At 41.3% G+C, this 288358-nt stretch overlaps 4 protein-coding genes, 2 non-coding genes and 4 pseudogenes across 9 annotated transcripts; 8 read left to right on the top strand and 2 right to left on the bottom strand.

Annotated features, from left to right (window-relative positions):
- The first annotated feature begins 7008 nt into the window (after window positions 1–7008).
- On the top strand, window positions 7009–7780 carry LOC128561625 (leukocyte surface antigen CD53-like; annotated as a pseudogene).
- Window positions 7781–10116: 2336 nt separating this feature from the next.
- LOC128561915 (60S ribosomal protein L12-like) lies at window positions 10117–19348 on the top strand (annotated as a pseudogene).
- Window positions 19349–25137: 5789 nt separating this feature from the next.
- LOC128561914 (ATP synthase F(0) complex subunit C3, mitochondrial-like) lies at window positions 25138–25590 on the top strand (annotated as a pseudogene).
- A 1907-nt stretch (window positions 25591–27497) lies between these two features.
- LOC128562562 (60S ribosomal protein L23a-like) lies at window positions 27498–28000 on the top strand. Its single transcript, XM_053557630.1, has one exon. It carries the CDS (start codon window positions 27498–27500, stop codon window positions 27966–27968), a length of 471 nt encoding a protein of 156 aa, XP_053413605.1. The 3' UTR covers window positions 27969–28000.
- An 87658-nt stretch (window positions 28001–115658) lies between these two features.
- LOC128562935 (U6 spliceosomal RNA) lies at window positions 115659–115762 on the top strand. The gene has a single exon (XR_008373630.1). It is a non-coding gene; the product is annotated as a U6 spliceosomal RNA (small nuclear RNA).
- Window positions 115763–116533: 771 nt separating this feature from the next.
- LOC128561913 (EEF1A lysine methyltransferase 4-like) lies at window positions 116534–117489 on the bottom strand (annotated as a pseudogene). The gene has a single exon (XR_008373358.1). The product of XR_008373358.1 is annotated as an EEF1A lysine methyltransferase 4-like (transcript).
- A 16596-nt stretch (window positions 117490–134085) lies between these two features.
- On the top strand, window positions 134086–134898 carry LOC128561115 (RNA polymerase II subunit A C-terminal domain phosphatase SSU72-like). The gene has a single exon (XM_053554881.1). It carries the CDS (start codon window positions 134125–134127, stop codon window positions 134539–134541), a length of 417 nt encoding a protein of 138 aa, XP_053410856.1. The 5' UTR covers window positions 134086–134124; the 3' UTR covers window positions 134542–134898.
- Window positions 134899–145402: 10504 nt separating this feature from the next.
- Window positions 145403–145511, bottom strand: LOC128563049 (small nucleolar RNA U13). The gene has a single exon (XR_008373716.1). It is a non-coding gene; the product is annotated as a small nucleolar RNA U13 (small nucleolar RNA).
- An 11935-nt stretch (window positions 145512–157446) lies between these two features.
- Window positions 157447–287999, top strand: RASSF8 (Ras association domain family member 8). 3 transcript variants are annotated; one of them, XM_053554875.1, is made up of 6 exons: window positions 157447–157785; window positions 207876–207965; window positions 269509–269714; window positions 279072–279961; window positions 282304–282448; window positions 283448–287999. In XM_053554875.1, exons 3-6 carry the CDS (start codon window positions 269612–269614, stop codon window positions 283567–283569), a joined length of 1260 nt encoding a protein of 419 aa, XP_053410850.1. In that variant the 5' UTR covers window positions 157447–157785; window positions 207876–207965; window positions 269509–269611; the 3' UTR covers window positions 283570–287999. The 3 variants fall into 3 exon arrangements, with proteins under 3 accessions (XP_053410850.1, XP_053410852.1, XP_053410851.1); XM_053554876.1 differs by lacking the exon at window positions 157447–157785 and adding an exon at window positions 192494–192536; XM_053554877.1 differs by lacking the exon at window positions 207876–207965.
- LOC128561113 (endosome-associated-trafficking regulator 1-like) lies at window positions 200791–201870 on the top strand. The gene has a single exon (XM_053554878.1). The coding sequence runs from the start codon at window positions 200791–200793 to the stop codon at window positions 201868–201870; it is 1080 nt and encodes a 359-aa protein (XP_053410853.1).
- Window positions 288000–288358: the final 359 nt, after the last annotated feature.

The raw sequence follows: 288358 nt of genomic DNA, 5'->3' as shown, positions 1-288358 counted from the left end.
CTAAGTGTAGAATATAAATGTCTTAACACAATAATTAAATAAAATAAATAAAAATATTTCAGATTGCATATAAAACCAGCCCATTGTACCCCATGATTGCATTAATGTACACAGCTATGATTTAATAATAAAAATGAATAAATAAATAAAATAAAAAAGAAATGGAAGTTTGAGTCCTGACATAAGGACAAATAGACCAATGGAATAGAATTGGGAGTCCAGAAATAAATCTGTACATCTATGGTCAACTGTTTTTCAACAAGGCTGCCAAGACAATTCAGTGAGGAAAGAATATTCTTTTTAACAAATGATACTAGGCAAACTGGGTAGCCACGTGTAAAAGAAGGAAGCTCTAACCCCTACCCCAAAGCATTCTGTATTTCTCAGATACAACTTAGAAGTGAAGATTTAACCAACTCTACAATACCAACCTATGCGAAAACAGCATGAACGAACTATGTTATACATGTGATGGTGTGTATTATAGAAAAGTCCATAGCATCTTAAATCTCTTCCAATCAGTCAAAGGGAAAAACATTTTTCAGATGTTGAAAAGTTGTCTGCTCAGGACTTCTAAGACTCATTAGGGGCTTAATTATTCAATGAATCACATCAGACCCATGCAGAATGATTTCCTTATGCTAAGAAATAGTGACAAATGGGGAAAAAAGGTAAAAAAAAAATTAATTCTTTTTAACAAATGAACAAATAGTGAAACAGCAGAGAAAACATTCCTATAGATAGAATTGAAAACAAATTACAGGCGGGTTTATCAAATCCAAATAAAATCTTTCATTTCTATAGGTTCTCAAGTTTCCTGAGTAGGTACTTGTGACCCATACTTCTTATATAGCATTTTTTCTGTACCACAGATGATTTTTCTATCAATAGTTTTTTCTAAAGCTAGTGATGAGTTACTGTATTTCATTGTACCTATATATAATTTGGGTAAGCATTATATAATGTGGGCAAAGAAAACAATAATAACACTTTGTGGGCTTTCTATAAAGTAGATCCAGAGTTCATCTGGATATTTCTATTTTACAATTTCTCTTCGATATTTGTTAGATACCCACAGGCAATGTACTATGAAAGCAAGAGTTTATTTTAATCTTTTATAATAGCTTCTCCTCTAGATCCTGGTTGGGACATCAATATTCATAGTTCAAATGGTATAAGACAGGGAGAGGGAAATTGAAGGGAATACAATCAGAGTAGATGAGACTCTTGCAAATACCAAAGTATCACAGCACTGCATTGTAGAAGTTTTTAATTCTAAGTTCTAAATATGTTTTCCTGCTAGGCAACACTTTCATGATGTGCTTGGGTTAGTTCCAAGTAAACCCTTCATTAAAAGACTCTGAGGTTTCTATTACACGATATGTTCTGATTGTTGCTTTCTCTATACAGATATAAACATATAGATGTTTTATTTTATTTCATTTTTAATGGCAACACTGCTTGCATTAGAATCCTAGAGCCACCGCTTACTTGTTACATAACCACTCCATGGCCTTAGTTTCTTTGCCTGTGCACACTTGTTTGACCTCAGTAAAATGGGGATAATAGTAACATATACCTTCTATCTGAGGTTGCTATGGGGATTCAATGAGTTAATGCATATAAAGCATTTAGAATGGTGCTGGGCACAAATATTACAACCATATGTTCAAGGAAAATATAAAAATACATAATGTCCCAACTCTTTTGCATTAAAAAAATGTTATTGCTCTTTAAAACAACTTTTTTAAGCTGCTATGGTGTCTAATCTTAACATTATTTTTACCTGGATGTGGAAAGTTCATGGATTTATAGGGTTCTGATCCTGTCATACACAGGTCACTGGTTTACTCGCTAAATTATTAAGACAACGACTCAGGATCCCTCCTCTCCAACTTCCCTGGATGCTTCTCTGAAGTGACTTATTTCTCTGTGTCCATTTCGTAGGGAACAGATGTTAAAGCAAAATTATAACACCATAACAATTTCCCCTGATTAGTACCTTTGTGAGTAAACCGAACAAGAAGATTGAACAATCCCAGAAACTAAATTACCCTCTCATCTGTGGGCAACCCTTCCAGCTCAACTGCATGAGTCACGAGGGAGAGAGAGCAGAGACGGTGACTCTGTGCCTCTGCTGGGAATAAATGAAGCCTTCAGTCTCGTACATCTTGTAAAGCTATAAATCTGAGCACTTTAAGCCTTCTCCATTTCTTAAAAGCTAATGTTTTCATACATACCATCTTCCTCTTCCTTTTTTCTTTAACACAAGTAAGATAACTAGGCTTTTTATACTATGACTGACTCAGCAATTCCATGATTTTTTTATGAGCACCTATCAAGGGAAGCATAAAAATATTTTCATATTATGAACTAACTGGGTAAACTTTAGGTCAGATAAGGAAAGGGAGAGGAGGGAAAGAGAAAACCTTATTTTACCACAAAAAATTCCCCATCAAAATCAAACGATACCAAATGATGATTTTTATTGTTCTAACATGAAATCCAAACATTCACCTCAGAATACTATTTTGTTCTGATTTACTATTCAGCATCCTCTGATAGGATTAATTTTAATATCATGAGAACAAGCTTCGGCGTCTTAACTATTTCATTTGTATGTTATCATTTCCATGTGATTCAATGCCTTGTCAAGTTGAAGCCCAAGGGCTCAAAATAAACGTATCATTATCACAAAACTGCAACATTTTTCTCTGTCATTAAGATGAATTTATTCATGAAATAAATGTATTCTAATCAACATGAAATATACAGCCATTATCACAAATTCTTAGCCCTGAAAGAAATCTTAAGGGGTCTTCCACTGGAAGCCAGACCACTTTTAGAATGTATTAGATAAAGGGGTTTCAAACCTAGTTTTAGGGTTCTCTAAGGAAGGAAATGTTATAACATCTCCCAATAACTTCTGCAGCTTCAACAATACAAGGGGGGTCTATACAATAAGGAGACATATTTCCATGAAAATCTCTTATTTCATAGTTATATTTTACCAAGGGAATTTCTTAGGTTATCAGACTCACATTTTACTTTTCATATGTTATACGAGTTGTTAAAATGAAATTTTTAATGAGTTCTCTGTCTTTTCTTTAACCTCTGTCTTAGTATCTTACTTTTTTTCTTTCTTTTTTTTTTAAATTTTTTTATTGTTTCAGTTTGGCCGGGGCTGGGTTCGAACTCACCACCCTCAGTATATGGGGCCAGCACCCCACTCACGGAGCCACAGGCACCACCCTTCAGTGCATTTTAACAAATGATGTAATCTTTACAAAAAAATTCTTTGAGTTAAGAAATATGTTGTATGGGTGGTGCCTGTAGCTCAAAGGAGTAGGGTGCCTGCCCCATATACTGGAGGTGGTGGGTTCAAACCTGGCCCCAGCCAAAAAAAAAAACTGCAAAAAAAAAAAAAGAAGAAATATATTGTCACACTGTCTTTTAGGTAAATTTTGATCACCATAGACAATATTACTGTCTACGACGTCCTATAAAAGGCCCCTATTCATTCTGTGATGTAGCTAATACTACTACTAATAATAATAATAACAACAACAACACATTGGCATACACGTGCTTGGTCCAAGGTCATGGATAGCTATTCTTCTTATTTTTTTACTACAAGAACACTAACTTTGTCAATCCTTTTTTAAGAACAAATACAAGTTAATGAAAGTCTATTCTTTTTGCTTGTTAGATAAACATTCTCATTTCAAAAGAACTCATAAATGTTTCATTTCACAAGGAATGTTTTTCTTCCTGAGTTCAATTCGTATATGCCTAAAGAACAATGTGGTTTTATTTAATGGATATTTATTAATAACCACCATCTATCAGGCACTGCATTGCAAAGATGAATAAAGCCAGATCCATACTTAGTGAGGGCTGCCATCTTTCAGGAGCCCCCAGTACATCACATAGCATTTCTGTACAAGTGACAAGTGTACAAGAAAGGTCTCTCTATAGCACTGTGGAAGCCAAAGGAATGAAAAGTCAGGGAAGACTTCCTAGAAGAGTTGCTATAATGTTTAGTTATATGATTATATGATAAAATTTTTAATTAAATCTCTAAGGAAATAATCTGTATAAAAGAAATTGTTTGGAAAGATGTTTATGCGGAGGATCTGGGAGGACATATTGGAAGAAGGGAGAGGAGGCAAGGTATTCATCAACTGTATTACTGAAAAAAAAAATTTCCTCTTAAGGTGCTTTAGCAGATTTGTTGAACAGCCACAGCTCTCAAAGCAGACTGTGAGTTATAGCCCTTGGACAGCTTCCAACAGATAAATACACCTGAAGCCACTCTGCAGAAGATAAGGTCTGGAGGGCATCCCTGGATCTATCTTTAATACCAAAATCCCAGAGGATTGATTCATAATGAACTTCCCCCTGACACCTGGTTGAACCAGTATTTGGGAATCATCTTCTCAAGCTATAACTCAAATCTTGATGCATTTAACAGTGAGTGGGGTTTCTGGCTTCTGAATGTGGAATTATTTTCCTGTAAGATTCTGAGATCCACCTCATGTAAGAACCTCTGGCCAAGACAAAATACAATTAAATTGAGTTTGGGGTCTTTCGTTGCGGTCTACACGGACCAGAGAACTGAGTTTCTAGACAAAATAATAATACTAATACGGCGCACCCACATCTGTTGCAAGTGGTACTATGTAAGACGAGCGGACAGGACGTGCCACCCTGGCTTCTCAGTGCGCTTGGGCCTCTTCCAACTGCCAATATTTGCATCCAGGGCCTGAGGACTTTTTCCAGAACTGAGGTACAATCTCATCGTGTACTGAGCAAAATAGAAATGGGAATGCTAGGGAATGAACAACCTTCAGAAGCAGCTTTCCACCCGTGACTCTCAGAGGGTACAAACGTCCCAACCCACTTGCCTCTGAAGCACGGTCATTCTGAAGCCTGTGTTTGCACTGTTTCCTGGAGTTGCCGCACAGGAGAAAACTCTAGTCACCCACTGTGGCAGCTGGCTTCATAATGCACCTTTTATTGGCTGCCTTCCTTTGCCTGTGTCATCTTCTTACTCCCTTATTGACATTTGTTACCTCCCCGATATACATTTCATGCTTGCAAATCCTTATTTCAGGATCTGCTTCCAAAGGCACCCAAATCAAGAGGCTGTGACCCATTAAATATAATAGTATCTTCAAGTTCAAATAGTATTTTGTAAATACCCTCCTCAAAATATAAAGGCAAAATGCAAACATAATAAATAAAACAGATGGACCAATTTAACAATTTTACAAAATTTAACAGTTTTACAAAAAAAGAGACATTTGTTCAATTGCATGATTTTGATCCCAGAAGCATAGCATGGGTTGCACGTCCTTGGAGATAAACCACAGGACTGTCACCAAGGAAGGACAAGTCAGTCATCATTCCAGATATAAGGCCACAAAATGGGACAGATGGACTGATGGAGGTGTCAGAGGAAACCTGAAGAGAGATGCTGGATTATCATAAGCAGGTGAGCATGCACACCTTCTCCAGCTGACTCTAATCAGAGCCTTGGAATTAATAAATCATGGGCCAGAGATCAGCTGGCACTGGCTCATACCAGTCTGTGAGAGCCTGAAAGCCAATTGTTAATTTCTGGAATTTTACAAGCTGGATGACTTTAGTCATACGTTAAAATAGGCTGTGGTGGGAGTATTACATCACAGAAGTGGGCAAACACTATAAATCAGAGTTTCTTCCTCCTCTGAGAGCCAGTTGTTGAGCGTTTACTAGCATGCCACGGAATCATGAAATCGTCATTATTCACCTGTTCTATTAATTAGTCAGCCTCACAGCAACAAGCAGACCAGGGGCTGGAAGTAGGTCAAGAATTCACTTCCCTGGTGCCTTGTAAAATTATACTAGGATTCTTTGAGACCAAGAAAAATATTGCTTAGAAAGGGGGTCTTTCATTGGACTTTGCAAATGCTCAGAGGTTTGCCTACACAAATAGTTTTAAGGGGCTCAGTTTTCCAGATCTTCAGCTTCGACTTGTGCTCTTCTTAAAACCTGGGTTGCCTGAGAGTGAGCCTGAAGGGCTCACGTTCCCACACCTGTCACATGTTACGATGGGGCATTTTCCTGGGTGTCAAGTCTCCAAAGCCCCAAACAAGGGCCTACCAGGAAAGACTGGGTTAGGAAGCAGACTGCTTTCACGGTTAATGAAGGGATCTTAAACACACAGGGCCTCCTATCTTCCTCTGTTTTTTCTACCTGTATCCACGAAGGCAAAGCTTAGCATTAAAAGGAGCATATTATGAACCCATTTCGTAATTTTTCTGGATTCAGAACTGAGGAAACATAGATTAGTGACAGTGACTATTTTTAATGGTAGATAGAGTGTTGTATAGGGTTACCAAACACGTTAAGATACTTTGGAAAATTTCATGGCTATACATTTTACATACTTTCTTTGCTATCATTAACTCGGGGTGCTCTAGTTCATAAGGTAGTTAAAATGTTCTTAATTGAATCATATCATGAAAGATTTATTCAATTACATTTAATCTTCATCTTATTTCCTTTTATAAGATGCTCAAAATTTTATGCTACTTAGGAATAAAAAATATATTTATTTAAACTTGTTATTAAAATAAATTTAAATGTCAACATAAAAATTACTGAAAAGGTGCTTAATTTTATAAATTTTAGTGGGCATATGAAGAAAGAAATTTGGCACTGAGATTAGGAAGCTCCCACAGCCTGTACCTGGAGAGTCTGGCCTCCCGAGAGGTGGATCAGACAGGGGTAAACAAACACTCTTTTAGAATACACAAAAGTAGGAGAGAGAGAAAAAAATCATTTTGTAGAATTTAGCCATTCATTACAAACATTTTCATTATTGTTGTCATTTATCAACCCAAATTGATGGGGGGGGTGGGGCAGAAAAAGTTTGCAATACAAAAATCTAGAACACACAAATAGCCCTGGATACCCTTGTTACCAACCTTGTCTCAACTGCCACAAGGATCATCACCAAATTCTGCCTGAAGGACTGAAAAAGGGCAAGAATATCCCAGAATGGGCATGAGTAGCTTGAAACTGCTGAAGTATGTCCTGTTTTTCTTCAACGTGCTCTTTTGGTTCTGTGGCTGCTGTATTGTGGGCTTTGGGATCTACTTCCTGGTCCACAACAATTCTGGAGTGCTCTTCCATAACTTACCCTCCTTCACTCCTGGCAATGTGTTCATATCGTGGGCTCCATTATCATGGTGGTTGCCTTCCTGGGCTGCATGGGCTCCATCAAGGAAAACAAGTGTCTGCTTATGTCGTTCTTGATCCTGCTGCTGATTATCCTTCTTGCTGAGGTGACCTTGGCCATCCTGCTCTTTGTATATGAACAGAAGCTGAATGAGTGCGTGGCTGAGGACCTGACAAAGAGCATTCACTGTTACTACTCAGACAACAGCACCAACGTGGCGTGGGACTCCGTCCAGTCATTTCTACAGTATTGTGGCATAAATGGCATGAGTGATTGGTCCAGAGGCCCACCACCATCTTGTCCCCGAGATCCACAAATGAAGGGTTGCTATACAAAAGTAAGACTGTGGTTGCATTCCAATTTCCTGTATATTGGAATCATCACCATCTGTGTATGTATGATCAAGGTATTGGGGCTGTCCTTTGCACTGACCCTGAACTGCCAGATTGATAAAACCAGCCAGGCCCTAGGGCTGTGACCTGAAACTGCTCTGTGCTGGAGAGACTTGTTTCATCTCTGGAAATCCAAAGCCATTTATAGCATGAAGTCCTAAATGATTGCCTGCTGGACTGGCATCTTTGTTCTCCTCCCATCTCTTCCCTGTGTAGGTCCCTGTCTTATAAAACCAGAGAAGAGGGTTGACCGGTATTTCCCATCTCAGTCAGCAAGACAATCTGCTACCCACTGATAGCAGCAGCCTGTCTCCTCGGGTGGTGAAACTAACACCTGAGTGGTTTTTGGACATAAGCGGCAAAGAGAGTATGTGACACTAAGAGCTCAAGATCAAAGGTTGGGGTCCAAGATATTAATTTTTTCATTTTCCTATTGTCACATTAGTCTTCAGCTTCCAAATCATGCCCAGTCTGTTCTCCAAAGTCAAGCAAGACACAAGCTGAAGTGAGTCCTGGATCTAGACTCACTGGATCATTGTCACAACCCTCTGTTTCTTTTTGGCTAGAGGCCATGGCTAGAGGAATGACAGAGTACACTTTCTCAAAAGGGCAAGGTTTCATGTCACTTTTTTTATTAAAATGTCTTATTGATTTATTTTATATCTTTCTGAAAAAGCTACCCAGTAGTTCATATCCTGATTTCAACCAGTGTCTTAGCTAATAATCCCATTCAAAGGAGTTCTAGGGTTATGTCTTTCTTCAATAAGGCTTTGTTAATGTACAATTTTAACACTTCATTAAATAAAGTAGCTTATAATCTCAAAAAAAAAAAAAATCTAGAACACAGGCTCAGCTCCTGTAGCACAGTGGTTACAGCTCCAGCCACATACACTGAAGTTGGTGGGTTTGAACCCGGCCAGGGCCAGCTAACCAACAATGAGAACTGCAACAAAAAATAGCTGGGCATTGTGGCAGGCGCCTGTACTCCCAGCTACCTGGGAGGCTAAGGCAAGAGAATTGCTGAAGCCCAAGAGTTTGAGGTTTCTGTGAGCTATGACTCCACAGCACTCCACCGAGGGCAACATAGTGAGACTCTGTCTCAAGAAAAAAAAAAAAAAATCCACAACACAATAGTTTTAGTGTATTGTGATATTCAAAAATACATATCTAAATATTGACCTTTGGGACCCCTGGTTTTGGTAAATAGTCACTAATCCACAGCCAAGAATATATCTCATTTCTTTGTTTTTCCAAGTGTACTCAAAAATGAGCTTTTCTTCGACCCTATGATCTAAGCGTACCCAATGTAACCTTCACTATGGAGTCATACCAGATAGTAAATGTCTTTATTATTAATAGTATCAAAGCAATAAATGTGTTTCTGCATAAGCTAAATATGGGTATTTACAAGGCACCTGAACGGTCTTTTAAGAGTTCAAGTTATCAGAGTACATTGAATTGTTTCTTTTAAAAGCATCTATTAAAAACATCCCCTTCTTCCTCTTTATTAAGAATTCCAGAACTTATGGTGTACTATAAAATCAAAATCACGTGGGAGTAAAATTTATCTTCTTCCAGAAAGCTCCTCCCAGCATTAAAGATGGTGTATCTGGGGAGCTTCAAACTATAGTGGCAGCAGCCATCCATGCTGATTGTTGCAATAAAATTCTCAATTTAAAGATATCTTGTTTTAGCAACTGGATAATTATATTCAGCCAGGTTGGAAGTGGTGGAAGAAGATAAATTTCCTTGATCAAGAAAAGAGAAAAGGTGTGGCTTTTTAATCAAAAAACAGGCCATCTCAGAGACAGCACTTTGTCCAAATAACTCCAGAAGTGCCTTACTTTTGTGGCATAAACAGTGTAAAGAATGGTAAGAAATAAACTCTGTTGTGGTGAAAAGAATCTATTCCTGTTCTGTTTTCTAGAAACTAGCAGAATAATCCATCCTGACAGCTCATCTATTTGTGTGCCCAAGGACATTTATTTGTAAATAATTCTTTTCTCTTACAAATGTGTGAGCAGACTTAAGGAGGCCCTCCCAACGCACAGGCACTGCCAAGGGTGGTTCCATTACCACGGCTTCACCAGGCCGAAATAGACAAAGGGCTGTCCTTCCTCTCCTCCCCGCTTCCTTATCTATTGTCTATCTTTTTCTACTTCTTCCCCTCCCTTCTCAGTCACACTCCTGGCATACAGTGTTCATGATACCCCTGAGTCTGATGGGTTCCATTTGCCCTGGTTTATTCAGGAGCCTTAATCTGTTCTATGTGCAGACAGAAAATATTTTATTTCTTCCAATAAATAACTTCCAAATATCTTCTCCCCTTCCCCCTTCTTAAGGACACTTCCGACCATTTTTAATTATTGCAGCTGTCTAATGCATGTTTAAGACAAAAAATTATTTGCTTGAAAAAAATCTCAGTGCTGCTGAATTCTAGTATTTTTCCTCTTCTCCCCTTGGCACAGGCAAGCTCACTGCACGGGAATGTGAGTGATGGGGCCAGGGGCGGATCCTTGGAAAGAGGGGCTGATCTCCCTTTCCTCTCCCAGGTACTGGCCTCTCCCTTTGTCTCCCAGCGGGGAGAAACACTGAAGAGAAGGCCACACGCCCTTACCTGGCTGGGCAAGGTGTGGCTCTCTTTGTCACTTCTGTTACTCTGACCTTCACTGCTGTTTGTGTGTCAGGGATTCACACGCTGGTCTCCTGGAGAACGTGGGCCTTTGGGCAGAGCTGGCTGACCCACAGCAAGGTTTCCAGAATTGAGCAGAGAGCTCTGGCCAGACCACTCACCCTCCCTCAGCTGCCACACCAGCCACCAGCCCCACAGCCATTTGTTGCAGGGAATTATTCTTTCAGAAAATAGCCTGGCCCCATCCCAGGGTGTCCATTCCACTCTCAGGGTGGGGGCCCTGTGGGTCTGAGCTACCTGCTTCCCCAGCCTAAGGCTGACCTATCTCCATGTCCCAGCAGCAGTGAGCACAGTGGGTCCGAGGGGTCTCAACTCTCAAAGAGGACGAGAACCTTAGCTCTGGGCTCTGCGTCAGAGGCAGGAGAATCCAAACACCCTCTTCCCCACCCCATCTACCTTGCCATGGAAAGAATAACTTCCCTCCACAAGTCTTGCACTTCCTTCCTTAAAGGCAGCTTTTTACTATCCCAATACTCTTCACCTTCCCACATGAACTTGGGGGCCCTGGCCAGGGAGAAAAGGGATGGCAGGGAAGGTGGTTGGTTATGGGGCTGGTTCTTAACACTGTACCTGTCACTACATTCTGGAGGTGGAGTGCTGGCCCACCTGCTGCTGTCACTCTAAATGTAGAATGTGAGGTGCCTGGAGCCTTTAATCCCCCATTAGGACAGCAGGGAAAGGCACACCTGACATCCTGCCGTGCGTGGACTGGTCTGGAGAAGGCAGTGAGGCAGCCCCTGGCCTTCATCCACTGGGGACTCTCCTGATTCTCTGAGCGCTCAGTCCCCCTGACTGATGTTTGGCTCCCATCAAGCAGCTCATTGGTCCTCATCAATCTTAGAACAGTACCTGGAGCATGGTACATTTCTTCTTGTCATCACAAGATAAGGACCAAAGCCTCTAGTTAACTCAGAGCTCTAATAACAAGAGTAGAGCACAAACTAAGTGAAGACGAGAGACTGGAGGACAGAATGTCTCCCGACAACTCAGCTCCTCTTGCCATGTTCCCAAAGACCTCGCATGTCTCCCACCTTTCCCCATCTATAGCCGCCTCGGCGCCCACATTTATTACACAACCCATCAGAACACTCTAGGATTATTCCCCACCATCTCCAACTCTGCCTGACCAAAAGAAGCAATTGGTTCCCCTGGTTTACGGTAATTTCCATGCTTATCTCAAAGACCGAGCCTTTTCCCAAGATGACAGATTCTTTGTATTTCTTTGATTGTGTCAGGTTCTCCAGATCTCAACATCTCAAGGCAGAAAGCCCAGTGGCAAAGTTTTACCTCATCATTCTAAATTACACCAGAGTAAAATGGAGGGAACTATCATTGTGTTAATGCAAAGCCAACCTACAGGCAAATCACAAAACTGCCCCAAGCCCCTTGCTTTGAGAATCACGGAGAGCACAGCAGCCTGGGGAGCGATGTAGAAGATTGTCTATTGGAGGAAAAGCAATAATTCAGTGGTAAGTGGGGCTAAAAAAAGGCATGAAAATCTTGAACACATAACCAATCTGTAATTTCTAACAACATTACCAAGGAAAAGGGTTAAGATTCCCTAAGACACACTCTCCAAGGGGTCAGTCAATGACATCTTCCAGTCCCTGTCCCTTGCAATAATTATCACATTGTCATTAGTGGTTTTATTGCCAAGATTCCATCTGTTTGCAACATGGTTAGAGGAAGGAAAATGGATGAAGAGATAAATTTGTTTGGAAGTAACTTCAAAACTCTGAAAATAAGATGTTATAAATGAGCTTCTTTATGAATAAGACTACAGAATTTTTTTCAACTCTTTGATTTTTACAGGCAAGAAGATTTTCCATGGTCAAAGATACATAATTGGAAATAAAAGTAAACTTTAAAGTGTGTCTCTCTTTTCTCTAAAGATTTATGTTATGGATGAGTAAGGGAGAAATTGAGCTGCCTAGAAAAACTATTGTATGGTTCCACCTTCTTCCTAAATGTCACAAATATAGCATCACCCCCATTTCACAATTATATTCTTTTTTTTTTTTTTTTTTTTGAGGCACAGTCTCACTATGTTGCCCTCAGTAAAGTACCATGGCAACACAGCTCCCAGCAACCTCAAACGCTTGGGCTTAAGCAATTCTCTTGCCTCAGCCTCCCAAGTAGCTGGGACTACAGGCGTCTAACACAACGTCCGGCTATTTGTTGTTGTTGTTGTCATTGTTGTTTAGCTGGCTCAGGCTGGTTTTGAACCTGCCCACCTGCGTGTATGTAGCTGGCACCCTACTCACTCCCACTGAGCCACGGGCACCGCCCCACAATTATATTCTTCCTTAAAAATTACTAAATTGGCCCATTTGATAAATTCTGATTGCTATAAAGCATTGTATTATATAGTGATAATCTCCAACTTTATTCCCTGGTGGCATAAAAGAACTAATCCGCCTTTTCTTAGTGGAATATATCAGTAATTCCCTGTAAGTAAATTGCCCGTTATAAGACTATCTAGAGAGAAATTAAAAATCTTACCCTCTAGAAACTTAAAGAACAACTTTGAGAAAGTCACTTTGCCTTTTTGAATCTTAGTATCACATAAGGAAGATAATGATGATGGTGTGTTATGACCTAAAAGGACAGTTCTAATAATTATTATGGAAGCTATTATAAACCAGATATCTATATCTCATAGAGATATTAGTTATCCACAAAATCCTGCTTTAGAGTTCTGTAGTTCTCCAAACCACAATGTATTATAATTGATTCAATGTCCTGGAAGTGGAAGGAAATATAGAGGGTAAAACAAACTTGAGAATGACTATCAATGGTATAAGCAACTCCAGATGTATGATTATATACACAGACTGTCAAGAATTTATCAGAATCATTTGTTAACACCACCCCTAAATGTTTGCTGTATTTAAAAGGGCTTGACACATTTTAATGGTGTTACCAACTCTCCAGCTTCAGGGGGTCCTATAACTCTTCTGCTGCTCAGCAGTTGGTAAGTGGAGGCAAAAGGAATCGAATCTTGGGTGGCGCCTGTGGCTCAAGGAGTAGGGTGCCAGTCCCATGTGCCGGAGGTGGCAGGTTCAAACCCAGCCCCGGCCAAAAAAAAAAAAATCACAAAAAAAAAAAAAAAGAAAAAAGGAATCGAATCTTAAGACTCAAGACACAGACTCACATCTGTAACCACACACCTTAAGAGACCAAGGTGGGAAGATTGTTTAAGGTCAGGAGTTCAAGACCAGCCTTGACAACTTGACAAGACCCCATCTCAACATACATACATAAATCAGCCAGGTAGTAGTACCATGCACCTGTAATTCCAGCTACTCGTGATGCTGAGGCAGGAAGGTTGCTTGAGCCCAGGAGTTCAAGGTTACAGGGAGTTATGATTGCACCACTGCATTCCAACCTGAGTGACAAATAGAACAAGAGCCAAACACACACACACACATACACACACGCAAGAGCCATATTCAGAAATTAACCAGTGTGCTCCAGGCACACAACTCTGCCTTCTCCATAGAAGCCAAATGTAAACATTACATCAATAAGCATTTGCATGGAGCTCTTAGAACTGCCAGGCACAGCACTAAAGGCTTTTTGTACATTTTCCGTTTAATTCTCACAATAACCCTGTGAGGCGAATATATTCTCCTGATTTTAGAAATGATGAATTCCTTATTTTCTAACAAGAAAGGAGCAGGGACTGGAAGGTATGCCTGCTCCAACTTGGTTATGCCCAGTGGACAGAGTGCGCAGACTCACAAATTATCAGGAGGCACGTGGCTTTAGGCTATGTCCTTCCAAGCTCATATAAGTATGGTATCAACCCATTAATTAGGCTTTTACCTCTTTTCACACCAATGACATGTAGAGAAAGACGAGAAAACATAAAGCAGGTAGTTTTTCTGTTCCAGAGCAAGTTTCCAAGACTAATCAGCAGGTATTCCACAGTGCCAGCTGTAAGAGGAGTCCCAGACTTAGTCTGCTTTGCCTCTCCTGAATATGGAGGCTATCCACATGGCAGCTCCCTGGGGAATATGTAAGCAGCGCACACTCTCCCTAACATCTGTCTAAGTGTGTTAGCAGCCAATGTTGCATTACCCAGTAACCTTTTGAAAATGTCCCTGATGTTAGAGTGAAGGGGCTTCCCCACCCCCATCTGTAACACTCCAGTCTTAATAGCCTGCAATGCATTTTTATTTATGCATTCCCCTCCAGTATATGAAAAGAATTCTAAGGAGTGAGTGACAGTAAATTTTAACTTTTCTGGAGAGATTTCACCACACAGGGCAGCAGGTGAACTTCACTTCAGCATTTATGGAGCAAAATCCAGCACGAGCTGATACTCAGTGAAGTGAAACATCATCCCAGGCTGTCAAAGGGGAGCTGGTGGTCTTGGCTAGATTCTCTGCTTAGAGTCCCAAAAGTCAAGGTCAAAGTGTCAGCTGGCCTGAGCTCCTATGTGGGGATCTGGGGAGGAATCCTCTCCCGAGTACAGTCAGACTATTGGCAGAATCTAGTTCCTTGTTCCTGTAAGACTGAGGTTTCCATCTCCTTGCTGGCCTGTCAGCCAAAGGCCACTTTAAGTTCCAGAGACCACCTGCATGCCTCATCATGTGCTCTCCTCCATCCCCAAGCCCACAACAGAGCATAAAATCCTTCTCATGCTTCCAATTGCCCTGCCTTCCTCTTCAGCCACCAGCAGGGAAAAGCTCTCTGGCTTTGAAGGGCTCGTGTGATTAGATTAGGCCCACCTGGATAATTTCCCTCTTAAGAAGTTAGCTGTGCTATATACCACAACACATTCATGGGTTATGGGGATTAGAGGACATGAATCTTGGGAGAACATTTAGAATTCTGCCCGCCACACCAAACAAGAAAACTCATTATAATAAAAATTCTGTTTGACTTGCCATATCCTCAAAAGATAAAAGTATTATAAGTGCAGACAAAAGCAGTTAAAAGTAATATTGAAGGCTCGGCACCTGTGGCTCAAGTGGCTAAGGCGCCAGCCACATACACCTGAGTTGGTGGGTTCGAATCCTGCCCCGGCCCACCAAACAACAATGATGGCTGCAACCAAACAAATAGCCAGGCATTGTGGCAGGCGCCTGTAGTCCCAGCTGCTTGGGAGGCAGAGGCAGGAGAATCACTTGAGCCCAGGAGTTGGAGGTTACTGTGAGCTATGATGCCACAGCACTCTACCCAGGGCGACGGCTTGAGGCTCTGTCTCAAAAAAAAATAATAAAAATAATATTGAAAATAATGTCTAAATCTTTATAGAAGGAAGTTTCAAAGTTTAAAATGTAGACTAAGATGGTTTGCCATTCAGACAACAAAGAAATATCTTAAAGAAATGAATCAGGGGCGGTGCCTGTGGCTCAGCGGGTAGGGCGCTGGTCCCATATGCCGGAGGTGGCGGGTTCAAACCCAGCCCCGGCCAAAAAAAAAAAAAGAAATGAATCAGCATCCTTGGGAAAAGGTAGTAACAATACGTAAGGAACCAATTTTTCTTAACACATAATTTCAGAAAATTTGCTAAACTATCTCACTTTGTTTCTATAAAAAAAAAAAAAAAGAGGCCATATCTTTCCTATTGATCCTACACCTTTAATCTGGTAGCCCTTGAATGTCCTCTTGTTCATTCTCAGCCAAGGTCTTATAATTAACCTTGACCCAGCTTGCACTCCCTCTCTTGACCACCCCCATCCCAGTTACTGAGCCCTTAGCACTGCTCCACACTCTCTCACCCACCAGGCTTCCTCAGGATCACAGCTGTAGCTCTTCCCTAAACAGATCTGCACAGCTTCTGGCCACTCTAAGCACCCTGTCCAGAGGTCCAGTCATAAGAGCCCTGGCTGACAGATCTCACTATCCTGCCACCTGCCTAGGAGACCTGGCCTGTGCTCCAGGGATACCTGGTTCTTCCCTGGCAAATTTGTTATTCTTATGAATTCCCTTCCTTTGCCTTCCCATCCACTTACTACTTATTTTACCCAATAGGTTATTTAAAATCAATTATGTATCCATTATGGTTGGGCCAATATGATCTCTCTTACATCATGTACCTTCCCAAGTGAGTAACAAGGTATCAGCACGTGTTCAAATGCTTTGTGGGGTCATTGCTCAGGGGTGATGATGGTCATGATATGGAGCGATTCTGGACGGCACTCTGAACTTATTGCCTATATATCAACCACATGCCCAAACCTGCCAGATTGAGAAGAGCCCAAGTTTACTCACAGTAAATTGTCAGCCATATTGTTGAAAGTTGAGAAGTTGGAAATAAGAATTTTGAGGTGCCTTTTCCCATAAGACTAGAACAAAGGTGGTCCCCAGCTAGTTTCCTGGTAAGTAGAGCCCATCTCAGGGGCCAATCCCAGGAAGTTATTTTTTTCTGGTTAATGAATACATATTTTTGATTTTGATTAATAATGGATATATTTGTGCAAGTAAAAGAAAGCCTTCTTCCCTACTCATTGCACTCAATGATTTTTAAAAAGTGTTGATCTATCTTAGCTCCCTATACTGAAATTCAAGCCAATGTCAACACAATTTTTTTCAAATGAGGAACTTTAATCAAAGCGGAAAACTTTAATTCAAAAATAAATTTTGTAAATGTAAACATAATTATAATTTTACTAATTTTTGGAAATAAGGAACATGGGCGGCGCCTGTGGCTCAGTGGGTAAGGCGCCGGCCCCATATACCAAGGGTGGTGGGTTCAAACCCGGCCCCGGCTGAACTGCAACCAAACCAAAAAATAGCTGGGCCTTGTGGCGGGCGCCTGTAGTCCCAGCTACTCGGGAGGCTGAGGCAAGAGAATCGCTTAAGCCCAGGAGTTGGAGGTTGCTGTGAGCTGTGTGAGGCCACGGCACTCTACCGAGGGCCATAAAGTGAGACTCTGTCTCTACAAAAAAAAAGAAAATAAGAAACATTTCTAAGTACCATAGTCTTGGCCCCCAACTAAAAATTGTCTTTAACATCATTTAAAAGGTTTTGTTCCTTTTCCTTCTAAATCATTAGGGTCAGTTACCTTCAGTTCCAGATAGCAAAAAGGAAGCAGTACGGCAATGAGGGAATTATTTTCTGATAACATTTTCAGGATGATCATAATCAACTTAGGGAATAGGCATTTGGAAGTCCTCCAGGGTAGGAAGGAGGGGCTTTCGCTCATCCGTGGTGTCATTCAGACCTTTGCCCTGGACTTCACCCTGCAAAATCCCCAGCAGGTCCTTTTCCCCCCTTCTGGATTCAAAATAAGGCTTTGCAGCCAAAATATTCACTGACAGATGGCTCATTTCACTGCTGTAATGTCAGCCTCTGGGTCTCTGGGTGGCTGATTCCAGGAATAGAAAGTGGAGCACGTACAGGAGTGGATATGTAAAAGAATCTAACCCAAGCAGGAATCATCTAGTCATCAGTGAAATAAAGAACTTCCCTTCTTAGTTCATGGAATTAATTCCTGCGTAGACTAAGGCATGGGTTCAGTCCCTCCTTTCACCCTGATCAGCTTGGGAATTTTGAACCCACTCCTTGATTTTCTCATAAGTGAAATGGGCATCATAACAATACTTACTTTCTGGGATTCTTATGGAGTCTAAAGAACATATGAAAAGAATTTAGCGACTGCCCAGCCCTAGGTAAACAATCAGTAAATGTTACTGCTATTTGCTTCTCACCATTAACTTGGTTTTGTATGAAAGTCAATGTGGACTATGTCTATATAGCCTATAACGTAGAGCAAGATGGACCACACAGAAAGCCGTCTAATGGAAATGTTTTTTGTTACAATTCCCAATTCAGTTGGGACTTAGACTAAATTAGACTACAGCCAGAATTTATTGTGTTACTGGGGAATCAGGGATTTTCCCACTAAAACAAATCTTAAGAGACAATTAATTGTTCTTTTCTACCACTGAGGTCTCTAAAGCTAAGCAAGATTATGACTTATCCCTAGTCACATTGGAGAAGCGCACTCTGATAAAATTTTTCATGCTGCTCATTCAAATTGGCTCTGAAGTTTGGTTTTGATTTGCTTCCCTTTTCGAGAAAAATGTATGAATTGTTTCCCTCACGTGCATTTACAAAGGTATAATTTATGAAGATCCCGTTTTCTTCCAATTTGGCATACTCTAATGTTTTCCCTGGGGGTCTGTATTTGTGCTATTTTCTAGTTTGTCTGTTTGTCTTGGCATCACTGCCTTACCATTTGGCACCTGACGCAACATCGTTTTACCACCACTATCTAGAGAGTACCGGCCCATTGGAGCGCTTTCCACACCTGCCCATCTCTGCTCCTCACCGCTGCCTGGGTCTGCTTTGCACTGCAGGACCCATTCACCTCTCCTAGGGGATGGCAGGGGTTAGGGACGGTGCTTTGTATAGCATGTTAGAACCTTGAACTGTTTGGGGGCATAGTTACTGCATATCACTGGATTCCTAACTTTTTTCTTAAATATTCTTTCCAAACTAGCTTTCAGCTTTCAGCTTGGAGGAGGCCAAGGTGCCCAATCTGGGTTCATCCAACACCAACCGCCTCCACCATGCCGCTGAGTTCCACCCCAAACGAGATCAAAGTCTCATACCTGAGGTGCACCAGTGGCAAAGTCAGTGCCACATCTGCCCTGGCCCCAAGATTGGACCCCTGGGTTTGTCTACAAAAAAGGTTGGTGATGACATCACCAAGGCAGCCAGTGATAGGGTCTGAGGATTACAGTGAAACTTACCATCCAGAACAGACAGGCCCAGACCGAAGTGATGCCTTCTGCCTCTGCCCTCACCATCAAAGTCCTCAAGGAACCACTGAGAGACAAAAACATTGAGCACTATGGAAATATCACTTTCAATGAGATTGTCAACATTGCCAGACAGATACAGCATCAATGTTTAGCCAGAGAACTCTCTGGAACCATTAAAGAGATCCTAGGGACAGCCCAGTTGGTGGGCTGCAATGTTGATGGCCACCACCCTCACGACATCATAGCTGACACCAACAGTGGGGCTGTGGAATGCCCAGCTAGTTACAAAGTACAAGGGAAAATGTTTCAATAAAGGATCATTTGACACCCCCCTCGAAAGATTCTTTCCAAACTAAAAGCCACACAAAGATAATCAGATTCATATTTTCTAAAATATCCTCATAAATTTCTTTCCTCTCGTACGATTAGTTGGGTCTTTTTTTTTTTTTTTGAGACAGAGTCTCACTATGTCACCCTCAGTAGAGTGCTATAGCATCACAACTCACAGCAACCTCAAACTCTTAGGCTTAAACGATTCTCTTGCCTCAGCCTCCCAAGTAGCTAGGACTACAGGTACCCACCACAATGCCCAGCTAATTTTTGGTTGCAGTTATCATTGTTGATTTTAGCAGGCCCAGGCCAGGTTCAAACCCGCCAACCTCCGTGTCTGTGGCTGGCACCCTACCCACTGAGCTACAGGCACTACTGATTAATTTGGTCTTAATACCATGTATGGTTAATCACTGGGTGCTGGAATCTTTACATACAGCAGAACCTCTGTAAGGTGACCACCCAAGGGATTGTAACAAACTGGTCAACCTACAGAGTGGTCAACAGAAGGAACTAGGCCAGCTGTACTGATACATACGTATGATGCATGTCCAGTCCAGGTCAACTTAAGGAGGTGGTCACTGTAGGGAAGTGGTCAACTGTGGAGATTCTACTATATATTACTTTGAATTGTTATTACAGCCCTTCATGTTCGTAAGTGCTGTTATTCCCATTTATAGATACATAAATTGAGAATCTGGGAATTTAAGTGCTTCCCCTGGAGCCCATAGTAAGTGGCTGCCTTTCCCATTAAGCCAAGATGCCCAAGAACATCCTTTGAAGGACATGACAGTTGAATTCTTAAACGTGAGTATGCATAACAGTTACCTGGTATGCTTATTAAAAGTGAACCCAAAGAGTCCATTCCCCCAATTCTAGGCCCTATGCATCCAATTCTGACACAGTGGGTGGATGCAGGCTCAGCCCTTCCTCAAGGTTCTCCGGGAGGTCTGATGCCATCTGTGCAAACCTACCCCAGGAGAGCCACAGCTTGGCTCTGCATCCCCAGCTATGCACGAGCTCCAAAAAAGCACACAGTGCTTCCTTTTCATCTCCTTAAAACCGTAAATTAGCCATGTGCTGACCTTCATTTTTATAACTAAACCTAAGCTCAATGGGGTTTTCAGGAATTCGGGTTTTTTAGGGGGCAGAAGTCTAGCCTGGGGATTGATAGACCTGGGTTCTTGGTTTCTTCCTTGTACTGACTACATTTGATAAAATAACCTCTTTGTGTCTCCTTCTTTTCCTTTGTAAATGGAATGTGAAAAGTCATATCTACTACACACCATAGAAGACTCTAAAGAGGAAAAACATGGCCTTGAGAGAGGCATGCAGAGCTCTAGGCAAAGGTCGCGGTGTGAGTCCTAAGATCAAATCACTCTCTTACAGGAGTTGGGCATGTTGATTTTATCATGACTGCCGTTTGCTTTACAAAACACAAGGGATAACACATGTGGTTGGAATTTGTAAGACCTGAATGCAATATCGTGCAGGGCACAGGTTCTGTGTTCTTGAGAACGTTATTTAACATCTATACACCTCATTTTTTTCTTCATATGTGAAATGGGAATAGTAATAATGATACTGTTATCAACCTTATGAGGTTCTGTCACTGAATACTTTGCGTAAAAGAACTCTTACAAAAATTGCTCAGCCCAAGTATTTTCATTCTCAATAGCACAGCTTCAAATTATTAATAATATCAGCATATTCATCTGTAAGTGCCTGCTGTATGGGGTGCAATGCTGGGTGCTGCACAAACAAATACACCACGGTCTCTGCTCTTAGGACAGTGACACTCAAGGAAATGAGATACTTGTACATATCTGAAGCAACTGACTTGGGGGGGGGGAGTTGTGATGTATTGTTAAATGGGAAAAGTCAAAAACAGAAAAGCGAATATAATATGATCCTAGCTTTTAAAAACAGCTTTAAAATAATGATCAAAGTGCCCATATTTTTAAAAGTATGCATTATATACACACACATAAAAATCTGTATATATTTACATAATATATAATTCACTAAATATGAACATAGTTAACATAAGTTGTTTTGAACACAGAATAAAGGAATAAAAAAAAAGAGAAGCAAGGAAAAACACAAGTAAACAATAATTTTAAAATGTTAAGCAGTTGCTAACTGGAAACAAAATGAATTGAATCTTAATATGCAGGAGCTGGCAGAGCACAGTGGCTCTCGGCTGTAATTCTAGTGCTTTAGAAGGCTGAGGTGGGAGGGACCGTTTGAGTCTAAGAGTGGGAGGCCAGCCTGAGCAACATAGTGAGATCTCCATCTCTAGATAAGAGATCCCCATCTCTAGATAAAACAAAAATTAGCCAAGCATAGTGGTATGGGCCTGCGGAAGGAGAATCGCTTGAGCCCAGGAGTTTGAGGCTGCAGTGAGCTACGATCACACCTCTGCATTTGTAACACAATGGGGGAAAGTTTAAAAAAAAAAAAAAACTTAGAGGAATGTCCATGATACAAAAAGCATGTGTGTAATGACCCCATTCAAATAAATTTGTATCTTTATGCATGTGTGTGTGTATGTGTATATATATATATATATAAAGTAATTAAAGACAAACATAGTCAAAATGCTACCAGTGGCTACGTCAAGGTAGTGAGATTTTAAGTGATAGTAACTCTTCTTTTGTATTACTATACTCTTTCTTATGATAACTAAAAATATTTTAGGGAGAAGGGACTATACTGTGCCACATATAGTAATTATTGTTCGTGATGTGTTGTTTTATTTCATCTTTTTCAAATTGTATCTAACAGCCATAAAGTATTTTTAAATAGGAAAAAGATGATACTCTTTAAGCAGACATTTTCAGTGATCAAAAGAAAAAATTGAACATGGCTTGGTGTCCATAGCACAGTGGTTACAGCGCCAGCCACATGCACCAGGAGTGGCACGTTCAAACCCAGCCTGGTCCTGCTAAAAACAACAATGACAACTGCAACAAAAAATAGCCAGGCACTGTGGCGGGCGCCTGTTGTCCCAGCTACTTGGGAGGTTGAGGCAAGAGAATCGCGTAAGCCCAAGAGTTGGAGGTTGCTGTGAGCTTTGACACCATGGCACTCTACTGAGGGTGATAAAGTGAGACTGAGTCTCCAGAAAAAAAAAAAAAGGGAACAGAGTTACTCTAAATAGGCCAAAACTCCTTTAGCTACCCAAATAAAGTGCACAGTGAACTTGTTTAGGCAGAAAAAAAATTCAGTCACTAGACTCTTTTTTTTCCTTCATTCTTTTCCTTCTGTGCATGTTTTCAATTATATAAACCCCAGATTTGTTGAAAGAATCTCATCTTTAAAAAACTTCACAGTATGGCTTTAGTTATATTTTTCCAACTCATTAGTTTCTACAACTCAACATGTCCCAAACTGAGCTCATTATCTTCTCGTCCACTTCAACCTATTTCTCTTTTCATCTCCCTCTCCAGAGGAATATCACCACCCTCCTTCCTACAATCCCTAGACCTTCTGCAGACAAGGAGTCCATCATTTCTACAGATTTGGGATCCTATTCTAAGATCTCCCTTCATCACTCTCTTCTTCTCCAATAGCTGTTGTCCTCGTTGGTTCTATCTAAATTATAACAATTATCTTTAAATCATCCCTTCTGTCTCTACTTCAACATTTTGATCAAGTAACTCCACAGAGAAACATCCAGACTTTTTTACACACTAGGTGAATGAACGGTTGTGAATTGCTTGCCTAGAGTCACTTCTTTCAAAGAATCAACTTCCCCCCACCCACACTGTCTTGGGGGCTGTCAGTTGCAGTACTGTCTCTCCCACCATACCCACAGTACAAGCCTCCCCATAAGCTTACTCACTGGGTCAAGGATTCAGGGATGGGCTCATAATAAGAGAAGCATTGGGCTTCTGTCCCAGGTCTTTCCTGCTAGAGTTAGAGGGAGAAGTGCAGATTAAAACAGCAAACCCCTCTGTAAGACTCATTTCCTTGGAACTTTCTGGGAAGCTGTTGTGTAGAGACACAGAGTAAGATAATTATTTTAATTATCCTATACATAGCCATAGGTTTTCATCCAGTTTAGGAACCAATCCTAATTCTAGAAAGGTAACCAGATTCAGTGGTGCTCTGTGATAATTTCTACTTTAATTATCAGTGTGGTGATCAAAAAAGGGAGAGCTATTAATTCAAAATACTATTTTCAACTAGACCAGAAATGGTGCTATGTTTTCATACCCTGCATTATAGGATTGTTATAACAGTTATCTATTTTTCTGTTCTAACTGTTTCTTGACGAATGATATGCATAAAAAATTACATACATCTTAAGGGCATGGCTCAATACTTTTTCACAACTTAACTTTGCTAATGCATATTTTTTATGTACATAACTAAATTTTAAGACATCTAAGATAAAGAATATGTTTTCACTTTCCATAACACCTGGCTCAAACCTGGGCCCAAAGGTAATGCCCAACAGTGCTGTCATTTTCCTCTACCTACCAGACTGTCGTTTTGAACCAGAAAGTCATCAGCTAGAAAGGTAGAAAAGCTACTCCAGCATAAAGTCATTTTAAACAGTAATTATATTAATCTCCAGCAATTATCAAGTGTTTATAGGTACAAATATTATTTCTCTTTTATAGATTAGGAAACCATAGGGGAGAGAGATTAAAAAATTGACCAAGCCTGGGTGTGGTGGCTACAGCTTAAAAAACTGTAGCTCCTACTGAGAGATTTTTAGGTAACTTCTATGTTATAACCCAGATTTTATTGTGAATACATCTACTAAAAAATAAAATAATGGTAGGTATTAGGCATTTAGTAAGCACCTTTGTTTGGTTATAGTTCTATTTAATATAGCTAAGATGAAGAAAGAAAATGTTGTTGACACTTTAAATATAATCAAAGTGAAGAAAATAATTTATTCATGAATTTAATGTCTCTGCCATGTAATGCTCTAAATAGTACAAGAGAACTGACATCTCTTGATTCTGAACTAGTAGAGACTACACATGAATAATATGTAGATTAGGAATCTCTGCTTAAGGAAGAGAAGATAGAATTTTAAAGTTATTTCAAAATTCCTTTATAATTTAAGGTGTGCATCACTTTGGCTTTAAAAGAAAAAAAACTAACTATCTAACAAATTATCTTTTCTTCGAAAAGATTTCCATTATTACGACTAAAAAGTAGGGCAGTAAAAGACAATGATACACCATCAATATTGGCGAGAACATGACCTTAACCTTTAACAAGTATCTCTTGCTCTTTCTTCCCCAAAACATCTCCATCAATGAATGTCTTTCAAACCACAACAGCCGTACCAGTCTATATTTGTTTTATGACTTAATGATCTAGAACAACGAAAGGATGATAACTCCATTGAGCTAGCAGCCCAAACTGCCTTGCATACAGCCCTATAAATTACCAGAAAAGTAATACATTAATCTCTTAACAAATGTTCTTGGGGGAACTGGATGGGGAAGCGGGCAGAGATGAGTCTGCAATTCTATTAAAGATTTGCATGGTCATAAAATTCTGGAGCTGGAAGAGGCCTTAGAAGTCATCTTATCCAACTTTCTCATTTTACAATGAGGGAACAGAAGCTGAAAGACGTTCAACAACTCATCCAGAATCATTAAGTTCATAGTAAAATCATAATCCTGAGCCCCACCACTCCTTTGACCTCTGCCACCACCACCTGCCAGGAAACAAGGAAGTGGGAGAGGAGCCCACGTCACCTGTCACCGGAGTCCTCCAGCTGTGCCATCCAAAGAGTATAAGATGTTTGCCATAGCCAAACTTGCCTGCACCCTTGCTCTGATCCAAGCTGGATCCAGAGTTACATACAGACCAATTTCTGCAGCAGTGTTATCTCAACTAGAGGCTAGGACTGGAGAGGGCTCTGCAGTACTTAATAGTGGGGCTCAGAATGGCGTGTCGTAGCTAATCCAAAGGCAGTTTCAGACCAGTGCAATCAGCAGAGACATTGATACTGCTCCCAAATGTTCTGATGCAAGTGCCGCAGCAGTAGGAGTGGCTAGTTCTGGTACTGGCATTGGAACAGTCTTTGGCAGCCTTCTTCTTGGTTATGCCAGAAACCCTTCCCTTAAGCAGAGGCTGTTCGTATATGATATCCTGGAATCTGCCTTGTCTGAAGCTAAGGGTTTCTTTTTTCTAATGGTTGCTTTTCTTGATTTTGTTTTCCATGTAGCAAATTACTGCTTGAAATGTTGACATTTCTAGTAATTGTAGATGTAATTTTACGTATCTTACAGACACTCTGAAAACTGTAGCATTGGTGTTATAGAAATGTACATTATTTCTAAAGTCATTTCATTAAAGGTGAAAACTTAAAAAAAAAAATCATAATCCTGACCATGGTCTACTCTTAATAATAATGGCTAACAATTTTAATCAAAGACTCTATACAAAGCTTGGCGCCTATGGCTCAGGTGGCTAAGGCGCCAGCCACATACACCTGAGCTGGCGGGTTCAAATCCAGCCGAGGCCTGCCAAACAACAATGACGGCTGCAACCAAAAAACTAGCTGGGCATTGTGGCAGGCACCTGTAGTCCCACCTACTTGGGAGGTGGAGGCAGGAGAATCGCTTGGGCCCAGGAGTTTGGAGGTTGCTATGAGCTGTGATGCCACGGCACTCTACCCAGGGTGACAGCTTGAGGCTCTGTCTCAAGAAAAAAAAAAAAGTACTCTATACAAATACTGTGCTGAGTACATTACATCAATGTTTACTACTCCGTGAAATTGGCAGTATCCCCATCTCCATTTAATCCCAAAGCCTCTAGCCAAAATAAAGAGAATATAAGAAATAGTCTATTCTTTGAAGAAATAAAAGCCTAACTTCCAATAATATCTGTCACCAAAATGGGATTAATGTGATCCTCTATCTCTAGTGCTTTGGGCTACCTGCCAGTAACCAAAGTCAATCGACCCTAAGAGAAGATAGCATATTAGGCTTCAAATTATTTTTACAATTTTCTTTTTTTTGTAGAGACAGAGTCTCACCGTACCGCCCCTGGGTAGAGTGCCGTGGCGTCACACGGCTCACAGCAACCTCTAACTCTTGGGCTTAAGCGATTCTCTTGCCTCAGCCTCCCGAGCAGCTGGGACTACAGGCACCCGCCACAGCGCCCGGCTATTTTTTTGTTGTTGTTGTTGCAGTTTGGCCGGGGCTGGGTTTGAACCCGCCACCCTCAGCATATGGGGCTGGCGCCCTACTCACTGAGCCACAGGCGCCGCCCTATTTTTACAATTTTCAAATCATTGACTAGTATGTACTCATAAATAACCAGATCTGAGGATCCAAGATGACATGACCACAAGTTCTGAGAAACAACAGACCGTAGAAACAGAGTTCAGGAGAATCAGACAAATGTTCAAGGAGATACAAGATTGGGACCTTTGGCAGAGAACTGAAAACTACGAAAGTAAATTCTGGAACTGAAATACACCTTCACCAAAATATCACCTCAATGGAGATTGTATAGCTGATGAGAAAATTAGAAAACTAGTACATAAGTTAGAAGGAAATATCAAGGTGAAAAACACATGAAAGGATAGAAAATAGAGGAAAAAATCTGAGACACAGAGGGGACTATGAAGAGTTCTAATTCTTGTTATTGATGTCCCTGAGAGGAGAAAGTGGAGCAGTAGCAGTATTTAAAGACAAAATGACTAAGAATTTCCAAAACTGACCAAAGACATAAAGGTTGAAGAAAATCTCGAAGGATAAATAAAAAATAAATCACAGAGGTACTTAATGATAAAATTACTGAAATCCTAAAGACAAAGAGAATATGATACAAGCAGGCAGATGAATAAAAAGATGGATTGACCTTGAAACAGCAGCTGCAACAATGGAACCCACAAGATAATGGAATATCTCTCAAAGCAACATATGCTTTAAAAAAATGGAAAAGATGTATATTTAGACAAACCAAAACTGAAATATCATCATAAGCAGACTGCCCTAAATGATGAATACTAAAAAATGTTCTTTAAGTAGAGTCAAAATGAATCAAAGATACATGTTTTAATTTCTAGATTAATCACCAAATAAAAGAATAGTAAAAGAACATATAGCTATCATGCTAATGGCAAATAGGTAATAAAGCTAAGAAAGATGGCGCTGAAAGCGAAGAAGGAAGCTCCTGCCCCTCCCAAAGCCAAAGCCAAAGCAAAGGCATTGAAGGCCAAGAAGGCAGTGCTAAAAGGCATCCACAGCCACAAAAAAAAGAAGATCTGTACATCACCCACCTTCCAGTGGCCAAAGACTCTGAGACTCCGGAGGCAGCCCACATATCCTCGGAAGAGCACCCCCAGGAGAAACAAGCTTGACCACCATGCCATCATCAAGTTCCCCCTGACCACTGAGTCTGCCATGAAGAAGACAGAGGACAACAACACACTTGTGTTCATTGTGGATGTCAAAGCCAACAAGCACCAGATCAAACGGGCTGTGAAGAAGCTTTATGACATTGATGTGGCCAAGGTCAACACCCTGATCAGGCCTGATGGTGAGAGGAAGGCATATGTTCCTCTGGCTCCTGATTACGATGCTTTGGATGTTGCCAACAAAATTGGGATCATCTAAACCAAGTCCAGCTGGCCAATTCTAAATATATAACTTTTCACCGTAAAAAAAAAAGAGGAAGAAAGAACATAGGAAAGGTGAGACAAGAAGAAAATAAATACAGTAGAACCTCCCTAGTTAACCACCACCCTACATTGACCACCTCCTTAAGGTGACCTAATTTTCATAGATCAGATCTGTACCACATGTACGTATGCATATAGTAGGCCTAGATCCTGATGTTGACCACCTCTACATGTCAACCAATTGTTACAGTCCCTTGGATGATCAACTTAAGACTTTCTACTGTATTAACAAGGTAGATTTAAACCCAAAGATATCAGTAATTACCTTCAATGTAAAGGTACAAAATCTTCTGATTAAAATAGAAAAATTATCAAGAGGAATATTTAAAAACAGCAATATTCTGTTTTCAACATGTGTTAAGATATAGAAAGGTCAAAAGGAAGAAAATTTAAGATAATATATTATGCAAAAATAAAATTTTTGGTCATAATCCCAAATATGACATGGTATCTGATAAGTAGCTAGAAGCCACTTGTCAGTCATAAAATCAATTTCCACTAGTTGGGAATAATGGAAGAGTAAGAGATCACAAGTAACCCCAACTCATGATTAAACATGACAACAAATCTAGTCTCGGTATAAAACAAAATTCTATATTAAGCATTAAGCAAAGCCCAAGTGTGTAAAGACACCTGTCACAAATTAAAATTGATACTCACAATTTAGAGCACATTTTCCACTATGCCCACATCAGGACCAAACTATGTAACAAAAAGGATTGTCTTTAACTCTAGGGCAGAAGAAGGAACTAGTGGTTGAGGAAGACACAATGGTAGTTTCTAGGGCGCTGGCACTGTTCTGTTCCTTTTGTTGTTGTTGTTGTTCCCCAGGCCAGAGGGTAGTGGTATGATCACAGCTCACTGTTACCTCAAACTCCTGGTCCCAGTTGATCCTCCTGCCTTAGCCTCCTGAGTAGCTGGACTATAGGAGCATGGTACCACTGTTCAGCTAATTTTTTTTAATTTTTGGTAGAGACAGGGCAACCCTGTGTTGCCCAGGCTGTTCTCAAACTCCTTGCCTCAAGTAATCCACCCTTCCTGGCCTCACAAAGTGCTAGGATTATAAGTCTGGGCCATTGTGCCTGGCTCTGTTCTGTTCATCTAGATGGTAGTTGGGGTTCTCAATTATAACAATTAAGCTGTACTGTATGTTTAATATTTTATATATACTTAATATTTTATACAAATAAATACATAATTACATATTCGTACTAATATAAAAATATTCAATGTCACTAGCTTTTAAAAAAAACACAGCAGTCATTTTCTTGACTGCGCTCTTCTTTGCAAATACTAGAGGGGGATCAAGTTAGGCTAAGAGCCCCGGAGGTCATACTCACTGCCCTTGACTGCCCTGTCTAATTGCATCTTCCATCCTCATGACCACATTGACACCTCAAACTTCATCTCAATGAAGTCACGTCACATTGTTGAGTTTCTATGCAACTCCAAACAATAGATTCCCTTTAAAATAAAGGTTTCCCTGATCCATGGTAACTTTTGCATCATCACAAATATGCCCTAAAATTATTTCTGTCTCTAAACCAACAGAACCAGGTAAATGCCCCCATGGTACCCTGAATAAGTTAGCGTTTATACTAAGCCATTAAGCAACGCAACAGGTAGGTAAAGACTAAGTGATGGTTATAAGATGGTTCATAATAAAGAAATAGATCAGCTGTTGAACATTCACTATGGTCCACGCATTATGCTTATCTCATACCTCACAGCTGCTCGTGCAAGTTGTTTTCCTAGTTTTACAGACGAGGAAACTGAATCCTCTGGAACTTATGAGTGACATTGCTAGTAGCATGCAGAAGCAGGATTTGAGCACAGGTCTTGGCACTCAGGAGTTAATTGAAGACTTCCTCATACCGGAAGCTGTTTATGACAATGATCTTCCAGGAAGCTATGACACAGAGCAGGGGAAAATAGTGGGTTTTTCCAAAACTTGTGTGTATGGGGGTGATACATAGGCAATTTATCTAAATCCCACTATGGAGTGAAATAAAATAAAAACCAAAGAGCAGGGGAAGTGGTAGAAACAATAGTAATGAGGCAACACCCTTAGAACCCCCCAACTGCCGGCCCTACCTTTTAATTTTCTTTTCAGTTTTCCATCTGGGCTCCTGTGAGCATGAAATTGAAAGGAGAGATGTATGCACATTTCCAAACACCAAACATTCCCATTCCCGAGAAACCCAAGTTCCTTATCTAAAGCCCCTAGAATATCTCCTTCCACAATCTGCTTATTTTTATTTTATTCATTTGGTCCTACTGCGTTCTATATCAAAGCAACAGTTCTGAGCCTTCCCTTCAAGTCTCTAAATCTCATTGCCTTTATTGAATTACTTCTCACTCTATTCTGAGGCTTTCATTTTTGCGGTCCATCCTGCCTCTGTTTTCTTCTGCGACTGAAAACATTATAAATAACCCAGCACCAGCCCCTTTGAAGGCTGTAAATCCTTCTGCCTTTTTTTCTCCCCTTCTGACTAGCATAACTAAAATAAATCTCACATTTACATGATAAAAAACATCTAGACAATTTCTTTCATATTTTTGCCAAAGACATACGTCTTAATTCATAGATTTATTTGAGCTTAAGATTATAGTGTTTATTACAGAATACAGATTAATTACATAGATTAGCAGACAGAATACAGATACAGAACACAGATTAATTATATAGATTCACTGACAACTACATATCAAGCAGTAATTTTAAAAAAACACTAGAAAATGAATTATAACAAATGGCAAATATATAAAAACCTCATGAATGATGATCATTATGATTATGATATGATAATTTATGATAATTTATCACTTTGATAATGTTGAAGATAATGCTGATGATGGTTATGATCAATCTATGAACTAAACACCACTGTAACTGTATACACAAAAAAAAACCCATGTCTTTTCAAGTGGTAGTAAATAGAACAAGTCTACAATGATGGTTAAACTATAGTCAGGCCACTAATACTGTTTTTTACACAAATGCCTACTTAGTGACTTAGAATTGCCAGGTGCGGCGCCTGTGGCTCAAACGGCTAAGGCGCCAGCCACATACACCAGAGCTGGCAGGTTCGAATCCAGCCCGGGCCTGCCAAACAACAATGACGACTGCAACCAAAAACTAGCCAAGCGTTGTGGCGAGTGCCTGTAGTCCCAGCCACTCAGGAGGCTGAGGCAGGAGAATCACTTAAGCCCAGGAGTTGGAAGTTGCTGTGAGCTGTGATGCCACCGCACTCTACCCAGGGCAACGGCTTGAGGCTCTGTCTCAAAAAAAAAAAAAAAAAGTACCAAAGAAGAAAAATAGAACAAGTGCCTTGAAAGATTATCAAGTAGCGACATTGTTTTTTATTTTCAATGTCCAGAAAGCTGGAAAGCAATTCCCATCACACCTTGAATTATAGGCCGTCTAGGTTTGCATTTACGTTTAGAACTGCTTTTGTCAGGTTGCTCCTTTGTTGCCATTTATTATTTAGGGAATGCCAGCAGAATTTTAGACATTGTGCATATATGTTGAGTCATGCCCAAGCTGGATGGCACAAACAAGACAAGACACAAAACTCAGGCGTAGATGGGAGTGTTAAGTTGTTCTTTTCTCTTTTGTTTATTTCTATGCTGCTCTCTTAGAAGACAGAGAACAAAAGCATCACTGTCCTTGATCAAAAGATGAAGAGAAGAAAAAAGCAGAAAACGTGGCCAAAGTCAGGACTCATCAAATAAACAGGGAAAATCGCCTTAATTCATCTATTACAATTCTAGCTTTTGTAAGAATAAAAAGGGATATTGTTCTCCAGAGTCCCAGAATAAAAAAATAGAAGAAGAACTCTAAGAAATGAATTTGTGAAGTCAAACGATTTAAAAAATGTAATTGGGTAAGAATAAGATTTGCTTCGAAGCTTCATCAACCGAATTTTACTGGTGCTCTTTTTTTTTTACAATGAAAACTAATTAGTTTGGTCAAAATAATACGGTTGGCCATTCTTACAATAAAGACAACCAATAATAAAATTATGATAGAACTGAGAAATACATATTGTGGCCCATGCACCATTTTCAATACTAGAGGAACTATTACAGACGGAGTAAGAGCCAGGATTATGGAGCTAATCTGTCTGAGTTCAAACCTTGGCCTTGTCACTTACTAACTGTGAGACCTTAGACAAGTTACTTAACCTTTCTGTGTCTCAGTTTCCTCATCTATAAAATATGTATGATAATAGTATCCACCCTATAAGGTTGTTGTAAAGATTACATTAGTTAATAAGTGGAAAACATTTAGAACAGTGTCTTCTCTATCCATTTACGTGTTTTGTGTTATTATTTGAAAATCATTTTTGGAAAAAGGAAAAAATCTGATTAATTATAATGCTCATTTCTGGCTTTAAAAATACTTATAAATCTAGTAATAGAAAAAAATGTTCTTAATTTGTATCAATTAAGAATGCCTCTGAGCTTGGTGTCCATGCTCAGTGGTTAGGCCGCCAGCCACATACCCCTAGGCTGGTGGGTTCAAACTTGGCCGGGGTCAGCTAAACAACAATGACAACTACAACAAAAAAATAGCTGGGCATTGTGGCGGGCACCTGTACTCCCAGCTACTTGGGAGGCTGAGGCAAGAGAATCACTTAAGCCCAAGAGTTTGAGGTTGCTGTGAGCTGTGATGCCAGGGCACTCTACCGAGTAAGACTCTACATAGTAAGACTCTGTCTCAAAAAAAAAGAAAGAAAGAAAGAAATGCCTCTGATAGAAAGTAACAGAAAACCCTGTGAATGGTGGCTTAAGCTATAAAAATATTTTGTGTTTATTTTAAAGAATTTTAGAAGCAGACAATCTCAGAACAGGGTCAGTGAGCCAAAAATATCTCAGGATCATGCTAGCTTCGCATTCTGACTGTGCTTAGCTGTCTGCTCTTGGTTCCCATGTTGGTTGCTTAGAATCAGGAGCTCCAAGCGTCAGGAAGGGAGTCAGGGAAAGGAGAGTGTCACAAGGATGCCGCCCACATGTACACTGATGCCTGTCCCTCAAGAGGACTCACATTGTCTCTCCTGTCAGCAAGTAGCTGGCTCTCCAGCATCTGCAGTGGGAGGCCACCGAATAGCTGTTGAGTGAGCCCACTAGCAGTGTCTGTTACTTTGACAAAGAGACTGTATCAGAGAAACCAACAACAAATATCACACATTAGGTGAGACACTCCAAGTGTTCCAATTAAAACTCCCAACAAGCAGGGCAGCGCCTGTGGCTCAGTGAGTAGGGCGCCGAGGGTGGTGGGTTCAAACCCAGCCCTAGCCAAACTGCAACAATAACAACAAAAAAATAGCCGGGCGTTGTGGCGGGCGCCTGTAGTCTCAGCTATTTGGGAGGCTGAGGCAAGAGAATCACCTAAACCCAGGAGTTGGAGGATGCTGTGAGCTGTGACGCCATGGCACTCTACCAAGGGTGATAAAGTGAGGCTCTGTCTCTAAAATAAATAAATAAAAAATATAAACTCCCAACTACCATAAGCCAAGAAAATCAACTGCAAATTTTAGATTTGAAATTTAAATTACCTTTCGGGTACGATGTCCGCTATTTGGGCGATGGGTGCACTACAAGCCCTGACTTCACCACTATAAAATTCAGCCATGTATCAAAAAAAAACACTTTGACCCCTCAAATCTACGGAAATTTTTTAGAAAGAAAGAAGAAAGAAACTAAATGAAATTAACATTTAATTCTCGGTCTCACTAGCAACATTTGAAATATTCAACAGCTACATGTGGCTAGTGGCTACAATATTGGACAGCGCAGATAACTTGTCTGACATTTGCAAAAGTTTGATTTGACAGTACTGCTGTTTGGGCAGAAAGTTGTCAGTGTCTATCAACCTTTAAAATGTGAGTATCTGGGGTGGTGCCTGTGGCTCAAGGAGTAGGGCGCCGGTCCCATATGCCAGAGGTGGCGGGTTCAAACCCAGACCCGGCAAAAAAAAAAAAAAAAAAAAACGTGAGTATCTGTTGAAAGCACAATAATTCATCCTGCCGAAATACACAAGTATACGAAAATATACTTGCAAATGGCATCGTTGTTAGCAATACCCAAAAACTGATACGAGTACCCATAATGCATTCATATAATACCATATCTTGCAACTATGTGAAAAAGGATAGCTGAGTGTGTGGAAGTGCCTGGGTAGTGGCAGGCCCAGAAAGAGCATGGAAGCTCTGAGCCCCTTCTCCAGATCTCACCCTATGATCTCTTTCATCTTGATGTTGGTGATAAAATTTAAAAATATATCGGCTCGGTGCCCATAGCTCAGCAGCTAGGGCGCCAGCCACATACACTGATGCAGGCGGGTTCAAACCCGGCCCAGGCCTGCTAAGCAACAATGACACCTGCAACAACAGCAACAAAAATAGCTGGGCATTGTGGCGGGTGCCTGTAGTCCTAGCTACTTGGGAAGGTGAGGCAAGAGAATCACTTAAGCCCAAGAGTTGGAGGTTGCTGTGAGCTGTGACTCCATGGCACTCTACCAAGGGTGACAGCTTGAGGCTCTGTCTCAAAAAAAAAAAAAAGAAAAAGAAAAATTTAAAAATATATGCTAAGTTATGGTTTCCTATGACCAAAACTAAAATATCAAGATCAAGTGGGGAGAAAAAAAAAGAGTGACATAGATAATTATAAAATTCATAAGTAAGGATGCCTAATATATACTGTTAAGTGCTTCAAGCAAGTTATGGATCACAAGCACCCTATGATCCCATTTTGATTCCAAATCTATTTTATATTATTTGTATAAATATGTATATTTGCCTCTGTTTCAGGACTGGGAACAGAGGTGCCTGCGGCACAAAATATAAGGCGTTTGCTTTCCTACTTAAGCCTGCAGAACATCTTCCGCAAAGAAGGGTGGCGACAAGAAGAGGGCCGAGCTGCTGTCAACAAAGTGGTGACTTGAGAATACACCATCAATATCCACAAGTGCATCCCTGGGGTGGGCTTCAAGAAGCGTGCCCCTTGGGCACTCAAAGAGATCCGGAAATTTGCCATGAAAGAGTTGGGGACTCCAGATGTGCTCATTGATACCAGGCTCAACAAAGCTGTCTGGGCCAACATTGTCCAGAAAACATAATGAAGGTGAGGATTCACCAAACAAGCTCTATGCTTTGGTCACCTATGGACCTGTGACCACTTTCAAAAATCTATAGTCAGTCAACTGGATGAGAACTAACTAGTGACTGTCAGACACATCAAATAAAGTTATAAAACCACAAACTATATATATATGTATATATATATAGCACTCACTATATAAAATTTAAGCACCTCCTTAAATTTTACATCCCAGATTCCTCACTCAACAGACCCTAGTCCTAGCTCTGATATGTTTGCATGGACATAGAAATATATTTGAGAAGAATAACACATGAGTGAAGGAGTATTTTAATTTTGACTTTATTCACCACTATGTCATGTGGGGTTTTTTGAGGAAGGGTATGACCTGATGCAAGTCACATAAAGAGGCCTCTATCCAAGGGACCAGTAGAGACCACGGCAGCAGTGAGAGACCTGCATTAGCCCAGGAATCCCCCCGAGAGAACAAATGGTAATGTTTGAGCTGGCTTTAGTATGTTCCATTGCACGTCGTTTCTAAGGATTTTCATTTATTTCATTCATTCTCTGACTCTGAACAGAGGAAATACTACCAGAACTCTTTTTGTATTAAATAATCATACTACCTCCTATTTGGATTTGGGGGAGGTGTTTGGGGGTTTTTTGTTTTGCTTTGTTTTGTGAGATAAGGTATCCCTCTCTCACCCAAGCTAGAGGACATTGGGATCATCATAGCTCACTGTTAACTTACAACTCCTAGGTTCAAGCCATCCTCTTGCCTTTGCCTTCCAAGTAGCTGAGACTATAGGAGTCCACCACCACACCCAGCTAAACTTCTTCTTCCTTCCTTCCTTTTTATTTATTTATTCATAGACACAGTCTCACTTTTGTTCAGGCTGGTCTTAAACTCCTGGCCTCAAGCCATCCCTCTGCCTTGACCTCCCAAAGTGCTAGGATTTAGAGGCGTGAACCACCTTACCTCACCCCATTAGTGCTTTTTCACATTATATTCTCAGTGATTGATTATTGGACACTTTAAGGTCACAGTTTCTGTATAATTATCATGCAATCAACTGAGCAAAATTTAATGACTTTTAAAACACGGAAAGTGGTCAATTATTTGCCAAATATTTATAGTAGCTCAGGTCAGTGGTCCATGTACAGACATCACTGTTAATCAAGGAATTTCCAAAATGAATATGAGTGACTTCAGTCTTTTCCATTCAAACTCTCTTTGTCTCCTCTGATCAATGTTCAGGTGCTCTGTTGTGTTTTTTTTTTTTTTTTCAATTTTTGACCTTGACAATGTACTCAGCCCTACTATGAAGCTAATTTATAGCTTTCACATGAAGGTTATAACCCAACTATAACACAAGACTATGGGGAAAGGGCCAAGGAAGGGGAAGGGAGGGGGGAGGTTTTGGTGGAGAGAGGGTAATGGGTGGGGCCACACCTACGGTGCATCTTAGAATGGGTACAGGCGAAACTTACTAAAGGCAGAATACAAATGTCTACATATAATAACTAAGAAAATGCCATGATGGCTATGTTGAACAGTTTGATGAGAATATTTCAGATTGTATATGAAACCAGCACATTGTACCCCTTGATTGCACTAATGCACACAGCTATGATTTAACAATAAAAAAATTAAAAAAATAAAATAAAATAAAATAAAAGACAGGATTATTTCAAATGATATTTAATAACCTTATTTTTTCAGAAGACCATGTCTGCTGTATCTGGTTCTCTTTAGTAATTAAAGCTAGCAATCAGCTTAGCTTTATTTTGGTTTGTATGCTCACTCTATAAGACGTCTGTATCTTAAGATAAAGAACAGGAACACAGAACCTGTGTTTTATGCTGATAATAAACTAACATAGTTCTCTTACTATTTATATATTATCTCCATGTGGTGTGAAATATTTCTATTGTGTTTTTCAAAAATAGAGCTAACAGTTTCCTTTCCTGTTTTAAAGCCTTTCAAAGCTTCTCATAAAAAAATCTAACCCATAATTCCACTATCCGGATTCACAATAATAAATTAATAAATGACTGTGACAAATTACAAAACATTTTTAAATGCATGTTGTCTCCTTTTTATGTTTCCCAAGTGTAATTTTTAAAGATAAATGCAGTGGCCCCAAATTCTGTGCTGTGACTCACATATCACAACAGTCAGCTTTCAGAAGAGTGAACCCTCGCCTGAATCAGCCAGCTGCTTATTCCCTGTGATGCCAAAAATGGATTTGGACTTGGTCATTTTCCTAATGCTTTGATCAACTTCGCAAACATAAAAATAATGCTAGTGGTGTAGAAATTAAAGTTAAGATGATATCAATCTGTAACGTTAAAGTTCCATTTTAAGCAGATGTTTGTTATTTCTTTGGAGAATAAACAAACTAAATCGATATTTTAATATTAAATAAACTGGCTCATGTTTTTAGATGCACGTATGTTTTTAAATTTTAATCTGTTTCTTGGTTGAAGGAAAAGTGAAGTCACTTTTAAAGAAAAGAAATTAACTATTTTTAAATTACCAGGCTCATTCCATTTCATTTCCGTGGTTCTTTTTGTCTGAATTAAATTGCATGAAAAATAACATTGGTTTAGTTCCCTAATATTCACTGTGGGCCTTGAGAAATTTAAATCCTTTAAAAGCCTTCAGCAGGTCATTGCTAATTTCCATTACTGTAATCATATGGAAGCGTTTATCAATATTCTATTTTTTTTTTTTTTTTTGAGTCAGAGTCTCAAGTTGTCACCCTGGGTAGAGTACTGTGGCATCACAGCTCACAGCAACCTCAAACTCTTGGGCTTAAGCCATTCTCTTGCCTCAGCCTCCCAAGTAGCTAGGACTACAGGCACCCGCCACAACACCCAGCTATTCTTTTTTTTTTTTGGTTGGAGTTGTCATTGTTTGGTAGGCCTGAACTGGATTCAAACCCACCAGCTCTAGTGTATGTGGCTAACGCCCTAGCTGCTGAGCTACAAGTGCCAAGCCTTTATTAAATATTTTAGATGTTTCCTTCAGGACCTCAATTTACATACCTATAAAATTCAAATCGGAAGGCTGAAATAAATAATCTCTATAGGCTGAAAATTAAATTTCAAAATGGTAAAATAAAAATTTCATGGTTTCTTTTGTTATTTGATGTACATAAATTATTTTCTGTTAAAATTTCTACCTAATTACCACATTTCTCTGCCACTATTACAGATTAATTACTTATTACTACCTCTACTTGAATTGGGTGTATTAATGAGGTATCTTCTTTCAAGGGAAACACAATACCACTTATTAGTTTAAGCAAAGACAAAAATTATGGTTCATATACCTGGAGATTCCAGGGGCTGATCACTCTGGGGAGAGCATGATCCAAATGTTCAAACGGCTCACGTGTTTGTCTCTATCTCTAAGCTCTTCTTTCCTTTGTGTTGGGTTCATTTCTGGGTGTATTTGAAAGAACTAGGAAATTTCTACCAAAAATGACTCCTTGGTGCAGGCATCCTCAAACTTTTTAAACAGGGGGCCAATTCACTGTCCCTCAGACTGTTGGAGGGTCAGACTATAGTTTAAAAAAAAAAAAACTATGAACAAATTCCTATGCACACTGCACATATCTTATTTTGAAGTAAAAAAACAAAACGGGAGCAAATACAATTCACACCACTTCATGTGGCCCGTGGGCTGCAGTTTAGGATGCCTGGTATAAAGAGTACTTTGAATTAAAGGTCCTTAGATATCAAACCCTCCTGTTGAAAGGGGGTTTCCCTCTATCTGCATAAACTAGACAGGCCCATCAAAACATCAATACACTCCCCTTCCCTTCCTTGCCATCCCACTATATTGAGGAAAGAAGATCAGGAATGGGGCAGATCTGGCCCAAATCATTTTAAATACGGTAGAACCTCCATAGTTGACCACCTCCTTCAGTTGCCCTAATTTTCATAGACTGGACACGCACCACATATGCAGAGCAGTACAGTAGCCTCTTCCTTATGGTGACACCAGTTTGTTATAGTGCCTTGGGTGGTCCACTTACAGCGGACTGTACAATACCTGTATCTCAGGTTAATTTAGTTTGCAAAAGGAATCATTTACAAGTCAATCTGTTTCCCCCACCCATTCATCCTCCCTAGCAAGATTTATTGCTTCTAAACAGAATTATCTATATTCCTCATCTCCCCGGCCCCTCTAAAAGGAGGATATAAAAATTTCTGCACCCCACTGAGATTTGGGTGATCACTCTGGGATTCTCCCCATTGAAAGCACACGTATGAGAATAAGATGGAATTAAGCTGAGATGACACAGCTGGTCTGGTTGGTTTAGGTCCAACGTGACCTTCACCTCATGTCTCCCATTTTTGCTGTTTTGTAAATTCAGCTTTAACTTAAAAGTGTACATCTTGAGTAGTTTAGAGCAATTGATTTAGGAGATTAACTTTTTTTTTCTTTTTTGGACACAGAGTCTCATTTTGTCACCTTTGGTAGAGTGCTATGGAGTCATAGTTCACAGCAACCTCAAACTCTTGGGCTTAAGTGATTCTCTTGCCTCAGCCTCCCAAGTAGCTGGGACTATTGGCGCCCGCCACAATGCCTGGCTATTTTTGTTGTTGTTGTAGTTGTCATTGTTGTTTAGCAGATCCAGGCAGGGTTTGACCTTACCAGCCCCAGTGTGTGTGGCCAGCGCTCTAACCACTGAAGTAGAGGCGCTGACCCAGCTAGTTTTCCTTTAGTAGAGACAGGGTCTCACTCCTACTCAGGCTGAGATTAACTTTTGAATTGGAATGATGTTGTTTGGGGTCATGGGTAATGCTGATTATTATTTATATTATGGCTCATACATTATGCCTATTATTATTGTTTAAGATAAAGATTAACATGATTTTTACTCTGAACTTTAATGTATGAAACTGTGATTTTGAAAATGGAAGAATGGAACCGTGTTGGACAGGCTATTCTCACTGTTCTTCAGAATCACCAACCTTCTTACAAATAATTAGTGGACCTGTGTCCGTCTCTGCATACTGGCTGACAGGGACAGGTGGCCAGACCCTCTTCATCCAGTAACACCACATGCATGGTAAATAAACTTCTTTCTTTTATTAATCTACCTAAATTGTGAGTTGATCTTTTAGCGAAAGTTTCTCCTTCACTCCCACAATTTCATATGTGTAGCATTTACATGGCTACTGTTAGCTTCATTCCTCTTTGCAGGCTATGAACTCAACAATCCTGTTATTGAAAAGCACATGTCTTTTCCTGACAGCTCCAGAGAGTCTAGGATGGAATCAGGAGAATCCCTTGGGCAGCGCCTGTGGCTCAAAGGAGTAGGGCACTGGCCTCATATGCCAGAGGTGGCGGGTTCAAACCCAGCCCCGGCCAGAAACTGCAAACTGCAAAAAAAAAAAAAAAAGGAGAATCCCAGGAGGTGCCTGTGGCTCAGTCGGTAAGGCGCCGGCCCCATATATTGAGGGTGGCGGGTTCAAATCCGACCCCGGCCAAACTGCAACAACAACAAAAAAAAATAGCCAGGTGTTGTGGTGGGTGCCTGTAGTCCCAGCTACTTGGGAGGCTGAGGCAAGGGAATCACCTAAGCCCAGGAGTTGGAGGTTGCTGTGAGCTATGTGATGCCATGGCATTCTACTAAGGGCCATAAAATGAAACTCTGTCTCTACAAAAAAAAAAAAAAAGAGAGAGAATCCCTTAAGCCCAAGAGTTTAAGGTTACTGTGAACTGTAACACCACAGCACTCTACGGAGGGTGACAAAGTGAGACTCTGTCTCCAAAAAAAAAAAAAAAAATGTTCTATATGCACCCAAAAAGAAAAAATAAATGTGGGGCAACTAGTTCTTTTTTTTTGAGACAGATGACAGATTCTCACTTTATCACCGTTGCTAGAGTGCTGTGGCATCACAGCTCACAGCAATCTCCAACTCCTGGGCTTAGGCAATTCTCTTGCCTCAGAGTCCCGAGTACCTGGGACTACAGGCAACCACCACAACGCCTGGCTATTTTTTTGTTGCATTTTGGCTGGGGCCAGGTTCAAACCTGCCACTCTTGGTATATGGGGCCGGAGCCCTACCCACTGAGCCACAGGCACTGCCCTAGGGACAAATAGTTCTTCTAAATAAGTTTCTTTAAGTAATATTTGAAATTGTCAATAACAAAATTAATCTAGTTCCTTGATTCAGAATCATAATTTTACTTCCCTCAGCATTTTAATTGTATGTAAGTAATCATCTTCATGATTTATCCAAAATATTTTTACTAAGTTAATAAGTTCTTTAGAGAGTACTTCAAGTAAGTGAGCCTCTTCAGACAAGGTCTCCTGAATTTGAGGTAAATAGTATTATTTCAAATGCAAATAAGAATAGCTTGGAGTCTCTTGTGACTCCAAGAGCCAGATACTCTGAGCCTCCAAATATTCATGTTATAATTAAGCACCATTTGCCACCTTTAGGCCTTTAAGGGAACAATTTACCAGGTTAGTCATCATAAAGAACAAATAAAATAATCTTTATTCCCTCCTTTCTTTCATTCTTTCTTTTATTTTTTCTTTCTTTTTTAAGGAACATGGCATTTCTTTCTTCCTTTTTTTTTTTTGTTGATAGAGTGTCACTTTGTCACCCTCGGTAGAATACAGTGGCGTCACAGCTCACAGCAACCTCAAACTCTTGGGCTTAAGCTATTCTCTTGCCTCAGCCTCCTAAGTAGCTGGGACTATAGGCACCCACCACAATGCCAGGCCATTTTTCGAGATGAAGTCTCACTCTGGCTCAGAACCCATGAGCTCAGGCAATCCACCCTCCTCGGCTTCCCAGAGTGCTAGGATTATAGGCTTGAGCCACCACACCTGACTGTGGCATTTATTTCTACTGGAAGTTAACCAGGCTCTGAGTGGGTGACTATTTGCTTCTGAGGGTAAATTACGTAAATTTATGCAATAAATCAATGCTTCTAATTTGAAAAATTTGCAGTGCTGGATAAAAGCCAATCACCTCCTTTTCATGGCATTGCATATAACTCTTTTAAGGAAGTAGCCATAACATCCATCACTCACTTTTAAATAGTGTATATGTGTATGTGTGTGTATATATTTAACATTTGGTTCTAAGAAGTGTGGAGTGATCTGATCTACTAAACATAGAGAAGTTTCTTGCAGTCTTCTTTTTTTTTTGTAGAGACAGAGTCTCACTTTATGGCCCTCGGGTAGAGTGCCATGGCCTCACGCAGCTCACAGCAACCTCCAACTCCTGGGCTTAAGCGATTCTCTTGCCTCAGCGTCCCGAGTAGCTGGGACTACAGGCACCCACCACAATGCCTGGCTATTTTTTGGTTGCAGTTCAGCCGGGGCCGGGTTTGAACCCGCCACCCTCGGTATATGGGGCCAGCGCCTTACCAACTGAGCCACAGGCGCCGCCCACAGTCTTCTAATAAAAGAATTTTAATAACCCACAGGGCGACCTTAACTCTAACCCCCTCACCAGGAGCAATAAGAAGAGATTGTTGCTGAGAGAAATGTATGTACCATTGAATGGCCCTCAGAGAAAAACCAAAGGCTGTAGGCAGCTGGGCACGCTTTCACTTTCCAGCCCGTCCTGGGTTTCCCCTTTAGAGGGGTTTCCCTAGAAGCAGCATATCCTGAGTATGGGATCCATGGCCGGGGGGACTGATCCATGTAGTGGGGGTAAGAAAGGACAGAAATGCCCCACCTTACAGACGGGGTAGGCAGGATCTGTATGGAGCGCTGCAGCCCAGAGGCTGCCCTGGGAATCTGTTCATAGTGAAAGCATGTGCCAACTTGAAATAACTGAAAGGAGCAGCATGTAGTTTTAAAGAGTTTATTAAAATGAAAAGAATGAAAAGTGGAGAATGGCATCTGGGAAACTCAGACTCCAGAGAAGTGGGGTCAGTGTGCTAAAGTTCAAAGTTAAGGTCTTGCTTATAAAGGCAGAATACAAAGAGAGTTAGTAGGATTATAACATTTTTTTATAGAAGGTTGGTTTATGAATTCTAACAATCTAATTAGTTTATATTTTTTCTTGTATAGCTTGTTCTCTTTTCTTGTTCAATTTAAGAGTGTATTTAGGTTCGGTGGCTCACGCCTGTAATCCTAGCACTCTGGGAGACTGAGGCAGGTGGATCCCTTCAGCTCAAGTTCAAGACCAGCCTGAGCAAGAGCAAGACCCTGTCTCTAAAAATTAAAAAAAAAAATTAGCCAAGCATTTTGGCAGGTGGCTGAGGAGGATCACTTGAACCCAGGAGTTTAAGGTTACTGTGAGGTAGGCTGAGGCAATGGCATTCTAGTCTGGTCAACAGAGTGAGACTCTGTCTCAAAAAAAAGTGTATTCAACATTCCATCTCAGACTATGTAATACCCTGTTTCCCCAAAAATAAGACAGTGTCTTATTTTAAGGTGTGCTCCCAAAGATGCGCTAGGTCTTATTTTCAGGGGACATCTTATCTTTCCTGTAAGTAGGTCTTATTTTCGGAGGATGTCTTATTTTCAGGGAAACAGGGTAGTCATGAATTCTTTGAGTGATAGAGAAAAGAGAGAAGTTAATCAGTAATGAAGATCAACAGTTCAGAGTGAAGAGGTCTTCCCTGGAGCCCGTTAGTCATTTACAACATTTTACAAGACAATTTAAAGAGTCCCAAAGGTCCCCTTAAACTTGCCATATGTACATATTGCAAAATTTTCCAGAGAGGTGGCCAACGTGTACAGAATATTTTATAAATATTTAGTAAATAAAGGCACAATTAGCTGCCATTTCCCATTTTCCTATGCATGGCAACTTTTGGGACACTCTGTATTTCAACAGCTCATAATCTCTACCTCAAAAAGATTTTTTTAAAGAATCTGAGTAGGTATACAGCAGCCGTTTCTAATGCATACTGATATTCTGTCTCTAATAGCTCTTACTCTTTCTGAAGGGATTATTTCCTTAACCAATTTCTGGATTAGTATATTGATTCCTTAAAGGAAAAAAGTATATGAAAAATTAGAGTTCTATATAAAACTTCATATATAGAACATTGAGATTTCAGACCACAGGCACAAATTTGAATTCCAGCCTTCTCACTACTGTTCAGATTGACTCTCTTAAAAAGAGGTCATGTGAAAAGGGCATAATGGCTCACGCCTCTAATCCTAGCACTCTGGCAGGCAGAGGCATGTGGATTGCTTGAGGTCAGGAGTTCAAGACCAACCTAAGCAGAACCAAGAGCCCTGTCGCAACTAAAAATAAAAAAAAAAAAAAAAACTAGCCAGGAATTGTGGCAAACACCTGTAGTCCCAGCCACTTGGGAGGCTGAGGCAAGAAGATCGCGTGAGCCTGACTTTGAGGTTGCCATGAGCTATGACATTGTGGCACTCTACGGGGCGACAAAGTGAGACTCCATCTCCAGAATAAAAAAAAAAAAATAGAAGGAATCTTCCTGGGAGCATTTAAAGAATTCTAATGCTAGGGCTCCACCCCAGGGATTCTGAGTTAATTGGCCTAGGGCCTGGCTTGTCATTGGTTTGTTATGTAAAGTTCCTGATGACTCCAGGAGATGGAGAACCAGCGTTCTCCACATATATGCAAAGGTGAGAAAAGTTCTTTTCTCTTCTTTTGTCCTCTAGTTTCACTGCATAGTCATTTTAAGAAAGATTATGATCTGAACATGATCTTTTTCGTTAAGAATCCTTCAATGATTACATAATGATTCTCCGTCTTTTTGGTTGAGTGATTTAGAGAGGAATGATATAGTAACTCCTACACGTACTGTGAAATGGTCTCATAAATTGTATTTCAAAATTATTGAAACTGTGTTCACCAGCTAATGATTTTTTTTTTTTTTTTTTTTGGCTATAAACCATTAAGACAAGAATTCCTGTGAAAGTAGTTAATGAGAATTCTTCACCTTTGCTGGAGAGACGCCACCTCTGTTTCTAATAAAGCCGCTAGTTTCCCAGATATCCAGGCCTTCATAGGCCAAAAAATGAGCTCATTTTATTTTCAATTTATACATAAAAATATCTCACTTGGTCGGGGGGTGGGGGGGCGGGTTGGATCACTGATGCCTTATCTCTGCTTCAGAGTGACTCTTAGGTATGTAACTGTCACCCTCCTTGTGAACCTTTGTCCCTGCTGGTGCTGGTGCTGCCCGGGTTCCTGCTGCTCCGTGAATTCACTGAAACTTCATTTAATAAATATTCGTGAGGAACTTAATGAGTGCCAGGCACTATTTAAGACTGTGGACCTGTAGCAGTGAGCAAGACAGGCAAGAAGAGCCAGTTCTCCCGTGGAGACGGCACCTCAGAAGAGGGGACAGACGATAAACAGCCGGTAAATACCAGGCAGTACAGAGAATGTGATCTAAATCCACGTGGGAAGTTCTGGTCTATTATATGCCTCTAAATAAAGTTTATCACAAACTCCCTGTTTATCCCAAACTCTAAAAATGACTTAGTAATTTTCTCCCAAGAAACATTTCATTTCCCTCTGACAAATAAACTCCTATAACATTACATCTAGCTTAGCAGTTTCATTTGTTCAAAGCTCACTCACACCATATTATCTGTTAGTTCAGTAGAGAAATGTTGAATGGGGTGTGGCCATAGAATCTCAAATGAACTTATCTTGGCTTAGAATTCCTAATGTTTTCTCCCATTGCTTCTTTGTCACTTTCTGTGAACTTTGACTATAACTTATTTTCATATTCTGGTTCATACGTTGACCAAAGATGAGATTTTTTAGCTCTTTATATTACCTTAAATATTTGGTCCCTGAACTCAGCTCCTGACATAGTTTGCCCTGTGCCATTTTGGGTGACAAAATGGCCTGCTCTGCTCCAGTTTTGGCATCAGGTATGGTGAGTCCCCTGTACAGGGACTCAACAACAAAAAGAACAAAAAGCTACTTCCAACTCCGTTGACATAACAATTTTTTTTTTTTTGAAGTTTTTGACCAGGGCTGGGTTTGTTTGTTTGTTTGTTTTTAGAGACAGAGTTTCACTTTATGGCCCTCGGTAGAGTGCCATGGCATCACACAGCTCACAGCAACCTCCAACTCCTGGGCTTAAGCGATTCTCTTGCCTCAACCTCCCGAGTAGCTGGGATTACAGGTGCCCGCCACAACACCTGGCTATTTTTTGTTTGCAGTTCGGCCGGGCCGGGTTTGAACCCGCCACCCTGGGTATATGGGGCTGGCGCCTTACCAACTGAGCTACAGGTGCCACCCCGACATAACAATTTTTAAACAAACATTTCTTAAACATCTTTTGTGTTCTAGGAGCCATACCATGTGCAAGGGTTAGAAAGATATAAATGACCCTTTCTTCTAAAGAAAAGAAGCTTTTATTTAGTCTTAAGTTTGTAGTGTCTTGTTTAAACAAAAATCCTATTAAAAGTGGACAATCATAACATACACATAACTGAAATGTTTAATTTTAATTTTAATCTTTTAAAGATACATTCACCTGTAATCCTAACACTCTGGGAGGCCAGGCAGGTGGATTGCCTGAGCTCAGGAGTTGGAGACAAGCCTGAGCAAGAGTGAGACCCAGTCTCTAAAAGTAGCTGGGTGTTGTGGCAGGTACCTGTAGTCCCAGCTACTTCAGAGGCTGAGTCAAGAGGATCACTTGAGCCCAGGAGTTTGAGGTTGCTGTGAGCTATGACTCCGTGGCACTCTACCAAGGGTGACAAAGTAAGACTCCGTCTGAAAGAGAGAGAGGAACGGACGGGAAGGGAAGGGAATGGGAGAAACATTTACTCCCCAAACTTTAGACATTGAGTCAAAGCCTTTTCTTTTTTTTTTTTTTTTTTTTTTTATTTCTTTTTTTTTTGTAGAGACAGAGTCTCACTGTACCGCCCTCGGGTAGAGTGCCGTGGCGTCACACGGCTCACAGCAACCTCTTAACCCTTGGGCTTACGCGATTCTCTTGCCTTAGCCTCCCGAGCAGCTGGGACTACAGGCGCCCGCCACAACGCCCGGCTATTTTTTGGTTGCAGTTTGGCCAGGGCTGGGTTTGAACCCGCCACCCTCGGCATATGGGGCTGGCGCCCTACTCACTGAGCCACAGGCGCCGCCCTCAAAGCCTTTTCTTTAACTGGCAGTTGAACTTCAGATGATTTTTCGTCCATAACCATAATGCATGTATAATTTCTAGGTTTAGTTTATTTAAAATAGAGTAAGAATGTAATAACAGTGTAGAAATGGATGAATACTGAAACCCTGTAGATTGTTGTAAGTTTCTCCCTTTTGTAAGTTTCTCTTACAATTGTCTTGCTCAGATCTAGTCTGATAGTCTTTGTTTTAGCATTTCATTTTTATACTCTTTCCAAAGTATCCAAATAAATTTTCTTTTTTTTTTTTTTAGACAGAGCCTCAAGCTGTCGCCCTGGGTAGAGCGCTGTGACATCACAGCTCACAGCAACCTCCAACTCCTGGGCTCAAGCAATTCTCCTGCCTCCACCTTCCAAGTAGCTGGGACTACAGGCATCCACCACAACACCCAGCTATGTTTTTTTTTTTTTTTTTGGTTGCAGCTGTCATTGTTGTTTGGTGGTCCCGGGCTGGATTCGAACCCGCCAGCTCAGGTGTATGTGGCTGGCACCTTAGCTGCTTGAACCACAGGCGCCGAGCCCAAATAAATTTTCAAGAAACAGAAACCCTCTTTTACTTCACACTGAATGTTTCATCAGTTTAATATTTCATTCAGTTACATGTTTTAAAAGATCAAGTATAACCAACATCATCAGGTTGGAGTGCAGACCCAACTGATGCTGGGTTAAGCACACACTCCACAAGGAAAGGCCAAGGGCAGGAGCACAAGAGAAGGTGTTCTCCCACTTGGGGCATCCAGTGTGCCTTTGGTGTCACAGACACCACGGAACATTCTGGTTAGTCTGACAAGTAACTTAAGAGATCCACTCAGAGGACATTATTACAACACAATATAAATGGTTTAATAAAGGTACAAAGTTTTGGCAGTGCCCATAGCTCAGGGGTAGGGCGCCAGCCACAAATACCTGGGCTGGCAGGTTTGAACCCGGCCTGGGCCAGCTAAAACAACAACAACAACAAAATAGCCGGGCATTGTGGCAGGTGCCTGTAGTCCCAGCTCCTTGGGAGGTTGGGCAAGAGAATCGCTTGAGCCCAAGAGTTCGAGGTTGCTGTGAGCTGTGACACTAAGGCACTCTACCCAGGGCAACAGCTTGAGACTCTGACTCAAAAAAAAAAAAAAAAAAGCAAAGTTTTATGGGATACCTTAAAAGGATCCTCCCCTGTTACCCAGTGTGAATATTGATTTGGAATTTTTTCTTACTCTTCTTTTTGTCTTTGATTACTTCATTTTTTGGAATAATTTCACATAGTTCAAAATGTCTAAAGTAAAACCAGCAGTGCTAAGTATCTCTCACCTTCCCTGGAGCCACCCAGCTCCCTATTCCAGAGGCAACCAGAGTGACCAGGTCCTCCAGGTGTAGCGATTCTTTAGGGAGACTTTTTAAATGACTACAAAAAGGACATCAAATACTTTTTCTTTTTATAAAAACGCAAAATGTTAACATACTACTTTCTCCCTTTACCCTCTGAGAGAGAATTTTCATTAAGCAGGTCAAAATTTGTCGGATCTGTGGGTTTTACTGACTAAGGCACCAGCAGATGGCCAGCTTATGTCCGTGTGACTACAATGTGTTGATTCTGCGCCAGTTTTGTAACATATATCAAGAGTGTGTCAACTGTGTCCTCTCTAAGACCAGTTCAACATCTGTCTCTTTTATTTATTTGTAAGTAGATTATTGATAGTATACATTTTGTGGATTTCCTTAAAGGTATATCTTCTTGACACATATCTTCTCTTCCTTCCTATCAAATTTTTAATTATTTTGTGTCGGAAGCCATATAAGGTACAGCTTGGCCTTATTTCCTCTTCAAGTAAAAAACAGTTTTACCTTTTCCTGGTAACTTTACCCGGCAACTAGCCAACCAATCACCTTATGCCCCATCTTACTTACTCTAGCCAATCCCCAGTTAACAACTCCTCTGAACCTCCCAACAAGACACACCCACATTCCCCATAATGCTTATAAGGCACAAGTTTTTTCAATAAAGTTTGAGACTTGATCAGAAAACTGTCTTGCCTCCCTTTCTCGTGCCCCTTGTTTGTTTTTCCCCCTTAGGTGGTTCCTGCGTCCCCCGTTGCTGTCCCGCGGGTCGGGACAATTTTGTATTCGTTTGGTGTGTGCAATAAACCACTTCATGCTAATAGGCCCACAAAGGTTTGGTATTTCCTTTTAGATTATATAAGCAGATGTATGCTGAGATGCATGCACATTTTATTTGCAATCTATGGCGTTTACATTCGTACTGATATTTGAATTTCTAAGTAATGTTTTTGGTCTCTTCTAATTACTTTCTTTTTTGTTTGTTTGGTTTTTTTTTTTGAGACAGAGCCTCAAGCTGTCACCCTGGGTAGAGTGCTGTGGTATCACAGCTCACAGCAACTTCCAACTCCTGGGCGTAAGCAATTCTCCTGCCCCTGCCTCCCAAGTAGCTGGGACTACAGGCACCGCCACAATGCCCAGCCATTTTTTGGTTGCAGCCATCATTGTTGTTTGGCAGGCCTGGACTGAATTCGAACCTGCCAGCTCAGGTGTATGTGGCTGGCGCCTTAGCCACTCGAGCCACAGGCGCCAAGCCTCTTCTAATTATTTTCTCATGTGAATCTCTGGGAAGTTCCTTCACTTATTTTTCTTTCCATTTCCTGTTGTACTCCAAAGATGTCAGCATCATAGCTTTATCTGGGGGGTTATTTTGTTTTCTCTACATTTTCAGCAGAAAGCTCTGTTGAACAGACCAGCTAACCTCTGGGAAAACACATTTGTTCTTCCTCATCTCCACAATATGCGTGTGACTCCAAGCAAGAGCCTATCATTCCAGGATATTAAGTCATGGTTCAGGTATCCAAGCCCATTTCATCAACACTAACTGTATTGTCAAGGAGTTCCCCTCCCAGAACTTTGTCTATCTTTCAAACATCCTACTTCAATGGGAAAAAAATGATGGAAACATGACCTATACACTACCAGTTTCCTGCCTAAGCATGCACAGTCCCTAATAATAGTTTCCCAATATTTTATCAGTGTCTTTTTTCTGGTCAAGAACGAACAATTTGTTATTTGCCAGCTTTGCTACTCAGTTCATTGATTTGTCTAACAAACATTTATTTAACATGCAGGAGATGGATGGTTAAAAATTAATTTATTAAATTTTACAGGAATTTGTTGCTATCTGGCTATCCTGTCTATAATTTAAATTGTCAAGTATTATATAAAAGTATGTTACAAAAGCTATGCGGGCAATGAGGAAAATGGAAATGAGTAACTCCTGGTGGGTAGCAGAGTAGTGGAAGCAAGGAGGAAGGCTTTAGAGAGGAGAGGACCTGGGATTTGGGAAATGAATAAGAGTCTTCCAGGCAGGCAAGGGAGAAAAATCCATACAGACAAAGGATTCTGTGCAAAAGCACAGACGTGTGAACGCACATGTAAAGTGTAAACTAAGGCAGCATCAGTACCAATGTCCTAGGATATAGGAAATGAGAGAAAAGTAGGATTTAAGAGTAACTCTGAATTTTGGTTATGAATAGAATGATGGATGGTGAAGCCTGAAAAAAGGAATTCAGGAGATAGAACAGGTTTGGGTATTGGACTGACAACAATGAAGTCAATTTTGCACATATAGATTTTCATGTAGCTGTAGGCTATTTACCAAGGTGCCCTATATGCTGTGAGAAGCATTGGTCTCAGCCCCAGGGAGAGGGGTAAACAAAATATAATAAGTTTGGGCAATAGTTAAGGTCATGGGATTTGCTAGGGATTGAGAAATTCATGAGAGGTAAATAAATGGGGCATCTTGTTTTAAACATCCTTCCAAATAAGAGATAAAACTGTGAACAATTTGTTTAATTGTTCTTAACAATCTGTCTTAATGTTAGGTAGGTAGTTAGGAGCAGCTCTCCTGTGAAGGACAAGGCAGGGTTCCCAGGCCTCATCTCAGTGCTTCCCACGTTAATTCTGTCCCAAGTGTTTGCTCACACCTGAGGAGGAGGGACCACCCAATCTACCAATCAGAACTTAGCATGCCAACTGCAAAAGGATGTAGAAGACTCCCTAGCCTAACAACAGGTACAGTCTTGAAGGTGACCAAAACAGCCTTAGGACTAATTATCATGTGGCCTACTCACCCTACTCCCATGATCTCTCAGGGGGTGGTCATGGGAGGTCCAACATGGCAATAAAACTCTGGTTCCAAATAACCTTTTGCCAGGAGCCAAAACGTATCACAAAAATGCCCCTTGCTATCTTGATTTTACGAGCAAACTATTCTCAGGAATTCAACCATAAACAGCAACGGTACTTTCCCCTTGGATATCTCTTCAAAAATGCACCCCCCGCCTTAGGGTCCTTCTCCTAGTAATTTTCCAGAAACTAGCCCCCTCCCCACCCTGTTAGGAATAGCCCTAAGTTACTTCCTCATTTGTGTGCTTATAAGTCCAGCTGAAAAATAAACTCGACGGAGCTTGATCAGACTCTTGACTTGCTCTCATTCTTTCGTGTCTCTTGTCCCCTCATTCGACTGACCTCTTTGTTTCCCAGGTCCCCGTTGAATTCCTCGCGGGCCGGGGCAATTGGCGCCCAAACATGGGGCAAGGGTATGGGGGTGTCATCGAACATTGCTGCCAGTAAGGGTACCCTTATCATTGGATTGCCGCAACACCAAGGTTGTGAGTGAAAATCCGCACTGTGATCGCCGCGCCACAAGGAGGACGTGAGTGAAGATCCGCACTGAGATCGCCGCAGAATTGCCCACCTGCGAGTCTGATCCGTCAAGGTAAGAGAAAGCAACGAGTTTATGGGACAAACGTTAAGTAAACATGACTTGTTTATTCAGGGACTCAAGGAGTCCCTCAAGACACGAGGAATTCGGGTAAAGAAAAAAGATCTCATAAATTTTTTGTTTTTATTGGTGATATCTGTCCTTGGTTCCCCCAAGAAGGCACTATTGATGTTCTGAGATGGACTAGAGTCGGTGATTGTCTAAAAGATTATTATAGAACATTCGGCCCCGAAAATATCCCCGTTCAGGCATTTTCCTACTGGAACTTGATCTATGATATTTTAAAACTTACAACCAATGGCCTGATATCCAAGAAGTTGTTAAAGAAGGAGAAAAGGCGCTTAAAGAACACTCCAAACCACCCTTCATACCCAGATTCAAAACCAAGAAAACGCCTTGCTTAAACAACTTGCACCCCCTTCCCCAGATAGCCCTTTTTCCTGGGTTACTCTCCTCCACGAAGGTCTCCTCATTGCCAATGTGAGTGGGCTAGGCAACCTCACCTCTTGCGTCCTCTGCGCCAGTCTCGGCCACCCACCCCTTACCGCCGGCCCTTTGCCATCAACCCTGAACGCTACTGCTTTAGAAGAAACATCCTTTAAACCCCTACTCGATATTTCTCTGTTCTTAAACCCCCAGGAAGACTTCTTCATCTTTTGTTATTCTAACGCTTCTACTAGACTCTGCAACACCACTTCTCCACCTACCCAAAACATCACCGCCCCGCCCCCCCTTCATTTGATGCAACGGCACTCTTTCCAAAAATCTTACCCTCCCACTTCAGCCTACAGCCTTGTGCCTCCCAGTAACTCTTATTCCTCAACTGAACATCCGTACACCTACTGAATTTATTTCCCCCTTTGGACAAAATTGACTCTCGTGTTTTTTCCAGAAACAAACGTGCTGTTTTCCTTCCCCTAGTTGCGGGTATCTCTCTTGCAACATCTGCTGTATCTGCGGGACTTGCAGGAGGGGCCCTTGGGCACTCCTACATCACTGCTGCCAAGTTAACAGAACAATTCTAACTAGCAGTCGAGGCCTCTGCAGAATCCCTCGCCTCCCTACAAAGACAAATAACCTCCCTCGCCCAAGTAACCCTACAAAATAGACGAGCCTTAGACCTCCTCACCGCCGAAAAAGGAGGAACATGTCTATTTCTACAAGAGGAATGTTGTTACTTTGTTAATGAATCAGGCACAGTAGAAACACAGATTGACAAACTTCATAAGCTTAGCTTAGATTTACAAAAACAAAAATTTTCATCTGAGGCAAACGAGTGGTGGAAATCCTCCATGTACTCCTTACTCATGCCCCTTGCAGGTCCCCTTATTAGCTTGCTATTAATAATCACCCTTGGACCCATTATTCTTAACAAAATCATGAATTTTATCAAATCACAGATTGACTCCCTGGCATCAAAACCCATTCAAGTCCATTATCATAGACTCGACCTTGCAGACCGGGGCCTTGCCGAACCTAACAACGAAGATATTCCTCCGGGAACCGTGTAAGCACTCAGAGCTATGCACGTTGACTCACCATCATATGTGAGTACAACCTGGGTACCTTTTTACGGGGTGCAATAAAGACACTGCAGAGGGAAGGCATAAACAGCCTCTCTGAGTCCCTTGGAAGCAAACCTGATTTGCATAGAGGTTAGCGTCGTAAAAATTTCTCCTCTCCTCCCCAAAAGATGCTCAAACTTATCATGCGGTCATTATGCCTGCGGGAGGAATCAGGTCAATACTTCTCCCCAAAAGATTAATACCCTCTCTTCTACGCCGACAACTGACAGACCCCAACAATTTAAAAAACTAAAAGGGAGGAGATGCCGGGAGCCAAAACATATCACAAAAATGCCCCTTGCTATCTTGATTTTACGAGCAAACTATTCTCAGGAATTCAACCATAAACAGCAACGGTACTTTCCCCTTGCGTATCTCCTCAAAAATGCACCCCCCGCCTTAGGGTCCTTCTCCTAGTAATTTTCCAGAAACTAGCCCCCTCCCCGCCCTGTTAGGAACAGCCCTTAGTTACTTCCTCGTTTGTGTGCTTGTAAGTCCAGCTGAAAAATAAACTCGACGGAGCTTGATCAGACTCTTGACTTGCTCTCATTCTTTCGTGTCTCTTGTCCCCTCATTCGACTGACTTCTTTGTTTCCCAGGTCCCCGTTGAATTCCTCGCAGGCCGGGGCAACCTTTGAACCATGAGGGAGCCCCAACCCAGGTGGTATAAAAGAAAACCACTGGCCATGATTCTTGCCTCTTTGCCTACTTGCGCTGGCAATGGAGACCCATTTGCTGTCTATGGTGAACACATCCTGCTTTGTGAACTCTCTTACTCTGTAAATGTATCCTTCTCTTCCTCAACAAACCTCGCTTCGTCCTTGTCTTGCTTTGGGGTATCTGATCATTTTCTGACCCAGAACACCCTAACATTTTAGGAGACAGGCAGCTGCCTTGAAACCCAATCTTTACAGGCTAGTAATAGGAAAATATACGGTAATAGTAATTTTAAAAAAGCTAGTAATAGAAATAGAAAAATAATGGTAATAGGAAAAGATAATTTAAAAACTAACAGAAAATAGGAAAGGGAAAAAACATATTGCAATGCAATGTAAGGTTAGCCGTTTGGTCAAGAACACCAGTTCCAGGACCCTTACTGTTGGTGACTCTTGTTATTTTCAACCTTGGTAATATTCCACCAACTGGAACCTAGAAATTAGACAAAGGCTAAAATCAATATGACACTTCAGATACCTCCAACTAAATTGCTGTACCATTGACTATTTTAACACGTGGTCTGTAACTTTCAGACTGCTATGGTAGTTGGTTATTTACTGACTTATGAATGCCAAAGGAACAATGGACAGCACGTGTCATACGATTCCTCATTACTACTATCATTCTATTCAATTTACCCTACAAATTGATTGCAAAAGTTATTTATTGTTTAGCATTTTGAGTTTCTCATTGAATCCAATATAACTAAGGAACGTTACTATGACCTCAATGTATCACTCTATTAGCAGAAAGTAATATCACTCTCTTTTCAAAATTTTTTAATACAACTATAAAGTGGCCTAATCCATGAAGATAAAAAATGTTTAAAAACTAAGAATGTCTGGAAATTACAACACAACACCAAAACCCATATATGGGTGAAGGAATTCAGGCAAAGCAGAATTGCAAAATGTCATGTTCAAAGTAAATAGTCCCTGTCTCCTGAGGGTAGCACATGCTTAGGGGAGGAACTGGTCTGAATGAAGTTTTCTTTGTTTCAATTCAGGCTTTACAGGAAAACTACAAAGATGTGACAGAAAGTTAAGTTTTCAGATTTTTCCACTTCTCTGCCACTTCCAAGAGCAAATGAAACCATCTTTTGGTAATACCATTTCTACCAACATGTTCATTTATACAATGGTGGCCAGTGAAGGCCTGCTAATATACACAGAAGCTACCAGAGGGCAGTGAGTTTGTTTAATTTAAAATTGTAAGGCCAGTAGCTAGATCAACACCTGGCCCATGGCTCGGCACCCATAGCTCAGTGGTCAGGGCGCTAGCCACATACACCTGGGCTGGCGGGTTCGAACCTGGCCTGGGCCTGCTAAACAACAATAACAACTACAACAAAAAATAGCTGGGCATTGTGGCAGGCACCAGAACTCCCAGCTACTTGGGAGGCTAAGGCAAGAGAATCGCTTAAGCCCAAGAGTTTGAGGATGGACAAAAGCGCCGTGAGATAAGATCAGCCAATTAGACCAAGGAAGCAGGACTAGGTAAGATAAAGGAGCTCAGGAAATTTCACTTAAAAATATGACTCCTTGGGATAAAGAGTATTTTGAGTTAAAGCCTCTCAGAGATCAATAAATCTTGAAAGGGGCTTTCTCTCTATCTGCATAAACCAGAAAAACCCATTTAAAAGAACAATGGGCTTCCCCTCTCTTCCTGCTATCTCCCTGTATTGCAGGAAAAGGTCAAAAGTGCAACCAGTCCTGGCCCAAATCATTTTAAATAGACCTGTCTCACAGGTTAATTTAATTTGCAAAGAGGTGCATTTACTAACAAGTCAGTCTGTTTCCCACATCCATTCATCCTCCCCATCATTCATTGCCCCTAAACAGAATTCCTATATTCCTCATCTCCCCCCTCCACTAGAAGAAGGATGTAAAAATTTCTGGACCACTGGGATAGTGGGTAATGGCTCTGTGATTCTCCCCATGTTCACGGTAAATAAACCTCTTTCTCTTATTAATCTGTCTTAATTGGGAGTTGATCTTTCAGCAAACTTTCAGGGAAAGGGAAAGTTTCTCCTCATTCTCACAGATCTTAGCACCCCTTTGTGCCGTCCTAAGGAATTTGACTTGAAGTTGAACCTTCTACATAGTCACTGAGACATTTAAGTTAAAGTTCTCTGATAACACAACTGAAAATACAAGGAAGGCAGAGTGAGAAAGCAGGCAGAAAGACGAGTTAGGGGAAGTTGTTGTAGTACTCTAGAAAAGAAACAATACCTTTTTTTTTTTGTAGAGACAGAGTCTCACTTTATGGCCCTCGGTAGAGTGTCGTGGCCTCACACAGCTCACAGCAACCTCCAACTCCTGGGCTTAGGCGATTCTCCTGCCTCAGCCTCCCGAGTAGCTGGGACTACAGGCGCCCGCCACAAGGCCCGGCTATTTTTTGGTTGCAGTTTGGCCGGGGCCGGGTTTGAACCCGCCACCCTCGGTATATGGGGCTGGCGCCTTACCGACTGAGCCACAGGCACCGCCCAAGAAACAATACCCTCACCATGGTATTGACAGAGGGAAGCTGGGTTTAAAGCATCCTAGCTGGTTAAGAGGAGATTACCACAATCCTCCAGGGAAGAAATGATGTTGTCCTAAACCAAGCAGATGGACTTAAGAGATTTAATCTCTCTGAATTAGTATCTAGTATGTCTATCATTTAAGAAAGTCTCTCCTTAAGGGTGGCGCCTGTGGCTCAGTGAGTAGGGCGCTGACCCCATATGCCGAGGGTGGCGGGTTCAAACCCAGCCCCGGCCAAACTGCAACAACAACAAAAAATAGCCGGGTGTTGTGGCGGGCGCCTGTAGTCCCAGCTGCTCGGGAGGCTGAGGCAAGAGAATCGCGTAAGCCCAGGAGTTGGAGGTTGCTGTGAGCCTTGTGAGGCCACGGCACTCTACCCGAGGGCGGTACAGTGAGACTCCATAAATAAAACTTGTTAGCTTTCTGGTCCCTTTGAATGGGTGATTATTGTCTCTACTGTAACTTTCATTTAGGGTTACCCAAGATTAAGATCTCTCAATGAGAATACTTTTAAACACATATTTTACCAACTGCTACCTGGAAGTACACGCTTTAAACAACAAGCATTTCATTGCTACCAGAGAGAGTAAAACGTTACAGTTTTGAGTAAGTGCAGATTCTATATTTGCTAAAGAATTTGATGGCTTGTTATTAAGGGTCAGGGGAAGATTGGCTTTAAATTAATTCTTTTAACTCCAGCTCTAATTATAGTGCTTTGTACGAAATCCTGTGTTGATGGAAACAGTTGAGACTGCATTTGACTTTGCCTGAGGCTTCCTGATGAAAAGACAATAACTAACCGCAGGGTTCTTTCCGTGGTAATGATTTTACCGGTCAATCAGTTAGGTCTTTGGGACACTGTAACTGTATGACTGGCCGGCACACTGAAACAGCAGTTCATTCATTCAGCACACAGTCTCAAAGTTTCTGTTCTAGGCACCAGAGATACAGCAAAACATTAAACATCCCTGCCTTTGTGAAACTTACTTCCTAGCTGTGGGAAGCAGAGAATAAGCAAGATAAGAAAAATATAGTCTGTTGGATTGTGGTAAGTGTTATGGAAAAATATAAATCGGGAAGAGAGCACTGAGTGGAAGTAGTATTTTATTTTTAAGTAAAGTGATAAGGGAAGGAAAAGACCTGAAGAAGATGAGGGAGCAGGATAGGATGATAACCGGGGAAACAAGAAGTGCTCAGAGCCTGAGCGTGCTCCGGAGTCTGCCCTGGGCCTTGTGCCCTGGGATTGACTTTTATTCTGAGCCAGACAGGAAGAACTAGGAAGAATGGCAGGATTCTGAGCAGGAGTGAGATGATTTAATTTATATATTTAATAGGATTATTCCTCAAGCTCTATCCTCTACCAACTGCTTTCACCCATTTAAGAAGGCAACTCACTAGGCTTAAAATTGATCATAATATTCTTTTAAAGCGTAAATGAGTAATGTATCCAAAGACACTTTAATTAATGGTTTTAATATTTAGAAAATTTTTATTGATATTTAATTTTGTAATACATAAATGAGTTCTCATTTTTAAAAAATCAATTAATAGAGATGTAGATAAAAGTTTTAAAACGCAAGTTTACCATAGCTCTTTATTTGAAAAAAAAAAAGCAAGTTTACCTTCACTTTCATCTCCAGAGTAACAAAAGGGAGCAGTATTTTTTTTGTTTTTTGAGACAGAGTCTCACTATGTCACCCCAGGTGGAGTGCGTGGTGTCACAGCTCACACCAACCTCAAATTCTTGGGTTTAAGAGATCCTCTTGCCTCAGCCTTCTAATTAGCTGGGACTGCAGGTGCCTGCCACAACGCCCAGTTATTTTTTTTTTGTTATAGTTGCGATTGTTGCTTGGCAGGCCCAGGTTGGATTCAAACCCACAAGCTCCAGTGTATGTGGCTGGCGCCCCGCTGCTGAGCTATAGGTACTGAGCCAGCAGCAGTATTTTTCTATACCTTTTTCTATCTGTTTACAAAAAGAGGCATACCCATAGTTTTAGTATTGGAAGATTAAAAAATAATATACATATACACAGACATATATGGGTATGGTACATGTGGTGTATATAACTATATATGTGTGTATATATATATATATACACACACACACACACATACTATGAATGTTTGGCAACGTTCTCTCTTCAACCAACAATGTGTTTTGAACATTTTTGGAAATGCATAATGAGTTAAGTGATCATACATTCATATTTTCCTGAATTAATTACTAAGGGTTCTATCTTTCACTATTAAATATAGTCTACTTTAGATAATAAATTATATGGTTCCCCATTGTAAAGCTATCTGAGTAATGAATTCATAGCAGTCTATAAAACCATAATCATTACCTTATAAATGAGCGTTTAGATATAACCTTTTTTGATATCAAGAACAAATCTGCCATGAATATCCATTTACATGTGTCTTTCTGCACGTACATGAATATATTTATAGAATAGATTCTGTAAGTCTAACTATGAGCTTAAAGAACACACATGTAAATTGTTCTCTAAAAAGCTATATTGGCTGGGTGTGGTGGCACACGCCTGTAATTCTAGCACTCTGGGAGGCCAAGGTGGGTGGATAGCTTGAGCTCACGAGTTCAAGACCAGCCTTAGAAAAGCGAGACTCCGTCTCTACTAAAAATAGAAAAACTGAGGCAAGAGGATCACTTGAGCCCAAGAGTTTGAGATTGCTATGAGCTATGACACCAGCGCATTCTACCCAGGGTGATAGAGTGAGACTCTATCTCAAAAAATAATAAATAAATAAAATAAAATAAAAAGCTATATTGCTTTATATTTCCATCAAAAGCACCTATAGTTCCATACCCTCACCAATAAGTCTGGATATTATATAATTTTTTGCCAATTCAATGGGGGGGGAATACCATATTTCACTGACTACAATTGAGGTTGAGCATGTTTTTCATATTTCTTAAAATATTTTGCCTGTTTTTCAATGGAGTTGGGTTTTTTTCTTATCATCTTGTAGGTGTTCTTTTATAATAAATGTAATATATGTAGGTTGTAAATATTTTCTCCCAGTATCTTATTCCAATTTCACAATAACAGGGAAAGCAAATGTACCAATTCCACAGCGATACCTGCCAATTTTGATATTTTTCAAAATGGTTAAAATACCTATAACTCAAAGCATAGTGTCAAATTTTCTTTTTTTTTTTTTTTTTAGTTGATGAAGGCAAAGAAAATATAATATGAACAGTGGAAGAAGTTAGTTCTAAATACCATCTACAAATCTGTGACCAGTTATTTTAACATGAATGTTTTTGTCGGTATATATGTTAATATATACATATATATACACACCTACATGATACAAACTATTCTGTGCAGTATGAAATAATATACATATGAAATACTCTAAACTTTTTGCTAGAAGAAGATTCAAAGTTCTTAGATGATCTTAACTCCATAGTACTCCATCACTTATATGCTATTATTAACGATGTTTAAATAGTATAATATAAAGCTACTACATTTTATGTTTCAGTATGTTGTTTACTTTTTTTTATTGTTGGGGATTCATTGAGGTACAATAAGCCAGGTTACACTGATTGCAATTGTTAGGTAAAGTCCCTCTTGCAATGTCAAATTTTATTATCTTTTCTTTTGTAGAGACAGAGTCTCACTGTACCGCCCTTGGTAGAGTGCCATGGCATCACACGGCTCACAGCAACCTCTAACTCTTGGGCTTAGGCGATTCTCTTGCCTCAGCCTCCCGAGCAGCTGGGACTACAGGCACCCGCCACAATGCCCGGCTATTTTTTGTTGTTGTTGCAGTTTGGCCGGGGCTGGGTTTGAACCCGCCACCCTCGGCATATGGGGCCCGTGCCCTACTCACTGAGCCACAGGCGCTGCCCAAATTTTCTTATCTTTTAAAGTTTATGTATGTGTATATATACATACATATATATCCAACAATACACAAGTATTATAATCAATGGACAAATATAGTCTGCCATTGAAGATGTTGTGAGTCATTTTATTTCTATGTGCCATTTCTTAATTTTTTTTTTTTTATTTTTTTTGCTGTTTTTGGCTGGGGCTGGGTTTGAACCCTCCACCTCTGGTATATGGGGCCAGTGCCCTACTCCTTTGAGCCACAGGCACTGCCCCTCTTAAATTTTTTATATTTTAATTTTTTTAATATTTTTCAGAGGTAAGTGTTTTATTTACAATTTTGAGGGCGGCGCCTGTGGCTCAAGGAGTAGGGCACCGGTCCCATATGCCGGAGGTGGCGGATTCAAACCCAGCCCCGGCCAAAAAAAAAACAAACAAAAAAAACACACACACATATAATTTTGAGTGTAACAAATATTTATTGTTTATGAATCATCCTAGCCCCTACACACAAAATCTCATCTCTTTAGAGGAAGCAAAATTTAATCAGATTCTTTTGCATTTTTCATGCATTGACTACATTTCTAATTTTCTCACCAGCAAATCTCATCAGGGTTGAGTTAACCTTTACCTAGAGGTAACGGAGAATTGCACATAGGTCATCCTCCGTGTAACTGACACCTGCAGGGTTACTCGTCTCATTTTTTCCAATGATTCATGAAGAAGTGGAGATGACAAGCTTTCTTATTTGGAGAAAATGTTTAATGATTTCCAGAAGGACAGAGCACAGCAATTAAAAAAAGTTATCAGTATTCTGTAGGCAAAAAAATTTTTCCCACTTTCTCAGATGAATATATGCTCATGTTATTTGCCACAATTGGTTGTCAAATAATTTTTCTTCCTTACCTGTATAAAAAAACTATTTGATGAGTTATTGCCTTCACTGAGTAAACATACCATTTACTAATTAACAAAAGTTAAAAATAAAAATAAACAGTAACAGGAACCCTGATTGAGGAGACAGTCTTCATCTTTTAGGTGTAATAAGCTTTGGGTTTTATCAAAATCCTGCTGCTACTATCCCCGTTTCCCCCAAAATAAGACCTACTTACAGGAAAGATAAGACATCCCCTGAAAATAAGACCTAGCACATCTTTGGGAGCACACCTTAAAATAAGACACTGTCTTATTTTCGGGGAAACAGGGTAACAGCACACAGTAAAGTGGAATTTCAGTATTTTCATTAAGATCTAATTTATGTCTAACAAGGTCTTATCATTTCTACATGCCACCCCTTTTAATAGGTGAGACAAAGGCCAATAGGGGCTGTTCAGATCATACCATGGAAAAGCAACTAGAAATAATTGATCTTTCCCTAGTTAAGGTCATTTTAATAATCTATAGTAAATTAGCTGAATTGAAACTTTCAGGCCTTTTAAATTTTTTATACATGCACAGACAAATTCTCAATCAAGGCTTCAAAATAATTAGATCAATATTCTTTTTACCACACCTATTCTATACTATCCCACACCTTTGTCCACTTTTTATAAAGATCAGCTGCATTAATTTATAACATTCTTCATAATTCCCCGGACTCTCAACAGGAGTTCACTAATGACAATCCAGGTGTGAGGAATAAAACCCAGTTTGGCTGCCATTTGACTCTGTGCATTTGTGACAATTCCCTTAGCTCTGATTCAAGTTGTAATTATTATATTAAATGAGATTAGAAAGGCAATATCTTGCTGGTTCATTCCTTTGAGTATTTCAGAACATTGTCATCATAGCAGAAGGGCTAAATAGTAATCATGGTCCAGCTCCAAAGGACTTGAGTAAAAAATTTTAAAAAGCAAAAGACTATGTTTTTTTTTGTAGAGACAGAGTCTCACTTTATGGCCCTCGGTAGAGTGCCGTGGCCTCACCCAGCTCACAGCAACCTCCGGCCTCACCCAGCTCACAGCAACCTCCAACTCCTGGGTTTAAGCGATTCTCTTGCCTCAGCCTCCCGAGTAGCTGGGACTACAGGCGCCCGCCACAATACCCAGCTATTTTTTGGTTGCAGTTTGGCTGGGGCTGGGTTTGAACCCGCCACCCTCAGTATATGGGGTGGGCACCCTACTGACTGAGCCACAGGCACCACCCAAGACTATGTTTTAAAAAACAGAGTAATAAAGCATTAGTCACATTCAACCTACTCAAACCCCAATTTAATAGAACTCAGCTTGTTTTTTGCCAGATTTGATCATTATTTCTAGAATGAAGTTCTTGAAAAAAATTACAGATTTTTAAACTAGATATTGATTTATGGTTTTTTTTGTTTGTTTGTTTATTTGTTTTTTGAGACAGAGCCCCAAGCTGTCGCCCTGGATAGCGTGCTGTGGCGTCACATCTCACAGCAACCTCCAAATCCTGGGCTCAAGCGATTCTCTTGCCTCCACCTCCCAAGTAGCTGGTACTACAGGCACCCACCACAATGCCTGGCTATTTTTTGGTTGCAGCCATCATTGTTGTTTGGCGGCCCCGGGCTGGATTCGAACCTGCCATCTCAGGTGTATGTGGCTGGCACCTTAGCCACTTGAGCCACAGGCGCCGAGCCAGATTTATGGGTTTTTAATAGCCTACAATTAAGGAAAAAATTGGCATCATTAATTGGTTTTCTCTGTTACTGTTTATTAATAGTTGAATATTGAAATTGGAACCAATTGACTTTTCTTTCCTTTTCTTTTTTTTGAGACAGAGTCTAACTCTGGCACCCTGAGTAGAGTGCAGTGGCATGATAGCTCACTGCAACCTCAAGTTCTTGGGCTCAAGTGATCCTCTTGCCTCAGTTTTTCTATTTTTAGTAGAGACAAGGTCTCGCTATTGTTCAGGCTAGCCTCAAACTCCTGAACTCAAGCAATCCACCCTCGTTGGCCTCCCAGAGTGCTAGAATTATATGCACAAGCCACTCTGCCCGGCCAGAATAATTTTTCTTATATGCTGTCTGCTGCTACGAGAAAGGAAATGTTCTGATTCTGCCCTTATTTATGACAATGGATGAGCCTATTAATCATTTAGGCAAATCAGCTCACCATCACTGGCAACAGTGGATCCTGGCAAGCTCTGGAACTGGATAAAATTGATTAAATTAAATTTTAATTCTACCGCTTATTAATTATGTGACGTAGGAAAATTGCCTCTCCACTCCCAAGTCTCATAAAAATGGATATGATGATACTTGACTCATAAGTTATTATGAGAATAAAATGTTAATTGTTCCACAGAATGCCTGGTACTTTTTAAACATTCCAAAAACTGATGTTATTATTGTTATATCTCTTCTTCGGTGGGTTATTTTATATCAAATGATGGGCCAGAAACAGTGGTTCACATTTGTAATACCTCCTTGGGAGACCAAGGAGGAAGGATCATTTGAGGTCAGGAATTAAGATCAGACTGGGCAACATTGCCAGAACCCACCTCTACAAAAAATGAAAAATAAAACCATTAGCCAGGTATGGTGATGCACACCTATAGTCCTAGCTACTTGGGAGTCTGAGCCAGGAGGATCACTTGAGCCCCAAAGTTTGAGTTTGCTGTGAGCTATGATCTTGTCCCTGGACTCTTGCCTGAGCAACAGAGACCCTGCCAATAAATAAATAATAAATAAATAAATAAATAAATAAATAAATAAATGTAGTCCTTCATCTATTTAAAAACCATGGTAGAAATTTAACTGTTATACCAATTTATAACTATAAAATTAGGAAAAAATTTAAAGTTCAATTGGCTAGAGTATCTTTTGTTTACACATTACTGATGAAAGTACAGAAAGTATATGTGGGCATGTCCCTTATGAAAAGTAATTCAGGGTGGCGCCTGTGGCTCAGGAGTAGGGTGCCAGCCCCATATACCGGAGGTGGTGGGTTCAAATCCAGCTCCGGCCAAAAACTGCAAAAAAAAAAAAAAAAGAAAGAAAAGTAATTTGGGAAAATATGACAAAGTCTTACATATGTTCATATGCTTCAGGATAGTGATTCCTTTCCTAATAATAATCTATCCTGTTTCACTCATAAATATATTTATTTTTTTTTTTATTTTTTTTTATTTTTTTTATTGTTGGGGATTCATTGAGGGTACAATAAGCCAGTTACACTGATTGCAATTGTTAGGTAAAGTCCCTCTTGCAATCATGTCTTGCCCCCATAAAGTGTGACACACACTAAGGCCCCACCCTCCTCCCTCCATCCCTCTTTCTGCTTCCCCCCCCCATAAACTTAGTTGTCATTAATTGTCCTCATATCAAGATTGAGTACATAGGATTCATGCTTCTCCATTCTTGTGATGCTTTACTAAGAATAATGTCTTCCACTTGCATCCAGGTTAATACGAAGGATGTAAAGTCTCCATTTTTTTTAATAGCTGAATAGTATTCCATGGTATACATATACCACAGCTTGTTAATCCATTCCTGGGTTGGTGGGCATTTAGGCTGTTTCCACATTTTGGCAATGGTAAATTGAGCTGCCATAAACAGTCTAGTACAAGTGTCCTTATGATAAAAGGATTTTTTTCCTTCTGGGTAGATGCCCAGTAATGGGATTGCAGGATCGAATGGGAGGTCTAGGTTGAGTGCTTTGAGGTTTCTCCATACTTCCTTCCAGAAAGGTTGTACTAGTTTGCAGTCCCACCAGCAGTGTAAAAGTGTTCCCTTCTCTCCACATCCACGCCAGCATCTGCAGTTTTGAGATTTTGAGATGTGGGCCATTCTCACTGGGGTTAGATGATATCTGAGGGTTGTTTTGATTTGCATTTCTCTAATATATAGAGATGATGAACATTTTTTCATATGTTTGTTAGCCATTCGTCTGTCATCTTTAGAGAAAGTTCTATTCATGTCTCTTGCCCATTGATATAAGGGATTGTTGACTTTTTTCATGTGGATTAATTTGAGTTCTCTATAGATCCTGGTTATCAAGCTTTTGTCTGATTGAAAATATGCAAATATCCTTTCCCATTGTGTAGGTTGTCTCTTTGCTTTGGTTATTGTGTCCTTAGCTGTACAGAAGCTTTTCAGTTTAATGAAGTCCCATTTGTTTATTTTTGATGTTGTTGCAATTGCCATGGCAGTCTTCTTCATGAAGTCTTCCCCCAGGCCAATATCTTCCAGTGTTTTTCCTATGCTTTCTTGGAGGATTTTTATTGTTTCATGCCTTAAATTTAAGTCCTTTATCCATCTTGAATCAATTTTTGTGAGTGGGGAAAGGTGTGGGTCCAGTTTCAGTCTTTTACATGTAGACATCCAGTTCTCCCAACACCATTTATTGAATAGGGAGTCTTTCCCCCAAGGTAAGTTCTTGTTTGGTTTATCAAAGATTAGGTGGTTGTAAGATGTTAGTTTCATTTCTTGGTGTTCAATTCGATTCCAAGTGTCTATGTCTCTGTTTTTGTGCCAGTACCATGCTGTCTTGAGCACTATGGCTTTGTAGTACAGACTAAAATCTGGTATGCTGACGCCCCCAGCTTTATTTTTGTTACTAAGAACTGCCTTAGCTATACGGGGTTTTTTCCGGTTCCATACAAAACGCAGAATCATTTTTTCCAAATCTTGAAAGTACGATGTAGATACTTTGATAGGAATGGCATTGAATAGGTAGATAGCTTTGGGAAGTATAGACATTTTAACAATGTTGATTCTTCCCATCCATGAGCATGGTATGTTCTTCCATTTGTTAATATCCTCTGCTATTTCCTTTCTGAGGATTTCATAGTTTTCTTTATAGAGGTCCTTCACCTCCTTCGTTAGGTATATTCCTAGGTATTTCATTTTCTTTGAAACTATGGTGAAGGGAGTTGTGTCCTTAATTAGCTTCTCATCTTGACTGTTATTGGTGTATACAAAAGCTACTGACTTGTGGACATTGATTTTCTATCCTGAAACATTACTGTATTTTTTGATGACTTCTAGGAGTCTTGTGGTTGAGTCTTTGGGGTTCTCTAAGTATAAGATCATGTCGTCAGCAAAGAGGGAGAGTTTGACCTCCTCTGCTCCCATTTGGATTCCCTTTATTTCCTTGTCTTGCCTAATTGTATTGGCTAGAACTTCCAGCACTACGTTGAATAGTAAAGGTGACAGAGGACAACCTTGTCTGGTTCCAGTTCTAAGAGGAAAAGCTTTCAGTTTTACTCCATTCAGTAAAATATTGGCTGTGGGTTTGTCATAGATAGCTTCAATCAGTTTTAGAAATGTGCCACCTATGCCTATACTCTTCAGAGTTCTAATTAGAAAAGGATGCTGGATTTTATCAAATGCTTTTTCTGCATCTATTGAGAGGATCATGTGATCTTTATTTTTGCCTCTGTTAATATGGTGGATAACGTTTATAGACTTGCGCATGTTAAACCAGCCTTGCATCCCTGGGATGAAGCCTACTTGATCATGATGAATGACTTTTTTGATGATAAGCTGTAATCTATTGGCTAGGATTTTGTTGAGAATTTTTGCGTCTATGTTCATGAGTGAGATTGGTCTGAAATTCTCCTTTTTGTTTGGGTCTTTTCCTGGTTTTGGTATCAGGGTGATGTTTGCTTCATAGAATGTGTTGGGGAAGATTCCTTCTTCCTCAGTTTTTTGGAATAATTTCTGCAGTACAGGAATAAGCTCTTCCTTGAAGGTTTGATAGAATTCTGGAGTGAAGCCATCTGGACCAGGGCATTTTTTAGTTGGAAGCTTTTTTATTGTTTCTTTGATCTCAGTGCTTGAAATTGGTCTGTTCAGGAGGTCTATTTCTTCCTGGCTAAGTCTAGGGAGAGGGTGTGATTCCAAATATTGATCCATTTCCTTCACATTGTCAAATTTCTGGGCATAGAGTTTCTGGTAGTATTCAGAGATGATCTCTTGTATCTCTGTGGGATCAGTTGTTATTTCCCCTTTATCGTTTCTGATTGAGGTTATTAGAGATTTTACTTTTCTATTTCTAGTTAGTCTGGCTAATGGTTTATCTATTTTATTTATTTTTTCAAAAAACCAACTCCTTGTTTCATTAATTTTCTGAATGATTCTTTTGTTTTCAATTTCATTGATCTCTGATTTGATTTTGGATATTTCTTTTCTTCTACTGAGTTTAGGCTTAGATTGTTCTTCTTTTTCCAATTCCATAAGATCTCTTGTGAGATTGTTGATGTGCTCTCTTTCTGTTTTTCGAATGTAGGCATCTAAAGCGATGAATTTTCCTCTCAAAACTGCTTTTGCAGTATCCCACAGGTTTTGGTAGCTTGTGTCTTCATTGTTGTTATGCTCAAGGAAGTTAATGATTTCCTGTTTTATTTCTTCCTTCACCCATCTGTTATTCAACAGAAGATTGTTTAATTTCCATGCCTTTGGGTGGGCTTGAGCATTTTTGTTAGAGTTGAGTTCCACCTTTAGTGCCTTATGGTCTGAAAAGATACAAGGTAAAATTTCAGTTCTTCTGATTCTGTTGATATTTGTTTTGTGTCCCAGGATATGATCAATTCTGGAGAATGTTCCATGGGGTGGTGAGAAGAATGTATATTCTTTATCTTTGGGGTGGAGTGTTCTATATGCATCTATCAAGCATAGTTGTTCTAGGGTCTCATTTAAATCTCTTACATCTTTGTTTAATTTCTGTTTAGAGGATCTGTCCAGCTCTGTAAGAGGTGTGTTAAAGTCCCCTGTTATGATGGTATTATCAGATATCATATTGCTCAGACTGAGTAAGGTCTGCTTCAAGAATCTGGGAGCATTTAAATTGGGTGCATAAATATTTAGAATGGAAATGTCTTCTTGTTGTAGTTTTCCCTTGACCAATATAAAGTGACCATCTTTGTCTTTTTTGACTTTAGTTGCTTTAAATCCACATGTATCTGAAAATAAGATTGCAACTCCTCTTTTCTTCTGAATTCCGTTTGCCTGAAAAATTGTCTTCCAACCCTTGACTCGGAGCTTTAATTTGTCTTTTGAGGCCAGGTGTGTTTCTTGCAGACAGCAAATGGATGGCTTGTGTTTTTTAATCCAGTCAGCCAATCTATGTCTCTTCAGTGGGGAATTCAGGCCATTAACATTTATTGAGATAATTGAGAAGTGTGGTAGTATTCTATTCGTCTTATTTGGTGAGAGTCCATTGCTTAATTTTATCTTTTGCATCAGTGTGGAGGTTAGGTTTTGTCCTTTGATTTCTGAGTTCTTACTTTGCTGCTGATCCATTGTGGTGGTCAGTGTGCAGAACAGGTTGAAGTATTTCCTGTAGAGCTGGTCTTGTTGTGGCGAATTTCCTCAATGTTTGTATATCCGTAAATGATTTGATTTCTCCGTCAATTCTGAAGCTTAGCTTAGCAGGGTACAGAATTCTGGGCTGAAAATTGTTCTGTTTAAGTAGATTAAAGGTAGATGACCATTGTCTTCTTGCTTGGAAAGTTTCATTAGAGAAGTCTGCGGTCACTCTGATGGATTTGCCCCTGTAGGTCAACTGGCGCTTACTCCTGGCAGCTTGCAGAATCTTTTCTTTTGTCTTGACTTTGGACAGGTTCATCACAATGTGTCTTGGAGAAGCTCGGTTAGAGTTGAGGCGACCCGGGGTCCGATAGCCCTCTGAAAGCAGTGTGTCAGACTCTTTGGTGATGTTTGGGAAATTTTCTTTTATAATATTCTCTAGTATGGCTTCCATTCCTCTGGGGCATTCTTCTTCCCCTTCTGGAATTCCTATAACTCGTATGTTGGAACGCTTCATAAAGTCCCATAATTCTGACAGTGAACGTTCTGCTTTCTCTCTCTTATTTTCTGCCTCTTTTACTGTCTGAGTTATCTCAAGAACTTTGTCTTCTACCTCTGAAATTCTTTCTTCTGCATGGTCTAACCTGTTGCTGATACTTTCCATTGTATCTTTAAGTTCCCTAATTGACTGTTTCAGTTCCTTCAGGTCTGCTATATCCTTTTTATATTCTTCATATCTTTCATCTCTTATTTGATTCTGTTTTTGGATTTCCTTTTGGTTATTTTCCACTTTATTAGCAATTTCCTTCATTGTTTCCATCATTTCTTTCATTGTTTTCAACATGTGTATTCTAAATTCCCTTTCTGTCATTCCTAACATTTCTATACTGGTGGAATCATCTGCAGTAGCTACCTCATGGTCCCTTGGTGGGGTTGTTCTAGACTGGTTCTTCATGTTGCCTGGAGTTTTCTGCTGATTCTTCCTCATGAGTGATTTCTTTTATCTGTTTCCTTGCCCTAATTTTCCTTTCACTTCCTCTTGCTCTTTAAGTTCTTGTGCCTGTGGACTAAGGGTTATAGGACCAGAAGGGTGAGAAGGTTGAAGAGCAAAAAAAGGGGATGAAAGAAAGGAGGACCGAGTGATAAGAAAAAAAGAAAGATAGAGAAAGGAGAGGGGGTGGGTATAAGGAATATTGACAAAAAGAAGAGAGGCACAGAAAGAGGGAGACAGGGCAATATAGGTGTACAGTAGGGTACTTTGACACAACCTTAAAAAACCCCACCTTCTGGGGGTGCCCAGTTGCGTGGTTCCCTTGAGGTCAGCAGCTCTTTGCTAACCTGATCAGACACAGTACCCCACCTCCACCAAGTAGAGAGGAAAGACAAAAATGCTTTAAATCAAACCAAAAGAAGCAAACAGAAAACTTTACGGGGATAAAATTGGGTGAAAAACCAAATTATATCGGTAGAAACACTAGCAAAAATGAAGTTGAAGTTATTAAAAAGGGCAGCAATGGGAAATTATAATTAAACTAGGAAAACTGAGAAAGAAAAAGGGATCTGTGTGGAAAAGATTGAAATTAAAAAAACAAAAGAACATCAGCAACGTCAAAATAAACAAACAAAAAAAACAACCAAACCAAAAACAAAAAGAAGAAAAAAATACACAACCAAAAACAAAGCAGTTTGTATATGTTATTGAATATTGTCTGGGCAACACGTGGTCTTCTGGGGTATGAGATGTTAGTCACAGTTCTGATACGACTGGAGGCTGCTGATTTCTCAAACCCCAGCAGGTAGACACCCTAAATCTCTCTTCAGCCTACTTAAAAGGCACTTTGAACTTGTAAACTTGCTGAGCAGAAGCTTTCCCAGCTTTCTCGCTGGAATCGCTGCTGAAGTGGCTATGCACTTACTCAGTGTGCCAAAACCGATCTCACTCTGCCCCTGAGGGTTAGGGCTGCAAGGCGGCTCAGACCCCACCCTTAGGCTACTTGGTTGCTGGGTTACCAGCTCCCACCCGTTTCTAGCTCTGCGACCCTGAGGGCAGAGCTTGCCGGGGCGGATCACTGACAATGGATCCGTGTGACCCACCGCCAACACTATCAGCTCCGTCTGGCTCAGCGGCTCAGACTGGGGCCCTAGACAACGGCCAAAGTTCTCCGCACTCCCGCTCAGGCCTTCCCCAAGGCAGTTCAACTCAGTGCCAAGTCCAAGGACATCAAAACAGTTCACAGGTAAGGCCTTTCTGGTTTGCAGTCTCGCTGCTACTGAACTTACAGTTGTGGGCGGGTTTAGACGGATTGAACACACGCGACCACTTGCCGGCTTTCCACTGTTTTAGTCCTCCTCTTGGGGTCCAGAAGTCTCTCGCTGACTCCCTGTATTTTCATAGGAGTGATGATAGGCAGTTCCCACCAGCCAGAGATGCCTGGAGTCCTATCTCCCCAGACTCACGGTGCCCAGATGCAAGGAAGCTGTTACTCGGCTGCCATCTTGCTCCCAGCCAAAAACATAAATATATTTATTAAATAATTACATATAATAACACCATAAAACAGAATAAACTTAAAAGTTCACTAGTTATGAATTATGACTCAAAAGTAGGCACGACGGAAGTACAGTGAAAATTCTAGATATTAGGCTCGGCGCCCGTAGCTCAAGCAGCTAAGGCGCCAGCCACATACACCGGAGCTGGCAGGTTTGAATCCAGCTCGGGCCTACCAAACAACAATGACAACTACAACCAAAAAATAGCTGGGTGTTGTCTCGGGTGCCTGTAGTTCCAGCTACTTGGGAGGCTGAGGCAAGAGGATCGCTTAAGCCCAAGAGTTTGAGGTTGCTGTGAGCAGTGATGCCATATCACTCTACCCAGGGCGACAGCTTGAGACCCTGTCTCAAAAAAAAAAAAGAAAGAAAGTAAAGAAAATTCTAGACATTAATGTAAAATAAACAAGAAGACTTTGAGAAGTAGAGAGAAGAAAGCAGGCTGGCTTAAGGCCTGAGGGAAAGCATGGCAATGACAATCCTGAGTTTTCTTTCTGCTGGAGAGGCAGTAATTTGTAAGTGCCATTTGGGACAGAACCTCCCCATGCACTCACACACACATACCAAAAACTAAAGCTTTCCAAGAAGAACAAGTTCAGTCTAACCAAAGGACTAAGAAAAGGGTAGCCCAGTGAAACAGAAAACTATTATATAATACATTGTCCTACCCTACCCTGGGCATATTCCACAGAAAAATATGCAGCCCCACTGCCAACCCTGTCAGCAAAGGGAATTCGTGGGGACTAGAGATTTCGCCCAGGTATAACAAGGCGCACTCCTCTCCGCCAGCGCATTCAGGACTGTCTTCTCTGCCTGACAATACCAAGCCTTTTCTCTCACAGTGCCACTAAGGATACTCTTTGGTAATAGCAAATTAATTTGTCTAGTGGAAAATAACAAGTATTGGCAAGGACGCAGAGAATAGGAACCCTCGAACATTGTTGGAAAGAACACAACATGGTGCAACAAATTAGAAAAGCTTTGGGAGTTCCTCGACATGTGAAACATAGAATTACCCCCACGAAATCAGCAAGTCCATTCTTAGGTATACACCCGAGACGAATGAAAACGTACATCCCCACAAAAACTTGTACACAGATGCCCTAATAGCAATAGTCACAATATCCACCAAAGTGGAAATAACTCAATGTCCATTGACTGATAAATGGATAAGTAAAGTGCGGTATATATCCCTACCGTAGAATATAATTTGACAAGAATAAAGTGCTGAAACACACTGGATGAAGCTGGAAGCAGGACTCTCGGTGAAATACTCCAGTCACTGAAGATCACACACTAAATGGCTCCATTTATATGAAAAGTCCAGAAGGATGAATACCTTTGTACAGAGACAGAAAGTAGATTTAGAGTTGCCTAGAGAGGTGTGGGGGGTAATGTTGAGGGGAGAGAAAAGAAATGAAGAGTGATTGTCAGTGGGTATGCGGTTTCTTCCTGAAGTGATAAAAATGTTCTAAAATCAATTGTGGCAATGGTTGCACAACCCTGCGAATATATTAAATCCCGTTGAGTTGTCTATTGTAAATGGGTGAATTGTATGGTACATAATCAATATCTCAGCAAAAATGTTTAAGATGTCTACTTAGCTGGGCATGGTGGCTCACCATGCTGTAATGCTGTAATCCTAGCACTCTGGGAGGCTGAGCCAGGAGGATTATTTGAGCTCAGAAGTTCAAGACCTGCCCAAGCAAGAGGGAGACTCCATCTCTAAAAATAGCCAGATGTTGTTTTAAAGACTGTCTCTAAAAATAGCCAGGTGCCTGTAGTCCCAGCTACTTCAGAGGCTGAGGCAGAAGGATTGCTTAAGCCCAAGAGTTTGAGATTGCTGTGAGCTATGGCGCTACAGCACTCTACCCAGGGAGACAAGAGTTAGACTCTGTCTCTAAATAAATAAATAAATAACACAAAATCAAAATTTCTAATTACATAGGTAAATTATTATGGGATAATGCTAAGCAAAAAAACTGAAAGAAAAATTATTTATCTGTATCTGTTCAACTGTATGTAAAGTGTAAGCATAGAAGTAATTCTGATTGCAAATATTTACATTTCTGTTTATTATCTACAATGAGCACTGTATGAACATTTTAACAGAAAATAAAAATTTTAAAACAAAAAAAACTACAGCACTTTGTTATTTTAAAATAAAAATAGTATCTACAGCATGTTCCTTGTTACTAATTTGCTTAATGGCAAATTAATTGATCGATTTCATTTATCTAGTTTTATTTGTATTATCTTCTATCTCCTTAACTTGGGAAGAGGAGCCCTAAGACCAACCAACCAATACTCAATTTTGCGTAATCCTGAGAGATAAGTACTCTAGTCATCCCCTTTTTATAGATAAGGAAACAGGAGATTACAAAGTTTATACTCAATTTAGGTTCTCAAAGCTAATAAATATTAAAGATTCAAACTCAGGTTTGCTGACTCCAGAGACTGAACTTTAAACCCAAAGCTACACATCTTATTTATTTATTTATTTATTTTTTGGTTTTTGGACAGGGCTGGGCTTGAACTCACCGCCTCTGGCATATGGGACCGGCGCCCTACTCCTTGAGCCACAGGCGTCACCCAAAGCTACACATCTTAATTTTGCCAAGGACATGTTGTCTTTGAAAACCAGACAGTTCAATGAATTCTCTCCTTCCTGGAATAAAGCTGATTAAAGATCTAGAGAAGCTAATGAGTTATAATGAGTTACAAAACAATGCTTTCCCTCCCTTTTTAGCAAATGAAAAACGAGGTCTTGGCTCAGTGGTTAGGGCGTGGGCCACATACACCAGGGGCTGGCCTGCTAAAAACAACAATGACAACTATAACAAAAAAACAGCTGGGAGTTGTGGTGGGCACCTATGGTCCCAGCTGCTTGGGAGGCTGAGGGAAGAGGATCTCTTAAGCCCAGGAGTTTGAGGTTGCTTGAGCTGTGATGCCACGATACTCTACTGAGGGCAACATAGTGAGATTCTGTGGAAGGAAGGAAGGAAGGAAGGAAGGAAGGAAGGAAGGAAGGAAGGAGGGAGGGAGGGAGGGAGGGAGGGGAGGGAGGGAAGGAAGGAAGGGGGAGGGAGGGAGGGAGGGAAGGAAGGGGGGAGGGAGGGAGGGAGGGAAGGAAAGGGGGAGGGAGGGAGGGAGGGAGGGAGGGAAGGAAGGGGGGAGGGAGGGAGGGAGGGAAGGAAGGGGGGAGGGAGGGAGGGAGGGAAGGAAGGGGGGAGGGAGGGAGGGAGGGAAGGAAGGAAGGAAGGAAGGAAGGAAGGAAGGAAGGAGGGAGGGAAGGAAGGAGCACCTGTGGCTCAAAGGGGTAGGGCACCAGCCCCATATGCAGGAGGTGGTGGGTTCAAACCTAACCTCAGCCAAAAACTGCAAAAAAGAAAAATGAGGTCTTTGGAGGAGATGCTTTTTGTAAACTTCATTACTTTGTTTGGTGATTTGGGTCTTGAAAAAATAATTCCACCTCCATTGCCATCCCTTGAGTAAATTTAGCCAGACTGGCTCCTCAGAAGAGTGAGCCCAGCGTGTCTATTATACTGTTCCAGAACTTCCAGAGACCAGCACTAGGCTTAGACCTCTGCTCTCCCGATCCCAACCTCCACACCTTTTTTCCTTGTTCTTACCAGTTCTTACCAAACTAAGACTCAGTTTAGACTCCAGCACAAAACAGAATCTGTCCTCTGGCCCTATATGCTAATAGTTTGGGTAAACGGCACCTTACTTTCCCTCCATCTCCGGGCTCTAGGCATCACCCCACCTTCACCAAACCCTCTCCCCTCCATCCCCACCTTCACTCACACAAACACCCAGCAGGGAGGAGGGTCGGGCCAGAGGGAGCCTGCCACGCAGACAACCGGTCTTCCCTCTGGGAACAGCTGGCACATTTCTAGAAACTTAGGCATGATTTCATAGGCATAGACCTAAGAGAATTTGTCAACCTCAGGGGAAGGAATACAGGGAAATCACAGAACACACAGTTATCTTCAAAATTCCAGTCACATTCTGCATATTTATCTGAAGAAAAAAAAACCTCTGGGGAAAAAAGTACCTCGACTTCTCTGCGTCACTCATTTCAAGGACTGAGCATGTATTTTTCAGGAGGAATAGTCAAAAGTAAAGCAGTTTGAAATCTGCAAAATCAAAGAAAGACTGAAGGGAAGACGGGGGCGGGGGGTGGGGGGGAAGTGAAGTGAGTGTAAACAGCTGGAATAAAATTTAGGATTTGTTGGCAGTGTTGAAGAAGAAAAAGAGGAGGAGAGGGCGGCGCCTGTGGCTCAGTGACCAGGGCGCCAGCCCCATATGCCGAGGGTGGCGGGTCCAAACCCAGCCCCGGCCAAACTGCAACAAAAAAATAGCCGGGCGTTGTGGCGGGCGCCTGTAGTCCCAGCTGCTCGGGAGGCTGAGGCAAGAGAATCGCCTAAGCCCAGGAGTTGGAGGTTGCTATGAGCTGTGTGAGGCCACAGCACTCTACAGAGGGCCATAAAGTGAGACTCTGTCTCTACAAAAAAAAAAAAGAAAAGAAAAGAAAAAGAGGAGGAGAGAGAAGGAAGGGCAGGAACTATTAACTCTGGTGAAGAAGAAATGAATTCTTTGTCAAAAATATTTCAGGTGCTGAAATTCCATTCCTCTTATTAATGTTCCAGCCAACTAGAACAGTCTCCCTTTCTCTTTTTGCTCAATTATTATCTCCCCATTCTTCAGATCCCACCTCTTCCTTCCTGCTTTGACTGGTGCTTGCCTTCGCTGTGATGTATTCTGTCTTTACGGTCCTGGCTTCTTGTTCACATTTTAACAAATGCTCACTGCCTGGCCTATGCCCCAACTCCCTCGACTCACTCCCCAGGCCCCAGAGCTGGCAGCCGCCATTGTCTTCCTCCAGCCCAGCTCCCACCACACTACTCACCCCGCTGATAAAGTCCAAATCGGCCTGGCAGCTAACACCTTCCCCGATTTGGCTCTCACCCCATGGTTCCAAACGACTTCATTTTTCCATTCTTGACTCCTTATGAATAACATTTGACAGTCAGCCTTAAGGTTTTGATGGCAAATACGCTGCAAGGCTCACAGCCCTTGTCTTGCTATAAGGAGAGTTGGAAACAACAGAGCAGAAGCAGTCCCTCCCCGAGAACTGCAGTCTGATGGAGGTGAAATTAACTTCAGCAATGAACGTAATAGTTGTATTGAAGGTGTGCTTGCACGGACTCACACACTTTCTGCAGAGGATCTGAAGAAGGGCCGGAGCCACAGGCATGAAGCACTTGAAAGCTGGCCATAGAGGCTGAAGATACTTAATACTGATCATTAAGTTTTGCACCAAAACTGACGGGAAGATGCTGGGGAGAAGTAGGACCTTCCAAATACATTAATTTGCAATCCTCTTTTATTCTGTTCCATGGAAGGCTGGACAAATCCACCTTCTTCTTTAAGGAGCAGATTTGGGTAGACAGGGAATAGGAAATTCTGATCATGCTGAGCTAGGAGTTATGGATCATGCTGAGTTATGAAGTTAGCTACAATAGGCTCCAGCAGGCTTTCAAGGCGGCTTTCCAAATCATGGAGAGGAGTGAGTGGCTTAAACCACAACGCTTTCCAAAGTCACTGTCAGATCTGTAATCTGATTAGTCAATCAAGCAAATTCACTTTGATGAACTCAAATAGGCATTTTTCACAATTACCATTATTTATAGATACAAATGCTGAGTGAAATAGGACTTAGACTCAGCTGTGATCGAACACTACTTATTTCTGTAATGAGTGTTCAAAAAGATGAATCAATGGACCCTTCGATAATCTGAGGCTTCTTTAAGTATTTTAATTAAATCAAAATTGAGGAGTAAAACATATTATAGCTTGTTTCTCCACAGGGTTAACAATAAACTACCAAAGAATTTACTTAATTTTTATTAATTTGTAAGAGCAAGACAAAACATCACATCTGGCTTGAAAAGGAACAACTCAAGAAAACATATGTAAACATGTTGTTCATTCAAATGTAGGTGTGTATTTGTACCATGAAGAAATTGTCTATGAGTCTGGCTTGTTTTTCACTGGTAATAAAATAAGAAACTCCTATGCCATAGCATAGCCTCCTCCCTAAATATTAGATTCTTCTAATTTGGATCTAAAGCAAGCAAGAACAAATGCTTATTTAGAGATTTTTTTTGATTGTTTGTTTGTTTGCTTGCTTTTTTTTTGTTTTTGAGACAGAGTCTCACTATGTCACCCTGGGTAGAATGCCATGGCGTCATAGCTTACAGCAACCTCAAACTCTTGGGCTTAAGCGATTCTCTTGCCTCAGCCTTCTAAGTAGCTGGGACTACAGGCACCCGCCACAACGCCCAGCTATTTTTTGGTTATAGTTGTCATTGTTGTTTGGCAGGCCCAGGTGGGGTTTGAACCCGCCAGCCTCGGTGTATGTGGCTGGCACCAAAACCATTGTGCTACAGGCACTGAGCCTGTTTGTTTGCTTTTTACATAACTCCAAACCAGCTCAAAATCTTTCATTTAAAACTTTTTTTTTTTGTAGAGACAGAGTTTCACTTTATGGCCCTTGGTAGAGTGCCGTGGCATCACACAGCTCACAGCAACCTCCAACTCCTGGGCTTAAGCAATTCTCTTGCCTCAGCCTCCCGAGTAGCTGGGACTACAGGCACCTGCCACAACGTCCAGCTATTTTTTGGTTGCAGTTCAGCCGGGGCCGGGTTTGAACCGGCCACCCTGGGTATATGGGGCTGGTGCCTTACCAACTGAGCCACAGGCACCGCCCTCATTTAAAACATTTAAGATTTAAATTTTTCTGGCCAAGCGTGATGGCTCATGCCTATAATCCTAGCACTCTTGGGGGCCAAGAAGAGTGGATCACTTGAGCTCAGTAGTTTGAGGCCAGCCTGAGCAAAAGCGAGACCCCCATCTCTATTAAAAATAGAAAAACTAGCCAGGCGTGGTGACACATGCCTGTAATCCCAGCTACTTGGGGAGACTGAGGCAAGAGGATCTCTTGAGCCCAGGAGTTTGAGGTTGCTGTGAGCTGTGATGCCATAGCACTCTACCCAGGGCGACATAGTGAGACTCTGTCTCAAAAAAAAAAAAAGCAAGCAAACAAACAAATAATCAAAAAACCCTCCCCAAATAAGCATTTGTTCTTGCTTGCTTTAGATCCAAATTTAGATCCACAGCACTCTAGCCTAGAACAGCAGAGTGAGACTAGGGGGCAGGTGGGGGGGGATAGGGGGATTTTAATTGTTTTGTTGCTATGTAAATTAAAAATAGTTGTCTGAAGAAAAGAAAGTCCAACTCCTATATGTGTTTGTGTGTAGACACAAACATTATCTTCGCCCCATGATTTTATATTTCTTTTTTAAAAGCAGGTATCTTCTACTCTTGTAAAAAAAAACTACCAAAGAGAGGTGGCCCTATGGCAGTAGTGTTGACTGAATTTCATCCTTTCTCCTCCAATTTTTTTTTGACAGAGCATGTGCAATGATGCAGTTTTATTTACTGCTTCCTCCTTTTGGAGCCACAGATCACTATGATTTAAAAGCATGTATTTATGTTTTTTTTTCTGAAAGTTTCTGAGCATAATTACTAAGGGCAGCAGAGAAAGCACACCGTCTCTTAGGACATTGATCACGTTCTGTGTTTTGTTTAAACACAGACAGGTTGTGCTGTGTTCATCTTTCTACCTCCCACAGTGCCTCGCTGTTCACATTACAGGTCCTCACTAAATATTTGTTGACCAAATACATAGGTAACTAATGACTACAGCCACACTTGTATGCAGAGAAGAATAGATCAAGCCCCACTGTAGACCTTCCTCTGATAAAATAAAAAATTAGATTCTAACTAATTTGGATTTCAGTGTAACTAACCAAGATCCTTCTCAATTAACTTTACTCTCAAAATCACATATTAAAAAGAAAAAAGAATATCTTCTTAGGAGGACAAAGGGAAGAAAAAAAGGAAGAGAAATATATTCAGATGATAAAAAAAAAAAGAGAGAGAGAAAAGAATATGGGTGTGCCTCTGAAATTTCTTAGAAGTCTTTTATTATTCCGGTGAAGAATGAATGAGTTACAGAGTTTGGGTGGGTTTCACAGTTGAAGGTTTTGGGGTGTGGTTGCTTTGTTTTAACATTAAAGTACATTCTCCAACTTTTTCTTTACACACTTACACATACACACAAATCAGATGTTATGTCTGAAGAAGTTTGGGGTACCTCTTGAGTTAAGCCCAGCCCATAAACGTTGATGCTTGCCTAGGGTTTTGTCTGTGATCCATCTTTCTCCCTAATCGTCATTTGAGCAATTAAATTCACTTCCATGATTTTAGCTTCCATTTATATACTTAGGATTTCCAAATCATTATCTCTAATAACTACAAGCAATTAAGTTCTTGAACTTATCCTAGAAAAAGAGCTACATACCTCCTTGCTGAATATCACTATGGTCCCCAGATGGCGAAGGGGAGTCCTTCAAAGGTGACCATAGTGCTATTCAGCAATGACGTATATAGCACTTTTTTAGATGAGTTTGTGAACTTAATTGTCTAACCTCATATCTTGTTTTGAGCTTCATATTTATATATTCAGCTACCTAGTGAACATCAGTTCCTGGAAATCCCTTACTTTCCTATATTCAAAATTTTCAAAACCTCATCTCCCCACTCTCACACCAAAAACAAACACCCTCCCCACCATGGCTAAATCTCTTCTCCCAGTTATTAACGTTTGTATCTATCTAGTTATAAAAGACAAAAACCTATGGTTTGTTCTAAGCCTGGAAATAGAAAAATATAGTCCATGGATCTGTTTTCATAAAGTTTCACTGGAACACAGGAGCACCCATTTGTTTAGTCTGTGGCTGTTGTCACACTATAACAGCAGAATTAAGTACAATAGAGGCCAAATGGTCCACAATGTCTAAATATTTACTATCTGGCCTTTGACCATAAAGTTTTCAGGCCCCTGTTTTAGACCATTCCATCTCTCTCAGATGGCAAAAGTTGCCTATTTTTTCCATCTAGATATCTCTCAAATTCAGCTTTACCACTTGTTAAATTTGGGCTTTCATCATCTCTCACCTAGACTATTGTAACAAACACTTAACCCCAGTCTTCATCTGCCACCGGAATGATACACCTAAAACACCTTCCAATTGTTATTGGGAGACAACACTTCCTGTTTCTGTAAAATTCTGCACATCACAGCTTTTGTTCTGGACTATCTTTTCAAGAATATTTGTATAGCGAACAGCCTTGGAAAATACATTGTCACTCTGTAGGATAAAAAGCACATTTGTCTGCTGTCAGATGTAATAAAGATAATATCTCCTTCCAGGAGACAGCAAGGGTTGACTAGCATTGCATGCATCTCTCTTATAAAATATTGGTAAATTCTAAACTCAGGGTCTCTTGGCTATGACGCACACCCACTGTGTGCACCACATCTACCTGAGCCCACCTTCCTGTGGCCCCTGTGGAACTTAGAGAGCAAGGTGAACCGACATGAACTTGATGCTGATGCTCCCTGTATTTGTACCATTAGTTTTTGTTTGTTTGTTTTGTTTTTGAGACAGAGCCTCGAGCTGTCACCCTGGGTAGAGTGCTGTGGCATCATAGCTCACAGCAACCTCCAACGCCTGGGCTCAAGCAATTCTCCCAGCTACTTGGGAGGCGGGTGTCATTCTATTTAGTTGGCAAACTCATGGGGAGTCAGCTTTAGACTTGTGAAAAAAATTTTTTTGAGACACAGCCTCAAGCTGTCGCCCTGGATAGAGTACTGTGGCATCACAGCTCACAGCAACCTCCAACTCCTGGGCTCAAGTGATTCTCCTGCTTCTGCCTCCCAAGTAGCTGGGACTACAGGTGCCCACCACAGTGCCCAGATATTTTTTTTGGTTGCAGCCATCATTGTTGTTTGGCAGGTCCAGTCTGGATTCAAACTCACCAGCTCAGGTCTATGTGGCTGGCACCTTAGCCGATTGAGCCACGGGCGCCGAGCCCATTAGTTTTTTGCTTTTTTTTTTTTTTCCTGTTGTACCATGAGTAACAAAGTCTTTTGTTTCTGAGCCAAGAGTCTTGTGTCTTCTATAAGCATCCATGAAACTACAGCAGCCTAATTTGTCCAAAATATTGGCCAAATATTCCTACACTGAATATTTTATTGGGTATAGTATTTACACATACCCTGCAAGCAGATTAAAATCTCAGACCTTTCCCATTCCCCCCCTCCTTATTTCTCTCCATCACCCATAGACTGAAGTCTGTGCTGTTTAGCTCCCTACACAAGGCCCTCAGTGACGGGAGCGCATCACTTCCTCTAGCCACATCCTCTTTCCTTCCCTTCTCACAATGTTCACTCACCATTCATAGCTGTTGATTAGCTCCCTGATTAGCACTTCCTATTCCTTATCTTGGGACCAGAATTTGATTTTTTATTTGCTTATTTATTTATTTTTATTTTATTATTATTTTTTTTTGTTGTTGTTGCAGTTTGTTGGCCAGGGCTGGGTTTGAACCCACCACCTCCAGCATATGGGAGTGCCCTATTCCTTTGAGCCACAGGCGCCACCCTGGATTTTTTTTTTTTTTTGACAGGGTCCTGCTCTGTCGCCCAGACTGGAGTGCCCTGGTACTATCACAGCCCACTGTAGCTTTGAGCTCCTGGGCTCAAGGGACCCTCCTGGATTATCCTCCCAAGTAGCTAGGACTACAGGGGTGCATCGCCACACCTGGCTAAATTTTCTATTTTTTTGTAGAGATGGGGTTTCATTATATTGCCCAGGCTGGTCTCCAATTCTTGGCCTCAAGCCATCCTTCCATCTCAGCCTCCCCAAAAGCTGGAACTATAGGTGCAAACCACCTTTCTAATCTCCCCAACCATACTTCCCTTTTTTCTCTTCTTCACCCTAGTCTTCCTTGGCCTGCAACATCCTTTTTATACTTCAAGCCTATTTCAGGCATCTCCAGGCAAAAGCATCCACCATGGCTCAGCTTAGCCATGTTTTTGGAAGTCTCCATTTGTGTGCCTCTCTCATCCACCAGGCATTGAGTTCCTTGAAGGAAGAAACCGTATTTTCTCCATCTTAGTACCCCAGGCACCACGTTTGACACCAGCACTTGCAGATGGTCAGTAAGTGTTTAACTGATCTGAACTGAAATAAACTAAACTAATGTATTAACTTTACGGCCTTTAATTCTCACTTTGGAGACATGGGGAGGAAAAATCCTTTTCACTTATATTCTTAAACTGGGGAAATTGCTTTCCTACTTCCTTTTGAAAAATTACTTTTCATTTAAGATTCAAGACCTTGCAGAGGAGTAAGAATTTAATAAAATATACTACAGAAGTTATAGTCTAGTTATATTCTCTAAGCCATACTGGGTTTGGCAAACGATTCCTGATATCAGTAACTGAAAACAGTCCAATTCTTTAAACCAAGCCCTTGAGAAATGTACCGAATGAGGACAGCACCTACGGCGTATGTATGGCCACACGGCAGCCTGGAAATGACTTGAGTCCTCCAACTCCTGCGACAAACTCCTAGGCAGGGCAATGTCCTGTCAGCTCTAGAAAAAGATTTTCTAGTCTATTTTTTTTTTTTTTTTGTAGAGACAAGAGTCTCACTTTGTGGCCCTCGGTAGAGTGCCGTGGCCTCACACAGCTCACAGCAACCTCCAACTCCTGGACTGAAGCGATTCTCTTGCCTCAGCCTCCCAAGTAGCTGGGACTACAGGCGCCGGCCACAACTCCTGGCTATTTGGTTGCAGTTTGGCCGGGGCCGGGTTTGAACCCGCCACCCTTGGTATATGGGGCCAGCGCCTTACCGACTGAGCCACAGGCGCCGCCCAATTTTCTAGTCTTTTAATAGGGTAGGAAAAGGTGTGATATAGCTGTAGGAGGTAGTGAGGAATGCCAACCAACATCAGATTTTTTAGGGCCATTTTAAGTCAGGTTTGTAGTGAGAAGTTCGTCTTTGGAAATCACACAGAGACTCTGGCATGAGGCCTTTTACAACATGTCCACATCCACTGTTAGTAACATCTAAGGAATTAGTAAGCTGGAGGGGCTGTTTGTAACACATTCCCCCGATTGCTCTAGGGAAGAACTTATGCTTAACAAAGTGAAGAAGAAAGAAAAATGAAAGGAAAAGTCAGAGGAGAAGACAAGTGTTTGGCATCCTGGGTTCTTTTTTATTTTTAAAAGGTGGGCTCTTACTCTGTGCAGCTGCAGTACTATGGCTCAGTTATACTCACTGTGACCTCACATTCCTGGGCTCAAGCGATCCTCCTGACTCGGCCTCCCAGTAGCTCAGACTGCAGGCCCATGCCACGATACTTTGCTAATTTTTAAAATTATTTGTAGAAACAGAGAGGGAGGGATGTCTCACTATGTTTCCCAGACTTGTCTCAAACTCCTGGCCTCAAGTAATGCTCCTACCTCAGTCTCCCAAAGGGCTGGGATTACAGGCATGCCACTGTGCCCAGCCATGTAAGCTTATTTAAATGTTCAGACATCTTTGCTGCATGTATGTGAGTGGAGAAACATGAGTACCCAGCTGTCAGGTTCTTAAGAGTTCATACGTAGTTTCACTCATGCAAATGATTTCAGGCAATGCAATCTCCTATGCAGAGATTGGCACTGGTATGTGGAGGCTCAGATTATCCCTGCCAGCTCAAACAAACCCATCAACAACTCATAGGTAGAAAGAGCATTGTGCCACACATTCCAAACCAGGAAGGTAATATCTAATAAAACTTGGCCAAAATATTCCTACACTGAGTATTTTATTGGATATAGTATTTACACATACCCTGGTGAAAAATATTGTCTTGGAATATTCCATTGACTTTTCCAGATGACAATCTCTGGTCCCTGTGAACTTGGATTAAGAAATCGAATTCAGGCCGGGCGTGGTGGCTCATGCCTGTAGTCCCAGTGCTGTGGGAGGCCAAAGTGGGTGGATTGCCTGACCTCAGAGGTTCGAGACCAGTATGAACAGCAGTGAGCCAGAGTAAGACCCCGTCTCTACTAACATCAAGAACATCACCAGAGGAAGAAGAAAATGAACAACAAAAAAGAGTACTTCAAACAAAGAAGAATGAACAAGGAAGTTGAAATTAAAAAAAAAAAAAGAAAGAAATTGAATTCAACCAATCCTAGAACTGCTGGTACCAATTTTTTTTTAATATGGTGATAGAAAGAGGATATGTTCTACCTTTATTTCAAGACACATTACAAAACCAAACATCTTCCTCCTCCCTACTTCAAACATGGAGCCCTAGACTAAACACAAATCCACCTGGCACCAGGACAACTAGTTATGAAACTATTCATCGTTTTTCGTATAATAAATCAAAAAACATAATTATAATCCATCAATGTGCTAATGAATTAATGACTTCATAAATACATATTTAGACTTCATGAGTGGGAGTGATTCCGGAATTTGAAAGACACTATTAAACACTTGACTGTTTTTATGAAAATAGAAAGTATTTATCAAGAGAATTTATCACTCATTGTCTTGTGAATACTTTAGTGTTGGATGAAAAGTCTAAAGATTCGCAATCTCGTTTACTTTCTTATAAAAATCTTATAGTTAGCATGTCTTTTTAAGACAGCAGGAAAAAAAATTCAGTATGTTTATGGTAAAAATAAAGAGTTTGTTTCAGAGTATTGATTGATAATGACAACACACAAATAACACATCTTTGTCTATTTCATAATATTAAAAGTCTGTAAAAAAAGTTCAGAATCTTGAAAACTAATCAATGCACTCATAAAAATTCTAAGCACACAGATGCTCAATAGGGAAATAATTTTCAAGATAGCTAGAAAGTAGCTTTCCAATAATGTTGACAATGCAAGATTATCGCAATATTTGCAAAAGAGAATTGCTACAAAAGAAGACTTGTGCATTTAATTAGTTTTAATTTCTCCCAGAATATCAAGGGGATTAAATTCATTTGCATCAGACTTTTTGCTGTTAATCCTAAAGAATTTATTAGTCCCTTTCCAGCTTTGTTTTGGAAGTATTTACTTTCTTTTTTCTTAGATGTTCTGAGATTTTAACCTTTTAGGTACCAGGAAGTTTCAGTAAACATCAATGTAAAATCACCAATTGTGCAAGCCTAGAACCTTGGGACACTGCAGGCACATTTGTTGTGGGCTGTGCCAGACACTGGTTACAAGGGGAGTGTTCTCCCAATAATGAGGTTTCTTTGCATGCCAGTATTTAACTAGGCATGGTCAACTGTGTCAGGTATGAATAAATAACAGGCAAGGTATGATAACTATGGTATCTATTGCATTCAAACATTTATTGTATGAAAAATTAGTGCTTTACTAGCCCAGGTGTGCATATTATAATAGACTAAAAAAGATTCAGATGGTCACAAAAGTGGGATGGTAATTGGAAAAATCTGTAGTTTATTTTGCATATCACTACTTCCCTCATTCCTCAATCACCACCTTCTTTGCTCTAAGTTAAAGAATGACCCCTTCTGGGGCAGTAGGATGCCTGATATAAAAGCTTGTTGTCATGGTTGTTAATCAGTTCTACTGTCATAGCAACATCATTTCATCATTAACTGTATACCCATCACAGTCTTTTATTTTTCCCTCTGGAAGAGTTCTACCATATTGTACATTAAATTTTCAGCATGCTGATATTTTTTTGATTTTATTTTACAGATTCTTTTTACTTTTGTTAAAAGAAAAAATTAGACAAATTAAACAAAATTTAGTTGAGCCAAGAACCTATTGGCTAATTGGACAGCCCCCACCCCCATCACCTGCCCCACCCAGTACAGGTTCCAAGCAACTCCAATGGTAGTAGGAGAGGATTTGGGGAGAGAAAAAGGACAGTGAACGTGACATACAGAAAACAGAGGTGAGGTGCAGCAGTGGCCTCCGTGAACACCGTTTGAATAGTTGGCTGCCTTTGATTGGCTGAAACTCAGTGATGGGTACAAGAGTATGTTACAGACTGTTTACACGTCCAGTTAGGTTTCAGTTCACTTAGATATGAAGGAAGCTTAAGGCTGAACTTAAAATAGGCATGGAAGCAGCTTTAGGAGAAACTTAATTTGACACTTTTTTTTTTTTTTAAAGAGGAAGAAACACTTCTTTTTTTTATTCTTTATTTTTTTGTGGTTTTTGCCCGGGGCTGGGTTTGAACCCGCCACCTCTGGCACATGGGACCAGGGCCCTACTCCTTGAGCCACAGGCACCACCCTTAATTTGACACTTTTAAATTCATGTTGTAGTTGCATCCTTCAGCTGCTGGTTGACATTGCAGTGTTTTCTTCACTGCAGATAAAAATCACATGAGTGGACCAGGCACCGTGGCTCACACCCGTAATCCTAGCACCCTGGGAGGCCGAGGCAGGTGGATTGTTCGAGCTCAGGTGTTCGAGACTAGCCTGAGCAAGAGTGAGACCCCCCATCTCTACAAATAGCCAGGTGTTGTGGTGGGTGCCTGTAGTCCCAGCTACTTGGAAGGCTGAGGCAAGAGGATCACTTGAGCCAAGATTTGGAGATTGCTTTGAGCTATGATGCTTCAGCACTCTACCAAGGGCATCAAAGTGAGACTCTGACTCAAAAAAAAAAAAAAAAAAAACCTACATGAGTGTTGTTATTCCTTCAAATCTTCTTCTTTGGAGTGGGTCCTACTCATTCTTAAGGGGGATTTGGGGTTGGGGAGGTGTTGAGACAGAGTCTCACTTTGTTGCCCTCCATAGAGTGCTGTGGCATCATAGCTCACAGCAACCTCAAATTTGGGGCTTAAGTGATCTTCTTGCCTCAGTTTTTCATTTTTAGTAGAGATCTAAAAATCTCCCTCTTACTCAGGCTGGTCTCAAACTCGTGAACTCAAGGTATTCACCTGCCTGGGCCTCCCAGAGTGCTAGGATTATAGGCAGGAGCCACCATACCCTGCCTTTAGGAGAGGTTTTAATGATAAAACTAATTCCAAAACAAGAATTTAAAGACTTGCAAACTACTGGTAAGAAACTAGAAACTTCACAGACCCACATGAAAGAGAATCTCAATTAAAACAAGAAGGAGGGAGGAAAAAAGGGGTTCGGTAGCTTCCCACCCAATGCGTAGAGGGCAGGGATAGATGGCACACTCCCACAGCTACAATTCTTGATTTTTACCTGTCATGTGTAAATTACATAACCTAATGGTTTGTATTGTCATAGTAAATCTGAAGTAAAAAAAGAAAAAAACTAGAAACATATCTTATTTTTAGTCATTGCTACAAATATAACAATTTGGTGTTTCTTTCTATTTGCATTTTATGACAAAGGAAATACAAATATGAATTAGCCCTTGGTTTCTTATAAGAAAACCAGTGGCTATCTATAATTAAACACCATATGTTTTCATTTATACCTGAAAAAGAAACCTAAATTTATCACTTCTATGGTTAACCCTTTTTTACAAAAAGTTCTTCACATAACTAGTTTTTGTCCAGTTTGCTGGCAATGTTAAAAAGTAGCAATAACATTGGCCTCGTTAGTACAAAAGATTTAGTGTAGATCATGTCTCCAAATCATTGTAATTTATCTGTCCAGATTCTTGTCTTTAAATGCATTTTCATCTAAGCCACTCATAGTTGTGACATATTTTATGCCTGCATATTATTCTGCTGTGCTGTTGGACATTCAGCTTTAGTAAAAAGGGATTGGGTGGGTGGCGCCTGTGGCTCAGTCGGTAGGGTGCTGGCCCCATATACCTAGGGTGGCGGGTTCAAGCCCGGCCCCGGCCAAACTGCAACGAAAAAAATAGCCGGGCGTTGTGGTGGGCGCCTGAAGTCCCAGCTGCTCGGGAGGCTGAGGCAAGAGAATAGCTTGAGCCCAGGAGTTGGAGGTTGCTGTGAGCTGTGTGAGGCCACGGCACTATACCAAGGGCCATACAGTGAGACTCTGTCTCTACAAAAAAAAAAAAAAAAAAAGGGATTGGGTGACTTCTATTCTTATATATTCAAGCTGCCTATGTTCTAGGATTCTCCAAAGGAACAGACAGCATTTCTAATGGTATCTTATTTTGTTGTTGAAACCACAAGGGGGTTTCAATGTAGATTCAGTTGTTTGCTGCACAAAGATCCAATTATTCAGACAGAGACAGCTAAGGAAGAAAGGAATTTTTATTTATTTATTTATTTTAATTTATTTATTTTTATTGTTAAATTGACAGACATCAAGAGAATGGGAAAAGCTGCCTCCAACCCTCCCAACTGGGGCTATTTAAGGAGGGGCCATATGCCATGGGACATGTGGAGGGGGAGGAGGAGTCTGCCCTGGGGCCTTCAGAAGCTCAACTCCATGTTTTATAGAAAATTGGGTGTGGTGGCTCACACCTATAATTCCAGAACATTGGGAGGCCAAGGCAGGAGGATCACTTGAGGCCAGGGGTTCAAGTCTATCATTTCTGGGAAACAAGTGAAAAGGGTCAAATAGTTAAGGGAGAGGATTATAAAAAACATAGGGGTTCAAAGAGCTAGTTACAATTTCATGGTTTTACAAGCCTCATAATCTGGAGTTCGGGCTAAGTATAGTGGCTCACGCCTATAATCCTAGCACTCTGAGAGACCAAGGCAGGTGGATTGCTTGAGCTCATGAGTTTGAGACCAGTCTGAGCAAAAAAATTGAGACCTCCCCATCTCTACTAAAAATAGAAAAACTGAGGCAAGAGGATCACTTGAGCCCAGGAGTTGGAGGTTGCTGTGAGCTATGATGCTGCAGCACTCTACCCAGGGAAATAGCTTGAGACTCTGCCTCAAAAATAAATAAATTAATTAATTAATTAAATTAAATAAAAATAGCCAGGTGTTGTGGCAGGCATCTGTAGTCCCAGCTACTTGGGAGGCTGAGGCAAGAGAATTGCTTAAGTCCAGGAGTTTGAGGTTGCTGTGAGCTGTGACATCACAGCACTCTACCAAAGGGTGACAAAGTGAGACTCTGTCTAAAAAAAAAAATCTGAGTTTTTTTCTTAAATCTATTCTTTATGTTTTTTTTTTTTGAGACAGGGTCTCACTATGTCCCTCTCAGGAGAGTGTTGTGGCATCACAGCTCACAGTGACCTCAAACTCTTGGGCTTACGCGATTCTCTTGTCTTAGTCTCCCAAGTAGCTGGGACGACAGGCACCTGCTACAATGCCCAGCTATTTTTTTGTTGCAGTTGTCATTGTTGTTTAGCAGGCCCGGGCCAGTTTCATACCTCCCAGTCTCGGTGTATGTGGCTGGCACTCTACCCACTGAGCTATGGGCGCCGCCCTTAAATCTATTCTTAATCATGTCTGCACTGATAATCGCAGCCTTTTCCTGTCATCTATACAGGAAACATATTGGATGGGACAGAACACAAATTGTTATAGGTACAAATGAACTGAAAGAGAAATACTAGCAATATTCTGAGAAGAAATTTTCTAATTACCTGTTGTTAGTAAATTTGTAAAGTAAAATAAAATATTAAACTAGGGGGCTGGCTGACTGGACCCCCTTCTTGACCAAAGGGATCCCCTATAACTGAGTTATTGTCCATGAAAAAGGAGTTCAGACATGCTTCATTACATCCGGCTCTCTTCTTAGAGATGTTCTTTGTGACTCACTAACAGGCTTAGGGCTATGCAAGACACACCTGCAGGTTGTTGATACACATAACAAACCACTTGAGTCTGGAGATAAATCTTGTTGTTGCTTCAGATTAACAGACCTTTGACCTTTATCTTAACTGGAGCATTCTTTTTCCAGGACTCCTGGTCTATCAGACAAAGCCTGACACTTTCAGCCAACTGTCAGCCTAGGAATCTTTAAACCCACCTACAACATGTAAACCCCACCATCACCTTGTTGGGCCAAACCAATGTGTGCCTTCCACATAATGATTTGTGATTTTACCTGTAATTCCTTGTCTCTCTGAAATGTAAAAATCCAAACTGTAACCTCACAACCCCATGTCTACTCGCTCAAGGCTAATTGGGAGTGGCTACTGTTTGTGGTCCTCAGACTTTGCTCAGAATAAACCTCTTCAAATTATTTTACACAGTATGGCTTCTTTTCATTTTCTGTTGACAGGTTGAAAATGATAAGCAGCACATCTACGTGTGACATGAATATGGGAACTCAAGATAATAAAAAGGAAAGTAAGTGAAAGGTTACGGAGCCAAAGATGAAAGATTATTCTGAGGTGCAAGACGAAAGGAAAACAGAAGCTGGGTTTGTGCCATTAAAATGGCTTTATTCCACCTGGGTGCAGATGGGGTGAGATTTCCAGCCAGGATGAAATCCACGCATGGGTAACGGCGAACGGGGTTTTTAAAGGTCAGGAAGATGGGCTCGGGACTTTCCCTTTCCTGGGTTGGACATCTGTTGTAAGGGTGGGGGTTGGCCCCTTCACCAGGTGGAACATCCGGTGGGAGAGAGCAGGGAGTTGATTCTTTTAGGTGGGTCCACCCTATTTGGGCACGGTTTGACCCTATGAATAAGGAGTCCTTCCAACTAGCTTGCAACATGACACTTCGTTCAGTAGTAGCTGAACTTCCAAAGAAACTCATGATCTCGCAGGACATTGGTTTGGGAGAGAAGATAAAAGAAGGTGGCCAATATCTAGCAAAACTTAGGCTCCTCTCTATTACATAGACAGGAGGGTCAACTGGACGGGTGATAGTAGAGGTTTTCGTATCTACCTAAATTAGCTTAAGAAATTTCACATGAGGGTGGCACCTGTGCCTCAAGGAGTAAGGCGCCGGTCCCATATGCCGGAGGTGGTGGGTTCAAACCCAGCCCTGGCCAAAAACCACACACACACAAAAAAAGAAATTTCACATGAAATGTACCACCCATATTTATGTATCATATTCACAGTTTTATCATAAATGTAAATATATAGCAGGTCCTCACTTAATGTGTCCTACAGGTTCTTGGAAACTTTGACATGAAGCAAAATGACATATAATAAAACCAGGTTTACTTTAGACTAATTGATATAATAAGAGTGAAGTTCCTAGGGTGTATTTCTGGCATAGAAGCTGAGACAAACCGCTCCTTCACCCTCTAAAGTTTTGCTAGAAAAATCAACCAACAAAATGCTGATTAATAGGAGAAATGGCAAACAAGTGGAAGAATCACAGAACGATGACTCAACCCCCAGAAGGGTCCAGATGTTACTGGACAAAGAGAGTCCAGCCGCCTGTCACTGTCGGCCAATACGCAGAGATGGGGATAAGTCCACAGAACTTTATTTGTTAAAAGGCTGGGATTCTGGAGAACAGTAAGAGTAGCCTCTCCAAGACTGTTCTGATCTTCCATTTCCAACATTACAGTTTTATACATTTGGGTTCAAAGTGAAGACCAAGTTAACTCTTATCTTAAACAATAATCCGTGGAACGCACAGCCCGTAGTAAACAATAGTCAGTATAACTTGTGATCCAAAATAACATTCCAATTCAAAAGGTCATCTCCTAAATCAATCCACCTGAACTACCCAAGATACGTGTCTTTAGGGTGGGAGCTAAACTTATAAAACAGTAAGAATGGGAGACAGGGGGTGGAGGTCAAGGCAGGACTCCAACAGACCAGACCAGCTATGTCATGTGAGGCCTAGCCTGACAGACTCCATCTTACTCTCACTCAATGTGCTTTCACAGACACTTACATGGCCTTTTTTCAGAGGGGAAGGGGAGATGTGGAACACAGGTAATTCTGTTGACAGGGCAGTAAATGATTACTAGGTAGACTGCAACGATCAAGGAACAAAGATTCGCTTGTAAATGGTTCTCTTTGGAAACTGAAAGAGTCTGAGAAACAAGACATTACCTTGAGAAAATGTCTGTTCAGGTGTGTCCACATTCCTTGGTCTTCTTTTCTGGAATAGATAATAAGATAACCAGGAGGGGAAGGAAAAACAATTATTCTCCTTTGCAGAGCAGTCAGTTCTTTATGTAGATTGGAGAAAAATCTCCTTCAGTGTCTGTTGATCTTTAAGGGTCTTTACTTCTTTGGTTTTTTTTTTGTTTGTTTGTTTGTTTTTTGTAGAGACAGAGTCTCACCGTACCGCCCTTGGTAGAGTGCCATGGCGTCACACGGCTCACAGCAACCTCTAACTCTTGGGCTTATGCGATTCTCCTGCCTCAGCCTCCCGAGCAGCTGGGACTACAGGCGCCCGCAACAATGCCCGGCTATTTTTTTGTTGCAGCTTGGCCGGGGCTGGGTTTGAACCCGCCACCCTCGGCATATGGGGCCAGCGCCCTACTCACTGAGCCACAGGCACCGCCCAGGGTCTTTACTTCTTAATACTCATTATGCTAGGGCAGCGCCTGTGGCTCAGTCGGTAGGGTGCCGGCCCCATATACTGATGGTGGCGGGTTCAAACCCAGCCCCGGCCAAACTGCAACCAAAAAATAGCTGGGCGTTGTGGCGGGTGCCTGTAGTCCCAGCTACTTGGGAGGCTGAGGCAAGAGAATCACCTAAGCCCAGGAGTTGGAGGTTGCTGTGAGCTGTATGAGGCCACGGCACTCTACCGAGGGCCATAGGATGAGACTCCGTCTCTACAAAAAAAAAAAAAATACTCATTGTACTAGAGTGATTTTTTTTTTTTTTTGAGACAGTCTCGCTATGTTGCCCTTAGTAGAGTGCATGGCATCACAGCTCACAGCAACCTCTGACTCTTGGGCTCAAGTGAATCTCTTGCCTCAGCCTCCCAAGTAGCTGGAATCACAGGCACCTGCCACAACACCTGGCTATTTTTTGGTTGTAGTTGTCATTGTTGTTCAGCAGGCCCCGGCCAGGATCGAACTTGCCAGCCCCGGTGCACATGGCCAGCACCCTGAGCTACAGGCACTGAGCTAAGAGTGATGTTTTGCCATGAAATATTTTGGTTTCCTTCACTGCTCACAAAAATATCACTACTGTGAGCTCAGGAGTTCGAGACCAGCCTGAGCAAGAGTGAGACCCCATCTGTACTAAAAATAGAAAAACCAGCTGGGTGTTGTATGGGCACCTATAGCCCCAGCTACTCAGGAGACTGAGGCAAAAGGATCTCTTGAGCCCAGGAGTATGAGGTTGCTGTGAGCTATGATGCCGGGGCACTCTACCCTGAGCAACAAAGTGAGACTCCGTATCAAAAAAAAGACACACACACACACACACTACCATACCTTTTTTTTGGAGACAAAGTCTCAAGCTGTTGCCCTGTGTAGAGTGCCGTAGCATCATAGCTCACAGCAACCTCGAACTCTTGGGCTCAAGCGATCCTCCTGCCTCAGTTTTTCTATTTTTATAGTGACAGGGTCTTGATTTTTGCTCAGGCTGCTCTCAAACTCCTGAGCTCAAGCAATCCACCCGCCTCAGCCTCCCAGAGTGCTAGGATTACAGTTATGAGCCACAGCACCCAGCCCACACTTCTAAATAAAGACCCAAATACCTGAGCTATACATATATTTAAGAAAGATTAATAAAAACAAGTAAGAGAAGTATTTACCCAGTGTTTGGGGAATCAGTGCACGATGGTGGTTGTAGCAGAGGTGGGTTAAATCAACAAATGAATGTTTGTAGAGGGAAAATTATAAGGAGGGCCACACAGTTCAAAAACAAACAATGACAGATATGCAGGTTGATTGAGAGCTTTTGTCCAAAATCATTGTCATGCATTTGTATGATTATAGGATACTTTACAAATTATTGTAACATAATAATTATTATGTTACAATAATAATTAACATACAAATTATTATGTTACAATAATTTGTATTTGTCATTTTCCAACCCCTTATTCCACAGATAGTGGTCACACCAGGAAGCGATTTCTTTTCTCATCAATGTTATACTGAAATGACCATGAACTAAACCAGGTGTCCTCAAACTTTTTAACCAAGGGGCCAATTCACTGTCCCTCAGACCGTTGGAGGGCCGGACTATAGTTTAAAAAAAAAAAAACTATGAACAAATTCCTATGCACACTGCACTTATTTTGAAGTAAAAAACAAAACGGGAACAAATACAATTCACACCGCTTCATGTGGCCCGTGGGCCGCAGTTTGAGGACCCCTGAACTAAACGATGTAAAGGCTGCCCCCTTCTCCCAGCCTCTTAGTGATGAATGTTTCTGAGGAGTCACAGGGTGGAGAGTGGGATTATATAGTTTGGGGAAAAAAATAAAAAAATAAAACCTCTCCCGACCGTCCATGCTAAGAATCTACTTAGGATTAGCTATATCTGTGTGGCAAGTTTAATAACTAAAATTTCTTACTTTTAGTTATTTAATAGGCTTTTCTCTAGAACAAATAATTTTAAAGTGAAATTTCAATGGCATATGAACAGGTAATATATTTTTCCTTATGTTTTGTCCATTTTTTATCAATAAAAATGCAGCCCAGTACAGGACTTAGTCACTGCCTGCCAGGAGATGTGTGATCACAATTCAGGGAGATGTATGTTCATTGTTTCCCCAAGGGTCTGACATAGGCAGCAGCCTCAGGAGAGGAGCGTCTTTCATCTTCCATGTTTGTAGCTCCCAGCAGTTCACACAAGATGGAAAATACATGTAAGATGGTACAGAGCCTAAAGGACTCACAATTTACAACAATTAAGGTGCAAGTTCAGCCAGGGATTAAAGTTGCTGAGAGCAGCCACTTAGTCCTGCCCTCCACGGATAACCCTGCCAAACTATCCCAGGTTGGGCAAAGAGGTCAGACAGTAATGACCTTTACCCACCAGTCCTTAGAGGCAGGCAAGGGGGCGGCCCTTGTCAAGGTGGTTCTCTTAGCCCAGCGCAGTCACCTTGAGGGATATGCGGCTGTAAGTTGTCAACCATCTTTCTCCCAGAAGCTGGAAGAATGATGCTTCAACCTGAAGGCTGGATGTGAGCAGAGCCCCAGTGTTCTGTTCATGAAATATACCAAACTCTTTCTACAATATGGTGTGGCCCTTACTGGAATGTGTAAGTGCCCTTGTTCAGTTTGGTGCATTTGTGACCTCTTAATATGCCACTATGCATAAATATTCCCCAGTTCCTTCATAAATTCATTCCATTTGGTTCAAATCAACACTGACATGCTGAGTACCTACAATATTGTGGCTTGGGTCTAGTGACAAAAGACTAAACGAGGCACAGTGCAGAACAGTGATCATGTTATTGAGCTCTTACCAGGTACCAGTTCTGTGCATCTCATGTCATCCCCTAATAGCCTCACCGGTGGTTCCCATTTGTATTTTGCAGTTGAGGAATTCAAGATTATAAGGGTTCGTTTACATAAGAAATTCGAAGAAGCCGGGCATGGTGGCTCACACCTGTCATCTTAGCACTCTGGGAGGCCAAGGCAGGTGAATTACTTGAGCTCAGGAGTTTAAGACCAGCCTGAGGAAGGGCAAGACCCTGTCTCTACTAAAAATAGAAAAACTAGCTGGGCAATGTGGCAGGCACTTGTAGTATCAGCTACTCAGGAGGTTGAGGCAAGAGGATCACTTGAGCCCAAGAATTTGAGGTTGCTGTGAGCTATGATGCCACAGAACTTTACCAAGGTCAACAAAGTCAGACCTGTCTCAAAAAAGAAAAGAAAAAAGAAAAACAGAAATTCAGAAGGAGTCTTCAGTGGGAGGAGTGCAGGACAGACTGTGTTGAGAAAAGGCCAGAGGGTAAACGTTTAATTCAGTCTTGCACTTGTGTTTCAGGACACTCTGGAACATATAAAAAGATGTATGTTCATTGGGCAATTAGATTTTCAAATCTGGAGTTCAAGGAGAGGTGATGGTTGGATATAGTTTGGAGACTTGTGAGAATATAAGTGGTAATTAAAACCACTGGGCTGGCAGCACTCATAGCACAGTGGTTAGGGCACCGGGCACATACACCCAGGCTGGCAGGTTCAAACCTGGGCTGGGCCAGCTAAACAACAATGACAATTGCAACAAAAAACAGTGTTGTGGTGGGCACCTGTAGTCCCAGCTACTTGGGAGGCTGAGGCAAGAGAATGACTTAAACCCAAGAGTTTGAGGTGCTGTGAGCTGTGACGCCATGGCACTCTACCTAGGGAGACATAGAGAGACTGTCTCAAACAATAAATAAATAAATAAAACCTCTGGGCTAAATCACATTGTGACTGGGATAAATGATATCACTCTACACTGAATGTAGAGAATAAGAGTCATGAGATGAGGATCAAACCTCAGGGGAAGTAGAGGAGAGGGATTACAAAGGTGGAAAAGGTTAGAGACCAAGGAGGAAAGAGCAGCAACACAGAGAGAGGGCTTTAGAGTAGAGATAGTAGACTCTGGTGTCAAAAGCATAAGATAAATCAGACAAGTCTGGTACTGAGAAGTGTCTGTGGAGTTTGGCAATACGTGAGTCACAGCTGACCTTTCCTAGGCCAGCCCTTGGGAGAGGTTGGGTATCTGATTACCCTGATGTAAAGGTAAGGGGAAGTGAAGGAGTGGAGCTGTGAGATGTTGAGGATTCATTCAGGACTGAAGGGAAATGAACACAAAATAGGAGCTGAGGGGACCTAATGTCAGAGGGATGGTGCGTTTTTTTTCTTTAATATTTCCTGGACAGGGTGCCAGGTGCAGTGGCGCACACCTGTAATCCCAGCACTCTGGGAGGCTGAGGTGGGTGGATTGTTTGAGCTCAGGAGTTTGAGAGTAGCCTGAGCAAGAGTGAGACCCCATCTCTAAAAATAGCCAGGTGTTGTGGTGGGTGCCTATAGTCCCAGCTACTTGGAAGGCTGAGGCAAGAGGATTACTTGAGCCAAGAGTTAGAGATTACTTTGAGCTATGATGCCTCAGCACTCTACCAAGGGCATCAAAGTGAGACTCTGTCTCCAAAAAAAAAAGGCAAAAACAAACAAAAATATTTCCTAGACAATGAATGCATGTCAGATAGTAGAGAAATAGGAACCACTGAGATATGGTCCCTGCCATCATGGGACTCATAGTCTAGTGTGAGAGACAGAAATACAAATAGTCACAGCGAAACGTGATGACAGTAATGACAGCAGTGTGACCAAAAGCCATGAGAAGAGGGAGAAGAAATCCTCTGACTTGGTTTAGAGGTCAGGGAAGTAGGTGAATCAGCAGATCAACAGATGATCAGCAGAAGACGGAACAGCTGTGGAACAGCATGAGGCGTGTATAAGATGGCACACTTGTCGGAATGAACGCCTAGAGTAGCTGAGTGCAGGAGACCGGTGGAGGCCAGAGATGACACTAGAAAGGTAACGTCATGTTCAAACCCAGTAGGGCTTTGTTTGCTGCATTAAGGAACTGGAGCTTCTTCTGTGAAGTGATGGGGGAGCTTATTGAAGAGCGTTAAGCGGGCGAAGTACTACAACTGTATTTAGCAAAGGGATACGAGAGAAGAGGGTGGCTTGGGGGAAGCAATTCAGGAGTGAAGAAGACTAGTTATGAGACCACTGCGCTAATCCAGGTCATTTGTGATGGGACTATGGCTAAAGCAGCAAGGAGGGGCATGAAGAGGAGACAGCGATTGGAAAGGAACTAAGAGCCTTCACAGCACTTCATCAAATGATGGGAGGGAGGAGGGAACGAGAAAGAGCAATAAAAGCTCATTCTAGGTCTCTAAATTCGTAGCTGGATAGCTGCTATTAGAATTAACTGAAAACAAGACAGTTTTTTTTTATTTATTTTTTTAGTAGAGACCGAGTCTCACTTTATGGCCCTCGGTAGAGTGCTGTGGCCTCACACAGCTCACAGCAACCTCCAACTCCTGGGCTTAAGCGATTCTCTTGCCTCAGCCTCCCGAGTAGCTGGGACTACAGGTGCCCGCCACAACACCCGGCTAGTTTTTGGTTGCAGTTTGGCCGCGGCCGGGTTTGAACCCGCCACCCTCGGTATATGGGGCCAGCGCCCCACTGACTGAGCCACAGGCGCCGCCCGAAAACAAGACAGTTTTTTGATTAAAATGTAATGAGTTTGGTTCTGAGAGGTCTGTGTGACATCTAAGAACCAAACATCCAAGGACCCAGTGCAATGCACATGTGGGGTCCAGGGGATGGGTGATGTTTGAAGGTAGATACTCACCTGATGGTACCTGAAGCAGGAAAATGAACAGAAAGGAGAAAGAACTCAGAATACACAGCAGGTGGAGAAGGAGGAAGTGTTTGGGCAATGAAAGGGAGAAATGACCAGAGAAAAGCATAAAGAGTATTAAGTGGCGTGGATCCTGGCCTACAATGGAAAACTTGCACTAGTTTTTTTTTTCGAGACTGAGTCTTGGTAGAATGCAGTGACATCACAGCTCACAGCAACCTCGAACTCTTGGGCTTAAGCGATTCTCTAGCCTCAGCCTCACAAGTAGCTGGGACTGCAGGTGCACGCCAGAATGCCCAGCTTTTTCTTTTCTTTTTTTTTTCCTGCAGTTGTCATTGTTGTTTAGCTGGCCTGGCCGGGTTTGAACCTGCCATCCTCGGTGTATGTGGCTGGTGCCATAACCATTGTGCTACGGTGCCGAGCCAGAAAACTTATACTTTCATATGGATTCTATCCGTAGGGTTGCATGGGTTTATCCAGCAATGTTAGATGATCCAGAATAACAGTGAATCAAACCACAGTGGGAAGTTTGCTGTATGTAAGTCAGGAGGACACAGAGAATTATTGGTGCTGGAGAGAAAGGAGTTGAGTTTCGCTTGCATAAGAAAGGATGTCAAGGCAAGAGAAGGGGTATCCTAGGAACAAGCGGGACTGTGAAGGAACGAAAGCTCTTGATGGTGCTGAAAAGCAAAGACCGTGGCAAAGGCATGAGAGAACTGGAAAGACAGGCAGCTACCGTCAGGGTGGAATATGGATTTAAGATTCCAGAGACTTAGCTGTGCCACAGAGTGACAAGGTTTGGGGCCTGGCTTTCAAAATGGAGCAGAACTCATTAGAGTCAAAAAGATTTATAAGCTCCCGTAGTACAGAATCATATCCCTTGAATGTGCTTTATATGTCTCCTAGCAGGGCCAAGCACAGATGGGTTTTCTTTTTGTTGTAAAAACAATATGACTACATTTTGGAAAATAGAGGGGGAGAATTACTCACATTCCCACCACCCACACAACTCCTGCTCTCAACTGGTGCAGCACCTTCCACACAGCGTGCACAGTCGCACCCATACCTTACACGTGATTATCCTTTTCCTTTAATTTCCCATTATACTGTCAGCATTTTCCATGTTATAATATAGCTTTTATAATTGATGGATTCCTAAGGGTTTCAAGTAACCATGTTGGAATCGCTCCAGATCACAGATGAAGAGCCTCATTTTGGTGAAACTAAAGCAGAGGATTATGAAACTTCAACCACGTAATCAGGAATGACTGGGGCATGGAACATGTCTTACCGTAAGAAACTCATGGTCTCCTGACTTGTCTTGCTGTTGCAAATGTCACTCTTGACAAATTACATTCCTCAACCATTTAAAACTGGGGACATTATAAAGTTGTCCCCAGAGTAGAAATCAAAGTCTGTAGCTCGGAAGTTCGAGGAGGATGCTGGATCAGTCTTTCACTATACTGTTTCTCCTACCCCCAGCTGCAGAGACCTAGAGCTTCCCCGCGGAAGAGTGCTAAGAAGATAGTCTACATATCCTCACCCCGGGGTGGTGCCTGTGGCTCAAGGAGTAGGGCGCTGGTCCCATATGCCGGAGGTGGCGGGTTCAAACCCAGCCCTAGCCAAAAACCACAAAAAAAAAAAAGAAAAAAAAAAGATCATATCCTCATCCCAATGACAAGAGAAGAAGGTTTTTAAATTGCACTGGATTCTCATTTCTCTATTTGGTGTCACAGACCACCTCTTGTCTTTTCCTGGGTTGCAAAAGATTTAAGTTTGATATAAGAATGGGTGATAGTGGAGTGATCATTTATTTCACCCCATTGCCAAACCTCTGGAGTCTTCCGTGCAAGCATGAAGGCAAAAACACATGAAGAAAAATCCTCATTGCTCTAGTTAGAATTAAAGATACATCAAAATTGGCAAAAATCAAAACACGCACTTAGGAATCTTGAGCCTGCGTTTTATTAATGGTGAGCACTGTGTTGGTGAGTCTTTAGAAATACGATGTTGACCTGTGATCTGGAGAATTCCAAAATTGTTATTCGAAACACTTGTCAAGAGCTCATCAATTAAATATAAAAGCCATGTTTAATGCTTCTGAAAAATACCTATGTTATAAGGTTAAATAAAAGGATAGATAGTCACATGCGTGCTGTGGGTTGCGATTAGGTACATTATGCAGAAGGCAACGCAACCAATAGAGAACATCTCAGAGGCTAGGGACAGTGGGTCAAGACTGTAATCCTACCATTCTGGGAGACTAAGGAGAAAGGATCCCTTGAGGTTAGGAGTTCAAGACCAGCCTGAGCAAGAGCAAGACCTCATCTCTACTAAAAATAGAAAAATTAGCCAGGCATTGTGGTGGGTACCTACAGTCCCAGCTACTCAAGAGGCTGAGGCAGGAAGATCACTTGAACCCAGGAGGATGAGGCTGTAGTGAGCTATGTTGAGGCTGATGCACTCTACCCCAGGCAAAAAGCGAGACTGTGTCTCAAAAAAGAATAATAATAATACAGAACATGAGATGTGTTTGTGGTGGGAATGTATGTATTCTCCCTTCTGTTTTCCAAACTGTAGTCCCATTGTTTTATAACAACAAAAAAATCCATCAGTACTTGGCACTGCTAGGAAATATGTAAAGCACATCCAATAGATAGAGTTGTGTACTCTGGGGCTTATAAATAAATCTTTTCCACTCTAATGATCTTCAGCTTTGTTCCACTCTGAAAGCCAGAGCCTAAACCTTGTCACTCTGTGGAACAGCTAAGCCTCTGGAATCTTAAATCCCATATTCCACCCTCCGAGGGGAGCTGCTAGTCTTTCCAGTTCTCCCGTGCTTTTCAGCACCATCAAGAGCAACCCTTCCTCCCTGGTCTCACTTGTACCTATGTGATTATCCTTTTACTTTAATCTCACATTATAATGTAAGCAGTTATTGCCCTTTCCCCTGCTTGACATCTCCAGATCCTTCAACCCATCAATACCTTCTGGATAAGGGATATAATATCATTTTCTATTTTCTTGTCTAAATTCCAAATCATTAGTTTTCCGCCACTGGTGCGATATATTAGGAGAACATCTAATTTCGTAATTGAATCCACTATGAGACAACTTTGACAACTCTTTATGCCAGAGATCAGTCATTGTCTCTTCCATTGCTTTCATCTTTCCTCCTCACTAATTGAATCCAATTTTCTGTAGCGTGACTCTATACACAGCTTAAGATTACATTTCTTAGACTCTCTTACAAATAGAGGTGACCAATGAGATATGTAAATTGGTCATGTGGATAGGTTTCCCAGAAAAAAAATTTTTTTTTTTTGGCCGGGGCTGGGTTTGAACCCGCCACCTCCAGCATATGGGACTGGCGCCCTACTCCTTGAGCCACAGGCGCCGCCCATCCCAGAAAATTTTTAAAGGGAGGTGACTTACCTATATTCTGTCCTTACCCCTTTTTATTTCTCTTCATGTCTTTGGGTAAGGTATTATGGCTGGAGCTTCAGCAGCAATTTTACAACCATCAAGGAACCTTAAGTAAGTTTCTGCACGCTAAGAATAGTGGAGTAGAAACCTGGAAGAAACCTGGGGGCCTTGACAATATTGCATACAAATGTAGTACTGCATATCCCTGGGCTTCCTGCTTGCAGACTTTACTTTTCATGTGAAAGAAAAAAAGTCTCTATATTTCAAAAGTCACTATTACCTGGCAATTGTTACTCATAATTTGGTGATTCCTAACATTCATGCTCCTTAGTTTACTCATTCACGACCAAGTATTTGCTGACTGCCTGTTCTGAAGTTGACATTATGTTAGGAGTTTAGGTAAAAACAAAAGAAGTATAAGAATAGTTTTATTTTTATTTATTTATTTATTTTTGAGATAGAGTCTTACTATGTCACCCTCTGTAGAATGCCGTGGTGTCACAGCTTACAGCAACCTCAAACTCTTGGGCTTAAGCAATTCTCTTGCCTCAGCCTCCTGAGTAGCTGGGACTACAGGCGCCCACCACAATGCCGGGCTATTTTTTGGTTGGAGTTGTCATTGTTGTTTAGCAGGCCCGGGCTGGACTCGAACCTGCCAGCCTCGGTATATGTGGCTGGCACCCTACTCACTGGGCTAGGGGCACTGAGCCAAGAATAGTTTTAGAGGACAAATAAATCCTGTGTCTTGTATTTTTTTAAAAATCGTGATAGATACCATGTTAATCTGTGATTGTTTTCTAAGTACACTAAAAAAGATAGGCAGTAAACACTATGGGTTATCAGAGAGGACAGAGGTGAGGCACGGAAGGTAGAGATTAAGAAAGAAGGCGATGAGGTTTTGAAATGAACCTGAAAGAAAGGAGAAGGATGGGGGGGAGGGTTGGAAATGGAATCATTTCTTCTCATTCTAGGATGAAAACCATGAACAATGGATCAGAGAGGAAAATAGTAACCTTAAGTTCAGGAGACACCAAGGACCACAGCCTAGCTGGACTCATTCTGCTGGGAGTCCTCAGGCAAGCCAGGCAGCCCGTCTTTTCTGGAGCCTTGAGAAGCACCCACATAGTTAGAGCCTGTTTGGAGAGTACCAGCTGGAGACTGCACAACACTGTGGTCCTGGGTTTTATCATCCTACAACGTGGCCCTTTCCTCATAAGGATGTTATCAGAATGGCAACTTTATATGGGGTATTAAATTTTTCTTTTTGCTCTTTAGTCTTGGTAAAGCAGACTTTATTCAAGGGGAGCCATGGTTTAGGGACCATAGCAATCGGATCTTATAGTGGCAGAAAGAGACTGGCTTCCACTCCTGGGAGAAATGTTCCAAAGCCCTTTGTCTTCACATCCCACACTGTCTGCTAACGCCTATGGTACTTCACCTGAACAAAACCACTCTTCGGGATATACTTTTTCGGGTTCCTCTTGACAGGGTGAGGCATGCCTGTGGCTTCCTTTGCTCAGTGAATATGCCTTATCGTGGTTTTGCCCTACTATGCTGTGTTGCCTAAGGTATCACAGTGTCACTAAAGGTTTTGTCGTAATATTTTATCAAACAACGTCATAAATCCCCTGAAATCCGCTCATCTTTCTGCGGGCACAGTTCAGAAAGCAATGCTAGCTGTTCAGTCGTTTAGGTTACCCAGGGGCAATACACAACCATCTGTGTACCACTGATGTAAGAAGGGAAAAAAACCTGACTACAGTCAAAATGAATTCATTTTTCTCTGCAGTACAGATCCTAACACGTCTCTCAGCCTTTAGCTAACTGACCCTTCTCCTTTCTAATTGCTTTTCCCATGACTCAGTTCCTGTCTCTTCTAGTCTTTAATGATCTATTAAATTGTGTTTCTCAGATTTCTTCTACAGCCATTTAGTACTTCAGCAGAAGGCTAATCTTTCAGTAACTCAATGCCTTGAGTAAAGGCCTTAACCTGCACAAATTCTTAGCCTGTTTTGATTTGGACAACCTGACTTCATTTTCTTAAATCTGGTATTGTTTAAGAAAAAAATAACATAGACTATACATGCTGGGGACGGCAGAGACCAAACTTCTATACCCCATAGAAGATAATTCCTTGGGGAGGCTCTTCAAAGATGGGCGAGAACACATTTTTAGCCAGGCCTGCTTCAAATAAGAACTTCTTGCCCTTCCCCCAACTTTGTGTTTGCTCTTAACCTATGAACTGGTGACAAAGGTTAAGTCCTTCTGCTGTGTGTGTGTGTGTGTGTGTGTGTGTTTCGGCCGGGGCTAGGTTTGAACCCGCCACCTCCGGCATTTGAGACCGGCGCGCTACTCCTTGAGCCAAGGCACCGCCCCAAGTCCTTCTTCTAATATGAAGGTATCAAAGCCAAACATTTGCACCAAGAGGAATAATCATTTAGGAAATAACATATTCTTCAGATGGCCTCCATTAGAAGAATGGAGCAGCATGGCTGGGTACAGTGGCTCATGCCTACAATCCCAGTGCTGCGGAAGGCTAAGGACAATCACTTGTGGGCAGGAGTTTGATACCAGCCTGGGCAAGATAGGGATACCCCATGTCTAGAAAAATAAAATTAAAACAGCACCATGAAAGGATCTTAAGTCTTTGCATGAGTTCGCCAGCTTCAATTTTATGTGTGATGAAAAAATCCTACAAGGAACATTTAAAGGCAAGCTTACTTGAGCTTGGACTATGACATTATGCAATGTTGCACTGCATGTTCTTACTCAAGACCCTACAGCAATTGAAAAGTTAACCATTCTATTATAAGTGAAGCCCAGACCAGCTGTGAGAGGAAAATGTACCAATTTCTACCAGGAAGATTAGAGGCTGTTTCTGGCAAGACAACAACCACTTATTAAAGTTTGCTAGTTAAATAAAGACTTGGTGTGTTACTGTGGATGTGTAAGCAATTAGAGCCTGCCACACCACACAGGACGTAGAAGGTGGGTTGCAGGAGAATGTGGGCAGGGTGGACGGGAAGGCCTATTTATCCACACCTAAACTCAGTTTCCGGCCTTTCAGGTTTAATCTGCCCCCAGATATCCCAAATGAGACTAAAGGAACTTCAAACCTCTTTTCAAATATTTTCACAGGAAGTCTATGCAGATTTAAGATGTGGACAGAGTGTTTCAAATCCTTGTTCTATCACTGGCTATGGATCACAGAAAATTCACATAAACTCTTTGAACAATTTCCTCATCTGGGTGAATAATTCCTCCTATGCAAGGTTGTCAGGATGTTCGGCAATAATATACACGAAGTGTCTGGCTTCTAGAAGGCTTTTAATACAGATATGATCAGTGTTGCTATAAATACAACCCTTCTTCTTGCTGATACACACATAACAGTTGGGGAAAGGGGAAAGAAAAAGAGAGACAGGTAGACAAGAAAAAGAATGGTGCAGTAATTCTATGCTGTTGAGTAAGACGAGGCCTATAGAAACAAGTTTCTAGTACTTTATTATTTCCCCCTTTTAGGTATAATACAGAACTGACCTGCACTATGTTTTGTTTTGTTTTGTTTTTTGAGACAGAGCATCACTATGTCATTCTCGGTAGAGTGTTGTGGCGTCACAGCTCACAGCAACCTCAAATTCTTGGGCTTAAGCAATTCTCTTGCCTCAACCTCCCAAGTAGCTGGGACTACAGGTGCCCACCACAATGCCCAGCTATTTTTTGTTGCAATTGTCATTGTTGTTTAGCTGGCCTGGGCTGGGTTTGAACCCACCAGCCTCAGTGTGTGTGGCCGGCGCGGTAACCACTGTGCTATGGTGCTGAGCTTACACTATGGGTTTTTTTTTTTTTTTTTTTTTTTGTAGAGACAGAGTCTCACTGTACCGCCCTCGGGTAGAGTGCTGTGGCGTCACACGGCTCACAGCAACCTCTAACTCTTGGGCTTACGCGATTCTCTTGCCTCAGCCTCCCGAGCAGCTGGGACTACAGGCGCCCGCCACAACGCCCGGCTATTTTTTGGTTGCAGTTTGGCCGGGGCTGGGTTTGAACCCGCCACCCTCGGCATATGGGGCTGGCGCCCTACTCACTGAGCCACAGGCGCCACCCTACACTATGGGTTTTATATCAGGGGTCAGCTTCCATTCAGAGGGACATATTTAATTTCCCAGAGAGTGGGCAAGGAATTTTCTTCAAAGGCAGGAGGAAGGCAAGTGCCCACCAGTTATATCCTCACCCAGAGGCTGACCAGTCTGAGTCCACCTGGCTGAGCCACCTGCAAATTTCTGCAAGAGCCTTAGTAACCCAGCTGTAGATCAGGAAGAAGTGGGACATGTGGAGGGAAGGGAGCAGCAGACCCTTCTCTCCCTTATTCCTGCTTACCTTGTCTCCCTCATTCTCCATAATGTTATCTGCCTTCCCAAGGCACAGAAATGAAGCAGGGATCTCCTTTCTTAAGATTTCCTTTCTCTCTGATGCCTCCCACTTCACCATGACTCTGAGGGTCTGTACGGGGCATGTGGAGCACTGTCCTGTTCCTTCACCGTGACTCTGAGGGTCTGTACGGGTCTGTGGAGCACTGTCCAGTTCCTTCACCGTGACTCTGAGGGTCTGTAGGGGGTGTGTGGAGCACTGTCCAGTTCCTTCACTGTGACTCTGAGGGTCTGTAGGGGGTGTGTGGAGCACTGTCCAGTTCCTTCACCGTGACTCTGAGGGTCTGTACGGGTCTGTGGAGCACTGTCCAGTTCCTTCACCGTGACTCTGAGGGTCTGTACGGGTGTGTGGAGCACTGTCCAGTTCCTTCACCGTGACTCTGAGGGTCTGTACGGGTGTGTGGAGCACTGTCCAGTTCCTTCACCGTGACTCTGAGGGTCTGTACGGGTGTGTGGAGCACTGTCCAGTTCCTTCACCGTGACTCTGAGGGTCTGTACGGGTCTGTGGAGCACTGTCCAGTTCCTTCACCGTGACTCTGAGGGTCTGTACGGGTGTGTGGAGCACTGTCCAGTTCCTTCACCGTGACTCTGAGGGTCTGTAGGGGGTCTGTGGAGCACTGTCCAGTTCCTTCACTGTGACTCTGAGGGTCTGTACGGGTCTGTGGAGCACTGTCCCGTTCCTTCACCGTGACTCTGAGGGTCTGTACGGGTGTGTGGAGCACTGTCCAGTTCCTTCACCGTGACTCTGAGGGTCTGTACGGGTCTGTGGAGCACTGTCCAGTTCCTTCACCGTGACTCTGAGGGTCTGTACGGGTGTGTGGAGCACTGTCCAGTTCCTTCACCGTGACTCTGAGGGTCTGTACGGGTCTGTGGAGCACTGTCCCGTTCCTTCACCGTGACTCTGAGGGTCTGTACGGGTCTGTGGAGCACTGTCCAGTTCCTTCACCGTGACTCTGAGGGTCTGTAGGGGGTGTGTGGAGCACTGTCCAGTTCCTTCACCGTGACTCTGAGGGTCTGTACGGGTGTGTGGAGCACTGTCCAGTTCCTTCACTATGACTCTGAGGGTCTGTAGGGGGTGTGTGGATTACTGTCCAGTTCCTTCACCGTGACTCTGAGGGTCTGTACGGGTCTGTGGAGCACTGTCCCGTTCCTTCACCGTGACTCTGAGGGTCTGTACGGGTGTGTGGAGCACTGTCCAGTTCCTTCACCGTGACTCTGAGGGTCTGTAGGGGGTGTGTGGAGCACTGTCCAGTTCCTTCACCATGACTCTGAGGGTCTGTACGGGTCTGTGGAGCACTGTCCCGTTCCTTCACTATGACTCTGAGGGTCTGTAGGGGGTGTGTGGAGCACTGTCCAGTTCCTTCACCGTGACTCTGAGGGTCTGTACGGGTCTGTGGAGCACTGTCCCGTTCCTTCACCGTGACTCTGAGGGTCTGTACGGGTCTGTGGAGCACTGTCCAGTTCCTTCACCGTGACTCTGAGGGTCTGTACGGGTCTGTGGAGCACTGTCCAGTTCCTTCACCGTGACTCTGAGGGTCTGTACGGGTCTGTGGAGCACTGTCCAGTTCCTTCACCGTGACTCTGAGGGTCTGTAGTGGGGTCTGTGGAGCACTGTCCAGTTCCTTCACCGTGACTCTGAGGGTCTGTAGGGACCGTGTGGAGCATTGTCCAGTTCCTTCACCGTGACTCTGAGGGTCTGCACGGGTCTGTGGAGCACTGTCCCGTTCCTTCACTATGACTCTGAGGGTCTGTAGGGGGTGTGTGGAGCACTGTCCCATTTTCCCCCTCTAGGGCTGATGTTCTTATTCTCTCTGCAGCTGTGACCATTGCCTGCTCATGACTCACCGCTAATTCATTTCTCAAGTATTGCCCTCAGTTAAAGATTGCTCCCTCTCTCTGCTAGGGCAGCCAGCACCCGGAGACGACTGAGAGAACAAAGGCCCTGCACTCTTGACTCAATTTGGAATGGGCCACTCCAGCTTAAGAGCCCTCCAAGGCAATCTGCTGGGGCCTCTTTTGCAACTGCATCACAGCTTAAGTCTTCTTCTGTCTCCTCTCAACGGATGCCAGCTCTTCCTTGTTTCTCCCACTTCCTAACAGATGTTCCTGAGAGCTCTCCCCACTTAATGTCCTGCATGCAAACAGTCACCTCAGAGCCTATGTCAAGAGACAGCCTATGACAGTAGCCTTGGACAGTAATGAGCAGAGTCTGATAGGACCACACTGCTGGTGAAGTTCACACACAGTCCAAACTCTTGTGCACAGCAGCTCTGGAAGAATCCAGAGGGGACAGGTGAGCTGGGAGCACCTGCTCACCAAACACTGACAGGAAAGCTGTGCCCTCTCCCCTAACACGGGGCTGCCTCTGTGATAAGCACAGCTTTCCTGTCACCAAACACTGAGCAGGGAGGGGAAGAGGGCCTGGGCTCTGAAGCTGCCTGCCTGTGTGGAATCCTGACTCTTTGGCACTTGCTGGTTGTATGACCTTGAGCAAATCCTTTAATCACTGTCTGATTTACCTTCCTTCTTTATAAACTGAAGATAATAATAGGACCCACCCTATAAGTTTGTTGGGAGGATTAACAGAGTCAATCAGTATAAAGCATTTAGATTAGCTTTGGCAGGTGGTATACACTCAGTAAAGTGTAGCTATCATAAGACATTTGGATAATCCATTTAATTATTTGTATTCAGAAACACGCAGGTCCTCAGAGCATTTGTATCCGTTGTACATTTTTATCTCAGTTGTTTAAGAATAAATTCCCTGAGGGCAAAGATAACGTATTTAATTATTTAAAAAAATACTAATATACTCACTCGTACATTTATGCACACCTATGTACATGTAATGACTTGTGTGTAGGGACAGTGTGTGTAGGTGTCAAGCCATCTGTCTAAACCTGATCTGTGCAAGGATACCACGGAGAGAGAAGCAGAGATTGTAATGACCCTGGACAGAAGTAGCTGGGCAGAACTAGCACTACTACACACAGCTCTCCAGGTTTCTACATTCCCCCCTCTGGTTCTAATCCTCTGCTTTGAGAAGGCTTCTCTCTGGCAAATAAAGAAATACATTAGAAGACGGGACCCTCATCTGGCTTTGGCTCCAACAATTGAGATCATCTAAAGCTGTACTATAGAGAAAAAAGATCAGTCGATTTATTCGGTATTTGGAATTGTGAAGGTTAATAACATTTTTTTTATTCGTAGGGTAGTAATTCCGACATGTTATATTCATGAAAGGGTTGGAACAAAGAGGATAATGCTTACAGAGTGTCAAAATTTAATCTCTCGGCTGGGGGGGTGGCTCACGTCTATAATCCTAGCACTCTGGGAGGCCCTGGTGGGAGGAGCCCTTAGGCTCAGAATTCTAAACCACCCTGAGCAAAATCGAGACCCGGTCTCTACTAAAATGACTACCTGGCATGATGATAGATGCCAGGTAGTCTCAGCTACTCAGGAGGCTGAGGCGGGAGGATGGCTTGAGCACAGGAGTTTGAGGATACAGTGACGGAGCAAGACTCTGTCTCAAAAAAAATAATAATAATAATCTTTTCTTAATATTAAATTTGCTTCAAGCATGAGTTTATAGTTTCTAAAAGAGTGTTCATTTGTTTTATTTTTATTTTTTATTTTTTTTGTAGAGACAGAGTCTCACTTTATGGCCCTCAGTAGAGTGCCGTGGCCTCACACAGCTCACAGCAACCTCCAACTCCTGGGCTTAGGCGATTCTCTTGCCTCAGCCTCCCGAGTAGCTGGGACTACAGGTGCCCACCACAACACCCAGCTATTTTTTGGTTGCAGTTTGGCCGGGGCCGGGTATGAACCCGCCACCCTCGGTATATTGGGGCCGGCGCCCTACCAACTGAGCGACAGGCGCCGCCCGTTCATGTGTTTTAAAAATATAATTCTTCTGTTTAAAAAACAAAAGTGTTCATTTGTTTAAAAAAATATAACCTCCTTCACTTCATAAATGAGGAAACCAAGACTTGGAAATATTCAGTAACTTGCCCAAGGTCACACAGAATTTTTCAATGTTTTAATGAAGTTCTGAAGTTCAAGCAAAACCAGATGAATAAGTACTCAAATACGTAACTGCTTGTATACATCTTAAGCAATGCAACGTAAGATAAGACTCCAGTGAGTCCAAGGGGAATTTGAGCCTACATTGGTTTGTAGGATACAAAAGAGAAACCTGGCTCCAGATCTTGAAACGATGATTAGGTATATGCCCAGGGTGTCCCATTGTGTATTTCTGGAGTATACATGCATACAAAGCAGAGGCAGATAAAATGTCAATCATTGTCCATTTGAAACAATTCAGAATCCCTCCATAGAATAGTCGAAAATGGGCTTGTGAAGTAACAATGTCTTCTTTGTTTTAATTTTTTATTTGTATTTTATCTTTTTATTTTTTAATTTTTTTAAAGAGGACATCTTTTTTTTTTTTTTTTGAGACAGAGTCTAAATATGTCCCCTCAGTAGAGTGCCATGGCCTCATAGCTCACAGCAACATCAAATTCTTGGGCTTGGGCGGCGCCTGTGGCTCAATCGGTAAGGCGCAGGCCCCATATACCGAGGGTGGCAGGTTCAAACCCGGCCCCGGCTGAACTGCAACCAAAAAATAGCTGGGCGTTGTGGCGGGCGCCTGTAGTCCCAGCTACTCGGGAGGCTGAGGCAAGAGAATCGCTTAAGCCCAGGAGTTGGAGGTTGCTGTGAGCTGTGTGAGGCCACGGCACTCTACTGAGGGCCATAAAGTGAGACTCCGTCTCTACAAAAAAAAAAAAAATTCTTGGGCTTAAGTGATTCTCTTGCCTCAACCTCCCAGGCAGCTGGGACTACAGGTGCCTGGCATAATGCCTGGCTACTTTTTGGTTGTAGTTGTCATTGTTCTTTGGCAGACCCAGGCTGGATTCGAACCCGCCAGCTCCTGTGTATGTGGCTGGCACCCTTGCTGCCGAGCTACAGGCACAGAGCCGTAACAATGGCTTCTAAGTGTTGTTATCCAGTATAAGGAACAACAATGAACATTATTAGTAAGGTGCTTTACAGATGACAAAGTATTTCCAAACACTGTCTTTTCCATCCTCGTGATGGAAAACCACCTAAGCAGTAGGGTTGGTGGTGGTTGTTGTTATTACTACCATTAAGTCCAAAGGAAGAGACTTAGGTCAGTCTAAAAGAATGTCTGTAAGTCACACACCTGAGACAGCAAATACTATGCACTTCTCAGTCCAAGATGTGGGCACATTTCTCCATTCAAAGATGCTTATCACCAACAATATATCAGTTTGATGCTCTGTGCTGAGTTTTTCATCACAGTTCAGTACATAAGGTAAATAAGGAATGAAATCAGAAATACAAACCTCTTCCTTCATGTAAATAGATTCTCACTCTCCCTGAAACAAAGTCACTCACTCCATATCAAAGATTTTTTTTATGGGTGTGTGCAAAGGACCAAATCTGAGATTCTTTAGGGATGACTTAATTTAAGCCATCCAGGTGGAAAGTATTTAGTATGTATCTACAAGACTTTTGTACTCTAATACTTAATCAATACAGCTTTTGTTTCCTATGAGACAAAAATCACTCATACTTCCTCCTCAAGAACTTTCCTGAACCAAGAGGCACACAGAACTCTCCTTCAGTTTGTAAAGGGGAAGGGATTTGAAAGAAGGGGTAGGGCAACTGAGAATTCTGAGTAGGAAAACAGAAGAATTATATCAGCTGTGATTTCCCTGATAATTCAATCACCTTGAACCACCCCATGAACATTCACTACTTTCACTGCCTGCCCTAAGCAGGGACCCATCGGGGGAGGCTGTCACGACAGCAATCTTCAATCATGGCTTTTCACAACCTCATAAATGTACAAGTGTAGCAGCTGAAAAAAGAGCTCCAAGACAATCTAGAAAGGATTGTTATGCTTACCTCAACATGCGTCCAAGTGGGCAAGGCCTAACAATATATAAATATGTGATCATCATATCCACGAGGGAAAAATGGGTTAAATATTTTTTGGTTAATATTCCACTTGGTGTCTTGGACCCGTAAAGCCATTTTCATTTTCTAAACTCTGCGTTACAAGGACCCACAGAGAGAATCCAACCTGAATTTGTTAATAGGCCATGCTCAGAGCTTCAATGTGTTCTATGATTTGGGGAAGCATATATTTGGTTACTGCTATGTGGCCCTCACATTTGTTCCAGTTTGATTTGTGAGAAGCTATTCTTAAGCTGTTCCACTTATTAGCTATTCTGATCTCTGGGGTGTCCATTTCTGGCATGCTGGAGGGGAGCATCGCATTAGGAGCAGATTTTTCTTAGAGCTAAATGGGAAATCTGCATGAAGTTTTTAAACAGAATTTTGAACACACTCCAATCTGGAACACATAATTACTTCATGCTGACTGAAATCAAGAAGCAGCAAACATGTGACGATACTCACAGATGTAATTACAAATTACAACCTCCACCGTGTCATTTGTCATCTCTGCCCTTCGCTGGGTTTCTTAAAATGGCAACTCCTTCCTTCTGTAATTTGATGAAACTATGAGTAAAATGTAACACTATGGCATTCCTAGGCAATTTATGATGGCGGAAGACATTGGTTGGAACTTGAGGAAAATTTCTAGTAATATTAAAATATTTTTAGGCTCGGCACCTGTGGCTCAAGCAGCTAAGGCGCCAGCCACATACACCTGCGCTGGCGGGTTCGAATCCAGCCTGGGCCCGCCAAACAACAATGACAGCTGCAACCAAAAAATAGCCGGGCGTTGTGGCAGGCGCCTGTAGTCCCAGCTACTTGGGAGGCAGAGACAGGAGACTCGCTTGAGCCCAGGAGTTTGAGGTTGCTGATTGATCCTGCTATGATGCCACAGCACTCTACCCAGGGGGACAGCTTGAGGCTCTGTCTCAAAAAAAAAAAAAAGATTTTTATAGGTACCCAGGCAAAATTTTCTCTGTTTTCTCTCCTTTTAAATTCAATTCATTTTTCTTTTAGAAACAGGAGAACAGGAATAGTTTATAGTAACTCAAGGATTCCTTTCCAGAAGTGTGACTGAATGCTGAAATTCATCATTTATAAATATAGTTTAAATTATTCTTTCTAAATTCATGATAGCTGATGTTTCTCAGAAACATCTGCACTTTCCTGTCCTTTAACCCAGGCTCTGAGAGAAGGCCTCAGACTTTCCTTACATATTTGGTATCTTTTCACCTAGAAAAATATCATTTGTAAATTTGAAGTTTTCATTCATTTATAAAAATTTTAAAGAAACCCAATTCCACTAGTGTTTGGGATGGTCATCCCTTTATTTATTTGCACTTCTTATTAGTTCTTTTGTTTTAGAACCCCAAATAGTCTGTTCTCTATAACAAAATGTCTTCTCCAACCCCCTGATACTGATAAGGTTTTTAAAATTTTTCTTTAAAGAATTTGCTTACTATCTATTAGACCCTTACCCCCGATGAATTATGTTTCTTGACCATGCTATGAGTCCCGAATTAATCTCAGCTTCCTACAGCTTTCCAGGTACAAAACGAAGCGCCTCAGACCGTAGCTTCCATCATCTCCTCTGTAGCCTTGCCGACAAATGGAGGCCATTTTGGAAATCTGCTGAGAAGGCTCTGGCATAGATAGCACTATGACCAGGAAACATTTTCTCTATGTATTCTCATCCTTACCTTTCAATATCCAGGAAAAATTATCTCCTCTGTGAAGTTTTCTCTGATTCATATTATTCCTATTTGAGAATGCACTAATCCTGTTTGCATGAACAAAACCAAGTACCTGGGGAAGTAAGTGGACGTGAACACTTTATTCTCAAGAGTCAAGAGGGAATGGAAACTTAGATGGATGGGCTTGTAGAAACATTTTAAGGTAAACAGGTAGGAGAATAGGAGACTTTTTTGAATAGTCTTAATTTCCCCATTGTAGTGACTTAGAGTCAGACAAAATCAGTGTGGGCCCAGTTAAATACAAATTTAGTTACTTTTATAGATACAGGGCAATTCGGGTACTCTGTTTCTTCTTGAGTGAGATTTGATAGTTTGTATTATCTTTAGACACTCATTAATTTCAAATAAGTTGTTCCTAATATACTTTACATCCTTGTTTTATTATATTTAATTTATTTTTTGAGACGAGAGTCTCACTTTGTCACCCTTGGTAGAGTGCCGTGGTCTCATAGCTCACAGCAACCTCAAACTCCTGGGCTTAAGCCATTCTCTTGCCTCAGCCTCCCAAGTAGGTAGGACTATAGGCACCCACCACAATGCATGACCATTTGGTGGCTCACACTGGTCTCCACCCTGTGAGTTCAGGCAATCCACCCTCCTTGGCCTCCCAAGTGCTGGGATTACAGGTGTGAGCCACTGTGCCTGGCCTAATATTATCCTTTAAATATTGGTGCTGATGCAAACCAAGATTAAGGATGGACTCATTGAATGTGTAAGAAACATAATTTGTTGCATCTATACTGATATTCCCTTTTTTTTTTAAGAGACAGAGTCTCTCTTTGTTGCCCTCGATAGAGTGCTGTGGCATCACAGCTCACAGCAACCTCCAGCTCCTGGGCTTAGGCAATTTTCTTGCCTCAGCCTCCCGGGCAGTTGGGACTACAATGCCCAGCTATTATTTTTGTTGTTGTTGCAGTTTGGCCGGGGCCAGGATTGAACACGCCACCCTTGATATATGGGGCCAGCACCCTACTCCCTGAGCCACTGGCTCCGCCCCTGACATTCCATTTTCCATTTATAATATTGGCCATCAGTATTTCTCACTTCTGCTTGTTCAGTGTGGCTGAAGTTTTACCAATGTTATTGATCTTCTCAAGGAACCAGTTTTTAATTTCATTAATTTTTTTATTGTTTTCCAGTTTATTCTTACCTTGATATTTGCTCTTCATTATTTCCTTCCTTCTGCTTATTTTTTGTTAAATTTGTTCTTACTTTTCTAGTTTTTAAAGATAATTGATTTGAAATATTCTTTTTGTTTGTTTGTTTTTAGAGACAGAGTCTCATTTTGTAGCCCTCGGTAGAGTGCTGTGCCATCACAGCTCACAGCAACCTCAAACTCCTGGGTTCAAGCAACTCTCTTGCCTCAGCCTCCTGAGTAGCTGGGACTACAGGCGCCCACGGCAATACCCAACTATTTTGTGTTGCAGTTTGGCTGGGGCCGGGTTCGAACGCACCATCCTTGGTATATGGGGCCAGTGCCCTACTCACTGAGCCACAGGCGCCGCCCGATTTGAAATATTCTTTTCTAATATAGGTATTTAGTGTTATGAACTTCTCTACCGCTCACTTCAACAGCACATATACTAAAACTGGAGTGATCCTGAGAAGATCACCATGGCCCTGTGCAAGAATGACATGTGAACCAGTGATGCATTCAATATATATTTTGTTGTTGTTGTTTGTTTTTGAGACAGAGCCTCAAGCTGTCACCCTGGGTAGAGTGCTGTTGCATCACAGCTCACAGCAACCTCCAACTCCTAGGCTCAAGTGATTCTCCTGCCTCTGCCTCCCACGTAGCTGGGATTACAGGCACCCACCACAACACCCAGCTATTTTTTGGTTGCAGCCATCATTGTTGTTTGGTGGGCCCAGGCTGGATTTGAACCCACCAGCTCAGGTGTATGTGGCTGGCGCCTTAGCCGCTTGAGCCACAGGTGTCCAGCCTGTTGTTGTTGTTTGTTTTTTCTTTTTTGAGGCAGAGTCTCAAGTGGTCTCACAACTCACAGCAACTCCAACTCTTGGGCTCAAGTAATTCTCTTGCCTCAGCCTCCCAAGTAGCTGGGACTAAAGGTGCCCACCACAACGCCTGGCTATTTTTTTGGTTGCAGTTGTCATTGTTGTTTTAGCAGGCCCAGGTTGGGCCGGATTTGAACCCGCCAGCCTCCGTGTATGTGGCTGGCACCCTACCCACTGAGCAACAGGCACCACCCACTCCTTCCATATTTTATTGATACTATTGCCCAGGCACTGTGTAAGTCATTTTACATGCACTAAGTCATTTAATTAAGAATGACCAGGAGGTTAAAGTAAAAAATAACTGACAAGATAAAAAACAAATTCTCTTTAAACATGGCTTGCACGTTCATTTTTATTAAACTTTAGAAAATTTCTAATTTTTACTCATGATTTCTTCTTCTTCTTCTTTTTTTTTCTTTCCTAGTTGGATGGGCTATATTGGTTCATGTGGATTTGCTCCCACCTTCTGTCTTAGGCATGAGGTCTCTAGGAAGTGAGCACCTTGGACCCAACCTCAAGCCCTGAGTTCCAACTACATGAAAACCCAGAGCAGAATGGCAGGAAGGGCTGGAGGACCACGCATCTGGCCTCACAGCTGAATGGCACTAAGGAAATCCTCATGATCTGAGTCCTGAAGGAAGCAGGGTGAGGTAGGAGGTCTAGGGGGTGAGAGGATCTGGGACCCCAGGGCCAGCTGGGCCACACTGAGTTCCCCACCCTTGTGCATAAAATAGAGATGAAAGTGGAAACCACTGCCATAGGTTGCATGCCTCAGGGACCAGCCATAACGGGGTTGGGCATAGTGTCTGGTCCGAAAGTGGGGGGCAGCAGAGGTCATTGACATGAACCAGGCCCCCACACCCAGCTAACCTCACTCAACACCTGGTCCACTGTGTGGATACCTTCAGAGGACATAGCCCAGGGATCCCGTTCTCCAGCCAGCAGGAAATCCAGCATGCCCTTCTCAAGCACCACATCAAAGGAGCCACTGGAGAAGTTCGGTGCCCGCATGTCCATGATCTCCCAGCGCAGCCTGGCACATGAGCATAGTGAGCCTGCATGGCAGCCACCACTACTGATGAGTAGTCCACACTGGTCACATCAGGGACGCCTCTAAGGAATAGCTCGTAGCTCAGGGCACTGTTCCCACAACCTAGCACGAGGATGTGGTCCTCGGGCCGCAGGTCCGGCTCTAGAAGGGCACAGAAAGAGAAGTTTCCAAACCACTCACAGGGTACAGAATCAGCCGCATCTCGGTAGCGCTGATCCCAGTACTGGACCTCTCGGTAGCTGCAGTTTTGCTCGAGTAACTCTGGTCCTGAAGCTGGAGCCCCTAGAGAGGCCGGCAGCCAGAACACCCAACCTTCTTTACTCATGATTTCTTCTTTCACACATATTGTTTACAATGTGGTCGGTGCAGTGTTTCACACCTGTAATCCCAGACTTTGGGAGGTGAGGTGGGAGGATCGTTTCAGGCCAGGAGTTAAGAGACCATGTAGAGAGCGGGCTGTGAGATGGCAGAGCCCTCACAGCCCGGGGAACATTCAGAGAATAAACCCCCAACTGCTTCTCCTCCGTTCCCAGACAGCTATTTTCCTTTCTTCACGCTCCCTCGGCCAGAAGTCACGCATCCCTTTCTTTCTATAGTTACCTATGCAGAGATCCGTGAGATCTCTCTCTTCTTTCCCTTGTCATATGTTAACGAAGTTGAGCAGAAACCATTAACAAGATGATTTGCCTTTGTTATTTACATTTTCTTATTGTACTGTAAGACCAAAACTATGTCTTTCGTTTATGCTATTTCCCCAAATTGTCTATGCTACTTCCTGCTGGGTAACCCTGTACAGATACTGTAAAATAAAGCTGATTCTGTGCTTTGGTGCTGGCTGCGGCCATCAGCTCAGTCAGACCTCCCAATCCATCTTTCGTTCCTGTGTCCTCTTTTATGCTGTATTTTCCTCATTCCCCACCAATTCCACTCTGATTTGCTCCCCTTCGCGACAAGACCAAGCTGAACAACACAGCAAGACCCAAAAGACAAAAAATAGAAAAATTAGCCAGGCATGGTAGTGTTTTGTAGCTATAGTCCCAGCTACTCAGGAGGTTGGGGCAAGAGGATCGCTTGAGTCCAGGAATTGGAAGTCTCAAGAGCTACAATGATGTCATTGTACCCCAGCCTGGACAACAGAATAAGACCCTGTCTTAAAAATAATAATAATAATAAAAGAATAGGGCGGCACCTGTGGCTCAAAGGAATAGGGTGCCAGCCCCATATGCTGGAGGTAGTGGGTTCAAACCCAGCCCTGGCCAAAAACTGCAAATAATAATAATAAATAATAGTAATAATGCACACAGAAGCATGGATTTCTCCAGAAATACTATGTAACAGGACTAGGACCTGAAAATGTATTGAAAGACTTGGGACAAGACCCCCCACTCTGTCCTGGGCTACGGCGACCCCCAATCAACCGCAAGAGACGACACTTGATGCAATCAGCAAGAGGGTTTTATTCCAGCATGCTGGGGCTTAGCTCGTGACTCTCTCAGGAGCAGAGGAGTTAAGCCCCGAACAGCAGGTTTTACAAGCTTATAAAGGCAAAAACCACAAAGTAGGAAGGGGTAGCAGACATAGCAGGGGCTTTAACCATAAAGTAGGAAGGGGGAGCAGACATAGCAGGGGCTCTAACCATAAAGTAGGAAGGGGGAGCAGACATAGCAGGGGCTTTAACCATAAAGTAGGAAGGGGGAGCAGACATAGCAGGGGCTTTAACCATAAAGTAGGAAGGGGTAGCAGACATAGCACGGGCTTTCTAGATAAGAAGAACTCTGGTTCATTACTCAACTGTCTTAAGACAAGATTAACAGTTAAACATTTGCTTAACAGTTAAACATTTGCTTAGCCCTTTTATCTGCTTCAGCTCGGGGCTATCTCCTGGAACAGTTACAAAAGGTCACATTCTCATGGTAGGGGGTGAGAGGTGCTGCTTCAGGTCACATTCTCATGGTAGGGGGTGAGAGGTGGTCACATTCTTATGGTAGGGAGGGAGAGGTGGTCACATTCTTATGGTAGTACTTTCCTTCAGTATAATAGGCTTTTCCTCAAATTCAGCAATTAACAGGGTTGGTAGGATCACAGTGTACAGGACTCTCAATTGTAAGACTCTCCTTTGACATAACTCAACACTTCTTTCAAAACGATCTTCCCAGTTTTTCCGTTGGCTTCTCAGTGTAGGTATCAAATGATTCCTATGAATTAGATATTCTATATGATACCAGAGTCACAGCAGGAACTATTATTAGGTAGCCCCCATTCTTCATCAATGATTACAATCACATCTGTCATTGACAAGGCCTGTAGCATCCAGACATCAATTTGCTATTTATAATTACTACAGCCTAATTCATTTCTCAGCTTTTCTTTTCTTTCTTTCTTTTTTTTTTTGAGACAGAGTCTCACTCTGTCACCTTTGGTAGAATGCCGTGGCATCTTAGCTCACAGCAACCTCAAATTCTTCAGTTCAAGTGATCCTCTTGCCTGAGCCTCCCAAGTAGCTGGGACTGCAGGCGCCTCCCACAACACCTGGCTATTTTTTAGAGACGAGGTCTCACTCTGTCTTAGGTGGGTCTTGAACCTATGAGCTCAGGCAATCCACCCACCTCGGCCTCCCAAATGTTGAGAGTACAGCATGAGCCACTGTGCCTGGCCTATTTCTCAACTTTTCAAACTTCAATTCATATTATTAATGTCCTCAGTAGGAGAATTATAAAAAGAAGTTTCTTTATGGAGTCTATTTTTTGGAGATATATTCTGAAATATCTGTAGATAAAATGATATTTTTATTAAAACCTAAATTTAATTACTTCTTTATTGAAAGAGAATATACTGGAAAACATTTTAAATTAATCACAAATGAAGAACACATGTGGGAAAATACCTTAAACATATAGGATTGCACGTCTCTGCACTCTACATTCAGTGTTTAGACAGACGAACAAGCCATATGCAGACAAACCAATTCACAAACACTTCTCATAATTTGAGGAAAGTCATAATTGATCTTCATGGAAGCCATGTCCTATGATACACATTCTCTTTATGGCATCTGGAACAAATCAACAATCATCAAAGGATATGTTTAAACGTGTGCTTAACACTTGGGAATGTCGCTTAATCTGGTTATAGGCCAAGATGGGGCCTAGTCTGGCCACCTCTGTGTTTCTGAATTAATCACCGGGTCATAACTCTCCTTCTAACAGCGCCTGAAAAAAGAGAAAATAAACCAGATCTGACCAATAAATCCAGAGTTGTATCTATATATATGAAAAGGGTAAATTCTAAGCTGAATTTTGTCTCTCTCTAGCTCAGAAAGCACAGGATTCTTACACATTTATAAAATTAATGTTTACTTTTTAAATACAGTGTATTAAGATAAATATAGCACTAACTGTATTCATAGGGTTTAAACTAGCACAGTGTCTGCAAAATATGATGAAAAATGCTATAAAGACGCCAGGTACTTCCATCAATACTTTTGTGATAACACATTTTTTAAATCAATAAATTAACTTGTGATGCTGTAGAAGGTGACCAATTTTATTACAGTTTTAAATTATTCATCCTTATAAGAGATTAAAAAAATTTTTTTTAGTAACTTAAACATGTAGTTTGCTTTTTTAGATTAAGGCTCTGAAGCTATCTGTTATCACTAATTGAAAGAAGACTGATTAATTATATTCTGTTAAAAGGTTTTGGACATTTTTTTTCTGAGACAGAGTCTCACTCTGTCACCCTGGATAGTGCACTGTGGTATGATAGCCTACAGCAACTCAAACTCTTGGGCTCAAGTGATCCTCTTGCCTCAGCCTCCTGACTAGCTAGGACTACAGGTGCCTGCCACAATGCCTGCCTATTTCTTTTTTCCTTTTAGAGGACGGTGGAGGGGTGGTGGGGGTGTCTTGCTCTGTCTCAGGCTGGTCTCAAACTCCTGAACTCAAGCAATCCACCCACCTTGGCCTCCCAGAGTGCTGGGATTACAGGCATGAGCCACTGAGCCTGGCCCGGTTTTGGACATGTTATAAAAAATGTTTTACAACCACAACATATACTCTTGAGATCAAATCCAACTCTATTTTATAATCAACATGATTTAGGAAACTAGACTGAACCAGAAAAAGATAAATCCAAGCAGCAGAGGAAAAAATTAAAAAAGCAGAAGGTTGAAAGCTGTGGTTTTAACTCTTAGGGAGGATAAAAGCCAATCCTATACTCAAAAAACTTGTGACTATTTATTATCAACATGGCAGAGATCGAATTTTTAAAAAAATCTTGCCTTGCTGCTGGCCATCTGTCCACAGTCTGTGCTGCTGCTCCAAGGAAAAATAAATACATCTTGGGTCAATCCGGGAACCCTGGGTTTACTATTAGGAGCATTTTCATTAATGGGCCTCAATCGGCCCTTCTGTGGTCTGGGAAAGGCGTGATAGACTCTACCTTCTCAACGTGCTGTGAGAAGGTAGAGTATAACCTGAGAGGAGCTTCCATGTCAGGTTTGCCATTTTATTTTTTGTTGTTGTTTTGCTCTCTTTTGCCCCATTCTCCAACATAACAGCTATAATTCTATTTCAGTCTTAACAGGAACTAGAGAATATTGATCCCTGTAGCATCCCAGCCTTCAAAATGAATCCTGAATTATTGTTTAGAACAATGGCTGGTAAGAAAAACAACAATGAAGTTTTGTATGCTGATGACTGACAATGATATACTGTCCGCACGTGAATGTCTATAAATATTGCTGCACATCTTGTAGCTCTTTCCCTTTGAGACTAATCCTGGCATGGAAATAGATCAACCTATCACCATGGATACGACAAAATCTGGCCAAATGACCTAAAATGTAGATTGCGGGTAAAATTGTCCTGGTGTCTGCTTCTGGGACTGATGCCAGTGCGGTGTGAACAGGAGCAGCACCAGAGGGGACGATGTTCCCAGGATCTCCATCTCCAGGTCTTTCTCTCAACCTTTACCTGCCTGGGCTTTGCAGGTTCTTTGAGGTTCTGGACCCACAAGTAGGTTCTGCTGCCCTCCACCCAGGAATCCAATGACACCACCACTGCTCCCAAGTGTCTATCTCTGGGATTATAATTCTGACCTCTGGGGATTTACTGCTTTCTCCCTTTATCCAAACCAAGAGTGAAGAAATCTCTTTGATTTTTATTTTGTTTTAGCTTAAGTTAAATGCTTATACTAGAAAATGGAGGCCAAAAATGAGTTTAAAACCCAGACAGTGCAAAATTATTGTTGTACCTCTTTTTTTTTTTTTTTTGAGATGGAGTCTGAAGCTGTTGCCTTGGATAGAGTGCCGTGGCATTATCGCTCACAGCAACCTCCAACTCTTGGACTCAAGCAATCCTCTTGCCTCAGTTTTTCTATTTTTGGTAGAGATGGGGGTTTCGCTTTTGCTCAGGCTGGTCTCGAACTCATGAGCTCAAGCAATCCACCCACCTTGGCCTCCCAGAGTGCTAGGATTACAGGCATGAGCAACCACGCCCAGGCTTTTGTTGTACCTTTCACTCACTATGGACCTTGAGTAAGTTACCTTACTTCTTTTTTTGTTCGTTTGTTTGCAGTTTTCGGCCAGGACTGGGTTTGAACCCACCACCTTTGGCACATGGGGCCAGCGCCCTACTCCTTTGAGCCACAGGCGCCGCTCCAAGTTACCTCACCTCTTATTATTCATTCGCTCAACATTTGCCAAGAGCCTACTGTACCAAACCCACATAGGCAACAGGTACGTGAAGAAAGAAAAGAAAAGAAAGAAAAACAATTCTGGATCCCAAGGTGCTCACAGTAGAAAGAAGACGGACACTTACACCAACGCTCACAATGCTGGGGGACATGGGTCACAGTAGAAGGAAATGAAGGGTCCAGACTGAGAGGGTCAAGGTGGGCTTCTAGGAGGAAGCAAGTCCAAGGTGGAGCCTGAAGGAAGAGAAGGAGATAGTCAATCTCATCCCAGTAGTATGCGGGCAGAGACAGGGTGCTGAAGGAAGAAAGGGTGAAATGATAATGGACTTGGAAAGAAGCAAATGTTATCCTAGCACGGTACTTGATTCAGCCACAAAACTGTTATAATTCATTAGCTTTCAAGGTGGAACTGTAAATGAAAGTGTTATTGTTGGTTTCAGCATAGAATAGTAAATAACATTTAAACGTTAACATTTAACCATATAAAAGAAAATTATTACATCTACTTTATGACCTACTAATTTCACTCCTCAGTATTTACCTAAGACAAATGAAAACATATGTTCACACAGAGTCTACAATAAAGATGCTTTATTCATAGTATACCAAACAGGAAACAACACAAGTGCCTATCCACAGGGAAATAGATAAATTGTGTATATTTATACGATGTAATACTTCTTAGTAATTAAAGGGAATAAACTTGGATATATGCAACAACACGGATGAATTTTAAGACATTAAATTGAGAGAAAATGTTAGACATATACACCAAAAAAGTATACCGGCATTACACATATGCAAAGTTCCGCTAGGGGAACATCTACTCCATGATGAGAAAGGTCAGGTAAGTTGTTACTTCTGATTCAGGCAGGAGACTGACTAGGAAGGAACACAGAAGAAATATCTGGGATTTAAAAAAAAAATCATTTTGTGGTGAAAATGATGGACATTTACATCGCACAGGCATATGCATTGATTAAAACTCATCGAATTGTACAAGTTTGTGGATTTCACTGTTATGTTTTTGACCTAAAAAAAAAAAAGCTTTTTTCTCAGTAGTACAAGTTAGCTATTCTGAGGCTGTCTCCCATGTATTCTAGGTTTGAGCAAATGAATAAATATTTTAAAAATAATGGGATCTGGGCGGCAACTGTGGCTCAGTGAGTAGGGTGCCGGTCCCATATACCGGGAGAGGTGGGTTCAAACCTGACCCCAGCCAAACTGCAACAAAAAAATAGCCATGTGTTGTGGCAGGTGCCTGTAGTCCCAGCTACTCGGGAGGCTAAGGCAAGAGAATCACCTAAGCCTAGGAGTTTGATGTTGCTGTGGGCTGTGATGCCACGGCACTCTACCGAGGGCAATAAAATGAGACTCTGTCTCTACAAAAAAAAAAAAAAAAAAAAAGTTTGGTGAGAAGCAAGATTACTTATCTAGTTTCATAGTATCTCCCTATATACAGGGTGTCCATAAAGTTCATGTGCAACTTACAATGTAAAACTGTTTTAAATTGCACACGAACTTCATGGATACCGTGTATTAATCACAAAGGGAAAATTTCTTTAGAAGTATAATTTTTAAAGTTTAAGGTTAGAAAAATTATCAAAATAAACCTAGAACTAATTACACAAACTTACTACCTTTGTGTCTTTAAATATCACTGAGCGGATTCAAATCCCACCTCTCAATTTGATGAAGGAAAATGAATCTAACCTAAATTTGGTTCATAAATCACCATTAAAGTTATCTGAGTTCTTTTTTTTTTTTTTGGTTTTTGGTCAGGGCTAGATTTGAACCCGCCACCTCTGGCATATGCGACCGGCGCCCTACTCCTTGAGCCACAGGCACCGCCCATCTTAGTTCTTTTTACAAAATCTTTATGAGACCTAAGAAAGCCTTTATATTCCTAGGAAGTTGGAGGCTGTGGGTGTAATTAAAAATATTTGCAAAGCTAATTAGCAAATCTGACCAGGAAAACAGCAAGAAAGAAGAATATAGGAAGTTATACTGTCATTTTTCATAGTTATATTGTTATTGTCATACTTCAAAATGCCATACTTTTAAGTAGTGCCCCCCCAAATCTTTTGCAAATCTTGCACTGGTGCTTCTTAAACTACTTCATGTAATTTTTAAAATCATAATACATCATAAAGGTTAAAGTTCATGGAGATAGGGCAAAAAAATAGGAAATCAGATATTTTTATTATTATTATTATTGTTAATTATTATTATTTTTTTTAGAGACAGAGTCTTACTTTGTTGCCCTCAGTAGGGTGCCCTGGCGTCATAACTCACAGCTACCTCAAACTCCTGGGCTCAAGCGATTCTCTTGACTCAGCCTCCCAAGTAGCTGGGACTATAGGTGCCCACCACAATGCCCAGCTATATTTTTAGAGACAGGGTCTCACTCTTGCTCAGGCTGGTCTTAAACCCCTGATCTCAGGCAATCCACCCGCCTTCCAGAGTGCTGTGATTATAGGTGTGAGCCACTGTGCCCAGCCAGATATTTTATTCTTAAATAGAGTCAAATGACAGAATAACCAAGTTATTACCTAGCTAAATAACTTCTATATTAAAAAAAGATGATGCCATTACCTGCATACACATTTTGAGGCATGACAATTTCAACCAAGTAACAAGTAATCAGTAATTGGATAATATTTTGCCTAAAACATTAAAATTTCGTCATATCCAAAAAGCTGTTGAAAATAAGAGGATGAGTGACTTTATTTTTTAATTTTACTATTTATTTATAAGATAACCTTTCTTCAAAAGCTTTAAGTTGCTATGACTGAGGGCATATGGAATATTCAAAATGGAATATAAAAACCTCCCATGTTACATCCATGGAAGATTTGGTTGTAAAAAGGAAGGTGGCTGCTTTTCAGAGTTTTCTGAAAAAGCAGAAGAATGTTCATGGAATCAAAAGCCAAACATCCGGTGGTTGGTTGTGGAAATTTCTCTATGAAAGAGTTAAGTGCTATCCTAAGGAGTGGGGAGATGCAGGAATGATTTTTTTTGCTTTTGCTTTTATTTTAACACAAATAAAATGTGCACGGGAGCTGTCTTTTCACTTCCTTCACAGCTTGGCATTGGGACTGGTGACTCTGATGGCCAGCTGGGGTGCTCTTTCCACAATGACTTTGTGGTTCTTGGGAGAAGTGTTGCGAGCAATCTCTGCACAGTAAGATTTGCTGCACATCAGCGGCACTTCCAGTTCCTTGACCTTGTGGACAGGAACTTCCAGAAACCTCTGGGCAGCACATGCTTTGTTTTCTTGTTGCTCCGTAACCAATGCTGGGCATCAAGATCTGGCTCTTGAATCTTCTCTGAACCCCGTTGTCAATACTGGGTTCCGCCAGTTGCACTTAATTTTGACATGTCTGTCTGGTGCCTGACGAAGTTCTTGGTCCTCTTTTTGAAATCTTGGGCTTCCCAAGGGGTCTCATGGCGGCCATGATGCCAAATAGGAGATGGCTTCTACCTCCATAGGCAGTGCCAAGGAAGCGAGCAGGGATAAAACTTGAATAAATAAAATGGCAAGAAAAACTGCCAGAAACTGGGATTCTTTGAAACTGAAATTAACATTTGTCATCAGTAGCGCAAGAATTTCAAATCCATTACCACCCCAAACCTCTTGGCCTTCACCAAAACACTAAAAAGCTGTGAAGTAATACATGTCACAGGTGTCCTCACTCTTAGAAGATCAAGAAACAACAAATTGGGCGGCACCTGTGGCTCAGTGAGTAGGGCGCCGGCCCCATATACCGAGGGTGGCGGGTTCAAACCCAGCCCCAGCCAAACTGCAACAAAAAAATAGCCGGGCGTTGTGGCGGGCGCCTGTAGTCCCAGCTACTTGGGAGGCTGAGGCAAGAGAATTGCTTAAGCCCAGGAGTTGGAGGTTGCTGTGAGCTGTGTGATGCCATGGCACTCTACCCAGGGCCATAAAGTGAGACTCTTTCTCTACAAAAAAAAAAAAAAAAAGAAACAACAAATTATCCTGATTTTTTTGGTAAACATCACAGCATATCTAAGGAGGACATGATTATCAGATTTACTTGATTATCAAACCCTTCAAAGCACCAAATAATTTAATGTGGTCTAGTCGTCTTCTGCATACATCAAAAAGAAAAAGAAATCACCTTTTTTTGGTAGAAAGTAGCATGAAGTTTGGTTAAAGAAAAACCAGCATGGACTGGGCATGGTGGCTCACACCTGTAATCATAGAAGTATGGAAGGTTGAGGCAGGAAGACTGCTTGAGCTCAGGAGTTTGAGATTAGCCTGAGCAAGAGCAAGACCCTGTCTCTACTAAAAACAGAAAAATTAGCCAGGTGTTGTGGTGGCACCTGTAGGTCCAGCTAATCAGGAAGCTGAGGCAAGAGGGCTGCCTGAGCCCAAGAGACTGAGTTGCTGTGAACTATGACGATGCCATGCATGCTACCCAGGGTAACAGAGTGAGACTGTCCCCGCCACCCCCCCAAAAAAAAGAAAAAAGAAAAGAAGAAAAAACAGCATGAAAGCCTTTTTAGCAAAATCAACTATAGATGTGTTCAGTGACTATTTTAAAAATGTGATCCCCCCCTTTTTTAAAACAGTTTAAAATATTTTATTAAAAAAATTCAGACCAGGGCGGCGCCTATGGCTCAGTCAGTAAGGCGCCGGCCCCATATACCGAGGGTGGAGGGTTCAAATCCGGCCCCGGCCAAACTGCAACCCAAAAATAGCGGGGCGTTGTGGTGGGTGCCTGTAGTCCCAGCTACTCGGGAGGCTGAGGCAAGAGAATCGCCTTAAGCCCAGGAGTTGAAGGTTGCTGTGAGCTGTGTGAGGCCACGGCACTCTACCGAGGGCCATAAAGTGAGACTCTGTCTCTACAAAAAAAAAAAAAATTCAGACCAGGGCGGCGTCTGTGGCTCAGTCGGTAAGGCGCCGGCCCCATGTACCGAGGGTGATGGGTTCACACCCGGCCACGGCTGAACTGCAACCAAAAAATAGCTGGGCGTTGTGGCGGGCGCCTGTAGTCCCAGCTACTTGGGAGGCTGAGGCAAGAGAATCGCTTAAGCCCAGGAGTTGGAGGTTGCTGTGAGCTGTGTGAGGCCACGGCACTCTACCGAGGGCCATAAAGTGAGACTCTGTCTCTAAAAAAAAAAAAAAAAAAAAATTCAGACCAAGGAAAAAGAGATCAGGTAAACATAAGGTTAACTCAGCATTGTCTGAGTTGTTATGATTGTTTCAACTCTGCTTTGAGCTTCCTGGCAGCCAAGACAATGGGTGAGCGCAATTATAAAGATTTATTACTGGAATAAGAAAATATTCTAGTTTTTCCAAAAAAGAATGGACTTTCCTTGATTTTTTGAGAAAAGATATTTCTCATGTTGAAAAAAGAACACTATATAATGTAATACAGTATATATTACCCTTAACCAGATTTTTGTTGCGAATGTCAATATGATTGGGTAGCCAAGCATGTAATGCGAAGGACTACTCCGCGAAGGCAATTCCAGAAGGTTAAGGAATGTTCATTGACCGTACATCCTTCCAATGCTTTAGGAATAGCACTATTCTCTGGAAAACGCATTATGCTCTCTAAGGTACACCTAAGTGAATGCATTTTTCCACTTGGTTATATCAAGTCATGTAAATATCATCAATGGAGTCAATTGCCACAATATTCCTTGATTCATTTGTTAGATGAACATAGAAACAAAGAGTCCGAAAGTTGGAAAGGATGTAGGAAACTTCGTGGTCTAACAGTAAATTATTGCAGCTAATGTCATAAAAGGTTTATCTCTGACAATCAGTCTAGGAACTTGGTCTGCATACTATGATAGACAGCTGGATCACTCTCTCACAAGGCCATCTGCTCCACTGTTGAAGATAGTTCTGTTTTTTACATTATGCTGAAAACTGCTCGGCTATAACTTTCAATGGCTTTTAAAGGCTATCCTGCAGATCAACTGAGCAACCCCTCAACTATCGGAAGACACTTTTGATTCCTCCCTTCTGCCTTATCTTTTCTAAGCTAAACATCTTCAGTTTATGCTATTAATCCATTTAAAATGGTTATGATGATATAACATTACTTAAAAGTCATGTAACACTTAAATTTTTTTCAGTGGCTTAAATACATTATCTTGCTTTATTCTTACAATAAATCTCTGAATGCTCTACAACAGGCATTTCACAAGTGATAGTCCCACTGGTTTATGGTGGAATGCAGGACAGAAACTTTGTCTCTGCACTTTCTTTCTATTTTTGTTTTCAAATGAAAATTTATAAACTAGACTGAACACGAAACATAGTGAATATTTAGGACAAGGAAAATTTGGGGGCATTCTATTAATATCAAGAAGATTTATTTATGGTAATACATGTTTACAAATTTTAACAAGTGTCAATAATTTCATATGGATGTTTAAAACTTTAAGAAGAAATGTTAAAAAGAGTTAGTTTCTCTTCTGTTTTCAGCTAAACGTTTTGACCAAAGTATGGGTTTGGGTTCAGGTTCAAGCTTGAGTGTAGGCTCAAGTGTTCTGACCATCTCAACTGTAATATATCAGTATATCAATATAAAGTCTTCTGGTTTGCCAAATAAGTATTCTTTTTTTTTTTTTTTTTTGAGACAGAGCCTTAAGCTGTCACCCTGGGTAGAGTGCCATGGCATTACAGCTCACAGCAACCTCCAACTCCTGGGCTCAAAGCGATTCTCCTGCCTCCGCCTCCCAAGTAGCTGGGACTATAGGCACCCGCCACAATGCCCAGCTATTTTTTGGTTGCAGCCATCATTGTTGTTTGGCGGGCCTGGGCTGGATTTGAACCCGCCAGCTCAGGTGTATGTGGCTAGCGCCTTAGCCGCTTGAGCCACGGGTGCCGAGCCCAAATAAGTATTCTTAGAGTAATTTTCTAAGCAGTGTGAAGGTTCTAGGACTTCTTGTACTTCAGTCAATACAGAAACTATTGTCCTGTTTCTCCTAGATCCATCTTCATCCACTCCTATTTACTGAGTTCCTGGGCATCTTCTGATTCCTTGTCTGTATTCCTGGGAAGGAATGTCACAATTCAAGCATTTTTCCTTGAACTGTAACAACCAGAGTCTGCTATAAGTAGAAAACTTCACCTGTTGGGATAAGATCCTTAGGACTAAACATAAAGCATTCAGTTTAAACACACAGAAGCAACAGTAGTTAATGGTATATAATTAAAACATCAGCTTTGAAAAGGTGCCTCCAGGGGCACCTTAACGATGGATCTCCAATTTGACGAACTTTCACTCTGTCTATTTGACAAACTTTCACTGTGTCAAGGAGGTGCTCTACTGAGCCTGAGTAGATTAGAAAATCACGTGGTGAGAGTTCTCCCAGAGATGCAGCCTGGCCTTCATCCCATTGTAAATCGATGCAGCTCTCAGGGTTCAATCTGGCACTGCCATGGTGGGCCTGAAAGGGACAGAAGGGACTCTCAACCTCTGTGGAAACGAGTACAAACCTTTCATGAAGGGATGGATTGGGACTCGGGGCAGGTTGGACTGCTGGAAATATTAGCCTGACTGCCCATTCTGTTTGAATAGAATGATCCTGCTCTAAAAAGTTCTTTTTCCCTTTATGAATGTGTCCAAATGTCAATCTGAGCCATTTTTCTAAAGAGAAAACTAATGGACATCAGAACATAGAAAATGAGAACCAGTCATTTCATCCTCTGACTGCAAAACGTTCGCAAATAGAGGGGAGTATACTGGGAAGCCATGTATGAAATTTAGATCAATCTGCCTCCCCGTGGGACGTCGCCCCAGCCGCTGGCCAGGCCCAATTCCAGCGTTCAGCCTCACAGGCAGGGAATACTTGTATAGCCCCAGCTATTCAGTTTACCACACAACAGAGACACAGTATGTGGTTCTTTCAGCATCTTCCTAGTAAGGGATTCTAGCTTTTCAAATACCATACCCTACTTAATCTCCAATGCATTTTCTTTCTAGAAGGAACAGAATCAAAGGGAGCAGGCTTTAGAGTCAAACAACCTGCTTTTCTCCTACCTATAAGGGGAAGATATTTATTCCCAGCTTCTGATGTTGCTGTGTATCTACAGAATTCAGTGTAAGGCTCCTGATCTCTTCACCCCTTTGCCACTCTGCTCAGAAAATGAGGAGTGGATTATTTGGTTGGTAAATTTGAGGAGACTAAGTTGGTCTTGCACAGCTCGACCCTGCCATGCTGTCCCTGCTGGAGGAATGGCCACGGAGAAACAGATGTCCATGTCTTCTCTTCCACACTGGAAGTTTTACAAAGGGGAGGCCCCTGCAGGAGGAAGCATAGGTCCATCTGGGGGAGACTAATGGATAAGTCTGCCTATTTCCAAGACGCAGTAGCTGAAAGTTCACAGTTGCTGCACTCCTGAGCCATGTTTTTCCCTCCCAGTCTGAATCAGCGGTAAGTACTGTATAGTGTTTTGATCTCCATCTGTCCTAGCCTTTGTCTACCTCTTACGTGGCTTAGGACTCATGACCACTTTTTAACCATGTTGACCTTGGAAAGTTTTTTTTACTGTGGTCATCATCTCCTCTCCTATTTGTTAAGTTTTTGTGCTTCTTCTGGTTCCCCATCTGGATGTTGTCATTATTTTATCAACATGGCAACATTGTGAATGTGAGATGCCTAGCACAGGGCTTGGTGTTCATTTACACTCTGCCTTCCCTTTCTATTATTTTAGGTGATGTAGTGATCACCTCATATCTTAGTTTCTTCTTTCCTTTAATTCTCTTCAGTAAGTTAGCTGCTTCTATCTCTCCCCAAGAGACCATTTTCAAGACCTTTTATTTTTTCATTATAGTTTTGCCATTTCCACTTTACAGATGAATGACTTTCTTATTGAACTAGTCTGTCTCTAGATGGTTCCCTAAAGGGTGGTCCCAGAACCAGCGACATCAGCATCTCCTGGGAACTTGTCAGAAATGGGAACTCCCAGGCCCCACCCAGGCACAGTGACTCAGAAGCTTTGCAGGTGGGACCCATAGTTTGTGGTTTAACAAGCCCTCAGGTGAGAAGCTCGGAAGCTCATTCACGTTTGAGAACCAGAGATCCAGGTGATTCGGTTTCTATTCAGATCCATGGCTGGTCTCCACCTAGATATTTTTCTTGTCTTAATCGCTTCTGTTATTATCAACCACCTTGTTTGTTATACTTATCAATTATTTCAGACCTCAAAATCCTACCATCCCCACCTCCAGCCAAAAAGGGTAACTATTTGGTCCTGAGAGGGTTTACAATTAGGATCTTCAGGTCTCTTTTGTACAGACTTTTGTCACTATGATATCTGACTTATTGAAAATTTGGGCAACTCAGTTTTAATTTAGTTTACCAGGTGTTCATTTTCACAGCCATTGTGTAACACAAACTACCCACAAATCTGCAAATCTTTGCTCTGTGTTTTGTTTCTAATGGGTAAACAGAAAATCTCGCATCCTGGGACGCTACAGGTAGCGCTGGAAAAAGATTGGTTTTCACAGCACTGATTTTCTAACAACTTGAAAAGCATCAAGCAATTCAATTATCCTAAAATTGTCATCCAATTTGTTTCTCTGTGGGAGAGCTAGTATTCTTGTGTCAGGAAGACCAGGAGATTAGCTGCTTTCTGGAATATGTGAATTTTTTTCCCTATTTTTGTTGAATTACTGAAAGAAATATTTAGGGGCAGCAAGAATTGGGGGAATTGGGGCAAGGAGGAGCAGGGGGAGGGGTGAAATGGGATCAGAGAAAACAAAGATGTTTTTCATTTGAAATGACCCTAAAAATCAGTATTTGTTCAATGTGCTTGATATATGTTATAGTAAATAATTAACAACTAGGTACTTCAAATAATAATGAAATCATTCAGGTATTTATTAGCTTCCCTCCCGCTATTCCTCAAATGTTTATGCAAATTATTTTCAATCAATGAAATTTGTAGACATTCATGATTCTATTATAAATGAATATTAATGTGTAACATTTTAGGGAAATGTCATTCTTTCTTATGCCATTCATTCTGAGGCATTTTGGAGGAAGCAAGTCATTCAGTTAAGTTGTAATGAGAGCATTTAGTTTTCATTACTGTGTAGGAGTCTTCTCCTCAAGGGAATCTTTCACAGCTGCTATTCATTCAATCTCAGTTTCCCTGGGAGGGAGGCAAAGGGAGGCCAGTGAGCCAAAGTCAATGAGCTGAGTCTTTGTTCAGGGCTACTCAGTTTCAGCTAAACCCCTTAGGTCTAATTTAAGATGCCCCAGGGAAGGCTTTTCTTTGTCATCTATTCCCACTGACAACAGTTCAGACTGTTCTCTGAACACCTTCCACTGCAGGACGATGGGCAGCATCCACAACACCTACCTTAGGAACCGGGGCCTTCCAGGGTCAGTCCCACATTCCCAGAGCTGCATCTTCAGAGTCCTTCTGAAATCTCTCTGGTCCCCACCAGAATGGCCAGGCCTTGAACCGCATCATCAACACTCTAAGACTTTACATTTGATGGTGGTAATAACAGAGGTCCTCTGTTTTGAATGTATCTTCACTGATTTCTATCTCTGGTCCTCCAGCTGACAGAAGGGGCGCTCCGCCTTCATTCCTGTCTCCCATCCTTTTTCTAGTCTTAGCAATCACCTTCTGTTAGTTTCCCTTACTCCATCAAGGACAAGTCATTTCAACGCTGTCTTCTTGAGCCCTCCTTCCACCCTTAAAATTTTTCTGGACTCTTCTGCACTAATTCCAGTTCCTGATCATTTAAACTTTCTTTCCTGTTTCCACACCTAAGCAACCACATTTTGGGGAAAGGTCACACCACCATTTCAAGTGCTGCTCCTCAGCAGTCCTCTCAAACCCACCCCGGATGCTGCCAGGCTCCATGGGGTGGTCACTGGCTGACCCTCCTGACCTGACCTCGCCATTTATGTCACCACACCCTTGTCCACGTGCCCGCTCAAGTTTTCTTTGTACTTTCAGCCTCTTCCTTGTGACTTGTGTTGGAGGGAAGCGGTATCCCTTCTGTGTTCACCTCGGTCATCTCTTTGGCCTTTGCTCCATTCCTTTCCCTCCCATGGGCTCTGCTCTGCCTCCTTTTTTCATCCCTATCTCTTGAATGATTTTGCTGTGCCTGTAAACTAGGTACCCTCCTACGGAAAACAACAATAAGCAAGCAAACAAAAAACTTCCCCGTGGAGGCTGGGAGGGAGTCAGAACTGGAGCGTCACGATGGAGCAGCCGCTGCGGGTGGCCGTGGTGTGCTGGAGCAACCAGAACCGGAGCATGGAGGGCACAACATCCTTAGCAAGGTGGATTCAGCGTCCGGTCCTTGGAACAGGAACTCACGTGAAGCTTCCAGGACCAGCACCCAACAAGCCGAATGTTTATGATTTCAAAACCACATATGATCAGATGTGCAATGATCTTCTTAGGAAGGACAAAGAACTCTACACACAGAATGGCATTTTGCATATGTTGGACAGAAATAAGAGAATTAAGCCCCGGCCAGAGAGGTTCCAGAACTGCAAAGATCTGTTTGATCTGATCCTCACTTGTGAAGAGAGAGTCTACGACCAGGTGGTGGAAGATCTGAATTCCAGAGAACAAGAGACCTGCCAACCTGTACATGTGGTCAATGTAGACATCCACATCAATCAGGAAGAGGCCACCCTGGGGGCCTTCCTCATCTGCGAGCTCTGACAGTGTATCCGGCACACGGAGGACGTGGACAATGAAATTGATGAGCTGCTGCACGAGTTTGAGGAGAAGAGTGGCCGGACCTTCCTGCACACCGGGTGCTTCTACTGACAGCCACGGCAGTCTTGGCGGCGCCCCGCGCCCTCTGTTCATTCTTTCCCTCTGACACTGGTTTTTACTTAGGTATCCTTTGGGGCAACAGTGTGGTCCAGTAAGCTGTACATACGAAAGAGAAGAGATGTACACGCCATATAGAAACAATCAAGTTTTTCTGTCCCACTTTTACTTTTGAGTGGGATGTTGATTATAAAGGTTTTTTTCTTTAACCAAAAAAGAAAAAAAAACAAAACTGTTCATAGTGCATTTCCCTGTGCCTTCCCTCCTCCCCCACCTGGTGGGACTGTACAGATACCTGAATAAAGCAATGGCTGTATCTTCCTGGGACAGAACCTGGAATTGTCCAACAAAAAAAAAAATTCCAGGCGGCGCCTGTCCTGTAACTCAGTGAGTAGGGCGCAGGCCCCATATGCCAAGGGTGGCAGGTTCAAACCCAGCCCCGGCCAAACTGCAACCAAAAAATAGCCGGGCGTTGTGGCGGGCACCTGTAGTCCCAGCTGCTCGGGAGGCTGAGGCAAGAGAATCGCGTAAGCCCAAGAGTTAGAGGTTGCTGTGAGCTGTGTGAAGTCATGGCACTCTACCCGAGGGCGGTACAGTGAGACTCCGTCTCTACAAAAAAAACAAAAACAAAAAACTTCCCCATAGTACTTAATAAAAAAAAAAAAAAAAAAACTGCCCTGGGTTTTGCAATCCCTTCAGATTATTATCTTCTTAGTTTCCTTTACAGGGTTCACTGGTGTATCTCCTGAAACTGGCCAGTGCCTGCCCCCTTGTTTCATAGAAATGGAAACTTTCTCAGAGGGAATCAATGACCTCTAACCACCATCAAGTGTAATTTGCTTTTTTTTCTATTTATTATTTCTTTTTCTGGTGGAAGTTTTTTTTTTCTTCTTTATTTATTTTCATTAAATCATAGCTGTGTACATTAATGCAATCATGGGGTACATGGTGCTGGAATTATATACAATTTGAAATGTTGTCATCAAACTGGTTAACATAGCCTTCATGGCATTTTCTTTTTTCTTTTTTTTTTTTTTTTTGTAGAGACAGAGTCTCACTTTATGGCCCTCCGTAGAGTGCTGTGGCCTCACACAGCTCACAGCAACCTCCAACTCCTGGGCTTAAGCGATTCTCTTGCCTCAGCCTCCCGAGTAGCTGGAACTACAGTTCATGGCATTTTCTTTATTGTGTTAAGACATTTATATTCTACACCTATAATTCACTTCTTTTTATTATTCAATTTACCTTATCTCTCCAAGGTACTTCCTTGTACTCACCAACTCATCTTTTTATTTATTTTTTTTGAAGACAGAGTCTCTCATCTCACTCTGTTACCCCAGGTTAGACTGCCATAGCCTCAGCCTATCTCACAGCAACCTCAAACTTCTGGGTTCAAGTGATCCTCCTGCCTCAGCCTTCCCAGTAGCTGAAATTATAGGTGCCCACCACAATGCCTGGCTAATGTTTCTTTTCTTTTTTTTGTAGAGACAGAGTCTCACTTTATGGCCCTGCGTACAGTGCTGTGCCTCACACAGCTCACAGCAACCTCCAACTCCTGGGCTTAAGCAATTCTCTTGCCTCAGCCTCCCAAGCAGCAGGGACTACAGGCGCCCGCCACAATGCCCGGCTATTTTTTGGTTGCAGTTTGGCCAGGGCCGGGTTTGAACCCGCCACCCTCAGTACATGGGGCCGGTGCCTTACCGACTGAGCCACAGGCGCCGCCCCTGGCTAATGTTTCTATGTTTAGTAGAGGTGGGGTCTTGCTCTTGCTCAGGCTGGTCTCAAATTCCTGAGCTCAAGCGATCCTTTCACCTGCCCTTCCAGAGTGCTAGGATTAGCAGTAGAGCCACCAAATTGGCCTCCCCAACTCATCTTGAGTTTGCTCTTTGCTTGGCTTTCCGGAGTCACACCCTGCTTTTACTGTGTCTTCTCCGAGTTCCCTCCCCTCCCAACTTGTTGGAAGTGATCTGCCAGGCTCTCCCTCCAGCCTTCCTTTCTCTCATCCCTTTCTTAACTTCATCCATGCCAACATTTTCAGCTATTGCTTCTTGTGGATACTTCCAAAATCTAAATTCTGTCTATTGGACATTTCTACCTTGCATATTTTAGAGGAAGGACTGGCAAACTCTCTCCATAAACGCAGATTGTAAATGTTGTAGGCTCTGCAGGCCTGTGGTCCCTGTCACGACTCCTAAACTGCTATTGTGGTGTGGAAGCGTCCACAGACGGTACAGAACTGAAGGAATGTGGCTGTGTTCCAATAAAACTCTATTTTTGGACGCTAACATTCGATTTTCGTATAGTTTTCATGTATCGCAGAATATAATTATTCCCCGGGTTTAAAAAAAAAAAAATGTTCAAACGTAAAAATTATTCTTAGCTCTTGGGAAAACAGGCAGCAGGCTGGATTTGGCCCTCAGGTGGCTCCCTGAGCCCGGTCCAGAGGCATTCTCATGGGACAATCGCTCCTCAGTCATTTACTCCTCCCACCCCTCCTGGGGTTTTGCTTCCTTTTTGGGAATGTCTTTATTTTAAAATAAAGAGATGTGTTTTGTATAATTTCCTACAGGTGCAGATTTTGTGTAGAATGTGAAAGGTGTAAATGATGGTGCCCAGGCATGAGGCTGCAGAGATGTTCAGGCCACATTTATTCAAAGGGGAGGGTAACCCGGGTGGGCAGTGGGTCTGTAGGGAGTGGGCACATTCCATAGCATGTTTGGTAAGTTAGGGTCTTTTGGTGAAAACTTCTCAGGCGGGTGGGCTAGCCAGATCCTTGTGTCTTTATTTTAGGAAGAAAGGAGGAGGAAGAAGAGGAGAAAGGGTTTGTGTGTGGCTGCGTTAGGCCCCCCAACAGAATGGACTTGAGGAAAACAAGTATGACGACGGTATGCCCATTTCCAGATAACGAAAGTGGAAGCCCAGCTGGGATGTGTCCGGGAGTTAAGGAGTGCTAAATCCAGCATTAGAACTCAATTTTCTGGACTTTTCAGACCAAGACTTTAGAATGGGTTGCCACAGCAGCTATCTTTCAACACAAAAAGAGAAATAGTTAGAAAACCGTTCAAGGTTTTTTCAGATCTACAATCGATATTGTCTTGCATCCCAACCAATATGAGCATGTTCTCTCATCAGTCAGATGCCTGGTTATCACGCTTCCACTCGCTTAGTGGAGCAGCCAGGGGTGGCTAGAGGCGGGGAACCAGTCTCTCCTAAGGCACAAGGAAAGCTCCACAGATGTCAGTCTAAGGTGGAGGTAAACATCTTCATATGAGCAAGGAGGAACTACTATCATCATAATTCCAGTACAACAGAGAGTTAAAGTCCATTACTGCATTTAAAGAAAAAAATCAGATGCACTTGCTGTTCGTTCCAAAGATGTCAACGGAGAATGAATTATTTTCCTGTTGCTAATGCCGGCTTTACCCTCTTCAGTGTATTTTCTCAAAACTCATCCAGAATTCTGAGTTCCCCTAAGACTATTGTAATAGTCACTTCAGTTTTTATGAGATTATTAAGGTCACAGATTCTATTACAACCCTTTTTCGTACCTCTTGAATTTTAGGACTGTGAGAAATGAATTCATCTTTATTGAATTCAAAGCCTACATGTTTGTTATTTTAGCCGTGGGCCAGTTTGGCACTATTTTTAACTTTTATATATTAGGTAACTTCATAATGTATCTTTTGATTAAACAACTTTACAAAAACCTTAAATTAAAATTTTATTTTGTTTTCTAATAAAAACAAAGCAAACCAACAAACAAAATTATTCAACAATTATCATTAGGTTTGACATCAACTGAGGATATAAAAAACAAACAATGAGCAGGTATGATTCTCCCCTTATTTCAATTTATACTTCATTTTAAAAAATTCAATAATGTTAACTTTGTTTCATGCTTCTTTTGTTATTTTATTACTGAGTGACCCCTGAAGAGTTTTGTTTCTTGAGGGAGCATTTCATCATAAGCAAAATTTGGTCCTAATTAAAATGGGATTATCATGGGATGTTAGCTCCAAGAAATGTGCTTCTGACGTGGGTATTCGGTTACTTATTTTCCTTTAATAGGCATAATGAAGGCTGGAACAAATTATTCCTTTCAAATTACAACTCTTTGTAAAATATGTCTGGCTTTGGCAAATAGATTTTTATGTTTGAATGGATGATTAAATAGATCTTATACATTTCATAATATTTAGAGAAATTAACTATCAGCATCAAAGTAAAATAGTTGAAAAGGTCTAGAGTTTTGTTTTCTAAAAACCAGTACTTTTTGCTTATGTAGTTTGGTAATTCAGTATATCTTGAGGTAAAATACCTGACAACAGGACACTTTTTTTTTTTTTCTGTTTTTTGAGACAAAGTCTCACTTTGTTGCCTTCAGTAGAGTGCGGCGGCATCATAGCTCATAGCAACCTCAACCTCTTGGGCTCAAGGGATCCTCTTGCCTTAGCCTCTGGAGTAGCTGGGACTACAGGTGCCCGCCACGATGCCCAGCTAGTTTTTGAGACAAGGTTTCACTCTTGCTCAGAGCTGGTCTGGAACTCCTGAGCTCAGGCAATCCACCCACCTCGGCCTCCCAGAGGGCTTGGATTACAAGTGCCCTGAGCCCCTGTGCCCAGCCTAAAAGGGCATTTTGTAAACTATTGTTTTATAGCAGTATTATAGCATAGGCTAAATTATTGTCAGAAAGCCCAAAAATTCAGTGGTTCAAAGAACGGCGAAGGTTACTTGTCTCCCTGGTAACATCTAACATCCAGGTGAGCGTTCCAGCGTGGTGGGCAGCTCTCCTTCAGCCGATGCTGGAGACCCAGCCTGGCAGCCACCCTGCTATCAATAGCTGGTTGCCAGGGTTGCTCCAACTGTGGCCATTCCAGCTGGCTGAATGGGAGCAAAGAGAGGGAGTCCCGGGCCAGGCATTTCCTCTGATGAGATGAGGCAGAAGTTCCTTGCGTCACCTTGTGCTCGTGTTCTATTGCCAAAGGTCCAGTCACACAGCCACACCTCACTACCAGGTCGAGACAGTCTCTCCCATGCACCCAGGGAGACGGGAAGAACAGAAATAGAGAAATGTGCAGCCTCCAGGTACTCTCTGATTGTTCAATATTATAATTGGCGACACGCATTGCGAGGTCTCTAGAATATTATACAAATCAAACAAAGTATAAGAAATAAACAGGTTCCCAGTAATTTTTTTTTTCTATCATGAATATACTTGACAAGGTAAAAAAACAAGGCAGGCCCCTCTGATTTTATGTCACCACATCAAAAAGATTTTTGTTACCAAACACACAGAGGAAATAACCAACTTAAATCATGTTCTAAAAGCTGGAAGTTCATTTTCTCCTTGAAACAATGTTCAACAAATGGCTAAGTTCCAAAATTATTTCAAAAGGGCTTGTTTACCTTGCGTGGTACAGCTGCAGTGCACTGGAGGGGAAGATGATGCGGGTTGCAGTGCTGGAGATGGAAAGGCTGCCAACTAGAAATAATTTACAAGTATATATATATACTTTTTTTTTTTTTTTTTTTTGTGGTTTTTGGCCAGGGCTAGGTTTGAACCCGCCACCTCCGGCATATGGGACCGGCACCCTACTCCTTGAGCCACAGGCTTCGCCCTACAAGTATATTTTTAACAAGGAAATTAAGTGTTAAGTGGAGGGGGTGGGGAATGGGAAACGAACACTTCCCCTTGAAGTGAACTTTCAAAAGCATGGTAGCAGGTGCTTCTGGATTTGGACACACAGCATGGTGGCAGGTGCTTCTGGATTTGGACACACAGCAACCAAAATGTGTGTGACTTCGGCTGGGCACGATGGCTCACTCCTGGAATACTAGCACCCTGGGAAGCCAAGGTGGGAGGATCCCTCGAGCCCAGGAGTCGGAGACCAGCCTAAGCAAGAGTGAGACCCCATCTCTACTAAAAATAGAAAAATCAGCTGGGTGTTGTGACGCGCGCCTGTAGTCCCAGCTACCTGGGAGGCTGAGGCAGGAGGATTGCTTGAGCTCAAGAGTTTGAGGTTTCTGCGAGTTGGGCTGATGCCATCCATGTCACTCTTGCCTGGGCGATAAAGTGAGAGTCAGTTTAAAAAAAAAAGTGTGACTGCTTTTGTCTCCTTTGTGGTTCATCACAAGCAAAAGTGTAGATGCTCAGCCATGTGTCACAGGTAGATTCTGGGAACAGAATGAGGAGAAAATCATGCATAGAAGTGTAGGAGGTGAGGATTCTATAAGAAAACAGTAGAGAGTCGGCAGGCAGAGGAGGGGTTGGGGGGTGGGGTCAGGGTGGAAGCCTCACAAGCACAGGTCTCTCCATCCCCACATGTGTCAAAGAGACCAGCAGAGGGAGGACAAAGTTGAGAGTCAGCATGGGGATGGGACTGTCATGTGCTATTGATCTCTTAGGGGAAGGAGGAGAGCAACTTGGAACTGCCTTTTCCTTGGCTGGACCACCAGGAATTTGATTCCTGCCTTGGGTTGGGTAGCTGGCAGGAACGTGAACATGACCCTGTGTAGAGGATGTTGAGGAGCTGAGAGGAATTCAGGGAGAAGCTGACCTCTATCTCATTTTTCTTTAATTGGCACAAGGGCAAAACATCTTAAAGTGCAAACTAGAAAAATCTTCATGGCAGACTAGTCCAGAGGAAACACACCGTACTATCTGTGCTCGGGGCCCCAGGGAAAACAGCCAGCACTTTGCATCTTTCAAATACACACTTGTTTTCTTCTTTCTAGCTGTTCTATTTCAGGTCAACTCAATAGTTTCCTTACTGCTTACAGCAGGACTTCTGAAGCTGCTTGATCTTGAGTAAAAAGGCAATTTTGAACAGCTCAATTGGGGGGTGAGTCCTGTGTCTTAAATACAGGGGTGGGTTGTTCTCTGGGAGCCCGAATGACTACTCACAGCTCAAAGATTGCAGAACTCACCAAAGGATGCTGGCTTCTCCCAACTGACACCTGCACGTACTACAATCAGGGGAACATGACATTTGGGCTCCTCTAAAATGGCCCCAAATTGGTTTTAGAGCAGTAAACCATTGCCATGGTTTTTTTTTGTTTGTTTGTTTGTTTTTTGTGGTTTTTGGCCAGGGCTGGGTTTGAACCCGCCACCTCCAGCATATGGGACCGGCACCCTACTCCTTGAGCTACAGGCACCGCCCTTGCCATGGGTTTTGAGAGCTCAGACTTTAAAGCCTGAAGAATAGAACAAAGATTTAACTTCTGAAAATAACATCCCCTTCAAAGATAAATAAAAATTCTCACATTGGCTGCCAGCTATTTAATCAAATGTTTTTTGTGGTTTCAGAGAATAACAAAACAAGTCAGTATAATTTCTCTTATCAATTTCTTGTATTCCAGCTTATTGAAACATTAATTATTGTGTAGAGATAAAAGCTGATGGGACAAGGGGCAGAAGCAGCAAGAAGTTTAGTAAACACAAATACCAGTACAGAAGTTTTTTTTTTTTTAAAAAAAGACTATATTCTGTCTCAAGCCTTAACTCTGACCTCAATTAGCTGCATTACCTTGAGCGGGTCACTAGACATCTGCAGATTTAATTCCTCAACTGGAAAATGAAGGGATTGGCTGATAGGAGCTCTAAGACCCCTCCCCACTAACAGGCTGTCTTTCTCATTTGTCCAGCTCACGTACATTGAGCCACAATGAGGGGCTTTATTAGCAGTCTTTGATTACCGGGGCTGGAGCATCTCGCTTGGAGCCTGTGCAATCCTGCCCTGGACAGGGGTCTCACAGCTGCTCTGGTCCCTGTTAGAGGCTGCTGAGATGGGGGAAGTCCACTGAGGTCCTGCACCCAGTGCTAAGGGGCTTTTGAAAAGCTGCCATGTGACTGTTAAGGAGGTTTTCCTGCACAATCTGGCTACCCTACGGCAACTTTACAAAGTGACAAACAGGCATTCACAGTCAATACCCAGAAACCCTTCAGATGCTACTGCCTTGCGGCACAGAACTCTCATTCAGAACAAAGGCCAAGTCTGGGCTCAGATTCTGAATAAAACACTGTTTTTGCTTGTGTGTGTGCTGACATATCAGAGGCCTGTTTACCAGTATTTTCATTTGCAGTGGTAACATCTCAGTAAGGGTATTTATCCACAGAATGGGCAAAAAATAGGGAGATTTCCGACTTGGATATTCCCCTTTGCCAGAAGTTCTGGTGCTTTTTTACTCCTTCCATATTTCTTTCTAATAAAATCCAATATTACCACGGGTGGGAGGGTGGGGGGGGGGGGTGGAGAATGGACAAAAAATAAAAGCAAAAACAAGTTAAGTACATACTGGCAACATTTTTCATTTTTTTTTTTTACTTAAAATTTCTTTTTCTACAAACTTTTTTTCTAAAATAATCATGGAGTTGGTGTTTATCTCTGGATCATCACCAGGGCATAACCTCACTGTGTCTCTCGGACTGGAATAAAGGGGTTATCAGAGCTGACTGCAGCCTTGAATTTCCAAGCTCAAGGGGGTCCTCCTGCCTTGCACATGCCACCATGCCTGCCTAATTATTGTTTTATATTTTGTAGAGACAGAGTCTTGCAACGTTGCCCAGGCTGGTCTCAAACTCTTGGCCTCAAGGGACCCTCCTGCCTCTGAGTCCGAAAGTGCTGGGGGTTTGAGCCACTGCACCCAGACCACGCTGCTCCCCAACTTCTCACCCTGCTCCTGAAAGGCTGAGTTTCTGATCTCATTCACCAACTCAAGACACCATACAAGGGAAAGCACCTCACTTAAAGACTAGGCCTCCAACCTGAAACTTCTGCTTTCAGTAGACAGACTGAGTATAGTAGCTAGGGCCTACTCTTCTGTCAGAGACAGTTAATCCTTCTGCTACCTTTTTCGGTAAATCCTCATTATCATCATTTCCTTTTATACATACAGATACTGGAGTCCAAAAAGATTAAACAAATTGCCCAGAGCCAGCACCAGCTTCACCATGGCAGACTGCTGCTTCCGCTACAGCCTCACAGCTTGCCTAGAGCCATCTAGCTGCTCTGTTCTCTTGCCTTCAAGGGTAGGGTTAGGGGAGCCAGGAGGGGGAAGAAGGGATAAAAAAGTGACAAACAGCACTTTCTTTTTTTCTTTTTTCAGTTTTTGGCCAGGGCTGGGTTTGAACCTGCCACCCGCCACCTCTGGCATATGGGGCCAGTGCGCTAGCCCTTTAAGCTGCAGGCGCCGCCCCAACAAACAGCACTTTCTAACATCCATGTTCTTCATTCCCCACTATTCTGTCCTTTTGACAATTATCTTGCTCAGGCTCAGGCCTCTGAAGAGAGCTCTGAACATTAAAGTACATTAATTTGCTTTTCATTTATCTAACAAAAAGCCTCTCAGGAATAGTGAGTGCTGAACTGGCTACTGAAGAATGGATTTGAAAGAACAGAAAAGAGCTCTAAGATGTTGTCCATGCTCTGGAACTGTGGTCCCCAACCCTCTGGGATGCGGCTGAGTCCCAGCTCCATGGCCTGCTGGGTAGCAGAAGGTGAGCAGTGGGGGAGCCGGCAAAGCTTCATCTCTGTTCACAGCCACTCCTCACTGCTCCAATCCCCACCCGAGCTCTGCCTCCTGTCACCGCAGTGGTGGCATTAGATTCTCACAGGAGCATGAACCTTACTGTAAACTGCACATTCAAGGGATCCAGGTTGCACGCTCCTTCTGAAAATCTAATTCCCCTCCTGCCCATCTCAGTCTGTGGAAAAATTGTCTTCCATAAAAATTGTCTTCATTAGCTGGGCATTGTGGCAGGTGCCTGTAGTCCCAGCTACTTGGGAGGCTGAGGCAAGAGGATCGCTTGAACCCAGGAGTTTGAGGTTGCTGTGAGCCAAGATGCCATGGCCGTCTACTGAAGGTGATCAAGTGAGACTCTGTCTCAATAAAAAAAAAAAAATTTTTTTTTCTACAGACCCTGGTGCCAAAGAGATTGGGGACTGCTGCCCTAGAAGGATTTTAATCCAGTACTTACAGCCTTTCAAACCTCTACCAAACCCATTTTACTTCCCAATGAATCTTCTGCCCATATAACTTTTTGCCTTTTATTGAGAAATTCAGAGATCAACTGTAGTGCATTTTTTCTCAGATTTAGAAATGTGAATTTTAACCGTTCATGTTAATTATGTACTATGTCTTAAATATATCCTAAAGGTGTCCTTGAGTTCTCAAAGTGAAATATTTATGTACAGTGTCGTTCCTCTTCCACATCACTACTTCTTCCCTTTTCCAACTCCAGTCTGCAGAAACAGTAATTAACACACCTACCTTGCTGGGCGCAGGCGGCTCAGACCTGCAATCCTAGTACCGTGGGAGGCCGAGGCAGGTGGATCGCTTGAGCTCAGGAAATCCAAACCAGCCTGAGCAACAGTGAGACATCTCTAAAAATAGCTGGGCATTGTGGTGGGTTCCTGCAGTCCTAGCTACTTGGGAGGCAGAGGCAAGAAAATCGCTGGAGCCCAAGGGTTTGAGGTTGCTGTGAGCTGTGATGGCACTGCACTCCATTGAGGGCGACAAAGTAAGACTCTGTCTGAAAACAAACAAACAAACACACAAACAAACACACCCACCTGCTTTGACTGACACTGCCACAGGGTCTCTGTTGGCCTCCTTTCTCCGCATAGCATTCGACTTGGGTGTTGATTGTGAAGGTCTATAATTTTAGCTTCCACATTTCATTCTGTCCGACTCTTTTGGTTGGTGTTTTACTTAAAATTTCTTTTACTAAAAAAACATTTTAAAATCATGTCAGACGAGTAACGTGTGGACATCATAACAAGGTTTGGGATGAGGGAGGCACATCTCACACACATGCATGAAAAGTCAATCTTCAATCTTAAGAACTACAAAAGGATCTGAGGGACTCTTTTCATTGCTTCATTCATGCCTGCAAAACATGACAAGACAGAGTTGGACCCCTTCCCTAGAAAGACAACCACAGTACAAAAACCATTGCTCTTTTATTATAAAAGAGGTATGCTAATCTACGTTTAATTTCTGATGCTTGGATTCTAATAAATAGGGTTTTTGTTTTAACCAACACTTCCCTAGGGAATATCAAGGGCTCAAATTAAAAAAAAAAAAAGCAACAATAACAAAAAATGTCTGCCCTAAGAAGAAAAAGATTCCCTTTTCTTGGTTTATTCCCAGAAACTACCCAGGGCTGAAATGATTATCTACTTCTTCCTGGAATCACTGGAGTATTGTTCAGTTTTTTCTTGGTTTGATCTGCTGCCCTGACCCCTATTAATGTGTGGACTTCCCAGTTTTGAGAGCCAAGCGGAAACTGGGACACAAGGCTTCTTAGAGTATCAACACTTTGTTCATTTTTTTTGTTATTATACAAAGCTTTAATGACTAATAAAGCTTACTGGATAATGACATTTTTGGAAACCAATGCTCAAAAATTGACATATAGGGCTGGGCAAAGTGGCTCATCTCTGTAATCTTAGCACTCTGGCAGAAGGAGGAAGGTAAACTACTTGAGCTCAGGAGTTCAAGACCAGCCTAAGCAAGGGCAAGATCCCTGTTTCTACTAAAAATAGAAAAATGCGTTGGGCATTGGGGCAGGCACCTGTAGTCCCGGCTACTAGGAAGGCTGAGGTAATAGGATCACTTAAGCCTAGGAGTTCAAGGTAGCTGTGAGCTGTGATGCCACGTTCTCTACCCAGGGCAACAGAGTGACACTCTATCTCAAATTAAAAAAAAAAAAAAAGAAAGAAAGAAAAGAAACTGACATACAAATTGAATGTTTGGAGTGAAGTCACAGAATAAAGTATAAAATATACTACAGAATTACATTCAATGAGTTTTATGTTCCTAATGTCAATCTATCTTATCTCTGGATTTTTTAGTTATAGTGTGAGCTGCTGTATAGGTAATTATTAGAAGCTGGATCAAGTCTATTCTGCCATGTCTCTTCTCTTCCGAAGTCGACAATTAATCCAATTTGTGATTTATAAATTCAGAACATTAGAGCTCGACTGGGCATTGAATGTAATTCTGTAAGCCCACCATATAAGAGCACTGAACCCCCACCTAGAAATGCAGTCCTGTTGGAATACACACAGTCCTTAGAGGAACACACAGGGCTCAGTGGAGAGGAAAGGGGACTCTTAGCCAGCCAGGGGGTTCAAAGTCAGGGCACTGTCACCAGAGCATCCTTCCTTCTTAGAGAGGTGCAGGAAAGCAAGCGACTTGCTCAGGGTCACAAAGTTAATTTGTGAACCTCTTAGTACTCCCTGGGGTCATTTCCTAGGATGGTCCCTTCCCTGGTAAAAGACACAAACGACTAGGACTGTCCTTTAAACTATAATACAGATAGTTACCTTAGTCATAGCTATCTTTTCCGAATTTGCTTGAAAATTGTCTTGGCAATTTACCATTCTAAAATCGAACAGGCTAACCTATTTTGCCAGCTGGGTAGTCCATGATGAGGCCTTCAGGCTGCTGGACCTAGCCAATCCTCACCTTCAGCACCCTCTGGGTACCAGGTGAAAGGAACTTGCCCAACGCAAACTTGCAATTTGCGATGTCATTCTGATCTTTTCACCTCAAGCTGGTACCAACTCTATCAGTGCCTTTCACTCCTGCCTCACTCTTCAACTACCTACGGAGTGGTAGAGCACGGATTCTGAAGCCAGCCTTCCTAGGTTTGAATGACAGCTGTGCCGCTAGTAAGGAAACCCGGGGCAAATTACTTAATCTCTCTATGCCTTGGCTTCCTAATCTATCGCGCAGGTATAATGACAGTACCTACCCCTCAGGGATGTTGTGAGGATTAAAACAGTGAAGATATGAACACTCAGAACAGCATTTAGCACAGAATATATTGAAATAGAAAATTACCATTATTTGCTTTGAAGGAAAGGAATCTTCTTTTTTTGGCCGGGGCTGGGTTTGAACCTGCCACCTCCGGCATATGGGACCAGCGCCCTACGCCCTGAGCCACAGGCGCCGCCCGGAATCTTCTCAAGAGCCCTCAGATAATATAATTCTAATGACAGTGATATTATTACAATAACAGCAATATTTATGTACCAGGCACTGTGCTTCATACGCTTTGTTCTAGCTGGTCTTCACAGTGACTCTTTTTTTTTTTTTTTGGCCGGGGCTGGGTTTGAACCCACCACCTCCGGCATATGGGACTGGCGCCCTACTCCCTGAGCCACAGGTGCCGCCCTTCACAGTGACTCTTTACATGCTATTAACATTATCCTCCCCTTCCCTTTCCCCCTTGTTTTTTTGCAGATAAGAAAATTAATGCCAGAGAACCTGAACAAGTTGCACCAAGGTGGTAAGAAGCACAGAAGATCTGGACCAATCTCTGTCTTGGTATCCATCCAGTCTCCCTCAGAAAAGGGCCTCGGAGTTCTTTTAAAGTTCTTTTTAAAGATTAGTTGGCTCATCTCCCATATAGGTCAGGAAGGCTAGGATCTCCACAGAGGCTGAAGAACAACAAGAAGGGGCCTCTTGTGGATGGTGGCAGGGATGGACAATGATACCATCACGTCTTAACCAGCTGACCTCTGTCTTCCTCTGTGCCAAGCAGTGCCCAGGCAGACTGCTCTGCTGGGGGCCCCCCTCAGCCCTATCTTGGTCGAGTACAGTATCAGGAGATGTTCTGATGCCAGCCAAAGGGGAAGTATTTATAACTTCCATAGTAGTTTCTTTTTTCAGTAATTCTCAGAGTCATTTATTTCTACCCCAGCTTTAGGGTAAGGAAATTTCTTCTTTCCCAGAGGCAAAAAATTATATATACACACAGGGTTTTAAATTGCACGCGAATTTTATGGCAACCCTGTGTATATATGTATGTGTGTATATACATATAAATTTATACAGATGTATAAACTCATCTCTTCCTTCAGAGCCCATAGGACCCAATGTCTCCCCACTCACGCCCATACCCATCCAGTCTCCCACTAGTCTGAAATGGTGTCTTCAGCAGAAGGCCTGGGATTGCTGAAGGTACATAAGGTATACCACGACTGCCTTGTCCTGACTCCTGTGCCTCAGGAGCTCCCTGTCCCCCTCCTCCACGTCCATGGCCTGGGGAAAGGAATAGCCTGGGAAGAGATTTTCCCCTCTGCCTCCTGTCCAGGCTTGCCACTACATTTAGCTGTCACACTGTTAAGTTCCATGTTCCCTATATGAAGGGTGGTGGAAAAACTGGGGAGAGAGAGGGATGACTGCAGAGGGGGCCAGGGAAGGCAGAGATCCTAGTGGGCAGCAAAGGGAATTGCAGAGGAAATACTAGCAGGCAAGTTCATTTCTAGCTAGGCCCCTGGGAGGCAAGAAAGGGGGGATTGGAGAGGGTGCCTCAGATGTAAGCCTTAACTCGAGAGGCCCCTTGTCCCAAACCAGATTCTCTGACAAAAGGGTGCAAAAGGCCAGCCCCCTTGCTTCAGCTGCCCCAGCTCTGTGGTGCAGTTCCTGCTGGGGCTCCCCACAGGGGAGAACCCGTCCTGGCTGAGCTCTTGCCACTCTCACTCCCCTCCCGCCAAGAGCCAGCCCTTTAGTAAGTCACTGGCACAGAATCCCTGCCTCCAGCTCTGCTCCCGAGAAATCTGACCCAAGACACATGCTTATTCCTTATGTTTATTAGAGTCCTTTGCTGTCACCAGAGCCATCATATACACCTCTGGGGAAACCAAGGGTGAGATGAGAAACAGCTTGACAGGACCCTCATACCAACCCAATTGATAATATGCCTGCTCTCCTGCTGACCCTTTAACAGACCACCTTCTATCACACCTGAAAAGAAAATGTATTTATTCATTTTCTAAGGTAATTTTTTCTCATTACAGAATATCAATTATTGTACTTATTAAAAGAATTGGCTACATAGCATTTATTAGTAACCAACACACTGTCCACAAATCTTAAAAATTTGGTTAGATGATTTTATTTTATTTTTTTTGAGACAGAGCCTCAAGCTATCACCCTGGGTAGAGTGCCGTGGCATCACAGCTCACAGCAACCTCCAACTCCTGGGCTCAAGCGATTCTCCTGCTTCCGCCTCCCAAGTAGCTGGGATTACAGGCGCAGGCCACAACACCCGGCTAAGATGATTTTATTTTATAATAGTTACTCTTGCTATGATAGTATAAAGCTCACATTCTAACACAGTTGCTGGGTTTTGAGTTTTTGCTTTTTTCCACCCATGAACTGTAAACTTTGTTAGTGAGGATGGTTCAGTCCCTGATAAGGAGGCTCTTATTAATCTAGCAGTGTCTTAAAACAGATTAGATTTCTAGTTTGCAACTAATAAAAATAATAATTAAATACATGAAGGCAAAGAAGAACATGATTTAATCTTTCTGCTATGATTCAGAAGTCATATCAGGGTCATCATTATAAGCCTCAATTATAATATCACAAAAGTGTAGGAGATTGGTGAGTAGCATTCAGGTTGAAAGAAAGCCAGATTGACAAAATTTTACTACATGTATTTACAAAGATGAAATTTTAGAACATCTGATGTGTTCTCCCCACCCCCCAATATTTTTATCCTAGTATAGGTTCTTGGTAGGGTCCCTCATTCTTAATCTCAGGAGACCAAATCCATTTTTCTATAATAAACAACTGAGACTTTTTAATTTTCATGGGCTTGTCCTCTCGAATAACCTTCAAGGATCCAGTCTTATTTTAAATCCTTAGTTTTGAATATATTTGGATATATCCTTTTTGGTATAAACTGCTGTAGTTCCCATTTATAGTTTATGCTTTACTTTCTTTTTGTAGAGACAGAGTCTCACTTTATGGCCCTTGGTAGAGTGCCGTGGCCTCACACAGCTCACAGCAACCTCCAACTCCTGGGCCCAAGTGATTCTCTTGCCTCAGCCTCCCGAGTAGCTGGGTCCACAGGCGCCCGCCACAATGCCCGGCCATTTTTTCTTTGGTTGCATTTGGCCGGGGCCGGGCCTGAACCCGCTACCCTCGGTATATGGGGCCAGCGCCCCACCAACTGAGCCACAGGCGCTGCCCCTATGCTTTACTTTCTTTCCATATTGTATTTTATTATTTAACAAAATATACTGATCATCACCTTCCTGGCCCTTCAGATTGGAGGGTATATCAAAGGGTGTTTTTATGATCTGGTAACTATTTTATCTTTTTAAGAAGAAATTATTGTGATAATGAATTATAAATTCTTATAGTTCTGAGAATTTTTGGCTGCTTCTAAAAAGACCCCTTAAATCGCTCAATTGAAATATTTATAGATCTTTGCAACGTGTCAGTATGTGAACAAAATTTTCATAGGAATGGGAAAGAATACCATATTTACTTTTTTTTGTTTTTTTGAGACAGAGTCTCACTTGGTCACCCTTGGTACAGTGCCAAGTCGTCTTAGCTCACAGCTAAGGTTCAAGTGATTCTCCTGCCTCAGCCTCCCAAGCAGCTGGGACTACAGGCACCTGCCACAATGCCCAGCTATTTTTTAGAGATGGGTCTTGTTCTGGCTCAGGCTGGTCTCGAACCTGTGAGCTCAGGCAATCCACTGGCCTCAGCCTCGTAGGTGCTGGGATTACAGGCCCGAGCCATGGCACCCGGCCTTCATATTTACTTTTTTTTTTTGGTTTTTGGCCGGGGCTAGGTTTGAACCCGCCACGTCCGCCATATGGGACCGGCGCCCTACTCCTTGAGCCACAGGCGCTGCCCTATATTTACTTTTTAAACACATACATACACTGAGGAGATGAAGAGAGATGATTTCTTTTCTTTTTCCTTCCAAACTTTCATTTAGTGGCTAAATGAAAGCTTGGTAAGATAGGCTGAAAAACTTCATTTTTACAAATCAAAAAAGTGATTAAATATTAGAATGTATAGAATTAAACAGGAAAGGCGGCGCCTGGGGCTCAGTCGGTAAGGCACTGGCCCCATATACGGAGGGTGGTGGGTTCAAACCCGGCCCCGGCCAAACTGCAACCAAAAAATAGTCGGGCGTTGTGGCGGGCGCCTGTGGTCCCAGCTACTCGGGAGGCTGAGGCAAGAGAATCGCTTAAGTCCAGGAGTTGGAGGTTGCTGTGAGCTGTGTGAGGCCACCGCACTCTACAGAGGGCCATAAAGTGAGACTCTGTCTCTACAAAAAAAAAAAAAAAAGAATTAAACAGGAAAAAATATATTTTCTCAAAAATAGAAAGAAAATTATAGGAAGACAAATATATATATATATAATTATTTTAATAGTTCTCTTAATCAGTACTTCTTCAAATTCTTCCTGTCTTAGACCTTAAAAGTCCCCATAATTTCCTATGCTTAATATCACATCATCCTTCTCTAATAATAATAATAATAATAAAACTAAGACCATAATCTATCTTTTTTGCGGGGGGCAGAGTCTTGCACTGTTTCTCCCGCTAAAGTACAATGATGTCATCATAGCTCACAGCAACTTCAAACTTCTGGGCTTGAGCAATCCTTTTGCCTCAGTCTCCCAGATAGTTGACACACACAACCATGCCCAGCTTATTTTTCTACTTATAGTAAAGACAATTTGACTCTTGCTCAGGCTGGTCTTGAATTCCTAAACTCAAGGGATCAGTATCTTTTCCATTTCAGCCTTCCAGAGTGCTAGGATTACATGTACAAGCCACCATACCTGGCCCATAATCTAGTTTTCAAGATATATTCGCTTGGCTAGTAAGATGGCTCATACCTGTGATCCTAACACTCTGGGAGGTGAGGGGAAAGGATCCCTTGAGTTCAGTTCAAGAGCAGCCTGAGCAAGATCCTGTCTCTAGTAAAAATAGAAAAATTAGCTGGGCGTGGTGGCAGGCACATGCAGTCGTGTCTACTTGGGAAGCTGAAACAGGATTACTTGACTCTAGGAGTTTGATGTTGCTGTGAGCTAGACTGACTGTCCCTAGCCTGGGACACCAGGGCACCTTAGCCTGGTGCAACAGGGTGAGATTCTGTCTCGATAAAATGAATGCATCAGCTTTACCATAAACAACAATGATCAGCATTATACTATTTCCTCTGAAATCCCATCTTTCCTAGCTTAAAGTGAATACATCTTTTAAGTCACCCTCTCACTCCTGGGAAGTCTTTCTCAATCTCCTTTTCCTCAGGCAAAATTCACCCTTTCTCTAAATGTACATGCAAAGAACTTTGTATATACCTCTTTTAGATCTCAAATTCCAGCATATTGTAATTATTTGTACTAGCTGCAAGTGTGTAGGGAGGTTGGGCTTCTCACAACAGCTCTTTTCATCTTCTTGCTGTCTTCCTTAGCACAGGACGTCAGGCTAAGTAGCCTTGATGCCACAAGATTGCTGCTATAGTTCCAGCTATCACATCCATGTTCCAAGCAGGAATAGGATTGAGTCAGCTCTGTCAGTACCCCATTACTAGCACACTAATTTTTTTTCTGGGAGTTCCAAGTAACTTCTATCCACTTATCATTAGCCTCTACTTAAGTTATTCCCACTGCAAAGAAGGTTGCAAAATGAACTTTTTCAGTTGGGCAAACAAAGTCAGGTTTCTATTACTAAATGAAGAAAGGGAGAAAAGAACGAGATAGGTGGCCAGCATTATCTGCCTCATTTTCCTTTTTTTAGAACATTTCCTTAGATGGATGTCAAGCTCACAGATGGCTGAGATTATGTCATGTTCATTTTTGTAATCCCAGAAGCAAGCATAGTACCATAGTTAACTATGTTTATTTATTTATTTTTTTTGTAGAGACAGAGTTTCACTCTATCGCCCTCAGTAGAGTGCCATCGCATCACACAGCTCACAGCAACCTCCAACTCCTGGACTTAAGCGATTCTCCTGCCTCAGCCTCCCGAGCAGCTGGGACTACAGGAGCCCACCACAACACCCGGCTTTTTTTTGCTGCAGTTCAGCCGGGGCCGGGTTTGAAACCGCCACCCTCGGTATATGGGGCTGGTGCCCCACCGACTGAGCCACAGGTGCCGCCCAACTATGTTTATTTTTAAAATTATGTTATTAATTGAAAAAAGAGGAATGGAAATCTCAGTGGGTTGTATGTTAGAAGAAAGAAAAGCAAAGAAAGGTGTTAAAGGGGTGGCATTAGTTTTTTTTTTAATTTACATTGTCATTTATTCATTTAACTGTTATTTCAACTAATGTTAATTGACTTCCTCATCTGAGCCAGGCGCTGTGTCAGACACCAAGGATAGAGTGATAATATATCATCGTCCCTGGCTTTCAGACGTGGGTAGGGCCAATGTTAGGAAAGGATGGTGAGGGCTTCACAAGTAAACAAACAATTCCAGCGTAACGGGATGAGAGTGTTGAGTCTGAAGCACCATTTGAGAAGTTTGAAAAGAAATCTGAAAGTTTATTTTGGGTGAAACCATACCAGGTTTCACCCAAAGTGGGTGAGAGGAAGAGAGACAGGTGGTGCCAGATAATTAAGATTTTGTTATATTCAGAAGTCCACAACTTACTATCACCAGCACCACATGCCTACGGGTCTTAAAATTTTCATTTCTATGGTTGCCCAGACATCCTCATGAAAGGATTGCCCAACACTCTGCCCTTGATGGACTCTGACTCACTAACAATCCCTTTCTGGGTACAGACGTCTTGGCTGGTCCAGAATGTAGTCGCAACTGTGTTCCAAGGACTGCACTGGGTAGGGAACAACTGTCTTCCTCACATCCCATCTTCCAGATTAGTGTTCCCTGGGGTCCAGTTTTGGAATTGCTGTTCTAGACACCTATTTCTCATACTTGACAATATAGCTCCATTGAACATAATAAAAGAGTTGCTAGGGATTTCTAGAGAAAAGGATTTATCCCTAAGAACTGCAGATCTAGGCTTTCTTACTGTGTTAACTCCTTGATTTCAATTACATGAGTTATCAGATTGACACAGATTCAGGTGAGGCAACAAGTCACTGCTTCAGCAATCTTATAAAGTCAGTTATCCCAATAAGTCACCGGTCATCTTATTCAGTATATAACATATATAGCTAGAAATGTATCTAAACCAACTTATGTTCTAGAGAAACAGCTATCCCCCTCCACATGAAACACAGGTGAGAGGGAGATATTTGAAGATGCTGTGCTGTTGGCCTTGAAGACAGAGGAAGGTGGGCTCAAGCCAAGGAAAGTAGGTGGCATCTGGAACCTGGATAGGCAAGGAACTGGATTCTCCTTCCAGCCTCCAGAAGAAACAGAGCCAACACCCTGATTGTAGATTTCTGACTTTTCAGATCACAAAATAATCAATTCTCATTGTTTTTAGACCCTTAGTTCATGGTAATCTGTTACAGCAGCAATGGAAACAATGCGCGCTTCCTAATCCATCTCCCCCTCCCTTTGATTCCCACCTCTGGCCACATAAGTCTTTTGGTTTTGCCTCTTCTCTGAATCCATTTCCTCAAGTTGTTTTCTTAAAAATGAAATCTTATTATGTTACAGGGTTTCAAGTGCATGAATACTAACTGACTGTAGTTAGGCTCCTTTCTGAGAACATCATTAGAAACCAGAAGTAAGAGTTGTTTACAAATTCCATCAAGGGCATTTGGTGTGATGTCTGGAAGGCTTAACAGGGATGTGATTATAGCTCAGAAAGGTTAAAACAAATTGTACTTTACACTGAAGAAAGAACAAATTAACCAAATGGGCTGAGGCAGGACAGAGATTTTCTGGGCTTACCCATCACTGGATGGAAGCAAATACACTGATACGGGGAGCCACCAGTGAAGCCTGTTCTAGTACGGAGGGGAGGATTCCTAACCAGAAGTCTGGATTTTAGGAAGGGTTTCTCCTGAATAGTGGACATGGGTATTTAATCACAGTAAGTTTAAAATGTCAATCACATGATTCCCATGACTACAAATTGTCATTGAGTCCAGCAACTTATTCACCTCTGGATGCATAGTAAAATTGAGGTCCAGATCCTCCTGGTGGGTGATCCACAGAAACTGGACTAAGGGCCAGCTACTAAGTTAAGATCCTGCATCCCGGTTCAATAAAAGCCACACTCCCACTGGCTATCACTAATGCATTTCAAGACTTACACAAAAGAGGGATGACTATCAGCAAAAGAAAAGGGAAAAGTTCTGAGAAGAAAGGACAGGACAACACTGGGGAAAAGGAATAACAAGACGGGGTTACAATTTTCTGTTAGCTTTTGCAATTAGTCAGTGATTGATGTTGTTCAGTGGAGTCAAAGGTTGACAAGGGAACAAGAGGTTAGAAAATATTCACCTTAGGTCCAAACAATTCCTTTGAAAAGGGTCTAGTAGGGTTAAGAGGGGATCTGCGTCCTACAGATTCACCTTTAAATCATATTGCCTTCGGTTTTTGCATTTAAATCATAGAAAATTCTTCTGAATTCCTTAAATATTGGTTTAGCAAATTTAAGTGTCACCATCACTTCTCAGTCCACCTGTGAGGTAGAGGAACTAATGAGCTGTAGAATAACCACAGGTCAAACAAACAACAACAACAAAACAAGAATAAACAAAGAGTCAAAAAAACCCAAAGTCAAAACAAAATTAATCAGGTTCTGAGTCAGATGAGCTATAACAAGTTGTGCTTCAAATTTAATACTTTTTTTTTTTTGTAGAGACAGAGTCTCACTGTCACACGGCTCACAGCAACCTCTAACTCTTGGGCTTACGCGATTCTCTTGTCTCAGCCTCCCGAGCAGCTGGGACTACAGGCGCCCGCCACAACACCCGGCTACAAATTTAATATTTTTGATGATAAAAAAAAAAAAAGCAAGTGTCCAGAGAATTCAAAGGGGGGCATTTTATAATTGGAGTTTTTTCTTGTATTTCATCCTTTATCAGCTCCCCCCATCTCCCTCCAAATTAATAGCTGTTTTTGAATTGTGGGCATGTGTGAGCACAAGCCTGAACCAAAGACAGAATTTTGTCCAGTGGCCCGAGTAACTGCCACACACACAAAAGTGGAATAGTGAAAACAGATATATCTGCATTTCCAGATGCAAGTACTGGTTTCCTTCCTTAATTACCTGCTATTTTTAAAGGTGGGGGGAAGGAGACATATTCTTCTGAATCTGAGCCCAGCTCTTTAGAAACTTTCCTTACTCACGTCCGTCTGATTCATTCCCTTTTTCTTTTCTTTTTTTTTAATCTTACCCCCTCTCCTGCCTCTGTCTTTGCCTGCTGCTAAGAGGGACGCTGAATCACAACCACTCCAGATGAAAAGCAATTCAAACCAAGTCCGTGGGGGATGGAAGGGCTCTCGTTAATTTTTTTCCATCTGCAGAAAATGCCTCCTACTTTCCGGGGTGACCGTAGAGGGCAGTTTTACAAGTCTCAGCCCCGGGCTATGGAAGATTTGGTTCCCGCGAGCGTCAGCGAGGCTCTGGTCCTCTCACCACGTCCGGCTTTCTGATGCACAGGCCACGGTGTGTCTCCGGTCGAGCGGCTGCGGGGTCGCGGCAGGCGCCGGGCAGGGCTGCCCCGGGGGCCCCGAGGGTCGCCCCGCGCTGCTCCCCCGCCGCGTCGGGGCTCCCACAATGCAGCGCCGCGTCCCGGTTCCGTTACAATGTCTCCCCCGGCGCCGGCGAGCGGGCGCGGCGCGGGCGGGGGAGCCGCGGAGCGGCGGCTGTAACCCGAGCGCCCGGCCGAGGGGGGCGCCCCCGCGCTGCTCCTCTCGCGCGCTCCGCAGCGGCCCGGAGAAGGGGCGGAGCCCCCGGCCGCCCGGCCCGGCCCGGCCCCCAGCCCGGCCCCGAGCCCAGAGGCACCGGCCGCGGGAGCGAGCTGGCCGCCGACTCTGCCGCCTGCGCTCCTCCGGCGCTCCGCTCGGCGTCCGGCGGCCCGCTCGGCGTCCGGCGCCCCGCTCCTCGCCGAGCTTCGTCCGTCCGCCTGCGGCGGCGGCGGCTGCGCTGGGGGCGGCTCCCGCGGCGGCTCCGCAGCTGCCCGGGCGCTCGCGCACCCAGCACCCCGCCGGCGGCGTCCACGCTTACCTAGCGCCGGCCGCGGAGGTGCGCGGGGAAGGCGCGCCGGGGAGCCGGGGCCTCCGGCCGGTGCGGGGCGCGCGGCCCGGGCAGCGCCGGGGAAGGCGGCGCGGGGACGGGCGCTGGGCGGCCGCAGGGTTCCGGGCGCCGCCGCGTCCCGAGCTCCCCTGCCGGCCCTGCCGGCGGCCTGCGGGGGCGGCGCAGTTGCGAAACTGAGTAAGTATTAACTTTACTTGGCTGCGGCGATTTCTGGGCTGCTCCAGGGACCCCTCCCTCTTCTCCCGCAGCCTCGGGGCTCCCTCTTCTCCGCCCCTCCCCCTCGGCACCTCCGGGTTCCTTAGTGGGTTCCCCCCCACCCCACTCCCGCGCCCGCTTCCTCCGCCTTCACCTTTTCCCTGGTGTCACCCTTTGCGCCTTCTCCCCGCGGCACGCGCGGCGGACTGGAAAGTACAAGCTTGTTGGTTTCTTTCTGCTTCCTCCCAGTGTCCTTGGCAGGGGAGTTTAGAGGCCACTTTTGCTGGGAAGGGAATTGTATGTCTGGCTTCTTTAATATTTTGTTCTCCAGATGGAAATCGGATGTTCGCTTGCGGGGTGGCAGTTTGGTGAATGCTTATTTTTTCCTCTGAGAAAATTGATTGGTTTATAGGTTTTCAAATTTTATTTGAACTGTTAACCATTCTGCGTTCCTGTTCCCCCTTGTCGCCAGTCCCTTTGGGTAGGCGATTCCAGAAAAGGGGACTTTCAAAGTAATTTTGTTTTGCAAACTAGAAACTTTGAGAAGGAAGATCGCAGAAAGCCTGATTAAGATTCAACTTTAAGGGGCATAAGCTTTGAATGTGGGTCCCGGTGCGGCCCTGGGTCCTGCAAGCCGAGTACCTGGGTTCATCATCCAGTGTTGCGTTGTTATTTTAGCATCACAGAGCCGCCTGGTGTTGCTCAACCACTACTTCCCCAGCATCAAATGGCATCTTGAGCAGTGCAGTCGTAGGATATACTTGCAGGTCAATATTGCCCCTGATCTTTATGGATTTAGAAGGGAAATAAATGCAAAACACGTTTCATAGCTGACTTAAACCTGTCAGGTTAGCCCCATCAATACATCAAAGCATTGCATTTTTAAAATTTCCTCCAGCCGGTGACAGCAGGGACTCATATTCAAGGATTTCCCAGTCGATTGTGGCTCAGCAGTTCATTAGCTCTATATTTGTCCCTTGGTTGGGGGAGGGGCCCTAGTTTTTTTTAATTAAAAAAATTTTTAAGTCTTCTTGGTGTTGCCTGGAGTTGTGATCATCTTACAAAGGAAAAGAAAATGGGAAACGCTGTTAATGGGTTTTCAACATCCTGTCCTTTGCCTGGGTGAGGCAGTAGTGAATGCCAGGCAGCCCTCTGCAGGAGCGGTGCCAGGTGGACACAGGAATCAGGACGGAGACGAAGCATTATCATTTGGGGAAGTGGTTTGTGTGAGTTTTATGGTACTTTTTATTTATCTCCATGAGGAATTCTCCTGAAGCCATCAAAATTATACATGACCATACCCTGCATTAAGAATTACCGAACATAATTTAATGATTATTCTATTGAAGGATCAATCACAATGAAATATAATTTGTAATACATTTTTCAAATGTCTCTTCCCTTCCTCAATTCTTCCTCCTTTTAAGAGTCTCCAGGTGGTGCTTTCCTTAACAGACACAATTGTCAGTAAAGCGCTGAGGTCTTTTTGGGTTCATTGATCAAGCTTTGTTTCTGAGCTTCAGTAGCTTAGGGGTGCTTTAAAGAGCCCTGAGAGGGAGCAAGTCATGAGTCTGTGCAGACAGAAAAGGCATTTCAGCTTGCAAAAGTGTCAGTGTGCTGCAGGGAAAAGCAGTTACCAAGAAGAGTGAATGTTTAAGTTGCTTTTGGGGTGTGTATTTACTGAATTTGACATTTCGTTGAGATATTTGGGAATTGGAGGTTTAAAATTCTTCACAGTTGTGGTATCATTTCTTTTTGGCCTTCTGTTTATTTATTTATTATGGTTTCAACTTTTTTTTTTTTGAGACAGAGACTCACCATGTTGGCCTTGGTAGAGTGCCGTGGCATCACAGCTCATAGCAACCCCAAACTCTTGGGCTTAAGTGGTTTCTCTTGCCTCAGCCTCCTGAGCATCTGGAACTACAGGTGCCCACTGCAAGACCCAGCTGGGGTTTTTTTTGTTTGTTTGTTTGGTTTTTTTTGGTTGCAGTTGCCATTGTTGTTTAGCAGGCTGGGGGTGGGTTGCTTTTGTTAGATAAGGACCCTCTTATATTTGTGTCCCACCCTCAAAAGGTGTACCGCACCCCTTGACCTCCCCACCCCCTCCCTCCTTCCCTTCCTCAGCTCTCCCCATCCCCCACCCCCCACTATGCACTAGGACCTTAATTGTCCTCATATCAGAATTGAGTACATAGGATTCTTATTTTTCCATTCTTGTGAGGCTTTACTAAGAATAATGTGTTCCACATCTATCCAGGTTAATATAAAGGATGCAAAGTCTCCATCTTTTTTTGTGGGTTTCAACTTTTTAATCTGAATCTTTGGTGCTTGGCCTTTGTAACCTGTTTTACTTGATGATTTGCATCAATTTGTGACTTGAATGCCTTGCATCTCAGAAGTAATTAGTTTCTCAAGGTTTCTGCCTCATTAATTGATCTATTTTAATGTTGATGTGTACCATAACTTAAGTATACAAATATTGTTTGCTGCAGGATATTGTTACCTTTATCATTATGGTCAATTGCTGGCATAATGGCTTCGCTCGTTTATTGTAAAACATTAAAGTCTTAGCTATTGTGCTAGTGTTCAAAATATTGCAAAACTCTTTGTAGATGAAAATGGAGTGTGGATGGGAATTGGGTAGAAAACACTATTCTTCATAACTCTGAGGATTTGGATTTTAAAAATAATGAAATGTCTATTTACTCTCCTTGGAAGCTAGGTCACTCCAACCCTAAATAGAATTCACAATTCAAAGTATAGAGATAGTGTCCTTCTTTTTTTTTTTTTTTTTTGTGGTTTTTGGCCGGGGCTGGGTTTGAACCCGCCACCTCCGGCATACGGGACTAGCGCCCTACTCCTTGAAGAGATAGTTTCCAATTACTGTGTATGGTGGAAAGAATGTTTATCCCAGCGGTTCTCAACCTGTGGGTCATGACCTCTTTGTAACAATGAAAATATATCCTGCTTATCAGATATTTACATTAGGATTCATATTGGTAGCAAAATTACAGTTATAAAGTAGCAACAAAAATAATTTTATGGTTGGAGGTCACCACAACATGAAGAAGGAAGGTTAAGAACCACTGGTTTACCCCACAGCCAGCCAGATTTTGTTATTTCAGAGGTGAGTGAGCCTGGCCATGCTTGCTTCAGCCTCTGTGACATACAGTGTGCTTTCTGGAAAATGGGAATATTCCCAAACAGTATATTTTGGTGAATAGAGTATCTTATACAGTGCCTGGTATAACTTAGCCAGTAAATGGGAGCATCTCAAACTTCTCCAGAACTAGCTCTTGATCATTCAAACTTTTAAAACTATTCCTCCACTATTTTTCATCTCATCCAAGGAGTAGCTTACTCTACTCTTTTCTGTCAGCCCTACCAAACCAGTCCATCACAAAGTCCTACTGTCCATTTATTTGTTTTGCAAAATCTCTTTAAAACCTGCCTGGTTTTCAGTTTCCTCTGTGCCACCATCCTAATGCAAACCACTGCACTGTATTCTCTTTCCCTGGTGAGGTGCCTCCTTACACACTCTGCACCCTTCCCAGTGGTCTCCCACCAGCAGCCTGAAAAAGAAAAGGTTACTTACTGTGTAAAAGTTTTCAAGGCTTGCAGGAAACACATGTTGTGTAAAATTTGCGTAAGATTTTTATTTGTATAAAATCCTCAGCATGCCTTCAAGGTCCCACCCAGTTGGGCCCATGCCCCCCGTCTGTATCTCTTGCCAACACCTGGGCTAATTCTCCAGCAGACTAGCCTCCTGGATGTTGCTCCTGCTGCTGCTCCTGTATTTTAGGAGCATCTCCTTGAGTAACTTCTCATCCTTGGTTTCTAGCCCGAGTATGCTCCCTGATAAAGATCTTCTCTGACAAGATCTTCTCTTAACACTTAAATTAGAGCCCCTTTATTTTCTCCTTTATAGCATAATCATTGTTTCCTTATTAATATTTACCACAGTTTATAGTCACATATCATTATTTGTTTCATGTCTTTCTCGTGACCTTGAGGTTGAGATGAGGTACCTGGTTTATTCACCAATCCCGGGTATACATAGGTAAGTGCTCAATACATATTTGTTGATTTTCGTTCTTTGTGTCAGAAAAGCCAAACTGGCACTTTCTTATGTTCCTTCTTTGCTGGTTATATGTATAATATGAAACAACCTTTGCAGATATCAGGTAAAATTAATGCATTTAGGCTCAATGGAAGATTCCTAGTTAGTGATAAATTGAGGCACTCTTTAATTAGTGTTAGTCCTATGACTTTCTGTTGTAGATAATACTTTTTATAAGCACATCATTAAAATAATTATGCTATTTTTCATCAGCACAGGATTACTGAAAGGAAAAAAATAATCTTACTATGCCTACTATTTTACACAGTGTCACATGGTAACATTAGTTAGCGGCTGCTGAATGCTCAGTCCCAGACTTCAAAGGAAGGTTAGGAAAATGCTAGTTAAAAAATGGGAATTAGATTTCTAAGGATGTTCAGTACTATCCAGCTATTGATGTGACTTGCATAATAACTAGACATCATTTGACCATACGGTTAAGGGACAGAAGGGGTTGTTCAAAAATGGGAGCCACCTAGAGGTCTGGAAATTCTTTTTTTTTTTCTCTTACTACATTCCTTGTTTTAGCCAAAAAAAGTCTCGTGACCTTCCATGGCTAAGGAAAGCTTAAAGCTTTGTGTGCTTATTTTGGTCATGTGGTTGCTCTTTATGAAATATTAGTTTGATGTTCTATAACTGAAGTATTTACGTCTTTTTTTTTTTGTAGAGACAGAGTCTCACTTTATGGCCCTCGGTAGAGTGCCGTGGCCTCACACAGCTCACAGCAACCTCCAACTCCTGGGCTTAAGTGATTCTCTTGCCTCAGCCTCCCGAGTAGCTGGGACTACAGGCGCCCGCCATAACGCCTGGCTATTTTTTGGTTGCAGTTTGGCCGGGGCCGGGTTTGAACCCGCCACCCTCAGTATATGGGGCCGACGCCCTGCTCACTGAGCCACAGGCGCCACCCGTATTTACGTCTTTATTATCTCAATCATCAGTGTTTTTCTCTTCAGTTTTCCTTCAGAATTATCCCTTCAAACCCTTAGATGGTAATTGCAGTTCTTCCTGGTTATGTATCTTGTAGCTCACTAAGTGCACGGGGGACTTTAGACTCGAGTCTGGTCCCTAGACTTATGTCTCTGCACTCAACCTCTGGGTTTCCCGAGACTGTGGCCCTGCCAAGCAGTCTGGACCTTGAGCTTTCACGGGCCAGGGTGCTCTTGGGTTGTGAGAGCCTGGAGGATGAAGGCAGCATTTCTGAGCTCTGTCTTAGATGCTCTCCAAGGAGGAGTGAGCGGTTTACCTGGTCTAAATTGGGGAAAGGAAGGTTACGCTTTCCATACATTTGCTTCTCTCAGAGAAACTGTTCTCGTGTTCCCTCATTTCCCCACCCCTGATTTTCTAGTTAGGAAGGCAGGAGAAGATAGAGAAGCTACTGTTAGCCAGGCCCTGTATTCTCGGTGCTAATTTAGATGCAGTCTTACCTGTCCAAGATGCTAGGAGTGGGGCCTGAGAGGGCAGCCCTGTGATCTGCCTTGTGCAGGACCTCTGTGCTCCCAGGGCGTTTGAGTCAGGAGTAGCCAACTCTGTGAAGAAAAGTTATGGATGGGAGCCCTTGTTTTTTGTTTTTTTTTTCCTCCCTCATGTTTGTATGTCCAGTGGTTACTTGGGTGACCTTGAACAAGTTGCCTGGAGCTTTTTAGCACCAATAAAATGTGTTACCTATTTATTTCACAGCCTAGCTATAGGATTTATAATAGAAGACTTACTCTTAGAATTTGATTCCTTTTTTTTTTGTGCATTCTGATATATCACAAAGCTCATTCCAATGAACTCTAGGGACTGTCCAAGTTTATGCCTTTAGAAAGTATTTTCTTATTCGGTAGCATATGTTTTACTCTTGTCTCGGCCTCCTGAATAGCTGGGACTACAGGCATGCACTACCACACTTGGCTAATTTTTCTATTTTTAGTAGAAACCAGGTCCCCTGGTCTTGGCCTCCTGAGCTTAGTCAATTCATACCTGCCTTGGCCACCCAGAGTGCTAGGATTCCTGAGCCACTGCCCCTGACTGTTTCACTCTTTTTTTTTTTGTTGGCCAGGGCCGGGTTTGAACCTGCCACCTCCCGTATATGGGGCCAGCGCCCTACTCCTTGAGCCACAGGCGCCGCCGTGTTTTACTCTTGACTTGAAAAGAAATCACATGTAAATCCAAGTTGTAATAAAGGGAGAGTCCTGGTAATTTTCCAGCAGATCTTATTCATGTGGGTGATATATTTTGTCATTTTTGTCAACTGTCACTGGCTTCTGAGTGCTAAATTATGTTTATCCTTAACTTTAGTAATTTTATTATTAGAAAACCACTGAAGACTAAATTATTCTTTCAGATATAAGCATTTATATAGAAAAAAATAGGCTTCTCCTAATGGATTAGACATGGGCCAGAAAAGTAAGACTATAGTTTTATTTTTGCTTAAAATATGGGAATGGATTTATAACCTATGAAACCCTATTGTAGAAACACCACTAAAAAATAGTCTGGGGGTGTTTTGTAATGTTGAAGGTAAAATTTGACGATTATTACAGGAAACTGTCATACTGGATACGTTAGGTGTCAATTAGATACTATCCTAATTTGTGCTGTATTTTAGCTTGCATTGACTTCCTTCTTCTTTCCCTTCTCCCTGTATTTCCTTTTTTAAACATCTTTATGAAGATATAATTGGCGTGCAGTAAAGTGTACTTTACTTGTACACATACCTACCTGTAAAATTTTACAAAATTTGACCTGTATATTTACCATGAAATTATTACCATAATTAAGATAATGGACATATACATTACTCCCCCTCAAATTTTCCCATTCTCCTCTGTTTTTTTTTTTTGTGTGTGTGTGTTGCTTTTTTTTCCTTTTTTTTTTTTTTTTTGTTTGAAGGAGTGAGGGCATGGAAAATACAGCACACCAATGAAACAAAATGTCAAAAAAAATACAAAGAAATAGAAAATAGAAAAATGTATTTACAAGGAGTACATCACTATGATCACCCATTCTCCTTTGTAATGCCTGTCTTTTTTCTGCTCCCCTTCCCCCCAAACCACTTCTCTGCTTTCTAGAAGTTTAGATTAATAGAATCTTACAGTATGTATGTTCTTTTTTGTTGTTCATGTTGCTGTGTGTAGCAGTGGTTTATTCCTTTTCAATGCTGAGTAGTGTTCCATTGCCTGACTATAGAACTCATTTATCTCTTCACCTAAGGGTAGACATTTGGGTTATTTCTAATCTTTGGCTATGACTAATAAAGCTATTAGAAATACTTACATACAACTCTTCATGAGCACAGACTTTCGTTTATCTTGGGTAAGAACCTAGGAGTGGAATGGCTGGATAATATGGTTAGGTATGTGCTTAGATTTTTAAAAAACTATCAGACTGTTTTCCAAAATGATCATAACATTTTAAATTCTTTTTTTTTTTTTTGCAGTTTTTGGCCAGGACTGGGTTTGAACCCTCCACCTCTGGCATATGGGGCCACAGGTGCCGCCCACCATTTTAAATTCTTAACAGCAGTATATAAACATGCTAGTTCCTTTATGTCTTTGCCAGCACTTGGTAAGAGTCAGTCTTTTTAATTGTAGTCATTCGTGGTATTTCATTGTGGTTTTAATTTGTTAGTGACCAGTGATGTTGAACATCTTATGTGTTTTTTTGTTGTCTTTAAATCTTCTTTGGTGAAGTGTCTGTTCAAGTCTTTTGGCTGTGTTTTTTTGGGCTTGTTTTCTTATTACTGAATTTTGAGAGTTCGTACATATTTTGGATACGAGTCCTTTACCAAATGCACGCTTTGCAAAGAGTTTCTCCCCATTTGTGGCTTGTCTTTTCCTTCACTTAGCAGTGACTTTTGGAAACTAGAAGGCTTTAATTTTGATGAAATTCAACTTAAGATTTGTTCTTTTTTTGTTTATTTTCAGGTTAATATGAGGGTACATACGATTAGGTTCCACTTTTTGTAAGGTAAAGGCCGAGTTGTAGTTGTGTCCGTCGCCCAGGACGTGTGCCATGGACCTTTGCATTGTACCCCTTGGTGGGAACTTAGTGAACCCCTTCGACTCTCCTCCCTTCTTGAAATTGAGTTTTTCTCTCATGTGGGCCTGTAGTTGTTAATCTATTTTAACTTAGTATGAGTACATGGGATGTTTTTTTTCCCATTCTTGCAATGCTTTACTTAAGAAAATGCTCTTCAAATTCTTTCAGGTTGGCTCGGGGCCTGGAGCTCAGCAGTTAGGGCACCAGCCACATACACTGGAGCTGGCGGGTTCAAATCTGGCCCAGGCCTGCCAAACAACAATGACAACTACAACAAAAAAATAGCCAGGCCTGGTGGTGAGCGCCTGTAGTCCCAGCTGCTTGGGAGGCTGAGGCAAGAGAATCACTTAAGCCCAAGAGTTGGAGGTTGCTGTGAGCTCTGACACTATGGCACTCTACCCAGGGTGACAGCTTGAGACTCTGTATCCAAAAAAAAAAAAAAAAAAATTATTCTAGGTTGATACAAAAGATACAAAATCTCCATCTCCATCTTTTTTTTTTTTAAGATAGTCTCACTAGTAGAGTCTCACTAATAGAGTAGAGTGCATGGCATCACAGCTCACAGTAACCCTCAACTCTTGGGCTCAAGCGATTCTCTTGCCTCAGCCTCCCAAGTAGCTGGGACTATGTAGGCTCCTGGCACCATGCCTGACTATTTTTAGAGATGGTGGTCTCGCTTCAGCTTAGGCTGGTCTTGAACTTGTGAGTTCAGGGCAACCCATCCACCTCGGCCTCCCAGAGTAACATCTCCATCTTTTTATGAATGTGTTCTTTTCATAAATTTTGCTTTGGGGGTGGTGTTTAAGAAATCTTTTCCTAACCTAAGGTGACAAAGTTTTTTTCCTGTTTTCTTCTAGTAGTTTTATAGTTTTAGGTTTTAGATTTAAGTCTATGATCAGTTTTATGTTGATTTTTTTATACGGTGTGAGTTATGGATTGAAGTTATTTTCTGCATGTGGAAATCCACTTGTTCCAATGCTGTTTGCTGGAAAGGCTGTTCTTTTTCCACTGACTTGCCTTTCCACGTTTGCCCAAGATCAGTTATCTGTTATATCTCTTTTTATTGTATCCATTGATATTCCCAGCTGGATAGCAAACTGAAAAGCACCCAAATCTAGTACAGTACTTGATGATGTGTTTTTATCATGATTACTTTAATAAATCTTTTGGTTTTCTTACTGTAGCCTTCATGGAAAGCTTTCCTGCTCCAGCGTTCTTTCTCCCCTTCTTCCTTTCTCTTTTTGTTTTTTGCTATCTGATGTAAAGTGTGGTGATAGGGGTACTTATGTACCTTGCCCCTTTTAACTAATCTCAAGTACACTTTTTGCTATCTTTCCTGTTAATGACAATTATTTTGCTGTTTTTCCTCTTTGAAAATTCCCAACATAAATCACCCCTTTCATTTTAATTTTTCTAGTTATGTCTCTTCCCTTTTGTATTCTGAGTAACACACAGTATCAGAAAGTGTGCCGACTTAAGTTAAAAGCCCCCCAGCACCTGGGTAGCCTTGGAGAAGTTACCAGGCATCCCAAGCTTCAAGTTTCCAATCTTTAAATGGGACTACTAATTCATCACTCGGGGTTGTTTTCAAATAAAAGATACGTTTATAATGTGCTCACATGTGGAAATGAGGGTGTGTCAAGTGCCTGTCCCCCTGGCCCAGCTCCAGTGCCATCTGCATGCTCACTCTGTTGCACTGGACTTACACAGGCCTCTTTGGGGAGGACTGATACTGAGCCCTCCGCGGTCCATCAGGTGGGTGGTTCTGGGGAGCGCTGGAGTTAGAGCGCTGCCAGTATAGGTCATCTGGGGGTGGGAGAAGAGTGCTTGCTTGTTAACCTGAGATCTCCCTCATCCTCCACGCTCCAGAGTCGCAGCCTTTTCCCTGTCAGTAATCCTTCCTCTCTATTGGGTTTCAGCCTCACCCTCCCTTGGCTCCTTGCCCTGGGCCTGGAAACACTACTCAGGTCTCTCCTGACACTGCTCCTCCTACGCGCTGTCTCCTTACCAAGCCAACTTCTCACAGGGGTTGTCTGTGCTTAGAGCTTCTGTTACCTCACCTGCCAACGCACTCGCCAGCCAGGGACCGTTTCTTAGAAGCATTTCATGCCACAGGCACCCATATCTCCATTGCCAAGATCAATGGAAACCTTTCAGCCCTAGTATAATGAAGTATTTTGCTGCGTGTTTACACCCCTCTCTCTTGAAACTTCTTTTCTTTGGCATACCTTTTTCTTTGTTGGTTCTTGTATTTATTCATTCCTTCACAACTGCACTGCTTGCCTTGTGTCGAGCCATAGCAGAGAATCACACACACAAAGCTCCTGCTTGCGTGGAAAGCACTCTACCGGGGGGAGAATACACAAACAAGTCATTCCACACTATTTATATGATGACAGATGCTTTGGAGGAAAAACTGTAGTAAGGTAGGGAATTGACAATGCCTGGAGTGGGCATGGAGGTATTACTTTGTATGGGGTGGGCAGGAAGTCCTTGCTAACGTGAGCAGAGTCGTTGCGGGAACAAAGCAGCCGGTAGTCTAGAGAAGAATGAATGCTCCGGGTGCAGGATGCAGTGCAATGTGCCCACGGCCAGGGGGTTGAGGTGGCAGGGGACATGGGGGGCTTCCTGGCTGTGACAGAAATCTTGGTTTTTACGGAGTGAGAAGACATTGACAATCTTGAGGATAACAATGACCAGACTGGCGTGCAGCCTGGCTAGTGGGAGAGCACAGACTCTAGAGCTCTGCCTGGGTGAAAATCCAAGCCCCACCAATGGGCTCTGTGTCCCGTGGGTAAAATGGGGATAGTAAGGACACCTGTCTCATAGGGGTGTTGTGAGGATTGGAGTGAGTTAATATTTGTAAGGAACAGAGCATGGCAGATATAAGTACAAAAGTGTTTGCTAAATAAAATTAAGAAAATTGAAAGGCAAAGCTTGCCAAAGCAGAAAGACCAATTAGGAGATGATTACAATAATCCATGCAGAGGATGGACAGCTTCGACAGGGAGAGGGGGGAGAGGGGGAGGAGGAGACCCCACCCTGGCTGTAGTTTAGAGGCCATGGCTGGAGGATTGGATCTACTTTTCTTCCCATCTCTGATCTTCCTGAGTCTCCTTTGCTTTTTCTCCTTCTCACTCTTGACCAGCGGTTCTCCAATTGTACCATTTGGAAATATGTGGGGGCATTTTTGGATAGTCACAGAGGGTGAGGATTGGGTATTTCTGGTGGTATTTCTATTTAGTGGCCAACGGCTGGGCTGGTGCTCAGTGTCCTATTGTGGTGAAGACGTGTCACTCACAGAGTGCCAGAGGCTTCCCACCCCTGTACACTCCCCCAACCCCCCCAGATTTCTTAGCTTCCAATTCTTGTATGGACAGCAGGGGACTTGCAGGCTTCCTGATTGTTTTTCTCAAAATGTCTGTTTATGTGTTTTTTTCTTTCTCTTCTATCTTACCTCTTCTTTCCTTATCTTGCTTCCCTCCCTCACTCCCTACTCCTCCTCCCCCCTCCTCCTCCCCCCCTTCCTTTTTTTATGGTGAGAAGTTGCTGAATTTTCATCAACTTCTGAAAGGAGTCCTGTCCTAAGAAGATTAAGAAGTCCTGTTCCGAGTGATCTCACAGCTTTGATTTTTCTGCTCCAGCCTGTATGGGGACAGACTTCACGCCTCGTTTCCTGCAGTTCTCTGCTCTGAGTTCCAGGCCCCTGCCTGCTCAACCACATATCAGTTCTTCGGGATCAACATCTCGCCTAACTTTGTCCTTTATTTTGTTCTTGGGTGTGCGGTCCCATCACCTAGCTTCCTCCCATTTGAGCCTTTCCTGTGCACGCTGCACCTTGACGGATTCCTTGAGTCCTTCTGACTTTACCTCCTGGGGCGCTGAGGAAACGTCTGCCGTCTCCCATCGTTCACTGCCCCTGTTTATATCGTCTCTGGTTTAGACTGCTGCCTGAATTGGCCTCCTCGCCCGAGACCCATTCTCCCCGTCGCCAGATGAGATCTGGGATACACAAATCTCACTGTGCCACGGACCTGCACGGCAGGCTGTTCATTCCTCTCCTCAATGTGGTCAGCTCTGTGAGTGCCTGTGGGGCTGTGTTCAGACTCCATCGTGGCACACAGCACCTGTAACATCTCACAGGCAGCAGTCATGGCTCGCTGCCCGTCTTCTCTCCATTCCCCTGCCCATCGTCATGTGCCAGGCACCAGCAGGACTACCGTAATAAGCCGTCTCATGCCTTGATGCCCAAACATCTGAGCATGCCATTTGATCACATGGAAAAATGGTTCAACCTCTCCTTTTCCTGCCAGAATACTCCACAGCACTACAACCACACTGGCTGACTTTCCCCCTCAAGGAGGAGCTCTCTCCCTTAGGACCCAATTGTGCCATCTTTTTTTTTTTTTGTAGAGACAGAGTCTCACTGTACCGCCCTCGGGTAGAGTGCTGTGGCGTCACACGGCTCACAGCAACCTCCAGCTCTTGGGCTTATGTGATTCTCTTGCCTCAGCCTCCCGAGCAGCTAGGACTACAGGCGCCTGCCACAACACCCGGCTATTTTTTTGTTGCAGTTTGGCCGGGGCTGGGTTTGAACCCGCCACCCTCAGCATATGGGGCTGGCGCCCTACTCTCTGAGCCACAGGCGCCGCCCCCAATTGTGCCATCTTTCCGTACCTGTGCATGTGTAGTTTTTTTATTCCTTTGTCCTGTAATTTTAGAAGCCCTGTACTTCAAACAGGTGAGATTCTGAGATTCTGAGAGGCTCTCCTTAAGCCCATTTGTTCACAAGTTCAAAGTGACTAAGAGGTCTTTAAGCTTGCAGTTCTCAATGCAGTTCAAGGCGTGTTAAGTTGTTTCTTTGAAGCTTTATGACCGGTCATGCCCTTGCTGCTGGATGTTCTGTGGGACATCTTTTTCTAAAGTGGAGCAGCTTCATCTGCATTAAACGTCTCTTGAGTCAGGTAGCTCCTTCATGATTTCTTTGGGGCCCTAGGGAGCCCCTTAGTACCCCTTGATGTCCAGATTCACCCCTCACCTCTTGAAGCACAGGGGCCTTGGTGGGCTCAGCTCTGGCTGGGCTCAGTTTTTCCATTCGAGAACAATTTCCTGGCCTCCCGAACTGTTACAACATTGGGCCAAGTTTCCATGTTTGGCACTGGTCATCCTGTTTCACATTCAAAATGGAAAACTTTTGAAGATCTCCCTTCTGATCTGGTTGGTCATTACTGCTTGTATTTCATCCTTTGTCCTTCAGGGGTCTTCCCAATCTTTATTCCATATGCCTAAAAAAAAAGAAAAGAAAAGAAAAATATTTGTCACCACCCTTGCCTGTTTTTTACGAGCATTTCTTTTTGTTTCTGTCACACCATGTGTCTCCTTTTATTAGCACTTTAAAAATGTACCGTGCTTTTGCAGGGTCAGATATGATTGGGTTAGTAATGTTTGTAAAAACCCTTCAAAATGTGTATTAAATACAGCAGACAACATTCATACTCAGACTCACAAATCACCCAGGTCAAGTTTTCAGAGTTTGGCTCTGGGACTGGTGTTTGTTCCCATCTGTGCAGTTATGATTTGAAAGCTCAACAGTGAGGAGTCCAGATTTGTTTCATGCGGCTTTCCCTGTGGGTTCTCCTTAAGAGCAGGATCCATGTTTCATTATCCACAGACTGCAAGCTTTTTAATGGCAGACACTTGTCTGGTTGTCACTGCAGCCTTGGGCTTGGCACAGTTGGTCGTTGAATGAAGGAAGGACCATGCTAAACTGCCTCTGAGCGTTTAGCTGTGCAGACTCAAAGAAGGGTTTGAAAAAAACTGACTAGAACATGCGTATTATAACATTGGATGAGTGTGGTGATACTGAAACCCAGATTGGTAAGAATGGAGGTTTTACTTTTCTTTGCAAACACTTCAAATAGTACCTGCCTGTTTTCAGGAGACTAGCCAGGTTCTGTCGGGGAACATGAGGAGGAATGATGTGGCCTGTGATTTGGAGGAAGCTTATTGTCAAACAGTGAAGTTGTAGAAGTACATAAATAATTATGTAAGCCATAATATATAATATGATAAACATACAAGGCACAGTGAGAAGAGAGAGTGGCTAAAAAACTTATTTTACTTTATTTTTTGAGACAGAGCCTCATTTTTGTTGCCCTTGGTAGAGTGCAGTGGTATCACAGCTCACAGCAACCATGAACTCTTGGGCTCAAGCGATTCTCTTGCCTCATACTCCCTAGTAGCTGGGACTGCAGGCACCCACCACAATGCCTGGCTATTTTTAGAGATGAGGTCTTGCTCTGGATCAGGCTGGTCTCCAACCTGTGAGCTCGGGCATTCCACCTGCCTCGGCCTCCCAAAGTGCTAGCATTACAAGCATGAGCTGCTGTGCCTGGTCTGCTTTACTTTTTTTTTTTTTTTTTTTCAATATTTATTTATTTATTTATTTTGCAGTTTTGGCCGGGGCTGGGTTTGAACATGCCACCTCCAGCATATGGGGCCAGCGCCCTACTCCTTCGAGCCACAGGAGCTGCCCTGCTTTACTTTTTTTGTTAGGTGAAATGTCAGAAAAATAAAATTATATTATGTACAATTTAATAACAGTTTATAAAAAACATTCTTAAAAAAAGTAATACCAAAGGGAGGGAAAAGCACCAGAATGAAAACACATTAACATATTATCATTGCTTTTGACTTAAAGTATGTTATATGCTTCAAGTGTGTGTGTACATGTATAAAGATACCCTTCACATGTGCATAAGTGTACAGTTCATTGAATTTTTATGCACTACCCATGCAACGAATACCTAGATCAAGAAATAGAACATTATCAGCATCCGTATAGGCCCCTGGCATCCCATAGGTTGACTCTTTATTTATTTTTTTGCAGTTTTTGGCCAGGGCTGGGTTTGAACCCATCACCTCTGGTATATGGGGCCGGCGCCCTACTCCTTTGAGCCACAGGCGCCGCCCAGGTTGACTCTTTTTTGTCCCTTCTGCTTATGGACAAATGAAGTCCTACAGCACATCCTCTTTGATGATTTCTGGCACCCAAGACTGCGATTTTTCCATCTTGTATGTAGTTGTAGATGGTTAATTCTTTTAATTTTTTTTATGAATGATGACTCTTTCATTGTCTTAGGTCTTCCAAAATTTCCTATAATTAACATGTATGTTATCATAAAAAGGTAGCATTTTTTCTGAGTCTTTAAACAACAGAAGTTTATTCTTGGTTCTGGAGGCTGAAAATCTGAAACCAAGGTGTCGGTGGGCCCGCCCTCCTCTGATCCTGTAACAGAGGACCCTTCCCCGCGCTCCCAGCATCTGGGAGAGATCTACATGGTTCTGGTCTCTGTCCCCATCTTCTCTGGCTTTCTTCTCTGTAGCTTATGTTTTTTTAAAGAGGCAAAGGCAAGTTTATTTGTTAAAATGCTTGGGCAGGTTCCAGGACGTGTGAAGGGGACCTGAGAAGACCAGTTGGGGCTGTCCTGTGACAGATGTGGTGCAGTGCCCTGTGAGCTCCGGGTCAGGAGTGCCAGATTCTGTTTGTCATCTCATAGTCACGGGCACATCACTTCATCCCTTTGATCCTCAGGTTGCTCATCTGTTGGTCAGCTGGATGCGGTAGTATCTTCCTTATAAACTGATCCTGAGAATTAACTTGAGACACTGAGTTTGTGAGACAGTTTGCCAGACAGTGAGGTCCTTCGTTGAAAAATTAAAGTTAGAAAAAAAAAAATTAAGGTTAGAAAGGATGGCTGCTCAGGGAAGGAGCCTGCTAAGGTCTGAATATTTGTGCCCCAAAATCCATATGTTGACACCTTGACCCCCAAGGTGATGGTCCTTGGAGATGGGGCCATTGAGAGGTGACTGGGTCATAGGGGGTGGAGTCTTCATAAGTGGGATTCATGTCCTTATAAATAGACCTGGCTAGTCCCTTCCACCATATGAGGACATGGCACGACGGTGCCTTCCATGAATCAGAAAGCGGGCCCACACCAGACATCTAATTTGCTGGCACCTTGATCATGGACTTGGCAGTTTCCAGAACTGTGAGAAATACAACATTTTGTATTTATAAGCTACCCAGTTCGTGGTATTTTACTACAGCAGATTAAATGGACTAAGGCAGGAGTAAGGAATGAGGAAGGGTGTTATCTGGAAGTGAAAGCAGAGGGCTTTGGGATTGGAGTTTGAGCAAACAGAGAAGTTTTGAGGCAAGCAGCCCCTAAGTGCCCAGTGGGCGGGGGGGGGGGTTGTCCCAAGAGAATGGAGGCGGGCTCAGCACAGGGGCCTGGTGAAGCTGGGGCATGGGTGTAGATGGAGTGTGCAGCTTTGCCCCTAGGAAGACTCATGATGTTTTGTTTGAGCCAATATTAATCTTAATTTTTCTTTTTTTTTTTTTTTGTAGAGACAGAGTCTCACTGTACCGCCCTCGGGTAGAGTGCCGTGGCATCACACGGCTCACAGCAACCTCCAACTCTTGGGCTTACGTGATTCTCCTGCCTCAGCCTCCCGAGCAGCTGGGACCACAGGCGCCCGCCACAACGCCCGGCTATTTTTTTGTTGCAGTTTGGCCGGGGCTGGGTTTGAACCCGCCACCCTCGGCATATGGGGCCGGCGCCCTACTCACTGAGCCACAGGCACTGCCCAATCTTAATTTTTCTTGATCATGAAAGTGGAGGAGGTTAAAACAGAAAGCAAAGGGCGGGAGGGAGCGTTCCATTGCTAATCTACAAAGAGAACACTCTGTTTAAGGGAAGCCTCTGATTTACAGTGTGAGCTTTGTAGGAGTCTACAGTGATTTGGAATATCTTTTTTCCAAAGGTATTTACCCAGAAAGGGAGGGCTAAGATTTTAGTCAGCCCACAAAATCTATGAAACAGGGAACTTTTAGTAATGTTGTCTTTCTGCCTTAACACTGTCTTGGGAGACAGCGAGCATTAATTCTAAAGCAATCCCAGCATTTCCCCGTGTAAAATCTGAATGAATAGAAATTGGAATTTCTCTGAGTGCAGTCTGAACTGTAATATTTTAGGTCCTTCACATTGAACAGGGATCAAATAGGCCAGCCTGGAAACCCATTCCTCCCGGCCCATGTCGTTCCTGTGGGAACCATGCTCAGGCACAGGGGACTGCCAGGGCTGTGCCCTGAGCCCCGGTCTCTCCCCACCACAGGACCAGGGGAGCCCACACAGGCGGGTCAGCTATGTAGATAATTGGCATTGGCTGATTGGGCGGTGCCTTCATTCATCAGTGACTCATGCGGACAGTATCTATTGAGTGCTTGTGAGCTGGATGTGCAAAACCCAAAGAACCAATCTAATCTTTCAGATACTTTGTTAGTAGGAGGTGCCTTTAGACAGATAGTTTTTTTAGTATGATAACAGATAAAATGGGGAGGCAGGTTCCTGGGCTGGGGTTAGAAGTGAATGCTTCTGGAAAGATCTTCCTAAGTCCCCCTGTGGAAATCAGGGCCCATTTTAAGAGGAATGTTCACTCTTGAGCTAAGTCCTTAGGACGGAAAGGCCTTTTTCTGGGACGACATTCCACATAAATAAAGCAACAGGCACAAAGGCACAGGATGTAAGGAGAATGGTCTGCTGGAGAACTGGAAGTTGTCTCTTTCATTTTATTTTTAAAAAATGTTTTCTCACCCCCACCTAGGCATAGTCTTAATATTGTTTAAGTTAGGTGTACAGTGGGCCAGGGGAGTGGATGGAATTGAAGTTAGGAGTCATCACTGCCCCCTCCCCCCCCATTGCTGCCCTAAAGTTTGGTTCCATTGTGGTTCATACTTAGTAGTGATCTTGTAAGCTTGGTTGTGAGGCACAGTTTTTTTCTTTGTCCTGAATTAAGATTTCTACTTATTCAGGTTTGACATAGGGAAATGTTGGGATTGCTTTAGAATTAACTTAGCGTACTGCCAAGGTCTTCCAGTGTAGTGTATGGAGCTCACCTTGTTTATAGTCACTCCCAAAACGCCCAGAGCACGTGCTGTGTTGAAGGAAAGATACTTGTAGTGGTTGGCGTTACAAAGATAAGTAATGGCCTCTGCCTTTTTAGATGCTTACAGTCCAGCAAAGCAAGAATTGAATTTTTAAAACGCCCTGTTACAGAAATAAACATAAATGTAACAGGAAAGAGAAAGGACTTACTCTGTACCATGGTAGGAAGCAGAGAAGGCTATTTAGAAGGCAGGACAGGCCAGGCGTGGTGGCTCATGGCTGTAATCCTGTACTGTAGAAGGCGGAGGTGAGTGGATTGGCTGAGCTTAAGGGTTTGAGACCAGCCTGACCAAGTCGGGCAGTCTCCCCTGAGCAAGAGCAAAACCCCATCTCTAAAAATTGCTCGGCATTGTGGCAGGTGTCTATAGTTCCAGCTACTTGGGAGGCTGAGACAAGAGAATGGCTTAAGCCCAAGAGTTGGAGGTTGCTGTGAGCTGTGATGCCACAGCACTCTACCAAGGGCCACAAGTTAGGCTCCATCTCAAAAATAAAAATAAATAAAAAACAATAGAAGGCAGGACATACTGATCAAGGACCAAAGGACCAGAGACATGATGTGCCTGGTGGACAGTGGTGTAGAGGTGGGTGGGAGGTGATGGGGGCTCTGGGGAGAGGCTGGAGGACCACGGTGGAGGCTGGCCTAGAACTGTGGATGTGGAGAGTACCTTTGGGGATACTCTAGCATAGCATCTAGGGTCAGCCAGCGTGGGATGTGCTGCTGAGAGCAGGGAGTTGATGTGGCTGAGGCCAGGGGAGGAGGGTCTTACACGCTGCACTGAGGAATGTGGACTTTATTCCAAAGCAATAGGCTTTTATGAACAGGTCTTTCACTGGCTTCTCCTCCTCACCCAGCTGAACCCCACGTGTTACACATGTCCCCCCCGAGTCCCAACATGGAGAGAGACAAGCTCTCTCCTGGTTTTACATAGATTACCAAGAAAGTTGTGATTTGGGTGTAGAATTTTAAGATGTTTCCCTAGTTCACAGCGCATGGGAGTTTGCCCACACCATCGTGTTTGTTTTTTCTCCATTTGGGAAACAACCTTCTTAGTTACATCTCTTTCATTCAGCCGATCATTTTGATTTCTTTTTTTCTGAAGTAATCAGCTTGAATCATTGTAGTTTTTATTCTTGATCTCATATATTTTGCGGTAAAATTGCTTTCTGTCTTTCAGGTATTCAGCAAGCTAACAGTTTAGTGTACCCTACGTATATACTAATTTAGTGAGTCTAGTTGGCAGTAGGACTTGCCAACTTAAGTGCTCAAATTAAATACAATGGAACCTCTTTTAAGTTGACCCCTCAAGGGACTGTAACAAACTGGGCAACACACAGGAGGTCCACTTAAGGAACTAGGCCTACTGTACTGAAATGTGCAGGTGGTGCACACCAGGTCAACTTAAGGACGGTAATACAGGGCGGTTGTCAGCTGGAGAGGTTCTATTCTATTTGTAAGACAGAAAGGGTAACAGAGTTGGCCTATTAAAAATCACTGAGAAAAACTAGGTTGTGAGGCAGCTCCAGTAAGGTCAAAGGTAGGAGTGTTTATAATTAAGGACCATTGACATCTGATAGCCCGTGGAATTCACATGGAGCCATGGTGGTGTTGACACAGGAAGACACTCCAGAGGTCATTGCACCAGATTTTCTTTCAGAGAACTGTCATTGAAGGACAGAAGAGGAAAATCACATCGTTTGTGGTAAAATGGGGTGAAGGAGTCGCGACACTTCTCTGAAAATCCGCAGTGGTTCCCTGTTGCTGGGAGGGTCGGGCTGGTCCTTCTGCTGCTGGCTTATCTGGGCCAAGCGAATGCACTTCCATGGCATTGTTATGTCGTTATATTAATAACAGTCAGTTTCAGGCTTGTCATGGAAACAAAGGTGGAGCTCTTTTAGCTCTGTTGCTAAAAAACCATACAATAGATTCTAGTTGAATATGCAGAAGCTTCCAAAATCTGATACACAGAGCTGGTCTGGACCACCTTGTTTAATTCTAAGATGAAATGAAGTTAGTTTTAAGCCCCTAAATGACTAGGATTGGGCTTAGATATAACACCCTTACATGTCATGGAATTCAGCTTGGCCAACTTGACACCTAAGAAGAAAGCTTCCAGTGGTGGTCCCAAAGCCTCCACGTTCCCTGCGTTTATTAGTTCTTACTTAATCTTATGTTAGTGGTATATACTGCGTAGAATTATGTTAATGATGCTATTATTTATGGCAGTAATAAGTATTGCTCGTCTCGTTTCCAGTGCAGGGCGTTTTAGGTTTTAGACATCTTCCACACGTGTGTCCCCGGGGAGGCGCTGCAGCAGCTGCAGAAGGCAAGCCTTGGAGATCAGACACGTGGACCCAGAAAACTAACGTCCAGGAGAGAGGAAGGACGCTGCAAGGCAGCACGATGCTGTTTCACAGCAAATGTTGAAAAGATTGTAATAATAGTACCCGTGGTGCTTTAGATTTCTCAGATTGTTTTCACTTATTTTCAGGCATTTGATTTGTCAGCAAACCTGCAGGAACGGTGGGGAAAACATCATCCACATTCTCCGTGCAGTTGAGTCACAGAAAGATTGTGCATTGAGTTATTGAGTTACAGTCAATATGGTCACACCCAACTCCTCGGTGTCTTTTTTGAGAGAGTAGGTAGATAATGGTATCCACCAAAGAAGCTTAAAGCAGGTAGGGTTTGAGCTCCTAATGGGCTCTCTCACAGCCTTACTTCTGGGCTATAATGTAAGCAAGTTTCCAACTAACCTACTGCACATGCAGATAATTTTTAGATAAGCATTCACTAGCAAGTAGCACAAAGTTTATACAACTTATAATTTATAAGTTCCACGAAGGCTCAGATCTCTGTGTTTTTGGGCGTTCAGCACACCTTTCAACGTTTATGCAAAGCACACACAGTAGCAAGGCAGAGGATGGATTCCAGATTCTTGGTCTTCTGGTCGCATTTAGGGATGCAGGTGTCATGAGATTATTAGACACTGTTCATTCACGTTTGGGGTATCTAAAACACATTTTGTCCGAACCTGCCACTCTTGGTATATGGCGCCGGAGCTCTACCCACTGAGCCACAGGCACCGCCCAAAACAGAATCTTTTTTTTTGTTTGTTTTGAGAAAGAGACTTTTTTTTTTTTGGAGACATGTGGCATTACAGTTCACAGCCACCTCCAGCTCTTGGACTTAGGCGATTCTCTTGCCTCAGTCTCACCAGTAGCTGGGATAAAATTTTTTTGTTTGTTTTCCAGTTCTGACTGGGGCCGGGCTTGAACCACCACCCCACACCCGCCCCCGGTATAATATGGGGCTGGTGCCCTACTCCTTGAGCCACAGGCTCTTAAAACATTTTGTCAAGCCCACATATTCAATCCTTCAATTTCACCAATGTGTTCCTATTTCTAATACTCGTCCTGCTATAGCAAGCTGCTGATTTCACCAAAGAAAATCCACCCAGGAGGCTCATGAGTAAAGTGACCTCAAAGCATTCGTAGAAAGCACCTCCTGTGTGAGGAGAGTCCATCAGAATCAACCTGGACAGTGTGTTCGCGTGTTCTTAACACAGCTTACCCGAAATAATGTCACCATGTCACAGGTGTTTATTCTCAAATAGCTCACAAAGTAAGTTGCGGATACTGAGAAACATCTGCACACTTGTTATCTAGGAAGGTTACATTCTTGTGCTTTCTCTTTAATAAGGAAACGACATGAATTTTATAGGGTACTTAACAGGAGGTGGAGAGTAGGTTTGTAGTGATGTCACTTATGCCCATGTTAATGCAGACGCACAGGACAGGTCACATCGTATCTCTTCTGTGCATATTTCATATGGATCACCCTCATAAAGCACAAAGCCTGAGTGAACTTCGTGTGTAGTTTACCTATCCTAAAAAGAAATGAGTGCTAAAGATGTAGAGATTCCTATTACTGAAGTAAGGCCGAGGTTTTGACACCCCACCCCTATCATCCATCTCTACAAGCATTTTATTTATTTATTTATTTATTTATTTATTGGAGAGACAGAGTTTCACTTTATTGCCCTCGGTAGAGTGCCGTGGCGTCTCACAGCTCACAGCAACCTCCAACACCTGGGCTCAGGCGATTCTCCTGCCTCAGCCTCCTGAGTAGCTGGGACTACAGGTGCCCGCCACAACGCCTGGCTATTTTTTTGTTGCAGTTTGGCCGGGGCTGGGTTTGAACCCGCCACCCTCGGTATATGGGGCCGGCGCCCTGCTCACTGAGCCACAGGCGCCACCCTCTACAAGCATTTTAAACAAGTGCAGAGACTTACCCCAGGCGTGACAAGTTCGTGAACTTGCCACTGCGTGCTTACCATGGCAGCACTGTACAAACAGCTTGGTAAGGTTTTATAACTGTGGCTTATCAGTGTCTCGAAGCTGCGTTTGTGTCGACACGTGGCAGTGTCTCGCTGAGTGGCGTTCATTATTGTTGCATGTTTTTGTGCTGTCGTGAGAAGGTTGGAGCTTGAATTAAAGTAATGAACAAACATTACATTTCTTGTTAAACTTAGCAAGAGTGGAAGTTACATCAGGGACATGTTAATTCAAGTTTAGGGGGATAATGCCATGAAGAAAACAGTGTACAGATGGATTAACGTTTTTTTGAGGGGAGAGAAAGTGTCCCTGATGAAGAGAAGTTAGAGCAGTCAGTAATGAATAGAACTAATGAAAACATGATAAAAATTCATTGCGTTGTGCATCAAAATCATCAATTTGAGAAGCATAGCAGACCAAGTAAATATAGATAGAGAAACAGGAAAATCTTCACTGAAAATCTTGGCATGAGAAAGGTGTGCATCAGGGCAGTGCAACACCAGCTCACACAGCACTGTCTGTGAGGGCGTTTAAATCAATAAACAAATAACTGCATTGGAACATCCTCTGTACTTACCTGATCTGGCCCCCAATGACTTTTTTCTTTATCTGAAGATAAAGGAAATATCGAAAGGGAGACATTTAGATGACCTTCAGGACATCAAGAGTCATACACAGTTTTGATGACAATTCCAGAAAAAAGAGTTCCAAAATTGCTCTGAAGGGGGGACTAGGCACTAGGCTAAGCCTGGGGGGAGGGGGGGGACTTCAGAGATGACTATAGTGATATTCAACAGTGAGGTATGTAGCACATTTTCTAGGATGAAATTGTGAACTTAATTTTTAGACCTTGTATACTGAAATGTGTGGTTGATGCAGTTTGGTAGTTAAAACTTAATTTGGATGATTTTTAAAATGAGTTGGAATGTACCAGCCTGTAGAATAATTGTGAGGCAGTGGCATACACACACACACACATCCCAAATCCATATTTTAATTTAAATTTAACCTTAATGTAGCTATTATCTGTAGCCATCCTCAGAGGTAAAATATATTAAAATTTTTACTCTGCTTTCCCGTGTTTCTTTCTCTATGTTGGGTGCTTCAGATTAATTCACAACTTTCAAGAGCTAAGATACTTTTTTTATAAACTTCGTTACTTTGTGTTATTTCTCTTGTGAGCATCTGGTTAGTGTTACTTTCTCTTTTCCAGGGAAGAATATTATACATTGGTATCTGTTGGGTCTTCCCAACAGAATTATAAGTTAAAAAAAAAAAAAAAAAAAGGAATTGCTTTTCTGCCATGTTTGTAAATTACTATTTTGCTGACCTCTTTCCTCCTCGATAGACTTCAGGTTCCAATTACAGTCAGTTTATATTTTATTTTGTGTCCTTAAATTCAGCCCATGTTTAAGCCTCCTTTAATTCTTTACCAAAAGTGGGGGGGGGGGGTGAGAGGTAGTGGGGGAGAGAAGCACACTAGGAGGAGTAACTGAGTTGCAGCTTAAACCAAGTTTTATAATATTTATTTCACTTAATAAATTTGTTGATAAATTTGCCCAGATTTTCAGAGATGCTAGACTGAATTATAGTTGCAGTATTTGTGAAAGGAGTTATTGAGCTAGTTTATAGTAGAGCAGGATACTGTTTTAAGAAAACATTTCTCAATTATTTAAAAATATTCAGTATACTAAAAAAAAAAATACTCAGTATACTTACAAATTATTTTTGTGTCTTTTTTAATATAGTCTGTGATTATATCTTTCACCTCATTTGATGTATTTAGCATTTAACATCCACTTTAACTTTTATTTGACACATAATCATAATTTGCCTTGAATTACTAACTTCTCATATCTGCTACAGGTATACCCATTATCATAGATTATTACATGATAAAAATAAACATCAGAAGTCTAATTCAGTAAATTTTTTAAAATTAAAAATAATGTGATAAAACCTACCATTATTTAATTAGCAGTTTTTCCTTGTTGGTGAACAAAATAACTGCATCTTAGAATTGACGGCACTGTATAACAAAACACAGTTTTTGTCAAACTAGGTCCTTAGAGGCAGAGACTGTTATTAGAACTCTTAGGGACTCAGAGCTTTGTTCAGTATGAAAGGCATTCATTAGATGCTGGTAGATTGATTGTATTCAAATGTGTGTATATAGGTGAGTAAACCATTTTAAACTGGGGCAGGATGAGACCAGGTCCTCGGCTGATCATTTCGGTGTCAGTAGTAGTAGTATTAGTATATGCACTGCTGAAGCGAGCCTTTTATTTTTTACCTTTTAAGACAGGGTTCCCACTCTGTCCCCCAGGCTGGAGTGCAGTGGCTCTATCATAACTCACTGCACCCACGAACTCCTGGCCCCAAGTGATGCCCCTGCCCCAGCTGCCCAGTAGCTGGAATTACAGGAACACACTACCATCCACATCCAACCTTTAACAATTCTTTGTAGATACTGAGTGGCCGTGTTGTCCAGGCTACTCCTTGCTGTCCTCCCGCCTCGCCTCAGCCTCAGAGTAGCTGGACGACAGGCGTGGCCGTTGCGCCCCCTGGCGGCATGACCAGTATGCGCATGTCGAAAGAGCTTGGAAATCCTAATGAAGGGATGTCATGGTGACAGAGAAGAGAGGGTGTTTCTTGTCAGCTGTTTGGTAGTTAGAATAGGTAAGATTTGATAGCTAACAGAATATCAGGTCAGGGCGGGGGGCGAGAAAATTCACAGTACCTCATGCTATGTAACTGTGGCACATTGGAGGGAGTGGAAAAGGAATGTGCCCAGTTCTAGACGGAGATTACCTGGACTGCAGTTAGAAATAAAGATGGCAAGCTCAAAGGGGAGCTTGGGCTGAAATAGCAAGACAGCACAGTCAGTCATTCTTCCAGTCATGCATTTGATATGATAAGCCCTGCGACAGACTGGACACGTATGGTGGTAGCTGAAGTTAACCAGTGGGTCGGTCAGCTCGCCCCGCAGCAGACGGGGGAAGAAGAGAGCCAGGCACAGGGAGCTCTAACAGCTGGCCCCGGTCAAGAGGGGACGCCGAGGGACAGTAAATGAGATCAGTGTCCTCCCTGAAAATCAAGCAGGATTAGGACCTGACCTTTGGCATTGAGGGATCCATCGATGATGATTTTAAAAACAGTGAAGTTAGCATTGAGGTACGGAGTGTGAAGGGTTGGAGGCTTATTGTTAAATAATTAATTTTACCTATAATAATACCTGAGTTCTTGTGTTAGCCAGATCCTAAGCACTTTACATGTATTAACTCATTCAAATCTCAAAACAAACTTATAAAGCCTATGCATTTTATTTTTAATTTTTGCAATTTTTTAAATTTTAGATTAATGTGAGGGTACAGTTAGGTTGCAATGTTTGCATTTGTTAGGTAGAATCCTCTTGTAGTTGTGTTCTGCACCCAGGAGGTGTGCCATATACCCTTACATTGTGCCCGTTAAGTGGGAGCACACCAATCCTCCACCCACCTCCCTCTCCATTCTTTACTCCCCCCAACTTGAATTGAGTTTTTTTCTTATGTAGGCATGTATTAGATTGTCTGTCAACTTCGTATTAGTATCGAGTACACTGGATACTTACTTTTCCATTCTTGTGATACTTTACTAAGAAAGTTGATGTGTTTCAACTCCATTCAGGTTAATACAAAAGATATAAAGTCCCCATCTTTTTATGGCTGAATAGAATTCCATGGTGTACATATAACACAGTTTGTTAATCTAGTCCTGGGTTGATGGTCATTTAGGTTGTCTCCATATCAATTCTAGGCTTTTTAATCCCCATTATGCCTCTGCAAAAACAGGTGCAGAATATTATCCTTTGCCCATACTCACATAGGTAAGAAGAGGTGGGGCAGGGCTGGGATTCTTTTTTTTTGAGAGAGTCTTGCTCTGTTGCTCTGGGTAGAGTGCCATATTGTCATAATTCACAGCAACCTCAAACTCTTGGGCTCAAGGGATCCTCTTGCCTCAGCCTCCTGAGAAGCTAGGACTATAGGTGCCTGCCACAATGCCGGGCTATTTTTTCTATTTTTATAGAGACGAAGTCTCGCTCTTGCTCATGCTGGTCTCTTAATTCTTGAGCTCAAGCCATCCACCTGCCTTGGCCTCCCAGAGTGCTAGAATACGGACATGAGCCACCTCGTCAGCCCAGAGCTGGGATGCTGATGCAAGGGAAACACTGCTGTTGGTTTTAACTACCTGATGAGTTACGCAGAGGAGAGGGGTTGAGAACATATATGCTGTTTGTGTTGTGTGAGTGATGGGGATGAAGAGACAGTCTTACCCTTCAGCAGTTTTTACAAGTCCAGTAGGGGAGATGGATCAATTATGTGTGGTTTGGTTCCTATAGTGGAAGTATGTTGCAGGTAGGGAAGGCAGGCCAGTTTTTATTGTTGAAAGAGGGAGAGAGAAGTCAGAAAAGGTCCTCCAGAAAAGATTACCCTTAAACAGAAGTTTTACAGTGGCAAAATTCAGACTGGTAACTTTAGAAATTTAGATATGATAAGCTAGATTCTGACCTTGAGGCTATGTCTTTGTGGTGGGTTAGTCTCAACTGGGTACTTCACCCACAAAGGAGAACTTGTTATTTGGCTAGGTGGAACATTGTGCTGCTGTAGTACTCTTTATTTAATTGCATATTCTCTTTAGAGAAGGAAAACCAAAGGTCCCTTGCATCACCTATCCTAAGAAAAAAACACATACGTACACACATACACAGCAAATTGGTCATTATCTTTGGTTTTAGCACATTAACTGCCATGTGAGTTGTATTTAACTCACATGAGTTTTGAGCCAGGGATTCGTGAAGCTGTGGAACCTCTGCTTATCGTTTTCATTGTCAGTGGGCACATCTCCTTTCCCTCCTGTCACTCAGCCCACCCACATGTGCCACACTTGCTGGACTGTGATCTCCAATTACCGTAACTTCCTCCTGCGTGTTTTGCCTTGAATATTTGTCTGGAGGCTCTTTGAATAAAACTGATAAAATAGTATGCAGCAACATGACATTATTGCACATACTCAGGAGATATGATTCAGAGATCATCATCCAGGACCACCCAACATCTACCCCAGGTGCAACCAAATACTTTTGGAATGATTAAAGACTCAAATCTCAGAACAGCTTCAATAATTATGTCATGAGTCACAACTCATGTGACATGCAGTATAAAAACTGATTCTAGCACTGTGTGAGTTGCATGTAACTCACGCACAGAAAACAAAAAGCCTCAAATTTTTCATTAAATCAGGAAGGATCATTTTGTTTTTGAAGTTTTTAAATTCTATTTTTGTAATAAAACACCATGGCCCCCAAGTAAATGCAGTAACCATTACGCTTTCTGCAGGGAATAGGAAAAATCCTTCCTCCATAATTATTTGTATGCCTTTTATCAACCACACCTGTTTGGTTTGCTGCAGAGAAGCCATATATTTGAATTTGGGGGGTGATTTTCATTCTTTAAAAACATCAAAACACTATGTTAGCCAAACAAAACACTTAATGGAAGACGGATTTGTGCTTTGTAATTGTGTCAGTATCTTCCTGGTGACTGGTGGGAGTAGTGCTGAGTTCTGAGGCCAAGGAGAAGGATTTCTTGCTTTCTTGAGTAGCGGGTGAAGCCAAGATAAGGACAGTAGATCTTAATGCCCTGACTTAAAATTCTTATTATCACAGAGGACGTAGCTATCACAAAGGCCAGATAGTCTCACTGCAAGAATAATATTTTGGAGGGAGTTGAGAGACATTATTAGCATGTTATCCTAAAAGAATAGATACTAGAAGATAGATAATAGAAAATAAGCAGAGGGCAGGTACATTTAATGGGCAGTATAAGGAGATACTGAAGCGATTGCTTTATTAAAAGAAGGAGGAAGTGTATTGTTAGGACGAAATATGTCTTGGTGTACTGAATGAGGCCTGGTTTACTCCTTTTGTTCTGGTAATAATAAGACCTTTCATCTTGGGTGATAAATTGTGTGGTCACCCTACATAATATCAATACGATTTTCAGTTGCTGGTCCCTTTCTCGCAGAGGTGGAATGAGGCAGGTCTGCTGAATGACCTTGCTGCTGCTTGTAAAAACTAATCACTGAAGCAAAGGCTAAACCTCAGAATGACTCTCTCAGCCTTCCCCGAAGGATCTTTGCTGTTGCTGTCAGGGTTTTAACTTGTCAGCACCCTTGAAAGCGTGATTGATTATTTCTGTATTATGGCTTTCAAAGCCATCCTCCTCGTTAACTTTAACCTATGCTTAGGCCTGTATCAAATTTAGTTTGTGGTGTGTGAGGGAGATGTAGCAATCTCTACTTCAAGGATATACGCTAAAAACGCTTCACCATCATTCCCAGATGACACATAGGTAAAGAAAATATAACGTGGGTTTTTGCAAAGCACATTTTTCAGGCAAACATCTTTTTTTTTTTTTTTTTTAGGCAAACATCTTTTATTGTATGAAATTGAAGCTACTGGATGCTACTTTCTAGACGTATCAGTTTTTTTTCCAGAAAACTGCTTTTTAAGTAATTTATATGCTGAATGTGATAATGTTCCACATCGTTTTCAACTTTGAATAAAAATATAGATGGTGGGCGGCGCCTGTGGCTCAGTCGGTAGGGGGCTGGCCCCATATACCGAGGGTGGCGGGTTCAAACCCAGCCCCGGCCAAACTGCAACCAAAAAAAAAATAGCCGGGTGTTGTGGCGGGCGCCTGTAGTCCCAGCTACTCGGGAGGCTGAGGCAGGAGAATCGCTTAAGCCCAGGAGTTGGAGGTTGCTGTGAGCTGTGTGAGGCCACGGCACTCTACCGAGGGCCATAAAGTGAGACTCTGTCTCTACAAAAAAAAAAAAATATATATATATATAGATGGCATATTAATCAAGTTTGTGAATGAAAAGTTGGAAGGTATAGATAATATTTAAAAAGGAGAGACAGAATTCTTTAATAGCTTAAAATAACAGCTGAAACTTAAGACTAAACTGAATAGACCAGAATATGAATTTCTACTTTTGGATTAAAAAGAGCAGTTATGCATGTACAGGAATGAGAAAAACGTAGCTCACATAATTCACATGAAAAAGACTTAATAGTTTTAGTTGAACATAAACTTAGTATAAGCAAATAGAAAATAATGACCGTTAAAAAAGGCGCTTTCATTTCTGGCACTATGTGAGACAAGATATTCTACTTTTTTACTAAAAATGAATAAAAATTAAAATGCTGGATAAATTATAAAAAATACAGTAGAATCTCCCTACATTGACCACGTCCTTAAGTTGGTCTAATTTTCACAGACCAACGTAAGGACTTAGGCCTACTATACTGATAGGCCTATACTGATAGTAGGCCTAAGTAAGTCCTTATGTTGACCACCTTGGTATGTGGATCAGTTTGTTACAGTCCCTTGAGGGGTCGACTTACAGAGGTTCTACTGTATACCTTTAAATGGTAAGAAAGCTCAATAAAAAGAAAACTTTACTTTCTTAAAGTAAAAGACCAAAAGTTGGGCTGAAAGTAAAGGAGAGAGATTAGAGAGGTATGGTAAACACCCAATTTGAAAGCAATTGCTGAGGCAACTAATTTGAACTTTGGTTTTCTTGGTCCCCTGATGCTCTGGAGACAAAAGACAAAGCCCAGAGCCCGTGTTAGGAAAAAAATGTTTAACAGACCTGTCTCCACATGAAGCTGAGATCCTGAAGACTATTTCCATAGTATAGTGTTGAACTAGAAAAATAGCTTTTCTCCTGACCATCTCCCAATTCCCAGCAATTCTCAAGAAAACTGCCCTCTTAATATTTTATAGCCAATATTCAGTACTCATGCAGACTTGCAGTTCTAATTTAGACCTGAGGGGCCCAGAAAAAGATAAATAGATGGTCGTGAAGTGATTCCAGTATAGTAGCACAGGGCAAAAGTAGGTGTAAACTCTTTTTGGAGGAATCTTCTTTCAATGCAGGCCTCAAAGAGCTCAAAAAGTAAAGTTCTAAGACATACTACTTACAGTCAAAATTACAAATCAGATAAATAAATAAGGCATCATGACCAGTTGAACCAGTAATAGAATTAGACTAGTAATAATCTTAGATATTAATATAGTTGTCAGACAAAATGTAAAATTTTTAAAGAAAATGAGAAGGTTGAAAATGTGGGTAAATAGTAAGCAAATACTTTTAAAAATGACAAAAGAGGCCTAAAAAAGCTAAATAGAACATTGAAAATTCAAACATATAATGGGAATTTAAGAATCAGCAAACACATTTAATTGCAAATTAGATGTAGCCAAAGAGAGAATTAATCAGCTGGAAGACAGTTCTGAATCTTTTGATTGTGACTCATAGTAAGGAATTAATTTATTGGCATATGTGTGTGTGTGTTTGTGTGATACATGAGAATAATTTAAGCCAAAGTTTCTAGAAACTGATTTTACTCTGCTAAGGGTGATATTCTCTGCTGTTTTGCTTTTTCTAATTTATTCTTAAAATGTTGGAACCAACCCAGGAAATGTTATGAAGTATAGTGGGTCAGGAACACAATTTTGAAGAAAATTGATTTTAATAAAATTGAAAATGTGCTCCTCCTACAACCCAGCACATGTCCACCATAGTTCATAGCATTTTGGCCAAAAAATAAAACTGGAGGAAAAATAAAATGTTGAAAACCTGGGGTGTGGTTTATCTGTACAGTGGATTATTATAGGACTGGGGTGCCAGCACAAATAATGAACAACCAGTACATTGTGGACACTACTAATAGTCACAGTGGATACTGCTCATAAACAGGGAGTCTTGACCCATACTTGAACTTACTAGCCAGCTCACAGCCTTTTCTACAGCTTTGAAAATGAACTTCTGCTTCACATTTCCAAGTAAATATAAACAGAAAACGTAGGTTCTAAAAGATTTTATGTAGTATGATTCCGTTTATATGAAGTTCAGGAGTTTGGGCAAAACTAGATAGTATAATGTTTAGAGATACAAACATGTATTTTTTTTTAAGGCAAGAGTACACACAGAATTTAAGAGTTGTTGTTACCTCTTAGACCAGGGATTAAGGCGTGGTTAGAAAGGGCTGCACAAGCTGCTTCAGAGGTAATGGTAATCTACTTTTTCTTCTTAAAATTGATTGTGGGTGTTTGTTTCCTTTTAATTCTTTTTTTTTTTTTTTTTTTTGTAGAGACAGAGTTTCACTTTATGGCCCTCGGTAGAGTGCCATGGCATCACACAGCTCACAGCAACCTCCAACTCCTGGGCTTAAGCAATTCTCTTGCCTCAGCCTCCCGAGTAGCTGGGACTACAGGCGCCCGCCACAACACCCAGCTATTTTTTTGTTGCAGTTCGGCCGGGCCGGGTTTGAACCCGCCACCCTCAGTATATGGGGCCGGTGCCTTACCGACTGAGCCACAGGTGCCGCCCCTTTTTAATTCTTTATATTAATAATTTATTCATGTTATGAGTATTTTTTTTTTTTTGGGCTGGGGCTGTGTTTGAACCTGCCACCTCCGGCATATGGGGCCAGCGCCTTACACCTATGAACCACAGGTACCGCCCCATGTTATGAATATTTTTTTGTCTACTCAAAAAATAATAATAATTTTTTTTTTTTAATAATAAAAGCCAAGAGAAGATTAAGAGAGGTAATAAATCTTTTATGCTAATCAGACCATTTTGGAAAGTCTTTTTTTAGTTTTGGGTGCCAAATTTTATGGACATTAACAACCTGAACTGTGTCCAGAGGAAAACATCCCTGATGGTGGTGAGAAACTGCCAGTGTGATGTGAAGCCTTTCATTTTTCAGATGCAGGTTCTTGTGGATTCTGAGTATTGGCAAAATTTTAACTTCCCTAAGTCTACCTGCTAGTGGGAAGTACAAATATATTAACTCCCAGGTTAATGTTCTTTTTGTTGTACTTCAGGGTGACCCAAAAGTGGCACATAACTGTGTTTTTTATAAAGTTTTGTAATGAATACAATAAAACTTCAATAGCTAGTTGATCACCTCCCTACAATGACTGTCTCTTTAAGTTGACCAAATTTTCCCAGACCAGACATTTACCACATGTACTCAGAGTAAGACTGACCTCTATATATTGACCACCTCTGTAAGTTGTATCTTGACTACTTGGAGTGTGACTTACACTATTAATTTATTATAATGTGGTGTTGACTCCACTCTACACCTCGGGGTCGAAGGTGTGGACTTTGCCTCTTAGTTGTATTATTTTTTTCTTTAGCCTGAGTTCTTTTTTCATGTTTCATTATTACCACATGTTGGATTAGGCCTAACGTCCTATTTTCAGCCCATGTTGCGGAAGATCTTTTCAATGTGAAGTACTGGTATGAATTGTAGATACATCCTATAATTACTGGAAATTTTTACAGTTAATTGAGACATACTGGCCCAAAGGAAAGAACTCAAAGAGCTGCCATTGAAGGAAAAGGTTAATCTACATTTTCTGGAAAGTAGCAGCCAAAAAAGACAGTGGAACATTTGTGTTAACAAGACCACAGTTAGCAATAAACGTGAGCGCTTGGAGAGATAGGGCAAGGGAAGAGGAGGAAAACTTCCCTCGATGAAGTCAGTGAAGCCACATTAAGCTGGTCCAACAAATGAAGGGTAGTTAGCAGCAGGATCCTCAGGCTGATGATCCGAGAATTTGCTAAAAAATTCACGTAGGAATTCAGGCTGGCAGGTTTCCAAGCTTAAGTGTTTGGCTTGAGAAATTTAAACTGCTACATGAGATCTCCCAAAAAGTCTTGTGTGGTGAATCCAACGAAGTTCCAGAAGAAGTTGTGGAAGAGTTCATCAGAAAGTTCCCGGACTTCCCTAGAGGCTTCAAAGATGATGACATCTTGAACACTGATGAATACAGGCTCTTTTTCAAGGTGTTCCTTGATGGGAGCCTCGTCATGAAGGGTGAAATATGTAAGAGTGGAAAACTTTCCAAAGAATATTTCTCAGTTCTGTTTTGTGCTAGCTCCGTCAGAGGAAAGCTAAAGCCCTTGGTGATTGGTAAATTGTCAAAGCCCTGGCATTCAAGAACCTTAAGCCTGAAGACCTCCAATCACTGGAGATCAAACAAATGTGAGTGGATGACTGGCACCCCGTTGGAGGGATGAGTAAGGGGTACTGACTGAGAAATGAAGAAGAAATGGTCTGTTCTACTAACAGTAGACAGCTGTTCTGGCCACTTGCAAGTCAGTCATCTTACATACATAACACTGAAATTTCTGTCCCCACCCACAACCTCAAAAATCCAACCTCTTGACCAAGGCATCATCAAAACATTTAAAACATGGCTCAGCACCTGTAGCTCAGTGGCTAGGGCACCAGCCACACACACCGGAGCTGGCAGGTTTGAATCCAGCCTAGGCCTGCCAAACAAAGACAACTATAACCAAAAAATAGCCTGGTGTTGTGGCGGGTGCCTGTAGTCCCAGCTACTTGGGAGGCTGAGGCAAGAGAATTGCTTCAGCCCAGGAGTTTGAGGTTGCTATGAGCTATCATGCTACAGCACTCTATCGAGGGCAACATAGTGAGACTCTGTCTCAAAAAAAAAAAAAAAACCTAGGAAGTCAGACTCCAGAGTCTACAATTTACTCATTAGAGACCATGTATCATTTTTCAGCAACATATGTGTATAATTTAAAGTTTTATATATATATATATATATATATATATATGAATTGGGAATAAATGCTCAAAAAAAAAAAAACCAAAACCCCACACATTTAAAATGCACTACTGAGCCCAGCTCCTGCAGTGGGTCATTACTAAAACACAAACCTATGGTCTACCTATGGAAGCAATTTTATCCACTACATCAGTTAAGACTCCGGATGAGTCCTCTGAATCAGTTTTGCTTGGAGTAAAGCTCAGCCAGAAATAATGCAGAGGTATTTTGAGACAGTTGGATTTGTCAGAACCCAGGAACACTATGTTTTGGCCCTGTCAGACACTCCATCTCCCATGCAGAATCCGAAGGAGTCGATTTTGAAGGTTTTGTTGTAATGGGTGATGATGAGGTGGCAACCTGTAATAACCTGACCCAGAAGCAGTTTTCCAACCAATATTGACCAAAGTACAAATGAGGGCAAGAGTGCACAAAGCAGCTGATAAAGGGAAAGAGGCAAGGGAGGATGACACAGAAATTGTGGAGACTCCTAAAGAAGAGGACGTCAGACGGCTGATAATTTCAAGTCCTTTGCTGAGGAAAAATGCCCAGGTGTGCTGAACAGTGTAGCCAGCATTGAGTGTGCTTTCTCTACTTACGTTTATAATAAGAATAAGAAATAGACTAAGATTGAATCTTTTTTCAGAAAGAAAGATTAAACCATGGGAAAACAGTAAATGTGTTGATGGTGTATGGTACTGTATGTATGATTTTACTGTGTTTTGATCAGGTATGATTTCGTTGACATTTTCTAATCAAAGCTGTACAAGAGAGTAAAGTATATGTACGTGTCAGTACAGAGGCCTAGTTCCTCAGGTTGACCACCTCCGTGTGTTGACCAGTTTGTTACAGCCCCTTGAGCGGTCACCTTACAGAAGTTCTACTGTATTTTGAAAATAAAGGTACATTTAGCTACAGTTCCCCGTTTTCCCCTGTATGGTGACTTTTGGGACTGACTTTTTTTTTTTTTTTTTTTTTGTAGAGACATAGAGTCTCACTGTACGGCACGGAGTGCCATGGCGTCACACGGCTCACAGCAACTTCTAACTCTTGGGCTTACGCGATTCTCTTGCCTCAGCCTCCCGAGCAGATGGGACTACAGGCGCCCGCCACAACGCCCGGCTATTTTTTTGTTGCAGTTTGGCCAGGGCTGGGTTTGAACCCGCCACCCTCGGCATATGGGGCCGGCGCCCTACTCACTGAGCCACAGGCACCTCCCAGGACTGACTTTTATAGTCAGAAGTGAGTTCTAAAAAAGTTCCTACAATTGTTCTGTGGTATGGCATAAATAGTTTGCTAAAGGTTTGGGGTGGAGGATGGGGGCAGTAGTTGTCTAATGCTCTATGGCCCCATGGCAGTTGCTGTAATATACCAAATAATAGCTCAGAAACAGGGAATCTTTAGTTGCTGCGCTCAGAGAAGTGCTCTGCTATTCATCAATCTTAAAGGCATCTTGAGATACAGACTGTGTCCACTGAAGGACAAACACTGGGATGATTCAGTTTGGTGCTTTTCATGGGAAGGGTGGACTGGGTCCTGTGGTTACTCAGTCTGTAGTTTTGCAGGGAGCCAGTTTGTCCAGCCATGCCTGGGCTCTACATAAGGAGGGTTAGGCAGATGGCAGCATTTGTCTGGGTAATATTTACCTGAGGTGAAGGAGTGAATTAGCCATTATAGAGGATCTGCATTGTACCAATTGTTAGGCCTTTTCACATGAAAGTATTCCATTTTTGTTGAGAAGTATGTAGTCCTATCCCCAACTTATAGATGTGGAATTTAGGGAGGCGAAGCTGAAATCCACATTTGGGAGAGAGAAGGGCAGAAGAGCAAGCTTTCAGCAGTGTGTGCAAGGGCTGTGGAGGTGGCTAGAGGTGTTGCAGAGGGGTCAGGGCACAAGGCTATGGTGAGCAGGGCCAGGTTCACATGCAGATGGCCATTTTCTGGCTGGGCAACAGAAGGCATAAGTGATTTAACTATCCTGTGCCTCTTGCTTCATCAGAACATGAGGAAAGTCTCAATTTCATGAGATTGGTAGGAGAATCAAATGAGTTAATATCCATAAAGTACTTCTGAAAGTCACTTGGTCCATAGAAAGGGCTATGAAAGCGAAGAGGTTGGGGAAATGTTTTTCTGCTTTGGCTTGAAGCAAATGATTCTTTTGGTCTCTGTGACCTTGTAGCAAAGCTTGTCCTTGGTCTTAAAGGGGTGAGATTCTCTCTCTCTCTCTTTTTGTTTTTGTTTTTGTTTTTTGAGATAGAGTCTCAGTATGTCACCCTTGGTAGAGTGCCATGGCATCACAGCCCACAGCAACCTCCAACTCTTGGGCTTAAGTGATTCTCTTGCCTTAGCCTCCCGAGTAGCTGGGACTATAGGTACTCACCACAACGCCCAGCTATTTTTGTTGTTTAGCAGGCCCAGGCTGGGTTTCAACCCACCAGCCCCAGTGCAAGTGGCCAGCTATTTTTTTGTCGTCATTGTCATTGTTGTTTAGCTGGCCCAGGCCGGGTTTGAACCCACCAGCCTAGGCGTATGTCGCTGGCGCCCTTCCCACTGCGCTATAGGCCTGAAGCCCCAAGGGGTGAGATTCTTATATCCAGTCTAGTTGCCTAGGATCCCAAGTTAGGTTCGCCCTCCCTGAAGGTAGGCATGGGCTTGCTTTACATCAGGTCTTCCTCCTCCAGGGTCTGTGTCTCCCAGCGATAATGAGATGCACCAATGGCAGTTTTTAAAAGGCACTCCAGGTGTGCTTATTCTTAAGAGCTTGCTCGCAGATGAGGAAACTGAGGCTCAGGGCACTTAGGCCTCTTCCGAATTTACATTGCATTGGAGATTAGGGGGTTTTGTTATCTGTGTCATCTCCAGAATGTACAATGGACAAGATCGGTTTTCTCTTTGGAGCCTTGATTTCACAGAATGCGGATGACCTCACATTTCTGGGGTCCACTGGACCATCAAGACTGGTAGGTTTACATTCTTCTTAGTGAAGTATCACAAGAATGGAGAAGCAAGAATCCAAGGTACACTATTCTAACGTGAAGGCGCTAGATGATCTAATACATAACTTCATAAGAGAAAAACTCAATTCAAGGTGTGGGGCAGGGGAATGAGGGAGTGAGGAGAGGGGAGGAGGAAGGGGGATGATAGGGAGCCACAGTGTATGGCACACCTCTTGGGGGTGGGACACAATTGTAAGAGGGACTTTACCTAATGCAACCTAATTCTTTGTACTCTCAATGAATCTGAAGCAATATTAAAAAAAAAAAAAAAAAGGGCGGTGCCTGTGGCTCAGTGAGTAGGGCGCCGGCCCCAAATGCCGAGGGTGGCGGGTTCAAACCCAGCCCCGGCCAAACTGCAACAAAAAAATAGCCGGGCGTTGTGGCGGGCGCCTGTAGTCCCAGCTACTCGGGAGGCTGAGGCAAGAGAATCACATAAGCCTAAGAGCTGGAGGTTGCCGTGAGCCATGTGACGCCATGGCACTCTACTGAGGGCAGTAAAGTGAGACTCTGTCTCTACCAAAAAAAAAAAAAAAAGATTTATAGGCTCCCTGTGCCCTTTTAGGGCCTGTGCTATACAGGCTGCCCTGGTCTCAGAACCACTCAAGGGCAGCTTGCTGCTCTTTCTGCACAGCGTGGGGATTGGACACCCTCTGACTCCTCTGCATGTTTTCTCTAGTCTGACCTACTGTTTCCATGGCCTCTGGCTTCTCACAGTCCTGGCAGGGCTCTTGCTCACTTACTGTGTCCCCTGCCCTCTTCTGGCTTTTGCTTTAGTCAGGTTCCTTTCTTTATTCCCTTCTCCCATTATATATTCTTTTTTTGATTGTTTGTTTGGTTTTTTTTGGAAATTTTTGGCCGGGGCCAGATTTGAACCCGCGACCTCCCATATATGAGGCCAGTGCCCTACTCCTTTGAGCCACAGGCGCCACCCTTCTTTATATATATATATATTCCCCCCACCCCCGGGCAGAGCCTCAAGCTGTCCCCCTGGGTAGAGTGCCATGACATCACAGCTCACAGCAACCTCCAACTCCTGGGCTTAGGCGATTCTCCTGCCTCTGCCTCCCAAGTAGCTGGGACTACAGCCTCTCGCTACAACACCCGGCTATTTTTTGGTTGCAGCCGTCATTGTTGTTTGGCAGGCCCAGGCTGGATTGGAACCTGCCAGCTCAGGTGTATGTGGATGCACCTTAGCCGCTTGAGCCACAGGCACTGAACCTTTATATTCTTATACATTGGCCCTTGTGTATTTCTACCATTCTTCCTATAACTTGAAACAGGATTGACTCTTGACTTTTATAGCTATTTCTAGGCGTTCATGATACGAACTGACCAAAACCTACAGTATATCTGTGAACTCTATGATCATGCCTCTTATCTTTATTTTGACTAACCTGGAGCCAAATGGAACATGATTAACACAGTATTGTAGTCAATATCATGTGCTTTCATCAAGCGGAAGAGGGCACCAATATTGAGCCAGAAACCCTGGGATGCTAGAATTCCAGCAACTATCTGTGGACTTCCCTTCATTAAGGCACTAAGGCAGGAGATGATAAAATTTCAGAAATAGGTCAGTGTAATTTACTTGAGTACCTGTCTTAAATGGTATTTAAACCAAAGATACTTTTTTTCGACTTGAAGTAGCTTTATTGCTTATGCATTTCTTTGAACTAAAATGATTAACATATATTATGCAGTGGTTCAATTTAGGAAATTAGATAGCTTAAAACATACTTGAATATGTCAACATATTGTAATTTTCTATTCAATGGTAGACTATTCTTCACTTTCTGTATTTTTTGTTTTTGGCTGTTTAAATGTATGCTAAAAAATATTCTATCAGCTCTTGTTTTAAAACGTGAATAAAAATGATTATCACCTGGAATTAATGTGATTTTAAAAGGAATCTTTAACATTTGAGCTTGCTCTTTATGCTCTTTGTTGTAGTCCTTATTTATTTATTTATTTATTATTAAGCCAGAGTCTCACTTTGTCACCCTCTGTAGAATGCTATGGCATCATAGCTCACAGCAGCCTCTAACTCTTAGGCTTAAGTGATTCTCATGCCTCAGCCTCCCAAGTAGCTGGGACTACAAGCGCCTGCCACAATGCCCTGCTATTTTTGTTGTTGCTGTTTAGCAGGCCTAGGCTGGGTTCCAACCCACCAGCCCCAGTGCAGGTGGCTGGCACCCTATCCACTGAGCTATGGGTGCCCAGCCTGTGGTAGGCTCTTTTTAAAATTAGTTTTCTGCAATCATTAGGGGGGAAAAATGGGAATGAATTTAAAAACATCACTGCAGATAACTGTCAGTCATAATTGTCAGGTCTTTAAAAGCAATCTTGGGATTTTTCTTGTCTGATAGCTGTATTATTGAACAGATGGTTAATTCACACAATAAGCTGGATAATCATATCTAATGAGCAAGGTTAACTGTAGTAAGCTGTAGTATTTACAAAAATTTCCAAGGTAATTTAGGCAGTGGGAGCTGCAGGCCATATTTGAGATTTCATTTGTGTTAATACAGAAACACAAAGCCACATGTTTGTTTGGATTAGAATTTTCCTCTTTCATTTGAAAAAGAGTCCTCCCACCCACAAACAGCCCTTTGTAGGGGGAGATGAAAAACAGAGATCTATATATCATCTGCCTGCACTGCCCCTCCAGGAAATTACATATCAAATTCCTGCTTTATCTGGACCCTCCTTCCCCTCCTCTGTGTTTATCAAGTATGTCAGATTCAGTGCTGGTGCTGGGACCATAAAGAAAAAGAGACGGGATTCCATGGTACAGTAGAGGAGTGTGTCTAAACAAATAGCAAAAAACGGAGTGGAAACCTCCAAAGAATCCTTTTAGTGTGTGAGAAATGGTATCTCCTGGAGGATAGTTCACAGCTTCATCAGTTCAAAAAGCAGCCCTGTAAGGGGTGTACCCATCCTGCAGTGAACTCTGCAGACTCACTGTGCCCCCACACAGAGCCTTCCACTTTCTGAGACATAGTGAAGACAGCTTTATATTGTCTCCTTTCCAAATGATTGCACTTCCTTTTCTTTCAGTTTTTTCCCCTCCTAACATCTTTAGTTGGAATGTTTTCTCTTAAAACTGTGGCCCAGGGACCTGTTTTCTTAAAATCACCAGACCACACCCAGGGCCATGCTGTTGATTTTTCAGGGCTTGCTTGGTATAATCCTATAATGGGTCCTGATACCACACACGTCTGCTGTGCGTTTTGCAGTGAATCACAGTTTCCATTAATGTATTTGTCTTTTAATCTGTGTGCATTTAGCAGTGTGTGTTTTTAATCTGTCCTTCCTCTCTCCACCTTCCCTCCTCTTCTTTAAATTCAAGTAATAGATCTTTAATAGATCTTCAATAAAAGACACCTACAAACTTTGGTGAAGAGTTACCTAAAGTCTGAAGTTGGTCTTCTGAAAACAGCTCTCTGGTATGTGAGATATTGAAATGTTAGCTAGGAGAGGGACGACCCTATCCTCTTAATCATCCCATAGCTTGTCTGCTGAAGTTTATGAAGTTTGTCTTTCACACTGTTTAAACAAAAATGTTTGCTCAGCTGTTTAAAAAACAATTGCTGCTACCTCCTACTTGTCTTATCCCTTCTTCTCTGCAGCTCTTCTGATTTTCTTGCATGACATTTAATAACAAATCACAAGACTAACAAGGATGCATTTCAGTTTCTATGGTTTATGGATCAGTTTCTTAGGCTGAAGGGGAGGGTGCTGTAGAGGGCATAGACACTTACTAAGAGCTGCTTGGGATGGGCAAATCAACCTGCACTTGGAGTCTGGCCGGAGCCTTAAGTCAAGTACACTAGAGTTCAAATCAAGACTCCACCATATACTAGTTATGTGAACCTGGAAAAGTAGTAAATCTTTCTGAAATCTTCATTTCCTTGCTTGCAAATTACAGGACCATGGAATTTACCTTCATGGAATTGTGGACAGTGTCTGAAATGGGTTACAGAGTGGTGCCTGGCACTTTTTTTTTTTTTTTTTTTTTTTAAGCCAGGAGCTGCATTCTAATGAAGTCATTTGATCTTTCTGAACCTCAACTTTGTCATTTGTCTTATGGGCCTATTGAGAAAAGAAAAGAACTTTTATCTGAGGAATGCAAGTCCTTTTAAATGATCAGGCCAGAGAAATGTTAAAATGAGACAGGAATCATGCCCTGGTCCCCCCTTTGAGCTATGAATTCATCTCTTGAAACTGCCTGCTATTGCCAAAGGTGGTTATAAAATTAAGCTAATAAAGCCACACCAGACCCTATAACTCACCTAACCTTCAAACCTAACATTTGACAGCATAACAATCACTAATTAATGTTATTTCTATAAACCAATGAGCATTCCTGACAAACAATTGTGTATTAGCCTACTGCTGATGCCCCCTTTTTGCCTTTAAAAACCTGCTTGTACCAAAGGCCAAATGCACCTCATATCCAAGGTTACTTGGGTCTGAGTCTTCTGGCAGCTGTCTGTATTTGGGCTCAAATAAGCTCATTAAATCATACTTTGTAAAGCTTCAGCATCTTTCTTCCAGATTGACACGATTAATATTAACATGTAAATATAAAAAAAGCTAAACATATTTATTGTCATATAAAGGTATAAGGGGCTTATTTCATGAAGGCTTCCTAGGTATCCACCAGCCAGAAGAGATTTCTCTCTTGTATGACTCTACTGTAGCTTTTCTCCCAAGTCTCTTTGGTGCTTACGAAACATTTATTTGATATTATTGTTTCTAGATGTTAGTTACATCCTATAATCCATATCTTCATCTTCACAATCCCTACCCTATTTTAAATATGGCTTGGTAAATGTTTATTATATAATTAATTTTTGTTATTACCATTGCCCTCTGTTATACCAGTCTAGCTGATAGCATCATGATGGATTTATTTCCACAGAATATCCATTATATTGTTTCTGTAATCATTTTAACATTTCATATAGAATATATAAAACCTAAGATACTTTCCTTAATAATGTTACATATTGCTTTTAGCAGAACTGTATTATATTTAGAGAGGTATGTCTGTGAGTTTTGGTTTCAAAGAAGCAAAAAAACACTTGAATGATCCCACTGAAAAATAAAAGTAAAATCCTGAGCCACCCCCACTCCCACCCCCGCCCCAGCTGACTGAATGGGCCCCGTTTTGTCCAAGGGGACCTCAGAAAAAAACTTGAGAACTGAACTTGCGGCCATGACGGGATGGGAGGTTGGACATGCCTCCTGTGCCCCCTCCCTGCTAACTGTCACCTTATGACGGATAGAGCCTGATTTTATGCATTTAATGGATTTAAATGTTAAGTTTCCACCCCAGAGTGAACATGAGACTTCCGTAACAGGCATATTTACTTAATCCACATGTGCACCCCCTGCGGATTATTCATAACTCCTCTGTAACCTACTATGTGTACTTGGCCAACCCAGTCGGCATAATTCCTGTCTCACCCCTTCGACCCTCAAAGTGCCACACTTCTCAGCCTACCGGATGGTTGGCCTGCAGGTTGTAAGCCTTTATCAGAAATAAAGATGTCCTCTCCAAATGTACAGATCTGCAGCGGACACCAACATTGCCTTTATTAGGGAAATGAGAACTCGGCCCCCTTCGGCGCGCGCTTCCGGTGGCGGTGGCTGTGGCGGACCGGAAGCCGCGGAGCTCGGAGCCGCGGGCCGAGCGGCCGGCGACCCGGGCGGGCGACGGGGCCGCGGCCCTGAGCGAGCCGGGAGCCGGGGCCATGGAGCCGCCGCTGCCGGGCTAGGCAGGTCCAGCCGTCCGTCCCGCGGCCATGTCGGGCTACCCACACCACCCGCCGGGCGCCACCCCGCTGTCCCGAGCCCGGAGCCTCGTCATTCCCGACGATGACAAACTCGAAGATCTTGAAGAGGCAAATCCGTCCCTCACAGAATTTCTGAAAGCCAAGAACCTCAGCTTGTCCAAAGAAGATATAACTGGCAGAATTTATTCAAATGAAGCCTCGAGGCACCCAGTGAGACTCGACCACGACTCTCCGGCCAACCAGCCGGTGGCGTATAGTCTGGAATATCAGCAGCCATTTTTCCAAGACCCAACAGGGGCTGACAACCTCCTGGACGAGGAGGAAGACGAGGATGACCGGTGGACCGGGTCCTACCTGCCGTCCGCCATGGAGCAGACGCACTCTGCCAGGGTCGCTGCCGGCACGCCGCCCGGTGGCATGTACCTGCCATTCTTCTCCACCCCGTTGGAGCGGATGGGGTCCAAGGGTCTGCCCTCGTGGACACTGAGTGGCACAGACGCTCGTGTGTTACCAGCGGGGAGTCCGGGCACAGACTTTGCAGCTCACGGAGAGTCTCTGGGAGACCGGCACCTACGGTCGCTTCAGTTAAGTTATGAGGCACTGAAAGATGAAAATTCCAAGCTAAGAAGAAAGCTGAACGAGGTTCAGCGCTTCTCTGAAACTCAGACAGAAATGGTGAGGACACTTGAGCGGAAATTAGAAGCAAAAATGATCAAGGAGGAGAATAACTACCATGACCTGGAGTCGGTGGTGCAGAAGGTGGAGCAGAACCTGGAGCTCATGACAAAACGGGCTGTAAAAGCCGAAACTCACATCATGAAACTGAAGCAGGAAATACATTTGCTCCAGGCTCAGGTCTCCAACTTCAAACACGAGAACGAAGCTCTGCGCTCAGGCCACGGTGCCAGCTTGAACGTTGTGAAGCAGAACACCGATGTGGCCTTGGAGAACCTCCACGTCGTCATGAACAGCGCACAGGCCTCCATAAAGCAGCTGGCTTCTGGAGCAGAAACGTTGAATCTTGTTGCCGAAATCCTCAAATCTATAGACAAAATTTCTGAAATTAAAGACGAGGAGGAGGACTCCTGAGGAGCACTGCAGTGCCCTGAGCTCCAAGCCCCAGCAAACACGAGGTCACGCCTGCTTCATCCCAACGTGCAATTGTGTCTTTAACTGTGCAGTCTTCACCCAGAGTAAAGTATTTATCATCAGATACTAATTTCATGACCTAGAACAGTGTTATCCACTGCCCACGATGAGAGTACAAGTTACACACAGTCCTTGGTGAAATTCCTACTGTTTTATAGATTCTAATGTTGGAATTTTTATAAAAACTAGTGATTTTTTTAAATTGCTAAACTTAAAAATAGCAATTCTATAGTAATTGTTTTCCATTATCATTTTTTTTTTTTTTTGTAGAGACAGAGTCTCACTTTATGGCCCTCGGTAGAGTGCTGTGGCCTCACACAGCTCACAGCAACCTCCAACTCCTGGGCTTAAGCGATTCTCTTGCCTCAGCCTCCAGAGTAGCTGGGACTACAGGCGCCCGCCACAACGCCTGGCTATTTTTTTTTTTTTTTTTGGTTGCAGTTTGGCTGGGGCTGGGTTTGAACCCGCCACCCTCGGTATATGGGGCCAGCGCCCTACCAACTGAGCCACAGGCACCACCCTTCCATTATCATTTTTAAAAAATCGTAAGATAAGTTCAATGGATTGAACTTGTGATAACATAAGTAGAAAACGCTAAATAAGCTGTGATAGAAATGATTGGCTTGGGCAGGGACTTGTGCCATTTCACCATTTCTCAGTGACCCTCCGTCTCCCAGTTCACTTTTGTACCCTTCCCAGGGTGGCCTGCATGGGGAGGTTCTGCCGCCTGGGTGTCTTAGTCCTCCCAGCAGGACTCCCGGGAACCAAGGTTACACATTCCATGCTGTCTCCGCCCTACTCCCGTGAGCTTTCAGATTTGAAAAACTGTCTTGGGCTGAGGGTTTGACACATTTAAAGTGGCATTTTGGACTATGAAGTTTAGAATTCAGGAATTGAAAGTGTGCCCAGGCTGCCTCTAGTCCAGTGGTTCTCAACGTTCCTAATGCCACGACCCTTTAATACACTTCCTCATGTTCCTTATGTCATAGCAACGAAAATTATTTTATGGTTGGGGGTCACCACAACATGAGAAACTGTATTAAAGGGTCGCAGCATTAGGAAGGTTGAGAACCACTACTCTGGTCTCTCTCTGGCAGAGGGAAGGGTGAGATGTACACTATGTGCCTTTTGGCTATTTTCTCACAGATGTTATTTTTTAAATTTTCTTTTCCCTCCTGTTTAGACAGCTTCTCCATTTAAATAAGTTCTGAAGTTCAAAAAGAAAAAGAATTTAGTAGTATTTTGGATTTGTATAATATTTATGGTTTTAATTTATTTTATGGATACAAAGGAATATCACTAATGAAAATGTGCTACCATGGCCAGCGCCTGTGGCTCAGCATGTAGGGCGCCGGCCTCATGTACCGAGGGTGGCGGGTTCAAACCCAGCCCCAGCCAAACTGCAACGAAAAGTAGCCAGCATTGTGGCCATTGCCTGTAGTCCCAGCTACTCAGGAGCTGAGGCAAGAGAATTGCCTAAGCCCAGGAGCTGGAGGTTGTTGTGAGCTATGACGCCACAGCACTCTGCTGAGGGTGATAAAGTGAGACTCTGTCCCTTAAAAAAAAAGAAAGAAAGAAAATGTGCTACCATATGCATAGTTGAATATACATATTTAGAAGGTCAGATGGGTCCACCACCACCACCACCCCTTGCCCCTGGAACTTTTTTGGTATCTTGGAGTCATAGAGTAGAGAGACCTGGTTTTCTCCAAAACTTACAGACTTTTAAAAATCTGGTGTGTAATACTTAAATAACCAAGCAACAAACTCGTTTCTCATTTCTATAGTAATACAAATGCCACTGTTGACCATTAGTTATCCTTTCTGGCGGACCTAGTTTAGAAGGGAACATATTCATCAGGCAATCAGCAGTCATTAGGAGACATCTATAAACAAATGAAGAGCTTGCCTTCTTTTGTAGAAACAGCAAGAAAAAAAAGGCAGAGCCTTTTGGAAAATGGATTTATTTTGCTCCTGAGTTGTTCTTGAGCATTCTGTTGTCCTTTCATCCATTGTTTCAGAATTGCCTGATACTGTTTTAATAAAAATCAGTAACTTCTATCTGCATTCTTATAAACTAATTTAAATAAAATCTGCATAGTGACAGTAGGTACTAGTTATTTATTGCTGTGTAACAAGTTGCCCCAAACCTAGAGACTTAAAACACTATTTTTGGAAAAAGAAAAAGAATCTCACCTACTTTCTTGGGAACAGGAATCTGGGCATGGGCTAGGTGGATGGTTCTTGCTGAAATCTTTCATAAAATTGTGGCACACATGTGAGTCAATATTGTATATAGTTTATATGAAGGTTCGAGCCTGGAAGATCCAATTCCAAGATGGTTCACCAAAAATAAAGTTATACTGTTTTTTTGGCAGGAGGCCTTAGTTCCTCACCATGTGGATCTCTTCATAGGGCTGCTTGAATAGCAGTACAACATGATAGCAAGTGATCAAAGAGAGAAAGATGACATCATTTCTCAGTATCCTATTGGCTAAGAGGAGAGCATGCAAGGGTATGAGTGCCAGGAGGAGAAGATCTTTGGGGGCTGTCTTGGAGCCTGGCTATCACAATGAGAATGTCTGATCTTTGGCACAAAAATAATACAATTATTGGAATATAAAGGTTTCCAGTTTTGACCTTTTCTTTCTTTCTTTTTTTTTTTTAATATATTTAAATTATTTTTATTTATTTATTTATTTTGCAGTTTTTGGCCGGGGCTGGGTTTGAACCTGCCACCTCCACCTCCGGGATATGGGGCAAGCACCCTACTCCTTTGAACCACAGGCACCACCCCAGTTTTGACCTTTTCTTCCCCCAAATTGCACACGTTGGTATACATTGATTGTTGGTCCATTTCAAGTATTTGTAGAATGGATACCTTTTTTTCAGACATATGGTTTATAAGAGAATTCTTCCTATGTAAAAGGAATTGTTTAACTAGGCAACGTGAGGCTGAGCTTGGCACCACAGGACAACCCATTGCCATTCTGTAAAACCCTCTGAATTCATCACACCTTCAGCAGGCATCTACTGAGTATCCCTGAATACACTTAGGCATTAGGAATGCAAGCATCCATACAGAGTGTCTCTGCCCTCAAAAAGAGGCAAACATTTAATTATAATTTATGTTAAGTATTATAATAGAGGTACAGTTGTTGAAGATCATGGGCTCTGAAGTCGATTTGCTTGAGTTCAATTCCTGGCTCTTTTGTTTATTAGCTCTGTAATCTTGGGCCAGTTACTTAATCTTTGTATTCTTTAGTACCTACCTCTAAGATTATTGTGAGGATTCAATGAATAGCACCAATGAATATTGTCAGCCACTTGGGAATACCTAGTGACTAACTTGGATGAAGGAAGGTTCCCAGGGGGTGGTGAGGTAATATTTGAACTGAGTCTTGGTGAGTGAGTTAGTTCCTCCAGCGCAAGAAGGTGGTAGGGTCTGGGTAGGGGATGACAAGGTGAAGTGGAGCTAGAGGCAGGGCAGCGGAACGGTGGGGTGAGGCCGGGCATGCCACATGGTGGCTTCAGCAGAGGGACCAGAGGGGAGCCTGGACAGTGTCCTGAAGGGATCCGAAGAGACCCCTGTGGATCCCCCAGTAATATATCTGAAGTTTTCTGACAACATCCCTGCTTAAATCTCTCACTTGTTACTGTCTTTGCGAGAACTCTGAACAGTCGCCAGGTCTTGTGTTTGTATTTGTGGTTAGGAACATTTTGTCACCACAGTGACATGACAAACAAAAGAAGATTGAAATTTTTTGTGGAGACTTTTAAAAGCAGTAGAATGGTAGGATTTTTATCTTTTTTGATGTTTGTTTCTGTAAAGGAACCTGGCTGAAGAGTGAAGGATGGGCTGAGTAGTTAGGATCAGTGTAGTAAAGCAAGAGCCCAGGCCTCTCACCTTCCCCGTCTGGCACCCCAAACACCAGCAGAATGGGGGCACCCCCACCCCATCTCCAGAGGGAATTGTGCAGTTATAGAAATCTAAAAAGGAGAGGTTTTACTCTCAATGTATATGTTAGTGCTATTTTCAGTTGCATATGAGAGAGTAAGCACCATAATCTTCTTGGCCTTTCAATGTCTGGCTTTAATGATAACCTTATTTTATAGACAAAAGAAGATAATGATTATGTCAGTTTTAGAAACTTGTTCTCAGCTGCTCACTTCCCACTAGAAAAAGTTTTCTTGAAAACAAACTAAAAAGAGAGGTGAGACTTTAAAGACGGTAAGATGGGTAGGAAGGAATTTTCATTTAGATAAATAGAAATGCTGTTGCCTGCCAGGCTGGGTTCCAGGGAGCTTCCAGGCCCATGGGTAAGAAGAAGTAGGGTGATAGTTCATTTAGCCTCTCCTCACTTGGTCCTGATTTGCCACCCAGTCCTGTTTCATGGCAGGGTTTACCTTTCATTGCTTTTTGGATGCCGCTTTGCATGAACAGGCTCTTTTACCAAGTCTTATCAGCTTGGGATGTGTGTTATTTTTTTCAAGCTTCTCAAGGATATAGGTTGGTCTGGTTGAAGCCAGTGACTCTATCTAACCCAACATCTTATATAAGAAGATGAAACAAATTCCGTAATATCTAGCTGGCTTAAACCTATTTATTTTTATTAGAAAAAAAATTCCACATAATGTGAGTGCTGCTTTCTTTTCCTTTTAAAACTTGGAAGGGTGCACTAATGCACCTTTGCACTGCCACTGTAACACTATGTAAAAAATAATCAGGAAGCCAATGGCATTTTTATAACCACTGTTAAGTTATATGAAGTGTGAGACTAGAAACCAGATGGGGTATAGCGGGGAGAGCCCAACTAGGAAAGGGGAAACTTTGGAGTAACTTGCCCTTCCTCAATTGTGTCTGAACTTGATGTTTTCTCACATTTTGTCACATTTGGAGTCTATCAGTTCTTTCTTCTTAGGCTCTAATTTGATATTTTATAACGTCTGATGACTAAGAATTTAAGGATTATAAACGTTTTGGGTGGTATTAATATTTTCTATTCATAATAGTAGTAGTTCAATGTCTGGGTATATATATATATTTTTTTTATGTGTGTGTGTGGTTTTTGGCCGGGGCTGGGTTTGAACCCGCCACCTCCGGCATATGGGACCGGCGCCCTACTCCTTGAGCCACAGGCGCTGCCCCACCATGTCTGGGTATATTAAAAAAAAGAAAAATAGTTGATGGAAGCCGGTCTTGTTGCTAAAGTAAACCTTTCTATAAATAAATACAGAAACATCTGTGAAGGTCATAGTCTGAATGTGGCAGACACATGAATTGCGTCAATTCCCATCCTGTGGCCAAGATTTCTTCCTTAGGCTTTCTTTGTAATTAATGTGGTGGCAGAGTTTCACATTCTCACAGCATTAGGCAATAAAATGGTCAAAAGAGATGGTGCCAAGTTACTCTTTCCTAGGTCAGCCAGTGGTAGTAATTTGTATTCACCAAGGAAAAGTGTGGCGTGTTTTTTGTTATTTTTTTAGGACTGAAAACCTCAGATCTCTCCTTCAACTTCGTTTTTAGCCCTGGCTTTAGGCAATTTTCCCAATGTCTTAACTGCTAACTCCTTTCAAGAAATTACTGTGGTATTGCAGGGAGATTCGGTCAGTAGAAAGAAAGAAGGCACAAAGTCTTTCCTAGAACACCATGGGCCCGTGAAATGACCTTTTTTTTTTAGAAACAACTGAAATTCCTTTTTCAAAGACACAAAAATGCTAATTGAAACCAAACAGAAAACAAACCCACCCCACAAATACTGCAATTCAAATGAATAAGGGGGGGGAGTGGAGGAGAAATTCTTCTTGGGAAAATTGTTCCTATGTATTTGAAGTACAAGTTTGTGCATTTTAGTCTTTTGATGGTTGTAAGTTACAATGGCAAGATTTAGCATTTTAAAGATATGAAATTATGCAGGCCTGTAACTACCTGTGTACCTTTTCAGGTGCCTGCCTAGAGCCTCGCAGAATCCCTGAGTGGTGCTCCGTCCTCGGAGACTACCTCATACCCTGGCTGCAGACTCTGGCGTGGTAAGGTGAGTCAGAAAACCTAAACTCTTGACTTGGAAGACAGCGGTTCTCAGCCTGGGGGTCGCGACCCACAGGAACTGTATTAAAGGGCCGTGCCATTAGGAAGGTCCACTGCTATCACTTTCAGTGACTTTTTAAAAAATACCCTTTAAAGTTTTGGGAGACTTTTCAGAGGTTGTGTTCACCAGTGAACTCCAGGATTATCATTTGTAAGCACTTTATTTACAGACTAGAAACTGTAGTCAGTGACAGTATCTGTTGCCACTGTAATATACAGTTCCCAGGTCCAAATTTGGGGTAACACTTAAAGCATCATAAAACAGGCTTGTAGGTTTCAAATTTGGAGTCTGAAGCAAAGTTTTTCAAAGTCGTCTATCACCGCTTTTGGGCTTTCTAAGCACTGTTCTACTAATGCTTTCAAGTGGCCGTCTCTTTTAAAGCAGAGAAGGATTTCTAATAGTGAACGTTTAGAAAATCGTGATGACTCACTGGACACACAATCTCTGGGGTGAGGATGTGCAGCCACACTGCGTTCCGCTTGTTTTAAGTATGCGTGCCGTGTGTCATCTCCTGTCTCTTGAATGTTTCAGTGACTTACTGGTCCCAGAAGGGAAAATAATGTGACCTTGTTTATAGTAAGTGGATCATTTATGAATAAATTGCTTTCATTTTATAGGTGAAGAAACTTGTTAAGGGCACCAGCCAGCATGCTGTCTTGTAAATTCCGTAGTCCCTTATTTACAAAAGTTAAGTGCCTACACTTTTAACTAGATGATGTATCTCGGAGGTCTCACATAAACTAATTTCCCTCTGAAATAAAAAACTATAACTTTATTTAGAGCTTTCCGATAATTGCTAGACTGTGCAGAGGGACTGGACATCTAAAAGCGCTGGTGCTTATCCTCACTGGCCCAGGTGCTCTTCCCCAGACCCTGCTGCATTGCTTATGGCATTAGCAAAAGCCGTGACTGAAAGGCCACAGATGCTGATATAAAGAGAGTTTGAGAAGGCAATTTTGTTACATCTGTGTGAGAGCCAAAAAGGCTTATTCAGACCCTATTTTTAATGCCCTGCAATTTATAAAATGGTCTAAAAAAGAAATGCTTAAGAAAAAAAATACTGTGTAGCTCAGAGGACTAATGTTCTTTCTGTAATTGGATAATCACTTAAATTTTGGTTTTAGCTTCTAATACTAATGAAGCTGTGCTATAAAGCTTTCTCTTATACATTAATTACTTTTTATTTAGGAGGATTTATGCTCAGTTATACCAAGAAGAATTATAGTTCAGGCTTAGTGTTTAGGGATTGTGTATATTTAGGTTTGAGCATTTCAATTATGTTTTCTCCTCTGATTTGTTATTAGTCATCCACTAATACACATGGGGATTGTATGAGTTGCCAGGCATACAAGTACTAAAGAGTTTTCATTTTTTGCTCAGATGTAGTTAGTCATACACGAAACTTAGAAAACTCTTTTGCCTATGCTGGTTACTGAAGTAATCCAGTTTAGGACAAGTCTCTCGTCCTTTCTGAATGGAAGCATCTAAGTTTAGTCATGTTAACTTTGGGCTTTGAAGTCTCAGTATTGTTATACCGAGAAACTCCTATTTTTCCCCCCCGTGGAACAACTTTACCTTTTTTTTTTTTTATTATTGTTTTTTATTAAATCATAACTTTGTACATTGATGCATTTATTATGGGGTTCAGGGTACTGCTTTGATATACAATGTGAAATGCTTACATTGAACTAAGTAACTCATCCATCACATTATACTCATTTCTTAATAGTTTTGAAATGTACCATTGCATCATGCATATTAGGTGAGGTCCCCCCAGATACCCTGCCTCCTCCCCTCTCTCTCATCTTCCCTTCTACTTTCTGGACTATAGTTATGTTTTGCCATTCATATGAGTGTGTAGGTGATTATACATTGATTTCATAGTAGTATTGAGTACATTGGATACTTTTTTTTCTATTCTTGAGATACTTTACTAAGAAGAATATGTTCCTGCCAGCTCTATCCAGGTAAACATAAAAGATGTTGAAGTCTCCATCTTTCTTATGGCTGCATAGTATTCCATGGCATACATATACCACAATTTGTTAATCCATTTGTGGATCTATGGGCAGTTGGGCCATTTCCATGTCTTGGCTATTATGAATTGGGCTGCAATAAACATTCTGGTGCAAATGTCTTTGTTGTAAAATAATTTTTGATCATCTGGGTATATACCTAATAGAGGAATTGCAGGATCAAACGCTAGGTCTACTTGTAGTTCCTTGCGTGTTCTCCAAACTTCTTTCCAAAAAGATCGTATTAGCTTGCATTCCCACCAGCAGTGTATAAGTGTTCCCTTCTCTCTGCATCCACACCAACATCTATAGTTTTGGGATTTTGTGATGTGAGCTAATCTTACTAGAGTTAGAAGATATCTCAAAGTGATTTTGATTTGCATTTCTCTGATGATTAAGGATGATGAGCATTTTTTCTTTTTTTTTTTTTTTTTTGTAGAGACAGAGTTTCACTGTACCGCCCTCGGGTAGAGTGCCGTGGCGTCACACGGCTCACAGCAACCTCTTAACTCTTGGGCTTACGCGATTCTCTTGCCTCAGCCTCCCGAGCAGCTGGGACTACAGGCGCCCGCCACAACGCCCGGCTATTTTTTGGTTGCAGTTTGGCCGGGGCGGGGTTTGAACACGCCACCCTCGGCATATGGGGCTGGCGCCCTACTCACTGAGCCACAGGCGCCGCCCGATGAGCATTTTTTCATGTGTTTGTAGGCCGTGCGCCTGTCTTCATCAGAGAAGTTTCTGTTCAAGGCTCTTGCCCACATAGAAATGGGGTTATTTATTCTTTTCTTATTGATTAGTTTGAATTCTCTGTAGATTCTAGTTATCAGACCTTTCTCAGAAGCATAACCTGCAAAAATCTTCTCCCATTCTGAGGGTTGTCTGTTTGCTTTACTTACTGTGCTCTTGGCTGTGCAAAAGCTTTTTAGTTTGATCAGATCCCAGTAATGTATTTTTGGTGTTGCTTCAATTGCGCAGGGGGTCCTCCTCATAAAATACTCTCCCAGCCCAATTTCTTCAAGTGTTTTCCCCACTCTTCTAGTATTCTCTCTTCTAGTATTTTTATAGTTTCATGTCTTAAGTTTAAATCTTTTATCCAGTGAGAATCAATTTTTGTTAATGGTGAAAGGTGGGGGTTCAGTTTCAGTCTTCTACGGGTCGCCAGCCAGTTCACCCAGCACCATTTGTTAAATAGGGAGTCTTTCCCCCACTGAATATTTTTGATAGGCTTGTCAAAGATCGAATGACAATGAGTACTTGGGTTCATCTCGTGGTTCTCTATTCTGTTCCATAAATCTACCGCTCTGTTTTTGTGCCACTACCATGCTGTTTTGATCACTATAGATTTATAGTATAGCCCGAAGTCTGGTAATGTGATACCTCCTGATTTGTTCTTATTTCTGAGTAATGTATTTGCTATTCAAGGTTTTTTTCTGATTCTATATAAAACGAAGTACTATTTTTTCAAGATCTTTAAAGTATGACAATGGTGCTTTAATAGGGATTGCATTAAATCTGTAGATTGCTTTGGGTAGTATGGACATTTTAACAATGTTGATTCTTTCCAGCCACGAGCATGGTATGTTTTTCCATTTGTTAACATCTTCAGCTATTTCTGTTCTCAGAGTTTCATAGTTCTCTATATAGAGATCTTTCACATTCTTTGTTAGGTAAATCCCCAAATATTTCATCTTCTTTGGCACTATTGTAAAAGGAATAGAATCCTTGACTGTATTTTCAGCTTGACTATTGTTGGTATATACAAAAGCTACTGACTTGTAAGTATTGATTTTGTATCCCTAGACCCTGCTATATTCCTTGATCACTTCTTTTTTTTTTTTTTTTTATTGTTGGGGATTCATTGAGGGTACAATAAGCCAGGTTACACTGATTGCAATTGTTAGGTAAAGTCCCTCTTGCAATCATGTCTTGCCCCCATAAAGTGTGACACACACCAAGGCCCCACCCCCTTCCTCCGTCCCTCTTTCTGCTTTTCCTCCCCCCCATAACCATAATTGTCATTAATTGTCCTCATATCAAAATTGAGTACATAGGATTCATGCTTCTCCATTCTTGTGATGCTTTACTAAGAATAATGTCTTCCACCTTGATCACTTCTAAGAGTTTTGAAGTTGAGTCCCTGGAATTTTCCAGGTATAGGATCATATCATCAGTGAAGAGTGAGAGTTTGACCCAAATAGGGTCAAAGGAGATCACTTTCTCTTGCCTGATTGTGATGGCTAAGACTTCCATTACTATGTTGAATAGCAGTAGAGATAGTGGGCATCCTTGCCTCATTCCTGTTCTGAGTGGAAATGTTTTTAATTTTATACCATTCATTACCATATTGGCTGTTGTTTGCTGTAGATGGCCTCTGTCAGCTTAAGAAATGTCCCTTCTATGCTTATTTTCTTCAGTGTTCTGATCATGAAAGGATATTATCAGAGGCTTTTTCTGCATCAATTGAGAGAATCATTTGGTCTTTGTTTTTTATTTTATTGATGTGATGTATTATATTTATAGATTTGCGTATGTTGAACCAATCCTGTAACCCTGCAATAAAACCAACTTGATCATGGTGTATAATTTTTTTTGATGTGTATATTGAATCCTGTTTGCTCAGATCTTAATGAATATTTTTGCATCGATATTCATTAATGATATTGGTCTATAATTTTCTTTCTTTGTTGGATCCTTTCCTGGTTTGGGTATCAGGGTGATATTTGCTCCATAGAATATGTTGGGAAGTATTCTTTCTTTTTCTATGCTTTGGAAAAGCTTGCATAATATAGGTACTAGTTCCTTTTGAAAGGTTTGATAGAATTTGGATGTGAAGTCATCTGGTCCTGGACTTTTCTTTTTTGGGAGATTTCATATTGTTGATGCTATTTCAGAGAATGATACAAGTCTATTCAAGATTTCTAATTCTTTCTGGTTGAGTCTAGGAAGGTGGTGTGCTTCCAGGTATTGGTCCATTTCCTTAAGATTTTCATATTTCTGGTATATTTTTTATAGTAATCATTGAGGATTTTTTGAATTTCTGAAGTGTCTGTTGTTATTTCTCCTTTATTGTTTGTGATAGACAATATTAGAGATTTTACTTTTCTATTTCTGGTTAGGTTGGCCAAAGGTTTATCAATTTTGTTAATCTTTCCAAAACAGCAGCTTTTTGTTTTGTTGATCTTCTGAATATTCTTTTGTTTTCAATTTTGGTTATTTCTTTTCTTCTGCTGGGTTTGGGGTTGAGGAATGTTCTTCCTTTTCCAGTTGCTTGAGATGATCTATTAAGTTGTTGGCTTTCTCTCTTTCTGTTTTCTTAATGAAGGCTTACAATGCTATAAACTTCCCTCTTAGGACTGCCTTTGCAGTATTGCACAGGTTTTGACAATTTTTGTCTTCATTATCATTTTGTTCCAAAAATTTGGTGATTTCCTTCTTAGTCTCGTCTTTGACCCAGCTATCATTCAGCCTAAGATTATTTAGTTTCCATGACTTTGAGTATGAGGATTCCTGTTGCTGTTGAGTCTACTTTTATTCCCTGGTGGTCCAAGAAGATACAAGGAATAATTTCTATACTTTTAAAGTTGCTGAGGCTAGACTTGTGTTCTAGGATAACTTTGCCTTTTTAATATCTTGTAATCAGAATAACTTTTTGGCAGAAGAGCCATTTTTTTCTTTTAGAGAATGTGATGATAAAGAATAATTCACACTTTATTTATCACAAAGCACTTTTGTTAGGTTTATAAATTTGAAACTGTGTGAGGACAAACTTTAAAGCTCTTGTTTTGATCAAATTATTAGGTAAAAAGGCAATAAATCTTATAGATTTTTTTTTGTTGTTGCTTCTTTTTCTGTTCAAAATATGACTGTGGTCTTCCCCCATCCTCCTTTTCTGGTACTTTCCTATAACGTGTCAGTAAAGGGAAAATAACGATAAACAGACTTTGCTCTATAATATTCTTTAAAAACTGCTTTACTAGTAATTTTCCCTAGTTTCTGGAATGAAACGTATGGTGGTAATACACTGTGTCTCTGGATGGCAAGTAGTGTCAGAATACTGTTGAATATTTTATATTTTAAGTGTGCGTGTGCTTGTGTGTTTTCAGGTTAGGTTTTCTGTCCCGTATAGATTTAATGGAATTTGGTTTTTATATGCTTAAGATTTTAAGGGTTTATTTTAGATGGAGGCATTTCTGAAAAAATCTTATAAAGAGGTATTTATTGTTGGTACAGGTAATTTTCTACACACAGATTTTAGAAGGCTTGATCTTGCAGAGAAAACTACTTGGGGTGGGGGTGGGGCATTTCTGTAATTTAAGTTGTCATAGTAACCTGCATCAAGAGGCCTACTTGGAATCCAGGCCTGAAGAATTTCAGTGACAAAAAACATTCCAATTGCATTCATCATCCTTTTTTTTTTTTTTTTTTTTTTTTGGCCAAGTAAGAAGGCATCCATTGTGACCTAATTATTTTATTTCTATCTTTAGAGGATGAGCAGCAGTTTTTGTACGTTTTAGCATTTAGAAACTTCCTGATAGAGTAAAAATGAGAAATTAAGCTGTTTATATTTGAGATTGACATTTTCTGGTAATATACCCTACACTGGTTATTTCAGATTTTGAAATAGGTTCAGAACGATGGTTACTTAATGAAATACGAAAGAAACAGGATTTGATAAGGATTGAAGAACTTGGTATATCCATTTGTTAACAAGCAAGCCTAATAGTAAGAGTATTAGAATCTGGTTTGTACGGTCCTCTGATTTGGGAATATCATGACATTCCTAATAGCAACTAGTTAATCATTTCCTGTACTACAGTCTTAATTAGGCAAAAATGTATTATGGTAAAAAGGATGAGGTATCATTTTTTTTAGTAGAGTAAGTTACTTTGAGAAATTTGTAGCTAGACATTTTTAGATGTCCTATCTTTCACAGAGGACAGTAAGATGTTGTTTCTAAAGGGAAAGTTTTCCTTGGGGTTTGTGTGTTTCTTGCCTTTGGCAATATATTCATTGCTAAGATTATTTAGAATCCTTAATTAAAGATTATTTAGAGTTAGAAACATCCTCCTTAATGAAAGAATGTTAGGAGAAATAAGGGGTGTGTGTGTGAAGGGGTTGTATATGTGTTCATTCATTTAAGGAAACTTGAAAATAAATTGAAAAAATACATGGCTAGTCTAACAAAAGTACCAAAAATCTATTTCCTGGAAAATGTAAAGGAAAATAAAATAACACATTATCTCAGTGTTTGTAGATACCACTGTTAACATTTTATGGGAATTTCTATAATTTTATAAACAAACTGAGATTAGGCTATCAACAGCCAAAATACTAATAATGGTGAAACAGTAGAATTTTATCTCCTATTAGAATTAGTAGCACACCTGCTATTGTCACTGCTATTTAAAATAGCACTAAAGCCAGGTGTGGTGGCTCACGCCTGGAATCTTAGCATTCTGGGAGGCCAGAGTGGTTGGATTGCCTGAGCTCAGGAGTTCAAGACCAGACTGAGCAAGAGTGAAACCCTGTTTCTATTGAAAATAGAAAAATTAGCTAGGCATTGTGGTAGGAGCCTGTAGTCCCAGTTACTTGGGAGGCTGAGGGAAGAGGATTGTTTGAGTCCAAGAGTTTGAGGTTCCTGCGAGCTGTGATGCTGTGACACTCTAGCCTGGACAATAGAGACTCCGTTTTTAAAAAAAAAAAAAATCATGTTACTAGCCAGTGTATTAAGTAAAGAATAAGTAGGTGAGAGAATAAACTGTTGGGAAGGAAGGTAAAATTATTTGCAGATAATAAAATATCCCAAGATTTTGCATCTAAAATATTATTTGTAGATAAATAAAAAATTCCCAAGACAATCATTTAAAACTAATAAAGTTTAGTAGGGTTCCATTATAAATAATATAAATATTATGATCTTTTGTGTGTAGTAATAACTGGTTCAAAAATGAAGAGGAAAAAGGAGCCTATTCATCGTAGCAACAGAAAGCATGCGAAAGATTAAACTTTGTAGGAAATGTGAATGGCTTAGGAATAAAAACTATTAATCTGAGGATATGAAGACTCAATGTTTCTGTCTAGGAAGATAATTTTTTAATTATTTCTAATCTTTTTATATTGGTTTAATGTAATTCTAAACAAAATTTCAGCAGGAATTTTTCACAGATCAGTGATTCTGAATTTTATTTTTATGGAATAAAGAGCAAGAAAAAGCTTGTATAGTAAAGAAGGGTAATGAAGAGAAAGTTGTAATCCTATATATTAATTAAAATATGACAATCCTTGGAACAGAATAGAAAGTTTAGAAGAATATTGCATTGCTAAAAATACAGTTGTAAATAATAAATATAGCAGTGTAGTAATAAATATGTTAAAATAGAATGTACATGAATATTTAATCTCAGGTCTAAGAAAGGATGCCCAATTAAAATGTTTTGGCCCTTAGCAGACAATCTTAAAAAGAATACATACTGATGTATACCTAAATATTTGTTCAGTTTTAATACCTCACAAAGAAATGTATTTGGCATATGGTATTGTTGAAGATTCAGACGTGTGCTTGGCAAGCGCACAGATAGCCTATAAACAAAATGTGACACATGCAGACCTACGTGATCCTCGGCTGGCAGTGGGCAAGTATGAGCCACAAGCTCTGTGGTGCAACCAGAAGGCAGACTGCAGTGCCACCAGCGCAAGAAGTTACTTTTAAATTATTCAATAAAACAGAAAAATGGTGGTAACTGAACAGGTACAATATCAGAACATGATATAAATTGTAACCTTGATTTTCACTTTAACCTTTTATATAAGAGGAAAAAAAAATACACCAGAGGAAATAGGAAATACACCAGAGCATTAATGATGATTATCTCTAAATGGTAGAACTACAGGAAAATAATTACTATTTTCATTTAAAACATACAGATTCTGTGAAATAAATATGGATCATTTTATTCACCAATAATATCTAAGATTTCATAGTATGCCTTTTTGGAAAAAAATATTTACCGTAAAGACATACTTATTGGGATGGACTGTACACAGAATTTAATAGCAAGGGGGTCATCAGAGTCTCTGGGTAGGGCTAAACAGACTGAACTCTTGGGCTGTTATTCATAAATAATTGGACTGTGATTGTACCTGTGTATCCCTTACACTTGCTGGAAACATGGGGTTTGGGACTGTAAAGAGCAGTGAGCAGTGTCTGCAGGTGACCCTTTAACAGTGTGGGGTTAGGGGCACCAACCCTCAGCATAGTTGAAAATCTGTATATAACTTTCGACTCCCCCTAAACTTTACAGATAGCCTGCTGTTGACCAAAGCCTTACTGATGACATAAACAGTTGATCAACATGTATTTGTATGTTACGTGTATTATATACTACATTCTTTTTTTTTTTTTGAGACAGAGTCTCACTTTGTCGCCCTCAGTAGCGCTTCATGGCGTCACAGCTCACAGCAACCTCAAACTTTTGGGCTCAAGTGATCCTCTTTCTTCAGCCTCCCGAGTAGCTGGGACTGCAGGTTCTCAACATAACACCCAGCTAGTTTTAGAGATGAGGTCTCTCTTCTGCTCAGGCTGGTCTCAAACCCCTGAGCTCACACAGTCCATCCACCTTGGCCTCCCAAATTATCTTGGATCTTAAGAACAACAACAACAAAAATGAGTGCTAGGATTACAGGCATAAACCATTGCGCCCAACCCTATATACTACCTTCTTACAGTAAAGCAAGTTAGAGAAAAGAGAATGTTAAGAAAATCATTAGGATGAGAAAATAGTATATTTACTATTTATTAAGTGGAAGTGGATTATCATAAAGATATCCCCATTGCCTGCTCGTTGAGTAGGCTGAGGAAGAGGAAAAGGTGGGCTTGGTCTTGTTGGCAGACGTAGAAGAAAATCCACGTAAAGGGAGCCTATGAAGACCATGCCTGTGTGGCTCGAGGGTCACCTGTATTTTGTGCTGCTGTAACAGATTACCTGAAACTGGGTAATTTATAATGAGCAAAAATTTATAATTCTGGAGGCTGGGAAGTCCAGTGTTCCCCAGCAGCTGCTAAGGGCCTTCTTTCTGTGTCCTCACATGACAGGAGAGAGAGAGAGAGAGAGAGAAGGAGAAAAGGGGGTCAGATTTGCTCCTTTATAGCAAGATAAATGCCACTCACAAGATAATGGCATTAGTCTATTCACCAAGATGGAGCCTTCCTGGCCTAAGCACCTCGTAAAGGTCCTATCTCCTAATACTGTTAGAATGGCAGTTAAATTCCAGCATGAATTTTGAAGGGGACAAACATTCAAACCGCAGCAATCCTAGTGTTTAAATCTTAGCCTCTTCCTCCTTGCCTTTTATATCGAATTCTTTTGTATATTTTTTGAGACAGAGCCTTACTCAGTTACCCCAGATTAGGTGGCCTCAGCCTACCTTGCAGCAACCTTAAACTCCTAGGTTCAAATGATCCCCCCTGCCTTAGCCTCCCAAGTAGGTAGACGACAGGGGCCCACCACAACATCCAAGTAGTTTTTCTACCTTTTGTTTTGGGGGGGGGGCAGTCTCACTTTGTCTCACCCTGTGGAGTGCTCTGGCATAACAGTTCGCAGCAACCTCAAACTCTTGGGCTCCAGCAGTTCTCTTAACTCAGCTGGGACTACAGGCACCGGCCACAATGCCCGGGGCTATTTTTAGATCGAGATCTCGACCTGGCTCTGGCTGGTCTCAAACCTGTGAGCTCAGGCAATACACCCATCTCGGCCTCTCAGAGTGCTGTGATTACAGGTGTGAGCCACCACGCCTAGTCTAGTTTTTCTATTTTTAGTAGAGGAGGAGTCTCCCTCTTGCTCAGGCTGGTCTTGAACTCCTCAGCTCAAGCAATACCTGCCTTGGCCTCCCAGGGTGTAGGATTACAGGTGGGAGCCTTCACACCTGGACCTTCCCACTGAAATTTAAATGTTCAAATATTGTCAGCCATTTGCATCAAACTTACTGAAGTCCTTACGATGTAGATGAGATGATTAGGACTGTTATTTTAATTCCATCACCATTTTGATTCAATATCTACTCCTCTACCTTTTCCCCTCTTGACTCTACTATATTGATAAACAGTTACGGGGAACTTAAGGAATTTTGGGGAAATACACCCAGAGTGAGATACCGCGGCTTTGCAGTCTCAGCACTACCTTGTTGATTTGTGCAGCTCTTCCTGAACACAGCTCTTACAGGTGTCTTTTTTTCTAGCAGGATTAACGGATTTGCAGGCATCTACAACCCTTATGTAAACAGTATTCTCTTTGGTCTCTAGTACTTCAGACCCTTGGACCTGTCTCATCATGGGGCATAAATCTCAGAGGAGAGTGTGGTTGGACAGTTCCCAGAAACAAGGGGAATCCTGGTTTGCTCTTGAAAGAGTTGCATTTAATGGCAAATGAACCACTTTTAAGTTAAATAAAATTTGATTTTATATTATTGAAATAGTTTTTATGTTTGTTTAATTTTCTCCTTAGAAGGCAAGGATTGATTACAGAAGAAAATTGCTTTCTGACACAACCTGTCGGTACCTTCTATGATTCTGAAATTCTGGACAAGGTTTTTTTGTTTGTTTTCAGACAGAGGCTCACCCTCAGGGGAGTGCCCTGGCGTCACAGCTCAAACACCTGGGCTTAAGTGATTTTCTTGCCTCAGCCTCCCAAGTAGCTGGGACTACAGGCGCCTGCCACAGCACCTGGCTATTTTTTGATGGTAGTTGACATTGTTGTTCGGCAGGCCCAGGCTGTATTCGAACCGGCCAGCTCCAGTGTATGGGGTGGGTGCCCTAGCTGCTGAGCTATAGGCACTGGGCCTGGAAAAGAGATTTTTAGCAAAGCATGTATCATTGTGTATTAAGACAATTGGTCACTTTGAAAAAAGTAATACAGTAAGTTTAAGGTGTATAGAAAGATGTAAAATGAAAAATAAGGTTGCCTCCTTTCTCATTGTGTTTTCTTCCACCCATCAGTAACCATTATTAACAGTTTTTTGGCACAACATGTATTTATGCCTTTTAAAATTTATACTGGTGGAGTCATGTGTGCATGTATGCACACGTGTGTTTTCTATTGGGCTCTTTACAGGTTTACTTCTTTCATTGCCAGAATAATCTTAAAGGCGGGTGTGATTTTTAGATTGCAGGCTGACCTTTGGTGAGAGTTTGGTGACCATTTATTACTGGTTTGCATTCTTCCGTTTGGCAGAGCTTATAAGTGAGTTCGGTATGTGATTAACAGATGTACGTAGTAGGACTATATTTGATTCTACGTGTGAATGTACAAGTGACTATTATCTTAATCGAGTCCTTCCCTACGACTGGTTTCTGTCCCTGGATGTTGAAACAGTACCTATATACCTGAATGCAGCAGGTAGGGAAAATATAAAATCAGGTCAAAATACAAAATCATTTTTTGGTTCTTGTTTTTAAGGTCCAAGATAATTTTGCAAAGGCTATGTCTGTTATCTAAAGTTACCTCAAGAAAGTTATGAAATTAGGATGAAATCCATGGTTTTTGCCTTTGAGGAAATACAGTCTTGCCGTGTTAAGAAGATTTGCATCAGATGGGGAAAATATAGCTTTTATTGCCAAACAATATCATCTGATATCAGCTATCTTCCCCTCCCCCTTGTACTCTTTCTCTTTCCCAGATTTTAGGTAGGGTACACTTGCTCCTTGGAAAGTTTAGAGAAACATGTCTTGAACCTGCAATTTCAATGCTTGCGACAGTCTCCCTGTAATCCTGCTAAGTGCAGAGTTCGGTCTCCCTTTATCATCTGCCTCTACATGTGGTCTTCAGTTTCGCCCAACATTAAGTCTCTCTCTCTCTCTCATGGCTTTAAAGACACACATGCACACACACACTGCACATGCACACATACTACACATGTGCACACACACTGCACATGCACAAACACACTGCATATGCATGGACACACACACTGCACATGCACACATACTACACATGTGCACACACTGCATATGCATGGACACACTGCACGCGCACACACACTCCACATGCACACACACACTGCACCTGCACACATACTACACATGCGCACACACACACACACTGCACATGCGCACACACTGCATATGCACAAACACACTGCACACACACACTGCATATGCATGGACACACACACAGTGCACATGCACACATACTACACATGCACACACACACTCCACATGCACGCACACACACTGCACCTGCACACATACTACACATGTGCACACACTGCACATGCACACGCACACACTGTACCTGCACACATACTACACACGCGCACACACACTGCACACGCACACACACTGCACATGCACACTCATATACACACTGCACATGCACACTCATATACACACTGCACATGCACACATATACATACGTGCACGCACATACACTGCACATGCACACACCCACACTTCACATGCACACACATATACACACTGCACATGGACATACACGCACTGCACATGCACACATATACACACTGCACATGCACACATATACATACTGCACATGCACACACACACATTCTGATCATCTCATACACCTACCAGAGAGAAGACAGAGACTGGCATTGTAGGAAGGGCAGCCGTAATCTCCTCCTGGGCCCTGGCTTCATCTTTATCTTTCATTCTCTTCTTCCTTCCTTCTCTCAGGATGTCCCAAGGAGTTGTGTCTGTGTTCTGTAGCTTCAGAAATTGCTGTGAATCATCTGGGTACAGGATACTTCTCATGCACTTGAATACTTGTTTTGGGTCTAAGGTCTCTTTTAGGTCTCTAAGATTTAACTATCATCTCACTTGAATATAGGAAATAATATCTGCTTCATTTAATGTTTGAAGATTAAATTATGTATATATAAAGGGTTTAGCATGTAAACTATTCAGTGAATTATAACTGTCATCATTTTTATTAAAATAGTATAATTTTTCCCAAATGCTTCAGTTTTGCTCCAGACATAGATTACAAATGTTTTTATACTTAGTCTTTTATCCTTAGGGCCGGTTGCTCAAACAAGATACTTAGAGATATAATTCACTGATAATTTCACCAAGATAGCAGTGTAAACCATTGCTCTTCCAGGTACACCAGGACTTACGGTCACTCTAGATGTACCTCTCATGTCTGACTCAATGGTGCCTGCTCAGAGAGTAAAGGGCCCTTACCCACCAGGTGGGGCTGTGTGTGGTAGTGGGCACACAGAATGGAGTGAGGTCACATTCATTTTTCTGATCTTTATTTCTTACTTATTAAATTGAGGTTAACAATATAATCTTAGAGTCTGTTTTGTATTGCTATAAAAGAATACCTGAGACTGGTTAATTTATAAAGAACAGGGGCTTATTTGACTCACAATTCTGTTGGCTGGAGGGGTCGCCTAAATACATCCTGCATATCAGATGTTTACATTACGATTCATAACAGTAACAAAATTACAGTTATGAAGTAGCAATGAAAATAATTTCATGGTTGGGGGTCACCACAACGTGAGGAACTGTATTAAAGGGTCGTGGCATTAGGAAGGTTGAGAACCACTGCTATGGGTGGTGATCATAACTAGCTATACATATGGTTGATCAATTTACTTACAGGGTAGGGTTGGTTGTATCGTTTGAATTAAGTACTTTTTGACAGCATGAGTTGTAGTGTCAGCAATCACACCCACTTTCTCTGCACACTCTTTTTTTGCACTATGCTTTCTTTTGTGTTTTCTTATCCTTTCAATAAATTGTCTGAATAGGTAAAATATTACTTTCTAAATATTTAAAGTATAAATTTTAAATGCATTTAATAAAGAGACTGTGTAAATCAAAGGTACTCGATTCATATATCAGTTGCAGGGGTATGTTTCTTCCTTGGGTATAAAATCTAGCTGAGCCTTGAAAATTGATAGAAGGGTTGGTACTGTACTATAGATTAGAAAGGTAGTTTTTACTGTAATAAATATCTAAGAATCATTAAAGAAAACATATCATCAATGTAACCTTTACCCTACCAGCATTACAACACCTGTTGTCTTTGTGTGACTACCTCCCCCACAGTCTTTTGAGACACACGTCCTAAGGTCCTGGTGCAGCCTCGATTGGAAGGTGTGTGGGGAAGCTGAGCAGGCTGGGTCAGCTGTACTGTTCAGCTCAGCTCCTCTATCTTACAGGTCACTTTTGGCTTCACAGCTAGATAAGAGTGTGGATGGACAGGAGATGGCTATTTAAAAGCAGCATTCTTATTCTAGTTTGATAGAAGCAACCTTTCCTTTAGGGGCACTGAGCCTTCTTTAGGGGCACTTAAATGGTAATTGAAGGAATCAAAATTATATGAATAAAAGTAGGTATATGAATAAGTTGTAGAATAAGTAACAATGTTAACAATTTGGAGTGATTAACCTCACATATCTTGGTAAGCAGAAAAATCATTCACATTTTTTATTCTTGATAATTTCTTTATAATCTCAAAACATTAAATATTAACATATCCTCATTCTTCGAAAGGGTATTACTACTTTAAAATGTTGTCACTTAGAATATTAGGTGTAGAAAACATTAAAGGCTGTGCTATTTCCAGCCGTTTGACTTAATGTTACTCTACTTACTTTAGCATATTCTCCTGTGAGTGGCTACTAGACATTTTTACTGTGCAAATTCTTTGTAAATTTGCCTTGTCAGAATAGCAATTGTGTGAGGGATAAATTGATTAAAGATCACATTTCCTTTTTTGGTACAGCAAATAATGCTTTTGGAAAAACAAGCTGATATTATCATTTCAATTCTGTTTTGCTCCAAAGAATCATTTTAGTGTGTACTCTCAATCTTTCTTATATCAAATAGAAACACAGTGATCTTTATTGCTAATAAAATAGTAATTTCACATAGTAATGTTTATATTCTTTTTTGAAAAATGTCATATGGGGGCTTTGCCTTAGCTCTCTAGTTTTCTCCTTTCACAATTTCTTTGTGCTGCACCAAGTGTTACTGCAAACATGTACATGGAATCTTATTTATTTATTTTTTTTTTAACTTGGGAAATACTTTGGAGATTCAGATTTGAGGCTGAAGAAATCAGGACACGTCTGGAGACTGATTTGCTTCTTCTGGACTTCTCTACTAGGTTAAAATTTTTTTTTATTCGTCTTGGCAGTCCCAGTACATAGCCAATAGATAAAGGTCTGCTGAATAGGTGAATTTATCTCTGTATTCACAGAGCTTGAATTACAACCCAGATTTTTGAGTTCCACTCAGTCCCACGTTTTCCCCTGTACACAATTAGCGCCCATCTTCTTTTTGTACTGCAAAGTGGATTTCTGTAGCAGCATTCCCAAGGTTTCAAGTTATGTAATGCCACCCTTTTCTCACAAGAAATCCAAGCTCACCAATATGGTAGGATGAAGTTATCTGGGCTGAGAACCAGTGGATATATAAGGATGTTCTAATAAATTTAAATTCCGTACTCAAAGTGGAAATTTGTGCTTTTCCGTGTGTTGTTCTTGTTTTGATCAAACTATAGAATCAATAGATACCTGTGGGAACAAAGACTTTATTTCTCGCATGGTGTTTCTAAGCAGGAGTGATTCTGCCGTTAGTGGTGTTTGGGAAGTTTGTGAGGGCGTCTTTAGTTGTCACGGTGACAGAAGGGACGCTGCTAGCGTTTAGTTGGGTGGTGGCAGAGACGCCCAGTGTCCTGTAGTGCACAGGACAGTCCCACGTCATGACTGTCAAATGACCCAACAACCTACTTGCCTCTGAAAAACCCACAAAGCAAACATAACTTTTTACATGTATATATTTTTTGTATAGCCTTCATCATAAGGAATTTTCCCATAATCGCTACATACATTAAGGAAAAATTGGTTTGATCCAGAAATTGAGCAAGAGCTGTCCCCTAAATTGGAGAACCAGACCACAGAGAGCTTTGCCCATTATAGTGTGTCTTTCTTTTGTTTCTCTTCTTCTGTGTTGAGAATAGACTGTTTGGGAGCGGGGGCAGCCCAAGTGGGGACCAGGAAGATTTGTTAGGAGGCTGTTGGAGAAACTCAGTGAGAGATGATAGTGGGTGGATAGAGGTAGATAAGAGCCAGCTGATTTCCTGACAGACTGGACGTGGGTTGTGAGAGAGAGGAGTCAAGGATGACTGCAGGCAATTTGGCCTGAGCAGTGAAAAGGTTGCATTACAGTTGCTTTGACCTGTAGGCTGTGGGTGTGACAGGTTCCAAGGGTAAGACTGAGAGTTCTTCAGAGTTCAAGGCTGCTACTAGCACTGTACTGCAGCCTGGGCAACAGAGTGAGACCCTGTCTTAAATAAGTAAATAAAGGAAGAGAGAGAGAAAGAAAGAAAGAAAAGAAAGGTAGTTAGTTCTTCTTTAGATGTGCTTGAGATGTCTACTGGATATCAGACTAGCAATGTTGAATAGGCATCTGGGTTGAAGCTGGAGTTAGGGAGAGGTCTTGGCTAGAAAGGTAAATGTGGGAATTGTTAAGTGTATGGTCTTTGAAGGGATTTCCAAGGCAGTGAAGATAGAGAAGAGGTGACGGAGACCTGGGATACTCAGACATCAAAGATTGTAGAGCAGAGGAGACTACGAAGGGGGACAAGAAAGTGCAGTGTCCCAGGAGAGAGGTCCAGGAAGGGAATCAGGAGGAATGAGTGATAATCAGCTCTCCCATTTAGCATCTGAAGTAGATTGGTGACCTCCATGAGAGTCGTTTTGGCAGATGGGTGGGGGAGTGGCAGGAATGAGCTTGACAGAGAATGGAAGGTGAGAAAATGAAGACAGCCAGGAGTGTTGCTGCAAACAGAAACAAGAAATGGCAGGTAGTCAGTGGGGGCAAGGGGGACAGAGAATGCTGTGTTGTCTTGTTTAAGGCAGGTAAAACACCCACTTATTTATTCTTTGATCCAACAGAAAAATTAATGGAGTGCAGTGGTCCTGGCATGGGCCTGAGGGGTGGCGTCCTGGTTACCAGCAGGGCTTCTGTGCAGCAGTGCAGAGTTCCAGGCCACTGTGTGCCCTGGCCTTAGGGTGGCTAATGATGCCTGAGGGATCCCGAGGCCATGGGGCCACTCTCCAGTTTCTCTTTCATGTAGGAGAGTTAGGCACTAGCCAGGGGTTTCAGGGTTAGGTCAGAAATTACATTCTAGTGAGAGGCCAGACTCAGTGGCTCACTCCTGTAATCTCAGCACTCTGGGAGGGGAGGCCAGAGGATCCCTTGAGCTCAGGGGGGTCAAGACCAGCCTGAGCGAGAGCAAGACCCTGTTCCTACTAAAAAATAAAAAATTTAGCCAGGCATTGTGGCGGGCACCTGTAGTCCTAGCTACTCAGGAGGCTGAGGTAGGAAGATTGCTTAAACCCAGGAATTTGAGGTTGCTGTGAGCTCAGATGACACTCCTGCACTCTAGACTGGGATGACAGAGTGAGACTGTTATCTCAAAAAAAAAAAAGAAGGAAGAAATCAGTGAGACATAAGAGAGAAAGTAGAACTAATTGCTGCTTCTCCATAGGCAGTGACCTGAGAGCAGCTCATGTTTTCCTTCTTGTCACTGAGACCATCTGCACCAAGATGATCCAGGGCCTTGAGAACAAGGCAAGGGAGGCACCAGGAGGGTGCAGAATCTCGGGGGCCATTGCTCTCAGGATCATGCAGGGACAACGCTGGCACCCCAGAGCAGTACCTCCTTATATTTCACACCCTTGGTTAATGCTGCACCCTTGTTCCCCTAGCCCTGGGAGTGGGCACTGTGGTTTGTTGTAGGGACACTAGCCATTTCCCTAATTGTCTCTTCTCGCAGCACAAGATGGAGATTACTTTAATGTGCTTTAATTTAATCTGATATTCCCCTTCTCCTTTAATACCTAGTTGACTTCAGCCACTTTTAAGGAATAGGAGAACTCAGTGAAGAGGTTACCAGCAGTGCTTCTGTACTGAACAGTTATGTGTGTGGTTTGGTGTTACTTCTTTTGAAGAAACCGGGTCTCACTGTCACTCATGCTGGAGTGCAATGGCGCAGTCATAGTCACTGTAGCCTTGAATGCCTTCACTCAAGCAGTCCTCTTGCCTCAGCTTTCTAAGTAGCTGGGACTACAGGTGCACACCACTGTGCCCAGCTAATTTTCTTTATGAGACAGGGTCTTGATATATTTTCCAGGCTGGTGTCAAACTCTTGGACTCAAACAGTCCTTCCTCTTCAGCCTCTCAAAGTGCTGGGTCTATACTCAGCAAGCAATTCTATTATTAGTGATGATAGGGAGCAGAGAACAATTGGGTTTGGGTCTTTGCGCAGCCAACGGGCAACCTGAGAGACTTTCAGATACCTAAAGTGTAGGACACAGGGAACTGGCGGGTAGAAGGGAGACTAGTTAGGATCAAACTTAGGAAGATTAGAATAGAAACAGCCTCTCTCCATTCAAGTATATGTGTCATTTTTAAGTATTGTAAGACTCTAGTATTGTTTCGTCTTTGTTTCCTTGGAGCCCAAATGTGATAGGTGTCCGGGCGGCTCTAAGAAAGATCTCCTGAGGCCATCTGAGGAATTGTCCTTCTTTATACCTTAGAAACCAAAGGAACCCTCATAGTAACATCTACAGAATCCAGGAAAGAATTCCCGAGACAGAAGTTTGTCTTGCAGTTTCTTTGGGATGAGGCCCAGCACTGTTTTGTTTGTGTTAGTCCCAGTTATATCTAAGAACTGAGTCAGCCCTGTGTCCATGGAAGGAAATCCCCATCTAAACAGTAGCTCCTCACTCCAGCCAGTGCTGCATCATCCATTGCCTTTGAGAATTTCCTCAGAAATTATTTTCCAGAAAGATTAGTCAAATATTTCCTAGAAGAGCCTTCCTCTTCCTGTGAGCAATATTATTTTTAACAGTGGTAGATGACTCTTCTAGGCCTTCCTCCTCTCTGCCTCCAGTCCCACAAACACCCGAGTCAGGTAAAGATGGTGAGACTGATTGCTGCCATCTCAGTGTTTGTATCCCCTCAAAATCCATCCATTGAAACCTAATCGCCAATGTGATGGTGTCGCGGGGAGGGGTTTTGGGAGGTGACTAAGGCGTGAGGAGTCGGGCAGGACTCCTGGTGGGATTAGCACCTTCATAAATGAGACCCCAGGAAGCTGCCGGCCCCTTCCTCTGTCTGAGGCCGGAGATAGAAGGCACCGTTGCCATCTGCGACCCAGGAATTGGGCCTCACCAGACACGGAATCTGAGGGTTCCTTAATCTTGGGCTTCCCAGCCTCCGAGCTGTGAGAAATAAATTTCGGTTGTTTATAACCAGTTCATGGAATTTTGTTATACTAGTCCAAACAGACTAAGACGCTGACAGACCACCTGAACTTCAGTGTCAAATCTAGTGTCATTAAAGCTTTTGTCATATGCGTATAGCATATAGTAAGCTTTAGGAAATGCTTTCTGAAATAATTTGGTACAGTGTGTATTCTGGTTCTATCATATTAGGTAGTAGAGTATATTAAGGCTCTGGTTCCAAAACCCCTGGAGTGAAGTCTTGGCTTTTTCCTGTAGTAAATAAGGTGTTTGATCTTAGACAGGTTTTGTAACTGCTCTGGTTTTGTAACTGCTTTGCTGAAAAGTAGGAATAATAATTTTATGGGGTTGGTATTGTTATGAGAATTAAATAAATGGATTCATTCTGACCACTTAGTACCTGGCATAAGGTAAGCAAGTAACAAATGACTATAACAAAAGGTGTCAGGGATTTAATATGGAAAAAGCGAAAAAAGCAGATCTCCCCTTTATTCTTGACTAGTGTTGTAAGAGGCAATGAGTATTTGAGTGTTGGTTGTGTGAACTGTAGTTACTCAGCCTTTTTCAGTGGCTGTAAGCGGCTGCCTGTGTTTCTGAAGGAGGAATAGACACCGTCCTCCCATCCAGCCTCATGTGAGTGTATCACTGTGACACCTGAACATAACTGTGCATTATTGGTATTATTGCTCATTATGTGAGTTGATTTTTTTTTAAATGTGGAAACTATGATTAGTATCCAGATTTGTTTCTTCTTGGGCATTCTGTACCCATGAATTTTTTATCCACCTGAGGTTCAAGAGCTGTGTAGTTTGTTCTATCTTCTCACCCTATTCCTACACTCAAATTTCTAGAATCAAAGTAAAGGAAAGTGTATCTCCTAGAATAAAAAACGGACCTGGTTTCCATGTAGTCAGCAGTGTGCTTTCCACGTCTCCTCGGAGAGGCTGGCAGCTCTGAGCAATGGAAAGGGCAGAGTTCTTGAGTGGAGCACCCACAGGACTGCCTTGCCAGCTTGTTCTCTTATGTCTAGTGATCAAGTATTTTATAAACCCATAGAAAAATGTGCCTGCCTGGTGGGACAGCACTAGAGTTTATAAGACACTTTAGGTGAGTCTAGTTTGCTCACAGCCAACCATTGAGAAAGGTATTCTTGTCAAGGGAGTTCAGGAATGCACAGCTGAAGTAATCAGTCATCCCGGGAGCCGACTCTTTAGATCCGTGTCCTTCCAGTGTTACTGCTTTGCCGTCAGATTCACTCAGGCTCCATCAGATCATAGTAACAGCACATGGAGTAGTAGCCAGGCCTGTTCATTAGAAATCATAATTCTGAAGTTATGAATTTCAAATAATATCTTAAGATTTGATGCTTGTTAACTGTTGAAAACTTTCCTTTTTACAATAAAAGGACTTGTTTTCCTTTACCTGTATTGTTTATTCTTACAGGTTATGTACCATAGGCATTTTCTAAGCAGGTTTAAGTTTTTAGAGATGTTTTTCTAATACATGTGTATTTTATCATTAAAGTAAGTTTCATATGGATAGAAGTCCTTTTTTCTTTTAATGTGGGTAGTGTTGAATAAGCCTACATTAAAACTTTCTGAAATTCTTAGAAAAGTGTAATTGCCAGTTTTTAGCCTATACTTAGTAGGTAGGTGAGTAGTCCTGGGAAGAATAAAATAGTTCTATTTTTGTAACCATTATTTTTTTGAGCTCCATCTGAGTACATGGCATATTTCTGTATTTCATGGCCAAACTCAGGCCTATGGCATTGATTTGAGGAATATGGGGGCATGGACCTTTCCTGCTTTGTGCTGTTCTTATGCCCTGTTTAAACTGCCACTGCTTCTGCTCAGCAGACGCAGCCACAGCTGCTGGTGCCATATGTCCAGTGCTTGCTCAGTGAGAGCTCACTTGGTCCACAGCAGCAGATTTCAGCCAGCTGAAATTCCAATATTGGATTGAATTGGATTTCAATATTGGATTCCGTAATTAGTCAATAGCAGTCAGTAATTAGTTCTGAAAAACTCAAACTCTTAACAGTAGTACTAACAACAGCTATTATTAAGTAAGTGCGACATGCAGGTCTTGTTTTAAGTGTCCATGTTCATTATTATTCAGCCCTAACAAATAGAAGGATTATTACTCCTATTTGTCTGATGTCATATGGCTAATAAGTGGTAGGTCCAGGATTTGAACCTGTGGCTTACTAGAACATATGCTTAACTGACATCTTCCATACTAGGCATGTATCACACGTTACATGACAGACGTAATTGATGGGTCATGGTATTCATTCTGAGCCTGATAATTCTTTTAAGCATCACATTCTTGGCATCTGTAGTCAGACCATCAGGCTTAGTAGGCAGCGTAAAATGTTTGTGCTATCCTTGGCTCTAAAAATGTGTCAGATTAACGTTGTCCCAAATTTCAGTGGTGTATTGAATTTGGGCTAATATATTTCTTGGTAAATAATAAGATAAATTAATGCTTTGTTTTATACAAAGAGCAAACAGCATTTTTCTACATTTGAATTTAATATAGGTCATTGCCATTTTTAATAGTATGTAAAAGTCATCTTCATGTAAAAGAAGTTTTAAGGCTAATTGATTACTAATTTAAAATAGGTATTTATTTGAAAACTGCTTCTCAGTTGGATATTTGAAATAAGTTTTGACCACATTCAAAGAGTTTGCCATGATTAGATTCTTTTTTATACAGTCAGCGGAAATGGGCTGTGAAGTCTTTATTAAATTCTAATTATAGATCAAAATACTGATACTTTAAGAATTGAATTTAAAACTCTGTTATAACTATAATTGTGGAAATAAAAACTTGTTAGGGTTAGAACTGCAGCTTTTTAAAAAAAAATTTATCCATCTTCCTTTGAGATCTTACTAGTACTTCAGTTAAAAATCGTGTTTTGTTTTTTTTTTTAAATTCCATATATGGTCAAATAGATGTTTCAGTCTCTATTCTGATCCTTTGCTATAAGGGCTACACCACCACAGGATAATGGAAGAGCACCTTGGTGTAGGGTTCAGGTTGGAGCCAAAGACCAGTAAGTGATGATTGTCATCATCAATTATTCCTGCCAGTTTCTTAGGGTTTGTATTTCTAGAAAGTACTCTGTAGTTTTATCTTCTAAAATCTGAGACACAGAACTGAGAAATAGAAAATAATTATATAAAAATATTTCCATTGATTTGAATTTGTCCCAAATTCAAATTAGGTGGCTGGTTAAAATTAGGTGGTTGGTTAGATGGCCACCTAACTAGCAAAGAGATTGAAGTAAAATGCAGATTAATTTGTGCGGGCATGGAAAATGACTTATTTTTGTGTGTGTGTGCGCGCGCACGTGCACATCCGTGTCTTGAGAATTCAGTAAGATTATTCTGTAAATTACTTATCTAAGTTTGCAAAGAAATGTTGCAAAGTAATGTTGTAAGGAGAAAATATATAATACATAAGATGATCTATAATGGTATTATAAAAAATATGTTGATTTCAGATGTGCTTTGGAAAAATAAATGAATTTGAGGAAAATAACTCATTACTAGTGTTTGTCTTCCATTTTATTCTGCCTATTTTCAGAAATACCGTTTCTCTTTTTCTTTTATCAGTAAGGTCCTGGTTATATATTAAAAACAGAAGACAATACCTCTCTGTGATCACAGACCCCACTAACTCTGACTAATGGTTACTTTTAACTGCTTGTGGTCAGCTGGAGTTTATAATTTTTTACCAGATCACTAATTATCTTTATTTTGAACCTGTATTTTTCCTGTCAAGCTGTCATATTCTCTAAAATTAGAGAGGCAGAAACCTTCAACTTGAAGAGTTTGTTTAACTAGAGGCAGGCAGAGCCTGTCTTCCCTTGAAACACAAGGGAAATTCGTTCATTTTTGTTTGTTTTAAACTTTTAAAAACTTGGAAGTTATTAAAAGATGTTTTGGCGGGGTTTTTTTGTTTGTTTGTTTTTTTCCTTTTCTTTCTTTGGCTGGTTGGTTAGTTTTTGTTTCATTTTGTTTTTGGATTATCTAATGAATCTCCCTGGTTCTGAAGCATAATAACTAATAATAAAAAACTGTTTTGCTTTTTTCCTTCGTTTATAGTATTCCAGAAGAATTAGCTTCTCCCTGGCACGAGATTTTAAGATCACTCAATAATCTTGGACTGTAGCACCCATGTCTAGGTTTTTTCTTTCTGTAACTCTAACTTAAATTGATTTGCATATCTTTGCTATCTGAACTGGAAAATAAAAATTTGGGATCTGGGGCGGCGCCTGTGGCTCAGTGAGTAGGGCGCCGGCCCCATATGCCGAGGGTGGCGGGTTCAAAACCCAGCCCCGGCCAAACTGCAACAAAAAAATAGCCGGGCGTTGTGGCGGGCACCTGTAGTCCCAGCTACTCGGGAGGCTGAGGCAAGAGAATCGCTTAAGCCCAAGAGTTGGAGGTTGCTGTGAGCTGTGTGAGGCCACGGCACTCTACCGAGGGCAGTAAAGTGAGACTCTATCTCTACAAAAAAAAAAAAAAAAAAAAAAAAATTGGGGATCTGGGGTAGGGGGTGTCTTTTGTTGATACTGTTATCCATACGTAGGTATCTGTGAGAAAAGCTTTATCAATTGCACAGTTCTCTGCAAGTTTTATATTGAATAGGCAAATTCTTTTTAGGTAATTATAAATATATAAATTTCTAGATTGACAAAGGCTATTTTTAGAGTTTTGAGTTGCTTTTAAAGTGTCTTGGTGGCAGTTGTCCATTCATTTAATAAGGTGTGAAAATGTTTTCTTCTTTCTTTTTTTGTATAATGTTATCTGATTTGTATCTCATTGTGTAGATGTTTATTTACATAATTTTTTACTCATATTAACAAGACAGGATAATAAAAATATTCTCTGAAACGCATTCATTCATTAGTTGAGAACTTCCTTTTTTTTAACTATTTCTAGTAGTTCTCTGCTGTGTACAAAGTAGGCAAGTATTTTTTTCCATTAATATGTTTATGTTTTTAGTATTTTCAACTTTAATTTTTTTTCCTGTGGATGAATATTAAATGAGGAAATGTCCTTACATTTTCTTTTTTTTTTTTCTTTTTTGCAGTTTTTGGCCGGGGCTGGGTTTGAACCCATCACCTCCAGCATATGGGGCTGGTGCCCTATTCCTTTGAGCCACAGGTGCCACCCTTTTCTTTGTTGTTTTTCTTTTTTTTAATATAGGAATAAAAATAATACAGCCATACTAAGTAAAATGTTCTTTAAAAATTTGGGGGAAGGGCGGCGCCTGTGGCTCAGTGAGTAGGGCGCCGGCCCCATATGCCGAGGGTGGCGGGTTCAAACCCAGCCCGGGCCAAACGGCAACAAAAAAAATAGCCGGGCGTTGTGGCGGGAGACAAGAGAATCGCGTAAGCCCAAGAGTTAGAGGTTGCTGTGAGCCGTGTGACACCACGGCACTCTACCCGAGGGCGGTACAGTGAGACTCTGTCTCTACAAAAAAAAAAAAAAAAAATGGGGGGGGAGTTGTTTTGGACTTTATATTACATTAGTAGTATTAATAGTTAGTAGGGATATTTATCCTAAGGTATTCAAGGAAAAATCAAAAACCAGTGTTTTTCCATCCTCCTCTTTTCTCTTTCCTCCTCTCATTCATTTGCTAAACTTATGTATCATTCTAGCTTTACTCAGGAGAGAGAAACCACATAGTAACTTCAATAGGGAAAATTTAGTATAAAGGACTATAAATATAACAGGGGGTTGGAAGTTAGAGATCGATAAGTAAAAGATAAAGAGAACCTAAAGAATACACAGCTAGTAGATATAATATACATTATAATCTCAATAGCCACTAATACGATGGCCGATAGACTGTCCAAAGAAGAGACCCCCTGGGACTGAGATTGTCTTGGACAGGGCCTGCTGTGGCTCACTGGATAGCAGGGAAGTTACTGTGGAGCTTTGTTGGTGGGAGTTACCAGCAATCCATCTTACTTAACAAGCACACAGGAAGCAAAGCTCTGTCCTCTAGCTCTCTCTAGTGCCTTCAGTGCCTTCTCTTGACAAAACTTCATGTGGTGTGACTATCCAAGTAAAAATATTTAAGGGCCCAGATTCATTTTTATAGAACTGGCAAAAAGTATGAAGTTGGACCTGAGAGGCAATCACAACATAAAAGATCTTTCATGGTGAAAAGCACTTTCCCTTTCCCATGGGCTGTGATAGTGAGAAGGCTTGACTTCATTTCTACTGAAATTTCTGTATGAGGTACATGATTAAACACACTGGTTCATTTGACTTCTAATAAAATGTATTAATACTTTTTAATTGGAGCATATCTGCAATCTTGAGAACACAAAGTCTTAAGTACTTGTTTGTGTCACTGTAAAAGCCCAGTTTTTGTTTACTCCTTAAAAAAAAAACAATGATAGTTTCATTTCATTGTGTTTCTTAGCCATATCCATTTGAATGTGGCTAAGGAAACCACATGTGGATCCCAGCACTAGTAGCCAGAGACTGTGATTTTAATTTCTTAGAGGTTGTTAAAACTGTAAGGAAACTGAACACTTGAAACCTAGAAATTTAAAGCTTAAAACTGGAAATTGTATATCTGGGAGAACCAGCAGGAAGGGGTTCACTACCTAACAATCTAGGGTGGCCCTGTGTTGGTTCTTGTTGCACCCCTGCCAGTCTTAGAGGAAGGAGGGCATTGAATGAATACTGGGCCAATCTAGAGATAGTGATGTGCCCACCATCAGCATTTTTGATTACATTGGCAAATTCAGTCTGGCCCCAGAATTTATGTCTGATAAGGGCCTCTCGGCAATCAGTTATTTAGAGTAACTGTCCAGTAAGCCTTCCTCTTCTCAGAAGCTAGACTGAATTCTGGTGAATCCGGTCCTCATGGCTGAGACTGTTGACTTCCACCTGGTTTTGCTTGGCCCTAGTGGAGAAGTGGTATGCGGTCCTTAAATCAGGTAGGCATTTAGGGGAGGTCTTTTAGGTCATAAGTGCCATGAGACAGAATATGCACAGGTGATTGGAAAATTGGTCTGCTTGGGTTATTGTGGGGCGGTCATAACTGTCCCTTGGAGAGTGTCTCCCGTATGACTAGCAGATCTGCTTGACACCATTGGTTATAGACAGCATGCCAGCATTGGAGATGGCTTACCCACCTGCACTGGGCAACATGCACTCTATTGGAGCACATTCTTTCCGAATAATCTTAGGAACAACCAAAGCATGTCATAGGATAAGCTTGCTTTTTATGACATGGTGGCTGTCTTGAGTTTAGCCAGTGTTTATGAGTGAGTTTAGGAATGCTGTTTTTAAAGAAAGTGTGACAATTAAAAATAAGACATTTTGGTGGATGTAATAAACTGATAATAGAAGAAATTTCTAAAAGAGGAGCTTAAATAAATGTTTTGAGAAATAGCAAAAAATGAGTAAGCATAGACTTAACCAAATTGCCTGCCTTAATAGATACACATCTGCACACAAAAGTCTGAAATTATGTGTTAAAGAAAAATGTAGTTTCATTACAGTATAGCCATAAGTCTTAGAAATGGCTTTGGTGCAACAAAACCTAAACTTCCTTATGCTTCCCCAAACAGACTAAATAATATAAATGTTCTTCTTTCACAGGCTTGTGTGAAGTTTGAGCGCGCGCGTGCGCGCGTGCGTGTGTGTGTGTATGTGTGTGTATTTATAACTAAATTGAGTTTAAAAGAAAAACTTAAATTTCAGAAGGATTCCTAGTTGAAAGATTTTATCATTTTGCAGAAAGGTACTGAGTTATAGTATTTTTCTTTTAAAGGAATGTTTGGATTAGGTACAATTGTACTACTTAGATTTTAACACCACATTTTTAACTGTGACTTAGATAAATCTCTTATAATGTGGAATTTATTTTTTCGGATAGCCGTTGATTGACAATGGTTTTTTAAACTGTGTCTCTGGAGGCCTTTCAGGGCTGTAGCTTTAAAATTCACAGCTTAATGGCATTTTTCTAAGATATAAAAGGAAGAAAATGAATATAGGATCACTTTTCATGTACATTTCATGTATATTTTTATCACCTTATATGGCAAAACAGTGAATATTACCATATATGGCGAAATAAATCAGTTAAAGGTCTTGAGATGAGGAGCTTATCCTGCATTATCTTAGGGGCCCTAGTGCAGTCGGGTCTGTCGTTTAAGAGAGAGGCAGGAGGCGTTTCTGAGAAGACGAGGCCATAATTGGACCATGGAGACATAACTGGACTGATACAGTCACAAGCTAAGGAATACCTGAAGCCATCAAAATCTTGAATAAGCAAGGAAAGGATTCTCTCTTGGAACTGTTGGAGGGAGCATGGTCCTACTAACACTTTGAGAGCTGAAATTAAACTTAGACTTCCGGCCCTCACAACTGTGAGAGGAAAATTTTTGTTGTTTTATGTACCCTAGCTCGTGATAATTTGTTGCAGCAACTCTAGGAAGTTAATTCACTTAATAATGAAATAAATGTAATGGTAAAATGTTAATAAATTATAAGAGAAAATGCAAAGAAATTGACAATTTTTTTTTAAGAGAATCTTGTTTTCAGTGATAGTGAGGAGACAGTAAGACGTAAACTCTACTGTGGATGTAAAGTAAGCTGGCAGTATAGAATAAAATTATGTCACCATTAGAAACATGTAGAATACTGTTTTAGGTAAGAAAAATGGCTACCATCTAATACTAAGTAAAAATAGGTTTAAAAATGTACTTACATTATCAACCAAATGTTAAATATCTATTTCCATATTTCCAGAAAAAAAGTGAAAAACATACAGCCCATGGAGCAAGTTTGCCTTTATTTAAGCATTTTGCTTTTTTTTTTTGAGACAGAGCCTCAAGGTGTCGCCCTGGGTAGAGTGCCGTGGCTTCACAGCTCACAGCAACCTCCAACTCCTGGGCTCAAGCGATTCTCCTGCCTGAGCCTCCCAAGTATCTGGGACTTCAGGCGCCTGCCACAACACCCAGCTATTTTTCTTTCTTTTTCTTTTTTTTCTTTTGGTTGCAGCCATCATTGTTGTTTGGCGGGCCCAGGCTGGATTCAAACCTGCCAGCTCAGGTGTATGTGGCTGGCGCCTTAGCCGCTTGAGCTACAGGCGCCGAACCTAAGCCTTTTGCTTTTACACTTAGCTGTGTGACCTGGGCAAATTTCTGAAGCTTTCGGAGCCTCTGTTCTCAGAAAAAGGATAACAGACAACCTACCTGCTTTATGGAGGACTAAACATATTAGTATTTTGTAAGCACTAAAGATAGTGCTTAGCACACTCTTTAAGTATAGAGTGTAATTTATTTTTTTATAATAAATACGGAGGCTGGGTGTGGTGGCTCACAACTGTAATCCTAGCACTCTGGGAAGCTGAGGTGGGTCGATTGCCTGAGCTCAAGAGTTCAAGACCAGCCCGAGCCAGAATGAGACCCTATCACTAAAAATAGCTGGGCGTTGTGGTGGGCACCTGTAGTCCCAGCTACTCAAGAGGCTGAGGCAAGAGGATTGCTTGAGCCCAAGAGTTTGAGGTTCTGTGACCTATGATGCCATGACACTCTTCTACCCAGGGCGACAAAGTGAGATTCTGTATACACACACACACACATATATACATACATACATACTGGAATAAGATTAGAACATCTAGGAAAATTCTTTACATCAGTTACTTTAAAAAGCTTTGCCTTCTTTCTGCACTTACAATATAGAAACTGGATCTCTACTTTGAGAGTGGCCATATGAAAAGCACCACAGAACAGAACTACTCCTTAGCAAAACAACCATAATTGATGAAAACAGTTTTTTATTTAAGAAATTAAAGTCACTGGGAATTGTCCTATGGCCATACAACAAATGTAAAAGCGGATACAGTAGAAGCTGCGGAGTTGACAGCGACCACCTCGTTAAGTTGACCTAATTTTCATAAACCAGACGTGCACCACATGTACTCAAGTTCATATGTTGACCATTTGTTACAGTCCCTTGAGTGTCACCTTACAGAGGTTCTGTTGTATTTAACAAAATCTAAAACTAAAACTTGTTAAGAACCCTGATCTTGAGCTGTGGCTCACTCTACTATAGTTTGAATGTTTGTTTCCTCCCAAACTAATGTTGAAATTTAATTGCCATTGTAATCGTATTAAGAGGCAGGACCTTTATAAAGTGTGGGATTAATTTGCCTCTCTGTCCCTCTGCCTTCTACCATATCACCACATTTTTAACTGTGACTTAGATAAATCTCTTATAACATGGAATTTATTTTTTTGGACAGCCGTTGATTGACAATGGTTTTTAAACTGTGTGTCTGGATGCATCTCAAGGCAAATAATAAGTATTAGATAGTGAAAAAAATGGGAGCCCTCCTAGACATTGATAAGAGTGTAAGATAAAATAGCCACTTTGAAAACCAATCTGGCATTTCCCCGAAATGTTAAACAATTATCATACGACCTAGCAATTCTGGTCCTAAGTATATACACAAGTGAAGTTAAAAATATATATCCTTGCAAAAAGTTGTACATAAATGCTCATAGCAGTATGATTCACAATAGCTAGAAGGTAGAAACAACCGAAAGGCATAAATAAAATGTGGTATATTCATACAAGGAAATATTATTTGACAGTATAAAGGAATGAAGTGCTAGTATTTGCTCCAATGCAGGTGAACATTGACCACGTGTTGTACGACCTCATTTATATGAAAAGTCCAGAGCAGGAAAATCCACAGAGACAGGAGATTAGAGATTGTGTTTGGCTAGGGGGTTGATGGAAAATGAGGAAGGTTAAGGGGTATGTTTCTTTTGGGGTAGTGAGAATGTTCCAAAAGCGGCTGTATTGATGTGTACACAATGGTTTGAATATATTAAAAACTATCAAGTTGTATACCTTAAATGGGTGAATCACACGCATGTTGATGATACCTCAATAGGGCCTCAATATTCACTGTATTTTGTGAAGGCACAGTGATGTATTCAGGATCTCTTTCTCTCCAATATGATTGTAAATATGAATGTTGAACCCTGAAGGAGACTAGGTTAATTTGCTTTTTTGGTAAAACAAAACAGAAACTGGATAGTGCAGATAGTTCACAGTTACGTGTGATTTAGGCAAGGAAAAAAAATACTGAAGGATCAGTGTTGCTTAAAGAGAAGGCTGTTGACTTGAAAAATATTGGCTGATAAATGGGAATTTATTTTGTTAACATTTAATGTGTAAAATACTTGTCATGTTTTTATGATTCACTGCCTTAACCTACTACTGTGATTAACCAGCCAGTTCAGTCTCAACGGTGGTGAATAATAGGCTAATGCTGTGTGATTCTGGCCATGGAGCTGAGAACTCCTGGAGATTGGATTTGAAAGTCCTTCATAAGTAAGCCATTAATGAAATTGAAGTTTTTAAGCACCACCATTAAAAAAAAAAATGAGGATTTTGTAAACCTGGAAGGATTTGGAGAACATTCTTTTTAAGTAAACTATCACAAAAACTAGGAAAACAAGCAAGTTTTTCCCGTGTACTCAATACTAAATTTAAACTAGTAAATTAACAACTACAGGCCCACAAGAAAGAAAAACACGATTAAATTCAAGAAGGGAAGTGGAGGGAAGAGGTTCAATAAGTTCCCACCCAGTGGGTACAAGGCATGGCTATATGGCACGGTTCCTGGGTGGAGACAGCTACAACTTTACCTTACAAACCCAAACAATGGGACCTATTCGTCTGTACCCTTATGTTAATCTGAAATTTTAAAAACAAAGTTTTTTTTGTTTTTAGGCAGAGTCTCACTATGCCACCCTCTGTGGAGTGCTGTGGTGTCTCTGCTCACAGCAACCTCCAACTATTTGGGCTTAAGCGATTCTCTTGCCTCGGCCTCCCAAGTAGCTGGGACTACAGGTGCCCGCCACAACACACAGCAGTTTTTTTGTTGCACTTATCATTGTTGTTTAGCTGGTCCAGACTGAGTTCAAACCCGCCACCCTCTGTGCACGTGGCTGGTGCTGTAACCACTGTGCCATGGGCACTGAGCATTAAAAAAAGTTTTTAAGCACCTGTTATCTGTTATGCACATCAGCCTGTAGCTAGTAGTTGATACCATGAGAGTGACTCTGGTCACTGAGGAAGAGGGTGGAATGATACACAGCCACCTTATTCAGCAGTATATTAGAATACAAAATAATGTATTCTAAACAAATACTTCACAAACTGCTAGGGACTTCTGCTGGGATACTAAAATAACTTTGCTTTGGATTGTCTTTGGAGCTGCATGGAATAAGAAATACTGTGCTTTGAAGGTTTTAATCTCTTGGTAATCATAAGCATCTGCTGAATTAAATGTCTCTTGGCCACAAACTGACACCACTCTAGCCATTGAATTTTGGCTTGTAGCTTCAAGTGACAGTAAATAGGGAAAATTGGGTTCTCCCTTAACTAATGGGATTGTAACAAAAGATAGAGAAACTTTTGATTGTCAGCTCCTTCTTGTAAAGAAGGGTAAGTGGGGAATTGTGTGTATTCAGTGTATTTTGTGAAGGCACGGTGATGTATTCAGGATCTCTTTCTCTCCAATATGATTGTAAATATGAATGTTGAACCCTGAAGGAGACTAGGTTAATTTGCTTTTTTGGTAAAGCCAAATTTGGTAGACAAAACTCAGGTTTGAAATGCAAAAGTAATAGAAAAAAGCAATATAAAATTTTATTGCAGTATTTAGCTGAAGAATATCAGGAATGGTTATATTTATAACACAGTAAAGATTCTGAAAACCTCTTCCAGGTTTGTCCTGTCCCCCACCAGCATGGTACTGTTCCAGAAATCTCTTTCCTCCTGGGTGCTGAATACTCTGCAGCCCCTCAGTGATTTAACTCAACCCTGTTACGGAGCTCACGTTAGCATCTTCGGCTGCTTTCAGTTCTCCTGTTCTCCACTACCAACATGTCTGCAAAAGGGGACAGTGGCATGGCTCAATTCTAAGATATGTTTTAGGTGAGCTAAGAGCAGAATATTGCCAACATAGGGATTTGGGGTTGTATCCCTTTAACAAATTCCCAGTAAGTGATAAGTGCATCAGAAGCCTGCCCTAACTCTGGGGAAGGGTGACCTCTGGTGGCTAAAACCATACCCCAAATTCAAGGGACAGAAAGCTTTATTTCATCCCTGCTTACGTTTTGTTCATATGTTCACATTTCATCACTTTTTATAATGTACCATGTACTTATTCCAAGCAAATCCGTGCCTTTGCCACTGCACTTAAATGCTTCATCTTCTGTTACTTATTCGCTTTGCTCTGTATTAGTTATTGCCTTAATTCAAGATCCAAAATATTTTCTCAACAGATTATTTCTTGTTTTGAGGAACAAGATCATCTCTTTGGCATTGCTTTATGTTAAAAACAAAAAAAAAAACTTAAAATTCTCTGTTGGTTTAAATTTTAAACATTTTAATTAGAAAAATTTAGCTACTGGTTAAATAAAAAGTCAGTCTCAAATTATGCTGATTTATGATCCTGGCTACTATTTATCTTTCAACCCGGATCTAACCAATATTTAATTGGGTTGCTTCCTCAGAGAGACATTTACCCTTAACTTGTATTATCTGTCAGTAAATGGCAGCCAGATTGTCAGTTTTATTTTTATGTCAGTCCTTGCAGTTTGGTTATTTGTGTCTCACTTGTTTAAAAAGAATTTAGGGCAACTTACAAAGAGGCATGCCATTTTTATAAAAAAGGGGTAAAAATAAATTTTAAAATAAATGAGGCAAAAGAATGAAGTGTCTTTCTCTTGGGTTGTAGATTATGCTGTAATATGTTTAAATTGTCTCAAAGTTTATTTTAATTCATTTGTTTTATGATGTAATTGACGAATGCTATAGTGATTAATTTATAACCATTTAATTATTAAGTAATTCTTAGTAGTTTTTCCCCATGATCAAAAGAATGTTTTATTCAGGAGAAAAGAAAAACCTGTTTTATTCAGGAGCCATGGTCTTCAAATATTTTCTGTGACAGTGGGAATCTACATCATTTTTCATGGTTTATAATCCTAAATAGAGGAACTGTAAAAAGTGGAAATTAGTTCATTCCATGTAATTGTACTTGTTTTCAAAGAGGGTGATGTAGGGTGCAGCGCCTGTGGCTCACGCGGCTAAGGCGCCAGCCACATACACCTGAGCTGGCAGGTTCAAATCCAGCTCCGGCCTACCAAACAACAATGGTGGCTATAACCAAAAAATAGTTGGGCGTTATGGCGGGCTCCTGTAGTCCCAGCTACTTGGTAGGCAGAGGCAAGAGAATCGCTTGTGCGCAGGAGTTGGCGGTTGCTGTGAGCTGTGATGTCACGGCACTCTACCCAGGGCGACAGCTTGAGGCTCTGTCTCAAAAAAAAAGAGGGTGATGTAGAATTCAGTAGGGTGACTTTTAAAACCACTTGTCCAGACAATGGGAGGCACCTGTGGCCTATAAGGAGTAGGGCGCCAGCCCCATGTACCAGAGGTGGCAGGTTCAAACTTGGCCCCAGCCAAAAACTGCAAAAAAATCAAAATAAAACCACTTGTCCAGATAAGATGCATTCTGTTCCTTTGCAATCCAGTACTGACTTTTTGTCTGTCACACACAGAATGGCTTTTATAGTCTGTGGTGCTCTGCAGCGCTACTACTAACACCAAAGACAAAGTGATGAGATGTTTGGTATGAAACAAAAATTCCCATGTTACCCTGAATGAAGTAGAAAAGCTTGTTATTTTTAGTGAATAATATTTAATTTCTTTCTTTTATAAACTGAGTAGACATCTCTGAATTTATCTTTTTTTCCTGAAATGAGATTTTATTAGATACGCATCCTCAGATTAACCACTGGAACAGAGTTAGGACTTAGAAAGTATCTATGTCCTCACATGGCACAGTACACACAGGTGGTTGGTTTTTAAGGTTAGTTGTAACAACTTAACTCCCTCACTGTAGCACTTAAGTAACCATAGAGACAGTACGTGAATGAATGGGCCTATTTTCCATAAAACTTCATTTATGAAAACAAATGGCACGCCATAACTTGCAGACCCCTTTGAGATGATTGTAGAAATAATAAGTTGAAGAGTTCCTCTTAAATATGTGATTTCTGACAATATTGACTGCTGCCACCTTCAGTATAAATGAAGATTCTCTACAGTGATCGAGTGCCTGAGTCAACAGTCCAGAAAGCTTCTTTTACAACCATTAGCTTAGTGCCAACTTAACTCGTCGACTTTCTTCCCCTGTTTTTTCAGGAATATAGGAGTTTATAATACTCTGCCAGTCCATTAATAAAGCATTTAAAAATGCCAGACTATTTTCTATATTATTTTGCTTTTGCCAACATTACAGTTTTTCTGTCTTAAATGTAAACTTTGTGAGTTAGTGTGTTAGATTTCTGGATTACTTTGATTGTCCCAGTTGCCAAACCTTTGAAATTTCAACACCTCAAGATGCCAGGTCATTTAGTCTTGTAGTTTTTAACACTATCATTTTCTTGGATTCTCAAAATATGTTTTGGCTGCGTAATACACTCGACCCATCCTTCCTCCTCGTGATGGTGTGAAGTCCTAAAAGAACATGGTCACCAGCCCTTTGTTAAACTTCTATCCCGTGCATGAGAGAGGCAGAAATAGACTTTGAGCTGGGCTGAGGGAACAGCAGGGTTTGGTGATGGTGTGCCAGGTGGATTGATGGAAACCATACGCAGCTCTAAAATTAGGAGAATCCAAGATAATAAGGGTTTTTAATTATTGCTATTAGTAATAATGTCAAACAGTTGACAGTGTGAGAGATTTTAAAGTAATGGACTGGGAAATGCTGTCTATTCCAAAAGCACTTGTTAAGGCGGCCCGAGGGATGAGAGTAAGAATGGGAGAACTTGAGAGAAAAAAGGGGAGATTTCAATGGCAGCCACAAATGTAAAACTACAAATATTCCCATCATTACTGAAAATATTGTTTTCAGAAACATCTGAGGAGATGCTTCAATAGCTTGACCTGGCCTATATGTTTTATTTATAAATATATTCCAAATAAAATTGCCCAAACATTTTTAAGTTTCTCCTGATCACATACTAGTTACTTTAATGAAATGTGTGTTCCTATGTGTTTAAATTTATGTGCATGATGTCATCAGCATATGTGCAGGAAACTTTTCATAGAAGTAGTGACGACGTAGGAGACATATGGTGTCGGGATGGTTGGAAACTTTATATCTGGAAAATTTCCTGATTGGGGATTTTTTTCCATTGAGCTTACTTTACTGAGAAGTGGTCCAAGATAGCTTACAAGACATTATTAGCCCAGTTCATCCTTTCTTGTGAAGCTTTATTCGTTGTGAATTTACACATATGTATCTTTTACAAAGTTTGTAGGAATATTTCGTGTGTTGCTACTTCATTTTTTAAAAGGAGGTAGGAAGAATTGGAATCATTAGTACAAATCAAAATTCTATGTCTGGATGTTTTTGTATTCCTGGAAAGTTGTTCAAAATCATCTAGGGTAAGGAACTTCAGAATGTTTATGTAAAATGAACGTCTAGTACTGTTCGTGTAGAGAACTATATCCCAAAGTCAAGTTCTAGGAAGCTTTCATGACTTAGTCAAAGGTTCCCTTGGGACATGGGAATTTTTGGAGAAAAGAACAATAACCAAAAAAAAAAAGGAAATGTTTATACTGGCATGCAGCAAAGAATTCTGAGGAAAATGTTTCCTGGCAGATGTACTATATTTACCTATTACTTATTTATAGCCTAAGAGATTTTTAATTCATAAAACCTGGAAATTTATTTGTGAAAAGTGATAAATAGATTTCATTAGCATATGTAATGCCCAATTTCCTTACCCTTCTATAATTATTGAAGGCGGAATTGGTAATGAGAATATCAGTGGAGAAATTCTGATGATGTTTGAAGTGCCTGACATGCCAACATAATTAAACAGCATGTGTGCACACTCTGGCCCTGCTCCAAAACCAGTGATTCCATGTCCAACGGTAATCTCAGTATGTCTCTAAAGCTGTTAGAGTAAACATCTGGAATCTTTTATTATCAAAGCTAAAATATTACATAATCAGTTAAAAGAAAGAGCTTCTTACCCACAGAGATGCTGCAGAGAGCAGTTTGTACCTGTGATTTTGTTTCCAGGCAGATTTGTCTGTGTTAGGAGAGCAGCTGAGTAGAGTAGATACTTCAACCATCCTTGAAATGTGACTTTTCCTCTAAGGTGAATGTTAAAGATAATTTTTAAAAGATTGGCACAGAGTTTAGTCGAACAATAAATACTCTGTAATGAGACTGGCTGGGATCAGTTGGAGGCTATATTATCACCAAAACTGTGTGTGTGTCTCAGTTCTCAGGCCATTACAGAACATGGCAGAGCTCCTTTGAGCAGAAGAATTTGATATTTGCCCACGTAAGTATTAAAACACTTAAGTAAAAACTATGATCTTTTAGATCATAACAGGAAAAACCACAAATTGTTTATAGCATATTTTGTTTTCACAATATAAAATTGCAAGTATAGTGAGATCTTCCATATCTTTCTGTATTTTTCTACTGTGTTTCTTGTTCAAGTCTAGTAAAGTATTATCTTCATTCTCTCATCCTAAGAATATAAATGGTTCTCCTAGAAAAATGACAATATAAGTATCCAGATTGTTATTTTAGAGGGAAAAAGATTTTGTTTGTTTGTTTGTTTTTTTGGTGTGTGTGTGTTTATGTTAGGCATAAGCTGAACGTGAATATTATCCATAGAAAGAAAGGGCATGTATTAAATTTTTTTAAAAAAAATATTTCTTTGTGGAGATGAAAACTGTTCCTTTGCATTTCATACGCAAATCTGCCTGTCCCTGTCAGGGTTGCCACCCTCCAAAGACTCTAGAGTCAGACTGCCTCCAGATCTTAGCCTCATCTTACACTCACTGTATCTAGTTAGTTCAGCTTTCCAAGCCCTCAGGTCCTCGTGTGTGAGATGGGGACAAGAATGATAGCATTACTTCATTGGGTGATTTTGAGCTGTTACATATGCCTGGTGAAGAGGAAGCACTTGACATCTGCTGCTGCCTCCCCCTCACCTCCGTCTCATGGGCCGGACCCAGCAAGGTGCCTGGGAGTGGCTGGGCAGTGGGAGAACGGGGGGGAAGTGTTCTAGGGAAGAGAAAAGCTTGAGGGGGGTAGGGTGGGGATGCGGCCCCCTCATGAAAGGGGAGTAATTGAAGATGGGGCAGGAGCAAAGCAGGCAGCAATAGAAACATACATTATCCCCAAAGTTAGTGAGGAACATTTATAGATGCAAGGCAGGCCCAGATAGATACTAAGATCAGTTACATGAGGGAGTGATCGGTGGGCATGAATTAGATAGTTCTAGGATCGATGTGGGCTGAGGGAAGAAACTAAGATGAAGAGATTGTCAAAGTATGTGATCTCTAGACTCAGATGAGCCCTTACGGTTAGAGGAATGAAGTCTGGGCTGGCTTGTGTTTTCATCATATAAGTATCTTCTGGGGTTTGTGTTCTTCAACAATGAACAATTGTTTCTAGTCCACATGGCGTTCTTCTAAGCCAGATATGGAAATAGAGACTATCAATCACTAGACCCTACAAGGGTGGAACTGACTGGAAAGTCAGTGCCTTGGTACAGCCTAGTAAAGAAGCTCATTAACTAACTTTGCCTCTCAGGTTAATGATTTTCATCAGTGGTCTTGGACAGTTGGGAAAACGTCCATTAACATTTATAGGGAAACGGCAGAGTAATCGTAAATCTCAAAAATAGAATATAGTTCATAGCAACTAATGCATGTAGAAATCAACACCAAAGTGTTGTAACAGAGAGTGCATAGAAAAGCAAAACCAGTCCACAATGAATCTACATCTTTACATTTTGGGTTTTTTTTTTTTTTTTTGCAGTTTTTGGCCAGGGCTAGATTTGAACCTGCCACCTCCAGCATATGGGGCCAGCGCCCTACTTCTTGAGCCATAGGGGCCGCCCATGAATCTACATCTTGTTGAATCTTCATCTAGCCGGGCGTTGTGGCGGGCTCATGTAGTCCCAGCTACTCGGGAGGCTGAGGCAAGAGAATCGCTTAAGCCCAGGAGTTGGAGGTTGCTGTGAGCTATGTGATGCCATGGCACTCTACCGAGGGCCATAAAGTGAAACTCTGTCTCTACAAAAAAAAAAAAAAATACTCTTCATCTAATATCAGAAATTATAACAGGCTCGTTACATGGAAAAGATGTAATAATTCTACTGTTTACATCTTGTCCCACCCCTGGTGGAGTTAGTTCCCTTCCCTTCCTCTGTGCATTGTAGTAAGAACTAGAAAGTACTTCTTTAATTTCAAAATATGGAAAGTAAATGAAAGAGAAAAAGGATTAAGAGATATTAATGGTTAACTTGGCAGAAAATGATAATGAAGACTTTTTTCCTAAGATAATTTGCTTGATCATTCCCATTGAAAAGAATGAGTTTAATTTGGGGAGGAGTAAGAATGATAAAACTCCTAAAATCCTAGATAGTACACAGGATGTTTCATTCTGCCCTTGAGGACTTAGGGGTGTTGACAGATCTCCTCTCAGTTTGGTTGTTTTTTGTTTTTTGCTTTTTTGGAGTTTCACTCTGTCACCCTGGGTAGAGCGCTATGGCCTCGTCACTCACAGCAACCTCAAACTCTTGGGCTGAAACAATTCTCTTGCCTCAGCCTCCCAAGTAGCTGGGACTACAGGTGCCCACCACAGTGCCCGTCTGTTTTTAGAGACAAGGTCTCCCTCTGACTCAGGCTTGGTCTCAAACTCATGAGTCTTAGCCTCCCGGAGTTCTGGGATTACAGGTGTGAGCTACTGTGTCCAGCCTCCCCCCTCAGTTTGTGAGATGGGGACAAGGTAATACTGTTATTACCCCCATCACCCCCAGATTCCATCTGTTGGTTGGTCACTGTGCTCATGAAACCTTCGGGTGTTGGAGTTGGAAAACCCCTGGCCTAAATGCTTTCTAGATCTCTTCAAGCACTGCAGGTCTATCTTCTTGCAAATGCATGTACTTGGTGCTAAAAAATTATTAGTGAGCTAGAAGAAAGAATTTCTTATATCAAAATGGTCATAAACAGCATGGAGATAGAGCACCTTCGTTTCAGTGAGGATGAATGTAGCTCTGAAACACAACACACTCAGACTGGTATGTGATACAGAATTCAACACAGACTGCTTTGTTTTCCTTGGTTTAAGTAAATTAATTACCTTCTCTTAATAGGCCACAAAGAGAAATAGGAAGGAAACAGGTGAGAAACCACTTCATCCCCTCAATTTAATGTGGAAGAGGCAAGTGGAATGTGCGGATAGTTGGTACTGATTTGTGTGTCTTAAACTTGGTGCTGTCTTCGTGAAAAGGCATCTGGAGTTTCTTCCATACCCACGTTCTGACAGGAGTTAGAAATACATGACATAAGGGCTGACACAGTGGCTCACGCCTATAATCCTTGCTCTCTGGGAGGCCAAGGCAGGGGAACTGCTTGAGCTCAGGAGTTGGAGACCAGCCTGAGCAAGAGACAAACCTTGTCTATACTAAAAATAGAAAAACTAGCCGGGCATCGTGGTGGGTGCCTTTAGTTCCAGCTACTCCAGAGGCTGAGGCCAAGAGGATTGCTCAAGCCCAAGAGTTTGAGGTTGCTCTGAGCTATGATCCCAGGGCAATAAAGTGAGACTCTGTCTCAAAAAAAAGGGGGGGGGGAATGACATAATAAATTTTTAGATCAACAGTGGTAGAAACAGTCTGAACATTGTTTTGAGTCATTTCTCTATAACTGCAGGGCAGATCATGGGGATATCTGTGCCTCAGTTTATAGATTTGCCTTAAACCCTTTGTCAAGATAGCTTCTGTTCCCTGAACTGAAAAAAATCAAAATTATTTAACAAAAATGGGGGTTCACCCATTATTGCAAATTTGACACTTATTTCAATATTTATTACTTTTTTGGAAAGTTAATTTTATTTATAGGCTATTTGGAGCAACTGCATTTTAAATAATTTTAATATAAGGCATCCTTAGTTTTATTTTTATAATAAAACAGACAAGATGCTTGTGTAACTAATATTGAATTTAGCCCAGAAGATTGGTAACTTGAATATTTTTTTTTTTTTTTTGCAGCCAGGACTGGGTTTGAACCTGCCACCTCCCTATATAGGGTGGGTGCCCTACTCCTTTGAGTCACAGGTGCCGTCCAACTTGAATTTGTTTTTCAGTGTGTGTGATTAAGTACCAACTAAGTGATAGGAAGTTGATGGATTTTTACTTTTTTTTGAGACAGAGTCTCACTATGTCACCCTCAGTAGAGTGCTGTGGCATCGCAGCTCACAGCAACCTCAAACTCTTGGGCTTAAGCAATTGATTCTCTTGCAGAGCTCAGCCTATCAAGTAGCTGGGACTACAGGTGTCCACCACAATGCCTAGCTATTTTTTTGTTGCAGTTGTCATTGTTGTTTAGCAGGCCCGGGCCAGATTCAAACCCACCTGCCTCGGTGTATGTGGCCATTGCCCTAACCACTGAGGTGCCGAGGCTTATCTACTTTTTCTACTAAAATAACATTGGCTGGTGGCCTAATAATTTTTTAAAAGTCTGTTTTTTGTTGTCTGAAAAAAGTACACGCCATAAAACTGAATTCAGATAACTCCTTAACTGTGACCAGGCAATAGGAAGAGGTCTCCTGGTGTAGGCAGGGAGAGAATTTGAAAACAGCAAAGATACTGAATTTCATAATTCTGGAATTCTAAGCAATATCAATGATAAAATGCTCTTCGTCACCTGGGTAGATCTTTGCCACAGCCAGCTCCACCCCTCACTTCTTTTGACATGCTCTTTAAAAAGTCAACATTATACAAATAATTTTAAAATTTTATGCAAGTTATTTCTTATAGTTTTTGCATTTTGTACAGTTTTCTTTTGGTATTTCTAGAAGAGGGTGGAGTTTATCAATGTTTTACTATCAGGATGCCATTTTATTATATCTATGGTCAAAATCTTCATCCCATTTTTAAACATTTTATTAGCAAATTGCATTTCATTAATAACATTCTTGGGTTTTATTATTAGACATTTATAACCAGTGGTCAGGTTACCACCAAAACAAGTTTAGCATGGTTAATTCAGGGTGATTATTTTCACTAGTAAATGCTACACGTATTTCATAGCATGGACAGCTTTTGTATGGCGGACCTCCAGTGATGCTCCTCAGTCCCCCCTGGAGCTTTTGCCTGGTGCTAGAGACCCCTCTCTATTGCAGAGGAAAGAGCTTCGCAAGAGTGGCTGTGTCTGGAAACCGAGAGCTGCCTCTAAAAGGTCACCACAACACCCTTATTTCCCAAGTCAGAGACTAAAGGAAAATGATGTCTCAACCAGCGTGAACATGAAATAAAGGGAGGGAGAAGCAGATACGTATTAAACCAACCCCAGCTCAGTGCCTGTGCCCTGTGCACACTCACTACTACTTCCTCTTTGCTGTTAGCACCTTCCTACCCTGTGCGCACCCCCGTCACCACTACGTTGAGTTGTGCCCTGTGCACGCTCACCGCCACTTCCTCTTTGCTGTCAGCACCTTCCTACCCTGTGCGCACCCCCATCACCACTACGTTGAGTTGTCATTGTACACTTTGCGAGTTGGGCACACCAGTTGCATGTGACACATCATTTTGGGGGAACTGTTGCCGCTGTAAAAAAATAGTTTGCTTTCAGACTAGGGTCTTGCCTACTCTTTTATACCTTTATTCCTAGAGTGAAGCTTTGTTTCCATATCAATGTCTCAGAGAGCACATCCTCAGTCCATAGAACTGTCTAGAAGTAAAAATTGCGATGAAGACCACAAAAATTAAGCTAAAAATATCTGGTTTTGACAGTTTCCTTCAGAGTGGTTTACTTTTTCAATTATGAACATCTCAGACCCTTCAGAGTTACTTATGTGCTTTTGTACTTTGTGTTCAGAACCCCGGCTTCCGAGGCACACGGAAAAGCCCGAAGCGGTAGGATCTAGTTATTTAAATGTATCTTCATCACTTCTTATCCAGGGCACATTAAAAAAACTTGTACAACTACTTTTTAATTTGCAAGATTAATTTGAGAAAGTGATTCAAAATGCTTTGTTCTTTAAAATGTTCTTGTTTACACACACACCCATACACAAGTTTAAAAGGGAACATACTTAATTTGGTTGGTTTCCAACCAGATCTAATTAGTGCTCAGTCTCTCGTTGGTTTTATTTAATTTGACTTCAGGGTCCTCACAGTGAATTTAATTGCCCTGATAAATTACTCTTGTTTTCAAGGACAGACCCTTCCTATCCCTCAGGTCTGTGTCAGTTGTCTCTAATAGAGCTTTATGGAACACTCAGACATTTATTCTCTCTACATAATTTTAGGACTTTTCTAATTATTTTTCTACGGGAAATGTTTATATTCTTAAAGTTTGCTTTTGAATTGTCAGTTTTTAAAAACTATTTTGATAGTATTCACATTGTGAAGCATTAGAATCTCAGAACTGGAAGGAACTTCATGGACGTTCCTGTGAGTGGGGTAGGAGACATGCTCCACGGCCATGAGTTCCATGGGGATCTTTCCATGAAATTGGCCTGCTGCTCCGGTCAGGCACAGAAAGTGAGTTCTAGAGTGACTCACAGCATTCCCGGAAAAATTAGCTTTGCTAAGAGGTAGGCAAATTCTCATTCATTGTTTTTTTTCTTGGCAGCTAGGATGTGACCTGTGTGTTCCTCGCAGTGAGTCTGGGAGGATGATAAGGGTGTGTGCTTGGGGAAAGGTCCAGTTTCAGTGCTTGACTCCTAGTCAGAGCTGCACATTAAAGGACAAGGATCAAAGGCCTGGATTCTTTATCTAGTTCTTATACCTTAACTCTTTTTTTTTTTTTTTTTTTGAGACAGTCTCATTCTGTTGTTCAGGCTAGAGTGCCATATTGGCAGCCTGGCTCACAGGAACCTCAAACTCCTGGATTCAAAGAATCCTCCTGCCTCAGCTTCTGGAGTAGTTGGGACTACAGACACTCACCACAGTGCTGATTTTTCTATTTTTAGTAGAAGTGGGGTCTCACTCTTGCTCAGGCTGGTCTCAAACTCTGGAATTCAAGCTGTCCTCCTGCCTTGGCCTCCCAGATTGGTAGGATTATAGGCGTGAGCCACCATGCCCAGCCAATTTGTATCTGAACTCTATCAGTTAGGGAGTAAGTGGATGTTATAAAACGATAATGATGACCACTTTGCCCAACTTGTGGATTATGTGAGACTTATCAACACTGTTTTGTGAAACTTAATGATAAGCTGAGAGGACTAGTAGTTGATGATTCCATACCATCTTTCACTGATTTTTCTAATAGGCAAATGAATTTTCATTCAGTGTTCTTGCCGTATTACTTTCGAAGGAATCACCGTGTGACCTGGCAGTTGAGGGAAAGATTTTTGTATTTGATTTTTACTTCTTGAATGGATTTATTTAAAATGAAGGGTACAGCTAATGGCTTGATCTTTAGTAGACATTACCTAGATTTAATAAATAGCTGTAGAAGTAAATATTTGTATTTATAATGTATAATAATTGCCTTATACATGTACATGTAATGTATAATAACTAGAGAGAAATATTTGCCAATTGTGCTTTTTCTACATAATCACGTGTATTGCTGAATGACCCTGATCGTACTATAATTAACATAGAGCATTTGAATCACATCACATTTAATCACATGTATTGCTTAATGACCCTGATGTACTATAATTAACATAGAGCATTCGAATCACATCACATATTTAAAATTAAATCATGATTTTATTGTTTTGACTTTGATCATTCTCTCAACACATTTATTCAAGTATTTGATTCACTTAAACAGTGGATTTTTATTTTTAGTCATAATCTCATGTTTTTACTTTAGTTTTTGAATTGTAACTTTAAATATACTAGTATTCTTGATTTTATTTATTTATTTGTTTGTTTGTTTAGCAGGCCCTGACTGGGTTCAAACCCTCCACCCCTGGTGCACGGGGCCAGCTCTCTAACCATTGAGCTACAGGCACCCAGCCAATATTCTTGATTTTGGAAAAAGAAATTTGCATTTCTTAACTTAAGACTTTTGGTACAGTAGCTAAGCACAAATAATTGGTTCCTTGGATTTGAATCAGAAATATTAGCAACTTCATTCTCTTAGTCATTCTGCCACTATTAAGTAAATTTTGAGCAGTGGAAAAATTTCCAAAATGGGTTAATGTCAGTGAAGTGGGACATGTGATAGGAGGTTATTGGGTGGGGGTGGCCAAGGGGAGTAGTGAAGTACTGAAGTGGCATCTTACTTGGAGGGGGGAAAATATGTTGGACTGAAGTTTGGCAGGAACAGGAAAAGGTAGGAGATGTTCTCCTGTGATGGGCCGTGCCGTAGGGGTCGGGAACCACGTCAGTGGACCTGCAGCTCCTACTGGTTCTTCAGTGGATAGCTATAGAAAGATGCCTCCTGGCTGTGGAAGCATCCGTCCCTGCTACCATGCTGAAGCTTCCCGAACACCCTGCTTCCCGTAAGTCCTCGGCAGAAGATACACAGGCCTTGAATCCGCCATGCTCATTTTATGTATTACGATGTGTAATGTGTAACTGCTGGCTCTTTATTGAACTATGACTTCGTATTGTTTGTGACTTTTTTGATAGTCTAAAATTTAATAATTTAATCCATCTTCCAAATATGTCATCTCTCATGTTGAACAAAATCCATGAGTTTTTGAGCATGTCTTACACTGGTCTTCATATATATATACAGCTGTATATATATATATACAGCTTTTGGAGGGTTTCATTGGTTAGTTCGTTTATTAGAGATCTATACATTGTTACCTCTTTGGGGGTTCAGTTGGGTTAATATCATTATGAAGTTGTGGAAATCTAGGTAATCAGAAATGCATAGATCTGGCTTTGACATTGGATGATTCTTTAACTTGACCAGTTTACCTGTAGGGCCCATATGGTGAGTATACATTATGTTTTCAAGAGCTGGAAGTTATGGAGAAGGGGGGAAACCCTGATTGTAGTTTAAATGATAAAGAAGTAGGATGTGTGAGTGTTTGTACACTTCACACCTATCTACATACACACACATGTGCACACACATTAAGTCCTAAGCCTACATCAGTCTTAAAGCAGACACATAGGGCATGCCGATATGAATTTGTTTAACAATGCTAAACAGTTGCTGTTGAAGCTGTGGCATGTACTAGGGTTTTATACCTTTATGTCACCGCTCTGATAGTTTGATATGTTGCACCTGTCTTCTCAGTTCTAGATGCAAATCTCTAATTTTGCTGGATAGCTCCATAGAAAGATGTTTGGCCCTTGCAAATCCAAAATATCCAAAACTTAATTAACAACTTTTTATTTGTGGGAGAATCACACTGAAAGAATGAATTGCTAGTTAATGTAAATGCTTTGAAATTTTTTTTAGTCTGATTTTAAAAATGAAATGAGGTGTTGGTTTAATGTAATTTTTATGAAATAATATAGTTAGAAATCAAAAAATGTCAGTTTATATTTTCCCTAGCTAAAGGGAAAAACAGCAATTTAAAAATTAGTCCACTGAAAAAACAACGTATTTGAAGGAAGAGTTGGAAAAAGAGCTCCTGTTGTTTTCTGTTCATTTTAAATATTCCCAAGCTTGGGGGCAGCACCTGTGGCTCAGTGGATTGACTGAGGGTGGCAGGTTCGAACCCAGCCCCAGCCAAACTGCAACAAATAAGAAAATAACTGGGTGTTGTGGCGGGCGCCTGTAGTCCCAGCTACTCGGGAGGCTGAGGCAAGAGAATTGCCTAAGCCCAGGAGTTGGAGGTTGCTGTGAGCTGTGATGCCACGGCACTCTACCCAGGGCGACAAGTAAGACTCTCTCTAAAAATAAAAATAAATAAATAAATATTCCCAAGCTAGGCATGGGAGAGAATATTCCACAGGTTATGTATGTCTGTTTGTCTTCATAATCTTAGGCAAGTTATTTATATGGATAATTTATAAACCAGAATGTGAAAATGGCTTGAAAAGTCTATGATGTTTACTTTATCAGTTCTTTTGTTTTGATTTCATTAGATTCCTTACATTCTTTTCGAACTGAGTTTTATAGAGTAGCCCATGTATTCTCAAAACATGACATTTGGTCTATTTGATTTATTTGTTTTTAGGGAGGAGAAAGCTTTACATCAGTGAATATGTTACAAAACATTTATGTCAGGAGAATTTTATACTATTCTGCTTTTTTTTCCATTTCTAAACTATAGTAGACATTATTCATAATTATTTTTCTGTCTACTCTTATAAGTATGATTTACTTAAGCATTTACTTTCACCAAGTATTTTAAAATATCGCTAAATTATTTCAATTAACTGCTTTATTTAAGATCACATGGAAACCACAAATTATAGAACAGCAGTAGGAATAGCCTCAGGATATATTTACAAATTGTATAATGTGGTATAATACTCAATAGCATCAATTAATGGTAAGATTTAGCGTTTATTCTAGAAGTTTAAATCAATAGTACAGTACTTTACTGGGCTTTAAATACTTGAATGCCAGTTTTCTCACCCCTGGGTTCTCATTAGTCTTGTGCTTTTCCCCCTAGTTAAGCATGAAGTCTGCCAGTTTCTGTCCTGTGCAGCTGGTGCCTGTGTTATTTACCAAACATAGACATGCAGCCACTCCATGTTGCTCACTGTGCCGAGGGCTCCAGGCCCATTACGGGAATCAGAGGAGTTAGGCAACTTTGATGGGCACCATGATGAAACAAAACCAGGAAGAGTAGCCACCTCCAGATCAGAGCAGGGACCACAAAACTGGGAAGGCCACGTGTCTGCAGGATGTGCAAGAATTAGCAAGTGAAAAATCAGGAAGGAGAGCAGCATGTAGCTCAGAGATGCTTGAGAGAGTGATACATTCAGAGAACTGAAATGTCTTGGCATAAGGGGTGAGGGGAACGAGGAGAGGTGTAGGATGATCTGGGGTGGTTTATCAGTGACCTCTGAGGAGTTTGGATTTTATCCTGAAAGCAGTGGAGAGCCATCGGAGGATTCTGAGCAGGAATGTGGAATCAAGTTTGTACTTGAAAACATTTTTCTGTAGCAATAACGTGCAAACTGGATGTATGAGGAGAGGGGCAGGAGGGGAAGGCAGGGCGATCAGTTAGCAGGCAATTGGAAAATGCAGCAGATTCACTCCTGGGTACAAGTGATCAGAGCCCCAAACACGTGGAAACCCACGTGTCCATCAACAGGAGACTAGACGGATAAATTGAGGTTCGTTTATACAATGGAAATCTCTCCTGCTGCAGGAAAGGATGTGTTGCTATGCAGAGCAACATGGATGAAGCTAAGCAAACATGTTAACACCAAAGAAATCAGACACCATTACACAGGATAGAATTACCTTCTACAGAGTTCAGAAACAGGCAGAACTTGTCTGCAGTTACAGGGGTCGTGACAATGGTTGCCTTTGGATGAACCAAAGGAGGGTCCCCCTTGGGACCAGGAGGAAGGGTTCTTGATCTTGGGGTGTGTTCGCTTTGTGAAAATTTTATCACGCTAGGATTTCTGAATTTTCTGTGTATGTTATACTTCAATTAAAATTTCTATTTAAAACTCCCATTTGCTCAACCACTGGGCATGAACACTATTCCATTACTATTCCCAGCCCCCTGCCATCAGAATAGTCCCTTATTCTCATGGTGCTACTTCCTCCCACTTTGGGACTCGCTGAGGCAGGCTGGAGATTTGGTGGCTGCTGTAGTCATCCTCGGCTGTTTTGCTGAACCCATTTTATTTCATGGGATGATGCTTCTTCTATAAGCAACCTTTGCTCCAATAACTGCAGTAACGGTGCCTGGGAGTTTGCTCTTCACTTGGAACATGCAGGACTTGATGAAATATAAACACACTGATGAAATGCAAATATATTTATTTAAGGACTTGATGAAATATAAAGCACTGATGAAATGCAAATATATTTATTTAAGCATAGCAAAAACTACAGGATTTTTTCCCCCTTAGGCCAGCAATTTTCTTTTGAAAAGCATTTTGGGATTTTAAGTAGTTAATTGATTCAGTAGCTGTCCTCTACACTTTGGCATTTGCATTGCTCATGTGCTCTGGGTCAGGTGTATAGGGTTCCTCATTCAGTCTGACGGCCAATTGACAAGTAACAGGGTGAATATGTTCCACTAAAGGGGCAGGACTAGAAATAGAATATTCAATTCTATAAATAGAATATTGTAAGATAAAGTGCCATTGTAGTCAGTATCACCGATTATAAATATAATAAACATCAGGTCTTTTTGCCCTGAAATTTCACATTTCAAACCTAGCATCTGTCTTCTCTAATAATATTAAGTGATCATTAAACAGTACAACACTTCCTACTTTTTTTTTTTTTTGTAGAGACAGAGTCTCACTGTACCGCCCTCGGGTAGAGTGCCGTGGCGTCACACGGCTCACAGCAACCTCTTAACTCTTGGGCTTACGCGATTCTCTTGCCTCAGCCTCCTGAGCAGCTGGGACTAAAGGCGCCCGCCACAACGCCCGGCTATTTTTTTTTTTTTTTTTTGGTTGCAGTTTGGCCGGGGCTGGGTTTGAACCCGCCACCCTCGGCATATGGGGCTGGCGCTTTCCTAACTACTTACAGAGCAGGACACAGTATCTCTTTAAAGAGAGAGGCAACTAAAGATAGTATGAGGAATAAAATGTAGCTTTATGGAACAATAGCATTATTTGTTCCATTGCACTGAATAACTGGCCTCCCTATTAAAATTTCGCTACAATGGAAGATACCTGTTACTTTAAAATATCGCCAAAGGACGCCTTAATTTTTGTATGTCATCTAGAGATTTAATTATTTAATTGACTTAGATTTTTCTTTAGGAAACAGAATCAACAAATTATTTTTAACTCTATACAAATGAAGGGCAAACTAAATGCCTTTTTTAATGGTTTGAATAGACTTTTATGTTCTCTATGAACTGAAATAGTTCTAATTTAACAGATTCTTAAGGATCATGTGTGATTTGGGAAAATATAATTTCTGGCTTTCATTCCTAAAGTAAATGCTTTAATCAACAGTAAGTATAGTAACAATATTTTAAGAAAACATTTAGACTGTTATGTTTTGTATACTGTGTTAATTAAATCTTAAAATTGAAGCCTAGTAGAAGTTTGATAGTCTGATCACCACTTTGGTCCAGAACTCAGGGGCTCAAATATTTCTTAATCATGTATATTTTTTTCTTTTTTTTTTTTTAAATTAAATCATAGCTGTGTACATTAATGCATTTATGGGGTACAATGTGCTGATTTTATATACAATTTGAAATACTTTCATCAAACTGATTAACATAGCCTTCTGTATATTTGTTTTATTACTATTTCCTCACAAAATTATTTTGTCTTTGAAATGTTTACATGCTAATTTAGCATACACACATATACAAAGAAACATGTTTTGATATAAGAAGTCAGCTATTTGAAGTCAAAAGACTCTAGTTTCAAGAACAAACAATGTTTTGTTGAAAAGTCATCATGCTTACTTTATCGTAATTATAAAAATGGTCTTGTTTGTTGGAATTTATAGTCTCAATATTGATGATACCATAGATGAAAAGTCCATAGTCATCTTGGCTTCGTAGTTGAAAAATAAATGTCTTTTTATCTCCTCTAAAGTAAAATAGCAGATTTCATCATGAAATGTTACATACCATTTTAAATAATTTAAATCGTTAAATTTCAATATTCAATTCAAAAATTAGATTCATTATACCTGTAGGTGACTGAGATAATGAACATAATTTGCCATCGTTTAAATGGATAAAAATCACTAATAAAATGACCCACATCCATTCAGGTGTGTAGAAGAAAAATGACTCTGCTTTGGCCAACAGCTGGAGTGGACAGCAGGGTCAGGTAACATTTGGTTTCAGACCATAGCTCTCTGCCTGCTTTCCTGAGTTGAGCGAGACAGGGAGGAGGTGTTGTCAACAGGAGCCTCGGGGGCCGTGTGTTCCTTCCTAAGTCTGGTTTGATTATCAACTTCAGCTCTGCTTCCCAGTCCTGTGGCAATAATTGGACTAAATACAGTACTCAGCTTAGTAGCGTTGGAATTTATAGCTCCCATGATCACATCTACTTGATTACTTTCCTCCTGAGCCAGAATTACTGATTGCAAATGTTACTTGCAAACTTTACTAACAACTTCATCTCATACATTTAAGTATCCGTTTAATAATCATGGACTTTGTCAGATTTAGATCTGCCAGTTACTGGCTGGGTGACCACAGGTGAGTTACTAATTTCTCTATGCCTCAGTTGCCTCACTGGTTTAATAATAATTCATGTAACACAGAGCTACAGAAGAGTATTGAAAGGATTAAATAAAACAGTATACATAAGGCAGTTAATATTGCATCCATCACATAGAGTCCTCTAAGTGTTGGTAGATTTAGTAGAAGGAAGGACATGTTAGCATTTGACTGGTGGTTTACATTGAAGGCACCAGGTGTACCTACTCAAGGAGAAACATCACAAACCTATTCGTGCTTAAAATCTACCTTTTAAATCATCACCAAGTTCTTAGTAGCTTTTTTTCGGTAGCAGTGTATTATACTCACTGCCAGTTTTTTAATGATTAGTGGGAAAAAGCCATAAGTAGCACATGTAGTCAAAAGCATGATTTTTAATTGATGCCAGAGTTGATTGAGACTTCGAGAGTGTGGTCTCTAATCCCGGTTCTGAGAGCTCTAACAGGAGTTAAACCATCTTAGAACTTGGCATTACTCATGTGCCTCAGACTATCTCTGGAGGGTCACAAAGTCACTCGGGACCCTCACAAAGCATAACGGAAAAATGATGGCCTTTTATGTTACCTTTCTTATAGTACTACAGCAAGAAATGGAGCCCAGTGGTAGACTGTTTCTGCAATTTTTACTTATGAAATTTTGTGTCAGTGAAGTTAAATTGTAAGGTCTCGTTCTGTTCCAGCAAGAACAGACCACACATAGTTTGTTCATGCAAATGTTTTTATATCAGTAATCACTCAGCTTAAGGTCTGTTTTAACTAGAGTTCTTGACTGGAGTAGTCCCCTCAACATCTTCTATGCTGGGCACTTAATTTATTTCAATTTATGTGAAACTTAATCATTTAATTTCAGTTTTCTGAGTATTTTATTTATTTGTTTATTTTTTTTGAGACAGAATCTCACTATGTTGCCTTCAGTAGAGTGTTGTAGCGTCATAGCTCACAGCAACCTCAAACTCTTGGGCTTAAGAGATTCTCTTGCCTCAGCCTCCCAAATAGCTAGGACTACAGGCGCCTGCTACAATGCTGGGCTATTTTTGTTGTTGTCGTCGTCGTTTTTTAGCAAGCCCAGGCTGGTTTCGAACCCGCCAGCCCTGGTGCATGTGGCCAGCTGAGCTACAGGCACTGAGCCAGTTCTGTATTTTAAATGAGTAGTATTCCAAAGATCATTTCTGCTCATACCTGTACTTTTGACCTGATCCAGTGGTATAATCCGGCCAGGCCCCAGCCTTGTCAGTTCAATGAAATGATTGTACTAGTTGATGGCCAGTGGGGTCACTAGCTATGAAAGGCGAGACAAGTTAATGGTGAGAATAAAACTCTGTCGACTTAGTTGGTTGCTACTCTCTCCAACCACTGAGAAGCAGGGGGTCTGCCTGCTGGAGTCCCTTCAGTGCAGCCTTGCAGTCCCAGCCACAAAGTGGAAGGTGAAGGTTTTAGTACTCACAGACCTGAGGGTTGGGATGGGAGGTGCACAGCAGCCCTGCAGAAAGGTGGAGGGTGGAGTGGAGAGGCAGGCAGAGGGAGGAGGGGAGCTGGCAACAAGCAGGATGTATTGCAGACTATTTGACAGGCTAGAATTGACTCAAATTATTACTTCAAAAATAAGTTCATTCTTTAGTTATTCTGCCTAATACTGGGCTTCCAAAATAATTTTGATACTGTTTCATGAACTATTGGTTACCACTTTTGTGTAGAAGAGACTTTATTTCAAACATAATTATCAATACGGTATCTGGAGATAGAGTTTGAATAAGAAACTCAACTGGCTCGACACCTTGCTCAGCGGCTAGGGCGTCAGCCACATACACTAAAGCTAGCGGGGTCGAATCCAGCCCAGGCCTGCCAAATAACAATGACAACTACAACCGAAAAATAGCCAGGGCGTTGTGGCGGGCACCTGTAGTCCCAGCTCCTTGGAAGACTGAGGCAAGAGAATCACTTAAGCCCAGGAGTTAGAGGTTGCCGTGAGCTCTGACACCTCAGCACTCTACCCAGGGTGAGAGCTTGAGACTCTATCTCAAAAAAAAAAAGAAACTCAAATGAAGGTAATGGCCCTTGAGGCACTAATATTGCTAACAGTGTTCCTTAGAAAAGTTTATTTTAAGAAAAAGAAGTAATTCTTAGTAGAAGGAGTCAGTGTATCTCATACTAATAAAGCTAACTTGATCCATTACATATTTTATACTGGATGTGACTGAGAGTTTTTAATAAGGATTATCATTTCTAATGTCCACTTAGAACTTTTAAGGGCATTAGCTGCTCTTAGGTACATGTTATATTATAGTAACCCAAAATACCTTTATTTTCAGATGTTCTTATTAATATGTTTCTGAAATTTTAATTGCTATTGATTTTTCTTTTCATAAAATTTATTATTTTTAAAGTTATTAGTTTCATTTTCCTACCAAGATCTGACTTTTGAATTCATACTGCGTGCTGAGCACTACACTAGTTTCATTTTAAAAAGATAGTATCTCATTCCATTTCTCATAAATGACGCTTAGAAAGTGATGCATCTTGATTTAAATCACACAGTAAGTAAGAGACTCAGGATTAGAAACTGAGCGTGGGCTGTTTCCACTAATCATTATCGCCTTGGGGGAAAAATGGCTTATTCCAGAGTGTATTTTGTAATGATGTGAACTTAAAGGAAATACAGGAAATCTCTAAGAGCTTTGCTTTGTATTTAACACAGGAGTTAAAATTAATACTTACATTCAAATATATCTTATTTATGACTTTGTAGAAATAAAGCTGAATGTGATTTTCCAAAACTGGAGGGGTAATTAGTTGATTCTAAAAAACGAACCGGACCCTCAGACACTCATTTTGCTGGAATGTGCATTTATTATAGATTCTTTGCATTAAACCTGCAGTTTCTTAGCATGATTTAATAGGGTTGCCTCTTTCTTTTGGAATGGCAAGTTTGTACATACTGTCTGATCTTTATTTATTGACAGATTTTTCAGGCGATTATAGAAGACATTTCTTAGAGTAATTTAGGTCATTTTAAAAACATGTACTTGGGCACAGTGAGCACTTGCTTTTTAGTTCCTGTACATGTATTCATCCAAATTTTGAATAAATCTATAAATTACTAGATTTGGGACTTGGGAAAAGTTAGTTTTTTAGGCTCTCTGAGACTTTCCTCGTCTAAAAGGAGGCCAATGGTAACTAACTCATTGAATTACGCTGTAAAGAGTAAATAAGTCATGGTACACAGTGCCTAGCTTAGAGTTAGAACTCAGGCCATTTGTTGCCATAATTGCAGAATAGTCACTTGAGTGTGTAATATTTGAAATGTTAAATCACCGGGCATATTTGAATGCTGTCACCTGAGGATGGTGAATTAAAGGAAAGAACATAGATTTATTTGATTTAATAATGAATATGTACAGATTGCTTAGAATTGTTAACGTTTAAAAAGACGTTATCAAAGAAATAATTTCCAGTGGTTCTCAACCTTCCTAATGCCTTCTAATGTTGTGACCCTTTAATACAGTTCCCCATGTTGTGGTGACCCGCAACCATAAAATTATTTTCATTGCTACTTCATAACTGTAATTTTGCTACTGTTATGAATCGTAGTGTAAATATCCAATATGCAGGATGTATTTTCATTGTTACAAAGGGGTCACAACCCATAGGTTGAGAACCGCTGATTTAAACAAATCTCTAAAATGAAAAATGTAAAACCTATCTTTTGAAGAGACGGGGATTAATGGTAATGATGAAGATGTTTCACATAGAAGAAAGAAAAGCTGGGCTCTGTTAAATGTTCTTGGTCTATATTGTCTCTAGAGGTGAAACTTTATATCCATCACCACTTCCAGGTGCCTCAAGATGCATTAAAAGGCTGGTAGAAACTTCTCGTTTTGTGAATAGGTCTGTGTATTTCTCAAAAGTTGGGGATTCCAGTCCTCTAGTTCAGGGAGATGGGCTCTCTGCATTGTGTCCCTTTCCCACACAGTGCTCTCCAGCAGCCTCTCCACTGTGGACTGTCAGAACTTCACCTCACGGGGCCTTGTTTATCTCCTAGAGACCATGTGGTATGAAGCGTGTCCCAGTTTGGGGCTGTGGAACCTTACTTTCCCTGGGTGCAGTTCTCAGGACTTCTGCTCTTAAGAACTCATTTTGGGGGTGGCGCCTGTGGCTCAGTGAGTGGGGTGCCGGCCCCATATACCAAGGGTGGCGGGTTCAAGCCCAGCCCCAGCTGAACTGCAACCAAAAAATAGCCGGGCGTTGTGGCGGGCGCCTGTGGTCCCAGCTGCTGGGGAGGCTGAGGCAGGAGAATCGCGGAAGCCCAGGAGCTGGAGGTTGTTGTGAGTCCTGTGATATCAGGGCACTTTACCGAAGGCGGTGAAGTGAGACTCTGTCTCTACAAAAAAATAAAAATAAATAAATAAATAAAAAGAACTCATTTTGGGAGGTACTTAATTTATATTGCTACGGTCCTCTTCCTTAGCATCCAGTTTTAACATTGTAGTTTTCAAGTAACAACCCGCTCTTTGTGACACCATTTGCAGAACTGCATTGCAGCAAAATAATGAGTTTGTTAAAAGCAGTTTATTTGTAACCAGGGCTCCACAGTATGAAAGCAGAGTGTCGTAAACATGCCTTGCTTGAACGCTGCGATTCAGGGGCAGGTGACGTGTGACTGCCATCTGAGGCCATGTTCCGAAACTGCCCCTGTGTCTACCATATTGTTTTCTTACTCCCCGCCTGCCTTCCTAATTATTTTTGTCCTTATTATTTCCTTCTCTCTTCTCATTCCCTCACGTCGTGCTGCTCACCCTATCCTGTTCTCCAGGTGGTTTTTCATCCCCGGTTCCTTTCCCATCTGCACAGGCACCAGGCACACGGCACCCAGGGATACTTTTTGCTTTCCTCAGTGATCCTTTGAACATTGAAAAAAAGTTAATACTTTTTGGTTGATAACAGATGTTCTGTGTAACTTCATTTAATTTCCATCTCAAGTTAGTTTTAGAATGAGGTAAACTAGACTCCGTTTCGTTTTTTGACCAATTTTCTATACAAAGGAGAATTTTAGTGTCTTGAGTCCTAATAGCTCTAATGAGCACTATTCAGCAGACACTGTGTTCATCGTGCTGAGTCCCTTTCTCTGTGATGCAAAACAGCTAGTGGCATCAGTGCTTGATTTAATTAAAATTGCTAGCCTGATCGTGAAGATTTTACTATAACTCAACATCTCCATATAGCACTTTTTAAAAGAATGCTCTGATACACAACAACCACAGGTCTTACGTAAAATAAGCAGTGAAGGAAGTGTTAAAATTGGCTTCAAGCCACCTGTATGCTTGCTTCTAACGTCCAGGAAATAATGGGATTTTCTCAACAGCTTGAACCCAGGGAAGTTATACCCTCTAACAATATACAGTCAGTTGTCATTATTCATGATATTGATGTCCTATAAGGGCCACACGACCACTAAATGATTGAATACTAAGCCATCATTCCTACGGGAAATACAGGACTGGCCTTCTCCAAGCCCTGGTGATGACATTTTTATTAACCAATCAGTACATAACCTTGTTTTATGTTTCTTTTTTTTTTTTTGTTTAGTGACATCTTATTTAATATACATTGTTGATTCATTAACATTGAACTTTAGGCCAACAGCCCTCTAACTCGTGCCTGAACAAAGCTTACTTGACATATTTTTCTCTGTAAGTCACATCTCAGCCTTCCTGCCTCAGAAATACTAAACAGGCGCTTCAGCATTGTGCTTAGGAGCTGTTTCGAACAGTGAAATCGCCAACAAAAAGCACAAAAAAAGCGGCACTTAACAAGACTGAGAAAAGGACACGTGTTGACAGTATAAGAGCTGAAACAGTAAGGCAGAGTGTCACCTTGTTTGATCTCAGCTGGGAACATGTGTCAGGACGCTCAGATCTTTCAGTACTCTCAGACGTAGGTAACTATGGAAGTTTTGAAACAGGCTGCATTGTTACCCATTATTTCCTTCCAAGAAACAGGCAGCAGCATCCTTAGTGATGCCCTTGTGCAAGTTTCCACTTGCCCGGCTTACCGTTGTTGCTGGGAGGGCTTCACTGTTTCCATCTGCGTGGATTTTATATTTCTTGACTTTTGTGTATCTCAGAACTTTTGTAATGATTATGTACGTATTTGCAGATTACTATGAAAAGCACCACGAGCATTAACTTTTGGAGTTGTAAGTAAATTTTTAGCAAGTAGGCTGATTTACAAATATGGAATCTACACATGCGGATTGACTATAATTGCTTTATTAAAGCATTGATCTTGAGGGAATTTGTTTCTTCTGCAATTCCAGTAAGCTTTGATGACAGTCAGTGATACGTACTAAAGTTGGCTCGTGCCCTGCCGGAATGTTATTGAATAAACCTAGTTCATTATAGAAGTTATAAAAATAGTCTCGGCACCCATAGCACAGTGGTTATGGCGCCAGCCACATACACTGAGAGTGGCGGGTTCAAACCTGGCCGGGGCCATCTAATCAATTACAACAAAACAATAGCTGGGCGCCATGGTGGGTGCCTGTAAGTCCCTGCTACTTGGGAGGCTGAGGCAAGAGAATTGCTTAAGCCCAAGAGTTTGAGGTTGCTATGAGCTATGACGCCACAGCATTCTACTGAGAGCAACATAGTGAGACTCTGTCTCAAAAAAAAAGAAAAATTTATAAAAATAATAGTGACTCAAATATGTCATAATGAAAACAATAGCTGAACTATGTTGATACTCCTGCAGTAGAACCTCCTAGCTACATCACCGTTTCCGTGGGAGAAGTTTATTCCAAATTCCAGCTGGAATGCTTGAGTCCATTTGCTGCCCAGGCCTTCACTTCCAAAGATGACTGATCCACCACAGCCACCTACACTGTAGGACTCCCATTTTTACCTTTAGTTTAGTTCTGAGGCTGGACGTAGAGCTGTGGCGGTTGGACTCTGGAGGGCAAGGAGGCTTTAAAGATCCAGGTTACAGCTCCTAGAGGGCAGGTTCTTGTCTCTAGGAGCTTCAGATGACTCTCACAAATGCTGCCGTGATTTTTAGGGGTGCTAGAGATGTTTGTCAGAATAGCTCCAAAGCTGATGGAAGCCATGTTCTCCTGAAAACAGGTTCTCCTAGAGATAAAAGTTGAGGAAGCATGGTCCATTGATCTGATCCATCAAGGCATTTCCTGCTCTCCTTCTTAAGGTTTCAACTCTGAAAGATTTTATGTGTGGTGTTAAAACAGAAATGCAGGCGCAGTCCTCTCTGTGTGATAAGCCATGGTAGGAAGTCTCCGATCAAGAAGATGAATACTCTGCAAGTTTATATTACGTAGTAATATTATTAAGCAATATTATTTATGCTCCGTGTTTTTCTGTAAGATTACTATAGTCTATAATATTTAACAGATTTGCATGTCTTATGTTCATTCCTATTTACTTAATAAAAGTAGTAGTATACTTTAGCATACTAAAGCCAAAAAAGAAATATAGAACTTATATGAGGTATCTAAGACAATCAAATTCATAGACATATAGAATGGAAGTTGCCAGAGACAATCCCATCTTAGAAAAATGTTAAAAAGATAGATCTCATGTTAAATATTCTTCCACAATTAAGGGAAAAAATGAGTCAGGATTCTTTTAAATGACGGATTTCATTGAGGAAGAAGTTTTTGATGGGATCCGCATTTTTTTTTTAGTGAAAAATACAGGACTAGACATTAAATGGACTTTAATTCAGCTTTAAAAATTTTAATAAAGTAGTATATTAGTGTTTTACCATTTTTTGATACTTTAATTTTATCCCAAGAAAGAATAAAACATATTCTAATTTTAGTAAAAGGGCTTCTTAGTAGAAAGGAAGTAAGTTTTTTAATTAGAACTCTTTCCTTAGATGTTCTCTAGATTGATTGGGCAGCATATAAAACTCATATTTGAAATTTAGAGTACATACCAGCTATTAAAATCTCGGAGAAGGCTAGCTTGTGAAAGAACTTGTTTAATTTTATTTACTAAATTTCTTAATTTCTTTGACTTCCTCAGGGCAACCCTTTTTCCTCCAGGAGTGTTAACCCCTCCCGGGCTCTCATAACAGAGGAACACAGAGGAATCAGCCTGTCATTGGCAAGACGGCGTTTCTCTGGTTATGTAGTGGGGTTAATGAAACCTTGCACTGTGTCATAGGCCGAGAGAGCGAAGCTGCGTGCTGGGAAATGAAGGTTCAGGCAGTCCTTTTCTTGTTTTCAGGATGATAAGGAATTTTGTACCTTCTCTGGAGACAGTAATTAGGTTTCTTCTTCATCCCACTTGTGTTCTGACTCATCTACCCACGTGACCAGGTGGTCTAGAACTGTCTTAGGTCACTTAAGAGAATGTAGCAAGGGGATCAAGCTACTGTTTGTAGTGAATACTGTTTTATAAGAAAAAGTTTCAGTGTTTTTTGTTTTTGTTTTTTTTTTTTTGTAGAGACAGAATCTCACTTTATGGCCCTCGGTAGAGTGCCGTGGCCTCACACAGCTCACAGCAACCTCCAACTCCTGGGCTTAAGCGATTCTCCTGCCTCAGCCTCCCGAGCAGCTGGGACTACAGGCGCCCGCCACAACGCCCGGCTATTTTTTGGTTGCAGTTTGGCCGGGGCTGGGTTTGAACCCGCCACCCTTGGTATATGGGGCCGGCGCCCTACTGACTGAGCCACAGGCGCTGCCCAGTTTCAGTGTTTTTTAAGTTAAGTTTTTTAGTAAGTCATAAATCCTGAAACACTAGTACCATTATAAACCTTTAAACAAATGCAAGTGTTCCCTTAATTAAATCAATGTTTATTACATCTCATAAATTTTAACATTCTTTTGTAAAAACAAGAAAGAAATAGAAGACCACAAAACAATGGGCAAACAAAATAAATTATAGATTGCTTAGATTTAACACAGAAAGAGTTGAGATTTTTCAAACCCACAGGGAAAAAAATTTGCATGTAGTTGATTTTTAGCAGGTTGATGCCGTTCTAATCAATAGAAGAAACCAGGGCATTTGAGTTCATTATAGGAGAATGTAGAATTTTTTGCTTGTCATATAAGACAGCCAAATACAAAATCAAACACTGGGTAAATACAATGACTATAACAAAAGGAAGATTTATATTATTCGCGTAACTCTTAAAATTTAAGAAAACCATCAAACTCATTTTAAATGAGAAAAGTGACAAGAAGTTCATACATGAAGAAGTTGTTGGCATCATTCCTTTTCTTCACCTGAGATTTGGTACACACCTGCTGAGCTCAGTGCTGGTGTTTCAGTGGTGACAGGCTGGGTCCTCTGGGGGAGAGAGGGAGGCAAGGGACACGTTAAGCAAAGGAGTGCAAATTGAGTTAGTAGGATCCCTTGACAATCAACTGTTTTTAGAAATTGTTAACAATTTCTTTGTTAACACAAAGTGATGGAAACTGGCAAAATTATTTATGATTCCTAAAATGACAGAAAACTTTTTTTAACCTCAGAAATTCTTCTAACAACAGAATTCAAAAAAAGAAAGCAAGGACAGAAAAATAGCCCATGTATTGAGCAACATGTCAAGTAAAAAAGAATCTTTAACCCAATGAGCATGACTTAATGGTTAAGTTATTATTATAAAACTAATAGCATGAAACGATGCCATGATAGGTGACTGTAGATGCTGTTGTGCTGCTGAGTTCATTTCTGTGAAATAAGTAAGCATGCAGACTTTACCCATCGGAGGATTATATTAAAATTCGCTTTATGTAATATTTATGCACTTACTAGAAGAAATGTCAAGATTAATTTTATATTTTATTAAAAAGGATTCTTTCCCTCTTTTAAGCTGACCACGCAGACTCTGCCTTCTCCGTGTTCCTGCAGCCAGAGGCATGACCTGACGCCCTGATGACCACTCTCAGGGCCCTTGTGTGACTGGCCGGTGCACCATGGAACTTAAAGTATGGGTGGATGGAGTTCAGAGGATTGTTTGTGGGGTCACCGAAGTCACATCTTGCCAGGAGGTTGTAATAGCCTTAGCTCAAGCGATAGGTAAGTGTGCCTGTGGGTGTCTGAGAGACAAGCACATCATGTCTCTTTTCTGCTGGGTACATGGTTTGTGTTTGCACGGCGTATGAGTCTCTAATGGATGTTGTCTGTCTGGTTCCATGATAAGTCATACAGGCACGCTCTCACTTAGTATACTGTTTGCCCGTTTTTAGGTAAATCTCCAGTGATGCAGCTCTCTTGACACCCCCCCAGATGTCACTAAGCTGGAATCTGCCCTGCCTTCTCCTCTCCTGTTGTTTAGATTAAACGGTGATTTGTGGAAGGAACTAAAGGTGTTTTCTTGAGCCAAAACTTAGACTCTTAGTTCCTAGAATCCCTCATTAGGAAAAGTCCTACTTATTGTTTATTTCTGAATATTAGAAAATAGAGCAAAGTAAATAACATTGTTCTTCATTAGGAAGACAATGTTTACTTTTTAAATCTTATACAGTAAAGATAAGGCACATTTCTTGGCTCCATCTCACTTTCCTACCCTGTTTTACCTTTTCTTCTAATTAATTTTAAGGTGATATTTATCGTATTTATACATGTTTATTAGCTCTTTCAATCCTTTTGGAATAGGATGAGGGCATAAATTCCTGCATCAGTAAAACATGCATTAAAATTTGGACTTGATCTTAAATCTGTTATTTGGGAAAGATATATTTAGAGGAAATTACATGGTCAGCACCATGCTAGGTGCTCAGTGCCTTTGTCTCTTGAGTTCCTTATCAAAAGTTTTGCCTTGCTAATTTATACTAGAAGAGTCATACTGTCACCAAGGCACCTTAGCATTTGGTAGAGATGGTGGCGTCACCCGTGTTGCGACAGAGGCCCTATTGGAAGTCGATGATGCCCTGTACAAAGATAGAAGCTTTCTTGTAATACTGACATCTTTTAATTTTTTCTCAAACATTACAGCACACTAATATGTTGCAGCAATGCTGAAAATCCTAAGCTTTTATATCTAATGAAATTTTCTTGTATTCGGGACTAATATTATATTTGTAGACTTAAGTTTAATAATTAAAGAAGAGAAGATTAAGGCATTTAATTTTATTTCATATTCTTTTCTACCAACTTATTTGTAGCTTCCCCTGTTAAGAGTTTCATGTGATTTATTTGAATTTAGCTTTTCTTCCTTAGTGAAGACTATCAGTTGTCAAACCTAGATTCCTTTGTTATATTTTGGAATCAAGCCATGGGCAGTGCTAAAAACAAAATGTCCAGCTGTGCCAGGTGTATGTTTATCCATTTGGACTAAAGAACATACTTATTTGTGAATAAATGAAAAAGACGTTTTTAAATGACTCTACCTTCCCATTTTTGCTCAATAACTCAAGCTAAGACCTTTTTTAAAAATTGACAACGTGAATACAGATGTTTTATGATATTCATCCAAACTTGGCTAAACATCTCTTTTTCTGTATCATAAATACTTCATTGAATTCAAAATTAATCTTTTTTTTTTTTTTTTTTTTTTGTAGAGACAGAGTCTCACTTTATGGCCCTCGGTAGAGTGCTGTGGCCTCACACAGCTCACAGCAACCTCCAACTCCTGGGCTTAAGCGATTCTCTTGCCTCAGCCTCCCGAGTAGCTGGGACTACAGGCGCCCGCCACAACACCCGGCTATTTTTTGGTTGCAGTTTGGCCAGGGCCGGGTTTGAACCTGCCACCCTCGGTATATGGGGCCGGAGCCTTACCGACTGAGCCACAGGTGCCGCCTAGAATTCAAAATTAATCTAAGTGATGACTTAACTGGCAAATAGCTAAGTTAAGTGGATCCTTGTTTCTGTCGTGAGGGTTTATTAATTAGGGAAAATTGCTGCTCTAAAAAAAATTCTAGAATTTCCATGGCTTAACACAGCCTATTCTTCTAACAGCTATACTATTAGTTGAATGTGGACGAAGTAAAACCACAGAAATTTCTAAAGAATTTAGAGTGAAACTTGTAGACTGATTTCTTGGGTTTAAGTCCATGTTTGCCTCATGGGGGCGCCACACGTACACACAGAGATTCTTGATTAGAGGTTATTGAGTTCTGGATAGTTGAAATTATTTTGCTTTTTTTTTTTTTAATTTCAAAATACCAGGGGGGATGCAAATGTTTTCGGCTACATAAATTGCTTTTGTAATGCTGGAGTCAGGGTTATAAGTATGCCCGTCACCTGAGGAAACCATAGAAACTGTCAGAATGATTTACAGTGAAAACATGCAAGTAAGTTGGCAATCTACAAATGTATGTGACAGCTGACATTTTCTTAGTGCTACTAACCAATCAACGCAAATTAGAAAAGAGCTAAAAACAGAACACAGTCTAATCAAAGATGTGGAATATATCTCATACTGCAGGAATATTATATTTAAAGGATGGATGTAGGATGCATTCTCAGATATGACAGAATAACTAAAAGTGAAACCATGATTAAAACATTTTATTATCATGAAGTGTTTAAACTGCCCAGCAAGAGTGCACCACGTGTTTGGTCACTATACATCCTAGACTTGCTGAAACTTTCCCAATTTAAATATTCTACCTTGTTTCTCCTGTTAATTATCCCAGAAATGCCATTATTTCAGAGTTGAACCCTCTTCTTAAAGAGGTTTGTGAGTAGAATAGAAAGCCTTTGACCAATTTATAGTAGAGAAAACACATTTGTGTTTACAACATCTCAAACCAAAAATATGAAAGAGGATATATTTCTGCCCCCAGGTAGTCAGAGCTTAACACAGGAATAAAGTCCAGCTAAGAAAAAATTAGAGAGGAAAAGAGGAGGAGGAAGCAATCAGGGAGCTTGAGGGAAAGGGTTTCTGATCCACACTAGTCTGATACCTGCTGTCATTGAAAGGGTCAGTGATTTATAATTTTTCTCTGTTCCTACATCCTGTGATCCTTTTCTCATCTCTCCTTCAACTAGGGCCACAGCAAGCATTTCATAGAAACAAATTGATTAGGGGTAAGCCCCTCGGTAGAATAGACCCTTTTGAAAAAGCTGTTTCATATAGTTTGCCCCAACAGAAATATTGTTCAGACACACACTTTTTAAAGTGACCTTTAGTTTTAATATTTGTTAACATTTCTCTTCTCTGGAAGCCCTTTCTGAGTAGGGCTCTTGCTTAGCTTTCTTACAACCTTGCTTTGCCTAAAGTAGGCCTGAAACTTCCTTTCTAGGACTGTGCTATCCAGTAGAACTTTCTGCAAGGATAATCTGTAGCTGTGCTATCCAGTGTGAGAGTCACTGGCCACATGAAGCTATGGAGTACTTGAAAGGTAGCTATTGTAACTGAAGAAATGAATTTTTAATTTTAATTAAAATTTAAATGAGGGTAATGACTATGGTAGTGAACAACACATGTCTGTAATAGAAGGTGACTGGTGTCTCAGTCCTAACATGTCAAAACCCAAGCTCTGTGTCTCAACTGTGACCATTCTCAAATGTCCTCCCTCCCCCCATCTCAGCTACTGAGAACTCTTAATCTTTTAATTGATTAGGTCCAAAACCTTTGTATCATCTTTGGCTCTTTTCTTGATCTGCTACCTTACAACTCAATCCATCAGGAGATCCTGTCTGTGCTACCTGCAGAATTTCATTTCTTCTCTCTGCAACCACTGTCAGCCACCACCATTTCTCCCCGAGATATTTTTTCAGTGGCTTTCAACTCATCTTCCTGCTTCAACGTTGACTTTTCCAGCCTCAGCAGATTTCTTTTAAAGTAATCCTTTTAAAATTTGTTGCAGCATGTTGCTTCTCTGCTCAAAACACTCCAGTGGTTTTCTGACTCAGAAAATTCCAAAGTCCACACAGTGATCTTCAGGGCCCTACGTGAATCCCCACTTCCCCGTCACCAGTCTGCCCTCATCTCAGAGGGCTCCCTTCGGTTGTGCTCCCTCTCAGACAGAACTGCTGCCCCACCCTCAGTGTCTGCAGGGGTTCTCTCCATTGATAATACTCCTTAGCCAGGTGTCTTGTGATTTACCGCCTTGGGTCTCTTCTTAAATGTGACCTTAGCATAGAGCCCCTCCCGTGTTCACACACACACACACACATACTTCCTGTCTCACACTTTTTTTGACATCCCTTAACTCATCTTTCATATCACACATAAGCCGCAATTCTTTATCCACTTTGTAAAATACAAAATTTTGAAAACTTAAAGTTTGCTAACTTCATTTGTTCGCAATACCTGGTGTGGCTTCAACTTGAACTTAGTGATAAAAACTGATCAAATTTGATGTGAGGCTGTAGTCTGTATTTATCCCATTCACTAGGAACATCGATACTTTACTTTGGAAATTTTTAAACATTTGAAACAAAACCAGAATAGCACCATACTGCCTTTCAAAAATCTAAAAACTTCTGGAGTTTTAGAATCCAGATATTTGTCGCATGTGACTTAAACTATTCGATAAAAGACAGTAGACCTCCATTCATTCATTTGTGTATTGTCTGTACTGTTTTATCACTTACTCCCATAGCTTAAAACCTTTAAGCTTAAAGAATAATAGAATCTTGTGAGAACTTGAGCTTTTTAAACTTACAGTGCTTCTTAAACCAACTAGAAGTCAGTAGTTCATCCAGTTCTGAAACTATCTGCCTGGAGCTCCCACAAGTTAAAGAGCTCAGTTTTACAAGGCTGTCTCACCTCAGACAACAGTTACAGGTCCAGGCCACCCATACTTCTGACCAAGCAGCTATAAGTTGGGGGTCCCCCACAGTTTTTTTATGTACCTATAGATGAGCTTAAAAAACTACACACCTTGAGGTTTAAAGTCTCATTTTTCATTTGTTGTATTGAGGATATTCCATGTCATTTTGCCTCATTTCTCACGGCAGTTTCAGTGGTGTTGTCATCACCTGGCATATGACCCAACTGAGGCACGGAGGTGTTCAAGAGCTTGCCCATCTAGCCTCTAAGCAGGGGACTGGGATCCAAACCAGTGGTCTGATCCAAAAACACTGCCTTTAACTGCTATTATATTATGTTGGTTATGCCCCCTATAATCTCAATGGACAATTATTAGAAGACATCAATATAATCACTGATTGAATTACATTGAAACAAGAAATAAAAATCCTTACTGGTAAAATATACCGCTTTTTAGCATTATATTTAGCATTTATAATTTTGATGTTTATAACAGACTAATCATCCTTAATTCTAAGTAGCTTCTATATTTTCCACATCTGTGAAAGATTATTTTTCTTTTTCTTTTTTTTATTTTTTGGACACAAGGTCTCAGTGTGTTGCCCAGGCTGGAGTGTAGTGGTATGATCCCAGTTCACTCAGCCTCCAATTAGACTCAAACAGTCCCCTTGCCTCAGCCTGCCAAGCAGCTGGGACCATAAGCATGCATCACCATGCCTCGCTAATTTTTAAATTTTTCTTTGTACAGAGTCAGGATCTCACTGTATTGGTGTAGGCTGGTCTTGAACTCCTGGTCTTAAGTGATCTTCCCTTCCCACCTCCCAAGCCTCCATGCTCAACCTGTAAAAGATTATTTTAATGAATGAGAATGTTTGTAATTCATAGGATGCATTAGTCATATTCGGTTAAATTCTGCTGCATTAACAAACAGTTCCCCAGGTCTTCCTGATTTGCAGTGATAATTGTTACCTATTCTTTTGGTTAATATTACTTATGTAAAGTAACCAGCACAATCTCTAGCAAATCACAGGTACTCAGTAACGGTTTTTATTATTTCTGATATGTCCAGAAACCTTAAAGATATGTTAGCCTTAAATGCATAAGCAGTTAGTACCACCTCTCTGTCATGTCCTTTGAATAACCTTCAGTATTCATCTTTGGTGTGAGAAGGATGTGATACTGAAGAAGAAAATTAAGCACTGGTTAAAATTAAAACTTATAAAGAGGTTGGTGATCAAAGTGTTTAGTAGAATCTCTATTCTCAGGTCTTGGCATTATTTCTGACTTATATTTGGTGTTTATTGTATATTTGTTGACTAAATAATAAATTATAACTTTTAAATCATGATTTTGTTTTATGACTCTAAAGAGAAATCCTAAAATTGTAAAAATGATTGTAGTTTTCAAAAACAGTTGAAATAAAGGCATAAAATTTCTGGTTGATCCATATTTGAATATTTTAGTTTTGGTATATATTTTCAAAATTTTTATATTATGTCATAGTCATGTATTCCACTGTAAGTTAGGTGAAAATAAAATAAGGTGTTAATCCTCTTTTCTTTTAATTTATATCAGTTGTCCAGTAAGATTCCATTAGTGCATTAAAATCTGTATGTAATTTTCCTCAGTATATGAAGTTAATGATTTGGGGGATTAGTCTGAATTGCTTCAACTATTTAAAAGTATAAATAATAATTTATTTACTATTACTAAATCGGATCACAACGATTTGACAACAACACAGTCCTACATAGCCAAAACAGCTTAAACTACAAATGACGTAGGTTGGTAGGTAGGTAGATAAACAGATAACACTCCTAGTAGTCTTACGTCTTTACCAATGCCATATTCAAAGTAGAACTAAATATATCCACTTAATAAAATGCCATAAAAGGAATTTTGCAGGAAGAATCTGAATATGTCTAAATGAAATAGTATCTGTAGGGTGTATCTATGAGTGTTTAGAACAGTGATTATAGCATTTAATTATTATACATATAAAGTATTTACAAAACAGTCTGTAATCAAATCATATGTATTCATTTACCTTTTTCAAAAACTTTTTTTTTTTTTTGAGACAGAGTCTCACTAAGTTGCCCTCAGTAGAGTGCGGTGGAGTCACAGCTCACAGCAACCTCAAACTCTTGGGCTCAAGCGATTCTCTTGCCTCAGCCTCCCAAGTAGCTGGGATTACAGGTGCCTGCCACAACACCGGCTATTTTTCGTTGCAGTTGTTATTGTTGGTTAGCTGGCCTGGGCTGGGTTCGAACCGCCAACTTCAGTGTATGTGGCTGGAGCTGTAACCACTATGCTGCAGGTGCTGAGCCAAAACTTTTTTTATATTGCTGGATTTTTTTTTGTTTGTTTTGATTTGCCTAATCATATTAAATACGTGTTATTTAAAAAAGGAAAGATGGGCAGCAAAAGGAATTCTGAATAATCTACCAAGACATTCTTAGAGGGCAGCACCATTAACATTAGAGAATCGGCTTTATATTTAATTAAGACTAAATTAGGGTCTTTAAATTTTTTACTTTAGCTCATATAATATAATGATGCAGTTTTCATTTTAAAGACGTTTCCTTGGCCTGGTAGAACTGCAGGGGACTCTTCAGCATAGTCTAGCCCCTGACATTGCTGAAGAAGGAATGATAGGCCTGGAGTAGCTGGTGGCAGCAGAGCCAGAAACACAAGGAGCTGTGATCTGTGAAGCAGTCTGCGTGCATGGGACAATTTTAACCTTGCAGATGTGTCATGAGGTTTCTCTTTGGACAGTTATAGGAATTTTTAACCTCAAAATCACTGGAAACATTTTTTATTCTGAAAAGCCAATCCAATGTGCTTTCTTTTTCATTCCCCTTGTTTGCCTGGGTATTTTTATAGTAATAGCTAGTGTTTATATAGCACCTTTCACTTTTTTATAAAACCCTGTTACATTTTATATTCTCTTTTGACTCTCAGAACAACCTTGTCAAGTGAGGAAAAGACTGTTCTTACCATACAGATGAGGAGGCCGAGGCTTAACGAAACTTAACAATCTGGGCAACCCACGCAAAAATAGTAGGAGCCAAAGCCTGACTAAAGCCCAAGCCTTTCTTCTCCAGAGCTCTTGTTCCTTGTACTCTGTCCTGCTTTATATCGTTGGACTTTTTCAAAGTCAAATAATTGTCATAACACATCACTAATTTAAGGGAAGTCTCTGGTCAGCCTTTATGTTATGCAAATAGCCATGTCTTACATTACTAATGGCTGCCATGTATTAAATGCCTGCTATGGGCCAGGCAATGTGGTGGGTGTTTTTTGACCCTCAGAATTTGCTGAATGTTTCAGAAGTGAAGTTAAGCTATTTCTCTAGTAAGAAAAATTACCCAGGATTCAAACTTCAATCTGTTTGCCTCCAAAGACTTGAGTTTCAGCTGCACCCAAAATTCAGGTTTCCTTGAAGAAGATACCCATATGCTTACAGCAAATCATTCTTTGTGCTACTTCTGAATTGCATACACAGGTTTTCCTATTTACATAACCAGATCTCCATTTATTGGCGGGGTAATGATTCAGAAGCTTATGAAATTTAAAAAAGAACACAGAGGGCAGCGCCTGTGGCTCAAGGAGTGAGGTGGTGGGTTCAAACCTGGCCTTAGCCAAAAACTGCAACAACAACAAAAAAGTCTGTAAAAAAGAACACGTACTCTGTCACACACACACACACACACACCAATATAAGTGCCACACAGCTGGATCAGTTTGCTTTCTTTGCAATAACACTAACTACTAATGTATACTTTTTACGAAATTAAGATAATCCCTCTGAACTCCCACCTTAATTGGAAATATGTAGGAAGATTTTTCAAATGTATGACGTTACATTGTCTTCTGAAATTTTATCTTCCATAATTATTAGATAGGTTCAGTATAGTTTTTAAATTTAAATGTGATTTTTTATCCTGTTTTATAAATAATATTTCACTTGGGTTTTATTTATTTATTTATTTTGGTTTTTAAAAGAATCTTTAAAACTATTACTATGAAAACTGATAATTTAGAGGCCTTATCTTCCGGCCCCTCTCATTATATGACATCATTTTGAAGAATTGTCTTCATTGAGGTGGTTTTTTCTTACCATCAGTGTGCAGGAAGGTAAATGCCCTGTGAGTTGGCTGTGGTTGGCTGAGTGCTCAGGGGAAATTGAAAGAAGACCTGGCAGCTGCCTGCTCGCTGATAGCAGGTTCTCCGTGGCCTCCAAGTCTCCTCAGGAGGAGCGGGGCCCCAGCCTTCCCATGGCCTGAAGGGCAAAGAAAGCAAAGGGATTCACACAGTGGGTGTTCAGTCAAGTTTTGAAGTTCTCTCCTGGGACCAGCCCCTCCCCCTATGACTTCAAATAGGGATTCTAGCATCTTCCATTGTTTCAGTGGAAAACACCAACTTTGTCACTGTTGCCTCAAATCAGTTACTCTAGGCAATCAGGCATTTGACAAGAGTTTAGGAATCTCACACAGGTTGAATTTCTCAGCAACTCTGAAGAGTGTATGTAATACACGTCTTATGATTTTGTACTGGTACGTATCCTAAGGGGGTTGGTATCTTCAAGTGAAGATTTTAAAGGCAACATGGACTGGGCTATAAAACTAGACTGTCTAATGGCATCCTCTGTCGCATTGTTTAGCTATTACGTGTCCTATTTTGACACCTTATTTATTATCTTTTTTATTCAGGTCGAACTGGAAGGTACACCCTTATAGAAAAATGGAGAGATACTGAAAGACACTTAGCACCTCATGAAAATCCTATCATATCCTTAAACAAATGGGGGCAGTACGCTAGTGATGTGCAACTGATTCTGCGGCGGACAGGGCCATCTCTCGGTGAGCGGCCCACCTCAGACAGTGTGGCTCGGATTCCCGAAAGAACTTTATACAGGCAGAGTCTGCCCCCTTTAGCTAAACTGAGGCCTCAGATTGACAAATCAATCAAAAGGAGAGAACCCAAAAGGAAATCATTAACATTTACAGGAGGTGCCAAAGGATTAATGGACATTTTCGGAAAAGGCAAAGAAACTGAGTTCAAGCAAAAGGTGCTGAATAACTGCAAAACAACAGCAGATGAATTGAAGAAGCTGATCCGTTTGCAGACAGAGAAGCTTCAGTCCATTGAGAAACAGCTGGAATCTAATGAAATAGAAATACGATTTTGGGAGCAAAAATATAATTCTAACCTCGAAGAGGAAATTGTTCGCCTAGAGCAAAAGATCAAAAGAAATGATGTAGAAATTGAGGAGGAGGAATTTTGGGAAAATGAATTACAGATTGAACAGGAAAATGAAAAACAGCTGAAGGATCAACTTCAAGAAATAAGACAGAAAATAACAGAATGTGAAACCAAATTAAAGGACTATTTGGCACAGATCCAGACTATGGAAAGTGGTCTTGAAGCAGAAAAATTACAGTGGGAAGTTCAGGAGGCACAAGTCAATGAGGAAGAGGTCAAAGGAAAGATTGGTAAGGTCAAAGGGGAAATTGACATCCAAGGTCAACAGAGTCTGAGGCTGGAAAATGGCATTAAGGCCGTGGAACGATCTCTTGGACAAGCCACCAAACGATTACAGGTGGGAATCTTTATATAAATAGAATGTTTCTTCTATTCCAAAGAATTAGTATATTGTCATCTTCTTTCATGATTCTCCATTTCCCCTGATATTTAAAGAATTAGAAATGTAGTTTTGCTTACAAAGTTTTGTAGCATTCTTGTGACTTAGGGCAAAGCTTAGATGTGAGACCAGAAAAAGGAAAAAACCTAATGCCACTAATCCTTGCTCCACGAAGAGGCGCCTTTTTTACCACGGCAGTTGTAGCATTAGATAACTGGGAGTAAGAGAACAGCGTCTTGGAGCTGGAGTAGGCGTTCAGTGAGGTAGTGAGTCTGAGCTGGTCCTGTTAGTGGGAGGGAAAATGAAGCGCCAAGAGATTCCTGTAGAATTTGTTGACCAAGGGTTGACGTGCGAGTGGATGGCTATCGGTCACATGTGCATTGTCGTCTGCCAGCCCCGCTTCTTTCTCTGTTGTAAATAGTCCCCCTCTCTCCTCCCCTCTGCAGAGAACCCTTTGCTTTCCTGAGGAGGGGGCACCAAGATTCCTCTCCAGTTTATCCCCTCTCTAGTTTGTATGTAAGAAGATTTGTATTTCCCTCCCTGGACCTTGATCACTCAACTGTTAACTTCTTCGATGCTCATTCTTGAGAAGACACCATGATTGTTTGTGGGGATCGGTCTCTAACAGATGAGCTGAGAAAGAAACACAACTGATTATAATATGGCTATTTAAATTTAAACCAATTAAAATTAAACAGTATTCACTACGATACTTTAAAATGTTAAATAGTTTTAAAATTCTGGTTTTAGGCACAGTAGCAAATGTATTGGATAGCAGAACTACAGAACGTTGGCACTGCTAGAGGAACTTCCGCGGACCGTGCTGGTTTAGAAGCTTGTTAAATGTAGTCCAGGAGTGTCCAGTCTTTTTGTTGGTTGGTTGGTTGGCTGGTTGGTGTCTGCTGAATGTTGAAAGAATAAGAGTTGTCTTGGGCTACACAGTAAATCCCGAAACACTACCAAAAGCTAAATATACAAACATGAACAAAACCTGATTAGCCAAAAACAAATGTTCATGCATACTTGTAGAATCGTTGGGCACCCTGGTAGTCCATGGCAGGCGACTTTAGCGCACAGTTTTAGAAATTCAAGGTCTATAATGTAACGAGATTCCATAGTAGCACCTGCCCTTGTTGAAGTTTAAAAAGAGTTTCTTTAGAATATGAACAATTCCGTAATCAGAGAAAGCTGAGAGTTTAGGAAAAACCAATGTGATGTCCTTTCTCTGTCACTAAGTGTCACTAAGTATAGTTTAGAAATAAAAACTACCACCAGGGGTGGCGCCTGTGGCTCAGTGAGTAAGGCACCGGCCCCATATACCGGAGGTGGTGGGTTCAAACCCGGCCCCGGCAAAAAAAAAAAAAACTACCACCAGAAATTTAAAAATCAGGATTTTCATATGTAGTAGAAGGTTGTTAGCCTCTGATTTGTCAGTATTTTACTTCGTGGATTCATGTGTTGCCTTTGATGTTACAGGGAACAACAATTTGGAGCAATCGTAAGTAGTAAATCCCACCACCTGTTTGAAAGGGGGTGGTGTTACATTATCACCAAGTATCCCCTACACAGATTACGTGGAGAACACCACTGAATTAGACTTTATCTGCCCTTCCCAACCCCTACCAAATCCTTTGGACATACCCAGCCCTGGAGGGGGAACACAGGGGGGCTGCCAGTTATTCTTATAGTTCAGTACAGGAGAGAAAGAGGTAAAAAGCTGTTAAAATGCCACCCTGCTTCTGGAGCATTCCAGTTGTCCAAACTTGCTATCCCTCATTAGGGCTCTGTCTTTGTCAGGAATTTAAGAACTTCATAGTGAAAATCTTACGGGAATCTTACTTTTCTCATCTATAAGATATGTATAAGATGTATCCCATGAAAACGTAAACAGCAAAAAACAAGTACTCTAAATCTCAAGAATCCAATTACAATTAATTTTGCAGTTATTTATGAAGTGGATAACAGGGAAATAACTGCTAGATGGATAGGAGCCTATATTTTGTTAATGAAAATTTATAGGCATCTATTTATTTCATAAGGGTGCATAATGGTGTTCCAGAGGAAAGCATCACATTTAAAAGGACAGACGGAAGAAGCTATGTTTTTCCTTTTTGTGTTTTTTGGCCGATGCAGTAGAATGAAAGTGATGTTTTTTTATCCCATTGTGTCAATATAAATGTGATCTTGTGAAAGCAGGTATTCTTCATTAACCCCTGCCACAGGCGGACTTGTCACTAGGATCTCTTGAACTGATTGACAGTGAATCCTCAAATTAAAAAGAATAATAAATTTCCATCTAGGACAAAGAACAAGAATTGGAGCAGTTGACCAAAGAGCTGCGGCAAGTCAATCTCCAGCAATTTATCCAGCAAACAGGGACAAAAGTTACTGTTCTGCCAGCGGAGCCCATTGAAATAGAGGCCTCCCATGTGGACATACAAAGGGGTAAGATTGATAAATGTTGATAAGTGTGCTTTTTTCCTTTTATTCTCACTGTTTGACTTTATTATTTGGGGGGTTTTTGTTTGTTGTTTTTTTTGTTTGTTTGTTTTACAGAGTCTCCCTCTGTTGCCATGGGTAGAGTGCAATGGCAGCATCATAGCTCACAACAGCCTCCAACTCTTGGGCTTGAGCAGTCCTCTTGCCTCAGCCTCCCAAGTAGCTAGGACTATAGGCATGTGCCACCATGCCCAACTAGTTTTTCTATTTTTAGTAGAGACAGGATCTAGCTCTTGCTCAGGCTGTTCTTGAACTCCTGAACTCAAGCACTCCACCTGCTTCAATCTCCCAGAGTTGTAGGATTACAGGTGTGAGCCACCTCACCGGGCCCTCACTACTTGATTCTAGATAAACTGCTTTCAGTTTAGAGTATTATCAGAGTATTATCCTTTTAATACTATTAGTATTATACTTTTAAGTGGGCCCTGTACATTTTTTTAATACACTTCCTATTTCCAGGAAAAATCAGTAACTTCAAGTTACTTATTTTCTTAAGTGACATGTAATCACCAGATCTCACACCATTACTTTTAAAAACTGCTTCATTATAAAAATTTTTCTGGAAGTATATACATGTCATAGTCTGTTATTTGAATTTTAGCTTCTCTTTGTTCTGAATGCCCCTCTCCTTCCCTTCTTCCCCTTCTAAAAGTTTTTGAGCTGATATTTGAAGGACGTTTCAAATCTATGTCTGTATATAGTGTGACCATCTAAGAGAAGCAAATGCTTACCTCTTACAAAGGTCATTCACTGTTCAAATCACTGAAAACTGGTTTATCAACTAGACTCCCATCTGAGAGGGTTTTATCTGTCCCCTCCCAGTCTGGGCCCACAGGGGCTTGCAGTTTTGCTCTAGCCGTTCTGTCTTTCAGGTTTCAGTTTTTCGTATTGCTAGGTACTCTAAGTTGACCAGTAGGTTGAATAACTTGTTTGTTTCCTCTTTAGAGGTGCCATTCCAGTCTGGGTCCCTGAAGCGACCTGGTTCGTCTCGGCAGCTCCCCAGTAATCTTCGTATTCTACAGAATCCTATCTCATCTGGTTTTAACCCTGAAGGCATATATGTATAACATTGTCTGTCTTTAAGGGGGAGACCCAATAAAGGTACCAAGGACAGTAGAACTCTCTCTTTGATTTGTGCCAATAACGAACAGAGGGTGTATTTCACAAGCCACCGTGTCTTTTTTCTCTCCTAAATCGCATACCACTTGGAGCCATACCCTGTGCACTGATGCTAAAGAACAAAGAAACTGTTTTCACACAACAGTGTTGGTATTTTTATCCAGCAGCTGTAATGCAAAGCCTTCATTTTCATTTGTAGCATTTTGAGAGCATTAGGAAAGTGTTACATCGTGTGTATACTGAAATAAACCAGGACTCAAGAGTGGAGAGACATTTGTGATTGGATTAGTTTAATTTATTTCATGTAATCAATTAATGTGTGAATGTTGATGTTTTTACTCTTTTTTATTAATACTTATCCTGTGACTTAAATACCTTGCATATTGTGTGACCATGACTTCGTGTGCATGTTGCCCAACTCCATCCACGCATTGCCAATTTAAACTACACAAGTGGCATAGGGTGCTCCGCCATTGAAACTGACTCCACAAGAACCCACTTGCGTTTATTTTCTGAAACTGTCCAGTAGCCATTGCTTAGTGAGGTTGGAATAACTCGGGGAGAAGGGAGTTAAATCTAGAATCGAATCTTCCCTTTACAGTATTCCCCAATATGTGAGTAACCACATAACATAATGGATATTTTTCATGAGGTAAATTGTATGTGTAAGAGGTTTGCAGTGTGTCGGATACTGCTGAACAAATACGTCATTGTTGACGATCTGTCCACACAGGCGTGGGGTTTCCGGATACGTTTCGTGTTTTGTTTCTGCTCTGCTTTGTGGTCTCCTCTCACGGGTCCTTCGAATTTACATGATATGAAAGTTACAGATCCCCGAGGACCAGATCGCTCTACTTCTGGAATGTTGCTTTAAGCAATGTAAAATGACCACTTCATATATGGTCTATTGATATTTACTTCCCTGGGTAGGTTATTGCTTGCACCTAATTTACTATTGGGACTTCTCCAGTCACAGGGAAAGTAGATTGGAGTTAGGTACTTTTTACCAAGGAAATAAAGTCAAATTCAGTATATGTTTTTATTTTGAAGCCTGACTTTTATAAGACATTAATCTCCATTTGTACATATGCTGTTTTATTTATAAAACCAAAAATGAGTCAATGCCTATACTATGAGCAGTGACTTAACTAAGATTTACAAGAGTATTTAGACAGACGTAGTCAGATACCACTTAGCCATTTTTACATTCCCTCTGATCAAAATTGGTACAGAATAATTAAGACTTTACTCTAAAATTTAAAGTAGTTTTTAATTCTGAAGAAAACAAATTTTCTGTTATTTACATGCAACAAAAGTGGATTCCTATGGTAAATAATGCTATGATAACAATAAAAAGATACGTATTATGCATGAAGGCAACTTTGGATGTTTTAACACATTTGACTTATTTTTGGTTTAATGAATGCTGAGAATGCTGCTTAGGTTTCCTATAAAAGTTTGTAAGAATGGCTATGAAAATATATAGAAGCTTCTAGAGAACTGAAAGTAATAATATAGAGTTGCCTTTTCCAGTACAGCGAAGTGGCAGACCTCACCTGAAGATATTATTTTGGGGGCGCTTGGAGTTATCGAGTTGATCTTACCATTTTACTACTTTGCAAATAACTGAAGAAGTAAATGATTCTTATTGAATAACCACAGTGTGTACACATTTACTCTCAGTGTGTAATAGTTGTTTCATATCAATATATATTTAAAATTAGGATAATTAAAAATCAAAATAAGTTGATAGCTTTTGTGACAATAATGATTTATGTATGCCCAAAATATGCCTTATTTTTAAAGAATCCTATACTTAGTCATTTTGTCATTGTTCAGAGAAATTGAGACCTTATTCACAAAGAAAACCTTTTTTGTATTAATTGCATTCTGTTTAAATCAAAATGTGAAACTACACATAATATTAAACTTTGCAATTGGAAATTACAAAGATGCCTTGGCGTACCATGAAAACTACAGAGTCCATATCCAACTTAATTACTGGAAATTAGTATTGAATTAACATAACTTTAAAAAGATACCAGCAGCATCCTTGCAGCTTCCAGAAGTCCTGGGTTCCCCAGCATGGTTCCATGGTTAACCTCTCTGACAACCTCCTCAGAATTTCCAAGTTGCCAAACAACCATCATGGACCTAATTACAGACAGAAAAAAAAAAATAGTATTTTCTAGATGGGAAAAATATATAAATGGGAATATGATGAATAAATACATTGAGCAGCCGTACTTTTTTTTTTTTTTTTTTTTTTGGCAGTTTTTGGCTGGGGCTGGGTTTGAACCCACCACCTCTGGCATATGGGGCTGGCGCCCTACCCCTTTGAGCCACAGGCCACCCGAGCAGCTGTACTTTTTAATCAGTTATATTACTTCTGAAAGCACATATCTAAGGAATATTTTCTAAGAGTTAGGGGGGAAAAATCATTTCTGTAGGAACATCTTAAAATATTTTAATCTGTTTATGATTATTTTTATCCGTTGTGGATACAAATGAGTTAGATTAAGAGCTATATCTTTGGATACATTTCCAAGGGGGGAGTGAGCAACAGTATACAAAAATACGAAATATAAAATTTTGCATCTGAAGAAATATTTAGGTTTTAATTACTAAATTAGATGACAAGTTTTTGTGTTTTTTAAAAATAATATTGATGTTTTATTGTGATTTTCTACAAGTCTTAAATACATTTAAAGATTTTTTTTCTTACCAAGGAATAATTTTAAATACTACTGGTATATTTGATCTCTTGACTGTCAGCCCCAGAGAATGATCCATAGTGGGTAACCTTAGTTCTTTTGTTGTTCTTATGAGATGTTTTGGCTTGTTAGCATTTGCAATTTTTTTTGTCTTGTTGCAGAAGGAATTTTTTGTATGTGAGACTTCAGTTAGTATTAATAGCAATTACCTGTTGTTTAATTCCCCTAGTAATCAGTGAGCCAATCATGAATTCCTAACTTCAAATTAGATATAAACAAGAACTAAAAGAAGACTGATGAGGTAAACATACATATAAAAAATTCAGTAAAAAATAGAATTTATAGTGTGAAATGTGAACCATAGCAGTGTGTAAGAACATAAAAGCACTTGCTTCCATAGCATAAATAAAATTTACACCTGCATTAAAAGATAATTTTCTTTGTGAATAAAAGCAAAATGGTCTTTAAAGAAAAGAGCTCTCCATTTCTATGAACATCTCAAGTCAAAACTGTAATGGAGGGTGGCGCCTGTGGCTCAGTGAGTAGGGCGCCGGCCCCATATGCTGAGGGTGGCGGGTTCAAACCCAGCCCCGGCCAAACTGCAACAAAAAATAGCCGGGCGTTGTGGCGGGCGCCTGTAGTCCCAGCTACTCGGGAGGCTGAGGCAAGAGAATCGCGTAAGCCCAAGAGTTAGAGGTTGCTGTGAGCCGGGTGACGCCACGGCACTCTACCCGAGGGCAGTAGAGTGAGTCTCTTGTCTCTACAAAAAAAAAAAAAAAACTGTAATGGATTGAGGAAATAATAGGGAAAAGGCAAAAACTCTTGATTCAGGCATGCAAAGAGCGTCCGTAAGTAAGTAGATGGGCATTTCCCATTGTGCATTGCCTTGGAAAACTGGGCCTTAATTTATATGTAAATAACAATACTGTGTTCACACCCCTCTTCTGCCTAAGTTGTCTTTATTGACCTATATTATATTTAAAAATAGCTCATAAGTGTTACTTTTATATCACGTCCATTTTCTAAAGTTGCATGTTTATACTATTTGCTCTACAGTATTTTTAAGTTATGGGTGAAGGCCATCCATCAGCTGTATCAAGAAGATAAAACAGTCACTGTTTATTCAGTATTGCTGCTTTACATTTCCAGAATAAGCTTTCTATGCCAAGACAGTGACTGCTTGAAAGCTGCAGGAGCTCTTTCCAATGCATTTTATATATTTTTAGAAACCAAATAAATGCAGAAGACTATTTAGTATACTAATTATATTAAACCAGCAGAAATATAAAGGCAATAAAGTATATATACATATATATGGGGGGAGGGGAAAGATTAAAAAATAGGTTTACAGCCAGACATGGTGATAACCCTAAATCTATTAATGTTTCTCAAGATGTTTTCCTTTACTGATCGTAGGAGGATTTGAGTTTTCTGCAGCTTTAAACAGAAAATTGCCACATTCACTAATTGTGGACACATAAATATGCTTTTAGTATTGCTTTGCCAATGTACAAATAAAGTATGTACTATGTATTATATGTAATTATTCTTTTCTTTGACTTTCATTTCAAATTGTATATTTTCTGATTATTATCATGAGCTGTAAAACAAAGGATCAATATCAGACATTCTCCCAAATAATAAATTTTCAGGATTCATTTGGGGCATTACAATTGTTGGTTTGTTTCTTATGTCCTTAATATTTTAAAGTATAATTTTATTTCCTTTAAAAGGTGCCAAAGAAAATAAGTATACATAATAGTGACACAAATTAACCTATTTCTAATGTTAGTTATTATATATAGCTAAAGAATTACCTATTACTCAAAAGGTAGCTACTTCATGAAAGTAGAAGCTGAATTAGGAAACTAATAGGCCTTCTTTTTATTTCAAAGTGAACTAAAAAAGGATTCTTAATGGATCTCTGTACTCCCAGATCTCCGTGAAAGCAGGGTCAGTCCCTACGGTGCCGGGTGCAGTGTGAGAGACTTGTCACACTGTAACATCCACCGCCATCCAGAGA

This window comes from Nycticebus coucang, chromosome 12 (assembly GCF_027406575.1).
Source record: "Nycticebus coucang isolate mNycCou1 chromosome 12, mNycCou1.pri, whole genome shotgun sequence".
Taxonomy (NCBI): Eukaryota; Metazoa; Chordata; class Mammalia; order Primates; family Lorisidae; genus Nycticebus; species Nycticebus coucang.
This window is presented reverse-complemented; position numbering and strand designations above follow the sequence as displayed.

Excerpts from the sequence above, each read along its gene's own strand:
- LOC128562562 (XM_053557630.1), top strand. The coding sequence starts at position 27,498 with ATGGCGCTGAAAGCGAAGAAGGAAGCTCCTGCCCCTCCCAAAGCCAAA.
- LOC128561115 (XM_053554881.1), top strand. The coding sequence starts at position 134,125 with ATGGAGGGCACAACATCCTTAGCAAGGTGGATTCAGCGTCCGGTCCTT.
- LOC128561113 (XM_053554878.1), top strand. The coding sequence starts at position 200,791 with ATGTCGGGCTACCCACACCACCCGCCGGGCGCCACCCCGCTGTCCCGA.
- RASSF8 (XM_053554877.1), top strand. The coding sequence starts at position 269,612 with ATGGAACTTAAAGTATGGGTGGATGGAGTTCAGAGGATTGTTTGTGGG. Across the intron at positions 269,715-279,071 it reads AGCCTTAGCTCAAGCGATAG|GTCGAACTGGAAGGTACACC; the intron begins GTAAGTGTGCCT and ends TTTTTTATTCAG. Across the intron at positions 279,962-282,303 it reads AAGCCACCAAACGATTACAG|GACAAAGAACAAGAATTGGA; the intron begins GTGGGAATCTTT and ends ATTTCCATCTAG.